A 288,358-nucleotide genomic window follows, 5' to 3' on the forward strand; every position below is an offset into this window, starting at 1 on the left:
GTGTACTTAAAATTCTACCAATCCTTTTTGTTGCAGTGGTAACATTTTGGGATGCATAATCATACCTTAAGATAAAGAAACAAATATCTACATGGGCTACAAATATATCCCAGTCCCCAAAAAATCAGACAATATGGCATTAGAAGAAATGTTTTACCATTTTGCTATACCGTTTATACCGTAGTTTTGCAGCTATCAGGGGTTAGTTTTTTTTTTTTTTTTTTTTTTTTTTGCAACAGTGCCAAAATGTATCTTTTCAGGCATATCATAAATTTTTTATGAATAAGTTCTGCATCCATTAAGCTCCAAATAAAAATGTAAATAATCATATGCACCGTAAAGTAGGCCTATTTAATTCAAAAATAGGCATTAACATATGGTTATTTAGCCCAATATATAAACAGTTTTTTGTTAAATTTTAAGCTAGAAATAACTATATTGCCATATATGCTGTTCCCCTTATATAAAGTTCATTATAATGAAATTTATGTCGTTATTCACTGAAAATTGTGCCGCTGTAGCCCTCAAATATAAGCATATTCGAATATGTGTCAAATATATGAATGCATATTCAGTTGTTTACTTTGAAGACGTGTCGTGTCAGGCTTGTTCACATTTCGAAACATTATTTGTTCTCACGTGTCTGGTAAGCGATCCCGATGCAGTTTTTGTAATTTAGTGCAAGCATGCGCTAAGTCTAGGCGCAAGTGGGTTTGGTGAAATTGCTTGTGCAACATGCTAATGGACTGGGTCAAGTACAATTTAATTCTGAGGTTCTTCTCCGGTTATTGCACTGTCTGTGTCCTATTATATACGTAGTCCATTCCTTCAAGCACCAGTGATATAAACAATCACAGCACATTGAAAACAAGTTGGTAGCGTAAATGGACTGTATATGAATAGAAATATAGACTTACGTTATTTTGTGCACAAACTGCATGAGTGCGTCCTTGTTGAATGTCAGGCATATCCTTACATGCACGGAAAATATGGTTCTCATCAGGATTTGGATGTACAGGATGGCCCAAAATAAAAACAAAAACGGGGCCACTATGTTTGATTGCTCATGTCTTAAAAATGTATTAAGGCGTTTGCCCTATTTTTGGCATACTTCTACGACTTTTTGTAAGCAACAAAATGATGTCACTGTGAAGTCATCGTGAGCAACACTTGCTACAAATAAATACATATGTAAATCGTTTGGCCCCCCAAAAGACGGGGCCACATGGTGAAAGAGAAGCACCTACGTTGGCTGCCATTGAAAATTTAGCTAAACAATTTACTAATTTGTAGCAAGTTGTTGCTCACGATGATGTCACAGTGACACCGGCCCGGTTCTACAGGGGTGGAAACCTTAGAGCACCCTCAGCTTCAGACCAAGGCAAACTACTGCCTGCGGGTCGATTTACCATTGTGACGAGGAGGAGGGCGTGGCCGGGCTGTGATGGAGAACGGCCGGTGCTGAATCAGCTGATCAGCGGGAAAGCGAGATAAGGGGCGGCCAGAGATGCCGGTTCGAGAGAGAGAGATGTACGTGGCCGCATTGCATGTGTGTCTGTGTTTGTTTATGTTTGTTTTAAGTTAGTTTATATCATTAAAGTTTATTTTGACTGTTCAGCCGGTTCCCGCCTCCTCCTTGCCCGTCCTTGAACGGTTACAGTCATGAAGGTTTTTTATTAGATATTTCATTTATCTGGCTTTGGAACCTATCGCTCATCCACACACTTTTAACATGCTCAGGGTTGCCAGATAACAGATCAACACCCCAATCAGAGACTTATACTTGCACAAATTGGAAATATTTCACCTTATGTCATGCTTAATCTATGCAATCTGCCAACCATGCATGTGAGTGTGCATGCTCTCTCTCTCCTCTTCGAAAAAAAAACAAAAAAAAAATGTAGCGCTCAATATTGCAGTATTATGGTCGAAGAAGTGATATGCAGCCACTCCGTGTCCATTCGTGAGGCTGTGTGTGTGCGTGTACAGTCTGTTTTTATTGAACGTTAGTGCCAAGTCTGCAAGCAAACATTTTCAGTGGTGAACTTTAGTAAAAAATTCTTCCGCAGCCAATCACAGGGCCCCCTTTGTGATTGGGCCCTTGGGCTTCAGCCCCACCTAGCCCTTATGTTAATCTGGCCCTGGTTACACCACTTGACATTTCAAAAGCCATTAAATCCATGAATGTTTTTAAAAAATGAATGAAGCTAACATGGACACAAAGATTACATTACTAAGAACTTCACACGTGTTTTAAACAAACTTTTTAAAAGATTTCTTATTTGTATCACCTCAGACAACCTTATTTGTCAATGACACTAACGACTTAATTTTCAAACTGTTCATCACACAAAGCTGTCTTGTAACACTGAAAGACTTGAAATGTAGCATATGTGTCAAATTGACTAATTTTATGGTGCTTTTTTGTTGTTGTTTTGCTTGACAGCCAGTCGTTGAATGGGAAAGAGCAGCTCAGAGATTCTGCAAAATATCTCCTTTTGCTTTCCATGAAGAAAGAACGTCATGTGCTCATGAAAGTCAACAACATGAGGGTGAGTAAATGATGACAGATATTAAATACTGAGTGAACTATTCCTTCACATCTGCTAAGTTAAGGGAAAGTGAAACTCACAGGACGGTTTTGCTCCATCAGTGCCTTGTGATTCAGTAAACCTGCCATACTATGAGATCAGTTTTAATGAAGACTTCAAATCAATGCTGCTGGACAACGGGGTGAGAACAAGACATGTTAAACTCTTGTAGTTTGAATTAGCAGTGGGTTTTATGGACCAGTTCCCCTGAGGGCTATTATACTGCGGTAGCACTGCTAGCAAATCCCCAGTTACTCACTCACAATTGGATTTTTGCTTCTGTAAACTTTAACAGAAGGTATGTAAATGACAAATCAGGGAGCAATTAATGGATAACATCTTTTATTGCTCTTAAACAAAGTCATTAGCAAAGATTGAGATGTATTTATACAGGCTTCATCAACCCCAGCAATAAACCTCTACCAACTCAAAATAACGCCATGTTTTTAAAGAAGAAAAATAAAAAAAATAAAAAATACCTGAGAGCAAATTTCATGCGGCTTTTGTGTTCAGCCATTTACAAAGGGACCTGTATTAAAGAAGTCTCCTGGGGTATTTTGAGGGTAATATGCTCATTTGAGATAGTTCCACACCACAACGGACAAAAGAAAATGCTCGCCTGTCACAATACTGTGGCTTTACAGTGTAAAAACCGAAATTTTATCTTTGTGTAATGACTGAACAAAGCCATAAAGGATATATTAATGATTATTACAACTAGAGGTAGACCAATTGTGGATTTTGCCGATACCATTAACTTATGTGGTGAAAAAAGCCCTATAGCCGACAGGGGCTGGTTTATGATTTCTGAAGCCCCAAGCAACCGACCATTTCCCCATTGGCCCCATTTCGAAAATTTTGCTTAAAAAATTACATAAAATTGATTTTAAATCATAATTTTAAATTCATCCTATCAGCCATTGTAGCCAAGTACATTCAAAATGTTTAATGAAATAAAATTCTAGTTCAAGATAATTAATGCATGTTTTTCAGTTTTTCGACAATACAGTGATTAAAAAAATGCAATATTTACCTACATTTACATTTACAACAAAGAATTTACTTCTTAAAGAAACTGTTATCTTTTAATGTCCACAACAAAGTGCTTCAGATGTTTTATTGTGCTTTTATCGAAAGTATTTTGGACTTTTGTATCATTTGCTGGTTGGGAAATGCTACTGAGGCACAGAAAAAGACATTCAGAAAAACGGTAACAATGGCCAGTAAACTTTTAGGGATTACATTTCCAAGTATGGAATGTATCTACAGAAAGAGAGTGATAAACAAGGCAAATGACATTGTGGGTGACAAATGGCATCCCCTTGCCTATTCATTTGAACTGTTGCCATCTGGTCGATGGTACTGCCCTCCCCGATTTACTAAAAACAGATCCAAATTATAATTTGTTCCCCGAGCCATTACGTTTTTAAATGGGTAATGCAAAAACAGATAGGATGTCCAGCTGGTCTGGCAATCCTATCTTAATTTGTTGCAAGGTGCATGGTAAGAGTATGTTTTATATTTTAGAATAATAGTAAAGTCATCACAACTATGGAATAACATAAATGGAACTATGGGAATTATGTTGTGACTAAACAAAATCCAAAATAAATAAAAACTGTGTTATATTTTAGCATCTTCAAAGTAGTCACCCTTTGCCTAGAATTTGCAGACATGTGCTCTTGACATTTTCTCAACCAACTTCTTGAGGTATCACCCTGGGATGCTTTTTAAACAGTATTGAAGGAGTTCCCATTTATGTTGGGCAATTATTGGCTGCTTTTCTTTATTATTTGGTCCAAGTCATGAATTTCAAAAACTTTTTTTAAACATTTTTTTATTACATTTTAGTTTATAATGAAATTAATTAATATGGTGGCACAATTATATTTTTGTCTACAAAACTAATTTCAAACATTTAAACATACACCTTCAGATCAAAAGATTTTTAAGATCATGAGAAACATTACAGTCAAGTGTTTCAAAACTTTTGACCGGTAGTGTATATTGTGGTATCCAGTTGGGTTTGGGATCTTTGTGTGGTGTTCTGAAAGGAAAGACAACAACTTAGCAATTTCTCAAAAAAGTGTTTTAATAGGTTAACACACACAAAAAAGAAAAGGTCTCAATTCACCAATAGTAGATAAAAAAAAAAAAAAGGTCTTTCAGTGCACAAATCAGGTCTCTTCCACTTTTGCACAAACAAATTCCAGCCTTATTAGGGCAAGCTGCCACCCTCATCAGCTGCACCTGTCCCTCATTAAGTGGCAGCTTGGGAATTGTAGTTCTCACCGGTCGGCCATATTGCCACCAGCCTCATCTTGCAGTGGCTCAGGAGTTGTAGTTCGGGGAAGGGCGTCATCTTGCTCTAGCAACCTTGCTGGAATGTACATCCCTTCTAGCACACACCTTCTGATGATGACACATACCCCCTCCTTTGCTCTGAAGTTCTAGGTTGACCTGCAGAACTGAGGACGCCCCGACGGGAGAGGCATCTGTGTTTCTATGGCAACGGCCGCGCTTGTGAACGACAGAAAAGTTAAATGCCTGAAGGCTTAGGAACCACCTAGTAATTCTCCCGTTGCTCTCCTTGTTCTTGGCCATCCATTGGAGTGGGGCGTTCCGTCATAATCAAACATTTCCTTCCCAGTAAGTAATATCTTAGAGTCTCTAAAGCCCATTTGATTGCCAGACACTCTTTCTCGATTGTGGCATAGTTTTTCCTCATGCTTAGCCAGCCTCCTGCTTATGTAGAGCACAGGGTGTTCCTCCCTATTGTGGGTTTGGGACAGCACTGCACCGAGACCCACCTCAAAGCAGTCAGTCTGTACCAGAAATTCCCTTCTGGGTCTGGGGCAGCATGGAGGGGTCATGCACACAGCACCTTCTTTAGGTTGTTGAAGGTTTCCTCTGCTTCCTTTGTCCATGTCACCATCCTGGAGTGTCTGTTAGTGGTTAGCTCTGTAAGAGGGGCAACCAGGCTAGAGAAGTTATGCGCAATCCTTGTATAGTAGTTGGACAGTCCCTGAAAAGATTTTACCTAGACTTTACCTTCTTTTTTTGATGGGCCTAGGTCACTCTTGAATGACTTGGACTTTGGCTTCCTGGGGTTTGACCCAGCCTCGCCCAGTGGTGTACCCCAGATAGCCTGTTTCGCTGTAGCCAATCTTACATTTTTTTTAAATTGCAGTCACTCCTGCTTCCCGGAGTGAATCTAATATCTTCTGCACCAGGCCTAGGTGACTTTCCCAGTCTGAACTATAAATTACCACATCATCTAAATATGCTGCTGCATACCTGTGGTGAGGGTGGAGCAAAAGGTCCATCAACCTCTGGAAGGTGGCTGGGGTCCCATGAAGGCCAAACGGCAGATGAGTATAGTGGTATAGCCCCTCAGGTGTTGTGAAGGCCATTTTCTATTTGTATCCTGGGGACAGAGGAACCAGCCAATAATAACCTTTAGTGAGGTCTAAGGCTGTAATAAATCTGGCTTTACCCAGTCAGTCAACTCATCTATGTGTTGCATGGGATATGCATCAAATTTTTGACACCTCGTTTAATTTTCTGAAGTCATTGTAAAACCTTACCGTGCCATCTGGATTTGGCACCATTACAATGGGACTGGACCAGGTGCTCTGTGACTCCTCTATGACCCCCAGCTCCAATATTTTTTCCACCTCCTCTTTGATGGCTTCTCGCCGAGCCTCCGGAATTCTGCAGGGGTGCTGGTTCACAACTCTACCTGGAATTGTGTGGATCTCATGCTGGATCATCTGGGTGTAACCCGGAATGGTGGAGAAGACATCCTTGTTGCGGTCCACTAGCTCCAACACCTCCTGTTTCTGTTGTGGGGTCAGGTCAATGCTCACTTTTACCTTGTCTTGCAGGGGTTCACTGGATTGCCTGGGAGATAGACAACTCAACAGCGCCTCTCCATGGTGCCAATTCTTCAAAAGGTTTATGTGGTAAATTTGATCCATCTTTCTCTTTCCAGGTTGTCTGACCCGGCAATTCACCTTACCTACTCTTTCTATGGCCTCAAACTGCCCTTGCCAGGTTGCTAGGAACTTGCACTCTACTGTGGGCATGAGTACTTGTACTTTGCCTCCTGGGTAGAATAATCTAGGCTGGCCGGGTTAGTTGTACATGGTTTGCTGCTCCCTATGGGCTTTTTCATGTGTTCCTTGACTATGGGATATATGGCTCCATTCTCTCTCTCATTTTCACCACATGCTCAATGAAGGTACGGTGGGGGCAAGGCTGTTCTTCCCAGGCTTCTCTTGCAATATCCAACAGACCACAGGACTTAAAGAGGAACAGTAATTCAAAAGGTGAGGACCCTGTAGAGGCCTGTGGCACCTCTCTTATTGAAAACAACAAATATGGCAAAAGTTTGTCCGAGTTTCACCCATCTTTGTCTATGACTTTGTGGAGCATGTGTTTAAGGGTTTTGTTAAAACGTTCTACTAGGCGATCTGTCTGGGGATGGTACACAGAAGTTCTTAAATGTTTAATCTTTAACAGGGCACAGAGTTCTTTCGTGACCTTGGACATAAAGGGTGTTCCTTGATCAGTGAGGACCTCTTTTGAGATCCCTACTCTGCTACTGAGAAGGAAAAGTTCTATGGCAACCTGCTTGGTTGTGTCTTTCCTTAAGGGCACTGCCTCAGGGTAGCGAGAAGCATGATCTAATATCAGTAGAATGTACTGGTGACCCCACACACTCTTTGGGAGGGGCCCCACAATGTCCATCCCTATTCTCTCAAATGGTGTTTCTATAATGGTAGGTGAATCAGTAGATTTTTGTAAGCAGGCTTTGGGGCTACCTGCTGACACTTGGGACAACTGTGGCAATAGTTCTACACATCTTTGTGGACACCTGGCCAAAAGAACTGTGGCTGTATGTGGTTAGGGCATGAGCAGCTGTTCCAGGATTTCCTCCCCCTCTTTCTTAACTTGATATAGCAACCCCTTCTTAATAGCAAAATGAGGATAGGTTAAAGAGAAATTACTCTTGTCTACCCCTTCTATTATTCTCATGTTCCTCAAAGCCTGACAGTTGCTGGGGCTCCTGAATTCCAGGTCTGTTGTCATCTATTTGAGGCTGCTCAGTCTCCTGTTCAAAGGCAGCCTCTGCCTCCCCTGGACTGCCCCCTGTGGTTGCCTGACTCGGCCTGGCTGGTTGGGATTGCTTGGCTCCTTGTTCCGAGGCCGAATCCATCTTCTCAGACTCATTGCTGGCAGCTGTGCTTGTTCTTACTGGGAAAAAATGATGGGTTAATCTTTGAGCATCTTTACTCACAGGTTTAGTTGTCTCCTGTCTAGCTTTAACTTTAGGCCACTGTGGGTCTCTTGATCTCATCACCTGTATCTCCTGCCATAGTTTATGTAATATCGGACAGTCTCTGCCAATTAATAGCTGTACGAGATCTCACATTTTCCACTTGTGGTGACTAGTATTACGGCATACATGGGGTAGAAACAGGTGTCTCCATGCATGCATGAAACTGGCAGGGAACTTTCCCAAGAGATTTCCTCAGGGTTAACCAAGGATTTGTGGACAAGGGTAATCATGCTACCAGAGTCCAACAACACTTCTACTCTGATGTATTTATCCATTACAAAGGACTCAACTACCTCTGTTGAGGTTCTCTTGTCCTGTTCTAGCCACTTCCTTGCGAAATGCATTAACTCGTGCATCTGTGCATGTGGAGGCTGTTCTCTCTGAAAGTGGCAAGCATGGAATCATTGGGCCAAATTCCAAACACATTTTTAAATCTAAATCCCTGACTTTGAGATCATTAGCCCTCTTTTGTTCCTCCACCAGGGCAGAGTTCATTAATGGATCAATTTATTCTCAACCAACACCTGGGAAAACAGGTGAGTGAGGTCCACCAGATCTTCACAGGACATCAGCAGTCATTCACATGCCCACATTCTCCACCATATGTGGTAGCCAGTGGGGTTGGGGATCTTTGTGTGGTGTCCTGACAGGAAAGACAACAATTTAGCAATTTCTCAAAAATGAAGTATTTTAATGGGTTAACACACAAAAAAGAAAAAGTCTCAATTCACCAATAGTAGATAACAAAAAAAAAAAAAAAGGTCTTTCAGTGCAAAAACTCAGCAAAAACTTCCCTTTTGCACAAAATAGTCCAGTCTTATTAGTGCAAGCCGCCACCCTTATCAGCTGCCTGGCCCACATTAAGTGGCAGCTTGGGAATTATAGTTCTCACCGGTCAGCCATCCTGCCATGGCCTCATCTTGCGGTGGCTTGGGAGTTGTAGTTCGGGGAAGGGCGCCATCTTGCTCTAGACACCTTGCTGGAATGTAACTCCCTTCTAGCACATGCCCTCTGATGATGCCACTATATATATATATATATATATATATATATATATATATATATATATATATATATATATATATATATATATATAAGACATTAATTATTCCCCCCAAAATTGTATCACATTTATAATTTACAACATATGATTTATACCTCATGTAATCTCATAAAAGCACTTTACAGATTCATAAATACAACATATCAACCTCAGCCGTCCTGCCATTTACACATGTTTTTTTCAGTAAAGAGTTCAGTGGGGCAGATGATGGGATTTCAGTCACCCATTAAGTCATGCTGTCAACTTTTGGGCCATGTGTAATGTTTTCACAAGCAAGATCAAAGATTCAAATTAAAAAAACTTTATTGTCTATCCCACGGAGATATACTATACTATTTCCATGGGGAAATAATAAAGAATGAGTAAAGTATGAATATAAAAGCACTGAGACTTAAAAATCTCATCTAGCCACTGAGTTAAAGATCTGATAATTGGCTGAATGTAATAAACATATGAATCCCTGAGAGATGAGACTTGCAGTTAAATCGGTTGTGATGTGTAATATACATTAGGCCTAATCTGTGAATTAAGAGTATGGATATAAACATGAAATTAGAGAACCCAAACAAGACCAAAACTGATTGATATTCAAAGCACATAATGAAAATACCTGTACAGTCCAGAAAAGAAATATTTAACAGGTGTGTTGTGAGGATGATATGAAGTAGACTGATTTAAATGTCATCTTCGAGCTGAAAAACTCTTCTAATAATAATAGCCATCATTATTTTGCATTGTTATTTCTAATTAATATTTACGCTTTGAAACATTAATAACATTTATTTTTACATTTTGGATACTGAGCAGCTCATGATTTCCAGCACGTGCATAAACAGAGTTTAAAAATAGTTTATTATGTTTCATTCAGCGCTTCAACTCTAAAGTTGAAATAATGAGAGAAAATTTGATTTTGTTTTTTACTGTGGGAACAACACTTGTGCTCTGTCCATTTACGAGAGTGCATGCACGTTATACAGCATCTAGGGAGAGGATGAGAGATGCACGGGGAGAGAAGGATTTACAGTCCAACAGAAAGAAACTTGATTTCTTGTGTTCCAGTGTAGAATACTAATTTTCATCAACATGTTAAAACCAAAAAATCTGGGAACTTCGCGCACTGTGAACATGGAATGTGCGGGGAATAGGGATAATTAAAATGTTGCGTAAGACGTGCAGTCCCGCTCCGAAATTCATGGTGTTTTTGTTCCTTCAATTTTCTACACATTGTTCATTGCTGCTGCTAAGACACGGAAAGAGTGAGGACAGTTCTAGGAGACAGGGCCGTAGATAGCAGGGTGAAAGGTGGTAACGATTCTAGGGGCCCAAAGGTCCAGGGGGCCCCACAACAAATTCTAAACTGTATTTTTTATAGGAAAGGGGCCCAGAGCAATATACAGTCAGGGGGCCCAGATTACCTTACTACGGCCCTGCTAGCAGAGCATGCTCGGTTTCTGCAAGCTCTTGTGCGCTCACGCAACCATGACTCAGCGTGTCCATTATGTGCTCGCCCGTGTTTGCAAGCTAAATACACTGTCTGGCCAAAAAAAAAAAAAAAAAAAAAAAATGTCAAGACAAATGAACACGAGGGAAACAGAATATCACATGACTAGACAAGGAAGTGAACTAATTTAAAAATAAAAGACCTGAAAACATGAACATGAATCTAAACATGAATCAAGAACACACAAATATGTTACACATTGTCATGATCTGGAGTTGCTTCAGTTGGTCAGGTCTAGGCTCAGCAATGTTATGCGGCAATACAATGAAGTCAGCTGACTACCTGAATGTACGAATGACCAGGTAATCCCATCAATGGACTTTTTCCTCCCTGACAGCACGGGCATATTCCAGGACAACAATGCCAAGATTCATCGGGCTCAAATTGTGAAAGAGTGGTTCAGGGAGCATGAGGAATCATTTTCACACTTGAATGGCCACCACAGAGTCCTGACCTTAACCCCATTGAAAGTCTTTGGGATGTGCTGGAGAAGACTTTACGGAGTGGTTTGATTCTCCCATCATCAGTATGCTGGTATTACCAAGGTACCATGTCCAAAAATAACATGGTATTTCCATAGTACATGTCCAAAAACAAGACATTACCATGGGGTATGTTTAGTGAAACATGGTATTTCCATAGTACCTTGGCCAACATGGAATTACCATGGTAAATGGTAAAAAAAAACAAAAAAAACAGTATTATTCAATTTATGACTAGAGAAACATGATATTACCATGGTTCAGCTCAGATAAACATGGTATTACCATGGTACATGTACAGAATACATAGTCACCGTGGTACAGGGCGGAAAACATGACATTACCATGGTTTATGTAAAAAAAAAAACAACAACAACATGGCAGTACCATGGTATAATATGCCAAAAATTATGGTATTATCATGGTGCATGTCCAAAGTAAATAAGTAAACATGGCATTTCCATGGTACCCTGTGTTAAAAAAAACAACAACATGGTATTACCATGGTGTCTGTCCAAAACACTTAGTATTACCTCTGTACATGTCCCAAAAAAATGGTATTACTATAGCATATAGGAAAAATTATATTACCATGTTACATCTCCAAAACCCATAGTTATATCATGATACTCTTTGTAAATGTATTTACAAGCACAAAAAGATGTACTACAGGATTATAGGTGATGCATACAGCCTCAGATTAATTCCCCTACAGAAAATCTAATGTTAAAGATATAATCATATGTGATTTGAACACAAGGTGGCAATCTAAGACTGTCATTGCCTGTGCTCTTTTATTAAAGGTTTAGACAGCCTGGTTGAGTCAACACAGGCTCTAAAGGTCTGCCCTGTGTCAGTGTGTTAAACACCCTTCTGCCACTGCGATGACAACACTGTCAGCATGATGTCACATCTGCACAGGGAGGTGAAGACGGCTTGAAGATTATCTGCACTGCAGGTATGTGTATGTGCACGCACACACGCAAGAGATCCATCCATTAACACCACAGAACTGAAGGTACTACATCATTTAATTCTGGGGTTAAATATAAACCGGACATGTTCTTGAAAGGTTTCATAAAATTCACCCACTCTTTGTGCAATAAATAAATAAATAAATAAAATAAAAATTGGTAAAAAAATATCTAAATGTCTTTAAAGCAAGATACTGTACATTAACTAGGATACAAAACTGAGTAAGATTTATTTTATCTTGTTTTGTTTTAAGGAACAAGTAAAAACAATTTGCCAATGGGGTAAGAAAAAACTTAATTCGAGATATGTTGTCTAAAAACAAATCTTAATATATTATGCAATTTTGCTTCTCAAGTAAATGTATCCTTTTAAGGATGTCTAGATATTTTAACCTGAAACGAGACAAACATTCGGATTAAGAAAATTAATTTTTGTAGTTGATTTGCGACCCACAACCCATGAAGAGAATTTTATGTTATGGGCATAAAACTGTAATTGCAAGAGCCAGTTGTGATAAAGGTGCTGCATCTTACAGGAAATTGTTGTCTAGTGTGATAAACACATGTTTACACAGTCAGTAGTTGAGAACATGAAACATGATAAGAAAGTCGTGATCAAGCCTTCAGTTTAGAGTTGCCTCGATAATAAGTTTTATTCATTACAATTTACAACAGCGTGACACTGAGCTTTTTTTGTACTTTAGTCTTGAAAGTGGCTCTGATTTAGGATTGTTTACGTTAAGCCTCTAGAGTGATATTTTAAGCGTTATTGTATCCAAGGCAGCCGATTTGTTTGCTTTGAAATGGGTTATATGTGCTGTTGGCGTGACGGATCATCTAATTTCTCCCGGCTGCTCTGATGAGTGTGAAATAGAGGAATATTTTAAACTGAATCTTTTGAATCTTTTCAATTTGGATGGGTCCATGGCTGACAGCTCCTGTTTTTTGTGAATTCAAAAACTTGGTTACTTACTACAAGAATATGTAAATATATTTCATGTCATTTATGTTACAGATGCTTCAAATATGAACAAAATCATGATAAATACAAAGTGGCTGCAAAAGGTATTTAGATACTTTTGGGCACTTAAAATATATGAATTTTATTGCATTAGAAAACAAAATATCAAACCAGGTGGCATCTGCAAATAAATGGGACTGGAGCTTCACTTTTATGAGCCATTTTTGCTCAGTGACTTTTGCTCAACTGGTGTCAAGTTGATTTTTAGTGGCTGTATGAAGTCAGTTTTCCTCAAGTTCACACAGGTGTCTTAGCCGAGTAACGCACAGGTGTGGTTCAGCACATTAACTATTAACATGTTCCACTAATGTTTCACAACCACAAAGTGTACAATACTTTTTGTCTTTATTTTGAAAAGTATATCTATTTGTTCTGTCTTTTCTAACCGAACAGACTTTCTTTTGGGGAAATAAATAGCTTTAAAAGTGTGCTTGTGCTATCTTGCTATAAAGTAGATGCCACTTGGTTTGATTTTTTTAATTATTCAATAATTATTAATCTAATTCAATGACAGTGATAGATTTTTTAGTGCGACTAAAGTGTCCAAATAGTCAAATACTTTTTAGGGCCACTGTATTTTTGGTTTGTCATATAATATAATGCTCATCCAGCAGAGAGCAGCAGCAGTATTGGAGCCAATCATCATGAGATCCCTGAAGTGAATTAAAATGGAAAAAGTTCCCAATGTGATTATTTGGCTCTCTTTCACATATTAGATTGAAGCAATAGAAAATCCGTGGAGGTCCTTGGCTATAATCCATCTGTCTTGCCTGTTGAATTTGTACAAAACCAAAGTGCCACTTCTGTATTCAATTCGGTATACAAAGGAAATCTAATTAAAAACTAGGGGCTCTATTTTCATGAGTGTGCAAATCGCAGGGCTACGTGCAACGACCGTGCGCTACGTACATTTTCATGAGAGCGCTAATTCTAAGTGCAATTTTCTTTCCGCAAGTGAGCATGGGTGGGAGTGATTGCACATCTGTGGGTGTGTGCGCGCAAACTGTGGGTGTATTGTGTGTTAATTAAGTGGCTATTTTGCTATTTTCCTGAGAAATACGTCATTGCGCTATGACGTTTTAATACCACATCTGTTTTCAGCGCAAAGTCCAAATTCAGTTCCTACGTTTGCAGTTTGAATATTCCACCAGCAGGTGGTAATAAAGTATAGTATTGAAACACTAAAGGGTTGTTTTGCTTATATGGACTGGCAAGTTTTTCATGAAATGGACACTGATGAAGCTACAGAGACAATAACAGATTAAATTACATTCTCTGTGGACATGGTTGTTGAGACATTTTTTTAACAGTGTTTCCTAACAACATACCCTATATTACAAAGGAAGTTAATGACTGTATAAACAGGAAAAAAATGGCTTTTTTTAATCATGATCGAGGGGAACTCAAAGGAGTTCAAAAAGAATTAAATGCAATGCTGAAGTGTGCAAGGAAGCAGCACAGAGACATTATAGAACAGAGTTTTAAATTAAGGGACTCTAAAAAACTGTGGGATGCCATGAAAATGGTAACAAATATGGAACCGTGTAGGAAGAAGCTTATAACCAATAATGTTCTACAAAAGGAGAACGAACTGAATGACTTTTATATCAGATTTGATGTCCAGGATTTCCCCTCTGAGAAAAGGGTGTGATGTGGAGCAGAGACTGGAGATTGCTCCACATGCAGTACGGTCACTCTTCAGAAGTGTGTGTACTAAGAAATCTACAGTTCTAGACAGCATCTTTGCTTTTTGGTTAAAATCTTGTGCCGATGAACTCCCTTTGGCATGGTACCCTGTATTTCAAAAACCTTTGGACTCACAAACATTCCAGCTTTGTGGAAAAAAACAATTATTTCCCCTATGCCTAAAAAACTTTGTCCAGTTAATTATAATGATTTTATACTTGTGGCTTGACATCAAATGTAATGATATGTTTTGAACGATTTGTGCTATCTATCCTCAAGGAAGATGTTAAATTATCCCTTGACCCATTACAATTTGCTTATAGGCCTGTCCGGAGCACTGATGATGCCATTAACAGCATGTGTGACAATAATCATTTGATTTTAAATAAGGACAAGACAGTTGAAATGATATTTGACCCTAGGTGTGTGGGGGATTTTAGTCCGATGATAATAGGTGATAACTCTGTAACGCAAGTTTCTTCAAACAAGTATCTGGGGTTCCATATAGACAACTCACTGAGCTGGTCTTTTCATATTAACAATTTATGTTTGAGATTGTAGCAGAGGTTGTACTTCTTGCACAGGTTAAAAGTTTATGGGGTAAATCAGAAAAATATGTTTTTATTTTATTTATCTGTTTTTGAATGTTTGATAATATATGGTTTAATGTTATGGTATGGTAATCTGTCCTTACAGTTAAAATCAAAGCTTGTCTGCCTTGCACATACTGCTTTAAAAAATCATAGGGTGGAAAGAAAACTGACACATCCAGGAGCTATATGAGCAGTCTACATAGAGGCAAGTTCAAAATATCATAGCTGATGGGACGCATATCCTCAATGAGGAATATAGACTTTTACCTTCGGGTAGATGGTTCCGAGTTCCGTTATGTAAGTCTAATTAAGTAAGTATGTATTTGTGCCAAAATGTCTACTAGCTGCTGTGTATCGAGTCCAAGACAAATTTCTCTACATGGGACAGTAAAGTATATTCAATTCAATATGTCCAAACTCTGAAAATATAGTGGAATATAAAATGATGTCCCTGACGATCAGAGTTGAAGCCATTTTATGAAACAAAAAAAAGAATGAGATTTGTGTTAAACTATCTATAGGTCATGGTTTATTTTTCAATGATTATTATCATGTTTATATTTACGATTGTATTTATGATCTAATTTGTATTGGTATTTTTCCACCTGTTATCATAGAGTGATTTTTAAGTCACTGTAAAATGTTTGGATTTGATACATACATATATACAGGTGCATCTCAATAAATTAGAATGTCGTGGAAAAGTTCATTTATTTCAGTAATTCAACTCAAATTGTGAAACTCGTGTATTAAATAAATTCAATGCACACAGACTGAAGAAGTTTAAGTCTTTGGTTCTTTTATTTGTGATGATTTTGGCTCACATTTAACAAAAACCCACCAATTCACTATCTCAAAAAATTAGAATACATCATAAGACCAATAAAAAAAAACATTTTTAGTGAATTGCTGGCCTTCTGGAAAGTGTTCATTTACTGTATATGTACTCAATACTTGGTAGGGGCTCCTTTTGCTTTAATTACTGCCTCAATTTGGCGTGGCATGGAGGTGATCAGTTTGTGGCACTGCTAATTAATAATTAATAATAATTAATAATTGTATTTATTTATCACATGTTATACATTTGCACATATACAGTGAAATTCTTTTTTTTTTTTCACATATCCCAGCTAAGCTGGGGTCAGAGTGCAGGGTCAGCCATGATACAGCGCCCCTGGAGCAGATAGGGTCAAGGGCCTTGCTCAAGGGCCCAACAGTGGCATCTTGGCAGTGCTGGGGCTTGAACCCCCAACCTTCTGATCAGTAACCCAGAGCCTTAACTGCTGAGCCACCACTGCCCCTAAGGTGAGGTGGTATGGAAGCCCAGGTTTCTTTGACAGTGGCCTTCAGCCACTTCTCATTTTCCTCTTGACAATACCCCATAGATTCTCTATGGGGTTCAGGTCTGGCGAGTTTGCTGGCCAGTCAAGCACACCAACACCATGGTAATTTAACCAACTTTTGGTGCTTTTGGCAGTGTGGGCAGGTGCCAAATCCTGCTGGAAAATGAAATCAGCATCTTTAAAAAGCTGGTCAGCAGAAGGAAGCATGAAGTGCTCCAAAATTTCTTGGTAAACGGGTGCAGTGACTTTGGTTTTCAAAAAACACAATGGACCAACACCAGCAGATGACATTGCACCCCAGATCATCACAGACTGTGGAAACTTAACACTGGACTTCAAGCAACTTGGGCTATGAGCTTCTCCACCCTTCCTCCAGACTCTAGGACCTTGGTTTCCAAATGAAATACAAAACTTGCTCTCATCTGAAAAGAGGACTTTGGACCACTGGGCAACAGTCCAGTTCTTCTTCTCCTTAGCCCAGGTAAGACGCCTCTGACGTTGTCTGTGGTTCAGGAGTGGCTTAACAAGAGGAATACGACAACTGTAGCCAAATTCCTTGACACGTCTGTGTGTGGTGGCTCTTGATGCCTTGACCCCAGCCTCAGTCCATTCCTTGTGAAGTTCACCCAAATTCTTGAATCGATTTTGCTTGACAATCCTCATAAGGCTGCGGTTCTCTCGGCTGGTTGTGCATCTTTTTCTTCCACACTTTTTCGTTCCACTCAACTTTCTGTTAACATGCTTGGATACAGCACTCTGTGAACAGCCAGCTTCTTTGACAATGAATGTTTGTGGCTTACCCTCCTTGTGAAGGGTGTCAATGATTGTTCTCTGGACAACTGTCAGATCAGCAGTCTTCCCCATGATTGTGTAGCCTAGTGAACCAAACTGAGAGACCATTTTGAAGGCTCAGGAAACCTTTGCAGGTGTTTTGAGTTGATTAGCTGATTGGCATGTCACCATATTCTAATTTTTTGAGATAGTGAATTGGTGGGTTTTTGTTAAATGTGAGCCAAAATCATCACAATTAAAAGAACCAAAGACTTAAACTACTTCAGTCTGTGTGCATTGAATTTATTTAATACACGAGTTTCACAATTTGAGTTGAATTACTGAAATAAATGAACTTTTCCATGACATTCTAATTTATTGAGATGCACCTGTATATATATATATATATATCTTTTTACAATTTTGCTATTTTGATTATATTTTTGTTTTGTTTGAAGTGTAATTTAAATTTAGAAATATTTTCTGTAAAAATGTTTTGTTTAAATAAATGAATTTAATTGTTGCATGGGATTGTTTTGCATGTCACATTGCTTAGAAAAGTACTAGCACACACCTTTTTCATATGAGTTGAGCATAAACAGTGCAGTTATGTACCAAAATTTAACATAAGGCCAATTTATACTTCTGTGTCTAACAGTCACTGCAGCCTCTACGTTTTGGCCTACAAGGTGATTCTTCACTTATAACATCATGAAACAAAAATGGAACATAGGCTTAACAAACAGCAGATGCTCCTGATTAAAACAAGCCCAAATAAAATGTGATGTTATGCATAGATCTTTATATAATCATGGAGCAACTGCAAAGCTACATCAGATATCGTTTTATATTTTTATTATCCGGGGGGGGACTGTCTCTGGTTACAAAGCGGACCAATCACAACTGTTGTTGTCTACATAGACCTGATGCATAGTTACATTTTTAGAGAGGTCCGCCATAGATACACAAAGCCTATAGTGTCGGTTTGACACAGAAAGTATAAATCGGCCTTTAGGGTTATGGGTAGAGGTCAGGCAATAGCGGATTTTGCTGATATGATAACTAAGGTGCTTGAAAAGGCTGATAAATAGGGTTGGGAATCGAATCTGGTTCCGAATCCTCTAAACGGTTCCATAAAGGTTCCAGTAACAATTCCAGTAGTTATTTTAAAACTTTGTTTTAAAGAATTATTTAGAAATGAGAAATGCAATTCTTATTGCATTTACTACCCTGTTACCAGCAAATGTCTGTTACCAAATAATGAGATCATTTCAGATTTGTACAGAGCAGATAAAACAAATCAGAAATAAATGTAATACAGTTCTTGTAAAAGGTGTTTTTGCAGACTTTTTAGAGACATAAATACAATCCAATAATAGATCCTTGCTCTATGTAAAATAAAGAAATCTAACCAACACGAAATGTGATGGCATATTTCATTAATTAATTTATTATTTTATAAAATTCCACTTATTACAACAAAACTTGTGTATCTTTAATTATACATTGTCATATGAACAACCAGTCAGTAACTGCACTGCTTGATTTAATAGAGACCACAGGTCATCATTAAATAAACAGTAACAGTTCCCAGAGACAGTTTAGACTGCGTTTTGTAGCCTAATGTTGTACTTCAGGTTTGTGAGACTTCAACAGTTCTTATTTAATTTCGAGTTGGACATTCATAACTTGCACATCAGTATAAGATTACTTGTATACTGGAAGCGCTGTATATTTCGCGCTGTAGATTCAAAAGAACTGGCTCATTAGAATGGTTCTTTCGGAATCGGACTATACTGGAAGCACCATATGTTCAGACTGCAGGCAAATCTGATTTTTTCTCAAATCAGATCTTTTCAGGCAGACTGTCCGCACTTTTAATTGCAAGTGATCAAATCAGATTTGCGTGTTCAGACATAACCAACCTATCTGTATGTGTTGTTTTGGTAATGACGTAGGTGTACCCACGTGACGATGCTTTCAAAACAGATGCGGGAAAAATGGAGGTGCATCATCTTGCTCTCCAAATAAGCGCCCTGTCCAGTCGCAGTGCAGAACTCCTCCGTCGCACAAGAAAAACTCAGCGACGGAGGAGACTGGTAAATATTGTGATGTTCCGTGCTGCAGTCACCGATTTTTGACGTCATCGTTGTGTGTCACGTTAAGAGTGATGCAAAAGACCATTTGAAATCCGATTTGAGCAGTCAGAGCGTCTAGACTGAGACGCATCTGAACAAATCTGATTTCAATCGCATTTGAAACCACCTCCCGATGTGGTTTGAATCAGATTCTGAAAAATCAGATTTCATGTGGTTTTTTGCTGTCCAGACTATCAAAACTCATCTGGATACAATCTGGATATGCAAAAAATCAGATTTTTAGTGGCAGTCTGAACATAGCCTTAGTGTCTGTGTATAAATAGTCAATGAGTTTGTTAGCTCTCACGTGGATGCACTGAGCAGGCTAGATACTGAGCCATGGGGAGCAGAGAAGAACTGTCAAAAGACCTGCGTAACAAGGTAATGGAACTTTATAAAGATGGAAAACTATATAAAAAGATATCCAAAGCCTTGAAAATACCAGTCATTACTGTTCAATCACTTATTAAGAAGTGGAAAATTCGGGGATCTCTGTTTCAAGGAGCACAATACGACGATACTTGAACAAAAATGAGCTGCATGGTTGAGTTGCCAGAAAGAAGCCTTTACTGCGCCAGTGCCACAAAAAAGCCTGGTTACAATATGCCCGACAACACCTTGACATGCCTCACAGCTTCTGGCACACAGTACTTTGGAGTGACGAAACCAAAATAGAGCTTTATGGTCACAACCATAAGCGCTGTGTTTGGAGAGGGGTCAACAAGGCCTATAGTGAAAAGAATACCATCCCCACTGTGAAGCATGGTGGTGGCTCACTGATGTTTTAGGGGTGCGTGAGCTCTAAAGGCACGGGGAATCTTGTGAAAATTGATGGCAAGATGAATGCAGCATGTTATCAGAAAATACTGGCAGACAATTTGCATTCTTCTGCGTGAAAGCTGCGCATGGGACGCTTTTGGACTTTCCAGCACAACAATGACCCTAAGCACAAGGCCAGGTTTACCCTCCAGTGGTTACAGCAGAAAAAGGTGAAGGTTCTGGAGTGGCCATCACAGTCTCCTGACCTTAATATCATCGAGACACTCTGTTAAAAAAATTAAGCTATTTATAGCATATAAATTCACTAGATGAAGGGTTTTGGCAACAGAGGAACATGGAGTATATACAGTATATATATATATATATATATATATATTTACTGTCCAATTTTGCTCAAAATAGAGGCATTTATTTTAGTCCAGTTCCAATAGTGTGAGAACAGTTTGCTGATGGGGCAAAACAGAATTACACCAGAGGATTGTAAGCTGATGTCTGCTGACATTTTACTGCAGTATTTATCGATGAAGCAAGAAGTTCATTCTCACCCATGAATTTGACATGCTTACACAAATTAAACCCAGTGTATGGCATTGCATTTTATAGGCAACCTGTTCTGGATGTGAGTTGATATCAGCTCTGTATCAAAACCTAGCGAGTAAGAATCCATTTTAAAGCATCATAGGTGCACTCTCGATGCAAAGACAGTTCCAAAAGGCACATTAAAGACTTTCCTTTGCATTGCAGGAGCGTGTGTTTTATTATATAGTCTGTGCAAATATTTCTGTTTGGCCCTGACCTCCATTACTGTATTGATTAGATGACTCATTGTATCCAACTTACATAGCATAGCATAGCTTATCTTAAATGTAAAGCACTTTAGTTTTACATTTGATATAAGCAATGCCAGACATTTGTGTTTGCAGTTTTGCTAAAAGAAAGAGATAGAGAGTGCTTAATAGAAATAAATAATTAAAAATCACTGCAACATACAGAACTGAAACAGTGTTTCGGTTTCTTTTAAGTGCCCTTAATAACAATTTAAGATAGATATCTTATAGGTTATAGGGCCAGCTGTAGGGATACGGTGTCTTTATGGGGCTCTATATTAGAAACACTGCCAGAACTGAACATTTTTATGTCTGATGAATGTAGTTTTATTGGGGTTAAATGAGCTCTAACCATCTCATACAATGAAGTTCCATTTACAATTTGCTTACCCCACTAAAACCAACGAACAGAACAAACAAACAAACAAACAAACAAACTAAAACAGCTTAAACCATCCTAAGATGGTTAGCTGGTCTTAGGATGGTCTAGTAGTTCTCCCAACCAGACAATGAATTTCCATTTCCAATTTGCTGACCCTGCTGATACATCAGATTAAACCAGACTTAAAATGGTTTGCTGGACTTAGCTGGTTTAAGCTGGTGTAGCTGGTTTCCCAACCTGGCCAAGCTGGTGTTAAACTGGTTTAGCTGGTTGGACAGTTGGCCTGACTAGCTGACAAACACCCGAAAGCCCTCTGAAATCAGACCAGCTAAGACGAGTAAACCATCTAAGGCTGGTTTAAGATGTTTTGTTGGTAAATTTTAGCAAGGAAGTTCATCTAAAAATCGATCCACTTAAAACAAAACAAAACAAAACAAAAAAAACTGATTGATATTCACTCTAATGTCTTCATCCTGCACCACATAGCGAACATCTTTCTACATCAATAGAGCATATCAGGTTTGTTTTCAGAGACAGACAGATAACACATTCGGGAGATAAAGTAGATGATAACTTTGGTGATGGTGCTCTTTACTGTAGCTAAATGGCTTGGAGAGCACTGTGGAACTTCAAACATACATTTATCTGGCTCATACAGAGACTCGTGGCTGTAAATAATTAATTCATATTTCTGAATGAGTTTCCGAGTTAGTCCTGTGGAGAAGACCGCCAATCGTTGGCCCTTTACATGCCTCGGGTGAAAATCTTGATGAACGTTCATCATGTAAAATTTACATTTGAGAGTCACCCACTCTATATTAATGTTTGTTTTTTAATCACTGTGTGGAATCAGGGACCATAAGAAATACTGGCTGAACATTACTATTAAATATGTCATGAACTGTGTGTTTTAGTGCAAAACAATATTTCCTTTTATCATAATAGGAACTAGCCTGGCTTTTCAAGACAAATTGCATGCAAATATTATAAGTGGGAAAAAATATCAAAATATCGATATATTGTGATATTTTTCCTTGTGCTATTGTATCGATATTTGCAGGCCAAGTATCGATGATATAATTTTAAAAAAAAAATCACATTATGGTTATGGGAAATATTATTTCTCTTTGCCAGATCGATCTATGAAATCAACATCAGTCCCTTAGAGGGTGCAGTTATCATGCTATACACAATCACCCACTGTTACGAAAATGTATTACAATTTTACAGTAGTAACATTAACAGAGGTATTTTGACAAAAACTTTCTAAACGTTGCTATACTTTTAGGTGAAAACTATTAAAGTGTAGAGCCGAGGAGGGCGGGGCCGGGCTGGAATGACGCACGCCCGGTCCCCAATCAGCCTGATGGGTTTGTTTGAGCGTACCGCCGAGATCTGGGGCTAGCCGCTCGGCCAGTGCGCGGCCCGACTTATCCCACTGTTGTCCGGGGAAGCCCAGCTCGCGGCTCAACAACTGCCGGCGACGAGCCTCCTGGCTTACGGTGACTTGAAGAAAGCCATCCTACAACGGGTTGGTCGGAGTCCGGAAGAGAATCGTCAACTCTTCCGGAGCCTGAAGCTGGAGAACTCCGACCGCCCGTTTGCCTTCGCTCAACAGCTCCGCGACGCCTGCCGAAGATGGCTGCTAGCGGGGGACCACGGTGTCAATGGGATCATCGACCAGGTGGTACTGGAACAATTAATACATCGACTGCCAAAAGGGACGGCGGAGTGGGTCCAGTGCCACCGTCCAGCGTCGCTAGAGGAAGCCGTCCGGCTTGCGGAGGACCACATGGCGGCGATCCCGAGGGCGGAAGAGCCCTCATACTCTCTCTCCCCTCCCCCTGTGTTTTCCCCTGTCTCATCCCCCTCCCCTCTCTCCTCTCGTTCTGCTCTCTCCCCAGGGCCTGTTCCTGCCCCACGCAGGTGATGAGGACTTCAGCCACCGATACCAGCTCCCCGGGCGTGGGAGGCGACACCTCCCCCTACCCCGATGCCCCGCCGCTCTCCCTCTCAGGTGAAAGTGCGGGCGTGGCGCCTGGGCCAGCCTGCTGGAGGTGTGGGGATAATTAATAATTATGTGAACAACTTAATAATTACTGTAATAATTTAATGAACAACTTAACCAAGAACACACAAACATAACCACACACACAGGGCAGCTGCCTGTAATTCTCTCTCTCTCAAACTGTCGTCCCCGGCCGCCTTTATCCCTCGCGAACCCCATCAGGCTGATTGGGGACCGGGCGTGCGTCATTCCAGCCCGGCCCCGCCCTCCTTTGGCTCTACATATACTATGTGTATTGAAACTTTGTTGTAATAAATAATGATTTTAAAGTGTTTAGGCTACTACTGTATTCATAAATACTATAATTTATTTTTAGAAAGACTAGCTATATTGACCTTACCACAGAAATAAGGACTCATTATGGTCTTATATACTTATAGCTTTGCATTGTATGTACATGGATATTAGGAAATAAACTCGCCTTGTCTGGTAAACTGGCAATTTTATATTAATTTAACAATGCATTTGGTGATTTGGTAACAGTTCTCTGAAGTCCAGTGAAGATGAATGAGAAACATTGAGTGACATATCACAATAAATCGTAGTTTTAATCGCAATACACCAAAAACAAAGAATCACAATAATATCGTATCATGACCTAAATATCGTATTGCCAGTTACCTTGTGATTCCCACAAATGTTATAATGTCTTTTGACTTTTTCATATTCATGGTCATATTCAAATATATTGCAGTCAGGGACACAAATCAAATTTGAATATTAGGATTTTTCTCCTTTAGTGTGTTAATTGAGGAGCTCTCAGTTAATTCAGTCCATAAATTAGCATCATTAGACTCTAGTAAAATTAGTGAAATTGTATAAATGAAAAAATGTGTTGCCTTGTTTGTTTATTATAAACTTGCAGAGGAATTTTCTTTTCGTCTAAGTGCTTTTGCCCTTGTAATTAATTTTGGATGTATTTACAGCAAGAAACTAATTTCTTATCTAGTAAATGAGCAAACATCAGGCTTTCAGTTTGAGATTTGTAAAACATTTTGCCATGTTTTTCTTCTAATTGGCTTCAGCAGTAACTTTTGTGTTTGCTTCACCCCAAGTTCAACTCCATTTCCTCTGCGAGACTGTAGCCTTTCCACATTCTGTGCCAAGTTTAGATGGCAGGGGTTTAAGATGAATCGAGAAATATTTTTGCACCCAGAGGAGTTTGGGCCGAGTCCCAAGAGATCTGGGCTTGCAGGGTCAGCTAATCCAGTCCTGACAAAACTCTCCCCAAATCTAGATTGCCAAAGGGCAGAAAGAGAGATTCCTCTGAGATTCGTCAGTTGTTTGAGTTATCGAGAGTAGTTAACAAGAAATCATATGAAGAAGCAGATTTCACTGAAGGGTTATTGATTTTGTTATATTGTTCTTTTTAGATTAATATATATATATATATATATATATATATATATATATATATATATATATATATATATATAGTGCATTATAGGTTCTTCAATTTAGTGAATTGGTTCATATGGCCTTTAACAAAGCTAAAAGATGGTTTTCTAAAGAACCATGTAACTTTAAAAAGTTCTACTGTAGGAGCTTTTTTATGGAACCATAGGAATTTTAAAAGGTTCCCCTATTGTATCATTTGGAACATAAAAAGGTTTTTCTGTTGCATCATATAAGGGTTCTCCTATGGCATCACACATAACTTTAAAAGGTCCTCCTATGGCATTATATCAAGGTTCTCCTATGGTTTCATATAATGGTTCTCCTATAGTAGCATACTGAACTTAATAAAAATGTTCTCCCATGGCATCATATGGAACGTAAAAAGGTTCTCCTTTTGGCATCATTTGGAATTTCAAAAGATTTTCTGATGGTATAAAGGTTCTCTTATGGCCTCATATGGAACTTAAAAAAGCTTATTCTATGGCATCAAATGGACTTAAAAAAATATCCAATGGCATCATATCAAGGTTCTCCTATGGTTTCATATAATGGTTCTCCTATAGTAGCATATTGAACTTAATAAAAATGTTCTCCCATGGCATCATATGGAATGTAAAAAGGTTCTCCTTTTGGCATCATTTGGAATTTCAAAAGATTTTCTGATGGTATAAAGGTTCTCTTATGGCCTCATATGGAACTTAAAAAAGCTTATTCTATGGCATCAAATGGACTTAAAAAAATATCCAATGGCATCATATCAAGGTTCTCCTATGACATCATATAAGGGTTCTCCTAAAGAGAGTCTATGGCATTATATAAAGGTTCACCTATGGTATCATAAGGAAATTAAAAAGGTTCTTCTATGGCATCATATGGAACTTAAAAGATTCTCCTATGGCATTATATAAAGGTTCAACTATGACATCATATGGAACTTAAAAAGAGTTACCTATAGCAATATATAGAAGTTCTCCTGAGGCATCACACATCGGTTCGCCTACATGGCATTATATGTCACTTAAAAATCCTCTTGTGGAATCAGGCTGTAAATTCTTTTTGGTTCTACAGTAACTGGAACCTTTATTTTTAAGAATGTATTTTCAGCAGGACTACATTAGATTTAGGAAGGCAGGAAGTGCACAGACAGTGCATCATCTCAGAGTGAGATCTTAACCTTGAGTTGATCTGGAGCTGATAGATTGATTGCATTGTTTGGAGATACTTATCTTTACTCTTCATGTCCCAAGGGGACAGGAGTGTTGGTCATTCCAACCTCACCCTTGAGTCATGCAGATGATTTGTGAGCAGGCAAGATGGAGTAAAAGTGAAAAGAAAAGCTGAGCTTTGCATGTGGCAGATTCAAGGCAATCAGCTTAGAGGAAAAGAAAGTTATTCTTGTCCCTAAAGCTTCCGATTCGACTCTGCAGATAGCAGTGGGTGACAGGAGGACTCATTGATTACCTGTCCCAGAGCCCGTCTAATAGACATTCTCTTCCTCTGGCCGATAGCAGAGACTACAGCTAATTGACCTCAGAGCATCTGTGCTCTTAAAGGAAGGACAGTTTGTGAGAACGCTTTGAGCTCTGCATTGTGAGAATACACCAAGAATTTTTTTTTTATTTGTACCTTAACTGCATTTCTGAATAACAACATTAAGTGCACATGCTCTGCTTATTTATATTTTAAGATATCAATCGAATTGTACTTTCAATCAATTCAAGGATACTTTCTGGCTGTTTAAATGTTCACTTTTTTGCAACATGTATAATAAGTAGTCATTAAGCAGACAGTGTTATCCAAAGCAATTAACAGCACATTTATTTCAAGGGCAGTTTTCAAAAGCCATATTGGAATGGCTCTCCTGTGGTATCATTTGGAACTTGAAAACATTTTTCTATGGCATCGAATGGAATTTTAAAAGGTTCTCCTTGATATCATATACAATTAAAAATGGTCCTCCAATGGCATTATGTGGAACTAAAAACATTCTTCTATAAGCATCATTTAGAATTTAAAAGTTTATCCTGTGATATCATATGGAACTTATAAAATATTCTTCTATGGAATTATGTAGAATTTAAAAAGGTACTCCTATGATAACATATATCATTTAAAATGGTTCTCCTATGTCATCATATGGAAAATAAAACATTCTTCTATAGTATCATATGGAATTTAACATATTCTCCAATGATATCATATGGAACTTATAAACATTCTTCTATGACATTGTATGGAATTTAAAAAGGTTCTCTTATGACAGCATATAGATTTTAAAAAGTTACTTCTCTAATGAACTTCAAAGCATTCTACAATGGCATCATATGGAATTTAAAATGGTTCTCATATTACATCATATAGAATTTAAAAAGGTACTTCTATGATATCACATATAACTTCAAAACATTCTTCTATGGAATCATATGGAATTTAAAAAGGTATGATAACATAAACAGTACTGTACAAAAGTCTTAGGTGCATATATTTTTCACAAGAACATTTGTCTTAAAATGGTTATTTTATATAGCCTATTCTGCTTCTAGTTAATAGTAAGAAATCAATTTTAGATTTCAACATTCCGTTTGCAAATAGAATTGAATAAGAAGAGCAAGGAGCCCAACAAAAGATGGTATGGCCCCCACAGAGTCCAGATCTCAACATCATTGAGTCAGTCTGGGATTACATGAAGAGACAGAAGCAATTGAGGCAGACAAAGTGGATGGAAGAACTGTGGCACGTTCTCCAAGAAGCTTGGAACATCCTATCTGCCAACAACCAAGAAAAACGGTGTGCAGATGTACCTAGAAGAATTGGTGCTTTGTATGATGTTAATTGACAAATGAAAACTATGGCATTATTCTTTATCCTTACTATGCAACATTTTGCACAAGTGCCTAAAACTTTTGCACAGTACTGTATAATTTAAAATGGTTCCCCTATAGCATTATATGGGACTTACAGTGCATCTGGAAAGTATTCACAGCGCTTCACTTTTTCCACATTTTGTTATGTTACAGCCTTATTCCAAAATGGATTAAATTCATTATTTTCCTCATAATTCTACAAACAATACCCCATAATGACAATGTGAAAGAAGTTTGTTTGAAATCTTAGCAAATTTATTAAAAAAATAAACAAATAAATCACATGTACATAAGTATTCACAGCCTTTGTTCAATACTTTGTTGAAGCACCTTTGGCACCAATTACAGCCTCAAGTCTTTTGAGTATGATGCTACAAGCTTGGCACACCTATTTTTGGGCAGTTTCTCCCATTCTTCTTTGCAGGACCTCTCAAGCTCCATCAGGTTGGATTTTCAGATCTCTTCAGAGATGTTCAATCAGGTTCAAGTCTGGGCTCTGGCTGGGCCACACAAGGACATTCACAGAGTTGTCCCGGAGCCACTCCTTTGTTATCTTGGCTGTGTGCTTAGGGTCGTTGTCCTGTTGGAAGATGAACCTTCGCCCCATTCTGAGGTCCAGAGTGCTCTGGAGCAGGTTTTCATCAAGGATGTCTCTGTACATTGCTGCATTCATCTTTCCCTCAATCCTGACTAGTCTCCCAGTTCCTGCCGCTGAAAAACATCCCCACAGCATGATGCTGCCACCACCATGCTTCACTGTAGGGATGGTATTGGCCAGGTGATGAGCAGTGCCTGGTTTCCTCCAGACATGACGCTTGCCATTCAGGCCAAAGAGTTCAATCTTTGTTTCTCATGGTCTGAGAGTCCTTCAGGTGCCTTTTGGCAAACTCCAGGCAGGCTGTCATGTGCCTTTTACTGAGGAGTGGCTTTCTTCTGGCCACTCTACCATACAGGCCTGATTGGTGGAGTGCTGCAGAGATGGTTGTTCTTCTGGAAGGTTCTCCTCTCTCCACAGAGAAATGCTGGAGCTCTGTCAGAGTGACCATCGGGTTCTTGGTCACCTCCCTGACTAAGGCCCTTCTCCCCCGATCGCTCAGTTTGGCCAGGCGGCCAGCTCTAGGAAGAGTCCTGGTGGTTCCAAACTTCTTCCATTTACGGATGATGGAGGCCACTGTGCTCATTGGGACCTTCAATGCTGCAGAAATGTTTCTGTACCCTTCCCCAGATCTGTGCCTCGATACAATCCTGTCTCGGAGGTCTACAGACAATTCTGTGGACTTGCTCTGACATGCACTGTTAACTGTGGGACCTTATATAGACAGGTGTGTGCCTTTCCAAATCATGTCAAATCAACTGAATTTACCACAGGTGGACTCCAATCAAGTTGTAGAAACATCTCAAGGATGATCAGTGGAAACAGAATGCACCTGAGCTCAATTTTGAGTGTCATGGCAAAGGCTGTGAATACTTATGTACATGTGATTTGTTTCGTTTTTTATTTTTAATAAATTTGCAAAGATTTCAAACAAACTTCTTTCACGTTGTCATTATGGGGTATTGTTTGTAGAATTACGAGGAAAATAATGAATTTAATCCATTTTGGAATAAGGCTGTAACATAACAAAATGTGGAAAAAGTGAAGCGCTGTGAATACTTTCCGGATGCACTGTAAAACATTTTTCTATGTCATGTGGAATTTAAAACGTTCTCCAGTGATATCATATGGAACTTAAAAACATTCTTCTATGGCATCATATGGAATTTATAAAGGTTCTTCTATGATATATTGAATTTAAAAAGGTTCTATGACAAAAGGAATTTAAAGAGGTTCTCCTGATATGATATGGAACTTAAAGCATTCTTCTATGGCATCATATGCAATTATAAAAGGTTCCCTTATGATATCATATGAAACTTAAAAACATTCTTAAATAGCATTATGAAATTTTAAAAAGATTCTCCAGCCTGACCAGCTGAAAAGTACATAAAACCAGCAAACAGACCAGGCTGGGAGACCAGCAAAGACCAGCTAACCAACTTAGGGTGGATTAAGATTCTGCATGGTAAAATAAATATACAAAGACAAATATACAAATATACAGCCATGCAATCTCCTTGGACGAAAAAAAAAAATCATATAAGGGTTTTTCTTTAAAATCTCTTTACAATATTGTTCAGACTCTCACTAGTTTATTTAATTTAAGAAACAATGTTCAACAGTGTTGCGCATGCATTTCATAGAGATTTCTTTCTTTCTAAAAGTCAATACAATTCCCACCACAGTGTTATTTCCAGCACATCTCAAATTCTGTATTGTGTTTAATAGAATTCTGTAGTGCAACTGACGGTGATGGAAATTACATATTTAACATTTTTTACATTTTATTTTATTTTATTTTTTATTTTTTTTACCATCTCAGCATTCAAGAACCATCTTAAACAATCCACACTAAATTCATTTACTATTTAACAAATTAAATATACTGTAGATGCGCTAGCATCTATACTTCTCCAGCCACTTTGAGAAATTGGCAGTATGATATTGCAGATGTTGTTGACTTTTGTATGACAAATTGCTTGTGATGTTCCACATTTGTAAGTCGCTTTGGATAAAAGCATCTGCTAAATGACTAAATATTAATGTAAATGTGAAATTGTTTGGTGTGATGGAAATGAAGCCACAACTGTGGAACAGTCATAATTAAAAAAATAAATACAATTGTATAGAATCGTTTTCACACAATAAATATTGAAATGGTTTATGTTTATTTTACTCTTTGTTTAGATAATCATTGTTTTAAACCTGTAATAATTTGTAGATTTTTAAAATGTAATAATGAAAGTCTGGGTCTGGGACAAAGCTAAAACAATAAAAAAAAAAAAAAAAAAGAGTGGAAACTGTTATAGCAGCTAAGGAAGGACTAAATCCCTATTAATACCAAAATAAATAAAAATTACACGTTGAGGTGTCCACATACCTTTCGCTATAGCATGTCTTCCTATATGGGCCAGACATAACTACCAGTGACATTTTGTCAATAGCTAATAAATTGATTTTTGTAATCAATAACAGGCCATTGTCGGAGTTCATCTCGCAAGATATCTTCTGAAATATTGACTATTCAACCTGGCGTTTCATTCAATGCAGTCGCTGCCTGACCGAATCAAATTAGGCTGCAGATTTAAGTGAAAGAGTCTGACAAATGCCTGCCCGACTCGACGCATGGCCTTTGGCATAATCACACTTTACATTTGGATGGGATCCTGTGCAGATAGCATTGCCATTAAACTCATCATCATTAATTATGGCTCTGCTATCAATACACAATTATCTCCACTGTCGTTTGTGCTATGGGGCAGGAGAGGGTAAGAAGCCAGATGATCTCTGAAACTTTGGCATTCGAAATGGTGGCATTTACCGTAAGAGTTTCGTTCAAACGTAGCTTACCAATAGCGTGTAGCACATTTGACGTCTATAGTTTGGCAAGGAGATCATGATTGCATTATCTTCTTTTCCCAGGTGGGAATAGGGCAGCTGTGCCCTTGAACAAAAACACTTAACCTGAATTGCTTCAGTAAACAGCCTGTGTAAATGGATCAAGAGGAAAATGCAGCCTCAGGGTTGCCCAAAGAAAAATGCTTTTGCTCAGAGGTTGCTCCTTCATAGTTCAGGAGACTTAATGGAGTTCTCATTTGCATTTCACTTAAGTAGGAGAAATAAAATTAGACACAAATTAGACAACTGTTGACACACTGTATGAGTATAGAGCTATAAAACTGATGTGGATTGTATACTGACCTGCTAAGGCAAAACGCAGTAACAATACATTTGGTCAAAACTGAGTTATGAATGAAATGGTCTCTAAAACTATGATCTCTCCTGTGACAGACTAGCCTGATCTCATTATTATACATAGCTATTTGTACATTAATAACTGTAACATTTAAATGTACATTTGTTTAAGCTTAGATGCAAAAATGTACAATATGGACGTTTTGAAAGCATATAAAACGTAAATTTTTTAACATATTTACAGCTTTCGAAAAGTGAAATATTAACGAATCCATTACAAATATATTTCAATACACTAACCCATTGTAAATATATATATATATAAATTGTTTATTATATAATGGAACAAAATAAAGATATATATTTATTTAATTTTTACTGTTTTATAGATATTTTAGATACCTTAACCTACCCAACTGCATCCGATATGCTCCTTGATGGCATACAATAGCTTTGTTTGAGGTAGAGAGTGGAATTTAAGTTATGAATTGCTGGAAATCTTCTTCTGATTCACTATGTGAAGGCTCTGTCTGTTTCATTCAAACCTGAACATGACTGAACACGACATGTCGCAATTAGTCACGAGACACGTGAGGGCCAATGAGCATTCATAATTGCTGCCATAAAACCTGTGTCATAATGCTTCTTGAGGCGACAGTTTTTTAATTATGAAAACGAAACCAATGTCGGTTGACTGTTACAACGGGCACTACAGCGAATGGTGGAGATCGCTGAATAAAAGGCTTGAATTCGGGTTTATTCCTTACACAAAGCTACCTGAAGATTTGGATCACAGCGAACGAATAAAATTGATTACTTTTATAATTTTTTTATGGTGCTTTTGTGGTTTATTTATTTATTTTTTGACATATTCTGAAAACTCCTTTTGTGTCTCTTGGCAAACAAATCAAATTTAAATGCTTAATGAATGATTAAAATATTGCAAACTTTTGGTTAAAATGATATAATCCTTTAAAATGTTAAATAGGGCAGCGGAAATCACACAGAACCAACTGAAACCGTTATAGCCTAATGTCAAATTAGGTAAATGCATCAACTGTGTTAAATAAATGTGATGGCATTTAACATTTAACTAATCTCATGATTTTTATATTCATGATTATAAATGCAAAAAAATTAACTGATTAATTCCAGTAATTCAATGTTCATCTATTTAATCAGTATATGTAAACATTTGTATGTTTCTAAAGGTGTTAATACATATCACGATGGCATTTTAGATGCTGTCAATACGTCAGTATTGTATGTTTTGGTATCTATGCAACTGTGAGAAAATGTACATTTACTAGAACCAAACTTTACGTAAGAATATACGAATTCTCATGAGATCACGTTGGACATACAGGTTGAACTCAGCCATGCTCAGATTCAGAGAAAACAGAGAGAGACTATTTTATAATCCACATTTGGCTGCAATCGAAAAACTTTAAAGCTGTTGGTGTAGTTACTGCATTTGATTTTGGAGAGCAGAATAGCTCAGATAATGCTCTTAAGAGAATTTGGTGAGAAATGTTTATATTGTCCATAGTATTCATTTTGAAATCTCAGACTTTTGATTGAAGAATACTGACAAATATGAACACATTTTGAAACATTGTTGAGATCTCTTCTGAATTGATATGCTAGTGTACTCTTAAATAAACTCAAAGTAAACTTTGTCAACTTATAAAATAAAAATAAAAGAAAAGAACAGAGTTTCTCTTCCAGTAAAATTTACCTTTTTTTTTTTTTTTTTTTAAACATTTATTCTTGTTAAACATACTGTTTTACTTAGAAATGCATCACATTGGGCCTGGGTAGCTCAGCGAGTACTGACGTTGACTACCACCCCTGGAGTCGTGAGTTTGAATCCAGGGCATGCTGAGTGACCGGTTGCTAGGGAGGGTAGAGTCACATGGGGTAACCTCCTTGTGGTCACGATTAGTGGTTCTCACTCTCAGTGGGGTGTGTGGTGAGTTGTGTGTGGGTCGCGGAGAGTAGCATGAGCCTCCACATGAGCGATCATGCACAGTGAGCCATGTGATAAAATGCACGGATTGACGGTCTCAGAACTGAGACTTGTCCTCCACCACCCGGATTGAGGTGAGTAACCGCGCCACCAAGAGGACCTACTAAGTAGTGGGAATTGGGCATTCCAAATTGGGAGAAAAGGGGATACAAAATAAATATAAAAAAATGCATCACATTATAGAATTAAAATGGGTTGCAAACAGGGCTTCACATTTTAATCTCATTGTAGTCTAGGAGAAACAACTGAAATATTAAAGAGAGCTCATTTGTGATTTTTCTTTCCTACATGTGGGAGCTATCCAGGGGAATGTCAGCCAACTCAAGAGACTGTTTATAATTTAAGAGATGATTTTATAGATGACAAAGTGGAAGTGGGACATTATTCATTTACAGAAAGCGTAAAAGGAAAATATTCCAGAGATGGAAGAATTGAGCACAGATGTTCATACCTTCCCAGAGATCAAGAAGAAGACATTTCTTTTATCTTGGCTGATTGTCTTCTCAGCATGTCCTTTTATATAGATCCAGCCATCCCTAATAAAGACAGTTAAAGAATGGAGACTGTACGGATTGTTTTCTATGGGTCTGGCAAATCAAGTCAAGCCAAATCTAAATAATTATGTCAATTTGGAAAGAATCAGATGGATAGAGCATCATATTTCTCATTAAGATTATTATTATTAACATGCTTTTTTCAGTTGTTTCTTCTATGAATGAATGTGTATATATGTGCGTATTTTTAAAGACCCATATTATAATATCACTATAATATGACTTAAATATTATAAGTGGGCTGGTTTGGCATAAAATCTCAGTGCTGGCAATCAAAAGGTTGCTGGTGCGACCCCTGCAAGAAACAAGTTGTGACCTTTCACCAGTGAGTACACTTGAGTAGGGCAGGTAATCTCCAGGTTCTACATATGATTTTTAATTTTTTGAAACATCTACTGGATATGATGCCGTAGGAGAACCTTTTAAAATTCCAGATGATGCTAAAGGAGAACCTTTTTAAATTTGATATGATGCCATAAGATAACCTATTTAAATTACATTTGATGTCATAGTAGAACATTTTTAAATTCTATATGATATCATAGGAGAACCTTTTTAAATTCCATACGATGCCATAGAAAGATGTTTTAAGTTCCATGCAACATAGAAGTACCTTTAAGTTCTATATTATGCCATAGGAGAACCTTTTTACATTTCATATGTTCCACTAAAATTTTTTTAAAGTTCCATAAAACATAGGTGTACCTTCAAGTTTCATATGAAATCATAGGAGAATCTTTTTAAATCCCTTATGATGCTACATCCCAGGATGTATTTGTTTGTTTGTTTCTTTGTCAACTTCTTTGTTTAATTACATCTATGGATGTATGGCATTGGCCTTATTGCAATTGGAGATTTTGCCCGCTTTGTGCTGTGGTTTTCCTGTTTTGTTGTCCCCTCTCTCTCTCTCTCTCTCTCTCTCTCTCTCTCTCTCTCTCTCTCTCTCTCTCTCTCTCTCTCTCGCTCTTCCTCCGTCCTCCTTGCAGGCCGATTAACATCAAGTGTCTGCAATGATGATTACCAATCACTCCCCTGTCTGGATTGGTTGGTGAGGAGAGGGAAACAGGATAAATCCCAAGCAGATCTTCATGCAATAGAGTTTCCCTTTTCCCGTCTCAGACAGTTGTGGGATTGCTGTTATCCTGCTACATAATGTTGTAGTTGTACATTGCTGTAAATATTGAGTTGAAGGTAACTATTGTTAAAGTTAACCTTAATCATTGTGTAAATAGTAAATGCTAGTTAAGTGTGGGAGTTGTAGGAAGGTGGGTGCTGTTTTTGTTCAACCTTTTGTCTTTTCTCCTGTGTTTTGGTCAGTGAGGGAGACCGTAAAGTTGATGTTTATTTGCACTTTTTCTTTGTTAGGTAATGTAGTTTTGACTCCCCAACAGATATTTAAGTTCGGCTTATTTTGGCCTTTGCCCCCTCTTGAAGCCTTTTTTAACATCCTTTTCCTGTTTTGATTTAATACTTTTGTTTTGGATTTTAAATTCAACTTGATTTGTGTGTGGGGATAGGAGAAGGGAACCCTAAACCTTTTTGTTACTCCCCAACCCTAGACTGGGGTGGGATGTAACAAATGGGGGCTTGTTGGTCCTTTTTGTGTGAGCTATCACTTTGTTGCCATGCTCATTTTTGCGGTGGAAAACTTGGCGAGTAGTTCTCTTATGTTTGGCTGTTTTTGTTTGTTGAAGGAACCTCCATGGTAGTGCAGTATGGAATTTAATTTACACTATTTCCTACCATGGATGTTTTCAATCAGTGTAGAAAGGATCTGCTTTTGATGGCTGGCAGACTTTAATATTGACATCTCAAGAGTCTACCAAACAGGTTATCGAAGACCTGTTTGACAAATAGGTTGAGGCTGGTATTTTGCCAGGGCATTATGCAGTTGGTGTTGAGGTACAACCTGGGGCTGCAGTGGAAACTGTAGCCAAGGAGGTTCTTTTCAACACCAATTCTGTTGAGCCTCATGATGACCCATGTTAGTAGTTAAGCTAAAGGTGTTAGAACTCTTAAAAAGCAAGAGTGTGAGGCTCAGCTTATTAGGCTTTGTGTTGTGGGATCGCAAGATTAAACTGTGAATTAGATCTGCGGGCTCTGGAAGTGCATAGTAGACCTGATTCTTTGCCTCGCTCCAGACCTTCCTCTGACTGCACCTGTTGCCCAAAATCAAGGTTACATGTCTTCTGAAGTGCAGTCTAATTTTGATGTCAGCAAGTACATCAGACTTGTACCCCTGCTTTGAGGAGGAGGAGGTTGACTCTTATTTTACCGCGTTTGAGCGGGTAGCTGCAAAGCTGAATTGGCTGAAGGATATGTGGGCATTACTTCAATGCAATCTGGTTGGTTATGCCCAAGAGGTTGTCTCAGCCTTGCCCATTGAACAGTTGTTCAATTATGACAGTGTCAAATCTGCTGTGCTTGGGGCTTATGAGTTGGTGGATAAGTTTCGCAATAACTCAAAAACAGCCAAACAAACTTGCGCTGAGTTATTTCTCTCTGGCAAACTTTTCTTCGAGAAGTGGTGTCTAGCTAGCAGAACCAACAGTTTTGAACAGCTCCAAGAATTTATCTTGCTAGAAGACTTTAAATGTTGTGGGCCAGAAAGTGTTCACTTGAAAGAGCAAAGGTGACTTCGCTTTCTGATGCTGTGGGAGTGTTTCCTTCTGTGTGTCAGGCCAAAAGTTTGTTTCCAGATTTTGAGGGTCCACTGAGAGAAATGTCTGAGTTTTCTCTCAGTCTACCAAAAATGAGGTTCAATCAGAAAGTGGTCATATGTCTGTTTCTAAACCTGCAGGGAACGGGCACGTTTGTTTTTACTGCCTGGATCCTGGTCCTCTAATTTGATTGCATAGCCTGGAAGAGGAAGAATTGTTATGAAACCTATAAGTGTGGCTGCCGCTTGGCGCATGTCTGTTCCTGATCCTCCTCATCTGCCGTCTGAGTACAAACCCTTTCTTTTGACTGGTTCTGTATCCCATCTGGATAGTGAGAGATACAGGAGCAGCACAGTCGCTCATTCTTGAGTGTTACCTTTCTCTTCAGAGTCCTATACTGGCACAAACGTGTTGAATTGGGCAGTGTTAACACACCTTTACACAATGTCACCGGTCCTGTTAAGCTGGGTGTGCACTCGCCTTACCTGTGGATGGTGCTGGTCTCATCTTGGGGAATGACCTTGCTGGTGGTAAAGTGTTTCCCTGTCCAGTTGTTGTAAATGAGCCTAACACCTGTGATCAGTCTGATGTTTCTAAACTATTTTCCTCTGCATTCCCTGCCTGTGAAGTGATGTGTGGGCAATTGCAAAAGTTCAGAGATGATATGGATCTCTCTGACTCATTCCTGATTTCTGAGTCAACTCCTAATGAGTGTAAACTGTCTGACCCCAAAACTGTACCCATTGTTCCCACTGCTGTCACGTCAACCGCTGCTAGTCCTGAGGTGGATGGACTGGTCAAAAGGGATGCTCAAACCTCCTGTATGTATAGTATTTGCAGAAGATGTTGTTGCAGATGCACTGGTGTTCACTGGAGATGAAGCTGAGTGCTGACCTTATTGACTTTATTTACCAACCCAGGTTTGTAATTTAAGGGTGGGGATGATGCGTCCCAGGATGGTGTGGTTTTTTTTTTTTTTTTTTTTTTTGTCAACTTATTTAATTACATATACAGATGTATGGCGTTGGCCTTATTGCAATTGGAGATTTTGCCCGATTTGTGTGGTCGTTTTCCTAATTTGTTCAAATTCAAATAAGTATTATTGGCATGACTTAATACAATGTTGCCAAAGCATTCTGTAATGGTATTAATAAAATTAAATAAAAATGTATTAACATACAGGTAAGTGCACAAATTGTAAAGAACTACAGAGAGCAATGAGTAACATTAAATTAAACTGACACTTTTAGTATTTAGTAAGGGGTCACCCTTTCTCCCTCAGATCATGACAAGAGAACATACTCTGCTGCTAAATCTATACATTCAGCCTTCTCTCCAAGAACATATGAGTCTCTCTATAGTACTCATTCTGAATTCGGGCAGTATCTGTTCTATGAATGTAAAGTGTGTTTCTAATGCTCTCATATTTGCTGCACTCAGTGAGGAAGTGTAGTTCATCCTCTATGACACTGAGTGCTGTGTGAATGCAGTCTGTCCTCTCTGGGTCTCCAATTCTGTCTGTGCCAACCCGTCTCTACAGCCAGACTGTGCTCACTCACACGATACTTCGTAAGGAGCTTCCTGTGACAGTCTTTCATTTTGGTCTGGTATGATGGCAATTTATATTGTTTTAATTTTTGGGAAATAATTTAATTTCTTTGAGTTTGCTGTGCCAGTGATGAATGTATTCAAGAGTTGTTTTAAATTTTAGTTTTGCCTGCCTGAATAGAATTGATATTCAGCTGATGTTTGTCCACTAAATACTGTAAAGGTTCACTCTCTGGGTGTGCTGCTTGGTGTATAAATGCACAGTGATGGTGATATTCTGGGGGAAGAGTCTGGCAGGTGCAACCAAAATGTACTGGCTCTCTTTTGAATGTCAGTCAAAAGAGGGAATCTGCCTAGTTCTGCCTGACAGCCCAGGTTAGAAGCACTTCTGTGAACTCCCAGCATATTTTTACAGAATTCAAGGTGGAAAATTTCAACTGAACTTTTGTCCATTCAAAGTTCACTTTATGTTTGGGGTCCCAGATTTCACTTCCATACTTAAGTATGGGCTCGATGACACTGTCAAACAATTTCAGCCACAGTTTAATAGGGAGGTTACATAGTGACTTTCTTATACTATAATAGTCAAATTCTCCAGAAGCTGAAATAGTCAGACCTAAATAATTGTAACTGGTAACTTGGTTAACCCTTATGATCTGTTGAGATTTTGCTTCACCTTGTTGTTTGTGGTCACTGTTACCCCAATGATTAAAGTGTGAAAATGATCATAATTATGAAAACTTTTTTCCTGCTTAAATGTTCCTTTCCATTTATCCTGAGCTTATTGAACTGATAAAATAATAGAAATGTGTATCATTAACTCTTGCTGAAGTAGGAATGTGCATTTCAGAAAAGCAGCTAAATACAGAAATAACCACATTTCTTAATTTACACAAAATAATGAAAAAATATAGCTGTATGTTATTGAACAAATATAAATATCCCTTTTTGTTTAAAAAAAAAAAAACACAAATTGTCTTTCAAAATAGTAACATTACTTATGTTTGCGGTCAATCTGACCCCAGTCAGATGTCATTTTCTTTTTTTTTTTTTAAAAAAACAAATTAAAGTAAATGCAATAGGGTTCTTTTTTTTTTTTTTTTTTTTTTAAAAAGGAAAATGACATCTGACTGGGGTCAGATTGACCACAAACATAAGTAATGTTACTATTTTGGAAAAAAAAAAAATAAATTGTCTAACTACACACTCACTAACCAGGCAAACTTACAGTGTATATATACATTATCTGTGCAACAGGACAGCCAAATGTAAATTTCATGCAAATTTCAAAGGCATGTTTCAGAAAAAAATGAAATCTAAAAATAACCATAACTTTTGATTACCCAAAATAATAATAAAAAAAAGATATAAGGGGGGGGGGGGAGAGAGAGAGAGATTTGACAAAAAACAAAATGCAAGTGCTTTTTTTTCCACACACTCACCAACTAGGCAGACTATGTGCAAATTTACAGTATCCTCCAGGCAACAGGGCAGCCAAACGCAGCCGCTGTTCCCTAGTGCTAGTGAAAAAAATAACAGGCACATATTACCGTTACCAAAGACAAACACAGAACTTTTTTCAAACAGAACATTTCCAAAGCTAGATAACTGATGTGCTATCTGTAATAGATTTTGCCAATACCAATATGTCTTAAACTCTTTGAATATCAGCAGTTCTTCTTTTACTCCCTCTATATACATATATAACATAATACACAAAGGATGGCCAAACACTTTTCTCTAACACCCTGTCACACCACAAAATTCCTGATACTGTATTTGGCTAATGGTGAAAACCAAAAAAGACTAACTTCAGATGCAATAGGAACAGATAATTTGTGCATGTGCTGTATACAAATACTTGTGGCATTTCGGACATCATTTGTTAGTCTTTGAATCATTTTTTTCTGGAGCAGACCTGGCATCGTCCACGTTTTCCAGCAGCTTCTGGAGAAGTGATTTGCTTCAGGCCAACTTTGAATCTCCCTCACAGTGGATGCAGCAAAAAGTTACCTAGGAAGGCACTCTCTCCTGTCATTGTGAGGCCTCACCAAGGCATATCCTAGCTGCTCCAAGAATATTCTCCTCTGGTTCATTTTGCCACCACACCACTCATTGTTGATGGCACACCATATCACAAATGCGCTGTATGCGCTGATAAGAATATTACCTGGGGCCAACGACAGATGTATGTGGCAACCACTTTGTCCAGGTTGTCTACCCCTCCCTTTGTGTTATTTTAATCTAATGGCATGTCTGTTTTTTTTTTCTTGGCTCCTGGTGCTCAAAGATGTATCTCTGTGCAATGTGTATCTCTCTCATCAGAGAGAGAGAGAGAGATGTGTGTGTGTGTGTGTGTGTGTGTGTGTGTGTGTGTGTGAGTGTGTGTGAGAGAGAGAGAGAGAGAGAGAGAGAGAGAGTGTTTTGTATTGAGAAATTGCACCTTAAGTACCAAACAGATTCAAAGCATGTGAAAATCCTTTGCTCTCAATAACATTTATTACTGGGGCCAATCTGACCCCAAACATCACATGTGTGTAGTCATGTCATAGAGGACATTAGAAACATTATCATTAAATAAAAAACACATTTCTGAAAAGATCTTATGTAATTAGGAAACTTCATGAAATATCAGAATAAAACAACAACGATGCATGTTTTTTTTTTTTTACTATTTGAAGAGGGTCTGGGGTTGTATAGACCCCAAACAGAACATAAGGGTTAAGTTAATTGTTCCCCCAAGTGTAAAAACAGATTTTTTTTTTTGTCTTTGAAGATTATTTTTATTTTGAAAAATTATCACTTTTGACTTGTCCATGTTGATTGGTAATGCCCAATTACTGCAGAAATTTTCTAGAATTGAGTGAATTTCACTTAATCCCTCTTCAGTAGGTGAAAGCAGCAGCAGGTCGTCTGGGTTTAGAAGATATTTAATTCCTCTGTCCTCTAGAGTCCAGGGCTACTGAGTTTTGAAACATTTTGGCCAATTCATTGATGATATAAATATTAAATAAAGTTGGGCTTAGCCTGCAGCCTTGACGAACTCCTTTATTCTGGCTGAAATAATCAGTTTGCTTGTTGTTTATTTTAATGCAGAATTTGCTGTCTTTGTACATGTCTGTGACAAAGGTTCAGGTTGGGTAGATAAAGGAGGAAGCGGGAACCGGTTTCCACAGATCACGATACAGCTTCACTCAAAACATAAGACGGCTTTTCAGCATCACTCAAATAAACAGTTCACTTTTCAGCTTCACACAACACAAGACTCTCTCTCAGGGGACAGGCACGAAGACTCTGGTCTGTCTGTCTCTCTCCTTTCTCTGTGAACTGGCCGTCTTTTTATCTCCCCCAACTCTCACTGTTAACATAGTGATGGTAATTAGTCACAATTCATCTCAGGTGGATGTTCTTACCGCTTTCTCTCTCCCCAGACGGGCGCTCGACCACGGCGTCACCTCCACAATGTCCTTTTATTAAATCATAAACCTTTCCTCCTAATCCACTCTGAATCAGTTTTAGGAACCCAAACCAATTTGGCATCATGCCAAACCAAATCAAAGGCTTTTTAAAATCAATAAAACAGCCAAATATTTTTCTTGTTTTGTTTGGTGGACATGTTTGTGTATATTGTGAGCAGTGTGTATATATGATCAGTTGTTCTCTGTTTTGGCATGAATCCAATTCGACAGTTGTGTAAAGTCTTGTTTTCTTGGAGATACTGGGTTAATCTGTCATTTATAATGCAACAGAATAGTTTGCCAAGGTTGCTGCTCACTGAAATGGCCCTGTAGCTGTTTGGGTTAAATTTGTCCCCTTTTTTGAAGAATGGAGTGATTTGATTTTCTTTCCAATTCTCAGGAACGTGTTCTGATTTTAAGAGCAAATTGAATAATTTGAGAATGGCCTCATTCAATTTGTGGCTGCCATGTTTTAACATCTCATTGCAAATTCCATCTGATCCACTAGATTTTTTATTTTTTAGGGATTTTATTTTTTTCACAAAGTTTCTTTAGTGATATGGGGGTGTCCAGATTATTGAATTGACCCTTTATTGTGTATTCTAGTTGATGTAGTTGGCAGGTCATATTTTTTGTGTATAAAGGTTTCCAAAATATTCTGTCCAGGTGTTTGGATCACAGATGGGTGTTGTTGTTCTTTTTTGGACTTATTTAAATTGTTCCATTATTCACAGAATAAATTGATCAACTGCATCCTCAATCTTGTTGAGCTTTGTTGTCATATCTTCAGCTCTTTTGCTTTTTAGTAGTGTGTAACATTCAATGAAGGGAGGGAAAGGAGGACACAGGACACAGGAAACTTGGGCTTCAACTCAGAGGTATAACTTTAATAAACAAACTCAAGGGGCTTTTCAGCATGACACTCTTTAGCTTAAACTCAACACAGTCTCTTTCAGACGGGTAGCTCTCTCTTCCTCGTCTCTGGCGTGGTCCATTTTTAATCGCTCTCCCCAGTGCTTACTGCAGTCAGAAACAAGTGTTAGACATTATAGTGCTCAGGTGTGTGCACCCTTACCGCTTTCTCTCTCTCTCTCTCTCTGGACGAACGCTCGACAACGCCCCTGCCGCCACATAGTGACTTGAACTTTAAGAGTTTGTTGATAGGTGGAACGTGTTTGTTGGTTTGAAGGGTCTCTTTGTTTTTTATTTGATAAAAATTGTAGTTCAAACCACTTTGTCAAACCACTCAGTTTTAACAATTTTCTTTTTACTCCTCATCATTTTGATTTTTGTTTCAATGATTTGCTGGCAATTGTGAAAAAGATTTTATTTAATTGTTTGTTTCATGTGGTGAAGAAAAACACATCTGTCATGTTCTCAGCATAAATGCTGTGCAGCTTCATACTGGGCTGGACTGTCTTTTCCAGTGTTGTAGTCAAGACCACCTAAACCGAGACCAAGTCAAGACCAAGACCAGAGTGTATCAAGACCGAGACAGGACCAAGACTTTGAGGGGTTGAGACCAAGTCAAGACCAAGACCAAGACCAAGGCAGGGCGAGACCAATTCAAGACCAAGACAAGACAAGAGCGAGTCCCACACTGCATATTCCACTTGAGATCTCCGACTAAAGGCATTCCAATGCCAGATGCTCGGAAGATGACAATAAAGGAAACAAAACTGCAATGCTCCCATTACTGTCACCAGAGATGTCTCCCATCAGCCCAATTCATAAACAATCTGCAACGCTAGCATTTGTGCTACAGGTGTACGATTATCAAAAGAGAGTTGTTTTCTTATGCTTCTGTGTCGACCATTCTGGCTACCGAGGGAATTCACAGCGGTCATTATCACAGCTGTGTACATTCCCCCACAAGCCGACACAGACCGGGCACTCGAGGAACTGTATGGGATTATAAGTGAGCAGGAAACCGCGCACCCTGAGGCCGCGTTCATTGTGACCGGGGACTTTAATAAAGCCAGTTTAAAATCAGTCGCACCATAATATCACCAGCACATTAGTTTCAACACACGAGGGGACCGGGTTTTGGACCATTGCTACTCTCCGTTCCGGGCTGGCTACAAATCCCTCCCCCGCCCACCATTTGGCAAATCGGACCACTCTTCCATTCTGCTTCTGCCCGCTTACAGGCAGAAATTGAAACGGGAAGCACCCACCCTCAGAACGATCCAGTGCTGGTCGGACCAATCAGATTCTACGCTACAAGACTGTTTTGATCACACGGACTGGGAGATGTTCCGGTCCGCCTCTGATGGCGACATCGTGCTTTACGCTGATAGCGTAATGTGTTTCATCAGAACGTGCGTAGAGGACGTCGCTCCGACCAGAACTGTACGAATCTATCCGAATCAGAAGCCATGGATAAATAGCGATGTTCGCGCGGCACTTAATGTGCGGACCTCCGCTTTTAATTCCGGGAACGTGGAGGAGCATAAACAAGCCAGTCAGAACCGCAAAACGCCAGTACAGGAGTAAGATTGAAGGACAGTTTAACACCACCAACTCTAGAAGCATGTGGCAGGGAATTATCATCACGGACTTTAAAGGGAATAAAAACTCCGCCATGAACACCGCTGCCTCTCTACCGGATGAGCTAAATACTTTTTATGCTCGTTTCGAGGGAAATAACACCGCCCTCGCGGAGAGAGCTCTCGCGGCTGAAGCTACAGAGGTTAGTTCACTCTCCGTCTCTGTAGCGGATGTAACCCGATCCTTCCGACGGGTGAATATCCGTAAAGCCGCTGGCCCAGACGGCATTCCGGGCCGCGTCATCAGAGCGTGCGCGAACCAGCTGGCTGGTGTTTTTACGGACATTTTTAACCTTTCCCTCTCTTTGTCTATAGTCCCCACATGCTTTAAAACATCCACCATTGTGCCTGTTCCAAAACAATCAAAAATAACTTGTTTAAATGACTGGCGTCATGTTGCTCTGACCCCCATCATCAGCAAATGTTTTGAGAGACTAATCAGAGATTACATCTGCTCTGTATTGCCACTCTCTCTTGACCCATTACAGTTTGCTTACCGCAACAACCGCTCCACTGATGATGCCATTGCATCTGCAATACACACTGCTCTCTCCCACCTGGAAAAAAGGAACACTTATGTGAGAATGCTGTTTGTAGACTACAGCTCAGCATTCAACACCATAGTGCCCTCCAAGCTAGATGAGAAACTCCGGGCTCTGGGCTTAAACAGCTCGCTGTGCAGCTGGATCCTGGACTTCCTGTCAAGCAGACGCCAGGTGGTTAGAATAGGCAGCAACATCTCCTCATCACTGACCCTCAACACTGGAGCCCTGCAGGGCTGTGTTCTCAGCCCACTACTGTATTCCTTGTACACACATGACTGTGTGGCAACACATAGCTCCAATGCCAACATTAAGTTTGCTGATGACACGACGGTGGTAGGTCTGATCACTGACAATGATGAAACAGCCTACAGAGAGGAGGTACACACTCTGACACACTGGTGTCAGGAGCACAACTTCTCCCTCAACGTCAGTAAGACAAAGGAGCTTGTGGTGGACTTCAGAAGAAAAGACAGAGAACACAGTCCCATCACCATCAATGGAGCACCAGTGGAGAGAGTCAGCAGCTTCAAGTTCCTGGGTGTCCACATCACTGAGGAACTCACATGGTCCGTCCACACTGAAGTCGTTGTGAAGAAGGCTCATCAGCGCCTCTTCTTCCTGAGACGGCTGAGGAAGTTTGGAATGAACCGCCACATCCTCACACGGTTCTACACCAGCACTGTGGAGAGCATCCTGACTGGCTTTATCTCCACCTGGTACGGCAATAGCACCGCCCACAACCGCGAAGCACTGCAAAGGGTGGTGCGAACTGCCAGACACATCATCGGAGGTGAGCTTCCCTACCTCCAGGAAATATATACAAGGCGGTGTGTGAAAAAAGCTCGGAGGATCATCAGAGACTCCAGCCACCCGAGCCATGGGCTGTTCTCACTGCTACCATCAGGCAGGCGGTATCGCAGCATCAGGACCCGCACCAGCCAACTTCTTAGCTTCTTCGCCCAAGCAATCAGACTTTTGAACTCTTGATCTCCCACGATCAAAATACATCAGCACTGCACTTTATTATCCTTACTCTTATATCTCACACCGGACTGTCATAAATTATATTATTATTATTATATTATGTTCTCTCTTAACAACTGACTATCAACCGACAGCCTGAATGTCAATACAGTACAATACTGTACATTCTATATATATATATTTTATTTGTATTGAATAATGTGTATCTATATATTGCGTATTGTATACTGTACAGTGTATGTTATTATTTGTATACTGTTGAGTGTAATTATGTGTATAACAGATGTTTAAATTGTGTTGTGTTAATTTGATGTTATTGTAAATTGGTATATGTCTCATCACTGTCACGACTGCTATGTTGAACGGAACTGCACCCAAGAATTTCACACACCATTGCACTTGTGTATATGGCTGTGTGACAATAAAGTGATTTGATTTGATTTGATTTGTACACCTGCTACTCTGCTAACATTTGTTAAACAAGCTTTAATGTCATTTAATGTAGGAACTTTGACTTATTTATCAATATTATTTAATAAAAGTTAATGTTTATCACTTTTTTTGTACATCTTCCTGGGTGCTGACTAGATTGTGTGATGTCACGCACCTGCATCTCGGCGAAATCTGACTTTAAAATTTCCACACGACTTTCCAAGTTGTAATTACGACTTCAAGTGGCATTCCATTGCACTTTTCCTAATAGGAAGTTGGAAAACCCGACTTTCCGAGTTGAATGGAATGCAGCAAGAGGCAGATTGCTAACTTTAGTTAGTCTGATGTGGTCCCAGCCGTCTCGGTAAGCATTGCATTGCAGAATTTACATACTGCTGTGTGTTTTCTTTTGGACGCTTATTGGCAGATGAACTCTTTGTGGTTTAGGTCAGTGTTTCCCAGTCACGGCACACCTTTTATGATAAAACATAATCCCATGGCACACCACTACCCCACATAACCATAGTCGATAGCTTTCTTTTTCAAGAACTTGTCCATGTTTTCTGTCTGTCTTAGTAGCATAAACTCGAAAGGTTTGAAATTCGGCAATGCAAAAAACGCAAGTAACAGCGGTATGCTGTATAATGAGGTCACAGATGCCAAGAGTGCTAATTGGATAATGAAAAACCAACAAATTTGTGACTTTTTCAATTTGTAGATTTGTTCTTGCAATTTAATTCTTGCACCGGCACAGCAAATAAATGTATTTGTCAAAATCACGTTGTTGATAGAGAGAAAAAATAAATAAACCCCACATAAGTCGCAATGATAGAGGTTGGAACGTGCAAGCACTATGACCCGAGAGCAGCCGCCCGGTCTCCATTCACCAGTTCAGATGTCAAACACGCTCCTTGAAGATTACAATACCTCAGAATCTACACATCGAATCACAGTGTTTTTGGACTTGTTTAAAACAGGAGAATTTGCTTTTAGTAATCGTACGTAACAGTTTCTCATATGAGAAGAAATGCGACAAGTAAGCCACATCTGTCCATAACATCTGTAACTCTATGCTGAGCACAAATAAACAGCTTTTAGTCTGTGATTAAAACAATACACCTGTTGTATTCTATTCATTCATTCGGTTCACTAACTGAATATTTTTACTACAAGTGTGATGATAAAGCATCATTTTGTGGGCATGTGAGGAGTTGCGTTTGACAGCGACTAGAGTTTGTTAGAACAATATCCATGTTGTGATGGACAAAATATTTAAACTGGTTACATAAAACACTGTAATGGAAAATATACTGAATGGGCAACTTTAAAACTCTTCTACCGTCTCAATGCCTTCATTAAAATAGCGGAAAAAAACGGTATTTATTTATTTTGAGGAATCTGATAATTTTCCATGGCACACCTGACAAACTTTCACGGCACACTAGTGGGCACAGTGGTTGGGAATCCAAATTGTATTACAGATGATTTGGCTGACATCTCTCAGGCAGCCACAGTTTCTTCTCCTGTCTCCCGCATTCCCTTTTTGGAGTACGTGTGAAGGTGGGTGGGGAGGGGTGGCAGCCGTTAACAGTAACACAGATTTCAAATTATAAATGAGTCAAGTTATTGCTTGCATTTGATGCAGGAAGTTTTACATCCAGTCACAGTAATGATGTTAACAAATAAATCAGACAATGCACAGGCAGTTTAGTGATATCCCTGCAGTTGTGGTCTTGACCGGTCTTGAACTAAAATCCAGAGTCCTCTTTGTCTGAGACCGAGACAAAACCCAGTAAAAATGCGGTCCATTTATGATACCCGAAAAGCACGATCGAAAAGTGGTCTCGAGACCGAGACCGATCTCGCGTACTACAACACTGGTCTTTTCTCCAGAAGAATCTGATTGGGAGTGGATATAGTTTAGACTTCTGATCTGAAGATGGTCGAAGACTGGGAGACTTGTTCAGACTAATGACAGTGGTCTGAGAAAGGTAGCTGTGGCATCACTGTGAAGTAATTTGTCTTGTTTTGGTCTAGATCTGTGATGGTATAGTCCACTGTGATACTACTAAAGAAGAGCAGTAGGTAAATTGGCCCAGAGAATCACCTTTTGTTCTGCCATTCACTATAGAGAGACCCAGGCTTAAACAGAGCTGCAAAATTTGCTTTCCATTTCTGTTTATTGTGTTGTCATAGCTCAGACATGGTTTAGTGGTATGTTTGTTTTGATGTACATTATATTTGGATTGTTAATAATAAACTTAACACCAACTGAACTGATATAATCCAGTTCTTTCCCAGTTCTTGCATTCAGATCCCCCATTATCAGAACTGAGCCAAGAGACTGAAACTGAATGATCTCAGATGGTAATGTGTTGAAGATCTTCTTATTATAATAGGGTGACACATGTGGGGTGATGTAGTAGGCACAGGTGGCACACATGTAAGTATCTGTACAAATGAGTTCCTTTTTTATTTTAATCCAAATATGTGTTCTCCCCTTTTTTTTTAACAGGATGAATGTAATGGAAAAGAACTAAACAATAATTTCTCCTGAATCTCTTCCATTCTTAACATGAGGGTGTTTCACTGATGGTATATGTAATTCGCTGTCGTGTAGGTTTTAGACTCTAATCGACTCCATGCCTCAAATAATATTATGATATCTGAACTATATACAATATTAACAAAATGATGTTTTCTTGCTTTTTTTCTCCAAAAGCAGCAACAAACATTCCCTGAATGTTGTAGCTTGTGATTTTAAGTGATGACATTGTGATTTTTACCAGAAATAAGAATGTATGGTTCCTGACCCAATCATGCAATGAGATATACTGAATTAAGTGAAGTACCTTAGAATATCAACTGTATAACAAAAAGACAAGATACAGTAAATGTATTATGAATATGCTTAAATTAAGCTGTTGCTAATCAACCTAATAAATTGTCACATAAAAGTTTCAGCATGTTTTTTATCTGGCTGAAGTCGCTTGTGTCTGCAATACCTCTTCCTGTCACAACAGCAGCATAGCTGTCTCACCCTCTCCTCACAGTCAAATCTTTTCAGTGTTACATCCTTGATCATTTTAGCAAATATTCTCATGCCCTCTCGATGAATGTGGAGGCAGTAATATAGATGCTCATGTGTGATGCACTGATTATTTGCTATGTGCATGTGGCATGGGGGGCGTGGTCATATGTCGGTCTGCCGGAGAGGGAGAGCAGTAAGGCTCGTCACCTGGCTCATAATTATTTCTAACACCTGTCTCTCATTATAGTGATAGCTGAGGAAGGCTTAAAAGGACGCCAAAGCATCAGAGAGGGGTTCGTCAAGACTTCCTCCACTATCACTATAATGAGAGACAGGTGTCAGAAATAATTATGAGCCAGGTGACGAGCCTTACTGCTCTCCCTCTCCCGCAGACCGACACATGACCACGCCCCCCATGCCACAGTGTACATTCAGCATGAGTGCACACACATCAGTTCTCTCTCTCTCTCTCTCTCTCTCTCTCTCTCTCTCCCTCTCCCTCTCTCTCTCTCTTCTTCTTCCTCTTCTTGTTTTGATTAAATAAATACTTTGTTTTGGATTTTAAACTCTACTGTTGATTTGAGTGCTGGGATGGGAGAAGGGAACCCCAAATCTCTTTGTTACTCCTCCCAAACACTAGACTGGGGTGGATGCAACAATGCCATAGAAAGATGTTTTAAGATCCATGCAACATAGGAGTACCTTTTAAGTTCTATATTATGCCATAGGATTGACTTTTTGAAATTGCATGTGATATCATAGAAAACTGTTTTAATTTCCATATAACATTTGTGACGTTTCAGTCTTGTGCTTGTGAGTGTTTGTGTATAAGTGGTTGTTGCAGGTGGCTCGGGCTCTGGGGGGTGTGGCTGACACACCTGGTGCTTGTGAGTGGGAGCTTTAAATATCCTCAGAAGTATTCACGAGGTGGCGGATAGTTCTTTGTTGGTGATGGTGTCCTTGTGGGAATGGAGCTGTGCCATGGAACTGATCTGAGAGCTTCGTCCTAGTGCCCAGTTTCTGCTTTGGTGATTTTACTTATGTTAAAATAAATGTTTTTTTCATAGTTTTTGCGCGTTTGGTCTCCCTTTTTGTTACAGCCTTAGAGCTAGGTTGTAACAAATAGGGACTCATCCGGGATCTGAACCCGGGACCTCTCGCACCCCAAGCGAGAATCATACTCCTAGACGTATTGGCTTATGCGTTGTCTCGTGCCCCTGATCTGACAGATTAAGTTTAATCTTGTGTTTTGTCTTTCACTTTCCTCTTCTGTTCTCTCTGCATTCTTTCTTTATTACCTTAAATTGCTTTCAGGATCCAGATTGCTGGTGATGAAGATAGTGAGGTAGTGAGGCAGAGGGTGTTTAGTGGGACAAACATGGTCCTAAAAAGTGGTGACTCTGAATTTACTGTGGATGTCATAAGTTGGAAGTATATATGTATACTGAAGTTTTTTTTGTGAAATATTTATTGAAATTGGGTGTTTGTGAGTCCCTTAGTCTTATTGGACTTGGGACTTTAAAGGGGGGGTGATGTCCCAGTTTTGTGCCTGTGGGTGTTTGTTTGTAGTGGTTGTTGCAGGTGGCTCGGGCTCTGGGGGCATGGCTGACACACCTGACGCTTGTGAGCGGGAGCTTCAAATATCCTCAGAAGTATTCTTGAGGCGACGGATAGTTCTTTGTTGGTGACAGTGTCCTCGTGGGGATGGAGCTGTGTCATGGAACCAATCTGAGAGCTTCGTCCTAGTGCCCAGTTTCTGCTTCAGTGTTTGTACTTATGTTAAAATAAATGTTTTTCATAGTTTTTGTTACAGCCTTAGAGCCGGGTTGTAACATATTGAAGTACCATTAAGTTCTATAGGATACCATAGCTTAAACCATAGTGTTTTTCAGGAGGGTATGCACCTGCTAGTAATGGCTGTAGATGAAATATCCAAGCCAGTTAATTACAAAGGGGTGTCCATGTACTTTTGGGCATGTTGCGTAGTAATTTTGTTTTCCTCTCTTGGTGTGCTTTTGTGAAGGAAATGTGTGTGTGTGTGTGTGTGTGTGTGTGTGTGTGTGTGTGTGTGTGTGTGTGTGTGTGGATGCCTTGATTTGATATGTCTCATCTGGTGTGTATCAAGTAATGTGTGTGTATTTGTGAGCCCGCAGGGGACAGAGCTTTGTGAGAGTGATGGTCCGTGTCTACAGGACTGCAGTGAGGACAGTGTCGGCGTGACTGATGGCTGGAGCTTTGAGATGGGGCTGTGTTGGAGGTAGTGGAGCGTGTAATGAACACTAACTAACTCACCGCGGTTCTCTCTTCCCCTTGCATCCCTGTACCGTTCTCCTGGGCCAGGTACATCCTGTGAATCCTGTATGAGTATCTGGGTATCTTTTTTTAATGAGCTGTGGTTTGGGCTGGGCGGTATAATAGTACAAAGCCTTTAGACCTCATTCGACCACCTTCAAATGTGAACAAAACGTTTTGAACCCTGTTTACACCTGTTAGTTTAGTCGTCTCGTTTCAAATGGATCACCCAAAACACATCTTAATACTAGGTGTAAATGGGGCCTCAGACAGAAGTGGGCATTTATCAGCCAGAATAAGCTGCAGTGTGGATTGTTAGATTACCTTCTCTATGTGTCTCTCTTTCTTTCTTTCTCATTTTGACACTTCCATGCTGGTGAGTGTCAGCAATGATGTTGGTTGGCCTTCGGTACAGATGGCTTCCATTTGCTTGAACACACCTTTAGCTTCTGTGATGGATCTCTCCCCCACTAAACACCCTCACAGCACACACCAGTACCCCTCTTTTCATATTCACTCGGCATGTTCAGGCTCTTAAAAATGCATACACGCATGCTTTGTTTATAAGTTGGTACATTTCACAAGAGTTCTTGTTGCATTGACAAACCTGCCTGATCAATAGTCACAAGTTTGTCATTATGCGTGTTCTGTGAGCGCATGTTTTAAATACAGCTTGTCAAGTCAAAAGTTTCCTCCATTTATCTGTAGTTTAACAGACCTGCAAAATGCTGCATGGGGAAAAATTGTGCAAAGGAGGCAGATATGTATTATGAGCAGCGAAATATATTACTTTATACGAGAAGAGAAAAAATGGTGTTTTGCACAGTGTTGGGGATACTTAAAGTACATTTTCACCCAAAAATGAATATTCTCTTATAATTAAATTTATTTTATTCCAAAACCGTATGACTTTCTAACATGAAACACAAAAGGTGAATTTTTGAAGCTTCAAAATAATCAAAAAAGCATCTTTTAAAGAGTCAGAAACGTAGTTCATATGACTTGTGCCTGTTCTGAAACCATATGATTGCTTTGTGTGAGGAACAGACAATTCAAAGTCATTATTTACTGATCATGTTCCTCTTTGCTGAAGCTTTGAAATGGACTACAAAAATTGCATGGGTAACTAATATGTCATGTTGATGCTAAATATTTGTGTTTTTTTGGAATATCATCGCCCACTGTTAGATTTAATTGGTCCAAAATCTTGCACCTAACAGCTGTATTTTAAAGGGATAGTTCTCTCAAAAATAAAAATTATTTCATCATTTACTCACCCTCATACCATCCCAGATGTGTATGACTTTCTTCTGCAGAACACACACACACACACACACACACACAACATTTTCTTTTATGAATATCTCAGCTCTGTAGGTCCATACAATGCAAGTGAATGGTGGCCAGAACATTGAAGCTCCATAAAGGCAGCATAGAACTAAACCATATGAAGCCAGTGGTTAAATCCATGTCTTCTGAAGTGATATGATAATTATGGGTGAGAAACAGATCAATATCTAAGTCCTTTTTTTTTTTTTTTTGGTATAAGTTTCCACTTTCATTTTCCAATTCTTCTTTTGTTTTTGTCGTTTCACATTCTTCGTGCATATCGCCACCTACTGGGCAGGGAGGAGAATTTATAGTAAAAAAGGACTTAAATATTGATCTGTTTCTCACACACACCTATCATATCACTTCTGAAGGTGTGGATTTAAACACTGGAGTTGTATGGATTACTTTTATGCTGCCTTTATGTGCTTTTTGGAACTTAAAGGTTCTGTCCACCATTCACTTGCATTTTATGGACCTACAGAGCTGAGATTTTCTAGAATTGTCCCTTTAAACATCAAATATGTTCTGACTGCCTGTGATTTTGTTGCTCTGTGCAGAATTTTTGAACGTATTGTGTCCTGGTTAGGACACTGGTGTTGTAATATATTTGGAAAGTTGCAAAGTAAAAAATAAAAAATAAAAAAAAATAATAATAATAATTCTTAATGTTGCAATGGAAGGTTTTCCCCTGAAACTCCTTAACAGCTGTTTTTAATGAGAGTAATAATGTGAATAATGTATGTTAGTATTTTCAAAAATTCTGTGTACACCCATGTTTATGTGTGTGTCAATGAATTCCAAACATTCGTAAATAGGGGGCGTGTGCACGTTCATTCACAATTATCATAATCCACGCCCATTAAATCCAATATAAGCAAGGCACTAGTAAATGCTTTGAACATTTATGCGGAAAGTAATTAAATCGTTTTGAATGAATTAAGTGCATTCACATTGTACAATTTTGATTTTGCAAACATAATAGCATCTCAAAGAAAGTGAGGAACTTACCGTCATCTCATGTTTTTGCTGTCATCAGAGGCTTTTCTATGAATCAAACAGTTAGCAAGGTCAATTAAAATGGTTTGACATGAAGCTTAAGCGTAAATGTTTATTTTTTTTATTTTTATGCAAGTACGTGTCCTGTGAACGGCGCCTTATGATGCTTTAACTTGAAATAAAAACTGACCTTACTTTGTTAATTCATGTTCCTGGTTTATTCTGCATAATTCATCAGTGTATGGTACTCACAAAAAAAAAAAAAAAAAAAATTTATTTGCATTCGTAATCTTTTGTCAAAAATAGAAATCCCTCCCTCTAAAATGCTTTTCCTTTTCAGCTGACATTACATTACAGAACAGGATAAGTCATAACGTAGTTTTTGGTGACTCTAAAAAGACCCGAGTTGAGGTATGTAAGAGAGGGGGGCTGATGTGAGTGAGATTTGCATTTTATGGTCCTTAATCAGTAGGATGTGTTGTCTCAGGTGGAGATGCTCTTCTGTGTGAGTTTTATGATGTTGGTTCTCGCAGAGTTCTTTGACTTTTAACGGCAATAGTGCCTTTTGGGCGTAGACATTCTGGTACCAGCCTTACATCACCAAGCCCTGTTACTATTTTTGTAACACCCACTTTTCACAATCCAACTAATTCCTAATGGGTAAAACCTACTCCTGGCCGACACTGTCGTGTTTTTCGAAGTAAAATGAGTTGCAAATGGAATTTCATGCTGACATTTACGGCGTTTGTTAAAACCTTTAAACGGAAAAGAAAAAATACATTTTATGCCTGTATGTTTCTCGATCACACTGAAGTGACAGGGTCCAAATTTCATCACTGTTTTTCACACTGTGTAGGATGTGATGGGATGTGACTAAAAACGTCACACATTGATGCAGAGAAACAATACAGTGAATGAGTCATCAGGAGTAGCTTGAGGTGGCATTATCTCAATGACAGAAAATCTCAGGGAGATCTTTAGACAAATGAGTCTTCTTTCTACCCCTGCTCTGAAGTCCTCTATGCGATTAATGTGATCCCTGCAGGAGGGTTGTGAGCTCTAGCATGATCAAATAATTTCTCTTCCATGTGCCTGCCGCCTGGAGTCAATTCATATAATTGTATAAATATTATATGTTCTGCATTGTCTGTCTGATTGTCATATTCAGCACACAGCATATGAAATTTGCTGCTTTTACCTATCAAGAAATGTAGTAAAGAGGTCATTCTTGTTATGCCATTACCTTCTGAACTCTGTTACTGAAAAAAGAAACATATCACTTACAAATTATTACAAATTTCACTATTAAGGAATAGTTCACCCAAAAATAAAAAATTGTCATCATTTACTCACCCTCATGCCATCCCAGATGTTTATGACTTTCTTCTGCAGAACACAAAGATTTTTAGAATAATTTTTCAGCTCTGTGGGTCCATATAATGCAAATGAATGGTGATCAGACCTTTGTAGCTCCAAAACTCATAAGGAAACAGAATCCATATGACTCCAGTGGTTAAATCCATATCTTCAGAAGCGATATAATAGGTGTGGGTGAGAAACAAATCAAAATGTATGTCCTTTTTGACTCTAAATATCCACTATCACTTTCACTTTTACATTGGAAAGTCACATGTGGTGCATGTTAAGCTCCACTTTCATATCTGAAAGTGAAAGTGGAGATTTATAGTAAAAAAGGACTTAAATATTGATCTATTTCTCACCCACACTGTCATATTGCTTCAGATGACACTGATTAAACCACTGGAGTTGTATGGATTCCTTTTAAGCTGCCTTTATGTGCTTTTTGGAGCTTCAAAGTTTTGGTCATCATTCACTTGCATTATATGGACCTACAGAGCTGACATATTCTTCTAAAAATGTTCATTTGTGTTCTGCAGAAGCAAGTAAGTCATACGCATCTGGGATGGCATGAGGGTGAGTAAATAATGAGAATTTAAATTTTTTGGATTGTGTGTTCCTGACCACCCTGTCGGAGGGCTTTTTTTGTGATAACCAGCTGACTGTACATCATCCCTTACTTAATACCCTTTTTGTTCTTTGCAGTCAGTTGTTGATCAAAAACGGCAAAAATAGAAACATTTAATTCTTATCCCGCATATCATGGAAGCATTAAAAATGCCATTCGACTCCACTCATTAATATGCACTCAACCAAAACACATCTTTTAGACCCTGAACTGCCACTATTCTTAAATTGACAGTACTGTTTTAGCACTTGGTTTACATACTGTATGAAAACAACAGTAAATAGTAAATAGTACAAATTATGTCATGTAAACAATAAACATGTAACAAAATCTATATATGTAATATAATAAATGCAAATTCAAGACATATTTATTTCTGGAATGCATGGATTTGTAAAAAAAACAAAAAAAAAACAAACAAAAAAAATCTTAAATGAAAACTCACAATGAAATAATTAAGACATAAATGATGGGGATTCATAATAATTCCTTATATTTATATAGCGCTTTTCTAGGCACTCAAAGCACTTTACATAGTATAGGGGGAATCTCCTCAACCACCACCAGTGACTTGAAAATGTGTTGCATAGTAGGAATGAAGTAAAGCCTTTTTGTCTTTGGGGCATTCCTACAATGCAAAACATTTTTAAGTCCCCATTATTTATTTCTTGATACAGTCAGAAGTTTACATACACTTAGGTTGAAGTCATTAAAACTCATTTTTTAACCACTCCACAGATTTCATATTAGCAAACTATCATTTTGGCAAGTCGTTTAGGACATCTACTTTGTGCATGACACGAGTAATTTTTTCCAACAATTGTTTACAGACAGATTGTTTCACTTTTAATTGACTATATCACAATTCCAGTGGGTCAGAGGTTTACATACACAAAGTTAACTGTGCCTTTAAGCAGCTTGGAAAATTTCAGAAAATAATATCAAGCCTTTAGGCAATTAGCCAATTAGCTTCTGATAGGAGGTGTACTGAATTGGAGGTGTACCTGTGGATGTATTTTAAGGCCTACCTTCAAACTCAGTGCCTCTTTGCTTGACATCATGGGGAAAATCAAAAGAAATCAGCCAGGTGTGGACCTCCACAAGTCTGGTTCATCCTTAGGAGCAAATGTTCATCTGTACAAACAACAGTACGCAAGAATAAACACCATGGGACCACGTAGCCATCATACCACTCAGGAAGGAGACACATTCTGTGTCCTAGTGATGAATGTAGTTTGGTGCAAAAAGTACAAATCAATCCCAGAACAACAACAAAGGACCTTATGAAGAAGCTGGAGGAAATAGGTAGACATGTATCTATATCCACAGTAAAACGAGTCCTATATTGACATAACCTGAAAGGCTGCTCAGCAAGGAAGAAACCACTGTTCTAAAACCACCATAAAAAGCCAGACTACAGTTTGGAAGTGCACATGGGTACAAAGATCTTACTTTTTGGAGAAATGTCCTCTGGTCCAATGAAACAAAAATTGAACTGTTTGGCCATAATGACCATCGTTATGTTTGGAGGAAAAAGGGTGAGGCTTGCAAGCTGAAGAACACCATCCCAACCGTGAAGCATGGGGGTGGCAGCATCATGTTGTGGGGGTGCTTTGCTATAGGAGGGACTGGTGCACTTCACAAAATAGATGGCATCATGAGAATTTGTGGGCAGAACTGAAAAAGCATATGCAAGCAAGGAGGCCTACAAACCTGACTCAGTTACACCAGTTCTGTCTGGAGGAATGGGCCAATATTCTAGCAACTTATTGTGAGAAGCTTGTGGAAGGTTTGACCCAAAATGTTTGACCCAAGTTAAACAATTTAAAGGCAATGCTACCAAATACTAACAAAGTGTATGTAAACTTCTTACCCACTGGGAATGTGATGAAAGCAATAAAAGCTGAAATAAATCATTCTCTCTACTATTATTCTGACATTTCACATTCTAAAAATAAAGTAGTGATCGTAACTGACCGAAGACAGGGAATGTTTTATACGATTAAATGTCAGGAATTGTGAAAAACTGAGTTTAAATGTATTTGGCTAAGGTGTATGTAAACTTATGACTTCAACTGTATATTGGATGAAATATTAAATTGACAATTTCTAAATACAGAAATGTAAAAAAAAAAAAAAAAAGAAAAGAAAAAAAAAAGAGAAGGCCTACATGTGCTCCTACATCTTATCTCACCGGTAATGTTAGCTAAAAACAAAAGGTGTTGACAATGTTCCTCCATAGACTAGTGACTTGGCACGAAATCAGATCCTTTATTTATTTGGACGGTTTTGAATTTTTCTGCTTCTAGGCATGAGGCTTATAAAACAAACCCAAGCAAGTATAAGAGAGGGCGAACGTGCATCAGGTGTGTTTATGGGCTGGGAAACCTTTAACTCACCATCCCTATTGTTCTGGGAAGGTCAGGTGCAACCGAGTGGAATGAGAATGGAATGAGATGACAAGGCCGAGAGATAACAGACAATAGAGGGGATGCAGGGTCACAGCACTTTGTTTTACTGGATCTTTAACACTCAGGACAACGGCTCAGCCATGATATAGTGCTCACAGCAACAGTACTTACTTTAAAGGTCACTCAGCAGGTCTTTCTGAAATATTATGCCCTTATACATCAAATGTACCTTATACATTTTGAAACAGTCATGCATTTTTCTTCCCTGTGCATGTTTGCATGTTTTTGCTTGCCTTTATGGTTTTACAGCATATGTTTGATCATGTTTTTGATGTGATTTTGTGTGTGTGTATGTTTTTAGAATCTCTCAGCAATTTCTGAGATAGAAAGTTACCTTTTCTTGATGCATGTCATCTGTAGTCATGGCGACTCTTTGCATAATGCATGCGTTGCGCTCTGAGTCGCAGAAGAGCATGGGGAAGCCAAGTGTTGGTTTTAGCAAAGGAAAATGTTCCTCAAATAGTCACACAAATTGTAAAAACTTTAACCCTAACAAGAAGTATTTGTGTAGAGATAAAGGTTGCATTTACAATGTTAAGCAATTCTGATTTTTTTTCACCAACGTCTGACACAGAACAGATCTTGTTGCATGCATATAAAGTGTCCATTTCAGCTGCTATCTAAATTATCTGACCTACAAAAAACAATCATATCCAGTTCTCCAGTAATTTCAGGATTTTTCACCATTAGTCAAGTTTCCATTCAAGTTGCGAATTTGTGCGAAAAATGTGAATATCGCAAAAACAATTTGTAAATAAAGCACTTCCATTACATGTGTTCAAGAGAACAAAATAGTCTCAAATCGTCTTTCAAAATCATGCAAAATAGAAATGAAAATGTAAGCTGAAGCCACTGTGGCTCTTTTAATAAATGTACTGCATAAAAAACTTGCAGTTTAGAGCATGCAGACAAAACACTCTGACAGTCTTCATGTTTACTAACAAAGTTTTTATGCATATCTTGAAAATAGCATTTTGGGAAATTTGGTCACAAAAATTCTACATTTTGAAAGTAAAAAAATTATAATAATTAGGTAGAGATAAAGGCCTTATTTACACTGTGAACCAATGTATTTTTTTTACTGTCATCTGACACAGATCAGATCTTTTTGCATGCATGTAAATAGCAAAAATCTGTTTGTTTGTTTGTTTTTTTGTTTGTTTTTTAATCCAAACTTTCTAAATCCTATATTTACATATCTAACATTTGGTCATCTCACTACATCTAAACACTTGTTAACATTTACAATGTTCTGACTGCCTGTGATTTTGTTGCTCCATGCAGAATTTTGGAATGTATTGTGTCCTGATTAGGACATTGGTGTTGTAATAAATTTGGAAAGTTGCAAAGTAAAAAAAAAAAAAAAAAGAATTCTTAATGTTGCAATGGAAGTTTTCCCTCTGTAACTCCTTAACAGCTGTTTTTAATGAGAGTAATAATGTAAAGGGTGAATAATGTGCTAGTGTTTTCACAAACACTGCGTACACTCCAGATTTGTTTATGTGTGTGTCAATGAATTCCAAAAAGTTGCAATTTAAATTTTTGTGAAAAATCTGAATATCACAAAAACAATGTGCGAATAAAGCAGTGCTTCCATTCCATGTGTTCAAGAGAAAAAAATGATCACTCCTTGGGAAATTGGTGAAAAATAAAAATGGAAATGTTAGTTATAGCCACTAGGGAAGCCACTGTTTCATTCATTATAATTAATTACTTGTGATTTAGAGCATGCAGACTAAACGCATTGACGAACTTTATGTTTGCAAGCGAAGTTTTTATGCAAATTCTGAAAATTGCATTTTGGATAATTTGGTCACAAAATTCTAAAAAAAGTTATTGGGTAGTGTTTGGTACAATCAAAGGCAGACTCAGGTGACTGAGAAGAAACAAAAGATTTTAATAAAGAGTCAAGTCAATGAGTTAAACTGTGGAATTGAGGTAGAATCCAATGCAGCAACGAAGAAGGAAGATGATGATTGCCGTGTGGATAGTGATGATTCCGACAGTGGGTCAGAGAGGCGTGCCGATGGCAGTAAGGCTGGGAGAGAGATCCCTGAAGAGTGTTACATTGGATTGCAGAATTTGAGAGGGAAGTACAACCCCAGAAACAGGGAAGCCGTGAGGTACAGACAAGACCAGCAGGAGAGGTGAGTAAGCAACCTGCTGACAGGTCTTAAGGAGAGTTTCTGATATGGCAGAAGAGAACAATGGTCCTACCCTATTTTACACCCTAGATGAGACCCTCCAGTACGCACCCCCCCCCCCCTCCCCCCGCAAAATACATCCTAATGTGTATAACCCCAAACTAACAAAACATTCATTATAAAATGTTGGGAAGAATATGCAAGTTCATGTTATGGCTTCTAAAGTAGGCATCATAAATAGGTATCAAGTTATATAGGAATAACTTTAATGTTAAGTGCACGTAAAACAAGTCAAGTGGTCTATGACACACAGGGCGCATTTTGTTCGACACAGATCGAACACACTTATTGGCTCAGTATATCGGCACCCCCTAAGCGATGTCACCCTAGGCACTCGCCTATGTCGCCTAATGGGTTGACCGGCCCTGGCTACACAGCACGGCAGAACAGCACAAGACAGCACACACAAGGGAGTTAAATAGGCAGGAGAGGCAATCAACTAACAAGGAACAGGTCACACTTATCAAGCCATTAGCCAGTACAGCTCCTGCCCCTGCAGGGAAACCCTGTGCTAATTGGCAGCACATGGCCAAACAATGAAACACATAGGGAATATAAGGAACACACAGACTCACCAATCTAACAGCTGCCAATCATGACAGGTGGAGATACATTTTGCATTTACACTGCTACCCAGATTTTTTCATCAACCTCAGACAGATAAAAATCTTTTTTCTTTCTTTCTTTTTTTTTGGCATCCAAATTGGGCCAGTTTTTAAATCCGATACACATCCAACATCTGTTCATCTGATTACAGGATGACATATAAACACTGGTATCCGATTCTCCTCTTAATTCAGTATTTTTCATCATTAGTCAGGTTTCCATCCAAGCTGTGAAAAATCGCAATATCGCAAAAACAATGTGAATAAAGCAGCATTTCCATGCCATGTGTTTGGGGATAATAGTGCAAAACAGAAATAGAAATCAAAGTTGTAGCTACAGTGGCTCTTTTATTAGTGATAATAAATTAACTGCACCATTGAGAATGCACAGGCAAAACACTCTGACAAACTTTGTTTTTGCTGGCAAAGTTGTTAATGCAAATTTTGGATATTTAATTTGCATATTGGTGTTTACATCCAGCATTTATCATACAGTAGCGTAAAATTTACATAAAAATGCGTGGATCGAAACCCATTTATTTTTACGGTGCATAATAGATAGGCTCAGGTAAAGGTTTTGAATCCATTGGAAATCTTTTATGCGAACCATGGAGGGAGAACACATGTGCCACTATTGGCAATTCACGAGTTCGCAGGTACATATAGTCCTGCAGCGCATTAAGGTAAACGTATTTGGCGTGCTGTCCGAGGCGGAGGGGCTCAAGAGTGGGACTGGGCTTGAGCTCTGAGATTCCCTCCCTGGACTATCAGACTAAATCGAGAAATGGAAAGATAATTGAAATAACTGGTATAGGCATTATGCAATACTGTAGGTGGAGGGATGCCGGAAGAATTGTCGATGGCGCGAGGGAGGCAGGCGCTTTTATATCCTAGAAATAGGATTGGCCGGCCTAGATGAACAAGCTCCTCCTGAACTTATGTTGGGAACTTTATATGAGCAATTAGAGCAAGAACAATTAATATTATAGAGTACATCTGCACAGTTATGAGCGGTATGTGATGCCAAATGCTCCAAAAAATTTACAAAACTGATAGCGTGGTGCTGCACTGTCTGACAGGGTATTAATATTAACACAGTCAGTTATTTCTAAATTGAATATAAACAGACAAAACAAAATATTGGAAATGTGTCAAGATATTAGATCTTGGTCCTTGCAGTGTGAATGCAGCCAAATTGATAAGATTTGACTCTTGCTTGCAAAGTTACTTATAATAAACAATGTAAGTCATCGTGGCAATATATTGGGGTCCAGTGGTGCTGCTTACCAATAATGCAGTTACTGGAGGTGGAGGTTGTACTTTTACAATTAGCAAAACTAAATAAAGTTGATCTCCCTCATTCCTCTCAGTTTACCCAAGAAGAAGCTGCTCTTGCCTGATCATTTTTTGGGCTCACAGAACCGGGGAAATTCAATGACTCAGATAGAGTCTACAACGAGAGCCAGGGCCTTAATTAGAAAAGGATGATGGGAGGGAATGAAGAGATGGAGTCTTGGAAAGCAAAGACTTGCACTTGGATCAAAGGGTAGACGAGGGATGACAAATATCCGAGAACCAAAGACTGCTGGAATTCCATCTAAACCTCTCGAGAAGGAGATGGCGGGGGCTGAATCTATCCATCTTAATGTTTGCCCTGCTTTTTTCTCTGATATGTTTGGCGAAAATAAATAATATATCTTGTAGAAATGCAAAACAGGTGGAGTTTACTTGTGAAGGGGTTTGCTGAAAGGAGTTGTTCACTTAAAAATAAAAGACTCCCATGTCATTCCAAAACTATATTTTGTTATTTTTACATAGCTCCTGCCATACAATGACAGTTTGTGGTCATCAGTGACTGTCAGTTTCCAAAAAGGACAAAAACCGCCATTAACCCTTTCGCACATACGATCAAACCGGTGTGATTTCACTAGGTTGGGCTCAGTTGGTGCGATCTACATTCCTGCTGCCCTTTACAAGCAAAGTACTAAAGCAGTTTTCATAATGAAGCAGCTGCTCATATAGTCTTTTCTACATCACAGTATCTTTATTTTGATCACAAAGGAAAATTTTAAAGCCGTTACCATCAGAGCTGACTATTCTGATGCAGCGCTGTTTTCTGACATCAAACAAAGAATGTATAAACTATATATGTATATAACTCACATGTCGACTCTCGTGCTCTTCAGGACTCATAGCCCGGTCCTTTACACTGCAAGTGTAACGCCCTATCTCAGTTGAGCTTCCGTGCAATTTAATCGTGCACAAACAAGGCTCTAAATGTAGTTGGTTATGTAATGCAAATGTTAAAATGTATCGCCTTAGAGGTCATGCGCTATAGTAAAAGTGTTTAGATGTCATAAGACAGCACTGTGTGAGGAACAAGGGGAAAAATAAGTGTTTCGAATGGATAATCTGCCATTTTACTCGTGATTTGAGTAAAAGTGAATAAAAGTCATTGTTGATGTAGCACCTCTAGACTCCTGAGACCCGAGTATGATTCTGTGTGCATTTTCCATTGCCCTTTTTGATTTGTAACTAGTAGCACCTTATAAACACATAATAATACATAAATAAATAAAATTCTAGAGCAAATAGTTTTCCTAAATGTCCACATATTTAGACAGCAGGACTAAGTTGTGAAAAGTAATACCAAGCTATAGAAAGGCTATTTTTCAAATATTTTATTATGTGTCCAGGAGTGTTGGTTATTCGTGTTTTTGAGACATTACAGACATGACAGCTGATTTACTATAAAGCTGAATAAATAAATCTGATTAAAAGTAATGGCCAGCATCATCAAATCACTGCCAACCATGATAAATTAAATTATAAAATTTTAATCTATGTACTGATTATCATTGTCCCGTGTCTGCCAAACATGTTGAGTGATCCAAACATCATCTGCAGCCTGAAACCTAACTTTTGGTCGGATTTTAGGAGTGAATGCACTAGGCTGCATGGGAAAGCTATAGGATGCACCCTTGCTCCCTGTTTAGTGAATGACTTAACCTCCAGTGCGCTGTCTGTCTGCACTGGTCTCAGAACAGTTTGAAATGCAGCTTATTCTCATCCTAACTCCATATAAAGCCTCTGAAAGCAACAAGTTTCAGCTTTTTACATGAATACATTTATTCTCAACGTGAAAATGCACAGTAAATATATAGGAATGCATTTACTAATGGTAATGTAATGAACTGTATTGTACATTGTTAACAAAATAAAATTTATATTAAAATGAAGCAAAATGACCCACAGATGTGTTACAGGTGAACAGTTTTTTCAACTTTTGAAGGAAATTGGTCCCATTTTCCTCATATGTGGACTTCATGTTTATCAGCATGCTGACGTGCAAAAAATGTATTGATTTTTTTTAAAAGCGGCATATCAAACGAAACAAGAGATGCAACTCTTTACAACCAATCAGGTTTCAATCAAAAATGTAAAGGGGTTTCTTACCTGAGGCACTTTTGTTGGCGCTGCGCCCAAAGGTGTGCTTCCTGGAAATCAACGTCATGCTGTTATGTGATGCAGTGCGCCAGAAGTTTAACCCTTAAATAACAGTGTAGAGTTTTGCGAACAGTATCCAATCTGTTTTAATTCATTTAAATTATGCATTGCGTATCACAAAGCCAAAATACAACGTCCACACATGTGGACGAGGGGTCGCACGAGGCTAGTATTCACTTCACCATCAGTTGTATCGGCATCCGAATCTTATTTTTTTGGCTTCCCTTTGTGTGCTGGAGGATTTAATATAGTAATTATAAGTTCATCTTCCCAGAAATGAAAGAACAACAACCAGCATATTTCTGTGAGGCAAATCTGCATATTTATTTGCTAATTCCCTCACTCTGTTGACAGTTGTTCACTTGGTGACGACTCAGATCAACAGAAGCTATGCTGAATTCTCAATGTGGTGCACAAAAAACAGGAAATCAGCCTTTTCCTGATTTCAAACATGCAAGCTCCCCACGGCTTTTGGGGAAGCATCTCAGCTTCTTCACGGCAGGACTTCTGATGGTTCACACACAGCCTCCATCCAGCCCTGGGTGGGTTTTATGAGCGAATTCTTTGTGCATTTCTCAAGTGCTGGAGGACCCAGGCATTGGATGAAAACAAACCTCTGTAGATATGCCAGATAAAGAACCTTTGTTTGAGACATGTTTAGTTAGACAAATGACATTTTGGATTGGATTAACAATATGGAATTAGGTTTTTGGGCTTGCTTGTTTATTTTGTTTTGGTTAACGGGTTTGTGATATGACTAATAACTGAATCCTGCTGCCCAATTTGCTTTCCCATCATGTTTATGGCTAAAAGTGTAAGCGGATATTGGAGGCCCTGAAGTGTGCTTTTGCTAAACCTGGGGCAATATTTAACAAAAGGTCCTGAGGAAATTGCGTTCACCTCTGAATTTTGGGGGTTGTAAAGAGAGTTATTGAAATACTTTTCATTGAAGACCTTGTCAAAGTGATGACATTGGGCCCCTATGTAATAGACTGCTGGGGAAGAGAGACTAAATTTAGCCAACATCTTAAATAAGTCCATATGAACACAAGACATCTGGTCCAAGACATTGATGAAAACCATCTGATTCTAGTTCCTATCCCTTCTATGCATTATTACCTATGTTTTTTATTTCCTTACTTATTTTGCTCACATGAAGAAATTGAACTTATACACAATGATCGGAGGAATCTTTTGCAAATCAATGATAAAAAATTATCATAGTTTTAAATTATCATAGCTGGAATTATAGAAAATAAGCTCTCTTTAGACACACTTTCCATTCTTATTCTCTCATTAGAGTTTATATAATTTGTCTACAATGTGTATCAGGAGAAATCTGTCATTTTTGTCATTTTGCTGAGCCAAAAAAGTTTTGGGATAAAATGATAGACTCCTTTGTCTTTCTAAAACTAATATCTTATTGTTGCATGTTTCTTCAACTTTAAGCATTTTCATGTCCCAGGGATTGATTTTTTTTTTTTTTTTTTTTTTTTTTTTTAATAAAAACTAACAGATATTACAAAATATGTAAAATTATTATTATAAATGAAGGCCACATCAAAACTGACTTGGGAACTTTTTTACCAGGCCTTCAAAAATAATTATTTTGGTACTTATCAAATGCCTTTTATATATAGATTTTACAGGGGTTTTTTAACTATGAAAATCAATTTTATATGTGGATTTATAAATATATAACATCCAGTGAGCAGCAGTTCTGTGAACGGAAATGCCTTGTTGATGAGAGAGGTCAACAGAGAATGGCTAGACTGGTTTGAACTGACAAAGTCTACGGTAACTCAGATAACCACTCTGTACAATAGTTTTGAGAATAATAGCATCTCCGAATGTTGTTCTGTGATGCGGGTTGGCACTGTTTTGGCGGCACAAGGGGGACCTACACAATAGTAGGCAGGTGGTTTTAATGTTGTGGCTGATCGGTGTGTATATACAGTTGAAGTCAGAAGTTTACATACACTTGTTAGTCATTAAAACTAATTTTTTAACCGCTCCACAGATTTAATATTAGCAAACTATAGTTTTGGCAAGTTGTTTAGGACATATACTTTGTGCATAACACAAGTAATTTTTCCAACAATTGTTTACAGACAGATTGTTTCACTTTTAATTGACTATATCACAATTCCAGTGGGTCAGCAGTTTACATACACTAAGTTAACTGTGCCTTTAAGAAGCTTGGAAAATTCCAGAAAATTATGTCAAGCTTTTAGACAATTAGCTTCTGATAGGTGGTGTACTGAATTGGAGGTGTACCTGTGGATGTATTTTAAAACCTACCTTCAAACTCAGTGCCTCTTTGCTTGACATCATGGGAAAATCAAAAGAAATCAGCCAAGACCTCAGAAAAAAAAATAAAAAAATATGGACCTCCACAAGTCTGGTTCATCCTTGGGAGCAATTTCCAAATGCATGAAGGTACCACGTTCATCTGTACAAACAATAGTATTCAAGTATAAACACCATCGGACCATGCAGCCATCATACCGCTCAGGAAGGAGACGCATTCTGTCTCCTAGAGATGAACATAGTTTGGTGCGAAAAGTGCAAATCGATCCCAGAACAACAGCAAAGGACCTTGTGAAGATGCTGGAGGAAACAGGTAGACAAGTATCTATATCCACAGTAAAACGAGTCCTATATTGACATAACCTGAAAGGCTGCTCAGCAAGGAAGAAACCACTGCTACAAAACCACCATAAAAAAGCCAGACTACAGTTTGCAAGTGCACATGGTGACAAAGATCTTACTTTTTGGAGAAATGTCCTCTGGTCTAATGAAACAAATATTTAACTGTTTGCCCATAATGACCATCATTATGTTTGGAGGTAAAAGGGTGAGGCTTGCAAGCCAAAGAACACCATCCCAACCGTAAAGCATGGGGGTGGCAGCATCGCGTTGTGGGGGTGCTTTGCTGCAGCTGGTGCACTTCACAAAATAAATGGCATCATGAGGAAAATTATGTGGATATATTGAAGCAACATCTCAAAGCATCAGCCAGGAAGTTAAAGCTCGGTCACAAATGGGTCTTCCAAATGGACAATGACCCCAAGCATATCTCCAAAGTTATGGCACAATGGCTTAAGAACAACAAATTCAAGGTATTGGAGTGGCCATCACAAAGCCCTGACCTCAATCCATTAGAACATTTTTGGGCAGAACTGAAAAAGCGTGTGCGAGCAAGGAGGCCTACAAACCTGACTCAGTTACGCCAGTTCTGTCTGGAGGAATGGGCCAATATTCCAGCAACTTATTGTGAGAAGCTTGTGAAAGGCTACCCAAAATGTTTGACCCAAATTAAATTATTTAAAGGCAATGCTACCAAATACTAACAAAGTGTATGTAAACTTCTTACCCACTGGGAATGTGATGAAAGATATAAAAGCTGAAATAAATCATTCTCTCTACTATTATTCTGACATTTCACATTATTAAAATAAAGTAGTGATCGTAACTGACCTAAGACAGGGAATGTTTTCTACGATTAAATGTCAGGAATTGTGAAAAACTGAGTTTAAATGTATTTGGCTAAGGTGTATGTAAACTTCTGACTTCAACTGTATATATATGGGTAGCACTGTCGCCTCACAGCAAGAAGGTCCCAGGTTTGAGTCCCGGCTCAACTGGGCCTTTCTGTGTGGAGTTTGCATGTTCTGCCCGTGTTCCCCCACAGTCCAAAAGACATACAGGTAAAGTTAATTGGAGACCCTAAATTGCCCGTAGGTGTGAGTGAGACTGTGAATGTGTATGTCTGTGTGTGTTGTCCTGTGATGGACTGGCCACCTGTCCAGGGTGTTTCCCTGCCTTCGGCCTAAGACAGCTGGGATAGGCTCCAGCACTTCCCACGACCCTTCATAGGACAATATATATATATATATATACAGGTGCTGGTCATATAATTAGAATATCATCAAAAAGTTGATTTATTTCACTAATTCCATTCAAAAAGTGAAACTTGTATATTATATTCATTCATTACACACAGACTGATATATTTCAAATGTTTATTTCTTTTAATTTTGATGATTATAACTGACAACTAAGGAAAATCCCAAATTCAGTATCTCAGAAAATTAGAATATTGTGAAAAGCTTCAATACTGAAGACACCTGGTGCCACACTCTAATCAGCTAATTAACTCAAAACACCTGCAAAGGCCTTTAAATGGTCTCTCAGTCTAGTTCTGTACGCTACACAATCATGGGGAAGACTGCTGACTTGACAGTTGTCCAAAAGACGATCATTGACACGTTGCACAAGGAGGGCAAGACACAAAAGATCATTGCAAAAGAGGCTGGCTGTTCACAGAGCTCTGTGTCCAAGCACATTAATAGAGAGGCGAAGGGAAGGAAAAGATGTGGTAGAAAAAAATGTACAAGCAATAGGGATAACCGCACCCTGGAGAGGATTGTGAAACAAAACCCATTCAAAAATGTGGGGGAGAACCACTACGCACAGACGTATGCAAGACATGGGTTTCAGCTGTCGCATTCCTTGTGTCAAGCCACTCTTGAACAACAGACAGCGTCTGAAGCGTCTCGCCTGGGCTAAAGACAAAAAGGACTGGACTGCTGCTGAGTGGTCCAAAGTTATGTTCTCTGATGAAAGTAAATTTTGCATTTCCTTTGGAAATCAGGGTCCCAGAGTCTGGAGGAAGAGAGGAGAGGCACACAATCCACGTTGCTTGAGGTCCAGTGTAAAGTTTCCACAGTCAGTGATGGTTTGGGGTGCCATGTCATCTGCTGGTGTTGGTCCATTGTGTTTTCTGAGGTCCAAGGTCAACGCAGCCGTATACCAGGAAGTTTTAGAGCACTTCATGCTTCCTGCTGCTGACCAACGTTATGGAGATGCAGATTTCATTTTCCAACAGGACTTGGCACCTGCACACAGTGCCAAAGCAACCAGTATCTGGTTTAAGGACCATGGTATCCCTGTTCTTAATTGGCCAGCAAACTCGCCTGACCTTAACCCCATAGAAAATCTATGGGGTATTGTGAAGAGGAAGATGCGATATGCCAGACCCAACAATGCAGAAGAGCTGAAGGCCACTATCAGGGCAACCTGGGCTCTCATAACACCTGAGCAGTGCCACAGACTGATCGACTCCATGCCACGCCGCATTGCTGCAGGAATTCAGGTAAAAGGAGCCCCAACTAAGTATTGAGTGCTGTACATGCTCATACTTTTCATGTTCATACTTTTCAGTTGGCCAAGATTTCTAAAAATCCTTTCTTTGTATTGGTCTTAAGTAATATTCTAATTTTTTGAGATACTGAATTTGGGATTTTCCTTAGTTGTCAGTTATAATCATCAAAATTAAAAGAAATAAACATTTGAAATATATCAGTCTGTGTGTAATGAATGAATATAATATACAAGTTTCACTTTTTGAATGGAATTAGTGAAATAAATCAACTTTTTGATGATATTCTAATTATATGACCAGCACCTGTATATATAAAATGCATATTAAAATGTTCATTTCACACATTGTTTAGATTATCATAGTTTAAAAAATGTAATAATTTTTTTTATGTTGAAGTTTCTTGGTTAAGGGTAAAACGATGAAATAGATAAAAGCATAAATTAAAACAAAAGGTTTACTTAAGAAACATAAAAGGAATCTGAAAAGGAGTAACAATAAATTAAGAATTTTAAAGTTTTATATAACAAAAAGAAGTTAAATTCTAAATTTTTATTTAAAAAAAAAAATCAACCTTTGGGACATAAAAATGCCTGTAGTTAAAGAAACACCCAATTATAATGTTAAGACTTGTTTTTATGCCAAAACCAACTTAAATAAACTGATATGGTTGGATAAATGCCATAATTGTTCGTAAACTCTGTCCGATCACCTTACATCGAGTAGGTCTAATTGCATGTTTAAAACACGACATGTTCGGCTCTCAGAGGCATCTTAACATGAACATAAGACTTTTTACTCTAAAAGCATAATTACCCAGAATGAACAAATGTCAAAAGGAAATTAGTGAACCACAGCCAACTGTTTCAAAGTTGGACTAAATACACAATGTTTCTGGGCCACATTGTGCTGTTCAACTCACTCTGTCCACAAAATTATATTTCTTTCTCAGATAGAGTTATGGACTGCACTGCGCTGTTTTTTCAATATCCGGCTTCAGCTGGCACTTTGGCGCTCCCGTTGTTGTTTCCAGTGAACGTTCCCTTGATTTCATCTTCCTCAACTAACTCTCCAAAGGAACAGGCCACACCAGAGTTTTGTAGCCGCTGCAATACAGTGCCAGCAAAGAACTAAACAGAACTGTAAAATGTTTATGAGGTTGTAAATTGTTTTTGACTGGCGATTTACTCAGCAGTGCGCTCAACGTTTGGTGTTTGTAATGATGCTGGGAATTTCAAATCATGGATATCGATTCTGTTGTTGTCATGTTATAATAACACAGCAAATATTATGTAATCAGCACATGGCATCTGTTAAAGAGCATTTTGAAGTTTTAGCGCTTTGGCTGAGAAAGTATAACTCCATGTGATGCAGCTTTGAAACTGATTGGTAGATTACGATCTCTTTCATTCGCTCTCCCTGTGTCTCATTATCTCATTCATCCATGATTTTTCTCTGTCCAATTTATTCCAAAAGCATCATGGTAAGCTAAGATGCAGGAAAATAAAATTGCAAAGAGAAAGAATAGTTGTGGATTTACCCTGCTGAAAAGAATGGTTTAAACCAGCCTAATGTGATTTGCTGGTCTTAGTTGGTTTAACTGGTATCCCATCCTGGCCAAGTAGGTGTTTCGCAGGTAGCTGGCCTTCTAGCCTGACCTGTTGACAAGTGTCCAAAACTGTCCTAAAACAAGCAAAACAGACCAGTCTAACCAGTGTGACCTGGCCAGGAGACCAGCTAACCATCTTAAGCTGGTTTAAGTGGTTTGTTTACAGCAGGGACTGGTGAATCGCTAAATTAAAGAATAGTTGTGGTTTGCTGGTCTTAGCTGGTTAAGCTTGTCTCTCAGCTTCTTAAAGCTGGTGTTTAGCAAGTTTAGCTGGCCGGACAGCCAGCTAACCAATTGACAAGAACTGAAAAACCCCTCTAAAACTAACCTGACCAGACTGGGAGACAAGCTAAGACCAGCAAACCATGTTTGTTGTTGTTGTTTTCCGCAGCAGGTACTGGTAGGAAAAATTGCAAAGTGTATCAATGGTTGTGTTTTGCTGGTCTTAGCTGGTTTAGATGGTCCCTTAACCAACCCAAGATGGTTTTCAGTTGATTTATCTGGTTCACCAGCTGGTCTCCCAGCCTGACCAGTTGACAAGAGCTCAAAACCTTTATAAAACCATCAAATTGACCAATAAAAACCACCGCCAGACCAGCAAACTACCTTCACAAGCCTAAACCAGCTAAGACCAGCAAACCATAACTATTCTTTCTCTTTTTCATATCAGTCCTCATTACTTGCAGCTCATTACTAGCAAAGAGAAAAACCAGTTTGCTGGTTTAATTGGCTCCTCAGCCTGCCCAACCTGGTTTGATAGTTAATTTAGCTGGTTCGTCAGCTGGTCTCCCAGCCTGACCAGTGATCACATGCCCTAAACCTACCTAAAACCATCAAACTGACCAGTGGAAACAAGCCTGGTGGCCAGGTAAGATCAGCAAACCACTTAAGGCTGGGTTTACTTCCAATTTCCTTCACTTCTTGCTGGTGTGAAGCACTCGTGCAGAAACTTTCCTTCTGTTTATTTCCTTTCAACTATGTTTTTGCATGTCTGTCTCCTCTTGTTTGTTTCGCATTCAGATATTCTCATAGGCCTCTCTTATGAATAATTCTTAACCATCTCTTCAGGACGTTATTGTGCTTCAGACTTTAAGCAGGTCCTCACACCTGCCTCAATTTCACTTTAACTTGTCTTGATTGTGCTAGAAGAAGAGTTTTAAATAATAAAGGGATACGGACGTCTAAGGGTTTCCATTTTTCACAGATTCATTGTCTTTCAAATAGACTTTGATGGGACTTATTGTGTTAAGAGGGCAGCATTCGAGTAATAATGCTCGACACTTTAGTCTCTGCAGTTTCCTGAATTTTTCTTCTCCATCAATAGCATGCTACTGCAGAAAGTGAATTGAAAATATTTTAATCCAAAGCAGGTTTATTTTCACACACTACTGACAATCCAATTTTCTCTGAAATTTCCTCTTTCCTGTATGTGTTAATCCTAAAATGCATACAGTATGTGGGTCAAAAATGACCCAGGTGAAAATTAGAGACGTTTATTCTTTATAAAAAAGTATTTTATTTTTTCAAGGAAAATTGATAACAATGATAATTGTATGATTTTAGGCGAGATCAGAACTTTACATACAACAAAAGTGAGTGGTGAAGGACCATAAGGCACCATAAAAGTATCTTTTAAAGTAGTCAGTATGATTTTTGTGATATTTTCCAAGTCTTCTGATGTCATAGCTTTATGTGAGAAAGAGACTGTAATTTAAGTTGTTAATAACTAATAATCTTCCACTGCAGATCTCAAGTGTCATTCTCTATTCTGCATATATGAACTGTCATGTTGCATGACAAATACCTATTTTGAATCTATAAAGGCAAGGAAAGTTTATTTATGTAGCACATTTCATACAAAATGGTAATTCTTAGTACTTTACAAGGACATGATAAAGAGAAAGATAAAAGACGTAAAACTCAATTTTAAATAATTTAATAAAATAAACCATTTCAAGTCTCAAATTTTATTGGTCACATACATAACCATACACAGTACGACATGTAGTGAACGATTCTTGGTACGACTTTTCTCCCCAAAGTTTACGATAAAATTATATACGTACATCCGCCAGAAGAGTGTTCTTCCGCAAATTGCTTGCAGTTTTAATTTTCAACCACAGATGTCGCTTTAGAGCACAAAGTTAAATTGTGCAGCTTTAATTATCATTGAATAATGACTTAAAGGTGCACTCAGTAATTTTTTTCCTCATTTAAATTGTTTTACTGCTAAAGAAATTAATAGTAATATTGAAACATATGTATGAAGTCATGACCACTTATGTGAGATGAAGAGTTCAGTCATATCAGAAACATGGGGCAGGGGTGCCCTAATGGGGGCTGCCATGTTAGGGTCACATGACCAGCTGAATACTACTTGCTTAATCTCAGTAACTGCCCTGTTATTGGACAGTTTAGTTCATTAAATAAATTAATCCTGGCTTACTGTGCACAGTGAAGTTCTAAATTGGCATTGGTAACTACTACTGTGTTTGAATGATGCCGCATCCAAGCCACTAGGTGCCAATGTAAGCCAATTTAAAGTAAGTCACTTCAACATACTTCAAAAAATGACAGAGTGCACCTTTAAATTTGGGTCTGTTCCTCACAAAAAGCTGTCCTTCAGAAGATTTATTGTACATGAGTCCTATGTATTACTTTTATGATAGCTTTATAGTGCTTTTTTGCTGTTGTCCTTTTTAAAGCTTGACAGTAAAAATCACCATCCATTTTCCTTGTTTACAAAACAGAAGGTCGAACATTTTGGCTTACATCTTTGTGCTTCACAGACGAAAGAAAATAATATGGATTTGGAACCACATGAGGGTGGGTAAAAGATGATTTTTGGGTGAACTACTGTATCCCTTTAAAATGAGTCTCCCGAGGAAGTTGGGGAATGCTACATGTAAATAAATTGTGTCGCCTGTCTAAACTGAAATATTGCTCTACTGATTTAAACTCTGTATTTGTTTTGTGCTTTAAATCATTCAAACACTTCATTGCTTCCATCTCCACCTCATTTCATTGTAACAATGGTAAAGGATTTATTTCTCTAGCAGTGTGTGACCGTTTGCTGAAAGCAAGGGGACGCGTTTTGTTTCTGGCAGTGGCATCACTCTGATTGAAACCGGTGTGTGTGTGTGTGTGTGTGTGTGTGTGTGTGCGTCATTCTCAAGGCTCTTCTATTCAGATATCTGACTGGTAATTACATGCACTCATCTGTGTCTGCCTAATAAACATCTTGCCGGAATTCCTCAAGGACATACTTCCCCTTGTATCCCACCCAATGCGGTGACCATTTCTCAGCTGTCATCAGAGCAGCGTCCCGTGCAACTTTCGTCCTTCCGTTCTTCCTTCCGTTCTCTGCCTTATGATGGTGGGATGATACCGCGAGGGATTGGGAAGAGAATTATACAGAATTTAGCTATTCTAGTCCGGATTACACTTAACAGTTCCAGTTCCTTAATGATTGCATTCATTATTCTTTTTGTACCTGCAGAATAATTGGTTCTAACTAGACTTAACAAATATATATATATATATACTGTATATATATATAAATATAAAATATATATTTGTATATATTTTATATATATACAGGATATACACTGATCAGCCACAACATTAAATCCACCTGCCTAATATCTTGTAGGTCCCCCTCGTGCTGCCAAAACAGCTCTGACCCTTCGAGGCATGGACTCCACAAGACCTCTGAAGGTGTCCGGTGGTATCTGGCACCAAGACGTTAGCAGCAGATCCTTTAAATCCTGTAACTTGTGAGGTGGGGCCTCCATGGATTGGACTTGTTTGTCTAGCACATTCCGTAGATGCTCAGTCAGATTGAGATCTGGGGAATATGGAGGCCAAGTCAACAACACAATGTTCCTCAATCCATTCCTGAAAAGTTTTTGCAGTGTGGCAGGGTGCATTATCTTTCTGAAAGAGGCCACTGCCATCAGGGAATACCATTGCCATGAAGGGGTGTAGGTGGTACGTGTCAAAGTAACATCCACATGAATGCCAGGACCTAAAGTGACTGCCTTCTTCCCATAGTGTATCCTGCTGCCATCTCTCTTCCCCTGGTAAATGATGCACACACACCCAGCCGTCCACATGATCTAAAAGAATATGTGATTCATCAGACCAGGCCACCTTCTTCCATTGCTCCATGGTTCAGTTCTGATGCTCACGCAGGCTTGGGGAGTAACGGATTACTTGTAACGGCATTAGGTAATCAAGATACAAAAATTAGGTACCTGTAATATGTTACAGTTACATAAAAACCATCATAATCAGATTACAGTTACATTTAAAAAAAAAATTGGGATTACTGTCAGGATTACCATTTTTAACTTCTGACAAAAAAAATAGTGAATTTTCCTGACATAAAGTGATACCGACAGCTGTTTGTTTAGAATGAGAGATGGTTTAGATGCACGTTCTCTTCAGGTTCTCTCTCATCTCGGGTTCTTCACTCCAACTGTCGCACTGCTCTCGAGGCAAACAGCTGCTTCGTCATGATGGTCACGGAAGAACATGCATTATTTTGCCTTGAAATTTCGACATTATTCGCTCTTTAAAAGAGAAAAGCGAAACAACATTAAAGTTCAGCGTAATTTATGCCTTCCAGCTGTGAAGATGCTCTCATTATCCAAGGACCTGAGAATTTGAAGGTAATAAGAGCCACACAGAAATCACATTAGCTAGGTTAGCTAAAATGAGTTAGCCTTAGTGCTCATCATCACTTGGCCCTCATCATTTGGCAGGAGCAGGAATAGCTGCCAATATTGACACAATTTGTGCATCAATGCTTTTACGGCATAGAAATCCCCATGTTTGCATGGTTGCAAAAGCGAACTGTACTATATAAGCCAGGACATCCTGTATGTTGTTCTGTTCTGTATTAAAGCTGAAAAAATGACCTCTTCCCCAGATGAACGATACTTAAACCTTCATCATTTAAGAAAAATAAGATTTGAATACATCAACATTACAAAAATCAACTGAAAAAATGGAAAACCTGCTATGACTTTCTCTCCTTTTTCACCTCTTATGATTTTGCATCTGTGATCATTATTAACAAATCCAAATTGTACACATAAATACCAAATTAATTGAAAATGTGGTTTAAGTTCTTAGGAAAGAAAGTTAAATAAAGAATTTATCTGATTTTTGATCAATTATTGCTGAGAACAGTTCAAATGTCTGGGTGAGGGAGAGATTCTGGCAAATGTAACATGTTCAACACACTTATAGTAATTTGGAATAAGTAACTGAAAAGACACTAAACGTTTAAATCCGTTTTGATCTATTCTTTAAAACTAGATTTTGTTTTCTTTTTGGAATCAAAACTTTTTTCCCCTTTAAAATCCTCTTTAAACAAAAACATAAACAGAGAAACTCTCCAGCATTTAATTATGACAATAATAACGATGATGATGATGATGATATCATGTGATCTACCTATTGAATACAGTCTGAAGTTAATGAATAGTGCAAATTACAATTGCCTATACACACTGCAACTGCAATACAGTACTCATGTATGTATGTATGTATGTATATACCTTGCATTCTCTTGCACTGGAAGCTTCTGTCACCATGACAAATTCCTTGTGTGTGTAGCATACTTGGCAATAAAGCTCATTCTGATTCTGATTCTGATAATATTACTCAAACATGTTCAGTTTGCATTCAAGGCATAATTTAAAGTTTTAGAGATCATATTGATTTTATTTGGACTTTATTTACATATGTGCCCTTGTGGTAATCCAAAATTAATGAAAAGTAATCTGATTACATTCATATTTATTTAATTGGATTACGTTACTGATTGCATTTATTGTTAAGTAATAGTAATATGTAACGGATTACATAAAAAAGGTTACCCTCCCAATCCTGCGCTCATGTGCCCATTGTAGGCGCTTTCGGCAGTGGACAGGGGTCAGCATGGGCACTCTGACTGGTCTGCAGCTACGCAGCCCCATACGCAGCAAGCTGTGATGCACTGTGTTCTGACACCTTTCTATCATGGCCAGCATTAAATTGTGCTACAGTAGCTCTTCTGTGGGATCGGACCAGACGGGATAGCCTTCGCTCCCCATGCACATCAGTTAGCCTTGGGCACCCATGACCCTGTCGCCAGTTCACTGGTTGTCCTTCCTTGGACCACTTTTGGTAGGTACTAACCACTGCATACCAGGAACACCGTTTTGGAGATGCTCTGACCCAGTCATCTAGCCATCACAATTTGGCCCTTGTCAAAGTCGCTCAGATCCTTACGCTTACCCATTTTTCCTGCTTCCAACACATGAAATTCAAGAACAGACTGTTCATTTGCTGCATAATAAATCCCACACCTTGACAGGTGCCATTCTAATGATATAATACATTTTATTCACTTCACCTGTCAGTGGTTTTAATGTTGTGGCTGATCAGCGTATATATGTATTCGTTAACATTAGTTAATGCATTAGATATCATGAACAAACCATTAAAAATATTTTTACAGCACTAATTAATCTTTGTTAATGTTAGTTAATAAAAATACAATTGTTCATTGGAGTTCATGTGAAAGCATAGTGCATTACCTAATGTTAACAAATACAACATTTGATTTTAAAAAATGTGATTTTTTAGAGGCTTAAATTTGATTAAAATTGTTGTTAACGGAATATAAAATAAAACATCATGGTTTCTTTCGTAACCTCCGTACCCTGATGGAGGGAACGAGATGTTGTGTCGATGCAGTGACACTAGGGGTTACTCTTGGGAGCCCCAAACACCACAAAAAGGCCAATGGGAATTGGCGAGTGGAATTTGCATGCCACTCCCCCGGACATACGGGTATAAAAGGAGCTGGTATGCAACCACTCATTCAGGTTTTGTGCTGAGGAGCCGAGACCAGGTCCCGGCCATTTCAGCGGGTAGTTCAGCGTTGTGGCAAGAGGGACACAATGTCTCGTTCCCTCCATCAGGGAACGGAGGTTATGAAAGTAACTATGGCGTTTCCTATCTGTCACTCACTCGACGTTTTGTCGATGTAGTGACACTAGGGGTCCCTATACAAAATGGCACAACTATCCGAACTTTGTTACGTGGACTGGTGGTGCATGACGGGCAGACTGCTGTGTGCCTCGTAGCCAGAGCACTAGGCTGTCACGTAACCTCCCCCGACGCTCTTATGAGCGTCGAACGGTCCTTCAGGAACAAGTCGACTGCCCAACAATAGGGACAGGCCTCTTTTCCTCTTTTCCTTTCCTCTCTTGGAATACGTCACATGATCTTACTGAGTCTTGTCGGAAGTTTGTCATGTGGAGAGGTCCCATGGTAGGCCCTACCTGAAGGAGGAGAAGTTTCTACAAAGCATGGCGACCGGGGGTAGAGGGGTCTCTGCCCAAGGAAGACGCAGTTTACCGACAGGGAAATGATTTTGCAGAAGATATCACATGGGGTCGCCTTCGGGGAACCAGCACATGTGGAGCACCTACCTCAGTACAGGGCCTCATTAGCATATTTCTTCGCAAACTCAATTGCCAGAGGGCTAAGGAGGAAAGTCATCCAGGGATCACAGTCTGTGAACACGACTGTGAGTCAAGAGCGCACGTCTTCACCTCAGGGGGGGGGGTGCTATGCGCAAGCGGTACACCTGGCCAGCTGCCCGGAACTTACCTGCTTGTGCCTGCCAATACACGGGACGAGACCGGCTCAACCCGGAGATTATAGAACCTCACAAAGGCGTTGGGTGCTGCCCAGCCTGCTGCTCTGCAGATGTCTGCCAAAGAGGTGCCACTGGCCAGGGCCCAGGAGGCAGTCACACTCCTGGTAGAGTGGGCTCGTAACCCCGCAGGGAGTGGCATGTCTTGAGCCTGATATGCCATCGCGATGGTGTCAGTGACCCAGTGGGCGATCTTCTGTTTGGAGACAGTGCTTCCTTTACGCTGTCCACCAAAGCAGAAAAAGAGCTGCTCGGAGATTCTAAAGCTCTGCGTGTGACCCAAATAGATGCTTAAACTCGCACCGGACACAGCAACGCCAAGGCTGGGTCTGCCTCCTCCTGGGGCAGCACTTGCAGGTTCACCACCTGATCCCTAAAAGGGGTCATGGGAACCTTGGGCACATAGCCCGGTCGGGGTCTCAGGATCACGTGAGAGTAACACGGACCGAACTCCAGGCACGATTCGCTGACAGAGAACGCCTGCAGGTCCCTTACAGGTCCCATGAGGGGACGAGGCGCGGTCTGGAGGGATTCAACCTCCTGGCGCCTCTCAGGAACCTGATGATCAAGTCATGCTTCCCCAAGTACTTAACATCTACTGCATTGTGATGAGCCGAAATAGCGGCTACATACACCTTCAAGGTGGAGGGGGGGGCTGTCGCGAGGAGCGTTAGATCTGAGAACCACGTCTGGGTGGGCCAGTAGGGTGCTACTAGGATGATCTGCTCCTCGTCCTCCCTGACCTTGCACAGGGTCTCTGCAAGTAGGCTCACTGGGGGAAACGTGTATTTGCGTAGTCCAGTGGGCCAGCTGTGTGCCAGCGCAGCTATACCGAGGGGTGCCTCGGTCAGGGCATACCAAAGCAGGCAGTGGGAGGATTCCCGGGAAGCAAACAGGTCTACCTGTGCTCGACCGAATCGACTCCAAATCAGCTGGACCACCTGGGGGTGGATTCTCCACTCTCCCCTGAGCATAACCTGTCAGGAAAGCGCGTCCGCTGCGGTGTTGAGTTCACCAGGATGTGAGTGGCTCGTAGCGACTTGAGGCGCTGCTGACTCCAGAGGAGGAGACGGCATGCGAGTTGTGACATGCAACGGGAGCGTAGACCACCTTGACGGTTGATGTACGCTACTGTCGCAGTGTTGTCCGTCCGGACCAACACATGCTTGACCTGGATCAATGGCCGGAACCTCCGCGGGGCGAGCAGTACTGCCAACAACTCTAGGCAGTTGATTGCTTCCTTACGAAAGCAAGCCGCGACTGCAACATTCCCATGGTCATGTTCTCGCAATGAGGACATGACCCATCCATGAATGATGTCTCCGCGATGACAGCAATCACGGCCATCAGAAGCAGAGAGATAACGACCGCAACCAGGAATAACACACAAATGGAAAGGCATCTTTAAAAAGACGTTCCGTGTGTGCCGCTCTTTTTGTGAATGAAAATACAGGTGCATTTCAATAAATTAGAATGTCGTGGAAAAGTTCATTTATTTCAGTAATTCAACTCAAATTGTGAAACTCGTGTATTAAATAAATTCAATGCACACAGACTGAAGTAGTTTAAGTCTTTGGTTCTTTTAATTGTGATGATTTTGGCTCACATTTAACAAAAACCCACCAATTCACTATCTCAAAAAATTAGAATATGGTGACATGCCAATCAGCTAATCAACTCAAAACACCTGCAAAGGTTTCCTGAGCCTTCAAAATGGTCTCTCAGTTTGGTTCACTAGGCTACACAATCATGGGGAAGACTGCTGATCTGACAGTTGTCCAGAGAACAATCATTGACACCCTTCACAAGGAGGGTAAGCCACAAACATTCATTGCCAAAGAAGCTGGCTGTTCACAGAGTGCTGTATCCAAGCATGTTAACAGAAAGTTGAGTGGAACGAAAAAGTGTTGAAGAAAAAGATGCACAACCAACCGAGAGAACCGCAGCCTTATGATTGTCAAGCAAAATCGATTCAAGAATTTGAGTGAACTTCACAAGGAATGGACTGAGGCTGGGGTCAAGGCATCAAGAGCCACCACACACAGACATGTCAAGGAATTTGGCTACAGTTGTCGTATTCCTCTTGTTAAGCCACTCCTGAACCACAGACAATGTCAGAGGCGTCTTACCTGGGCTATGGAGAAGAAGAACTGGACTGTTGCCCAGTGGTCCAAAGTCCTCTTTTCAGATGAGAGCAAGTTTTGTATTTCATTTGGAAACCAAGGTCCTAGAGTCTGGAGGAAAGGTGGAGAAGCTCATAGCCCAAGTTGCTTGAAGTCCAGTGTTAAGTTTCCACAGTCTGTGATGATTTGGGGTGCAATGTCATCTGCTGGTGTTGGTCCATTGTGTTTTTTGAAAACCAAAGTCACTGCACCTGTTTACCAAGAAATTTTGGAGCACTTCATGCTTCCTTCTGCTGACCAGCTTTTTAAAGATGCTGATTTCATTTTCCAGCAGGATTTGGCACCTGCCCACACTGCCAAAAGCACCAAAAGTTGGTTAAATGACCATGGTGTTGGTGTGCTTGACTGGCCAGCAAACTCACCAGACCTGAACCCCATAGAGAATCTATGGGGTATTGTCAAGAGGAAAATGAGAAACAAGAGACCAAAAAATGCAGATGAGCTGAAGGCCACTGTCAAAGAAACCTGGGCTTCCATACCACCTCAGCAGTGCCACAAATTGATCACCTCCATGCCACACCGAATTGAGGCAGTAATTAAAGCAAAAGGAGCCCCTACCAAGTATTGAGTACATATACAGTAAATGAACATACTTTCCAGAAGGCCAACAATTCACTAAAAATGTTTTTTTTTTTATTGGTCTTATGATGTATTCTAATTTTTTGAGATAGTGAATTGGTGGGTTTTTGTTAAATGTGAGCCAAAATCGTCACAATTAAAAGAACCAAAGACTTAAACTATTTCAGTCTGTGTGCATTTAATTTATTTAATACACGAGTTTCACAATTTGAGTTGAATTACTGAAATAAATGAACTTTTCCACGACATTCTAATTTATTGAGATGCACCTGTATACTCTTTTAGAATATACTCTTTTTTTTTTTACTCTGCTGAAGCACCCAGGGGTGTTCTCTGCACTCCACGGGTGCAGAGGGGGAGAAGCCACTGAAATGCACCATAAACCCAGTAGTTTTGAGGTGCGTCTTTAGAGGGAAATTGAATTCAGTGCACTGAATACAACCGCTCAGCTCCGAAGAGAAAATCTGAATGAGTGGTTGCATATCAGCTCCTTTCATACCCGTATGTCCGGGGGAGTGGCATGCAAATTCCACTCGCCAATTTCGATTGGCCTTTTTTAAAAAAAGCAGAGGTGTTTGGGGCTCCCAAGGGTGACCCCTAGTGTCACTACATCGACACAACATCGAGTGAGTGACAGATAGGGAACATACACTTTCACGTGTGTGTGTGTAAATATAGTTGCACCTCTCCCCTCCCCCATCCTGGTTTAATGCTCAAATCTACTCACCTTAACTATAACGCAATGGGTGAATGACATGAGAAGATGGTCAGAGATGTCATATGAGATATTTTTAATGACTCTGTGTTGTCTCTCCACGGTGGTAGACACGATCACTCAAGCTAGGGCCCCCTCTACGAGGTGCCTGTATGCCTTTAAGTGGCGTCTATTCGCTAAGTGGTATTCTTCCCGACGCGAAGACCCCAGAGATGCGCAGTCAGATCAGTGCTTTCCTTCCTGCAGGAGAGGTTGGAAGGGAGGCTGTCCCCTTCCACCTTGAAGGTGTATGTTGCCGCCATAGCAGCACACCACGATGCAGTCGACAGTAAGTCCTTAGGGAAGCACGACCTGATCATCAGGTTCCTAAGAGGCGCCAGGAGGCTGAATCCCTCCAGACCACACCTCGTTCCCTCATGGGATCTCTCTGTAGTTCTTCAGGGTCTACAGAGAGCCCCTTTTGAGCCTTTGCAGTCAGCCGAGCTTAAGGCACTCTCCTTGAAGACTGCCCTTCTGACTGCGCTCACTTCCATCAAGAGGGTAGGTGACCTGCAAGCGTTCTCTGTCAGCAAAATGTGCCTGGAGTTCGGTCCGGGTTACTCTCATGTGATCCTGAGACCCCGACCGGGCTATGTGCCCAAGTTTCCCACCACCCCTTTTAGGGACCAGGTGGTGAACCTGCAAGCGCTGCCCCAGGAGGAGACAGACCCAGCCCTGTCGTTGCTGTGTCCGGTGCGCACTTTACGCATCTATTTGGATCGCACACAGAGCTTTAGAATCTCTGAGCAGCTCTTTGTCTGCTTTGGTGCACAGCGGAAAGGAAGCGCTATCTCCAAGCAGAGGATCGCCCACTGGCTCGATGACGCCATAACTATGGCATATCTCGCCCAGAACATACTGCCCCCAGTAGGGCTACGAGCCCATTCTACCCGAGGTGTAGCGGCTTCCTGGGCCCTGGCCAGAGGTGCCTCTCTAACAGACAATGCAGAGCAGCAGGCTGGGCAACACCCAACACCTTTGCAAGGTTCTACAACCTCCGGGTGGAACCGGTTTTGTCCCAGGTAGTGGCACGCAACACAAGCGGATAAGCCCGGGATAGCGGCCGGGTGTATCGCTTGCACATAGCGCCTTCCACCTCCCTTGGAGCTGAAGACGTGCACCATTAATTCCCAGTAGTGTTCACAAACTTTGTTCCCTGGTTGACTTCCTCCGAGCCCTGTGACAGTCGAGTGTTTGGAGAGACTCGCTGCTGGCCCAGTACATGCGCTAACTAAGAGTCCTGTTCTGGGGTAAGTGCTCTGCATGTGGCGGTTCCCTGTAAGGCTAACCTCATGTGATATATATCTTCCGCTAGTTCGTTTCCCTGCTGGAAAACTGCGTCTTCCTTGGGCAGAGCCCCTCTGCCCCAGTCTCCATGTTTGTAGTAACTCCTTCCTCATTGGGCAGAATCTACCTTGAAGGCTCTCCACATGGTTGGAAAGACCATGTGACGTATTCTTCCACTTAAATATCCCCCCCCTCTCTTGGGGCGAGGTGTGGTCTCTGCAGTGTCTTCCCCTTGGGAGGGACACCCCCCGACTAGACCTGGCGGCCCAGTCGGATAATCCCCCTTCTTTTTTAGGGAGTGGAAAAAGAGAAGGGGAAAAGAGGTCACGACTGGGTTAAGCCTGTCTCTATCTTTGGGTAGTCGACTTGTTCCCAAAAAGGGCCGTTTGACACTCATAACTATGTTGGGGGAGGTTATGTGTCGACCTGGTGTGCTGGCTATGAGGCACACAGCAGTCTGCCCACCACACACCGCCAGTTCACGTAACACAGTTCAGCCAGTTGTGGCGTTTCGTATAGGGACCCCTAGTGTCACTACATTGACACAACGTCGAGTGAGTGACAGATAGGGAACGTCATGGTTACTGGTGTAACCTCCGTTCCCTGATGGAGGGAACGAGACGTTGTGTCCCTCCTGCCACAACACTGAACTACCCCCTGAAATGGCCGGACCTTATATTGGCTCCTCAGCATAAAACCTGAATGAGTGGTTGCATACCAGCTCCTTTTATACCCGTATGTCCGGGGGAGTGGCATGCAAATACCACTCGCCAATTTTCATTGGCCTTTTATCAAAGACCAGAGATGTCTCGGGCTCCCAAGAGTGAACCCTAGTGTCACTACATCGACACAACGTCTCGTTCCCTCCATCAGGGAACGGAGTTTACACCAGTAACCATGACGTTTCCCCTCAGGATCACAAATAGTGTAGTTATTAATCACGAATTCTGCAGTTAAAAGGATAGTTCACCCAAAATTGAAAATTCTCTCTTCATTTACTTACCCTCATGCCATCCCAGATGTGTATGACTTTCTTTCTTCTGCAGGACACAAATTAAGATTTTTAGAAGAATATTTCAGCTCTGTAGGTCCGTACAATGCAAGTGAATGGTGACCAAAACTTTGAAGCTCCAAAAACACATAAAGGCAGCATAAAAGTTATCCATAAGACGCCAGTGGTAAAATCCATGTCTTCTGAAGTGATATGATAGGTGTTGGTGAGAAACAGTCCTTTTTTACTATAAATGTCTATTTTCACTTTCACATTCTTCTTCTTTTGTTTTTTTGGCGATTCACATTCTTTGTGCATATCGCCACCTACTGGTTGGGGCTGGTCAAAGGTGAAGATTTACAGTAAAAAAGGACTTAAATATTGACCTGTTTCTCACACACACATAGGGATGGCATGAGGGTGAGTAAGTGATGAGAGAATTTTCATTTTTGGGTGAACTATCCCTTTAAGTCTCACGAGCCTTATATGCATAACACAGCAATTCTTGATTAATTTCTAGCTTGACTTGACTTGCGGTTCAGTTAATAAATAAAAAAATTATCTAACCAGTTCAATCACCAATGAGTGATTGAGTTAGATTAATGATTAAAACCAATTCAGCACCCAGTCTTTCTGCAAGCTCACATCTCAGCTAAAAAATAATTTGTTTCACTGTGAGTGGCGCTGTACATTCAGTTGCAGTGTAGTATTTTAGTACAGTTCGGATTGAAAATCGTTCAGTTCCAGTATTTAAAAATAAATTAAATGGTTCTAAGAATTGGTTGTCGGTGACCAACCCCAGGACCATTTTACAGGCAACGTCATAAAGAAAAGTTTCATCTTTATGAAAGTCATGGTTTTGTAGACATAACAGTAGCTGGGGAGGATTCAATCATCAGTTGTTGGTTCAGTGGCTTCTTGTGGATTTATTGGGCTTTCATTGTCAAAGGTTGACGATGTGCACATTCTTTCCCGGCATTAACGGCTGTATGACAGCTGTTAGAAAATGGTAAATAACCTTGAGCGTTTGAGCTTCGTAGAGTTCAGTGAAATTTATGGATACAAGGGTATCCTATGGAAGATCTTTAGACACTGGAACAGCATCAAGAATTTAGAAATGGTCCCTGAAAAACAGAATAAAGCCTAGTGGTGTAACCATAGTTCAGATTGTGCTGATATTATTAAAGGGATTGTTCAACCAAAAATAAAAATTTTGCATTATTTACTGACCTTCATGTTGTTGTTAAAAACTGTATGGCTTTCTTTCTTCCGTGGAACACTAAACGGGAATTTTTGAATTTTTGAAGAAAAATGGGTGCTCTTTTCCATGTTATGAAAAGGATTTTTGAACATTTTATCTTTATATTTAATTTCATTTCGTACAAACAATTTAAAGGGATAGTTCACCCAAACATGAAAATTCTGTTTATTCACCCTAATGTTGTTCCAAACCTGTAAAATTATCTTTCTTTCATATGTAGCTGATGGGTTGTAAATAATCATCACGAATACAAAAATATGTTTTAGGATTTTATTCTGATGGCTGCTTTTAAAAAAAAAAGAAGAAGGAAAAAAACAGCGGTCGATGGGACCGTATTAAAAAAAAAAAAAAAAAAAAAGGAAATTATGAATTACAAAAAAAACTGAAATACAAAAATTAGATACAAAAATTAAATATGGTAATGAAATACAAAAAAGAAATATTGTTCAACGAAATACAACAAATGAAATATGGTAGAGGCTAATGTCAAAAGAAAATACAAACAGGGCATTAGCCTACCATTATGCTTCAGCATTAGGGCTGTCCCCTTGTCGACCAAACATTAGTCGACGAGAAGAGTCTTGGTCGACCAAGTTTTGATTGGTCGCAGAAAAAAACTCCACAGGAAGTGACGGACAGAAATGATCGTTTACATGGTTGATCCATGCGGTACTTAATTATTCACATTCAAACCGACGAACACTGGTATTACTGCTGGTTGGACGCTAGGCAGGGTCAGTCAGGGAAGAGAAATCGGAGGGGGGGGGGTGGTGGTTGCTGTCCTTTTCTACATATTGCTGCCCACTTCGGCATATCGTGGCGTCGTTTTGTAGCCCGTTCTGCATAATGTAGCAGCCCATTTCAGCATATCGCGGCCCATTCGGCCCCGTTTCGCTGCCGGCCCACCTATAAAAGTCCCGGTTCTCCCAATGGCCAGTCCGTCCCTGACGCTAGGTGTTACTATGGGGTAATTTTCGTTAAGCAGGGTTAGGGTTAAGCCTACACAATAAAGCAAGACACCTTGATTTCAAACTTTGAACTTTATTTTTATATAAAAACTTATATCAAATACATTTCTAAATTCAAATTGCACTCCAAACTAAACGAAAAATCAATTAAAATAACGAAGTGATCCAAAAAAAAATATATATATATATATATATATATATATATATATATATATATATATATATATAATTTTTTTTATATATATATATATATATATATATATATATATATATATACACTGGCGGCCAAAAATTTGGAATAATGTACAGATTTTGCTGTTTTGGAAGGTAATTGGTACTTTAAATCATCAAAGTGGCATTCAACTGATCACAAAGTATAGTCAGGACATTACTGAGTACTGAAAACAGCACCATCACTATTTGAAAAAAGTCATTTTTGATCAAATCTAAACAGGCCCCATTTCCAGCAGCCATCACTCCAACACCTTATCCTTGAGGAATCATGCTAAATTGCTGATTGGTATTAGAAAATCACTTGCCATTATATCAAACACAGTTGAAAGATATTTGGTTCATTAAATGAAGCTTAACATTGTGTTTGTGTTTGTTTTTGACTCGCCACATTATGCAATAGACTGGCATGTCTTAAGGTCAATATTAGGTCAAAAATGGCAAAAAAGTAACAGCTTTCTCTAGAAACTCATCAGTCAATCATTGTTTTGAGGAATGAAGGCTATACAATGCTTGAAATTGCCAAAAAAAACAAAAAACAAAAAAAAAAACAAAACTGAAGATTTCATACAAAGGTGTACACTACAGTCTTCAAAGACAAAGGACAACTGGCTCTAACAAGAACAGAAAGAGATGTGGAAGGCCAGATGTACAACTAAACAAGAGGATAAGTACATCAGAGTCTCTAGTTTGAGAAATAGACGCCTCACATGTCCTCAGCTGACAGCTTCATTGAATTCTACCCGCTCAACACCAGTTTCATGTACAACAGTAAAGAGAAGACTCAGGGGTGCAGGCCTTATGGGAAGAACTGCAAAGAAAAAGCCACTTTTGAACCAGAAATCAAAAAGAAAAGGTTAGAGTGGGCAAAGAGACACAGACATTGGACAACAGATCATTGGAAAAGAGTGTTATCAATCTTAACCCCACTGAGCTTTTGTGGGAGCAGCTAGACTCAGCTAGGTTTAGTATTTCTCTGTAATGTAGAACAGTGTTAGCAGTGTTACTTATAATATTCTTTCTCAGCCCTGGAACTCAAACCATTTTCTGTTCACATTCAGTTTTAATATATGACTCTTGTAAACACATATTTAATGCAATTTAACAACATTTTGTGTAGAATTTTATATTTACCCAAAGAATTCTCAACCGATGGAAAAAAAAAAACTGGAAGCTCTCTTGCACAACGTATCTTCTCACATTCTAACCAGCATGCATGTGTGTAACATGAGAGAGTGTTGGAAGGCGGGTGTCGCAAAACTCTTAAAGGGGCCACGTCCAATTTATGACTAGAGTATAATTACATAAAATTTCTCCACTTGGCTATGTACAGTACATAATGAATAAAGAACACTTACTCGAACTGTACATCCCAAGAAATCTCCTGCTGCACAAAAAAAAGATTTGATTAAAGATTACGAGGGCAAACCATAAAAAAATAAATAAAAAAAATGACGTGCACGGATAAAACGTTTAGAAGAAAAACAGCAACATCCAATGAGAAAATAAGAATTGCCAATTTTGAATTAATGGTGGCTATAAGCAGAAAGTTAGCCTTAGAAACCATTCACTATCATTGCATCTTTTTTTTTTTTTTTCAGACAATGAAAATGAATATTGTCTGATGCTAACGTCTCTTTCTCATGATATATATTTTCTTTTTTTTAACTGTTCCTTTAAATGAACCAACTTTATATTAGGTGGCCTTAATTACTATATACTTAATGTACTTATTATGTACATACATGTTGTTGCATTGTAATTACATTTAAAGTACTTGCATTTAATTACGTTTGTAGGTACACTGTTAACTTTACCCCTAACCTTAACCCAACCCTTACCCCAAAACCTAAATCTAGCCCCTAATCCTAATCCTAACCCTAACCCTACCCTTAATCCTAAACCTATCCGTACCTCAACCTCAGTAGCAGCAAATTCGGGCATTTTGCAGAACAACATGTAGTTACACAGTAAATACATAGTCTTGGATGTATTTAATGTTAGTACATAGTAGTTAATGCCACCTAATATAAAGTGTGACCCTTTACATTTCTAAAATGGAAATTCATTTAATCCATTTGCATTGGGATTACATAAATAATTTTGACCGTGTCTGGATAAAATATAAAGTCCTTCTATTTTTATTTATTTATTTATTTTTACTTACGCCATTTACGACATAAGGCATTTTTTTTTACTGCAAAATCACAACAAATCTGTTGAAACAAATATTGTATTTTATGTCTTAATTTGTTAGAAAGACATTTTTTGTTGTTGTTGTTGTTGTTTTGTCAAATTTAATTATTTATATAATTGTTTTAGAGTGTTTAATCAAATTTTAGTGTTCCACTGAAGAAAAAAAAGAAGGCCATCTGGGTTTGGGATGACATGGGGGTAAATTATAGAATTTTCATTTTGGGTGAACTATTTCTTTAATGGAGTTAAATGACCAGCATGTCAAGAGAGTATATAAATCTATTTGAAAGCTCAATATCAGTGCTGAAGACACTCTGCTGTGCTCAATATCAGTGCTGTTTGCCATCTAAGTATGAGATATAATGGTCACCTCATATTTTACCTGGTCTTGAGAACAGTGCAGTCTGAAATTAACTTGCCCTTAAATTGCAGCATAAAGTAGTGTGTGGCAGCACACTAATCAGAAATACATAAAAATGACTTTGCAGAACAGCATGCGTTCATTTGGGTGATGGTGTTATGCAGTACCTTTTGAACTCTGTAACTTAAAAAAAATAAATAAAAAATGAATATGCTTGTGTTATAATTTAATAAAATATTTCTACGAAAAGCTATCCCAGACTTTTAGAAATATGCTCTGGTCAAGCTCAGGCACTTTATTAATTTATAATGTAATTATTTACACAATTGCATGAAAATTAACACGGTGGAAACATAGAGCTTAAGTCAGCCAGTGCTTCCTGAGAGATTGAGAATTACATTTTAAATATATATATATATATATATATATATATATATATATATATATATATATATTATTTTTTTTTTTTTTTTGTTTTTTTTTGTTTTTTTTGCTTTTTTAAATCCAGGGAGGATACAAACATGAAAAAACACTGAAAGGGGTACCCTGCAAATACTTAGAGTATTTGACTTTGTATATAATGTCTGGCATCATGTCACAATCTTTATCTAAAAGCAACATGGCAGCATTTTTTGAGAAGGCAACTGACGTCAATGCAAATGTTCCTATCTTTTACATGTGATTTTCATGATTTTTACAAGCTGTAAAACTGAAGCCATGTCCACACTAATATGTTTTCATTTGAAAACATATCTCTTTCTCTACGTTTTGGCCTTCCGTCCACACTGAGACAGCATTTTTGTCAGCGAAAACTGCGCTTTTTGAAAACGCTCACCCAAGTGGATACATTTGAAAACGCAGTCTTCACGTTGTAGTGTGGACTGGGAAAACGGATATTTCTGAAAACAATCACATATTTGTTGTTATGTGACGCAGATAACATTTAACCAAAACAATCAAGATGGCGGCCCGTGTTATAGCTGCGCTGTTGTGCCTGATTTTCACTTTGATAGCGTTGTTAAAGGTAAATGTTACTTTTTACAACATTCACATTGCATTCTTTCAAAGGCAACGGGAAGTTTACTCAGAATTGGTGTCCAGCGACAGGACACGAAGACAATTGGATTTCAGACTGACAATGCAACAGCGATTTTTCGCATGCGCAGAAAGGGGATTTAAGCGTTTTCAGATGTTTCAGTGTGGACGAGCAACTTTTGGAAAACTCTTGAAAACGGCAGTGTGGACGAGAACATTTCAAAAACAAAACCGGCCTTTTCAAATGTATCCGGATTAATGTAGATGTAGCCTGAAAATAAAAGCCAAATTTAAACAAACAAACAAACAATCATGGAAATGTATTGTATGAGCCCTAATATGTTGGAAAATAGCAGTGAATTAGTTTTCAGAGGGACCTTTATAGTCTTGCCCTTTTTAGGAGTAAAGGTAAATTTGATACTTTTAACCATCTTTTGAAATTTCCATTATTATAATTCCGATTTCTGTCATTTTGGACAAACCAACTAATGTCACAAAAAATCACAGAACTCATCAAATCCATTGCTAATCCTTACTGATGTTTGCACTATAATTTTTCCACCACAAATAATGCCTCTTTCTGGAGTATGATGTCATTAAAGAACTGGCTTTTGTTAGTTAAAGGGAAATTAACAGGATGGAAAGTGATATTGAGGATATTGGACAAACCTATTAATTTATTACTGTTTAAAGCAGTATTCCCATGAAAACATGTTTTGTTCAAAATATTTTGATTAGAGAAAGAAGGAAAAAAAAAGAGAAACAAATTAAATATTGTCAAGGAATTTTTGTTCTACATGATTTCAGTGTGATTAAATCGGTTGTAGGATTTGCATACATTGTGTCGTCATGGCAATGAATTTGTCATATCGGATATAATTTACACAGATAAGGTTAGTGATTTTATCAATCTGAAATCATGTTAACATGTATAATGTTTACGTCTTTTGACAATACTTTTGGAACAGTGTGTATTTTAACGTTTATGGATTGGCCCTATTCACTTCCATTGTAAGTGCTTCACTGTAACTGTGATATTTGCAATATTTTAAACAAAGGTGGGACGAATCTAACATTGTTTTTGGTAATCAACATTATTCCACAAATGCTGTCGATAATGAACTTGTAATAAACCCGGGACATTCCTTTGATTGTGATATTGTGATTAAAGAACCAACTAATACGGTTTCTATCTTTAAAAATTGTGAATTAAATTTTGTATCTGTTATGTGAAGATATATGATGAGGACATGAAATTGTATGACCCATATGGTTCCTCTTCAGTGTGGTGCTTAAAGCTCCCTGCGATTCAAGCTCGCCCTCAGCTGTGTGTATCCACAGGCTTCTATTAATCCGTCTCACACAAACGTCTTCCCACACTCTCTCTCTCACTTGTTCCTAGGAAATGTGATTACAGACAATGTTTTGGTCCCTGTAGGAGTTTCGCAAGGCCTTGTTATTTCCTGGGGCATGGACATTATCAGTGAGACAAACTCGGCAAACACTGTCTCGGTCGATATCTGCATTCCAAAGCCACCTTTGTTATTAAAATTTATTCTCTGCTGAATCAGCTGCACAGCTTCTTTGCGCTATACGGGTTGAATGTTTTCACCAAGCCTGACTCGTTTTAAACTCGCGTATATCAAATCCATATTGACCCGCCGTGCTGAAGGCTTAAGAAGCTCTGGCAGAAATCGATGGCCTCAACCAGAGAGATCGGCTTCAGCTGTACTTTCCGATCCGTCACCGCGCTGCTCTGCTGATTCATGTTTACAAAAATTCACTGTGCGCCAAACCCCCAATTAACTGCTGATTGGCTAAACTCAAGTAGCAAGACAGCTGTGGCTTATAATATGGAAAGTAAGAATGAAATAAGAGCCTGATGGTGTTCAGAACTGATTTAGATGATTGAATTTGTTGAATTCAATCCTGTCCAAGTCGTTCTATGTTACTGTCTACACTAATGATTAAAACGGTGAGATGATGAATATCGATGTACGTCAGCACTCTCTGTTTTTAGTTAACCTGATGGTAGTTAATACCGTTAAATTTTTGCTATGTCATTTAGTAGAGCATCACAGAAATTGACGTTTCTGTATTATACTGTGTGGTTCTGTTTCTGAAACCTAGTTTTAAGGCATAATTTTGTAAATGTGCGCCCAACTTGAAGACTGTTCCAAAAGGTAGGCCTCCTGTCTTCCATTGATCGATAAACAGACCTACCGTGAGCTGCAAGGTTTTTAATCTATGGCATATGCTTCTGTTTAAGCCACCAGTCCATGTAATTTCAACTTGTTAAAAAGTGTTTAATAGCAGACAACTACACTACCCATGAATCCTAAAGAGAAAGATCCACCAATCAGAGAATCACGGCAAACAATGTACGCTAAAAGAGCTCTGCAGAGACTGCTCTCTCCCATGATGCACTGTGAATGAAGCAATCGAGTCACTTTGCCTACACTCTCAAACTACTTGTGTGTGTGTGTGTGTGTGTGTGTCTCATATATATATATATATATATAGGGGGCCTGGGTAGCTCAGTGGTAAAATACACTGGCTACCACCCCTGGAGTTCGCTAGTTCACTAGTTCGAATCCCAGGGCATGCTGAGTGACTCCAGCCAGGTCTCCTAAGCAACCAAATTGGCCCAGTTGCTAGGGAGGGTAGAGTCACATGGGTTAACCTCCTCGTGGTCACTATAATGTGGTTCATTCTCGGTTGGGCGTATGGTGAGTTGCGCACGGATGCATGGGTTGATGGTCTCAGACGCAGAGGCAACTGGGATTCATCCTCCACCATCCAGATTGAGGCAAATCACTACACAACCACAAGGACTTAAAATCACACTGGGAATTGGGCATTCCAAATTGGGTGAAAAAAAAAATATTTATGAATATATAAGTTAAAATATATTCCATCTATACTAGTAATTTAATGAATTTAATGAAATCTCTATGGAAGAAATAAATAAGAGAAATACTTCCAGAACCAAAGCAACTGAAAATGTAAGTGGGCAATGTTGTGCTCCTTTATGGAATTTACGTATGGGTCAGGGGGTTTGAGTCATTTTTCAACATGCTAATTTGTTTTTTGTTTTTTTGTTTTTTTTACATAATCTCACAAAATTAAGATGTTAAAGGAATATTCTGGGTTCAATACAAGTTAATCTGGATCGACAGTATTTGTGTCATAATGTTGATTACCACAAAAAAGATCATTTTGAATTAAAAAAGTGAATATCGAGGTTAATATGAGGCACTTACAATGGAAGTGAATAGGGCCAGTTTTCTAAGAGTTTAAAGGCAGAAATAAGAAGCTTATAATTTTATAAACGCCCTTACATTAGTTCTTCTGTTAAAACTTGTGTATTATTTTAACTATAAAGCTGTTTAAATCAACGTTTTTATAGTCATTTTAGGGTTTACGGCATTGCGTCATCATGTCAACGAAGTTGTAAAGTTGGATATAACTTTATACAGAAAAGGTTAGTAAGTGATTTTGTCACACTAAAATCAAGTTAACACACGTACTGTTAATGTCTTGTGGCTGTACTTTTGAAAAAGTGATTATTTTAAAGTTTACTGATTGGCCCCCATTCACTTCCATTGTAAGTGATATAACTTCGATTTTTGCTTTTTTTTTTAAGAAAAGGAGGGGTGATGCTGTCGATTAAGCTTAACTTGTATTGAACCCGAAACGTTCCTTTAATCTGACAGCCTTAATACTTTAACAGATAAAAATATGCATGTCACCCAGTGATTCAACCTTTAACATACAGTGAATAAATGTCACTTTTATGACAGTGACACAGTAAGATGAATCTTGGGGAAGGATAAACATCTTAAGTGTATAGAGTGTGTCTATTACCAACAGTGTACAAAAGTTAAAGCATTTATAAACACACAGTTTCTTCTTCCATTCCGCTCCATCTTTTAACACAAGAACGCACGTTGTATGAATACCTCCTTTTCTACTTCTAGGTATATTCACTCAAAAATTAAAATTCTGTCATTATTTAATCACCCAAAATGTTGTTTCCAACTTGTATGACTTTCTTGCTCCTGTGGAACACAAAAGGAAATGTTAAGCAGCATGTTAGTCTCAGTCACCCTTCACTTACACTGTAAGGAGAAAAAAAAGATGCAATGAAAGTGAATGGTGACCGAGGCTTTCATTCTCCTTTTGTGCTCCACGGAAGAAAGTACAGTACATGAGGGTGACTACATGATGACAGAATTTTCATTTTTGGGCGATCCCTTTAACTACATTGCTTTAGCATGTAGAGAAGTAAAGATTGACCAGAACAAAGCTGTAGTTCACACTGTAAAAGTTCAAATCTGAAACACAGCTCTTTCACAGAGAATTCACAGCATTTTTAGTGAAATATCTTTACGTTAGGCTCTGCTGTTGCCGAAGGGGCTTATTTTTCCATTTGACATCTGGTGCAGCCCCTCAGTGAACATGCTAGAGTTGCGATGATGTCAGGCCAACATCAGAATTTAATTATCAGCTGTTCAGGCTGTTCATGTAGAGTTTGGCTACATTCATCATTTTCCCTGGGTCCTGAGACTTCACCATGAAAGGAAATTGTGTTTCTTGCATAATGGTGACAGTGCAGCTGAAATGTAAATAAATAGAAAATGAACTTAGTCATTTACCACAAATCCTCAGCATGTTTATTTGTGATTTTGTTGTCTGAAATGCATAATTTATCATTATTTAGAATAAATAATTGTAAATTAATTCAGAACTATAAACATCAGATGTAAAAGAAGAAATCTGAAGAAAGTGGTGAGTGAGTGGAGTTTGCTAAGGTTTTCTGTGGTTTTAGCTCATTATTATGCAGTTAAAAGGGTTCCTAGGTGGTTGGTGCATACTGTCAAAATTTAAAAGAGCCCACAAACGTGGTTTGATTTGATTAATCACAGTTTGTTAAATGTCAGTGATTTAACTATCTAGATTTTGGTACTTAGCACTGTAATAAAATCTTTCTTGTGGCTAATGTTGAAAACGAAACGCTTCTTTGAGTCCAGTAATATGAAATGCTTCTCTTACCCCAAATAAATAACTGCCTTGTTCCAGCACTACCACTATTTACACGCAGCAAAATCTTATTAAAAAAGGAGGCATGAGAGAGTGCCAGCACGAGACAGAAAAGAACACTAGAGATTGCTGGAGCATGCTTAATATATGTTCTGTTTGCGCGACGAGGATCTATGAGCAGAGGGGTTGCAAACAGAAACGTGATCCGTATCGCAGTACAGTTACCTCACTGAAAATCTGCTTTTAATAAAAGGGGTTCATGAGAATGCTGGACTCATGACTACCAGGGTCAGCATGAGAATTTATTTGCGTAGGCATCACAAAATTATCACTGTATATTACAGGGATATTTCACCCCAAAATAAAAATTCTATCATTATTTATTCCAAACCGTATTACTTTCTTTCTACTGCGGAACACAAGAGATGATGTTAGGCAGAATTTTAGGGATTGACAGCTTCAGTCACCATTGACTTTCACTGCACCTTTTTTTCCATTAAATAAAAGTAAATGGTGACTGAGGCTAACATTTTGACTGACATCTCCTTTTGTGCTCTGCGGATGATATAAAGTCATATGAGGTTGATTAAAGGATAACGTAATTTTTTTTTCTTTTTTTAATCGCTGCATTTTGCTAAACAACTACTAATTTAGTAGACTAGAAATAGTCATCTCTTGTTGCTGATAATCATAAAGTGTTTGAAGGGGGTTGGTTTTTTCATATAGTTTTCATTGCCTTCATGACTGACTAATTTAAAGGTGAACAGCATATTCACCTCTGCTTCTGTGGGCGTCCGCTGGGTCCTCATGCAAGCCATTATAGCCCAGAGTCACAGCCAATAACAGCCATTTAAATGCATTTGCTTGTTTGCACTTATGCTGGAATATGTTGCTTTATAGACTGACATGCTGCACAGAATGACAAACAGGTCGTTGTATTATTGCTGCAGAATTACTTCACCAAAGGCCATTTTCTGCTGATGGAATCATGATGTTATTTAATTTGTATATGAAAATTGATTTTTTTATGGTGTGTGTGAGTGTGTGTGTGTGTGTGTGTGTGTGTGTGTGTGTGTGTGTGTGTGTGTGTGTTACATCTTGAAGTGGAAGTAACTAAAAGATTGTGATGCTCAGAATTTTCAGCTATGCAAGTATCAACTTTATCTCAGAAAATAGACACAGATAAAACAATTGTTGACATACAGTAAGAATATCGAGCTATACATTTATTGCGGTTGGCATAGCTTAGATAATTTGGTCTTGGAAGAATTTGATGTGACATGTTTGTGTTCATATTGAAATCTCTGACTTAGATTGCAAACTTTGGAATCTTGATTAGGTTGAGAAATGTTTGAGATCTCTTCTGAAACCCTTTTTCGTAACACTTTATTTAACAGCATCCGAATTACATATATTTCATGTTGCTATTATTAAAAACTAATAACAATAACAATATGTAAGTACAAGCAGCTCTACAAAGTAATTACACCGCAAATAAAGTACATGTGGTTGATTAATATTAGTCAGTAATTACATATGTAAATACACAGTAACATGAACACTGTATAAAGTGCGACCTTTTTTCCTCCTTTTTCTTAGGAAAAACCTCAGAGAAGTACATTTGAAAATGCTGATAAGCTTCCAAAACCCCCTTAAAACCATCAAAACAGACCAACCTAATCAGCCAAAGATGATTAGTTGGTCTTTTCTGGTTTAAGATGGTCTAGTTCGTCTCCAAACGGGAGTTTAGCTGGTCAGCCAGTTGGTCTTCCAGCTTGAACAGCTGACAAGTGCCCAAAACCACCCTTAAAACCTTCAAAACAGACCAGCTTAATCAGCCTAAGGTGGTTTGTTGGTCTTTTCTGGTTTAATATTGTCTAGTTGGTCCCAAAACGGGTGTTTTGCTGGTTGGCCAGGTGGCCTTCCAGTCTGAACAGCTGACAAGTGCCCAAAACCCCCTTAAAACAATAAAAACAGACCAACCTAATCGTCTAAGGTATTTTGTTGGTCTTTGCTGGTTTAAGATGGTCTAGTTGGTCTCCAAGCTTGTGTTTAGGTGGTAATGCTGGTCGGCCAGTTGGTCTCCCTGCCTGAACATCTGGCAAGTGCCCAAAACCCCTTTAAAATCACCAAAATAGACCAGCCTAATCAGCCTAAGTGGTGTGTTGGTCTCTGCTGGTTTAAGATGGTCTAGTTAGTCTCCAAGCTTGTGTTTAGGTGGTAATGCTGGTCGGCCATTTGGTCTCCCTGACTGAAAACCTGGCAAGTGCCCAAAACCCCTTTAAAATCACCAAAATAGACCAGCCTAATCAGCCTAAGTGGTTTGTTGGTCTCTGCTGGTTTAAGATGGTCTAGTTAGTCTCCAAGCTTGTGTTTAGGTGGTAATGCTGGTCGGCCAGTTGGTCTCCCTGCCTGAACTGCTGACAAGTGCCCCAAACCCCTTTAAAATCATTAAAAACAGACCAGCTTAATCAGCTTAAGTGGCTTGTTGGTCTATGCTGGTTTAAGATGGTCTAGTTGGTCTCTAAACAGGTGTTTAGCTGGTTGGCCATTCGGTCTTCCTACCTGAACAGCTGACAAATGCCCCAACCCCCCTTTAAAACCATCAAAACAGACCAGCCTAATTGGCCTAAGAAAGTTTGTTGGTCTTTGCTGGTTTAAGATGGTCTAGTTTGTTTCCAAACAGGTGTTTAGCTGGTCAGCCAGTTGGTCTTCCTGCCTAAGCAGCTGACAAGTGCCCAAAACACCCTTAAAACCATAAAACATACCAACCTAAGGTGAATTTATTTATTTATTTATTTTTTTTTTTTTTGGTTTAAAATGGTCTAGTTGGTCTCTGTTTAAGCTGGTCGGCCAGTTGGTCTCCCAGCCTGAACAGCTGACAAATGGCTAAAAACCTATTTAAAACCTTCAAAACAGAACCTTCACACCAATCTAATAGGCCTAAAGTGGTTAGTTGGTCTTTGCTGGTTTAAAATGGTCTATTTGGTCTCCAAACAGGTGTTTAGCTGGTCGGCCAGTTGGTCTTCCAGTCTGAATAGCTGATAAGCGCCCCAAAGCCCCTCTAAAACTATCAAAACAGACCAGCCTGGCCAGTCTGGGAAGCTAGTTTGAGCTGTTTTTCCAGCCGGAAAATTGCATTTAAAGGGCTAGGCTCTTCAAATTCGTACGTTAACATCCTATTCCTGTTTTTTGAGTTTCCCAGATTGCCTCTCCTCTCCTTCAGATACTGGTTGGAGCTTTTGAAACACATGCAACCTCCTGCAATCTGCCTGTTGATCAGATAATGTTGTAACTAATGAAAAGCGTCATGAAAGTGACAGAAAGATTAATGAAGTTTCCCATGCTGCACTTGCATGTGGTTTGCTGCAGACTCCCTTGGGCACAGCTGTTGTTAAACCCGATTCATGGTGACAAATAATACAGTATCGCAGCAGTGACACCTACGAGTCAAGGTTAAAAAACACATTTGCCAGCTAGGACTAGTAGAGGCTCTGCGGCTGTAGATACGGAATAAATGTATTTACCCAGAGCAGACTGGAGGCGGGACGCAAGAGGCACATGAAGGATTGAGAATTCAGGATTAATTGAAAACATCTGTGCAACAATGCAAAATATCTGTCTTCTCCTAGCTGCAGGCACGCAAAACGTGCAGCCTGTAGAGACAATGCGTTTGTTGTTGCTGTTTTGTGCTTTGTTTATGTCTCTCTTGAACTCTGTGAGTGGAGGAGCTTTACAATCACTTTGTCTCTGCATACGTGTTTGTTTTGTTGTTCGAAAGCAAAGCCTCTGATTTGTAGGCGATACATGGAGGCTTTGGAACGGTCAATTCCTCCTGACCTTCAGAAGAATTACAGTGAAGTAATCAAGGAAATATCTGAGAGTGAGCCAAGAAGGAGGATGAGGGTCAAGTGTATGTGTGTTTTTGTGTCCGTGATGACATACTCTCTTATAAACTAACAGACAAATTCTTGGGCACACTTTATTTATAAATGAGGACATACCATAGACTTCTATGATTTTTAATTTAAGGCTACCTTTTATGATAACACACTAACCCTAAAAGAAAAATGCTTGCATTTTTTAAATAAAAAAATAAAACATATTCATTATTAGTAATGTTTGCTAAGGCAAGCATCACTATTATTGCTCATACTTTGGTTTAGAGATTTAAATAAACCCCTAAACATACATAAATATTACATTTGGTGGTGTAACTTGACCTGCACAGTTTGTGGTATGGACATGAGTGATTCGTGTGGCTTAGTGAGTCCTACCTTGAACTCCAAGGATGTTTATCAATGGCAATATGGTATTTGCTTCTGCTGAAGCCATCAGTGCATGTTTATGTTTTTTGTTTTCAAATTAATTTGGCCATATTCACATTTAATTACAATTCTTTTCTCAGTTCAGCATTGCGGCCAGGTAACTCCACTATTCCGCTATGAAGGGCAAGTCATGACCGTTGAGTGCATACACACTCCTTATTTTCGGTTGAAGAAGTACATCATCCAGGTACAAGTAATATATGTCTTTTGTTGCATTTCCAGTGGAAACATAATACTCGCACTGCTTGCAAAATGTGGTAGAACAGAGCTGAAGTGTGTGATTTGGGGTGCACTTCCACCCTGTCTATGTGTCGACATGAATGTTTTAAACTGTTTCATTTGTGTAGTAGTGCCAGCGCGTGCAGCGCAAATGGAAATGGAACTGGAACACCTGTTTATTGTCAGTGAACGCACCGCAGCGGATGTTTCCGGTGTAGACAGCATCATTGATTATAATGGGGTACATTACTTTTGATGCGATGCACCACACATTTCCAGTGTAAACAGGGTGTTATGTTTTTGTGCTTTAAATCCAACTTTGTAATGTTGTGATTTACTGTGGAGGTGGTTGGTTTGGTTCATGGCTCAGAACTCTTTTATGAAGGACTTTATAAAATCGCTCTGAAAAAAACAAATGGTAAAATATTTCCTGGCAACCACCCACACACACCCAAAACACCTTAGCAACCCCAGAGCAATGGCCTGTCAGCAATGTGCTAGAAACCACTAAGATCATCTTAGCAACCACAAATGAATGCCCTGGTGACAACCCAGAACACCTTATAAACCACCTAGCATCATCCAAACAACCACCCAGGACACCCTAGCAACTGCATAGCAATGCACTAATAACCACTCAGAACACATTGACAACAGAATAGCAATACACTTGCAGCCACCAAGAACACCTAAGAAACCACTTACCAATGGACTAGTAACCACATAGCATGACAACCAACCAGAACACTCTAGCCACCACCTGGCAATGTGCTGAAATCCCTCAGAACACGTTAGCAACCGCATAGCAATGCCATGGTTACAACCCAGAACACCTTTGAAACCACCTATCAAAGCCCAAAGAACCATCCAGACCACCTTAGCAACTGCATAGCAATGCACTAATAACCACTCAGAACACCTTAGCAACACCTTGGTAACCATCCACAACTCACAGAGAACACCTTAGCAAGCCCATAGCAATGCCCTTGCAGCCATTCAGAACACCTTTAGAAACCACTAATCAATACACTAGTAGCCATCAAGCCACGACCTAACAATCACCCAGATCACCTTAGAAACCTCCTAGCAACATCACAGCAACTAACCAGAACACCCTAGCAATTGCATAGCAGTACTCTTATAACCACTCAAAACCCCTTAGGAACAGCATAGCAACACCCTGGCAACCACCCACAACACACTCAGAACACCTTAGAAACCACTGATCAACACACTGGTAACCACCTTGCAATGCCCTAACAACCAGCCTGACGACCCTAGCAACCACACAACAATGTGCTAGAAACCACTCAGAACACCTTAACAACCACACAGCCATGTCTTGGCAACAACTCAGAACACTTTAGAAACCACCTAGCAAAACTGCAGCCACCATCCAGAACACACTAGTAACTGCACAGCAATGCTCTAATAACCACAAAAAATATCTTAGCAACCGCATGCTGCAACACCCTGGCAACCACCCACAATACACTCAGAACACCTTAGAAACCATTTGTCCACATAGAAAATGACCTAAAAACCACCCTGAACACCCTAGCAACCATGCATTAATGTGCTAGAAAACCCTCAGAACATTGTAGCAACAGCATAGTAACACCCTAGCAACCACCCACAACACAGTCACAACCTATCAACACACTAGTAACCACCCTGCAATGCCCTAACAACCACACAGAAGATCCTAGCAACCAAATAACAATGTGCTAGAAACGCCTCAATACACCTTATTTACCATATAGCAATGTCTTGGCAACCACCTGGAACACCCTTGTAACTGCATAGCAGTGCTATAAGCAATCAAAACACCTTAGCAACAGCATAGCAACACCCTCGCAACCACCAACAGCACACTCAACCACTTAGCAATGTACTAGCAACCACCTAGAAATGCCATAACAACCATCCAGAATGGTGACACTGGCAACCACAAAGCAATGTGCTTGAAACCCCTCAGAACATCTTAGCAACCGAATAGCAATATCTTGGAAACAACCCAGGACGCATTAGAAACCACCTAGAAAAAACCCTAGCAACTGCATAGCAATGCTCTAATAACTACTCGAAATACTTCAGCAACAGCATAGCAACATCCTGGCAACCACTCACCACACATTCAGAATACCGTAAAGAAACCACCTATCAACACAAATAATCACTTATTAATGCCCTAACAACCACCCAGAACACCCAAGAAGCCATATAGCAGTGGGCTAACATCATGGCAGTGACTTTTGCATGACCAAGCACCACTCACATTTTCTTTCTAGATAAATAAATAAAGAAAACTTGTTCCAAAATCTAGTTTACTTTATTCATGAATCATTTTTACCTTTTAAAGTAGTCCTCATAACACTGGAGCGAGAGCATGAAAAAGAGAGAGAGCATATGAGAGGTGAGGTGAAGGAGGAGGTGAAAGAAAAAGAGAGAGATAAGGAGAGAGAGAAAGAGAGAGAGCGCTGAGGAACACTCAGGCAGAACAAATGAGCAGCCGCCGCTCGACTCCCGCCACAGATGCTGATATCGGCACCACAGAGAGAGCTCATTCAACGAGGAGTCAGATTACAGGTGAGAGAATCACCTCGCGCGGAGCCACAGCTGACGATAAGAGGACAGAGCTGGGAGCTGCAAGAGAGAGACAGACTGAGAGAGAGTGCGAGACCGAGAGTTCTTCTAAAGTAGGATCTCACTGAGCGTTAGGAGCCAGTTAACACAGACAGCCACAAACACACAGAGCCACCAAGACAGCACAAGAAAATTACGGACCACAGTGTTGTGGAAGCTCGCATGGTCACGGTACCTCTCTCAAACATACAGATAAGACGCTTCTGAGATCATGGACTCAATCTTGAAGGCAGCGGTGTATGGGGATGCCACAGATCTGGATGCGTGAGGACCATGGAGAGCATGTATTTTGGTAAGTGCAAGCCTTTGTCTAAAAAGGGGATTGATGTTCTATTCACTCCCCAAATCAGTGCAGTGCTGTCGGGTTTAAGTCAGACTTTGCACCTTGTCAACTATGACCACAGCGTGAGAGCTGTTTGAAAGTCTGTGGATGTGTGTTATAGACTCACTTATAGACTATTGGCAGGGGCGGATTAAGACTAGCAAGGGCCCCAGGGGCAGTTTTCACCTATTGAAGGGCCCTTGTATAGGCTGTGGGACCCACATATTTAAGCTTATATAAACATTTGTTTTCAAAGTTGAAGTTTGCCCAGTCCTTAACCCTCACCTATGACTCTTGGTTTCATAGTGGGAATTTTGTATGGAGAGCGTTCCAGAGAGCTGACACTTGATTTGTTGCAGAGGAGGAGAGTAAACGGGGATGTGGTTTGCAGTGCAAGAGCTATGGCAAAATAGAAAGGATTAGAGGATTTTAGGAAACGTGTGTGACAGCTTGTTATCTGTAATGATGTTTCTTGCAGTTGATTTATTTCTGAATGCATGGAGAAAAAGGATCTCGCAATAGGAGTCTGATGTAGATATTATGTTTGATGCATTAATTATTTGTTTGTCATTAGCAGTTTGAAAACACATTTTTGTTGCTGTGGCATTTTTTCCCCTTGTCCATCTAAAATGTTATGATTTTATTTACAAATATAAACTATATTATAGCATTTTTACTATAAATTTGATTTGTTAAATATTTAAATAACTTATCAAATACCAAACTTATATTTAAATCAATTGAGAGTCAAATCTCTCGTGTGCTTCGCGTAACAAGCACTACTTGTGTGATACAAATCAGCTCACTAGGTTTTGGAACAGATCCATGGTGTTATGTCAACTATCTGATTACACTGCAAACACTGAACATGTTCATACACGTAATCCTCAAGGGCAAGAATTTTTTAGTGCCGGTTGAGTAGTCGCACATGGATGCTGGTTTGGATCGGATCTGTGTTGATTCTTTTCTCTAAGTGGACTATTACCTGACATGAATAGATTTATTATAAAGGTAGAAATGTCAGAAATGTGGCATTTTGACCTCTGTGTCTTTAGCACAGGGTAGATCTTGTTTTGATGTGGCTGATGACAGCACAAAATGCAGCGTGGTCAACCTCAGAGCTTTTGTTTATTTGTTTAATAACCTCAGATTGTAGAGCATATGGGTAGTGTTTCCTGACCACTGCAAGGAAGGTTTTACTAGAGGGAATTTTAAACTATAAATCTGGAAACAATGTAAAATAATATTTTCTAGGGGGGAAAAATTGTCTATTGTCTTCACTTGGGCCGGGTATCCCAATTTGACTCGATTCCGATTCGGAAGCTCTAATTTCGATTCTGATTCAGTGGTGTAGCCAGAAACAAAATGTTGGGTGTGGCAAGAGAAAACTGGGTGTGCAAGAACTAAAACACAAATAAGTGAAATATAATAAAATGACTATTAACAACCATTGCGTACATTTTATTTTATTTTTTTATTTTTTATTTTTTTGCCTATATTTTTTAAGATCTGTGTTACGTTTAAATTACTAAAAAAAATTAATAGAGTAGGTAGGCCTGTTAATATATAAAAATATGAGGCTTAATAATTCATCATTAAAAAAAAATATGTTTTGGAATGATTCATCATTATTTTAAAAATATGCTAAAGACACAAATATAAATGGTTGTACAATTTGCACAATGCAGAAGAAAAATGTACAATAACACACCAGGATATAGTTACATTCATAAGTTATAAAAATTTAATTGTGAATAAGAAATATATCAGTAATGCGTTGAACAGAAGAATGCACAACTGTAAGAAGATTCAAAACCTTTTTTGAAATTTTTTTCAAAAAATAATAATAATAATAAAAAAAGAAAAATAATACTGTTACGTTAACTATTAAGCCAGTATAAATAAAGGATAATACCATATCTGACACGATGCAAACAGACGGTAAGTAGACCGCTGATTATGCGCAATAGATTTGCATATCAGGGGTACATAAACAGAATCCATATCACCCTGTAGCTCAAGACCGGTTGCCCACTGAAACTAAGCAGGGTTGAGCCTGGTCAGTACCTGGATGGGAGACCTCCTGGGGAACACTAAGTTTGCTGCTGGAAGAGGTATTAGGGAGGCCAGCAGGCAGTACTCACACTGCAGTCTGTGTGGGTCCTAATGCCCCAGTGTAGTGATAGGGACACTATACTGTAAAAAGGCACTATCCTTCGGATGAGATGTTAAACTGAGGTCCTGACTCTCTGTGGTCATTAAAATCCCAGAACACTTCTTGTAAAGAGTAGGGGTGTAACCCTGGTGTCCTGGCTAAATTCCCCCCTTTGACCCTTCTCAATCATGGCCTCCTAATAATCCCCATCCACTAATTGGCTCTATCACTCTACTCTCTACTCACCACCAATAGCTGGTGTGTGGTGAGCGTACTGCTGCACTATGGCTGCTGTCGCATCATCCAGGTGGATGCTGCACGCTGGTGGTGGTTGAGGAGAGTCCCCTGTTCACTGTGTAAAGCGCTTTGAGTGCAGTGTCAGAAAAGTGTTATATAAATGTAACGTTCATTCATTCATTTACTGAACCAATAAAAACGCAGTTAAAACGCAGGACAGTATAGCCTACCTTTTCAAGCGTATTCTCTAAATATTCCACATTATGCATAATATATCTTAATTCGGGAAGAAAAGAGCAACAATTAACTTATTTTGTTTATATGGACACATGCAATAATGAATAATTTTGCATAAATCTGAACTCAGTAGCATAGACTTTCTTAATTTAAAGTGTGCGCTTGTTTCCTCAGTCACGTGCCCGGCGTCTGTTGCGAGACTGTGCGTGTAATCTGAGATGGCCTCTGTAACACATTGGGTATTATTATAGTCATTATAATTGATTTTTAAATTTCGTAATCGATAGGGGTGTAACGGTTCACTCATCTCACGATTCGGTTCGGTTCATGAAACTGAGCTCTCGGTTTGGTTCAGTTTACGATTCTTTAAGCCTGAATCAAGAAAAGTTTGAAAGTTTTATTATTATTATTATTATTATTATTATTATTATTGCTTTAAAGACATATGCAAAACATTACAAATTTAGCACTGTCTATATTTGCTAAAAGTACTATATGATCCATCAGAGATGCACTGGGATTAAAAATCATCCTAGAACAGGGCAAAGGTGACACCAAAATGGAAATATTAGCTAATAATTAGATATATGAAATAATGTTAGATACGTAAACTGCTTACACACTGTACCTGATTACATGAATGTAAGATATTTTAAATTAAAGCTGTATTTTTGTAAAATAATATGGTCTATGATTACATCTAAATATTCTTTTCAAAAATACATATTTCATGGAAGTGCATGCTTATCCAGTTAAATAATGTTCCAACTTAAAACCCTACTTAAATGTACTGATGAAATAAAATCAGACATGACATTTTACATAGCATAGCATCATTATACATATTCAGCATTATATATAGTAGATTAAAATGGCACTAACATTAAACCTTATGACAACCGCATTCTAATACCGAACTGACACCCACAAAATTTCAGGACTCACAACCGCATTCTAATACTGAACTGACACCCGCAAAATTTCAGGACTCACAACCGCATTTTCTGCAAACCTGCACTGTGTGAACGCAATCGTACTGGATAACTAGTTGGCAGTCACGTCATTTACTATCAGAGAGCCACGCTGCACTGTACACACGTGTGTCTCGTGTGTTTCATGTGTGGTTTCGTTAACTCACGGAGACGGAGATATTTGCTGCTTGTCATCCGAAGATTCAGCTGCCGTTTTCCACTTGCTGCTCACGGGCACGAGCCGCGCGACACAAAAGCTGTGCTCTGCACATGGTAAAAAAACATTCAAAGCTGCTGTCAGTTCATTATGATCTGTTGGATGAACTTGCGCCTCGATTGGACTTATTTATTTAACAGCGCGGTGTCAATTTTGATTAAGCGCGGTGTCAATTAACTGATGTTATGGACGTCGCAATAACCTAAGCCTAGCCTAACCTTAACTAACCCTAACTAGCCCTAACCCTAACCAAACAATGTATGTGTGAACGTAACCTAATTTTCTCTCACTCATCAGATGGACATCAGATCCCTCCCGGCTAAAAATGTGCTTCTCTCTCCCGCACCCTGTATTATATTCGCATACATGGTTTCACTTTCAGTTCCCACAGATTCAACTAGTAATCGCATTTTAGAGCTCCTTGTGTGCATTGAAGAGATTTCCAAGCGTATGCCCTCATAACGCAGGCGTAGGACGTTGTGCGTTTTAGATACAGACGCTTGTAAAATAATAATAATAATAAAAATAAAAACAATTCCAATCTCCACGATGCATATCGTCATATTTTTTAACCGCATTGTAACAGCATAAAAATAATGAATTTTTCACCCCTACATACTATAATTAAGCATCAAAAAACCTGTCATTTAATTTAGGTGTGCAAGCTTACATTTTGGGAGGCAGTTGTACACCCTGGCACACCCGTGGCTACGCCACTGTTCCGTAATGTCAATTTTGCCAACATATGATAGAAAGGTTTTCTCTGCGAAGGCTGTAAGTTATACAGGGAACTTCCAAACTTGGTATATATTAATTTTTTTTAATTTTTTTTTTTTTTATTAACAACAGGGTCCATACTATGCAGTTCAGTTGCAAAATATTTAACAGATATACTTATCAACACAACCAAAACTGACATGAACTTTAAAGTAAAAGGGATTTTAAGAATCATAATCGGGATTGTTCCAATAAAGATTGTGATTAATTGAAAAATCCGTATTTTTCCTCAGCTTAGACTTTACTTCTTTTTTAGATTATCTTCAGTATATCTGAGGGGAATAATTCTTTGCACAAATGATTAATTGTAATAAACTGGGGTGCAATATAAACTGGTCACTATAGGAATTTTCTGGGTTCTTCGTAAGTTAAACTTTATGTACAGCATCTGTGTTTCTCAGTTGCAAAAACAAACAAAAATCAGAGTTACCTTAATGCGCTTCGTATGGAAGGCACTAAAACAACAACTTTTATTCCCCTTCACACAAATCACGGGTAAAATGGCAGATTATCAGTCCATAAACCCTTACTTTTCCCCCTGTTCCTCATACAATGCTCTCTAAATATTATTACTATCACGCATTACTTGTAAGACGATACATTTTACGTTTCCATTACATAACCAAGTGCATTTACAAGCTTGTTCAAGTGCGGTCAAATTGTGCGGTAGCTCAGCTAATAGAGCATTGCACTTACGATGCAGAGGATCGGAGTACAAGTCCTGAAGAGCAAGCAAGTCAACACGTGAGCCGGAAGTCTCATAGAAGCATCACAAAATGACATGGTTGCTTCAGCAATTGCATTTTTATCTCACATTTGCTTTTTATGGCACTATCGGTTTGGTTTAGTTTTCAGGCTTAAGGTAGGGAGGTCGCTTTTGATGATTTAGGGTTAGGTTAGATAAAGATAAAACTCGTTAGAGCATTACCCTTAAAAACCTGTTTTGGAGAAAATTATACTTGCTTTTAGCGCCACTAAGTGGACATTTCACCTCGGAACTGCCGCAATACGTGTAATGGACCATGTAATATTATTTTGCTATGATGTGTTACTTAAGATACATCATTTTCATGAGATGAGGCTGATTTTTATCTATGTGCACATTGTCTTTGTGCGTATTTTATTAAAGCTGCCGGGTTTACTGGCTTTAACTGAGGGGCGAGTCAATAATATTATCTATGTCGGAACATTCCTTTAAGATCTAAATGCTTCTTTATATTGTCAAAATGTGTTTAAAGTGTTAAATGAAAGTTTGAAAGGAAAGGGCTCTCTGCTCTATGCAGTGTGAGTTTTTAGTCTGATATATAAAGTGACATACGGAGAAAGCAGACTGAATCAAGTCTAGGAGAAACCGAGCGGTGGGCAAACACAGCGGAGGATGTTCATTAATTATTTACGTGCCATCTTTGTCCTCCAGAAATATTTTTTTCTCTCAGTCAGCACTGCTGCGAGCATTGCGGGCTGTTTTAGGTTGATGGGCACATATGAGGAGATATGGAGACGGCACTACAGGCAGTTTCTTCAGCACACACATATACACACTTCGCTCCCCTATGTTGCCTTATTGCGATAGCTGCGGCAGAGATATGAGCAGTTAGCTGTGTGTTTAAGTGATGTTTAATGGACCTGGCTGGTCGTAGGTGTTGATGGAGTGAATAGGGTCAAAAGTTCATTCTTGGACTCAACAACAGTGGCCCCAAAAAGTATTCTGAGTGTCTATTTGCACTCTGGTGTAAATCGCATCTGCCACACAGGGCAGCTATTTGCACCCCAACAGTCTGGTTGAACCAAAGAAATATAGGACAAACTAACCAATAGTTGTCGCTGCAGTGGCGTGGGGTGTAAAGATGGTGTGTGAATGTATACTTTGTCCTAGCGACCACGATTTGAATACGTGTTTTGTCCCACTCTTTTTCCCATCTGATTTCCTGCTTCCACTCTTAATATTTCCTTTAATACTGCTTAAAATAATAGATAAAAATTAATATAAACATTGATTTCATTGCAATGATTTGGTCACGGTGAATTTCGGATAGTGCACAGAAGGGTTTGATCCGGAGGTGGAGTCTGCTGATCACACTCATTCCCGCGTGAAACCATGGTTACTGTAGTAAAACCAAGATTATTTTTTCTAAGGTATGGTTAAGGTTAGGTTTAGGAGTAGGGGTTAATGTAGTTTGTCTGTGGGACTCTAAATAAACACAATAAACACACTGCAGAGATGCCCATTCTGTATGTTAGTATTTAAATATGGGTGCAAATAGTATCTGACACTATTTGCACCAGGGTAAAATTGGTATCTACCATTATTTGCACTGGAGTTGCGGTGCAAATAATATTTGCCACTATTTGTACTGGGTGCCAGGGTGCAAATAGCATCTGCCAAAAGTCATTTCAAACCAAGAGGCATTTATTTCAATTATGTTTTTTGTTTTGTTTGTTTTTTTAATTCCTTCTCATATGCTTGCTTAAATGGCAGAGTCAGCTATGAATAAGCTATTTGTAGGTTGACTAATAGTGTGAGTTTGGGGTGGGACTATTTGTTTGGTCAACCAACTGAAGACAGGGGAAGTGGTGACACTAGTGGCGCAGAAAATACACACTTCACCTTTAGAAAGAGAACCATTTTGGCATTGTGTTTCTTTACACATCTTGGCAATGGTACATCTTTATTGTCCGAAGATGTCTAGTAGGAATATCCCACATTCGACTTTCAGTTGTGTTCCTATATAGCACAGTATAAGTCAAGTCATTTTTATTTGTGTAGCGCTTTTCACTACAAACATCGTTTCAAAGCAGCTTTACAGAAAATCATGCATTAACAGAAAATTAAACTTTAATATCTATAAAGAGTCATGATTGTGTAGTTTGATTAAATATGATTGTAAAATGTGTATAGAAATTAAATAATAATTGCATTTAGAACCCCAGTGAGCAAGCTGAAGGTGACTGTGGCAAGGAACACAAAACTCCATAAGATGTTGGTTAATGGGGAAAATAACCTTGGGAGAAACCAGGCTCACTGTGGGGGCCAGTTCCCCTCTGGCTAACAGCATGAATATAATACCAATAATAGTTATTTATGTGCAGTGCAGGTCATGGTTTAAAATGAGTAAACTAAATAAGTGTTAAGGGTCGGTGTTTAAACAAAGATTTTGTATGAACTATAAGATTAGTGACTAATGTCTTTGAAGTTCATCCTGGAGTGTCCAATTACACTTTGGGCCACTATACAATCTCATCTTCTCTTAGCAAGGCTTTCTCCTAGTTCCTTTCAGAAGGTCTTAGATACTTCCTTAGAAGTGTGAGAGGTTTCTTTCAACTCTTGAGTAAGAGAGCAAGAAGGTGCTGAAAATATAGCTCACCGAAAGCAGCGTAATGACTGACTGCAGGGCAGAGAAGATTGGATATTTTCCACATTACTGTTCGTTGAAACAGAAAACAGAGCCGTAAAAGAAAACCACATGCTTCCTCAGGCAATGGGCACAGTGTCAAAAAATCTCTCATAACTATCACAATGTTCTAGTCAACTTAATAAGTCCTGCTCCTTTAAAAAAAAAATAAATAAAAAAAAATAAAAAAAATCACTTGTTTTGTTTTCTTAGCTTGTGTTGTCATAAAGCGCTCACAGAGTCGGAGCCAGGATAATTTACTGGAGGGGGCATTTGAAATTTTGAAGGAGGCACAGATTGGTCACTTTACCCTAAGATGTAACGCTGCTGCTGTTTTTTCCCCCACTAATAGCCTACCTTTTGTTGCCATCTGAAAGGCAGCATGAGTCATGGCTTTGATAGATATGCAGATACATAAGCTAAACTGAAACATCACCAAATGTTAGAAATAAATAAAATCCATTAAAATGAAAAAGGCTTTGACAGTTACAATTTCTTGTATGCTCATTTTCTCACTTTCCTAATAATGAATTAGGTACAGTATTTAAAAAAAAGCTTGAGGCAGATGTTAATAAAAAAATTAACAGTAACTAAAATTACTAAAGAGAACTAAAACATTCTCTCGAAAAAACTGGATTGAGGCTTGCAAACCACACTAACCTATACACCTTCTAAAGCAGAGCGCATGATATATGTCCACTTCCTGGTAACTGTTGTGAAGCAGAGGCTGCAGCCAGAAGACGTTTCTTTATCCCTTGCCTGTATATATGTGTCTAAAATCGTTGCATGTCAGCACTTTAAAATATGCCCAAAATATACAAAATAAAAAGCAAAATCTAAAAATATTCTGTCTAATAAATGTCTAATCAAATGATCCTCTGGAGCGCACACTCCCAAAAATTGCCTATATTTAAGATCTATGATATTTAAGAGTTTCCATTTCATAACAAAATTTTATGAAATTTAATTGAGTAATCTTAAAATTTAATGAATACAAATTTTATTTTTATAAAAACTTAATTTGATGGAATTTTGCTGTGAATTTAGTTTGTTTGAGTGCATGAAATTCTATCTATTTATCAACCTAAATAATGTTTAAGACAACTTCACTTATATTCATAAACAAAACACAGCAAAAGGTAGTAAACCGCTGTACTCACGAACAATAATGATGGCCATGCAGTAGGATCGTTACAAACTGAATTTTCAAGGGCATAGTGGTCATCACTTCTGGATGAAACACACCCATATATAGGGTGACCAGAATCCTCCTTGTGGAAAATGGGACAGCCCCCACCCAGCAAGATGAAATTGACATATCCTTACCATAGGCACAGATCAATGTGAAGTAGAGGGTGCATCAGCATCTGTAACTGTTGTCACCTTGTACTTTTAGCTGACAGCAATTTTTCTCAGTGTGCACTTGTCTTTCAAGAGTTTATTGTAAAATGCAGAGCAGTCCAGTCCAAAATTAAGACATATGAAAAGCATTCCCTTCATGACTATTACACTTAGTCAAGATGTATCTGGTGTCCATGCTGCATTCATTAATAAGAACACATGCTCCACAGATGCAGATGTCCCAGGCATGCATAAAACAAACTCCACGACCTTGGCTAAGACCCTGAAGTTGATGGTCTTGCTCTCCAGCTCACGAAAAACAGCTGTCCATCTCTCAGACAAGGCCGTCTTGTTCATGTTCCACACAGTGATGCGACGAGTGACAATGTTTTTCGTGCAAGCCCACTCATCAAAGAGCGTGGTTTCGGCAATCAAGCTGAGAGCAGTGATTCTGGAGTAGAAGTGTTCGAGGCTGCTATGAATGTCTTTCCACTCTGGGATGTCTCTTAGTAGGGCCCACTCAAGTTTTTCTGTGTTCTCCAACGAGCATCTCCAATTTTGTAGGTAATTAACCGATGCTGAATAAAAGTTTCTCACTGCACAAAAGAAATCATCAGCTCGCATGTCACCAGCTTCGACCAGGGCATCCAACTGCTTTTTAAAATCAGAGGGTATGAATGATTCCTCCAGCCTGGCCTGCAAGACTTTTCTCAGATCATGAATGTGCAAAGCCACTTCTGTGGCTGATATGTGGTATTGCTCTACTATCTCTAATGCAGGGTTAAAAGTGGCTGTTTGCTTCACAAAAAAATCACTAACACTTTGTGTGGCACACTTACTTTTAGCAGCATCCACATGCTTTTTTGTTTGAACATGCTGCGCGATGTCGGTGCGGCCTCCATGGGCGATGAAAAAGTGAGCTCCACAAATCTCACACCTCACTTTACTAGGCTCTGTCTGTGACCCTTTAAACTCTTTTTGAAGATCCTCATTAAATGTACATTGATTCCTTGACATTTTTCCAGCTGCAATTGCATCTGTGTGCTCTTTCAAAATGACTCTTCAATCAGTTCACTAACTGGACGTCTATTGATAGGGGATTGTGATTGGATAGTTTAATCCAATCATGTACTTCAAATAACACGGTGTGATTTTATTGGTTTTACAAACCGCTACATTTGGTTAGAATACTCATGCGACTAAGAAAGCCGGATAGGCGATAGAGACATTTTAGGAGAGGGGAAATACGGGGCAAAACACAATTTTATTCAGAATAAGTCGGGACACTAGAAAAGTGCTTTAATATGGGACTGTCCTGGGAAAAATGGGATGTCTGGCCACCCTACCCATATGTCATTTATATGTTACAGGGCACTGCAAACCTCTTATAATAATACAGACATTGGCTTAAATTACCCAAAGAGATGCGCTAAGGTGCGGTAACCCATACTGGTTGTGAGAAACCACAAAGTGATAAAGTATTGAATGTCACGCGAATACGGGACACTTGAGCATTTGAGCGTTTCACAGGACGTGGGTCCTTTTTATGCTTTAATACGGGACACAAAGCCTTCAATATGGGATGTTTCGCTCTATGCTAAAATACAGGACCCCAAGATAAAAGACATCCCGTATGGGACGTCGTAATATCGGCCATAATACAGGACGTCCCCGCTAAAACGGGCAGCAACAACACTAGCAGCAACAAACATTGCATATGCCGCCTCTCCCATTTTTAAGACGTTGTCTGTGAAGAATGTCCATATTTGGATACTGCCCTCATGAAAAGCTTAATCAATGGTAAAACATCCATTGCTAAATCTCATGCATGGTGAATTTACTCAAGTTTGCTGCATTACCATGTCAGCTAATGTGGACGTGATAGCAAAAGCGACTGTAGTCTGAACAGAAAAAACAGATCTGGCCACATATAACTTGCAGTTTGAACAGTCACTCAAAAAAAATCGGATTTGAGGAAAAATCTGATTATTCCTGTAGTGTGAACAAAGCCTAAGTGACTATTTGCGCTCCAGTAGTCTGGTGGAAACACATAATTTTATGACAAGATTTTATGACAAATTGCGCCCCTATATGCAGCTGTAGTAGCTCTGGGTGTATCGATGGTATGTGTTGTCATGCTGGAGATCTGGGTTCAAATCCCACTTCTTGATATACTTTTTCCCATGTCTCTACTCTTAATATTTCCTTTAATACTACTCATAGTAATAAATAAAAGAGATTCCTCACAGTGATTTGGTCACAGTGAAGGTCGGGGAGTTGAGAGAAGTATTTGACCCCGATAAAATTAACCATGGTTTTATTTTGGTAATATTGAAGTAACAATGAGTTTTGGTGGAAACTATATAGTTCTGATGTACTAACCATTGTGTTACTACAGTAACATGTTGTTAATAGTAGTTAATAGTAACCATGTTTAATTTTGAGGTTACTATGATTTTACTAGAAAAATACCATGGTGATACTATGGTTACTGTAGTTAAACCATGGTTAATTTTTGTAAGGTAAGGTTAGGGGTAGGTGTTGGTGTTGGTGTAGACTCCAAATAAACAAAAAACAAACAAAAAAATGCTGCAGTGATGCCACTATACTGTATGTTAGTATTTAAACAGGGGAGTAAGAGTATCTGCCACTATTTGCACTAAGTGCAAGTAGCATCTGCCTTTAGTTAAATCCTTGTCCTAGGTAAATTCCTTTTCTTAAATGCATTTCCTTGTTTTAGCCATTGAACCTCTAACCTCTGACTGAATTATATGACAGACAACATTTTTCTAATTAAGAAGAGAGCAGTCAATTGGCCAGACAGCGTAACTCCTGTCCCCACCTTTCACCTGAAAGATTCAAGTACTCATCACAAATAGTTTAAATTTTAATTTGCTTAATTTAATTTAATTTATTTCACAACTGAGCTGAATATTTAGGCTGTCAAAAAAGTAAAACACATTTAAAAGTTAATAATAAAATGATAAAAATTGGTTCAAATACAACATTTTGACAGAGGGGGCACTGGCCCCTGTGCTTTTTAAATGTGTACTGTATATCTGCTAAAAGTTTATATCACTTTTTAGGAGTACACTAGCATTTATGTTTTGGCTGTTTGGTGAAATGGTCTTTTTCTAGAAAGATATAGTTTTTTAAAATGTTTCATTGTGTGCACACAATGAATAATCAATAATCAAAACTCAAAAAATTTTTCAAAGCCCCAAGGACATAAAACACAGATAATTTTATCTCTGAAGACGGCCTCCTGGTTAATGTCGGAGCAGCGAATTCTCCGCCGCAGTTCCTGCTGTCACTCAGTTTGTTTTTTTCTTGCATACTTAATTCTTTTTTCTTGTTCAGTGCCTGGCTCTGTGACAGCATTCTTCTAGCCTGATGTCGTGTCTCATGTCAGAGTCAAGTTGTAAATGTGAAGGCCTGGAGATGACATGCTTTGTTGAGGGAGAATAAAAACGTGCTTGCACTTGCACAAAGGCATGCGGTATACCAAACCATGCCTTTAACAAGGATATGTTTCTTTATTATTCTCTTTTTTTATTTGGCCTGTCCAAGGACCTGAAGGACTAGAATTAGTAATGGTGTGTTTTGTAATTAATTTTTAGATGGTGCACAGAAAACTATCTCTTTGGAAAGAAATATTGTAATTTTCTAGTCCGCAATGAGAATAAAGGGAGAACAATCAATCAAAACTAGGAGAGAAAACAAATTGATTTTATTTTGGCTATGGCACACCTAACCCCATTTGAAATAAAAATCACAAAGGAGACCTGTTCAATATCTTAATCCTAGACGGCAATGAGAGTAGCACAAATGGAGACTTTAGCTGAAGTTCCCTGCTTCTCAGATGTTTCTCCTGAGAAAAAGACTCAGATATGTTTCTTCTAGAGTTTCAGAAGAGCTCTCAACAATCCCTCACACTGCGCTCGGTTTTGCCAAGATACCTAAGTCTGTGAGAGATTTCAATTTGAACTAAAATAATTCTCAAAAAGTTCTCCCGAGACCAAATGATCTGAGCTTTGCTGCTGAGGTTATTTTATAGCTTTATGTTCTTATAGTGTGCCAACACTTGTCTCAATTGTGACATTTTGTCTCATTATTATTTATAGTAACTAAGGAATTTGAGGAGAAACATCTGATATAAAGTTGATATTTATATGAAATGCAAATAAGAACTCCCATCAAGTCTCCAGAGATTTGAAAGAGTAACCTCGGAGCAATCCCATTTTCTTTATTTTTATTTCTTCTCTGGCTTTGTCTCCATTTGGATACAGAAACTTTTTTTTTTTTTTCATTGGTGTTGTAATGTATTGTGCTATAAAAATCTGCCTTTCCAATCCCTCCCACACAAACTCATTCTGTAATAAAACAAGCCATTTACTTTTGTTTTCCGCCACTGGTTTATGTTTCTCCCGCTAGGCCTAGAGATTTTGTCTAATGCTATTACAGATAACAGCCAATGTGGTCTATCTGTTTGACACTAAGCATATTGAACAAGAATTAATAGTACAGGGAGAGTATGATAAATGGTAAATGGCATATCAGAGAACATGTTACGAGAATCATGATGTCATTTCATATCTGGTACTATCTGGATTGTTGGCAAGTAATCTGGCAAAGTGTGTGGCAATGGCAAAGCATTGTGGCGTGCCATGAATGGAAATAAAATGTTCTGAATCATCATGTCTTGCTTGAATTGATCTCATGATTTCCCCTCTTACTGGGATTTTGCCTAGTAGAATGTTTTTCTAGAGCAGTATCCTTGTTGGTCCAGGAACAACATTGCTATTGACTGGATTTTTGGGTTTGGTTTAAGGCTGTGGTAACTGGCTTGAACAACAATCTTATCACCAGTTATTTTACATGGATTTTAGGTGTAGTTATCCAACTGGTTAGTTCTGGTCCACTGATTTGATTGGGGAAGAGCGCTGATACTTTGTGTAGCAGTGATAATATTAATTGCAAAAATCAGTAATTGATTGGATGATAAAAAGTATACTGCGTCATTCATTTTTTGTTATGAAAATGAAAAAAAAAAAAATTATTATGGTTTAAATGTTGGTTTTTCAACTACATTTTTCACCTTTATTGGTCATGGATATAAAATAAGTATTTAATTTGTGTGGATGGACCTGAAATGCGATTAGCCAACCTGCGCTGTTATCTGTCCCACCTCAGTCACGTCCATCAGAATAAGAGTTCAACACGATACAACTCTGCAGATAAATTTGTCTCATTTCATCCAAATATTTGCCAGTTGCATATTTATTGTAAGTGTGCTATTGCACGTCGAGCAAACAGACAGTGAATTTATCTGATAGCCCACAAACTGAACACAGCAACATACTGTATGTAATGATAGTGTATTTTTGGTTTATAAAGGCAGGGTTTAAAAAAAAAAAAAAAGTGCTGCAAATTACAAAAAAAAAAAAAGAAAAGAAAAAGAAAAGAAAAGAAAAGAAAAAAAGAATCCAAATGTGTTATACAGCCAGGTAAGGTTGGACAACTGGAAAAGTGGGACACATAATGTAAGTTTTTGTACTTAATATTTATTACTTTTTTTTGTGTATAGTGTAGTGGAGATATATTTTTATTTAAAGGAATATTCTGGGTTAAATACAAGTTGATTTGTCAAATCTCAATCAACAGCATTTGTGGGATAATGTTGAATACCATAAAAAAGAAAAGAAATGTGCAGAAAGCTTGTAATTTTATAAAAGCACTTACATACATACATACATACATATATATACATACATGTATATATATATATATATATATATATATATATACAGGTGCTGGTCATATAATTAGAATATCATCAAAAAGTTTATTTATTTCACTAATTCCATTCAAAAAGTGAAACTTGTATATTATATTCATTCATTACACACAGACTGATATATTTCAAATGTTTATTTCTTTTAATTTTGATGATTATAACTGACAACTAAGGAAAATCCCAAATTCAGTATCTCAGAAAATTAGAATATTACTTAAGACCAATACAAAGAAAGGATTTTTAGAAATCTTGGCCAACTGAAAAGTATGAACATGAAAAGTATGAGCATGTACAGCACTCAATACTTAGTTGGGGCTCCTTTTGCCTGAATTACTGCAGCAATGCGGCGTGGCATGGAGTCGATCAGTCTGTGGCACTGCTCAGGTGTTATGAGAGCCCAGGTTGCTCTGATAGTGGCCTTCAGCTCTTCTGCATTGTTGGATCTGGCATATCGCATCTTCCTCTTCACAATACCCCATAGATTTTCTATGGGGTTAAGGTCAGGCGAGTTTGCTGGCCAATTAAGAACAGGGATACCATGGTCCTTAAACCAGATACTGGTTGCTTTGGCACTGTGTGCAGGTGCCAAGTCCTGTTGGAAAATGAAATCTGCATCTCCATAAAGTTGGTCAGCAGCAGGAAGCATGAAGTGCTCTAAAACTTCCTAGTATACGGCTGCGTTGACCTTGGACCTCAGAAAACACAGTGGACCAACACCAACAGATGACATGGCACCCCAAACCATCACTGACTGTGGAAACTTTACACTGGACCTCAAGCAACGTGGATTGTGTGCCTCTCCTCTCTTCCTCCAGACTCTGGGACCCTGATTTCCAAAGGAAATGCAAAATTTACTTTCATCAGAGAACATAACTTTGACCACTCAGCAGCAGTCCAGTCCTTTTTGCCTTTAGCCCAGGTGAGACGCTTCAGATGCTGTCTGTTGTTCAAGAGTGGCTTGACACAAGGAATGCGACAGCTGAAACCCATGTCTTGCATACATCTGTGCGTAGTGGTTCTCCCCCACATTTTTGAATGGGTTTTGTTTCACAATCCTCTCCAGGGTGCGGTTATCCCTATTGCTTGTACACTTTTTTCTACCACATCTTTTCCTTCCCTTCGCCTCTCTATTAATATGCTTGGACACAGAGCTCTGTGAACAGCCAGCCTCTTTTGCAATGAACTTTTGTGTCTTGCCCTCCTTGTGCAACGTGTCAATGGTCGTCTTTTGGACAACTGTCAAGTCAGCAGTCTTGCCCATGATTGTGTAGCATACAGAACTAGACTGAGAGACCATTTAAAGGCCTTTGCAGGTGTTTTGAGTTAATTAGCTGATTAGAGTGTGGCACCAGGTGTCTTCAATATTGAACCTTTTCACAATATTCTAATTTTCTGAGATACTGAATTTGGGATTTTCCTTAGTTGTCAGTTATAATCATCAAAATTAATAGAAATAAACATTTGAAATATATCAGTCTGTGTGTAATGAATGAATATAATATACAAGTTTCACTTTTTGAATGGAATTAGTGAAATAAATCAACTTTTTGATGATATTCTAATTATATGACCAGCACCTGTATATATATACACACACAAACACACACACACTGTTTTTGCGGTTGTTTCAGAGTTTGCAGCTTAATGTCATCATGGCACAGAAATTGTAAAACGTCATGGTAACTTGTGTAACCTCCGTTCCCTGATGGAGGGAACGAGACATTGGTGTCGATGTAGTGACACTAGGGGTCACTCTTGGGAGCCCGAGACACCTCTGGTCTTTGATAAAAGGCCAATGAAAATTAGCGAGTGGTAGCTCAGCGGTTAAGGCTCTGGGTTACTGATCAGAAGGTCAGGGGTTCAAGCTCCAGCACTGCCAAGATGCCACTGTTGGGCCCTTGAGCAAGGCCCTTGACCCTATCTGCTCCAGGGGTGCTGTATCATGGCTGACCCTGCACTCTTCACTGTATATGTGCAAATGTATAATGTGTGATAAACAAAGAAATTTTTAACTAATTAAAATTATAATTTATGCTGAGGAGCCGATATAAGGTCCGGCCATTTCAGTGGGTAGTTCAGTGTTGTGGCAGGAGGGACACAACGTCTCATTCCCTCCATCAGGGAACGGAGGTTACACCAGTAACCATGACGTTCCCTATCTGTCACTCACTCGACGTTGGTGTCGATGTAGTGACACTAGGGGTCCCTATTCAAAACGCCACAAGGCTGAACTGTGTTACGTGAACTGGTGGTGTGTGGTGGGCAGACTTGCTGTGTGCCTCATAGCCAGCACACCAGGTCAACACGTAACCTCCCCCGACACAGTTATGAGTGTCGAACGGCCCTTTTTGGGGACAAGTTGACTACCTAAAGATAGAGACAGGCTTAAACCAGTCGTGGCCTCTTTTCCCCTTCTCTTTTTCCACTCCCTAAAAAAGAAGGGGGATTATCCGACTGGGCCGCCAGGTCTAGTCGGGGGGTGTCCCTCCCAAGGGGAAGACACCGTGGAGACCACACCTCGCCCAAAGAAAGGGGGGGATATTTAAGTGGAAGAATACTTCACATGGTCTTTCCAACCATGTGGAGAGCCTTCAAGGTAGATCCTGCCCAATGGGGGAGGAGTTACTACAAACATGGAGACTGGGGCAGAGGGGTTCTGCCCAAGGAAGATGCAGTTTGCCAGCAGGGAAAAGAACTAGCGGAAGATATATATCACATGGGGTTAGCCTTACAGGGAACCGCCACATGCGGAGCACCTACCCCAGAACAGAGCTCTTAGTTAGCGCATGTACTGTGCCAGCAGCGAGTCTCTCTGAAAACTCGACTGCCACAGGGCTCGGAGGAAGTCAACCAGGGAACAAAGTTTGTGAACACTACTGGGAATTAATGGCACACATCTTCAGCTCCAAGGGAGGTGGAAGGTGCTATGTGCAAGTGATACACCTGGCCAGCTATCCCGGGCTTATCCGCTTGTGTTGCATGCCACTACCTGGGACGAAACCGGTTCCACCCGGAGGTTGTAGAACCTTGCACAGGTGTTGGGTGTTGCCCAGCCCGCTGCTCTGCAAATGTCTGTTAGAGAGGCACCCCTGGCCAGGGCCCAGGGAGCCGTTACACCCCTGCTACCGGGGGCGGCATGTCCTAGGCAACATATGCCATAGTTATGGTGTGAATGAGCCAGTGGGCAATCCTCTGCTTGGAGACAGCGCTTCCTTTCTGCTGTTCACCAAAGCAGACAAAGAGCTGCTCAGAGATTCTAAAGCTCTGCGTGTGATCCAAATAGATGCATAAAGCGCGCACCGGACACAGCGACGACAGGGCTGGGTCTGCCTCCTCCTGGGGCAGCGCTTGCAGGTTCACCGCCTAGTCCCTAAAGGGGTGGTGGGAACCTTGGGCACATAGCCCGGTCAGGGTCTCAGGATCATGTGAGAGTAACCTGGACCGAACTCCAGGCACATTTCACTGACAGAGAACACTTGCAGGTCACCTACCCTCTTGATGGAAGTGAGCGCAGTCAGGAAGTCTAGTCTTCAAGGAGAGTGCCTTAAGCTCGGCTGACTGCAAAGGCTCAAAGGGGGCTCTCTGTAGACCCTGAAGAACTACAGAGGTCCCATGAGGGAACGAGGCGTGGTCTGGAGGGATTCAGCCTCCTGGCGCCTCTTAGGAACCTGATGATCAGGTCGTGCTTCCCTAAGGACTTACCGTCAACTGCGTACACCGGCAGCAACGTACACCTTCAAGGTGAAAGGGGACAGCCTCCCTTCCAACCTCTCTTGCAGGAAGGAAAGCACTGATCCGACTGCGCATCTCTGGGGGTCTTCCCGACGGGAAGAACACCACTTAGCGAACAGACGCCACTTAAAGGCATACAGGCGCCTCGTAGAGGGGGCCCTAGCCTGAGTGATCGTGTCTACTACTGCAGGTGGGAGACAGCTTAGGTCTTCCGCGACCCGTCCAGGGGCCAGACATGGAGATTCCAGAGGTCTGGGCGTGGGTGCCAGATGGTGCCCCTTCCCTGAGAAAGAAGGTCCTTCCTCAGGGGAATTCGCCAGGGGGGAGCTGTCGCGAGGAGCGTGAGGTCCGAGCACCACATCTGGGCGGGCCAGTAGGGTGCTACCAGGACGACCTGCTCCTCGTCCTCCCTGACCTTGCACAGGGTCTGTGCAAGCAGGCTCACTGGGGGAAATGCATATTTGCGAATGCCAGGGGGCCAGCTGTGTGCCAGCACGTCTATGCCGAGGGGGGCCTCGGTCAGGGTGTACCAGAGCGGGCAGTGGGGAGGATTCTTAGGAGGCGAACAGGTGCACCTGTGCCTGTTGAATCGACTCCAAATTAGCTGGACCTCCTGAAGGTGGAGTCTCCACTCTCCCCTGAGGGTAACCAGTTGTGAAAGCGTGTCCGCTGTAGTGTTGAGGTTGCCCGGGATGTGAGTGGCTTGCAGTGACTTGAAGTGCTGCTGACTCCAGAGGAGGAGACGGTGGGCGAGTTGTGACATACAACGAGAGCGCAAACCACCTTGGCGGTTGACATAAGCTACCGTTGTCGTGCTGTCTGTCTGAACTAACACGTGCTTGCCCTGGATCAACGGCCGAAACCTCCGCAGGGCGAGCAGAATTGCCAACTACTTGAGGCAGTTGTTGTGCCAATGCAGTCGCGGACCCGTCCAGAGGCCAGCGGCTGCGTGCCTGTTGCAAACAGTGCCCCAGCCCATTTTGGAGGCATCTGTCATGACCACGACATGCCTGGAGACCAGTTCTAGAGGAACACCTGCCCGTAGGAACGAGAGGTCAGTCTAAGGGCTTAAAAGACTGTGACAGACCAACGTAATGGCCATGCGGTGTGTCCCGTGGCACCATGGCCATCTCGGGACTCGAGTCTGGAGCCAGTGCTGAAGCAGCCTCATATGCATCAACCCGAGCGGGGTGGCCACCGCCGAGGATGCCATATGCCCCAGGAGCCTCTGAAAAAGTTTCAGTGGAATGCCTTCAAACAGGCCAGCACCGACTGGGCGCTCTCGTTTGTAAGGCGCGCCATCAAGGAGACTGAGTCCAACTCCAAACCGAGAAAAGAGATGCTCTGAACTGGGAGGAGCTTGCTCTTTTCCCAGTTGACCTGAAGCCCTAGTCGGCTGTGGTGTGAGAGCACCAGGTCCCTGTGTGCGCACAACACGTCTCGTGAGTGAGCTAGGATTAGCCAGTCATCGAGATAGTTGAGAATGCGAATGCCCACCTCCCTTAACGGGGCAAGGGCAGCCTCTGCGACCTTCGTAAAGACACGAGGAGACAGGGACAGGCCGAAAGGGAGGACATTGTACTGATACGCCTGACCCTCGAACGCGAACCACAGGAAGGGTCTGTGTCGAGGAAGGATCGAGGCGTGGAAGTACGCATCCTTCAGGTCTACCGCCGCGAACCAATCTCGATGCCTGACACTCGCCAGAATGCGTTTTTGCGTCAGCATCTTGAACGGGAGTCTGTGTAAAGCCTAGTTCAGAACTCACAGGTCCAAGATTGGCCTCAACCAACCGCCTTTTTTCGGTACAATGAAGTAGGGGCTGAAAAACCCCTTCTTCATCTCGGCTGGAGGGACAGGTTCTATCGAGCCCTTCTGTAGGAGGGTAGCGATCTCCACGCAAGGTAGCAGCATTTTCGTCTTTCACCAAGGTGAAGTGGACACCGCTGAACCTGGGCGGATGCCCGGCGAAGTGAATTGCGCAGCTGAGTCGGACGGTCCGGACCAGCTCTCGCGACGGATTGGAAAGCGCAAGCCATGCGTCCAAGTTCCACGCAAGGGGGACCAAAGGGACAACGTCATCGGACGTACTGGCAGGTGGGGTCTCGCGGCAGGGCGGAGCTCGAGGTGCCACACCACGTCATGGCCGTGCTGAGTCTAAGGACATCGAAGCACTTACCTAGCTCCTTGTGACCACCCCCGGAACAGCCTGGGACAGGGGAGGAAGAGGCCTGTCCTCGTGACCCGTGGAGACTGTCACACCGGGGGTGGATTTGTGCCACAGCTGGGCTTTCAGGGGCGGGAGACCACTACTGGAGCACCAAACCTGCCAAATAGAGTGGTGGACGGTGGTCGTGATGACGGCCGTACACACCAGATACATGACCCAGGGAACAAGGAAACCGTTCTTGCTGAGCTCTTGAATACTGCAGCCACTTGGGCATGCAGCGTAATTAAATGCAAAAGGTAACAAAAAGATGGAGATCTGCTTACCAGCTCCAGAGCAGCGGGTTTCATTGTCCCTGGGTCGCCCGTCTCAAGGGCGCTTTGAAGCCATTCACGGGTTCTGGACGGCCGTGAGACGGGTGGCGTCTGCTTCCTGTGGTGGGCTCCACGCCGGGGCCGGGCCAAAGGGGCGGGCTGCGGCGGAGCCGGTGCCGTCACCGCAGGGGGACGCCCTTGGCGATGAGTAGATGGGGTGCGGGATCTTGAGCCGCGCCAGGGCAGGATATGCCGGCTAGCATCCATCTACTGCTCTACCATCGAAAACTGCTGGGCAAAGTCCTCGATGGTGTCGCCGAATAGGCCTGCCTGGGAAATGGGGCAGCAAGGAATCGTGTCCTTTCGGCCTCACCCATCTCGACCAGGTTGAGCCAAAGGTGGCGCTCCTGGACCACTAGTGTGTCCATCGTCCGCCCGAGAGACCACGCCGTGACCTCCGTCACTCGGAGAGCGTGGTCGGTCACTGAGCGCAGATCCTGCATCAATTCTGGGGCGGAACTACCCTCGTGCAGTTCCTTTAGAGCCTTGGCAGATTTGCAGGAGAGCCATGGCGTGCAGGGCGGAGGCGGCTTGTCCAGTGGCACCGTAGGCCTTGGCCGTCAGAGATGACGTAAACCTACAGGCCTTGGATGGGGGCTTTGGGCACCCGCGCCAGGTGGCGGTGCTCTGTGGGCATAGGTGCACCGCGAGCGCCTTTAACCACCGGGGGATTGCCGAATAGCCCTTGGCCGCCCTACCATCGAGGGTAGTGAGGGCGCGGAAGTTGAAAAGATCGGGACCGGGCAGTAAAAAGTGCCTCCCGCGAACTTGTCAGCTCTTCATGCACTTCCGGGAAGAAAGGAACGGGGGCGGGGCGTGGCTTTGAGTGGCGCCGTGAGCCCAGGAACCAATCACTGAGCCGCGAGGGTTCAGGGAAGAGCAGTGAGTTCCACTCTAGCCGACGCTCGCGGCTGCCCGGGAAAGCATGTCGTCATCTCCGCGTCTGCCTGTGACTGGGCAATCGACCCCGAAGGGAGGAGCCCAACTGAGGCTTCCGACTGGACGAGCCCGCTCTCCAATGCTGCGCTCGAGAGCTCATCACTTTCGCGGGCTCCGAATAAGAGGTCGAACTCGCCGTGAGACGAGCCGGCGGACTCACCCGGAAGCCCAATCGGGGCAGACGAGTGTGCAGGGGAATGGGAGGTCCACGGAGGATACCCGGCAGAGGCGGTCCCATTGGGGTCCCCAAATTGCCCCCAGTGCTAGCCGCGCTGGCCTCATACCCGTGGGTAAAAGGACTGAGGCGGGATCCTCTGGGGTGGCTCGCTTTCTTAAAGGCGAGCCGCGACCGCAACGTTGCCATGGACATATTCTCGCAATGAGAACATGGCCATCCACGAACGCTGTCTCCACGTGAGCAGTACCCAGACACGAAAGACAGTGATCGTGACCGTCAGAAGGGGAGAAATAACGAGCGCAACCAGGAATAACACACAATCGGAAAAGCATCTTTAAAAAGACGCGTCTTTAAAAAGACGTTCCGTGTGTGTGCTCTTTTAGAGAAATATATACACTTTTAGAGGGGAAAAATGCTCTTTCAGAAAATATACTCTCTAGTTTTTCTGCCGAAGCGCCCAGGGTCGTTCTCTGTAGTGCACCAGTGCAGAGGAGGGAGAAGCCGCTGAAATGCGCCATCAGATCCAGTAGAGGTGAATGAACCGTAGTATTCAGCTCAGTGAGCATGACCGTTCGGCTCCGAAGAGAAAATCTGAATGAGTGGTTGCATACCAGCTCCTTTATACCCGTATGTCTGGGGGAGTGGCATGCAAATACCACTCGCCAATTTTCATTGGCCTTTTATCAAAGACCAGAGGTGTCTCGGGCTCCCAAGAGTGACCCCTAGTGTCACTACATCGACACCAACGTCGAGTGAGTGACAGATAGGGAACTGGATATAACTTTACACTAAAAGGTTAGTAATGATCACATCACAATAAAATCATGTTAAAAGGATTGTTCACCCAAAAATGAAAATTCTCTCATCATTTACTTACCCTCATGCCATCCCAGATGTGTATGACTTTCTTTCTTCAGCAGAACACAAACGAAGATTTTTAGAAAAATATCTCAGCTCTGTAGGTCATCACAATCCAAGTGAATGGTGACCAGACCCTTGTAGCTCTAAAAATCATATAAAGTAAACATGAAAGGAATCCATTTGACCTCAGTGGTTAAATCCATATCTTCAGAAGCGATATAATAGGTGTGGGTGAGAAACAGAACAATATTTAAGTCCTTTTTTACTCTAAATATCCACTTTAACTTTCGCTTTCAGATGTGAAAGTGAAACTAAACAGGCACCACATGTGACTTTCACTTTCAGATCAGTGAAGGTGAAAGTGGAGATTTAGAGTAAAAAAACGGACTTACATTTTGATCTGTTTCTCACCCACACCTATTATATCACTTCTGAATATATGGATTTAACCACTGGAATGGATTACTTTTATGTTTACCATTCACTTGGATTGTGAGGACCTACAGAGCTGAGATATTCTTCTAAAAATCTTAATTTGTGTTCTGCAGAAGAAAGAAAGTCATACACATCAGGATGGCATGAGGGTGAGTAAATGATGAGAGAATTTTCATTTTTGGGTTAACTATTTTGTGGTAATCAACATTATGACACAAATACTGTCGATTGAGCTTAACTTTTAACTTCCGGGTATTAAACCCGGAAAATCCCTTTAAAATCATATTGTGTGAGTAACTTTTTGGTATCATATATTAAAAGCAGACAACAACTGAGCAAGTGCACAAAGTTGAATTGGCTTACTGCTCTAAACCTGTGCTGACCCGCATTTTGTGGGGTCTTATTTAGCTGCTATGTTAAATAACAACATTAACACACAAATGGAAGACTGCGCACGATAGCAGAGTTACAGTGAATATACAAATGCCAAGAGTTTGGAAGTAATTATAATTTTCTCAATTAAAAATGAGATTAATATACTGTATCTGCAGAACTGGATCGTGTTGAACTCTTATTATGATTCTGAGGCAGGAGAGATGATGATGCAGGTTGACCAATCGCGTTTCAGGTTCACCAAAACATGCAAATCAGATATTCAAGCTGTTTACTCATTTTAAATCCATGAGAAATAAACATGAGAAATCAAGCTGATTTTTATTTTTTAAACGAATAAACGATTTCTTTTAAAACAATTTATATTTCGTTTTTCACTTTCGAAACAACAACAGAAAAACAATGAACGCAACATACAAGGACCATGGTGGTTGGAGGGGAGGCGCTAAAAAGTAAGAGTGCTTGATGATGTCAGCTGAAAAGGAGAGCTTTTTCAGAGGCAGAGCAAGTTATTACATTTGTTGAAAGATTACGATGAAAGTAATCTTTTATTTTTTATTATTTGGAATAATGTGCACTGATGAACCACAATAAAACCAGGAATGGGTTCATCTTATAACTTATTTGCAAAACTTATAATCTCTCTCTCTCTCTCTCTCTCTCTCTCTCTCTCTCTCTCTCTCTCTCTCTTTTTCTTCTCATCTTCAGGTAATGCATGTCAGAGTGGACTGGTGCCAGCGCTGGTTCGAGCTCCTCTGCCTGCTGTACCGCCCTCACTGGCCATGAAACACTTCCTCCCATTCGCTCTGGACAGCAGCTCCACACTCAGCCTCATTCCCAGCTTCAGCACTGTGAGTCACACACACACACACACACACACACACACACACACACACACACACACACACACACACACACTCACAGCCTAGAGGTGCTAATGAGCAACTCTGTGTTGTTTAGCTGGTGGTTGCACACGCCGTCCGTGGTGGTTTGAAGAGGGTGTCATTTGTGACAATTGTCATTAGAGCGACTATTCTAGAATGGTTTGCGATGCATTCTGGTTATATAAAAGCAGCTGTTGCCGTGGCTGGTTTGGGTTGTGAACTCTGCGTGCATTTGCTGTTTATATGACCTCCACACGGTGTTTGAGTAAGCTGGAAGCAGGTGAACTTGAGTTACGGGAGATGACAAGAGAAGATCGGTTTTTGTTTATGACTTGGGCCAGTAAGCAACAACCTAGTCTGCAAGTAAAAGTCAGAGATTTCAAATTGAATTCAAACTTTTTGTTTCTAATTTTTTTGAAGATCAAATTATATGCGCCATTTTAGTAAGGAGAAGAATTTCTGGTGAAAGTTGATGGTTCAGCTAAAAATGAAATTTCTGTAATCATTTACTCACCCTCATATCGTTCCAAACCCACACAACTTTCTTTTTTATGCAAAAATCAAAAGTTAAAATATGAATGAATATCCAGAAAAATCTTGACGTCCATTGCACGTTCAAGAGCGCCTTGAGAGAAGCTCATTCAGTGGCTCGCATGTTCACAGAACACACATTGTTCAGCGCTAAATATTTACCAAAAGGAACATTTTTTACTGATACAGATTTGAAGAAAACAGCTATAGGCCGATACCAATATTTTGCCACATACACTGTTTTGCTTTGGAATTATGCTTTTAAAATATTACAAATAGGTGCAACAGCTGATTTATTTTTGTCACAATAAATAATTTCCATATGTTTGGATCTGTTGAACACAGAACAGGCCAACATTTTAAGAGAGCCATAATGAAAGATAAATACAAGATAAAAAAAAAAATGAAATAAATAAATAATTAAAAAATATATATATAACATGATTTATGTAGAGGAAAAAACTTTTTATTTTTTTACTTACAAATACTTTGCACTTGTTTTTGCATTTCTGAACAATGGAACTAAAATTTTTATATTATTTACATTTACATTTAGTCATTTAGCAGACGTTTTTTTCACGAAGTGACTTACAAAAAATTATTATAAACTTTATACAACATAATAAATTAGCATATTTAATTGTAAATAAACCAATGGTTTTTCATATCATCTATATGGCAACGTTTTTAATTTGGTCAGTAATTGGCTACATTGGTGCATCCCTATTTAGCACTAAAAAGTTCTCGCATAAACATGGATGTCAGAATTTTCAATGAAAAATTACTTACATTTTGGTTTGTTTCTTACCAAAACCTATTGTATTTCTTCAGAAGACCTGGAATATGACACACGAGCCACAAGAACTACTTTTTGAATTTTTTGGGGTCCTTTTTGATGCTTTAAAGTAATTCAACTGCCATTGTATTGAAAGTATATTGCAGACTGTAATATAATGAATACACCGATCAGCCACAACATTAAAACCACCTGCCTAGGTCACCCTCATGCTGCCAAAACTGCACCAAAGATGATATTCTTCTCACCACAATTGTACAGAGACTGCTCAATCGTGCACCCTTTGTGTTATCAAGTAACCTCTCAGATTATCTCTTCATGCTTTAAGGATCCTTAAAGTGCAACAGACCAGCTGCGTTGTCTTAAAACAGCATATTTGGCTGGAAAGACAACAGAACTGGCTGTACTTGCGTTTGGAAACTGCTGTGTGGGATCTTTCAAACATGCTGGTAACAGATGCATGCACGTGGAGCAGGGAGGCAAAATCGTGCATCACAGAAGAGTTTAGTCATACACAAAAACACACACAGTTGATAGTGGTTCAGAGTGAGGCAGTGGCAGTCGCCAAGCCTGACATTTGCTCTGGATCACTAATCTGTATTTAACAGACTTTTCCTTCAATGATGAGTTAGACATTGGGCCTCCAGAGCCAGAAATCTGATACTAGATTAACTCACACAAATCTCTCTCTGGCTGTGTCGTAAAATGTTGCCTTGACAGGCTGTATACGGAGGTAGGAAGGCATCAGGAGATGTCAGAATCTAATATTTGCATTAGATCGTAGCTGAGATGCCTTCATCTGTTCAGTTTTGAAAGCAGAATAGGTGTGTCCTTCACTGACATTGTATTGTATTTTATCCCAAAATTGTGCATGCAGTAAGGCAGTTGGTGTAAATGATTAAAAATGTAGTCGTAAAGAACAGTTGAAAACAGTAAGTTTTGAAATGTCTGCTTTATCATTTTTTCCTATGTAGGACTCCATTTCTACCAATAATAAGCACTGTATTGTCTAGTTATTTGCTTCACTGCAAAAAAATTCCCAGTAATGTCATAATATAAAAGAAACATGTCTAAATATCATTAAAACAATATCAAATAACTTTTGTTATATTTATTAAAAATAAATAATAATAATTCAAAATTAACTTTATTTCTCTTTGAATTAAATGTGTTTTTCTTACACCATTGTGAATGTTTTTTTCTTTTTGTTTTAAGCCTAAACATCATTAAATGTTAGTTTTCTCTAAAAATAAGTTTTAACATCTCATGCTTATTTTGCATTATTATTATTTATTTTATATTTATATTATATTATTTTATATTGTCTTTTTCTGAGAATGTTTAGATATTTTTACTAGAAAATAAAAGACAAAAATGAATGACTAAAAAATGAATAAAATGACAAAAATAAAGAAAAATAAATGACTAACAAGACAAAAAAAAAAGAAAATGTCTAGAAAAAAAAAAAGAAAAGAAAAAATGCTTTTTTGATGGTCTTGGTTATGCCTAAAGTTCACTTAAATTTGTTGTAGATTAGAAGACTGTCTAAAACCAGTGTCAGTGGCTTCATACACAATATGCTTCATGTGTCAACTTTAGCTCTTCCAGATGGGAAAAACAGAGGTTTTTGCTGAATGCCTAGTGTGTGTATGTGTGTTAATAGAGTGTGTATGTGTGTGTTTGCTCACAGGAAACAGTGAGGTCAGATCTTTAGCTCGGTCTCAGAGGCATGTTAAACATTCGCTGGCTCTAAATCAAAACACAAAGGTATCTTATAGAATATGACGGCACAGGGATTTTCCGACCCCAATATACATTAACAATGATTTTACAGCACTGGACTGATGGGGGCAGGGTTAATGTACTGTATCTGCAGAACTGTATCGTGTTGAACTCTTATTATGATTCTGAGGCAGAATCTGAGGGTTTTTTTTTTTTTTTTTTTTTTTTTGAATACACTGTATAGATGTTTGTACTGTTATTTACAGATGTAGCAGTAACAAAGTTGTATGCATTTACATTTGTAAATGCTTTAGATATTATGAATGAACAAACACTGAACAATAATTTTAACAATATTTATTAATCTTGGTTAATGCTAATTTATAATTGTCCATTATTAGTAATTTAAGTTCGTACTGCATTAATTAATGTGAACATATACAACTTTAACATGTACTAGTGTATTTTGGAATTAACATTAACCACTGTTAATAAGTGTTGTTCATTGTTATTTCGTGTTAACTAATGAAGTTAACTAATTGTGACAGATCACTAGCTCTTTACTGACGGAGGAAGCGAGGACCGGATAAAATGTCCAACGTAAGTCTTTTATTCAAGCACTTTTCAGTGTAACACAAAACAGTTTGCTTTTCAGCACTGCATAAATACACACAGTGAGGTTTGTGCGTCTCTCTCTCTCTCTCCGCTCCGGTGGTTTGGACTGCCATTTTATCCCTCTCCAGCTCTCACTGCAACACAAAACAGCTGTTAGAAGTGATTTCCCCAGGTGTCAATCCTTACCGCTCTTTCTCCACAGATGTCGCTCGGCCACGCCCACATCACCACACTAATGTTTACAAATACCTTAAACCTTATTGAATAAAATAAAATTTAATAAAATAAAGCTGTTACCGAAGCAGCAATACAAATCAGCTTACAAATTTATCTCAAAATAGCATTGTCAAATGGATACGATCCATTCTTAAAAATATCAAATACACAACAAAATCCCCAACCCAGACTAACTCTAAAGTGATAAAGAGAGAGTTTTTTTTTTTCCTAGAAAGTAGTGACTGACAACAGAATGACATTTCAATAGCTTTGTTTCTATTTTTGTGGTGTCACATTGGGGAGCCCCGCCCACCGTGAAATTTCATTGGTTTGAAATCCTACTCCTCACATTAAACATCAAATATGTTTAGATTTGCAGCGATTGCGTCACGTTGCGCAACATTCTCGCGTTCAGTGTGGACTGACAATTTACTTGTTGCTGGAAATTTGTCACATTGCGGCTAGTTAGCACACATTGTTATGCTATTCGAAACACAGCCTTAGGGTTATTATTGTTTAAAATGTAGCTATTATTTCCATTTTTATTTCACACTTTTGTTTTCATGTAGTTTTCGTTTTTGTTTTAGTTAATGATGCTTCAGTGTTCAGGCTTTGCTTGATAGCCCCACCCACAATAAAATCTCATTGTTCCATATTCCCATGCCACATTGCATTATAATAAACATGACATACACTCACTGAGCACTTTATTAGGCCACCTACAGTATACACCTACTCATTCATGTGATTATCTAAACAGCAAATCGTGTGGCAGTAGTGCAATTCATAAAATCACGCAGATACGGGTCAGGGGTTTCAGTTAATGTTCACATCAACCATCAGAAAGGGCAAAAAATTTGATCTCAGTGATTTCGAGCATGGCATGATTGTTGGTGCTAGATGGGCTGGAGTATTTCTGTAACTGCTGATCTCCTGGAATTTACATGCGCAACAGTCTCTAGAATTTACTCCGAATGGTGCCAAAAACATCCAGTGAGCGGCAGTTCTGTGGAAATGCCTGGTTGATGAGAGAGGTCAGCGGAGAGTGGCCAGACTGGTTCGAGTTGAAAGAAAGGCTACAGTAACTCAGATATCCCCTCTGTACCAGGCATGTGCCATGGGCTTTGAGACTGGGCAAGAATCAAAGATTTTTAATACACATTATTAATCGCTGTGCCCAAAATACATTATACAGGTGAGTGTAATGTCACGGAAATGTTATAGACGTAAATTGTTGCCTTATAACCCACCAGTCAATGGAAACAATTATGTCACAGTGGCGAACTTCATGACCAAATTGTTTTAAATTTAGGACAGTAATAATGCTCATATCACACAAATAAAAGATTGTCATATATTGAGCCGAGCATGTTTATGTCCATTAAATCATACAATGAACCATAGTGCCAGACGAGCTTGTTTTGACATACAACAAGAAGAAAAAGAAAAGATTGCAAGTTTCTAGTTTCAACATCATAGGCCTCACACATCACTCATCCCATAGTTCAGAACCACTGGAATGGACAGCAGCAATTAACTAATCTGAGGCGGGTGGGCTACAACAGCAGAAGACCACATCAGGTTCCACTTCTGTCAGCCAAGAACAGAAAACTGAGGCTGCAGTGTGCACAGGCTGGACAATTAAAGACTGGAAAAATGTAGCCTGATCTGATTAATCTCAATTTGTGCTGAGGCACACAGACTGTAGGGTGAGAATTTGGCCCCAACAGAATGAATCCATGAGCCCAACCTGCCTTGTGTCAACAGTCCAGGCTGGTGGCAATGGTGTAATGGTGTGGGGAATGTTTCCTTGGCACACTTTGGGCCCGTTAATACCAATCAATAATCAATTGAATGCCGCAGTCTATTTGAGTATTGTTGCTGACCATATGCATCTCTTCATGGCCACAATTTACTCCTCTTCTAATGGCTACTTCCAACATGATAATGCACCATGTCACAAAGCAAAAGTCGTCTCAAACTGGTTTCATGAACGTGACAGTGAGTTTACTGTTCTTCAGTGGCCTTCCCAGTCACCAGATCTGAATCCAATAAAACAACGTCGACAATAAAAAATTGTCGACAAAAATTTTCGTTGTCGAATAGTCATTTGATCTCATTTTACGTAACATTCCAGAGCACTGCAGCTCGAATCTGATTGAGGAGAGGAAGAAAACAGCTCACAGTCCAGATGCACTCCAAACTTTCCAAACAGCCAAAAAGGTGATGAGGGAATTATAATGCAAAAATACTAAATAAGTAAATACAGAAGCACTGTCACCGTGAAATCAAGCAGAGCCTGATCAGGATTTCTGCTTAAGTTAAACTTGCATGTCAGAGCATCTAAAAAGCAAACGACCTGGCATTATATCTTTAATGCATTCTTTATTAAAGTTCCAATAATATGGAAGTGGGTGTAACAAAGTTCACAAGATGGGCAAGGAGGAAGCTGGGACCGGCTTGACAAACACATAAAACACTTTAATGTGATACTTTTGAGTGGACATTAAACATTACAACACAGCTGCTTTTCAGCAGTTCCAACACATATTGTTTTTCAGCATAACACTGACACACAGACAGACAACTTCATTCGTCTCTCTCTCTCTCTGCCGCTGTCTCCTCTTATCTTGTCTTCTTGGCCTCGCTCTGCCCAGACACCGCTCTGCCCCGCCCTGCTGGCCACATATCCCTATCACCAAACTCAGGTCAGGGAATTCTCCGGCCTGTGACCGACCCCCCCACTCCCCTGCCCAAAACATTTCTAGGGAGGGAGCGTTGGTGCATCAGGATGGTCTCCGGGTCTGACCCACACATTCCTGGGAGTGGGAACAAGATGAGGGAGAGGAGGGGGAGGGAGAATAGAGAGAGAGAGAGAAGAAAGCAAAGAGAGGAGAGAGAGAGGAGAGAGAAGGGCTCGCCAGCCCCGGACACGCCGTTTAGCGATAACACTGGACCCCTCAGTCGTCCCTTTCATTTGCCGGTTGACACAGTGCTCCAGCGCCACCGGATCGAGTACTCCCTCAGTGTTGCGATCCTTCCTCCTTCCCGGATTTCGGCACCAATGTAACAAAGTTCACAAGATGGGCAAAGAGGAAGCTGGGACCGACTTGACAAACACGTCAGACACTTTAATGTGCCACTTTTCAGTGGACATTAAACACTACAACACAGCTGCTTTTCAGCAGCTCCAACACATATTGCTTTTCTACATAACACTGACACACAGAGAGACAACTTTGTGGTTTCTCTCTCTCTCTCTCTCTCTCTCTCTGTCTCTCTCTCTCTGTCTCTCTCTCTCTCTCTCTTTCTGCTGCTGTCTCCTCTCCTTAAATACTCCCGCTGCCCCTCACTGGAATGCGAGACCGATGTGGCACACAGGTGGACCTCATTCCTCATTCTTCCTGGCCTCGCTCTGCCCAGACGTCGCTCTGCCCCACCCTGCTCGCCACAGTGGGTCATAAACAAACTCAGAAAATGGCATTACCCTGTGTGGTCAGCGCCACTTCTACGAGTCACATGAAGGGGGAGAGATTAAAACTGCACCCGGCTGATGCACATTCTAGCACGGGGACACTCGTGTTTGTGCGTTTGCTGCAGCTAGATTATAACATGATGGCTTGCGACATATTGAATCATATTATACTGTATGTGTCACGGTGTGTATCTTATTGTGAAGAAAATTGGCAATACGCAGCTCTATTAAGAAGAAAGAGTTTGTATTTGTGAGTTAAAGATGGATTGAAGTGAACATAATGGTGAGAGTGTAGTCTTAGCCCATTATACACTGCAACAAAATATGCTTTTGATTAGTCTTTTTTGGCTTGTTTTCCACAAATAATGTCTAAAACCCCTTTAAAACAACGTACATTTAATTTAGTAGCTATACTGCAGAAGAAGAAAAAAAATATTGGAGAATGTTGAATACAATATTTAATATTGTAATATTTTAAAATATATAAAAATAGCCTACTTATAACAAGATACTTTTACCTGAGAGATATTTAGGCTTGCTTTTAGAGAATATATCTTGTATATGAGTATATTTGTTCTTTACTGCACTGGCAGAAGTATGAACAAGTGAAAAAATACACTTATATACAAAATACACATATATCTTATACTGTATGTTGCTTCTCAAGTAAATGTATCTTGTTTTAAGGATTTTTAGATAATTTAAATGGAAAACAAGACAAAAACTCTTGATTACAATATGATTTTTTTGCAGTGAATTTTTTAATGAATTAAACTTTAAAAGTTTTTTTCCTTGTAATTCATTGGATGTCATTTAGAGGTATTTTTAAAGGATGATTTTGTCCTCTTTATTGTTAGTAAGCATGTTTAATAAAACCTTTTAAGTTGAGGCACAAGTTGAAACGTCGGTTAAGAGCTAATGATTAATCGTTGCAATAATCGCCCGAATGTCAACATGGACCAGAATCTCAAAGGAATATTTCCAACATCTTGTGGAATCCATGCTACAAAGAATTGAGGCTGTATTGAGAGCAAAGGAGGCCCTACCCAGTATTAGTATAGTATTCCTAATAAAGTGCTCAGTGAGTGTGTGATCTGCTTGGCTGTTATTGTTCATGCACTGTAATATTTTGCTTTCAGTGTAGAAATGTCTTGGTGCTGGAAACATGCCCCTATTTAGTAATATATTTAGACATAGTTATGACTCTCTAGGTCATACTACAATAAAATGATGCTACTAGGCTTTATCTGCATGGATTGTCCTGGCCCACGCAGAGGTCTAGCCTGATATGAGAATCCTTAAACGTCAGTGAAGAGTTTTTGGAGGAGGTGAATCTGGAGGTGAGGTGGATGGAGAATCAGAGCAGATTAAGTGTATCTGATGCAGATCCAAAAGAACAGTTAAGCAACGCTTAATAGCACCTATCATACAAGGCAGAAGAGCAGCAGTCGATACCTGCGAGGTCATCCATAGGGCGCAGGCATCAGCAAGCCAGAAGACAATATCATGGCATACCGAAGAACACAGAGGAGAGGAATATGAAGAGCTGATTGGATTCTTCTCCACATTGCTTTGTTTAAAGGAATTGTTTGTCCTAAAAGGAACTTTCTGTCATTAATTACTCACCCTCATGTAATTCTAAATCCATATGCTTTTATTTTTTCAGTGTAATGCAAAAGTGGTATCTTCACCCAGTTCAAAGGCAGATCATAGAGGCTGTCAAGCTCCAAAAAGGACAAAAAACACAGTTGAAGTGTAAGTAGTTCAAATGACTAATGCACTATATTTCAGTTCTTCTGGATTCACACGATAGGGAAACAGTTTGTAGAAGCAGAAACATATATAAAAAATGGCACATCAAAGTCATTGACGTCAAAAAGGGATTGGTTCTCACGTGCGTAGTCACCAGTTTTAAATTCTGGACACAAATGCGGGCTTGACGCAAGCTTCAGGGGAAGGGCAAGCTTATTAGTCTTACATTTCGATCTGTTCCTCACATAAAGCTATCATATGGCTTCAGAAGACTCGAAATATGTGCCTCCATTCGTATGGATTCATTTTATGATACTTTTATGTTGTTGTTTGTTTGTTTTTTTGTCATTTTTCTGGAGTTTGACATTTTAGGTCATAATGAATTGTTGTTTAATGGCAAGAGCTGCATAAAGCTTCTTCAAAAATATCTCCATTTGTGCTCTATGGGCAAAATAACAGCCAAAGGTTAAACAACAATCCTTTAAAGGTTGTGAAGTATAGGTGAGCTCAGGGCGTGTCAAGAAAAGAGAATGCAGCGAATGAATAAGGCTGAACAGTTTTCAGTTAAGACTTTTTTTCCCTCCCTTCGAAAATACCATTTATCTTGCCTGAAGCCAACATTTGTCTCTGAGAAATAATACAAACTCTATTTCCACTGTAAGGCAGTCAGCATCGTACGCTATTGATTTCTCCATCAGCTTTTCGGTAGAAAAATTGCTCTGGATTGAAACTCTGGGAGTGACACATGGGCCTCAACAGCGTATGACTTCAGACCTGTTAAAGCTAGGGTGTGCAATCTTTTCCAGAAACATTTTTTGTTATACTGGTTGAAAGTCTCTTCACATCCTGATAGCAATCAATAATCTAAGTGGTCTAAATGTAAAAAAAAAAAAAAAAAAAAATATATATATATATATATATATATATATATATATATATATATATATCTTCTGTGGAAGGGACAGGACTAAAAAATGATCGACCAATCATTGCTGTCTGTCAATCTATATTTGCATACCGCCACGCAACTTGTTCGCGCAAACAATCACACGTCATCAGCGCGGGTTCCTTGGCTCTGTGCAGGGCGAGAGCGAGAATGGAAGGCGAACCGCAGCTACCTTATGTTCCTCCTGAACCACCAGTAAAAGGAAACAAGAAAAGAAAGACCGTGTTAGAAACTTCTACAACGAAAAAAACATCTGGATCAAGAGTGTGCTAAAAGCAGAATTAACTCTCTCTCTGTGTGTGTGTGTGTGTGTGTGTGTGTGTGTGTGTGTGTTCATGTGTGATAGAGGAGGCGTGGCTTTGGAGACACCTCTGAAGCGAGGGCGGGCTCTATGCTTTCAAAGCTAGTTTGCTAACTGCTAGCCTCTCTGGATTACACACCCTAGCTTTAACTGGAATAGCGCTGGGGAATTTGAATCAGCAGGGACCTGGCGATATGATATTATATTGTTATCTGTGTAGCGATGTTTCGTGCGATCCTTTACTCACTTTATTGTCGCTCATATTAATTGGACTTTGTTGTTTTTTCGCAACAAGTGGACTTAAACTTCATGCTTTACTTCATTGTAAAGCCATAGAAGTTGCATGAATTTTATGCATGCCAGTGTCTGTAAAAAACAACAACAAAGAAACGAGTAGCATTTATTTGTTTCACTATCATTTGAAACCAGACCCAAAAATGAAAATTCTCTCATCATTTACTCACCCTTATGCCATCCCAGATGTGTATGACTTTCTTTCATCTGCTGAACTCAAAAGAAGATTTTTAGAGGAATTTATCAGCTCTTTTGGTCCATACAATGCAAGTGAATGGGAGCCAAAATGTTGAAGCTCCAAAAATCACATAAATCAGCATAAATGTAATCCATGAGACTCCAGTGGTTAAATCAATGTCTTCAGAAGCAATATTATAGGTGTGGGTGAGAAACAGATCACTTTTACATTCTTCTTCTTGTGTTTTTGGTGATTCACATTCTTCATCCATACCGCCCCCTACTGGGCAGGGAGAAGAATTTCAAGCAAAAAAGGACTTAAATATTGATCTGTTTCTCACCCACGCCTATCATATCACTTCTGAAAATATGGATTAAAACACTGGAGTTGTATGGATTACTTTTATGATGCCTTTATGTGCTTTTTGAAGCATCAAACTTTTGACACCCATTCACTTGCATTGTATGGACCTACAGATCTGTAATATTCTTTTAAAAATCATAAATTGTGTTCTGCAGAAGAAAGAACATCATATATATCTTGGATGGCATGAGGGTGAGTAACTGATAAGATCATTTTCATTTTTCGGTAGAATATCCCTTTAAGGACCACTGCATCTTAAGCGCAGTTCTAAGCGATATGTGCAAAGTCAGTGGCGTGGCCATGAAGTTGAGTTATTTTCATACAAGGATGCGCTAATTTTAGCATAAGTGGGTTGAAAGATCGTGTGTGCAAAACATAAGTGATATACATGAAGGCAACCCATTCGGAAGACGTTGTGTCTTCATTGTGCATTTGCATTTTTGTTGAATAAAAATAATTGTCTTCATTTTCCTAACGTTATAGTACGTTTGTCTTCTCTCGTGCTAAATAAAAATATCAATTTGAAAAATGTAACAAAAATTAACTTTGAATATTGATACAGTATTGTGAGGTAGAATATCTGCATATTTTAAAATATAGATTTTTTCCTTCACCTCTTATAATCTCATCTTTATTGAACTTTGTTGTTTTGCGCAGCAGGTATTAAAGGGATAGTTCACCCAAAAATTTTAATTCTCTCATGATTTACTCACTCTCATGCCATCCCAGATGTGTATGACTTTCTTTCATCTGCAGAACACAAATTAAGTCGTCATTTTTATTTGTATAGCGCTTTTCACAACACACATCGTTTCAAAGCAGCTTTACAGGAAATCATGCATTAAAAAAAAAACAAAAAAAAAAAAAACAAAAATGAAACTGTAATATCTATAATGTCTCACAGTGATCATTGTGTAGTTTGATTAAATATGATTGTAAAATGTGTATAGAAATTAATAATTAAATAATAATTGTATTTAGAACCCCTGTGAGCAAGCTGAAGGTGACTGTGGCAAGGAACACAAAACTCCATAAGATGTTGGTTAATGGGGGAAAATAACCTTGGGAGAAACCAGGCCCACTGTGGGGCCAGTTCCCCTTTAGCTGAACAACATGAATATAATGCCAATATTGGTTATTTGTGTGCAGTGAAAGTCATGGTTTTAAATTTGTAAATTAAGCATTAAGGTCCAGAAAAAGAAAAGATTTTTTATGAACTTTAAGATTAATGACTAATGTCTTTGAAGTCCATCCTGGATTAACTGCAGAAGTTGGCTGATGAAGGCTTTTGTTGGCAATTAAATGATAATCTTTGTATTCCATTTCAAGAGTGTAGTACATCAATAGATAAAGGTGATGCAGGCAGAGATAAATGATGAGGTACGTCACAGTTTAACCGGCAGGTCATTTCTGTGAGGTTCAGTGGGGTCCATCCTAAATCCAAGGTTCAGGCAATGGCATATGAAGTATCTGATGTTTTACTGTTGGAGTTGGCATCAGTTCATCCTCTGAAGTCAAAAAACTGAAGTGATGTCTGGCTAGCACTGGCTGTAGTTTGTGGTCATCTCTCAGCAACACCAAGCAGGAATGGAGCTGGATCTGGCAGGCTTTGGTAACCTCGGGATATGAGACATGGAAACAAATAGAATAATATCAGCGTAGATGCCATTAAATTTTACGCAGAGTTATAGATCATGATGGATGTTTCTGGTTCCTGCATACCTAATGCCCTGGTTACTTTCGTAACCTCCATTCCCTGATGGAGGGAACGAGACGTTGTGTCGATGTAGTGACACTAGGGGTCACTCTTGGGAGCCCCAAACACCTCTGCTTTTTTTAAAAAAGGCCAATGAGAATTGGCGAGTGGAATTTGCATCCCCAACTATAGGGACAGGCTAGCCCAGCCGAGGCGTATTTTCCCTCTCTTTTCTCCCCAAAAAGAGTGGAATTTGTTAACTGACTGGGAGCCATAAGTGTCTGCGTCGGGGGGTGTCCCTCCCAAGGGGAAGACACCGCAGAGACCACACCCCGCCCAAAAAGAGGGGGGGTATTTTGAGTGGAATACGTCACATGGTCTTACCGAGTCTTGTCGGAAGTATGTCATGTGGAAAGGTCCCATGGTAGGTCCTACCCGAAGGGGGAGGAGTTTCTACAGAGCATGGCAACTGGGGGCAGAGGGGCCTCTGCCCAAGGAAGATGCAGTTTGCCATCAGGGAAACAATTTTGCGGAAGGTATCACATGGGGTCGCCTTCGGGGAACCAGCACATGTGGAGCACCTACCTCAGTACAGGGGCTCATTAGCTTATGTACTGGGCCGGTAAGTGAGTTTCTCCGCAAACTCAGCTGCCAGAGGGTTAAGGAGGAAAGCCATCCAGGGATCACAGTCTGTGAACATGACTGGGAGTCAAGAACGCATGTCTTCACCTCAAGGGAGGGGAAAGGCGCTATGTGCAAGTGGTACACCCGGCCAGTTGTCCCAGAACTTACCTGCTCGTGCCTGCCAACACACGGGACGAGATCGGCTCAACCCAGAGATTGTAGAACCTTGCAAAGGTGTTGGGTGTTGCCCAGCCCGCTGCTCTGCAGATGTCTGCCAAAGAGGCGCCACTGGCCAGGGCCCAGAAGGCCGCCACACTCCTGGTGGAGTGGGCTCGTAACCCCGCAGGGGGTGGCACGTCCTGAGCCTGATATGCCATCGCGATGGCATCAATGACCCAGTGGGTGATCCTCTGTTTGGAGACAGTGCTTCCTTTCTGCTGACCACCAAAGCAAACAAAGAGCTGCCTGGAACTTATAAGGCTCTGCGTGCGAACCAAATAGATGCGTAAAGCTCACACCAGACACAGCAATGCCAAGGCTGGGTCTGCCTCCTCCTGGGGCAGTGCTTGCAGGTTCACCACCTGATCCCTAAAAGGAGTTGTGGGAACCTTGGGCACATAGCCCGGTCGGGGTCTCAGGATCATGTGAGAGTAACCCGGACTGAACGCCAGGCATGATTTGCTGACAGAGAACGCCTGAAGGTCCCCTACCCTTTTGATGGAAGTGAGCGCAGTCAGGAGGGCAGTCTTCAAAGAGAGTGCGTTAAGCTCAGCTGACTCCAAGGGCTCAAAGGGAGCTCACTGTAGACCCCGAAGGACTACAGAGAGGTCCCATGAGGGGACGAGACGCGGTCTGGAGGGATTCAACCTCCTAGCACCTCTCAGGAACCTGATGATCAAGTCATGCTTCCCCAAATACTTACCATCTACTGCATCGTGATGAGCCGAAATAGTGGCTACACACATTTCAGGGTGGAGGGGGACAGCCGTCTTCGTGTCGGGAAGAACATCACTTAATGAACAGACGCCACTTCAAGGCATACAGGTGCCTCGTAGAGAGAGCCCTAGCCTGAGTGATCGCATCTACCACTGCGGGTGGTAGGCCACTTAGGTCTTTCGTGTCCCATCCAGGGGCCAGACGTGGAGATTCCAGAGGTCTGGTCACGGGTGCCAGATGGTGTCCCGTCCCTGAGAAGGAAGGTCCTTCCTCAGGGGAATTCACCGGGGGGGCTGTTGTGAGGAGCGTGAAATCCGAGAACCACATCTGGGAGGGCCAGTAGGGTGCTACTAGGATGATCTACCTCCTTTTGTGGATTTTGATATTCTAGGAACTATTAACAAGCCAGAATTTTGTGATCGTAATGAACGTGATGGAATAAAGCATGTAAGAAGGTAATTTAAGTAATGAGGAGCTAGACCATTCAGAGCTTTGTATGTAGTTAACAGAATTTTTAAAATGAATACAAAATTTAACAGATAACCAATGTAACGACGATAAAATTGGGCTAATATGATCATATTTCTTAGTTCTAGTCAGCACTCTGGCAGCTGCATTTTGAACCAATTGAAGTTTATTTATTGAACCTGATGGACATCCTCCCAGTAATGCATTACAATAATCTATTCTTGAGGTCATGAACACATGGAAGGAGGTGGAAGAATGCTGTTCTACAAACACTGGAAATTTGATTTTCAAAGGACAGATTGATATCAAATATAACCTAATTATTTGCTGAAGAAGACGACATAACAGTACATACATCAAGAGTCAAATTATATTTTAGAGGCTTATTTTTAGAGGTTTTTGGTCCAATCATTAGTACCTCTGTTTTGTCGGAATTGAGTAGAAGGAAATTTCTGGCCATCCAATCTTTGATTTCATTGATACACTCTGCTAATTTGGAGAATTGTGAATTTTCATTGTGTTTATAAGAAATATAAAGTTGTGTATCATTGGCATAGCAGTGGAAACTTATTCCATGATTCCTGATAATATCTCCCAGGGGAAGCATGCATAAGGAGAAAATCAGGTCCTAAAACTGATCCCTGTGGCACTCCATACTTAACTTTTGTTTGATTTGACAATTCCTCGTTTATACATACAAAGTGGTAGCAGTGTGATAAATAGAACCTAAACCAAGCTAATGCAAGTCCACAAATGCCAACATAATTCTCCAGCCTATTCAAGAGAATGTCATGATCTATCATGGTGAAGGCAGCACTCAGACCTAAAAGCACTAGAAGAGAAATGCAGCTGCGATCAGATGATAAGAGCAAGTCATTTGTAACTCTGATAAGTGCAGTCTCTGTACTGTGATGGGGTCTAAATCCTGACTGAAATTGTTCATATATTCCATTTCCCTGTAGAAATGAACATTGTTGGGAGGACAACTAAATGGTAGATTTGAAATCGGTCTGTAATTAGCCAATTCTCTAGGATCAAGCTGTTGCTTCTTAATAAGGGGTTTGATAACTGCCATTTTACAGTTTCTTGGGACATGTCATAAAGGATAGTGAGGAGTTAATAATATTAAGAAGAGATTACAGGGAATAACTCTTTTAAGAGCTTAGTTGGTATTGGTGTTGGGATCTAACATACATATTTTTTATAAGTTTTGTTAGCTCTTCATGACCTTTGACAGCGAAATATTGAAGTTTCACCTGGCAGCTTTTAGTGCCTGTCTGTAGCTACAGACACTATCCTTCCATGCACCGCGAAATATCTCTAATTTTGTATTTTTCCACTTGCGCTCCATTTTCCGAGCTGATCTCTTGAGAGCATGAGTGTGATCATTGTACCACGGTGCAAGGCTTTTTTCTTTAATTGTCTTTAATCGAACGGGGGCAACATTATCAAAAGTGCTAGAGAAGACTGTATTTATATTTTCTGTTATTTTATCAAGTTCTTCTAGACTTTTTAGCTTAATGAGTATGTGAGAAAATTCTGGAAGATTATTAGTGGAGCTATCTTTGTGGTTGAAAGAATAGTTCTACCTGAACGATAGCGTGGTGTAGATTGAGTGACATTAGCTGATCGCAGCAAACAAGAGACGAGGTAATGATCTGAGATGTCATCACTCTGCGGTAGAATTTCTATAGTATCAACATCTACTCCATATGACAGAATTAAATCTAGCATATGATTATGGTGATGAGTTGGTCCTGTCACATTTTGTCTGACTCCAAGAGAGTTGAGAATATCAATAAATGCTAATCCCAATGTGTCATTTTCATTATCTACGTGAATGTTGAAGTCACTTACAATTAAAGCTCTATCATTAACTACTAGATCAGATAGGAAATGTGCAAATTCACCAAGGAAACCAGAGTAATGCCCGGGTGATCTGTATACTTTAGCAAGGGCAAAAGACGGCAGAGATTTTTTATTTATAGCTGATGGTGTCATATTAAGCATTATTAGAGTAACACCAAAAACTTCACTGTAAACTGCTCCTCCTCGACCCTTCAGATGAGGCTCATTTTTATAACAGTAACCTGGGGGAGTAGATTCATTTAAACTAATATATTCATCCGGTTTAAAGCCAGGTTTCAGTCAAACAGAGCGCATCCAAACCATGATCTGCAATAATTTCATTTACAATTAGTGTACTGCAATGTCATACCTTTATATGATGTTTATCTTCAATTTTCTTTTTTTTTCAAGTTTGACTTTAATCAGATTTTTGTAAATGATTTAGTGAGAGTTTTGTGTTTGGTAGTTCGGGGAACAGACACAGTCTCTATATGATATCTAGGTGATACAGTCTCTATGTGTTGTAGTTTATGTGACCTATGTGACGTCTCAAGGCAGCTAACAGACGTTCGGATTAACTAGTTTGTCTGCTTCTTGACCTGGGCCCCAGTTATTCAAATACTATTAATTTTAAGACTATAAGCCAAATTACTAGAGAGGAGAGCAGCACTTTCCCTGGAGGGATGGAGTCCGTCTCTCTTTAGCAGGTCAGGTCTACCCCAAAAACTCTTCCAATTGTCTATAAATCCTATGCTATTCTCCAGACACCACTCAGACATCCAGCCATTCAGTGACACTAATCCACTATAAACCTAGTCACCACGACGAGTAGGGAGGGGGCCAGAGCATATTACAGTGTCTGACATCATTTTTGCAAGTTCACACACCTCTTTAACATTATCTCTAGTGATCTCCGACTGGCGAAGCCGGACATCATTAGTGCCGACATGAATAACATTTAAATGCATTTAACAATGTTAGCTGGAGTCTCTATTTCCACATTCCTTACAATAGAGTCACCAATTATTAGGGCTCTTTCAACATGATTATCAGTGTGTGCATCACTGAGTGGGGAGAATCAATTGGAAACCCTAACAGGAATGGGAGAGTGGTGTCGCTTTGCTGAGAGTGTATGCCACTGAAATGTCAACCAATTGCCCTGCTGCGAGGGTTCTAGAGCCGGAACCAAAGTAGGTGTGTTGCTCGCTGTTCTTCCCGCATCCGAAACAGTATCTACCGGCTTCTCTTTCTCACTGACCTCCACTAGTGTTTGGATGCATGCCTCTTGCTCATTAACCTTCTCTGTCAGCCTGACTAATTCCTTACATTTATCACATGTGAATTCCTCACTGCTGATGGAAGAATCTATAGTAAACATGTGGCATGTAATGCAGGAAGCAATAACATGAGTGAATGCCATGACTTACCGCAATTGTTTGCTGTTGTTGTTGTTATGGTTGTCCTTGAGCGGCGAGGGTTTGAGATCGATGTGGTTCCTAATCAGCAGATGTTTGAGATTGATGCAATAATCCATGTAAAACACAATGGAGAATGAATGCACGCTGTTGAGACACGAGATGTAGACAAGCGGAAAAAAAATGGAAAAAAAGCAAGACAAAATTAGAGAAATGGGTGCGCGTGGTATAATACACACAGATGAAACAGTAGAAAAGCGGAAAAATCCAAAGCACGCTGTAAAATGGCAAAGGATAAAACGATGAATGTATAAGAATAAGCAATGTTAAGCAGACTAGCAAGCTACAAACACTCATCCAGCATGCCGTCAGCAATAGGAACAGGAAGTGACCTTTAAAAAGTACGATTTAAAAATATATATATATTTTAGCTCTGTAGGTACATACAATGCAAATGAATGGGTGGCAAAATTTTGTCGTTTTAAAATCCCCATAAAGTCAGCATAAAAGTATTCCACAAGACTCCAGTGGTTAAATCCATGTGTTCGGACACGATATGATAGGTGCGGGTGAGAAACAGTAAGATATTTAAATCGATTTTATCTTAACTGCACCTCTCTGCCCAGCAGGTAATATGCATGAAAAATGTGAATCACCAAAAACAGAAGAAGAAGAATGTGAAAGGGAAACTGAAGTGGGGATTGACTGAGCATAGAGGAAAATGTATTGTTAAAAGATTTAACTATTGATCTGTTTCTCACCCACACCTATAATATCGCTTCTGAAGATGTGAATTAAACCACTGGAGTCATATGGATTACTTATGTGGATTTTGGAGCTTCAGAATTTTGGCACCCATTCACTTACATTGTATTGACCGACAGTGCTGAGAAATTCTTCTAAACATTTTCATTTGTGTTCAGCAGATGAAAGAAAGTCATACAAATCTGGGGTGGCATGAGGGTGAGTAAATGATGAGAGAAGTTTCATTTTTGGGTGAACTATTCTTTTAAACTTCCTGCTTTACTGTTGAACTTGTCATAGAGCCATAGAAGTAGGGAGAAGTAAAGGCACAAAAAACGAATAGCATGCTTTGGTTTCAGCGTGTTCATCATTAAACAAAAACCCTTTCAGTCTGGCTGTACGGAGGATCGGTACGGACATCCTTAGAAACTAAACAAACTTTTTAGCTCATTCTGTGTTTGCATTTTGTTTGATTAGAAATAATTGTAAGCTCGTTGATGAAATGCCGCAGTACGTTTCGTCTTCTTTTGCGCTAGCTTTGAGTGGCACTCAATCTTCTTTTCAAAATATTAATGTGAAAATGCAACAAAATATGTTTGTGTTAGAATATTGATACAACAGGGTGAGGTAAAATATCGCAATTCTTTGAAATAATGTTTTTTTTTCGCCACCTCTATTGAACGCACACTCAGACAACATTTGTTTTTCTTTGTTGTGTTCGGCTAACGAATGTGCTGGCGTGAACAAGGTGTGTGTGAGAGCTAGGTGGGGCGCATGTCTTTTAACTTTCTCTCTTTGTTTTGAGCTGTGGTGCAGTAAACAGACATGTCCAGCTGTGGCGGTTTGTTCCCTGGTGGTGTGCCAGTGGCCATTCCCTGCTGGAATGCACAGATAATACCCTGGAGCGAGTGCAAATTTTTACTACAATGTTTTGTGCCAGTTCGTCTGTGCTGCTGAGCATTTGTAATATAAAGCGTTTTGATTAAAATGATTTGTGCTTTGTAGATGCAGCATTTTGGGGGGATGTATTAGGCCTGTCGCGATTATTAAATAATCATCTGATCGTGGTTATTTGATCTAACTGCGATTATTGTTCACTTTAAATTCCAATCATACATAGGAGAAGCACACTTACTCTTTTTCTGTGGAGTGATAAAATGATGAAACGAAATCTCAAAGGTTTTGCTTTATGAGAAATAAGGGCTTGTGAGATTAATCAAAGAGCATTAAAATAACGTGTGAAAGTGAAGAAATTAGGACAGAAATAGTTTACTATTTCATAATGTAATATAATATTATTTTTATTATATTTTTTTAACCAATATATATATATATATTTAAACTACAAATGTCTAAACTAAATACATATTTAAAGTATTAAGAAATATTTTGATTTTTAAAACATAATTTTTCATGTCATAAGTTTTTAAAGCCTTAAAATGAAATAATATTTTTTATCATCTATTTTTTTATCAAATCATCTATTTTATTTTTTTATTTATATATTTGAAGTTAAATATGTAAAAAATGACTTCTTAAGGTGTATGAAGCAAACATACTGTACACATTAAGAAATATGACAATCTGTATGACAATTAATAGTGACAGCCCTAAAAGAGACAATTAATCATCATAATCGCAATTATTTCTTTGAAAATTAATTGTTGACCAAATTTCATAATCGTGACAGCCCTAATATATACAGCTCTGGAAAAAATTAAGAGACCACTTCAAAATTATCAGTTTCTCTGGATTTACTATTTATAGATATGTGTTTGAGTAACATTTTTGTTTTATTCTATAAAGTACTGACAACATTTCTCCCAAATTCCAAATAAAAATATTGTAATTTAGAGCATTTATTTGCAGAAAATGCAATATATATATACACACACACTACCGGTCAAAAGTTTTGATACACTTGACTGAAATGTTTCTCATGATCTTAAAAATCTTTTGATCTGAAGGCATATGTTTAAATGTTTGAAATTAGTTTTATAGACAAAAATATAATTGTTCCACCATATTAATTTATTTCATTATAAAACTAACATTGAATTTAAAATAAAAAAAGTTTTTGAAATTGATGACTTGGACCAAATAATAAAGAAAAGCAGCCAATAAGTGCCCAACATAGATGGGAACTCCTTCAATACTGTTTTAAAAGCATCCCAGGGTGATACCTCAAGAAGTTGGTTGAGAAAATGTCAAGAGTACATGTCTGCAAATTCTAGGCAAAGCATGACTACTTTGAAGATGCTAAAATATAATACAGTTTTGATTTATTTTGGATTTTGTTTAGTCACAACATAATTCCCATAGTTCCATTTATGTTATTCCATAGTTTTGATGACTTTACTATTATTCTAAAATGTAAAAAAAAATATAATAAAGAATGAGTGTTTCAAAACATTTGACCGGTAGTATATATATATATATATATATATACACTGCCATTCAAAAGTTTGAGGTCAAAGGCTGGCTACTTTGAAGATGCTAAAATATAACATAGTTTTGATTTATTTTTTATTTTTTTAGTCACAACACAATTCCCATAGTTCCATTTATGTTCTTCCATAGTTTTGATGACTTTACTATTATTCTAAAATGTAAAAAAAAATATAATAAAGAATGAGTGTTTCAAAACATTTGACCGGTAGTATATATATATATATATATATATACACTGCCATTCAAAAGTTTGAGGTCAAAGGCTGGCTACTTTGAAGATGCTAAAATATAACATAGTTTTGATTTATTTTTTATTTTTTTAGTCACAACACAATTCCCATAGTTCCATTTATGTTCTTCCATAGTTTTGATGACTTTACTATTATCCTTAAATGTGAAAAATAATAATAATAAAGAATAAGTGACACTAAACTTTTGACCGGTAGTGTGTGTGTGTGTGTGTGTGTGTGTGTGTGTGTGTGTGTGTGTGTGTGTGTGTGTATATATGTGTATATATATATATATATATATATATATATATATATATATATATATATATATACAGTTGTGCTCAAAATTTGCATACCCTGGCAGAAATGGTGAAATTTTGGCATTGATTTTGAAAATATGACTGATCATGCAAATAAACTGTCTTTTATTTAAGGATAGTGATGAAATGAAGCCATTTATCATCACATAGTTGTTTGGTTCCTTTTAAAATCATAATGATAACAAAAATCACCCAAATGGCCCTGATCAAAAGTTTACATACCTTTGAATGTTTGGCCTTGTTACAGACACACAAGGTGACACACAGGTTTAAATGGCAATTAAAGGTTAACTTCCCACACCTGTGGCTTTTTAAATTGCAATTAGTGTCTGTGTATAAATAGTCAATGAGTTTGTTAGCTCTCACGTGGATGGACTGAGCAGGCTAGATACCTGGCCATGGGGATCAGAAAAGAACTGTCAAAAGACCTGCGTAACAAGGTAATGGATCTTTATAAAGATGGAAAGGATATAAAAAGATACAAAGCCAAGGACAGGTAGACCAAGAAAGATTTCAGCCACAACTGACAGAAGAATTGTTCGGGATACAAAGAAAAACCCACAGGTAACCTCAGGAGAAATACAGGCTGCTCTGGAAAAAGACGGTGTGGTTGTTTCAAGGAGCACAATACGATGATACTTGAACCAAAATGAGCTGCATGGTCGAGTTGCCAGAAAGAAGCCTTTACTGTGGCAATGCCACCAAAAAACCCGGTTACAATATGCCCGACAACACCTTGACACGCCTCACAGCTTCTGGCACACTGTAATTTGGAGTGACGAGACCAAAATAGAGCTTTATGGTCACAACCACAAGTGCTATGTTTGGAGAGGGGTCAACAAGGCCTATATTGAAAAGAATATCATCCCCACTGTGAAGCATGGTGGTGGCTCACTGATGTTTTGGGGGTGTGTGAGCTCTAAAGGCACGGGAAATCTTGTGAAAATTGATGGCGAGATGAATGCAGCATGTTATCAGAAAATACTGGCAGACAATTTGCATTCTTCTGCACGAAAAATGCTCATGGGATGCTCTTGGACTTTCCAGCATGACAATGACCCTAAGCACAAGGCCAAGTTGACCCTCCAGTGGTTACAGCAGAAAAAGGTGAAGGTTCTGGAGTGGCCATCACCGTCTCCTGACCTTAATATCATCGAGCCACTCTGGGGAGATCTCAAACGTGTGGTTCATGCAAGATGACCAAAGACTTTGCATGACCTGGAGGCATTTTGCCAAGACGAATGTGCAGCTATACCACCTGCAAGAATTTGGGGCCTCATAGACAACTATTACAAAAGACTGCACACTGTCATTGATGCTAAAGGGGGCAATACACAGTAACTAAGGGTATGCAGACTTTTGAACAGGGGTCATTTTTTTCTTTGTTGCCATGTTTTGTTTTATGATTGTGCCATTCTGTTATAACCTACAGTCAAAACAAATAAAATAAATGTATTTTGCCTGCTCACTCATGTTTTCTTTAAAATGGTACATATATTACCAATTCTCCAAGGGTATGCAAACTTTTGAGCACACCTGTATAGTAGTGCTCAGAAGTTTGCATACCCTGGCAGAAATTGTGAAATTTTGGCATTGATTTCTAAAATAGGACTGATCTTGCAAAAAAAAAAAAAAAAAAAAAAAAAGTATTTTATTTAAGGATAGTGATCATATGAAGCCATTTATTATCACATAGTTGTTTGGCTCCTTTTTAAATCATAATGGTAACAGAAATCACCCAAATGGCCCTGATCAAAAGTTGACATACCCTTGAATGTTTGGCCTTGTTAAAGACACACAAGGTGACACACACAGGTTTAAATGGCAATTAAAGGTTAATTTCCCACACCTGTGGCTTTTTAAATTGCAATTAGTGTCTGTGTATAAATAGTCAATGAGTTTGTTAGCTCTCACGTGGATGCACTGAGCAGGCTAGATACTGAGCCATGGGGAGCAGAAAAGAACTGTCAAAAGACCTGCGTAACAAGGTAATGGAACTTTATAAAGATGGAAAAGGATATAAAAAGATATCCAAAGCCTTGAAAATGCCAGTCAGTACTGTTCAGTCACTTATTAAGAAGTGAAAAATTCGGGGATCTCTTGATACCAAGCCAAGGTCAGGTAGACCAAGAAAGATTTCAGCCACAACTGCCAGAGTCCTTCTGGCAGTTGTGGCTGAAATCTTTCTTGGTCTACCTGACCTTGGCTTGGTATCAAGAGATCCCCGAATGTTCCACTTCTTAATAAGTGATTGAACAGTACTGACTGGCATTTTCAAGGCTTTGGATATCTTTTCCAGCTTTATAAATTTCCATTACCTTGTTACGCAGGTCTTTTGACAGTTCTTTTCTGCTCCCCATGGCTCAGTATCTAGCCTGCTCAGTGCATCCACTTGAAAGCTAACAAACTCATTGACTATTTATACACAGACACTAATTGCAATTTTAAAAGCCACAGGTGTGAGAAATTAACCTTTAATTGCCATTTAAACCTGTGTGTGTCACCTTGTGTGTCTGTAACAAGGCCAAATATTCAAGGGTATGTAAACTTTTGATCAGGGCCATTTGGGTGATTTCTGTTATCATTATGATTTGAAAAGGAGCCAAACAACTATGTGATAATAAATGGTTTCATATGATCACTATCCTTAAATAAAATACAGTTTTTTTGCATGATCAGTCATATTTTCAAAATCAATGCCAAAATTTCACAATTTCTGCCAGGGTATGCAAACTTTTGATCACAACTGTATATATAAAGCAATATCACAGGAACAAGAGTGTGATATGGCCCTACATCAGCGCTGCTGTGATTTGGCCGCAGGTCGAGTGCCGTAGGTAATCACAGCAGTGCTGATTACGGGCCATATAGCACGATTGCGAGTGTGATACTGCTTACATACAACAGTTCAACGAACAAGTACATTTTAAAAAAATTATGAAAAACTGAGTACGGTCATAAAAAAAGGCATTTTTGCATGGAACTACTTTCTTACGAGGCGGATCAGAATCTACCATTGCTGGTTCAAACCAAATGATACGTCCAAACCTCTCAAAAACGTCACTTTAGAATTAGTATCATGGCTTAGGCTGTTTTTGGAGAAACAAGGATGTATGTGTGTGTATGTGTGTGTGTGTGTGTGTGTGAGAGAGAGAGAGAGAGAGAGAGAGAGAGAGAGAGAGAGAGAGAGAGATGGGGTGTGTGCGATCACCTGTTGCCACTCCCAAGCAGAGATGCTGTAGCGTGTTAGTCAGCTTTCTGAAGATAATGTCATTTTGGTCAAATGCATCTTATTTTCTCTGAAAAATAGCCATCCAAGTGGGGGTATTCCTCCCTGTTTCATAGTAGCCATTGCGCAAGAGTCATCTACTAAAGAAAACGCAATGTGCTCTGCCATTTTGAACAGTATGTCCTCTCTGATTTGGAAACTCCGGTAAGAGGTAAGCGCCTTTAGTTTGTGTAATTAATCAGTGTGTTGTGTCTCTCAGCTGTGGTGAGCCTTAATGCTGAAGTTGTTAGTTTAAAGCTGTTTAAAGCTATTTCCTAGCTTTAGTAGTGTAGTCGTAATCCGAGCGATCATGTAGTGCTAATGAATAAAAACACTGACTGACGCGGACTCACTTCACATCACCAAGGCTTATATTACACAAAAAAAATGGTCTGTTGCCGCCACCTGCTGGCTAAAATCTGTAATGTCACAAAAATAAATGTAAAGAGACACATATAGCTCTTAACACATATGCACTGCTCTTAAACTTTAGTTTAGATCACCATGAACACAAGCGGTGTGATACACACAGTGAATCTGGTGTTTGCTGCCTAAAAGCTTTTTTTGTTGTTGTTGTTTCATCTGACCATAGAACCCGGTCGCATTTGAAGTTCCAGTTGTGTCTGGCAAACTGAAGATGCTTGAGTTGGTTGTTGGATGAGAGCAGAGGCTTTTTTTCTTGAAAAACCTCCCAAACAACTGATGTAGATGATGTCTGATTTTTTTATTTATTTATTTATTTTTTTTTTAGACTTTCTGACCTCAAGGCCCAATTCATTTCTGCAATTCCCCAGCTAAGATCCTAGAAGATTCTTTCGCCATTTGAACCATCCTCCTCACTGTGTGTGGAGACAATATAGACACATGTTCTCTTCCAGGCCGATTTTTAACATGTCCAGTTGATTGGAACTTCTTAATTATTGCCCTGACGGTGGAAATGGGCATTTTCAATGTTTTGGCTGTTTTCTTATAGCCACTTCCCATTTCGTGAAGCTCAACAACCTTTTGTTACACATTAGAACTATATTCTTTAGTTTAACCCACTGTGATTGATGATTAAGGGAATTTGGCCAATGTGTTACCTCATATTTATACCCCTGTGAAACAGGAAGTCATGGCTGAACAATTTCATGTTCCTAGTCACCCAGGTGCACTAAAAAAATTTAAAATATGAATGGGAATATATTTCAGATATATTTTTCTCATAAGAATTTCTAGGGGTGCCAGTAATTGTGGCCAATGTGTTTTGGAGAAAAATATTAATTTAATAATGAGATATTTCCCCTCATTCTTAATTTTTTTTATTTTTATTTATCTTTTTTTTTATTATTACTTCATTTAAAGGTTAGATTTTTGTGACTTTTTATTTATTTATTTATTTATTTTTTATTAAAGATCAAAAGATTTTTTTTTCATAGCCTTCTTTGCTCATATTTACCAAGGGTGGAAATATTTTTGACCACAACGGTATGTAACTATATATATATATATATATATATATATATATATATATATATATATATATATATATATATATATATATATAGTGTATACTGTATGTGTGTGTATAAATCTTCATTGTTTTTTGTTTTGTTTTTTTACTTACATTTGGCACTCACTGTGTGTTCATTTCCTTGTGTGTACTACATCACAGCCTCTATACTGTTATTGTTACAATTCAATAATTCAGAAATAAGACCATCAGTTGCCTGGCAAATATAATAAATAAAACAAAAATAAATAAATAAATTTAATGATTAATAAATCAAACTGTTTTATTTACTTGCCAAAGCCTATTTTTACTTATATTTGCTGCTTGCCACGTTTTAATTTTGGACCCTGTGTGTATTATACTGCAGCCTCAAGATTAAATTATTACAATTCGATCTAACCCCTTAAAGTCTGAAGGCATTTTTAAGGATTTCATGCTTAAATGGCATACCCAAAAGTAAGAGCTTATAACTCTAAAAAAATAAAAATAAAAAATAGCAAAGAGGGTCAATTGCATGGTGTCAATTTGTAGAAAACCTTTAGAAATTTGAAGAAAATATATTAGGATAAAGCTTAGAGATTCTCAGGCTACAACACTGCTGACAAAACAAAATTCAGAGCACACATTCCAAATTTAAGAGGTTAACTGTATTATGTTTAAATTCCTAATAAGATCAACAGTTTAATAGCGAGCATATTACATATTAAATAAGTAAATAAAATGAATGAATGAATAATAAAACTGTTATTTACTCGCCAAAGTCTATTTTTAACTAACATTTGGCGCTTGTTGCATGTTCATTTTGGACCTTATGTGCACTTGAAGCCTCAAGATTCTTTTTATGTGGTATATTTGGCAGAATGTTGGCACCATGTTTGACTGTTAAAGTCAAGACTTCTGTACTGTCATGCAAGCTCTTTGCACCTGTAACACTTCACGAAGAGAGGCTTCATAGTGAAAGGCACGCCCACCACTTTCCCATCTCCAGAGAACCTTACTTAAGTCTTCAAACACAAGCTTTGCACTGAGATTTATGAGTTCAGCGTGAGTTTCAAGAGAACTGTTTGAAAGGGTAGCCTGAGGTCATGCTTGCCTTTGGAGAGGGGTTAACACACGGTGCTGTAATTTAGTCACCTCTGTTCACATCCCTGTGCTGTTTTAAATGCACTTAACCAGAGCTCTCTTTCCTTTGGGGTCAAATAAAGTTTTCTAACTCTTTACAGGGTTTTGCATCACTAAGAGTTGAATTGTGAATGCCTGCTAAAATGAATTGAAGGTCAAAGAAATTAATAAAACAGCTGTAAGTTTAGTTTTTAATAATAAGTTATTTTTTTAATAATAGTTTTTTTAAATAAATTTTATTTTCAGTATAAATTACCCATAAACATGTTGTTAATACATGCAACATATGCAGTATTCCAGAAACATTATGGTGATTCTCACGACATAAATAAATATATTCATTAATGAAAGGTGCCGTATGTAACAATTTTCATGTAATATTCACCTTTCTTTTTTGCCAATGTGTGAACTGCTTGTAATGCAACTTAAAACAATGAGCCCTTCCCGGACTTCCTAGGTTGCCTATTAAAGCCTGTAGACTGATTTTCATGTGAAGGGAGCGGGTCGGATTTGCCGGGAAAATCCAAAGGATGTGACATTTATGCGCGCTCCCAAGAGCCTTCTACTGAATCCCGTCTGGCTAAGCGGAAATGTGATTGTGGTCGAGTGAAAACTAGAGTGAACGTTGGCAGGGCATTTGATTCCTGGAGGGACCTTCGTTTGGTTTTGGGGATCAAAACCGACCCTGAATTGGCGTTCTTCTTATTGGACAGGTAAGCCTACATAACTGCAAAGAATGAGAAATATAGTGCCATAAGGATTGATCTGTGTAATTTTAGCATGAGCAACAGGTAGCTGGCTGCAGTTCACTTAACAGCCACATGTGTCATTAATAACAAGGGTTTCTGAATCTTACATACTGCACCTTTAATAAATAATTTATATCTATACTGTATGTATATAAAAAATGAATAAGCACTTCTAAAGCAAAGTGTAAATGTCTGATTCAATGTATTCAGAGGTTCGGTGGCGCTTCGCTGCTCACACGCACAGTTCAAAACATGTGTGTGTGAAGATTTGTCCCTCTTTCTATGTCAGTCGTTTGCAAAAATAGTGTCATATATGTGAACACTGCAAATGATCTCAGATCATTGTCCATGCGACTCTGAATGTTCACTGTATTATGATTCCAGATATTTGTGCTTAGATATATCAGATATATCTTTGAATTTAATTCAGTAAATTCCTCTTCCTGTCATTCCAATTCAAAATCCTGTGGGGTTTGACCATTTTATTTCAAATTCCTGCCCATGAATTTAAATGGAATTTTGATTTTTGCCAAACTCTGCGCTTTACACTGAAAGTGGAATTGATGAATTATGCTTTCATTAAATGATCTTTTACAGTAGCTTGGGAAATGTAATTCATTCTCCAGCATATTTTAATGACTTAGAAACTTCATGTAATGGTTGTACAAATCATGTGGACAGCATAACAGGAGAAACAATACATTTGTTTCACGCTTAGAGCATTTGTGATGTGTGGTGCTCCGCATTGCAAACGCTTTTGTAAATGTAAATTAAAAAACAAAAAAAACAAACAAAAGCTGTTTATCATACAAGAGGCAACAGGAGTTCTGCAATACTTAATTTTAAGAGTAAACCAGAGTACTGTAATACAAATACTAAAACAGAAAAGTAACTTCGGAAAATTCGAGATTTAGATGGAGAAAATGCCTATATTTATGGTTATGCATTATTTAGAAGAATAGCTCAGCCCATAAAAATAAATAAATAAATAAATTATGGGGGGGAAATCATTATTTACTCACCTTCATGTTGTTTCAAACCAGTATGCTCTTTTTTTTCCCCGTGGAACACAAAAGGAGAATTTTTGAAGAATTATCACATAGCTCTTTTTCATACGAAGACAGTTCATCGTAACTACATCTGTGAAAAAATGTCTCTAAAAGAGGTGTGTCTTCATGTGTTTCTTGAAAGTTCTGATGGTTTCAGCAGATGGGATGGACTTTGTAAACTCATTAAACCACAGCTGGATAGAGAGAGTGAAAATTCTGTTTCTAGTAAGTGACATTTACCTTGTTGTGACGGTTGCACTAGGCCTCACTCACTGACCACAGTGGTCGAGGGCCTGCATAGACCTGTGTGTGATCATATTCACAGATCTTTCTTTTCATGCCATGAGCCATCTTGTTTATAAGCATGGAAGAATAGCCCTCAGAAGATAAATGGAACTCATTCAGGAATCTCATTATGGAATTTTCAACCTGTCTCCGTGAGGAACACTTGAGCGAGCGTGAACGATCCTTCACTTTGAACAGAATTCCAAGAGAATTCTGCAGTAGTGGCAAGATTGGCTGAGCGATATATTGAACATTATTAATGATACATTTGTGATTATTTTGCTGCTGATGTTACAGGAAACCAAGCAACATTGTGAGTATTGCAATGATTTTAATGCGCTTTTATTTGGCTGTTAAGTTTTCAAAAGGCAGTGTAACTTCAGAAGTTTTGCAATCCCTCCTTGTCTTGTGTCTCACAAGTACAGTATGAGAGTGTTAAGACAGGTAAGATGGTTTAATAGTGTCTCTGATTTACAATTTTGTACCAAAAACAGCTTTAGAGTTGTAGTTTTAATGATTGGATTCAAAACTCTCATTCAACATTATGTGTCATCACTCAAACATGCTCACAGAAGTCTCTGTGTGGCATCTTTTACATCTTAAAATACTGTAGTAAAAATATATTTAGATAAATATTACAGTTTGGTAGTATTTTGAGTTACTGGTGCATGTAAATCAATCATCCTTGTGATCTTTTAGTGGAAAACAAAAGTGTAAAGCTGTTTGACAAAGTCATTTAAACCATTTCAGAGCAAATACATAATACAGACAGACAGACGGATAGACGGATGGATGGATGGATGGATGGATAGATAGATAGATAGAAAGAATATCATCAAAGAGCTGAAAAATATCAAGATATATTTTTTTATCCCAGCCCTAGTTGGTATTGTCAGTTTTAATAAACTTTTATGTTATTTTGAGGGTCTCAAGGCATCAGTGAACTTTTGAAGATATGGGGCCTTTTGCCACCTAAATTTTATCCAAATCTAAACATAGCATTATTATTGTTGGTGTGCTGAGACCTGTGTAGGAGGCAGAATCTATGTTTAAGGTTCTTGAGTTCAGTGAAAACCCCACTCACAGAAGAGAATCAAGATAGATATGGAGAGATGAGTGGGCAAGAGCTTTTCAAAACACATAAACAGCTGCAGGAAGCTTGACCCCAGGCTAGAAATTATGAAAATAGACCCGTGTCCACCTCTGGAGTATTGAACTGCTTCTACATGTAACAGTTATATAATTTCTTAAGCTGAGGAGAGACTTTTGTAGCTGTTCTGTCATCATGAGCATACAGCAGACCAGCAACATGAGGTCAGCATCAGGGTTGGGGAAGAAAGCCTAATTTATACAATGAAAGAAGCTAAACATTTTCCTTGTGTCATATTAAAATTAGTCAGTTGAGGAAAATAAAGAATGTCACAAGGAAAAACTCATTTAAAAAAAAAAAAAATCACTTCAAATTACATGTGAAAAATGTCAACTCCAAAGTATTCTGATCCGTAAATATAAGTGAAAGTGATTTTGCCAAGTATTTGTACATACGTATTTCAGAATCCGATCAGATTATAGAGGTAGGTTTAGGGTTAATGTTAGGCTTAGGGCTCGATCATTCTACTTTAATCAAATTCCATCATTTTAATTTAATTTTATAGGTACGTGTAGGTTATATTTGGGGTTAGGGATATAGGGTTAGGACTAGCATGACGGTTCTAGCATCCATCTGTGCTGTTTTTCCATTGTTTTTCCCATATAAACATTTGCTAGAGGGCTCTTTGGCCATTACGCCAAGTCTCACTGTTTTTGCAGCATTTTTTGCATACACGCCATGTTTTTGAGTCGCAGTGTCTAGTTAAAAGAACTTAAAGTTTTATAACCCATCTTGAGACACCTGCATTCATTTCTATTCTAGCTTTTTTTACACAAGAACACATTCAATCTGAACGGCCCCTTAGCAGTCCTGGAACTTCCGCCAAATTTAGCTACTGACTTAGACATATCCCCTCTTTCTCTTTTGTAGTGTGGACATGGGTGTTTTGGCATTCTTCTGCACTGTAATTCATGCACTAGACAGACGTATTTGACTGGCACAATGGTCAAATTACATCCGTCCAGCATATGTTTACATGTAATTTTTATTTATTTTTTAAACGGCACAGACGCAAAAATGCGATTGACCCCTAAGTCCATGGTTTTTAAATGCCGTGTCGAGTTCAAAAGAACGTCAACTTTTAAAAGCGCATCTCGTGACACCTGTGTTCTTTTTTATTTGTTGCGCTGCAACTAGATATTTTTTAGCGAATAGATGCATTTGGTGTGAACGGACCCTTATGTGCTTAGTTATTTGCCAGATACTTAGGGTTAGGGGTTTTGAAATAGTGATAGTAATAGTAATAGTAATGCTTGCAAGCTCTTATTCCTTACAATTCCCATCCCTAAGCTTGACTTTTGCTATTTTAAATTATGAGTGTCTTGTAGCTTTGCAAGCTCCAGTTTTAGAGTAGCTTCCCCAACACAAGTCAGCAGAGTATCAGCACTTCCTGTATCACAGCAATGCAGGCAGAGCCACATAAAGAGAGGTGAGACGCCCGTTTACTATGTAATGAAAGGGTTCGATGTGTGTGGTGTCAGCTCTATTCAGAACAGTGCTTTGTGTCTCAAGAAGAGATTGAGCTAAAGTATATCAATAGAACCTTCCTGCGATGGCCACTTTACCCATCAGCCTAGTCTTTCTGTATGCTATGAGTGAGTGTTCTTCTCAGTTCAAAATATCATGCAGTTAATTATACAGGACTGATGTTTTACTGCAATCAGATCCTGTCTACTTTTACATTAGGGATGGGTATTTTTGACATTTTGACTTTTTGTGAATAACAGATATATTTATATTCACACTGTCAACCAAGGCCTCATCCACACTAATCGGATTAAGTTTTAAAACTCTGTTTTCATTTTCTCAACTTCATCTTTTTTTCTTTTTTTTTTTTATTCCTTTTTTTCAGCAATATTTTGTTTTAACATTATTTGTCACATGGTTGACTTTTATACTTATTTATCTATTTTGTGATTTCTCATGTGTTTGTATCTGATGTATTTTCTGCATGAATTCAACCCTTGTAGTGCTATGTAGAAAAAAAATGTAACCTTCGATATTTTGCTCAGATCGGCTCTTGCGTGTAAACTAAATCCGATATATATCCAATATTTTGATGTCTGACTTAAGCCTAAAAACTTGGATCCAAATTATCCTCTTATTTCCCAATTTTATGTCTAATGCAATATTTTGGGGGTGGGCTCAATGATGTGATGCTTATGCACTCCAAAAAAATATTTTAAAATGCACAATTTCAACAAATTGCATCAAACTGAATTGAGTAATCTTTAATAAAATAACATTTACAAAACTTTTAACAAAAGTTTTATCAAGTTCATTTTGTTAAACATTACACAATTCAATATGATGGAATTTTGTTATGAAATTGAAATGTGTAAATCTGACAAATAGGCTAAAATACAGTAAAAATGCAATTCACACAAAGTAGTTTCTTGAATACACCTCTACAATAATGGACATGTTTTCATTTAGTAAGTTTAAAGTCATATATAGTACTGTGCAAAAGTCTTAGGCACATAAGATGTTTCACAAAAGCATTTGTCTTAAGATAGTTATTACATCTTCAGCTTTAGTGTGTCAACAGGGAATATAAATGTTAGACTCCCAAACTTTACTTTTGCAAATAGAAAAGATCAGAATTGAAGAACAGGGAGTCCTGCAACAGATATCATGGCCCCCACAAAGCCCCCCACTGAACATCGAGTCAGTCTGAGATTACATATAGAGACAGAAGCAATTGAGACAGACTAAACAGATAGAAGAGCTGTGGCGAATTCTCCAAGAAGCTTGGAACATCCAACAACCAAGAAAAACTGTGTCCAGGTGTAACTAGGAGAATTGCTGTTTTGAAGGCAAAGGCAGTCACATCAAATATTGATTTAGCTTTTTTATGTTTACTAGACTTTGTTTAAGTGATAAATGAAAACTATTTATGTCATTATTTTGAAGACATCCTCACTATGCAACATTTTTCACAAGTGCCTAAAACTTTTGCACAGTACTGTATATATATATATATTTAAAGTAAAAAATGTCTAACTGGTGTAACCATCCGGTACCCACCAAATCAGTCTAGTGGTGTAACCAACATGCATGTAGCTATTCTGTTGTGACAAAAAATGATATAATAATAATAATAATAATAATAATAATAATAATAATAATAATAGTAACAGAGAGGCCCACTTTAGACCCCTATTACTGTGAGGAGTAAAAAAAAAAATGATTTTAAATTTTTATGACAAGGCACATTTTCAGGTCAAAATAAATAAATTAAAAAATTAAAAATAAATAAAGAGAAATGTATTGATATTCATGACTAAAAAATTCATGAAATTAAAAATAAATAAATAAATAATGAAAGATATTTGATTTTTGTTTTTAAATGAATGATTACGTTGATTACAAAAGTGTACACTCACTTGTATTTTATTTCCTTTTACTTGATGGTTACACTACCTGACATTTTAAATGTCATTAAATCTCCTTTTTTTTTTCTTTTTTTTTTTTCTTTTTTTTTTTTTTAAATGCTATATGTTTGTAAAAATGCTAAACATTTAAATGTGATATATGTTTTTTTATTTATTCAATTAAAAAAATCTTGTTGCTGTCTAATCTCTGTCTTGACTAGTACTTTTCTAATGCAATTGAAACTTTGTAATGCAGCAATTTTTGTGTCACTGTCTAATTAAGATGAATCACTTCTGTTGTATCCTTTGCTACTCTTTGGATAAAAACATCTGCTAAATGAGTAAATGTAAACATAAAATGTTTCAGCTTTTTCAGAATTTATGAAACCAACATAGACACAAAAATGATATTTCTACTAACCTGATGCATGTCTTTTAAACTAGATTTTTATAAGAGCTCTCATTTTTATCACCGACATCATTATTACCAATGACCCTTATACAGTATAGTACAGTACCTAGTACAGACAAGTGTCTAAACAGGTTCTGCAAGGTGCCGTCTAAAATTTCTGTTCATTTAATGAAAAGTGTTTTTAATTAATGGGAAGTCCTCTTGAAAAGACCAGCATTGCGGATCACCAGCATTTATTGTGTTTTAAATGATGTTACCAATGGGATGCTGGTTTGTTGATGCCCCCACCAGACTTCTTAACTAGCTTAACCAGCAAGACTTAGTCAACCAGCTTCACAGAGATGACCGTGCATGGTTGACCAGCACCAAACCAGCATAAACCAGCCTGAACCGACATTAATTCGTTATGGTCTAAGCTAGTCTTTTCAGCAGGGAATATTAAGAATAATACTGTCCCAGGAAAAAAATTTGATGTTTGGTCACCCTAGATATTGTTCTGTTTTATTCTCTGTAGCTTCTCCTAATGTTCCACCTTTGAGAGATATCATGTATATTTATATATCTAATTTAATTTCAATTCTCTTTCGCTACAACCCCCTGGCACATGCCATAACTCATCATTATGTGTGCAATATGTCAGATAAACAGTTCAATATTTAATACTGTATGTATCCTCAAGATTTGTTTTGGTGTTATCTGGGTCTCATGGGTAGATGATTCACCCTCCTACTCTTACACTAGTTCACTTCCACGGACGACTAACAGAAGGCTAATGTTACATGTGTTTATCAACACGGGTTAGATCATACAGTTCATCATCCTGGCTCAACCTGGCCTCCTCGTTCCAATCTGAATTGCAAATTCCGTCAGTCAAAATCAATAGATGCACGGATTGTGATTCACACATGGGGGAGTGTAATTGGGAAAAACATAAGGGCTGGTATTGCTTCTGACAGCTCATTTATCCCACTTTAGTTATTGGTAAGTGTGGCTGCCTTTGGCCATGATTGGATTTGCTTTTCAAAATGTAGTCTACATTTTCCGTCTTGCTGTGTTTCGATAGAATAAACACTTTCTTGGTTCCGCTGAACTGTTCACAACCAAGGCAGCTCCCTCGAAAGGCCCGTCCAATAGCTACATTAATAAAACAACAATCAAAGCTGTTTAATTTTTCATGTTCTTAACCCGTTAGAACGCTCATTGATATTCTGAGAATAGCTTAGCTCAGCATTTAACCAAACATGCTAAAGTTTTAAAGGAATAGTTCACCCAAAAAGAAAATTGTCACATAAACAAAGAAAACATCATGGTTACTTTCGTAACCTCCTTTCCCTGATGGTGAGAATGAGACATTGTGTCGATGTAGTGACACTAGGGGTCACCCTTTGGAGCCCCAAACACTTCTGCTTTTTTGTAAAAAGGCCAATGAGAATTGGCGAGTGGAAATTGCCTGCCACTTCCGCGGACATACGGGTATAAAAGGAGCTGGTATGCAACCACTCATTCAGGTTTTATGCTGAGGAGCCGAGACCAGGTCCCGGCCATTTCAGCGGGTAGTTCAGTGTTGTGGCAAGAGGGACACAACGTCTCGTTCCCTCCATCAGGGAATGGAGGTTACGAAAGTAACCATGACGTTCCCTATCTGTCACTCATTCGACGTTGTGTCAGTGTAGTGACACTAGGGTTCCCTATACAAAACGCCACAACTATCTGAACTGTGTTACGTAAGCTGGCAGTGCGTGACGGGCAGACTGCTGTGTGCCTCGTAACCTCCCCAACGCTTTTATGAGTGTCGAACGGTCCTTCAGGAACAAGTCGACAGCCCAACAATAGGGAAAGGCTAGCCCAGCCGAGGCCTGTTTTCCTCTCTTTTCTCCCCAAAAAGAGTGGAATTTGTTAACCGACTGGGAGCCATAAGTGTCTACATCAGGGGGTGTCCCTCCCAAGGGGAAGACACTGTGGTTTCTACAAAGCATGGCGACCAGGGGCAGAGGGGCCTCTGCCCAAGGAAGATGCAATTTACCGACAGGGAAACGATCTTGCAGAAGATATCACATGGGGTCGCCTTCAGGGAACCAGCACATGTGGGGCACTTACCTCAGTACAGGGTCTCATTTGCGCACATACTGGGCCGGCCGCGAGTTTCTCCGCAAACTCAACCACCAGAGGGCTAAGGAGGAAAGTCATCCAGGGATCACAGTCTGTGAACACGACTGGGAGTCAAGAGGTGCACGTCTTCACCTCAAGGGAGGGGAAAGGCGCTATGCACAAGCGGTACACCCGGCCAGCTGTCCCGGAACTTACCTGTTCATGCCTGCCAATACACGGGACAAGACCGGCTCAACCTGGGGTTTGTTGAACCTCGCTAAGGTGTTGGGTGCTGCCCAGCCCGCTGCTCTGCAGATTTCTGCCAAAGAGGCGCCACTGGCCAGGGCCCAGGAGGCCACCACACTCCTGGTAGAGTGGGCTCGTGACCCCGCAGGAGGTGGCACGTCCTAACCCTGATATGCCATCGCGATGGCGTCAGTGACCCAGTGGGCGATCCTCTGTTTGGAGACAGCGCTTCCTTTCTGCTGTCCACCAAAGCAGACAAAGAGCTGCTCGGAGCTTCTAAAGCTCTGCGTGTGATCCAAATAGATGCATAAAGCTCGCACCGGACACAGCAATGCCAAGACTGGGTCTGCCTTCTCCTGGGGCAGTGCTTGCAGGTTCACCACCTGATCCCTAAAAGGGGTCGTGGGAACCTTGGGCACATATCATGGTCGGGGTCTCAGGATCACGTGAGAGTAACCCGGACCAAACTCCAGGCACGATTCGCTGACAGAGAATGCCTGCAGGTCCTCTACCCTCTTGATGGAAGTGAGCGCAGTCAGGAGGGCAGTCTTCAAAGAGAGGGCCTTAAGCTCAGTTGACTCCAAGGGCTCAAAGGGAGCTCCCTGTAGACCCCGAAGGACTACAGAGAGGTCCCATGAGGGGACGAGATGTGGTCTGGAGGGATTCAACCTCCTAGCGCCTCTCAGGAACCTGATGATCAAGTTGTGCTTCCCCAAGTACTTACCATCTACTGCATCATGATGAGCCGAAATAGCGGCTACATACACCTTCAAGGTGGAGGGGGACAGCCACCCCTGCAGTCTCTCCTGCAGGAAGGAAAGCACCGATCCGACTGCGCATCTCTGGGGGTCTTTGCATCGGGAAGAACACCACTTAGCGAACAGAGGCCACTTCAAGGCATACAGGCGCCTCGTAGAGGGAGCCCTAGCCTGAGTGATCGTGTCTACCAGCACGGGTGGTAGGCCACTTAGGTCTTCCGCGTCCAATGGCCAGACATGGAGATTCCAGAGGTCTGGTCGCGGGTGCCAGATGGTGCCCTGTCCCTGAGAAAGAAGGTCCTTCCTCAGGGGACTTCGCTGGGGGGGCTGTCGCGAGGAGCGTGAGATCCGAGATCCACATCTGATTGGGCCAGTAGGGTGCTACTAGGATGATCTGCTCCTCATCCTCCCTGACCTTGCACAGGGTCTGTGCAAGTAGGCTTACTGGGCAAAACACATATTTGCATAGTCCAGGGGGCCAACTGTGTGCCAGTGCATGTATACCGAGGGGTTCCTCGGTCAGGACGTACCAAAGCGGGCAGTGGGATGATTCTCGGGAAGCAAACAGGTCTACCTGTGCTCGACTAAATCAACTCCAAATCAGATGGACCACCTGAGGGTGGAGTCTCCACTCTCCCCTGAGGGTAACTTGACGTGACAGCACGTGGTGTTGAGGTCACCCGGGATGTGAGTGGCTCGTAGCGACTTGAGGCGCTGCTGACTCCAGAGGAGGAGACGGCAGGCGATTTGTGACATGCAATGGGAGCGTAGACTGCCTTAATGGTTGATGTATGCTACCGTCACTGTGTTGTCTGTCCGGACCAACATGTGCTTGCCCTGGATCAATGGCTGGAACCTCCGCAGGGCGAGCAGTACTGTCAACAACTCTAGGCAGTTGATGTGCCAACGCAGGTGCGGGCCAGTCCAGGAACCGGCGGCTGTTCGCCCATTGCATACGGCACCCCAGCCCATCTCAGAGGTGCCTGTTGTAACCACGATGTGCCTGGAGACATGCTCTAGGGGAACCCCTGCCCGTAGAAATGCAAGGTCAGTCCAAGGACTGAAGAGGCAGCGACAGATCGGCGTGATGGCCATGCAAAGTTTCCCGCGGCGCCATGCTCATTTAGGGACTCGAGTCTGAAGCCAGTGCTGAAGCGGTCTCATATGCATCAACCCGAGCGGTGTGGCTGCCACTGAGGATGCCATGTGCTCCAGGAGCCTCTGAAAAAGTTTCAGTGGAACCGCTGTCCTCCATTTGAACGCCTTCAGACAGTTCAGAACTGACTGTGCGCGCTTGTTCATGAGGTGCGCCGTCATCGAGACTGAGTCCAACTCCAAACTGAGCAAAGAGATGCTCTGAACCGGGGAGAGCTTGCTCTTTTCCTTGTTGACCCAAAGCCCCAGTCGGCTGAGGTGCCGAAGCACGAGGTCCCTATGTGTGCACAGCAACTCTCGAGAGTGAGCTAGGATTAGCCAGTCGTCGAGATAATTGGGGATGCAGATGCCCACTTCCCTTAGCGGGGCAAGAGCTGCCTCTGCGACCTTCGTGATGATGCAAGGGGACAAGGACAGGCCAAAGGGGAGGACCTTGTACTGGTACACCTGGCCTTTGAAGGCAGACCGCAGGAAAGCTGTGTGTCGAGGTAAGATGGGGACGTGGAAGTACGCGTCCTTCAGGTCTACCGGCGCAAACCAATCTCAAATGCTGGATGCTCGCTAGAATGCGTTTTTGCATCAGCATCTTGAACGGGAGTCTGTGCAAAGACCGGTTCGGTACTTGCAGGTGCAGGATTGGTCTCAACCCACCGCCTTTCTTTGGTACGATGAAGTAAGGGCTGTAGAACCCTTTCTTCACTTCGGCTGGAGGGACAGGCTCTATCGTGCCCTTGCACAGAAGGGTCGTGATCTCCGCACGCAAGGTAGCTTCATGCCGCTGAACCTGGGCGGGCGCATTGCGAACTGAATCGCGCAGCCGAGTTGGACGGTCTGGGTCAGCCATCACGACGGGTTGGAAAGCGCGAGCCACGCGCCCAAACTCCGAGCGAGGGGGACCAAGGGAATGATCATGTCGGACGTACTGGCGGGTGGGGCCTCGTGGCGGGGCGGAGCTCGAGGTGCTGCGTCGAGGGGACTCGAGCCCCGTGGCCGTGCTGAGTCCAGGGACATCGAAGCACTTACCTGGCTCCTGCCGCCCAACATAAGATTGGCCGAGGAGGGGGGAGGAGGAATCTTGTCCCCGTAGTCAGATAGGGAAACTGAATTTTCTTTTTTGGTGCACTATTCCTTTAAGAAAGGTTAAATATAATTAATTAATAAATTAGGTATCATGAACTACCAATGAAGAATTATGATTTTTTGTATGTATTTAAATTTTTCTTTATTTATTTTATTAATCTTGGTTATATGTTACATTAACAAATATAATAATGTTAATGTTAGATCATTGTACATGAATATATTTTAACTTAAAAATACAACTTTTAATCTAAAAACTTAGTATATGTAGAAATGAACATTTTTCAGGATTATTAAATGCTGGTGTTCAGAGTAGTTCATTGTTAGTTCATGTTTTTCATTATGCATCAACAAATTTTTACTTTAAAATACAACTTTTAATGTATTTTATTGTTTATTTGTATTATTTTATCGTGCAAACATGTTGCCACAGTCACGTAATTTTCATAAGATCAGGCTTGAAAATGTTTGTATATTTCTTCATTGCATTTTCTTTTCAACAATATTGATATATAAAGGCAGTTTAATTTAGCAATTGAAACTGCAATATTAATCATTTGTACAGTTTAAATGAACAGAAATGCAAATGTCATTTTTTGCATTTCCACTGACTTCCACTAAGCTGAACGATGATGTAACTGATTACGTTATATAACCTGCCTACACTGTAAAAGAAATTCTGTTGTTTATACAAAAAAAACAAAAACAAAAAAAAAACAGGCAGCTGTGGTTTCCAGAATAATTATGTAAAAAATACAGTAAAAATGTAAACAACTTTACAGAACAACCCGTACATTTTACAGTTTAAATCTGTTGTTTTTTATTGTATATTTTATGGTGCAGTACCGTCGTTTTTATTATTAAATGATAAACTTAATATATTAATCTTCTGAAACTGTAAAAACCTGATAATGTATTGTTAATCACCGTAGTAATTACAGAAAAGCACATGATGACATGAAGTTCATCAATAGTGGCCCTTCAAGGAGCAATGACCAATAAACATGTAGAGACAGTGCTCATTTTCACTCACACAAACACTAAACACCATCAGGGTAACACATGTGAAATTAAAATAATGCAATAAACTTTAACTAAACTACATTAAATATAACACAGAACACCCCAATGTACGTAACTGATATTAAAAATAAGAAACATAACTGTTCCCATAAAATATAATGAAATGAACTGGGTCACGCAGGGAATTCTGGGAACACCCAATTATTGTTTTTTACCGTAATTTTAACAATAATTTATAACCATTAATTATATGGGAAAATCATACTTTTTACATCTAAATGTTTTTATTTTTACAACATTGTACCGTAGCACTACGTGTATTGTCTTTTTAAATATATTACCGTTTTTTACGTATATTTTACGGTAACTACTCATTAACCAATTTAAGTTTTTTTAACTGTAGCATTTTTGCAGTCTTTTCCCATTAAAATTACGAAAATGTTTTACAGTGTACAAACAAACAAAGACAAACATCTCTGTCTTTGTTTACAAGTCTTGCATCCTAGTTTGGAGAACATTTGTTAACAAAGTAATTTAATTAGTTACGGGTTACAGCAGGTTTTGGCGCAGAACTCATTTTAATTAAATGTAAATAATAGTAAAATAATATTTAATAAGACATTCTGCAGAAAAGAAACACTGTGACTCAATGGCGCTATGAGAACATTGCTCTGTTTGTTTGAACATCCTGATCAGGTGGCTAATGGCATGAGTTTGGGGCAGGACTGTCTGTATCTATGGGAAACTTGTTTGAAAACAATCATTATTTTTGCCATTTGGGCTCAGAAATGACACACTTCACTTTTAAAGGGAAAGTTTACCAACAAATGAAAATTCAGTATATTTGGGTTTTTGAACACTTTAAGATGCTTGAGTTTAACTTCATAGTAGATTGAAACCAGCGTGACACTCTGAGGTTAATCAGTCCCAGCACAGTGTTTGTATTTCCATCCCTAATGTCATGTGTTAGTGTCAATGAGAAACAGGGTTTCCTAACCAAGCCCAGCCCAGCGTGTTTGAAATGTGAGGTCATTACTATACACAGATGGTTTCTCTTTCTTTTTCTCTCTGTCTATTTCTTGCTCATTTTCTGCATTGTCTGCACATCCTCGACCACTGATTGCACTGCAATTATTTTCTTAATCAGTAATTTTCTCATGTTTTCCAGTAAAAATATTGAAACATCCTTAAAACAAAATGGTTTTTTTCAAATGTCAGATCAACCAAATTTCAGAAACTTCCCCAGCTAAAATGTTTGATTTTTCCAATATTTTGTTCTAAAGAAAAATAAACATAAATAAAGTTGAAAGATAAGATGTGACATGTCAAGGGTCAATATTTACTGTGTAATCGATAATTTTGTAGAGAGGGTCAAAATGAGAATTTTCCTACCTATTTTCATAGAATGAAATGTTCTACGTTTCACAGCGGTTTTCTGGTGACATTAACAGCAACTGTGCGTTTTATTCACTTTCACACAAATCACTACTACAAATGCTGATTATGACTTTATAAACACTTATTTTAACTCTATTACTTACACACTTGCTTTGTTATAATATCGAAACACTTTTACTCTAATGCATCTTTTGACAAACATTTTACATTTCAACGCTTGTATTACAGACACATCTACTTTTATATACTTATTCCAGCATGATTAGCATCCACAGTAGCTCACCTGATAGAGTGTTGGACTTTGGATTCAGAAGACCGTGGTTTAAGACCAGTCAAGCACACAAGCTCACACCTGAGATGGAATTGTTATAGAAGCCACACGAAATGACGTGGTTGCTTCAGAAAATGTGCTTTTCATATTGCATTTCCTTTTAGGACACTATCGGTTATGTTTAGGTGTTGGTTGGGTAACGATGTCTGTTTTGTTCACCTTTTATTTGATTTTAGATCACTGTTGGTTAGGGTTTAGGTTAAAGTTTTAGGTTAGGGAGGTACATTTTACTCATTAAAACCTCCATCTAATATTCACCTTACAAGACTTGTCTGATTACGACACCATTTCACTCACTTTTTGCGCCCCCTTCTGGACATTTTACATTTTGCCATGGTAATGCAATTTTCATGAGATCAGGCTGACATTTTCACCTATGATTTTGGAGCAAAACTACAAGTAAGAAAAAAAACGTATCATCGTTTTATTTTTACACAGAGATAGGTAGATCTATTACTGAAATCAGATGACTTCAGCACCACTTGTTGCATTAAATGCCAATGGTGAGAGTCCAAAAACGGGGGAGAATTTTTTTTGTGTGTATGTGTTGTTTTTCCAAAGTTGGAGTGCCTATAACTCTAGAGATATTAAATATATCTTAATATCCTTTTAAATTCTGGTTCAGAATAAACTTTCCTTTTTCTATCTTTAATTTTAAGGCCCCGTATTGTTAAATCCCAGAGATATGGGGCTCTCAAGGTTGTGGCTCACCTTGTTAACCTTAACCTGTTGACACGAAATGACCCGGATACATTTACTTGAGAAGCAAATTTGTTTTATCTTGTTCTGTTTTAAGCATAAACCTCATAACATCTTTGAAGATTTATGATTAAAATAATAAAAAAAAAAAAAAAAAAAGAAATGGAATTCCAGATATATTCTCTGAACACAAGTCTCATCCTAGACAATTTTGCTTCTAATGTAAATGTATTTTGTTTTAAGCATGTTTAGATATTTTTCCTGAACAACAAGACTATGATTTTCTGCAGTTTTGCTGACTGGATATTCTCCAAACGCTGTACCAATCCTGCTGTTTTTACATGTCAACTGCTATAATTTGCAGTCTGTTAGATTTATACCACAATTATATTCTGTAACATTTTCAGATATGTTGTCAAGCAATTTTCCATGCTCATTTCAAAGATGTATTTACATGTGGTACCAATATGACATGGATGGGTACGAAATTGACATCAGACCATAACTTACTACTACTGATTGGCCTGATTTTGTCTAATAGAGAAAAGCGTATCAGGTTTCTTAACTGCATATCACTTGTCGGGCTTAAAATGATCTTGAAATTGATTTAGGAGGTCATATGCTGCTGTGTGTAAAAAGGGCTTGTGATTTTGTGCTTATGTAATATCGCTAGCTTGGCTGACATCAGGTGAAAGGGATAGTCCACCCAAAAATGAAAATTCTGTCTTCACTCTGACATACTTTCTTCCATGGAACACAAAAGATGTAAGTCACCATTCACTTACATTGCATCTTTTTTCCATATAATTAAATGTATGAATACTGAGGCTTAAATTCTGCCCAACATCTCCTTTTGTGTTCCATGGAAGAAAGTCGTACAGGTTTGGAACAACATAAGGGTGAGTAAATGATGACATAATTTTATATTTTTAGGTGAACTATGTTGTGTTTCTGGCGGTAGTGTTTTAATGAGGTTAAAAAAACCTGTTCTGTCCCTCTTTCAGATGGACTCTGTTCAGAAAGCCGTTTTACAACATACATTTGCCGTTCCCGCTGCCTCTAAAAGGAGAGCCGTCGCATGCAGCGTGTGCCAGCTGAGGTTTAACTCACAGGTGAGTGGATGAGTTCTTTCTGTTCAGAGCAGCCAACATGGTCTATTAAAAGTCGTATCGTAATAATTGGTATTAGAGGGAAAAATCGTAAGAAATCGAATGATTCGGACAAAAACGTGCAACTTTTATTCCCACAGAGAAAAGTAAATGAACCAATGAACAACGTTCTAATGATTTGTTTCTAAATTTAACCCCAAACCTAAACCTAACCATGATTTTAAGAAAGAAATAACTTTTGTGTACCATTAAAATTTAAATTTATGGAAATTAAATTCTGTTAGTTGATTGGCTGAACTCTATGGGAATAAAAGTTGTACCTTTGTGTACGAGCCAAGTCATACAATATATTAAGATTTCTGCATCTGCACACAGATGTTTGGTAACCTTGATATTACAACCTAAAGCTGTAGAAAAGTACAAAATTAATTATCCAGTGTAGTCATGGCAATACATCAAAACAAGTCTTTGCAAGTCACTGCATCATTTTATAACACTTTAAAGAATAGTTCACCCAAAAATGAAAATTGCCATCATTTACTAACCCTCATGTCAAGATTTTTATTTCTATTTTTTCCCCTTTTCTCTCCAATTTGGAATGCCCAATTCCCAATGTGCTCTAAGTTCTCGTGGTGGCGTAGTGACTTGCCTCAATCCGGGTGGTGGAGGACGAATCTCAGTTGCCCCCGCGTCTGAGACCATCAATCCACGCATCTTATCACGTGTTGCGGGACAAGGGGGAGGGAACTATTACTTTAAGATCGTAAGACTGTGGGGTTTGTAGTCCTAACGGAGGGAATTATGGGTAGTGGAGTCCGGAAAAAGCATGGTCATCTGTGTGGCTTGGTGAAAAGAAGGGAGAGCCATAAAGTAGTTTTTGTTATGTTCTCTTAAGCCACCCGGGAATTTATGTTCACTTCAACATGGAAGATTTTATTGTATGGATATGTGCTGAGGAAATAAAGCGGCATGTTTTGGATAATTCTGTCCAACTCATCATTTACACAAACATGAACTAAACGAACTGTTACACACACACAGCTGCTGAGATCGCCGCTGTGGTAAAAAGGTAACACATGGCTTGTTGAGCACATTACTGCGGAGACATAGCGCATGTGGAGGCTTCACGCTATTTCCTGTGGCATCCATGCACAACTCACCACGCGCCCCACCGAGAGCGAGAACTACATTATAGTGACCATGAGGAGGTTACCCCATGTGACTCTACCCTCCCTAGCAACCGGGCCAATTTGGTTGCTTAGGAGACCTGGCTGGAGTCACTCAGCACACCCTGGATTCGAACTTGCGACTCCAGGGGTGGTAGTCAGCGTCATTACTGGCTGAGCTACCCAGGCCCATGTCAAGTGTTTTTGAAATATATTCACGCAGCTCTTTTTTTGTATAAAAACAGTTAATAGTTAATAGTTCATCATAAAGAAGTCCATATGACTCGTGCATTATATTTCAAGTTCTCTGAAGTCATACAATAGCTTTGTGTGAAGAACAGACTGAAATTTAAGTCATTATTCACTGGAAAACCTGTCCTCCACCCAAACTCTCAAATCTAATTTGCATTTGTGTACAGTTTCAAAAATTGGCGTTTCAAAGTGCCACTCCAGATTTGATGTCATTGATCCCAAATGACATTGGTTGTTGTGTATATTGTAAAAGAACACAAATGCACCAGTTCGAATATGCCAAATGAAGAATGACATTTGAGAGATGCAACGGAAGGGGATATCTTCAGTGAATTCTTACATTTGGGTCTGTATTGTCTTGTGATGCATGTATATCCATTTTTTCACATAGTAGACAAATTAGATAAAATAATTAGATTGAAAAGTGTGTTTAGAAGTCCACAAGGACAAAAGTGTCCATAGTTGAAGAAAACCATCCTGCATTTAGACTATACTGGAGATCATCCACTAAGGATGTTTTGAATGATCAAGAGGATCCTTCATTCATTGCTTGTCATTTTCAGTTCAGGAGAACTTCCGCCAGTGTGGCACACTTTCATCAGAAATATTTAATCCAAACTGGATTATTTTAAAACAGCATTTCCCATATCATCTCTATTAGGGCGGCCGTTTATGCTGTCACTGTCTTATATTGAGCTGTAATATTCACAGGATTGAGGGCTATCAAACAATATTCACTGCTCATAATGGGCATCAGTCAGGACTGTGGGTGGGACTGCCTGTGACCAGTCTGATCTCCTGCAGCTCACCAGTAGCTAATCACAGAGAGCATCTGGGAGATTATGCATTCAAATCACGGCACCTGCACAGCAGAATTCATTATCACTGGTCGTTTGTGCTCCGGCTCCAATCTGAGCTCGCGAACCATGGGAGATTCTTTCTGCGGCACATTTTCACAAATTAAATGGCTTCTGGAGAGTTACAGCCAGGAACAGACAGTCCAGCCAGACAATCTGGCGACTTTGGAAAATGACATTTGGTTTTCATATCACCACAAGTCTGTTTAAAAGTGAGACACTTGGTTATGTATTCTTATGGGCATTTACAGTTATAAATTGGTCAATGACAAATAAGGAGATCTGAGATCATAAAAAAAGGTTAAATCATTTAGAAATCTAGTTAAAAATGCATGTGCCTTAGAAATTCTTTTTTTTTTTTTTCTTCTTTTTCTTTGACAGTTTTCAACAAAAATTTATTTAATAACTCTTAAAATGGCAAGTGGTATACATTGAATACAATTTTAAAACAAAACTTCTTCACTGCTTATTTTAATTATGGCAAAACTTTATGCAATCTACTTATGCCAGAATTCCTGTTTAGTTTAATTTAGTTTGATATGGTTTGGTAAATCTCTGTAGAGTTAAACCACCTATACATTTTTAAGTTTCTTTTTTCAAGAGTTTTGTACAATCTCTGGACATTTATACCACATAGACATTTTTATATATATATATATATATATATATATATATATATATATATATATATATATATATATATAAACAGCACAATCATTATTTGAAAAAAGTCATTTTTGATCAAATCTAAACAGGCCCCATTTCCAGCAGCCATCACTCCAACACCTTATCCTTGAGTAATCATGCTAAATTGCTGGAGTCGCAAGTTCGAATTCAGGGCGTGCTGAGTGACCAAATTGGCCTGGTTGCTAGGGAGGGTAGAGTTACGTTGGGTTAACCTCCTCGTGGTCGCTATAATGTAGTTCTCGCTCTTGGTGTGGCACGTGGTGAGTTGTGCGTGGATGCTGCAGAGAATAACGTGAGCCTCCACACATGCTAGGTCTCCGCGGTAACACGCTCAACAATCCACATGATAAGATGCGCGGATTGACAGTCTCAGACGCAGAGGCACCTGAGATTCGTCCTCCACCACCCGGATTGAGGCAGGTCACTACGCCACCAAGAGGACTTAGGGCGCATTGGGAATTGGGCATTCCAAATTGGGGAGAAAAGGGGAGAAAATCCAAAAATATTCATGCTAAATTGCTAATTTGGTTCTTATTTGCCATTATATCAAACACAGTTGAAAGCTATTTGGTTCGTTAAATGAAGCTTAACATTGTCTTTGTGGTTTTTTGTTTTGTTTTTTTGCCACAGTATGCAATAGACTGGCATGCTTTAAGGTCAATATTAGGTCAAAAATGGCAAAAAAAGAAACTCTTTCTCTAGAAACTCATCAGTCAATCATTGTTTTGAGGAATGAAGGCTATACAATGCTTGAAATTGCCAAAAAACTGAAGATTTCATACAAAGGTGTACACTACAGTCTTCAAAGACAAAAGACAACTGGCTCTAACAAGGACAGAAAGAGATGTGGAAGGCCAGACGTACAACTAAACAAGAGGATAAGTACATCAGAGTCTCTAGTTTGAGAAATAGACGCCTCACATGTCCTCAGCTGACAGCTTCATTGAATTCTACCCGCTCAACACCAGTTTCATGTACAACAGTAAAGAGAAGACACAGGGGTGCAGGCCTTATGGGAAGAATTGCAAAGAAACACAGACATTGGACAACAGATAATTGGAAAAGAGTGTTCTGGATCTTAACCCCATTGAGCTTTTGTGGGATCAGCTAGACTGTAAGGTGCGTGAGAAGTGCCCGACAAGACAGCCACATCTATGGCAAGTGCTACAGGAAGCGTGGGGTGAAATATCACCTGAGTATCTGGACAAACTGACAGCTAGAATGCCAAGGATCTGCAACGCTGTCATTTCTGCACGTGGAGGATTTTTTGATGAGAACTCTTTGAAGTAGTTAAACTATTTAACTGCAATAGTAATTTTTCACATTATTAATGTCCTGACTATACATTGTGATCAGTTGAATGCCACTTTGTTGAATAAAAGTACCAATTTATTTCCCTAAGAGCAAAATCTGTACATTATTCCAAACCTTTGGCCACCAGTATATATATATATATATATATATATATATATATATATATATATATATATACATACATACATACATAATTTCTCTTTTGTTTATACAGTCTCTGGACAATTTCACTAGCAAGACATTTTGAACTGTAAGCTCCACAAAAAATTATAAACGTACATTACTTTGTAAATGAATTAATTAATTTTTAAATGTAATTAAAAGTTGTCCTAAGGTAAATATATTCATGTTCATCTAAGTAGAGGTGTATTCAAGTCATTTGTATGAATTTCATTTTTATGTATTTTTGAATAACTAAAGTGATAGTTTACCCATACAAACTTTCTTTCTTACATGACCGAGGCTAACATTCTGCCTAACATCTCCTTTTGTGTTCCGTGGAAGAAAAGTAAATCATACCCCCCCACAAAAAAAAATCTGTCTAATGTCATTTGGCCAGATACAGTCTAAAATGGCAGGGGGAAAGAAACTTTGTTAAAGTGCTTTGCTCTTTGTCTGCGAAACACAGCGACTGTGGCTCTAATTTGCTTGTCTGTTATTTGATTGATAGCGTCATTTAACTGAGTCCCATTGCAGGTGCCAATCTTAGTTAAATGCTCACTGGGCAACAACTGACTTTCTCCCAGCATGGGCATCAACACTAGCACGTCACAGTGGCAGCTCTTCCATGTCATGACTTTAATGAATGGTTGATTGCGGAGTAGATTACACATGACATTTATCTGTGTCACCATTTTCTCCCCCGTGATTGGTTGTGCTGGAAGGTGTCGACAAACATCCCATTTATCTTGCCGTTCAAGCCATTTTCATAACAATATCCTGCTCAAATGATGTGTTACAAACCCCAGTGATATAAATCTATATGATTATGATCCATATGATCTGCTATTTGTACAAACACAATATATCAAAGGCGCTTGTGCTGTCGTGGACTCTTATTGCTTTTCGTAAAGGTATATCACACCTTAACATTTTTACAAACAAGAAAGAAATGTGATGTAAGTGGAAGGTTAGCATGAAGTACGTTGTTAGCAGGGTCCAAAATTAACAAGCGACAACTGAGAGTAAAAATTGGCTTTGGCAAGCAAATCAAACTGTTACTTGCCAGCGGCCGGAAACTTTATAAGGAATTGCAACATAATACATATTTTAAGTGTAATAGTCTATAAGAATAATAATAGTCTGACCTAAGTGATGCTAGTGATTAAAATCAAAAACTTTTAAAGAAAACATCAGTCGCAACTTGCATGCTTGCTAATGACTTTACCATCATACCTTTGTCTAGAAAGCCCAAAGTTGTGTGTCCCCCCCTTATTAAAAATAGTGCAGAATGCAGTTTTTAATGGCTGGTAAGAAATATTTGTGGCATTTTCTCAATTTACCCTGAGATGTCAAGCGTTGGCCCATGTGTGTAACCCATGCTTGCCTTGTTTTTAAGGCAGTAGAGTAAGCCGATGGCTGCCATATTTATTCACGGATTGTTTGGGCATCTCTTGATAGTGTCCTAACCGCTGTGGGCAATGTCAGACAGCCTTCCAGGAGTTAGTGCAGAGGTAAACAAGGGCAGCTGAAAGACGTTGCTTGTGGCCCACTGATTCATAATAAATCTAGTTTGAAGGTGAATGCAAATGGCAGAGTGTGTTAGAAGCTTCCTACATTGTGCCCGTGGTTATTAAAAGATTTGTTTCCTACCAAGTCAGCCATGATGACCTGGAAGTTTTATGCTGCTGTGTCATAAGAGATAATAACCTCATGCACTGAAGACTTTGAGAGTAGATTTTTCTTTCTCTGTCAAACTCTTTTTCTTCACCATTACTCTGAAAAAGGCTCTGATCCAAAACTTTGTGAGATGCCTTGATGTCTACTGCCTCCATAGGCAGCATCCTACCTGAAATTAAGCCTCTAGAAGGGATAGTTCACCCAAAAATTAAAATTCTGCCAACATTTACTTACACTCATGTTGTTCCAAACACTGTATGACGTTCTTTCTTCCATGGAACACAAAAAGAGATTTTAGGCAGAATGACAGCCTCAGTCGCCTTCACTTTCATTGCATCTTTTTTCCATAGCTTTGGGATTCATTTGTTGTTTAAATTGTCAATTTTACTGTCATTTTAGGGTTTTAGGGTTTGTTGACATTACATCGTCATGGCAACGAAGTTGTAAAATTGGCTGTAACTTTACAAAGAAAAGCTTAGTAATTGATTTTTTCACCCTAAATTCATGTTTGCACTCATAATGTCTTGTGGCTATACTTTTGAAACAGTGAGTATTTTAATGTTCAAAAATTGGCCCTATTCACTTCCATTGTAAATGCCTCACTGTAGCCCAGATTTTTACTTTTTTTAAAAAAGAAAAGGGGTAAGTCAAAATTCATTTTTGTGGTAATCAATATTATGCCACAAATGCTGTCGATTGAGCTTAACTTGTATTGAACTCGGAATATTCTTTTAAGAGTAGCTTGGGAAACTACAGTTTCAAAGTACAAAGAAATCTTACAATAAACAAAATTTGCTAAATCGTGGCACAAATTATATATGATTGTGCACCCAGCTTTAGTTCATTGAAGATGGACTTGAGTGGATCTGAAAGTCCTCTTGTCATCTTTACAGGGATAGTTCGGTCATGACAACTCTCTGAAAGATTTAGCATGTGAATGTGGGTATGACATATTGATAGGATATTGGTCTTGGCGGACTAGATCTGCAACGCTGCTGCTGCAGAGCAAGTACGGAGACTCACTACTGCTAGAACATGCACAGACACACTGAGTTAAGCATGTGAACATACTGCTGCTGCACAATTAGAAAAACACAAGACATGCTGCGTCAAGCTTGTATAACATCCTGCTGTACAATTAAACATAAATACAACCCCTAAACAAAGCAGGGACCTGCACAATTGTATAACACAAAACACAACCCCCATATACAGTAAGCAGATCTGCCGCCAAGGCTTGTGTACTGCTGCTGCTCCAAAAAAGCCTTGTGCAACAACTGTATGCTAGCTAGGTGTGCCTTGGCCTGCTTGGCCGAATGGCATAATGCTAATGATATAAGGGTGTACTCACACTAGGCGATCAGTACTGTGCCTGAGCACGTTTGACCCCCAAAGTCCAGTTTGTTTGACTAGTGTGATTGCTGAACCCTGCCCAAGCCTACTTGAAGAGGTGGGCTCAGGCATGGTTCAGTTGGACTCAGGCACAGTACACATCTAGTGTGATCACTAACCGTGGCCAAGCAAGGAACTCGAAACATGACGTCAATGATGCGACTGTTCCATTTAACAAACATGGCGGCAAAGGGATCACTTTAGTCTAAGGCAGAGGTGTAGTGTTTACTGGAAATTTGGGCAGATGAGAGTATACAGGAACAACTGGATACAACACACAAGAACTCTGAGATATTTGGTCAAATTCGCGACTATCTTTGTGCTCGTGGATACCAAAGAATCATTGAGTAATGTCGTGACAAAACTGGGGGTTTAGTATCTGAAGGTACGGGATGTACTCCGTAAATTTGGCAGCTCATCGGACAAAAAGGATAAATTCCAGTGGTATGATGCTGTTGACAATAAGGTATGTGAGAGGGCCATGTGTCACCATGCCCCAAACGACTCCAAATAAGCCACAAAGTATTGTTACAATGATGGACTCCATTGTGCTGTGCGAGAGCGCTTTTCTTCCTGTTTTCTTCAAAACAAAAATTTGCATTGTAATGGCGTAAGCATGCTCAGGCCTGGAACGTTAAGTTTAATGTGAGTGCAGGCCAGCGAGAGAGTGGGAAGTGGGGACAATCGTGCTTGGGCACGGTACAAGGCAACTGGGCGTAGTGTGAGTATGCCCTAAATCTCTATGTGTGCCTGGGCCTGTTTGGCTGAGAGGCTTAAATGGCAAGTGACCTGACTCATAATGAGTATCTGGACCGGAAAAACTCAGAGCTTATTTAGCTAGTGCCTTAGCCTAACAATGTGTGGATTTATTTAAGCTTATGACCTAAGATAGCAATGTGTGACAGTGCCTGATTTGGCTATAGCTTACCTTGATAAAGACACACTTCTATGTCATGGACAAAAGCAGACCTTAACATGCAAGCTGTTAGAAGAAAATCCCCAGCAACCACCTGAGCAAATAGTATTTTTGGAGAAAACTCTCGCAGTGAAACTGGCTTACAAGCTACGCAAGTTAATTGGCTGCCCAATTATACTTCAAAGGACCTATCAGCTAACACTATGTGAGCTGATTTGCTTGACATATCACATGTGAGCAAGCTGATTGGCTATTAAAAAACAAGTTCAGTCAAACTCTTTGATCAAATCAATGAAATCAGCTTGCATCATTCAAAGTGAAAATTCTCTTATCATTTACCTACCCTTATGCTGTTTCAAACCCATTTGACTTATCTCTTTCTATGTCAAAATATGCAATGAAAGTGAATGGTGACTTAGACTAACATACTGCCCAATGTCCCATTTTTGTATTCCACAGAAGAAAGAAAAAGTCTAATGTGTTTGAAACAACCCATTTTGGGGAACTCTCCCTTTAACCTCACAGATGGGTGCCACTCGGTGGTTTGATGTTGGCAAAATGTGACCAAACCACATTGCAGTCCAGCTTATTTGTGTATGGCTCAGAGCAACTTTACCCCTGTCTGTCTTCTAATACCTGGTCTGGGCTGGCCCTCTCCATGGGTTGGCCTATTTTGTGTTTCCCAGAGCCAGGCAGTGGCCCACTACAAAGGCACCAAACACGCCAAGAAGCTCAAGTCCTTGGATGCCCCGAAATGCCTCAAACAGAAGAGCTCTCTGGTCAGCAAGGAAAATACCAACAAGGAGCTGCATGAAGGCTACTCTCTCTCGACGGTGCCCAACAACACTGAAGGAAAAAGTAAGAGAAACTGCCTTATTTGTAGTTCTAAGGCAAGTGTCACTATTACTGTGGGTCATACTTAGCGTAAGGGATTTGAATAAACACCTAAACTGAAATATTAAACTTTGGCACGTAACTTATCCTGCACTGTTTGTGCAACAATGATACCTTAAACTGTGTGCTTGTCTACTAAAATAATGGCACACCTCTTCTCAAAAAAGAACAAGTAGACATTTGTTTTTTTTTCCTGGAAGGAAATAAAACGGGAGAAAATCCATAGACATGCATTGAAGACTAGAATATCATAGAGACTCTTTCCACTTCTGTCACAAAGATCTCTCTCTAGACTGGAAACAGGAAAGATGCTCCAAGAATCAGCTTAAAGGTCATAATTTGTACCATAGACGCTGATGCTGTTTATTGCATTTATTCTGTTGATACTACACCATTATCTCTGCAGTACAGAACTGCCAAGTTAATTTGCTCCGGTGGAAAAACAGCATGATGTCCATTGTAGGATCTAACTTTCAGTATAGGGTTCCCTTGGTCATGGAAAGCCTGGAAATATTAGAGAATTTAAAAAAAAAATTTTCAGGCCTGAAAAAGTCAAGGAAATTGGGTCAATGACAAATAAGATTGTCCAAGATGATAAAAATGAATTAAAAATAATAATAATTTTAAAACATGTGTCAAGTTCATTGAAATGCAATCCTTGTATCCATGTTTTTCTTCCATACATTTTTGATTAAAAAAAAAAAATATATATATATAGCATATTCAACAAATAAAAATAAATAATAATAAATAAAAAATAATATTTAATTACTTTAAAAAGTGGTGTATCCTTCAAGTAAAATCTATAATACTTCCTTGTACCTTGAATACACGTAAGTGTACACAACTTAATCATTAATCAAAATGTTTTCAAACACATTTTTCAACGTAAAAAAATATTTTTAACAAATACCATGTATTTTTGAGTCACGAACATCAAGAAATGTTCTCATGGTTACTCCATTTGACCTGAACAAAATGTGCCTTTTCATAAAAATCTAAAAATATCTGAAATGTAATAAAGTCCTCTCTGTTTTATGTTTGTAATGTTTTGTTTTATTTTGGGGGGGGGTTTAGTCACATGAAAACAAGATAGCTACCTGCATGTTGGTTACACCCCCTGACTTTTATTTTGTGGACAAACTTTTTGAAATATTAAAATAATAATAATAACAATAATAAATAAAACTATTTAAACAAAATTGTTTTACTGCTTATTTTTAAGAAATAATAATAAAATATTAATCAGAATTACTTATGCCATCATTTATTTTATTTATTATTTCAGCTTTTAATGAGACTTTAATTTTTTTTACTGTCAAAAAGTGGCTAGCCCCAGATCAAAACATCAAAATGAATGTAAACTCAGAAACAGAAAACATGTTCTTCACAGTAGAGGTGAACTGAAGTCATTGTTGTGTGTGAATTGCATTTTTAATGTAATTTTAAATCATTTCATTTAAAAAAAAAAAAATATTGTCACTTCATTGAACATTAACCAAAATCTTAAAAGAAAATTTCTATAGTGAATATAAATGTTTCTACTCAGCTGTTGCTAGCCATAGTGGTGTCCGAATTGTGTGCGAATTGTTCTTATGGGTCAGTCTTTTTTTAGTTAATTTATCGAAACGGTTCACAAATTATTATTATTATTTTTTATTTATTTTTTTTTTTTTTTGCAAAACAAACTGAATCAAAAGGAATTTTAAATATCACTTTCCAGAAATCACGAACGACAGGGAAAAAATTATGAAATTTATTGGTCAGAAAGGGTGGGATTTATGGCATTGACCCCTTTTTTCACCTCACTGCAAAAAAATAAATAAACCATTTAAACCAGCCAAAGATATGATTTCATTGTCTTAGCTGGTTTACCATCCTGGTCAAGCTGGTCTGGTTTGCTGGTTTATAGGGTTTTTGGATGCTCATCAGCTGTTCAGACAGGGAGACCAGATGAGTACCAGCCTTAAACCAGCTAAGACCAGCAAATCAGATTAGGTTTGTTAATGATGTTTTTTTTAAGCAAGATATTTTGTTATGATATTCCCTCTCAGGGTTCACTAGATCTCTTTACCGCCATTCCAAACCAAACCGTGTCCTCCCATCTGTGTTTATTAGCAATCCAGGGGGTTGGTTATATATACTCTGAAGAATAAGAGCTGGATCGGCCTGCTGAAGTATAATGGCCTAAAGTGGCATATGTAAGCACATTTTGGCATTAGGTACAAGCCTGGAATGTGTTCTGAAACCAATAATTTACTCCACTTTTTATATGCTGGCTTAGACCCAGACCTCAAGTTTGCCCAATGAAAATGTTTATTTCTACTTAAACACCTGGACTAATACAGTACGCTGCTTTTAGACACAAGTTTAGCCCAAAGTCAGAAAGACAATCCACCACAAACCTTCACTGTCTTAAAGGGATAGTTCACCTGTCATCATTTACTTACCCTCATGTCATTTCAAACCCATATGTTCTGTGCAACACAAAAGACATTTTTTAGGTATTTTCACACAGCTCTTTTCTATTTCCGTCAAGCTCCATAAAAGAAAAAAGCACCATAAAAGAATCATAAAAGTTGTCCATACTTGCGTTATATTCCAAGTCTTCTGAAGCCATAGATAGCTTTGTGTGAGGAACAGAGTGAAATTTAGGTCATTATTCAAAATGATGTTGGTTCTCACGAGTTTATAAACTGAATGTGATGCACCATATATGAATTCTGGGAGAATAGGGGGGTTTGGCATACTCATTCCCTCTAAGCTGTGCGTGTCTTCAGCCGCAAATTTTTTTGTTTTCCTCCACAGAAAAACACAAATAGGTGCGCTAAGGTCAGCAGTTTGCGCTCTCTGTGCACGTGCAATCCAGCACAACACGACTCTGTTACTAGTACTCATTCTTCACAACACTTTGTATCTCTGGAATAAAAATGCACGGACTGGTGACCTGCTGTAATCGGAAAACTAATCGAGCCGGTATTGTTTGCATTAATAACTCCTGTGAATAACAAAGGGCATCATGACCTGGCAGAGAGTTCACAAGGCCAGAAACCCCTATTAAATCTTCACAATAATACTGAACGCAACATAACACCCGAGCACTTCTCTCCTGTTCCCAGCTTTTGCGGCGAGCTGGTCGTTTGTTTGTCAAAATGCCACTCAGTAATGAATATTAATGTGCGTATGTCAGAGAGATAAATAGTGGGGGCGTCTGAAAGCTGCATTATCCGGAGTTTATTTGCCGCGTGTAATGAAAAGCAGAGGCTCACATGCTAATAGGTCGGCTTCAGAGAGCACATAGCAGCGCGGGCGATAGTCTGCTCTTTTGGAGGGCCTATTTAATGTGTTTAATTCAAGGTTTTTTCTGTTGTTAAATAACAGTCATTTGTCAGGGCTTGGAAGAGAATAATGTGTGGGAAGAGAATATGTGTGCATTCGAGTATGTATTTCAGAGAAGTTTTTTGTTGTATCTCCCACCTTGATGTTACTGCATGTTTTACAGTAGTACAGGGTTATTCGGTCCAATCCTCCTGCACTGCACATTTTTGGTTTCTGACCAATCTGACACAAAATGAATCGAGTGAATGTTGTTCAACATACAAACGGGTTGGATAAAACATCTTGATTGTGCATATCTGGGGGGTAGTGACAGTTGTAGAAATGGACTGAGAAAACCAGCATAAGTCAGTTTGTTGGCTTGTGTCTGTCTATAAAGTTATTTACACTACCGTTCAAAAGTTTAGGGTCACTTACTAATTCTTTATTTATTTTTTTATTTTCTTCACATTTTAGAATAATAATAAAGTCATCACAACTATGGAATAATAGAAATGGAAATATGGGAATTATGTCATGACTAAACAAAATCCAAAATAAATCAAAACTGTGTTATATTTTAGCATCTTCAAAGTAGTCATGCTTTGCCTAGAATTTGCAGACATGTACTCTTGACATTTTCTCAACCAACTTCTTGAGGTATCACCCTGGGATGCTTTTTAAACAGTATTGAAGGAGTTCCCATCTATGTCGGGCACTTATTGGCTGCTTTTCTTTATTATTTGGTCCAAGTCATCAATTTAAAAAACTTATTATTTTTTTTATTTTATTTATTTTTTTATTCTAGTTTCATAATGAAATAAATGAATATGGTGGCACAATTATATTTTTGTCTACAAAACTAATTTCAAACATTTAAACATACGCCTTCAGATCAAAAGATTTTTAAGATTTTTAAGATCATGAGAAACATTTCGGTCAAGTGTTTCAAAACTTTTGAACGGTAGTGTATACATATATATATATATATATATATATATATATATATATATATATATATATATATATATATATATATATATACTATGCACAGTATATATACACAGTATATTATATATATATACTGGTGGCCAAAAGTTTGGAATAATGTACAGATTTTGCTCTTATGGAAAGAAATTGGTACTTTTATTCAACAAAGTGGCATTCAACTGATCACAATGTATAGTCAGGACATCAATAACATGATCTTCTTAAACTACTTTAAAGAGTTCTCATCAAAAAATCCTCCACGTACAGAAATTACAGCTTTGCAGATCCTTGGCATTCTAACTGTCAGTTTGTCCAGATACTCAGGTGACATTTCACCCCACACTTCCTGTAGCACTTGCCATAGATGTGACTGTCTTGTCGGGCACTTCTCACACACCTTACAGTCTAGCTGATCCCACAAAAGCTCAATGGAGTTAAGATCCATAACACTCTTTTCCAATGATCTGTTGTCCAATGTCTGTGTTTCTTTGCCCACTCTAACCTTTTCTTTTTGTTTTTCTGTTTCAAAAGTGGCTTTTTCTTTGCAATTCTTCCCATAAGGCCTGCACCCCTGAGTCTTCTCTTTACTGTTGTACATGAAACTGGTGTTGAGCGGGTAGAATTCAATGAAGTTGTCAGCTGAGGACATGTGAGGTGTCTATTTCTCAAACTAGAGACTCTGATGTACTTATCCTCTTGTTTAGTTGTACATCTGGCCTTCCACATCTCTTTCTGTCCTTGTTAGAGCCAGTTGTCCTTTGTCTTTGAAGACTGTAGTGTACATCTTCGTATTAAATCTTCAGTTTTTTGGCAATTTCAAGCCTTCATTCTTCAAAACAATGATTGACTGACGAGTTTCTAGAGAAAGCTGTTTCATTTTTGCCATTTTTGACCTAATATTGACCTTAAGACATGCCAGTCTATTGCATACTGTGGCAACTCAAAAACAAACACAAAGACAATGTTAAGCTTCATTATGAACAAAATAGTTTTCAACTGTGTTTGATATAATGGCAAGTGATTTTCTAGTACCAAATTAATATTTAGCATGATTACTCAAGGATAAGGTGTTGGAGTGATGGCTGCTGGAAATGGGGTCTGTCTAGATTTGATCAAAAATGACTTTTTTCAAATAGTGATGGTGCTGTTTTTTACATCAGTAATGTCCTGACTATATTTTGTGATCAGTTGAATGCCACTTTGGTGAATTAAAATACAAATTTCCTTCTGAAACAGCAAAATCTGAACATTATTCCAAACTTTTGGCCACCAGTGTAGATATAAGCAATATCACACGAGCAAGAGTGCGATATGGCCCTACATCAGCACAGCTGTGATTCAGCCGCTGATAATCATAGCCGTGCTGATTTAGGGACATAGAGCATGACTACGAGTGTGATATTGCTTAAATACATCAGTTCAACGAACAACTAAATAATTCTTTTTTTTTTTTTTAAACTAAGGACTGTCACAAAAAACATACAGGTGCATGGAACTACTTTCTTATGCCACGGATCAGGATCTGCCGTTGCTAGTTCAAAAGATGCGCACAATCCCCTTTACTAATTCGAAAACGCCACATGAAGACTAGAAATGACAGCTTGGGCTGTTTCTAACAAGTCATTGGAGAAACAAGGGTGTGTGTGTGTGTGTGTGTGTGTGTGTGTGTGTGTGTGTGTGTGTGTGTGTGAGAGAGAGAGAGAGAGAGAGAGAGAGTGCAATTACCAGAGTCAGAGTCAGTGCGTCTGACACAAATCCCAAGCAGTGATGAACAGTAAAACTATAGCTGGTTAACTTTTTTCCACAGCTGTAGTGTAGTGTCAGCTTGCTTGAAGATAATGGAATTTTGGTCAAGTACATCCTCTTTTCTCTGTGTAAAAATAGCTGTCCGAGCAAGGTCCCCCTTTGTGGTAGCCGGCCGCCATGTGGAATGTTTATATTTCACAGCGCGGACACTCCGGTATCCAATAGTATGAGGTAAGTGTATGTGCAGTTACTCAGTCAGTTGTGTCTCTCTGCTGTGATATGCCTTAATGCTGAAGCTGTTAGTTCAACTGAATTTCCCAGCTGTTAGTTAGTAGTAGTCCGATCAATCATGGAGTGAGAGACAGTGCTGATGACTTCAAAGAAACCGCTCGCTGACTGAAATGCACTGACTCAATGCACGTCTAACTGGCTCATAACACATAAAAATGGTCTTTTGTTCTCACCTGCTGGCTAAATTCTTTAATGTCACAGGGCAAAATGAAAAGACACACATCTATCTCTTTTACACATCTGCGCTGCTCTTACACTTTAGTTTGGAATGCCATAAATACAAGCGAAGTGATACAAACGGTGAAGCATCCAAGTGCTGATGTTCTGGGACATCAGTAGTCATTGAATGTCTCTCGTCCAATCAGATTCGAGGACTGGAACTAACTGTTGCATACTGCATACACTGATCAGCTACAACATTAAAACCACTGACAGGTGAAGTGAATAATATTTATTATATCGTTAAACTTGCTGGGTTTTCATCCAAAATGTTTCAAATTTTTTAAGCGCATTTCTAAAAATTAGACTTAAGAAAATACGAATTGTTGCGCATTTCCATCCACTACGTAATGCGCATTATCGTGAGGGAGCCGCCTCATCATGTTGGAGTAACTGAATGACCTCTCCCTGCTTTGGGGACAGTTTTATTTGCAAGATTGGAGGAAGTATCTCATTTTATTAAATTCATCCACGAGACACCGCAGAATAAGTGTAATATCTGATATAATGTGGGCTGAAATAGATGCAATGCCCACACACCGCCAGTCTCCGCATACCTGGGAGCGCCCGCTCTCAAAACTGTTCTGGCGGATTGTAAGGACCCAATTTATTGTCCAGCTGTGGGTTAAACACTTCCGAATGACAAGCGCTATGTTCAAAAAATTGTGTGCCAAGGTCGGACCTTTCAGTGGGCTAGTCACATCAAGCTATCGCACACTCATAACACATGCACGAATGGTCAAAACACATCATCGTTTTGCGAATAAACCGTTTCATCACCTTAATGCGCATTTTAACTAATGCGAAACTCTAAAATCCACCTCCTCCTAGCGCATTAAATTTTAAGCAAATTTAGAAAGTTTATTCGCATATCAAGCATTTCCGTTCAGGATTTCTTATGCGCAATTTCAAAATGCGCATAAAAATAGTTGGATGGAAACCCACCTAATGGCACCTGTCAAGGTGTGGGATTTATTAGGCAGCAAGTGAACAGTCTGTTCTTGAATTTCATGTGTGGAAGCAGGAAAAATGGGCAAGCATAAGGATCTGAGCGACTTTGACAAGGGCCAAATTATGATGGCTAGACGACTAGATCAGGGCATCTCCAAAACAGCAGGTGGGGTGTTCCTGGTATGCAGTGGTTAGTACCTATCAAAAGTGGTCCAAGGAAGGACAACAGGTGAACCGGCAACAGGGTCATGGGTGACCAAGGCTCGATGATGCGCATGGGGAGTGAAGGCTAGCCTGTCTGGTCCGATCCCACAGAAGAAACTTAATGCTGGCCATGATAGAAAGGTGCCAGAACACACAGTGCAGCATAGCCCATGCTGACCCCTGACCACCACCAAAAGCACCTACATTGGGCACGTGAGCATCAGAACTGGACCATGGAGCAATGGAAGAAGGTGGCCTGGTCTGATGAATCACATTTTCTTTTAGATCATGTGGACTGCCGGGTGCGTGTGTGCCGTTTACCTGGGGAATAGATGGCAGCAGGATGCACTATGGGAAGAAGGCAGGCCGGCGGAGGCAGTGTAATGCTCTGGGCAATGTTCTGCTGGGAAACCTTGGGTCCTGGCATTCATGTGGATGTTACTTTGACACATACCACCTACCTAAAGATTGTTGCAGACCACGAACACCCCTTCATGGCAACGATATTCTCTGATGACAGTGGTCTCTTTCAGCAGGATAATGCACCCTGCCACAGTGCAAAAATAGTTCAGGAATGGTTTGAGGAACATGACAAAGAATTCAAGGTGTTGACTTGGCCTCCAAATTCCCCAGATCTCAATCCGATTGAGCATCTATGGAATGTGCTGGACCAAAAAGTCTGATCCATGGAGGCCCCACCTTGCAACTTACAGTGCTTAAAGGATGTGCTGCTAATGTCTTGGTTCCAGATACCACAGGACACCTTCAGAGGTCTTGTGGAGTCCATGTCTTGATGGATCAGAACTGTTTTGGCAGCACGAGGGGGACCTACACGATATTAGGCAGGTGGTTTTAATTTTATGGCTGACCAGTGTAAATATACAGTATATTATTTAAACTGTGAAGTATACACAAGAACACATCATACTAGTACACTCTTGGTACTGCCTTTCATTTTTGCTTATTTTTTAATTTTTTAAATAAAATAAATAATTAAAAAATGACTGTTACTGTATGAGAATCATAATGGAAAAAAATGGGAATAGCAAAAGACGTCCAGACGCATTACAGTGATACAGTGGGGGTAAAATGTTCTGAAGTGCCCTGAAAATAATGTCAATAATGCAAAATGTTTTTGTATTATTATTACTGATATGAGGTTAAATATTATATTATTTTATTATATTGTATTAGATTACATGAAATAACAGGTCTCATGAGAAACACCCAAATAAGCATGTATTTTATTTTATTTAAACATGTATCAAATGTATTAAAGATGTAAAAACCTTTTAAGAAGATATAATCAAACAAATAAAAGATCCCACTGTTTTCAATATGTGGTACTCTTGAAATAATTGTATATGAGTAAACTGAAGTAGTAGATACTTTCTAGAAGTTATTGTATTGTGAATTATTCATGCTTTAGTTTAGAGGCTTCTTCATACTTTAGAATAGAATAATGCATTACAAGTAGCATGTTTTTATGAAAACAGCATGTTCACAACGCAAGTTATAATTGTTTATTTATTGCCATGTTGTGTCTTTTTTTGTACTGTGTTCGTTAGCACTGACATACACACAAAGAAAAACCTACATCAGCAAACATTGTCAAAATTAACACTGCTCATGTTGTTCCAAACCCATATGACTTTCTTTCTTCCATGGAACTCAAAACGAGATGTTAGGCAGTGTGTTAGTCTCAGTCACCATTTACTTCTACTGCATTTCCAAACTGTTTTTCATATAGTAAAAATGGCTGAGATTGAGCATTTTGCCTAACATCTCTTTCTGTGTTCCACAGAAGACAGAAAGTCAAACGGTTTAAAACAGCCTGTGGGTGAGGTGAACTATCCCTTTAACCAGCTTCACCAGAAATACTGTGCTGGTCCACCAGCTAGACCAGCATAAACCAGCCTGGAAATTCAATCTGGTACTAATAAAGATAAAGGAACCAAAATAAGAAATGATGAGAGCTGAAAATGACATGTAATCAATGAGATAACAGTGCTTTATCCAGTGAGCTGTGAGAGTCGCCCAAATGGAGCTCATCTGAGAGAGAACGTGGTCATGGTGCTTTGGCAGAGAGACTTTCTGTGGATTAGAAGATGAGTCAGCAGTCATCCGTTGTGTGTGTTTGACAGAGATGCCTCTATCTCTGTTCAAGTCCGGTGCGGCAGGAAATGTACCTTGATATTAGCTATTAAAGAGCAGATTGTCAGGGGAGGGATGCCAGCTCACACAGCTGTACAATGGAGGCACAGAGCAGCAGTCAGGGAAAGCGAGACAGTGGCCCTGGGGCCTCAGACTGTCTGGTGCTTCCAAAGTGTCAGGCCGTGTGGCCCGAAACTACCAAAGGAAGTTGGACACCAGGGCGCATACATTGTAGGCTAGGGAATTGTAGGTGATATGTTGGTTGAAATATAACTGATAACTGCATTAAGTCTGCTGAGTTTGAAAGAGCAACAAAAGCAACAAACGTTTTCCTCTGGGAAGTGAGAGAGAGATATAAAGAAAGAGAGAAGTACAAGCTGTGGTCTGTTCAGTCATCAGCAAACCTGACTTTCTTTACCAGCATCTTCACTGCCTGATACTGCACTCAGCCATTCACCATGCACTGGGCTGGAAAGATCCCTTACACATACACATTACGGTCTGGCAAACCTGATGACACTGCATCGAAAGAACTGTTCTTCAGTATATTGGAATGTCAGTACTAGAACTTCAAAGTAGACCGTACCCTCATGAAGTATCAATTAATGGCTTGTTTACAAAAAGACACTGTCTTCAAGTTGCATGCAAAGAGAATCATTTTTCTATATTATGGAGAAACACATTGGAATGTCATTTTCCCAGCACACTATCATCTATTAAAAACACAAGAGATTGTGGTTTTATTTTCACAGAAAGGAAGGAAAGAAGAAAAGGAAGGAAAAAAGAAAGGTAAAAGAAAGGAATGAACAGAAAGAAAGAAAGAGGAGAGGAGAGGAGAAGGAAAGGAAGGAAAGAAGGAATGGAGAAAAGAAAGGAAGGAACAAACAGAAGGAAGGAAGGAATTAAAGGAAGAGGAAAGGAAAAAAGAAAGGAAGGAAAGAAGAAAGGAAGAGGAAAATGAAGGAAGAAATGAAAGAAGGAAGGAAAAAAGAACAAAGAAAAAAGAACATTGAAAGGACAGAACAAATGAACAAATAAAAGAAAGAAAGGAAGGAAGGAAGGAAGAGAAAGATAGAAAGAAAGCGAGGAAGGAAAGAAGAAAGAAAAAGCAAGGATTGAAGGAAGAAAAAAGGAAGGAAGGAACGATCAAAGAACAGAAAGCGAAATAAAACAAGAAAATTAAGGAAGGAAGGAAAGAAAGGAAGGAACAAATAAAAGGAAGGAATAAATGAAGACAAGAAAGTAAGAAAGAAAGAAGAAAGAGAAAGGAAGCAAAAAAGGAAGAAACAGAAGGAAGGAATACACAAAAAAAGAAAGAGAATGGAAGTAAGGAAGAAAATGAAAGAAGGATGGAACAAAGGAAGAAAGGAAGGAACGAATAAACAGAAAAGGAAGAAAGGAAGGAACAAATGAAGAAAGTAAGAAAGAGGGATGGACGGATGTCGCTCCATTTGCTATCTCTAACTATCAGTAGTACAAAGAATGGAGAATTTCTAGATGAGATATTTGATGCGATTAATAATAAAAACCGAGGATTGACGGGAGCGTGCGGCCCTCAGGGACTGATTTCACAAGTCAGTGTGATTCGTATTGTGGCGTAATCACGATAATTAGAGCGCTTAATCCAGCATCATGGTGAAAATGTAATCAGAACTCAAGGGAACTTACTGATTAGTTGGTCTAATGATGAGGGTGGAAGGATCCTTACTGCCCTGTAATTAAAGAGCAGAGATTGGCAGCGTGCTCGGGCATGTCAGCGAGGCCTGAGGCAGATGAGAGGGGGAGAAATTGATAGTGGTATGGCTTTATCACTCAGATTATAATCCCACAGGGCCCTGGGGCCACAGCCTCTTTGGAGACCCCCTCTTGTCATTTTGACCAGCGAGTTATAAAGAAAAAATTTGATCTTTTGGTAACTTGTAATTGCAATTGTAACTTAAGACTTCTGTGGGGTGAATTCACTAAGAATGAATTGTGCTCAGTTAAAAGCACTGTTTATTTGAATGCACTGGTTTAGCACCGATACGCAAACTCGCCCACAAAATCTGAGCTGAATGTAATTTGCACTGCACAATTCCGATCTTGTGGGACAGTTCTGAGCACTATATAGCGGAGGATGCAGCAGACCACCGTGATCACTCAACTACTGTGATCCAGACACCTGAATCATCTCTTAAACATGGCAAAAGTGCACATGACTACACCGCACATCTGTGTGAATGGCAGGTTAGAACGCTCTTCTCCACCATGTGGTCATTATTTGATTAATTACTGCTGCCGTGAATGATAAAAAATCAAATATACGTACAAATATCTTTATTTTCCTTTGTTTGTAATAGTGCAATGTTTACTGCTTTGGGCAAATAGCACAGTTTTGTTATTAAAGCACCAATACTTTGTCAATATAGCATCTATAGTGAGCCAAATTTACAGGTGGTGGCGTAGTAGACTAAAGCACTGAACTGGTAAGCGGAAGGTTGTTGGTGCAATCCCCACAGCCACCACCATTGTGTCCTTGAGCAAGACGCTTAACTCCAGGTTGCTCCAGGGGGATTGTCCCTGTAATCAGGGCACTGTAAGTTGCTTTGGATAAAAGCATTTGCCAAATGCATAAATGTAAATATCTGCTTAAAGGTGCAGTATGTAAGATTCAGAAACCCTTGTTATTAATGACACCTGTGGCCATTAAGTGAACTGCAGCCAGCTACCTGTTGCTCGTGCTTGCGCTCGTAGGGACGTGAGCACACGCGTATCAGCCAAAACAATGACGTAATGTACAAAGAGACTGAATGTGATTCACCGGCATCATGCTGACAGATGAGGTAGCATAATTCAAATTGTTTTACTACAAACTTTGAGACTAAACTAAAACTACTTACCAGCTAACATAGCATACTGATACACACATTCAGCTACATACTACCGAACTATACCAGAGAGTTTACTGTTGCACTGCACTGTTATGTTGCACTATTGCATGTTTTGTATGTCAAATGCTGTACTACGATCAAGAAACCAGCGTATTTGCTTAAATTTATCCTGTAGACCTGACTTTTAGTATAAAGAGAAGATCGTTTAAATTATTTGATAGTTACGAAGCAAGGTAGCTTGCAATTCATCAGTGTTAGCAGGCAAGATCAAGTTAGCTAAAATTACACAGATCAATCCTTATGGCACTATATTTCACATGCTTTGCAGTTATGTTAACTTATCTGTCCAATAAGGAGAACGCCAATTCAGGGTCGGTTTTGATCCCCAAAACCGAACGAAGGTCCCTCCAGGAATCAAATGCCCTGCCGATGTTCACTCTAGTTTTCGCTCGACCACGATCACGTTCCCGCTTAGCCAGATGGGATTCAGTAGATAAATGTTTTTTTTTTTTTTTGGCATACTCAGAGTTTGTGTAGGAGTCGGTGTTGTGCTGGGAGCCGGACGCTTGCTGGATTCAATCTCTAAGATAACGTTACCTAGTGCTGCAGTTTGTTGTCACTGTTGAATAGCGGAAGAGAAGTGATTACTGAGGCAAGGCTCTCGGGAGCATGCATAAATGTCACATCCTTTGGAAAATTTACTAAGCAGTTTTTGCGTGCAGTAATTCAATGCGGGTTCCCTGAATAAAAAAATAAAAAATAAAAAAAACAGTCTTTTAAGCCAGTTTAGAGCAGTACATATGAAGTGCTCCATCAAAATTAGTCATAAGTCGCAATGGGCCGTTTTTAAAAAACTTGCAATTTGGCCAAAAACAAAATTTTCTATTGGTTTTGATAAAACAATTCTCAGCTTTCAATTTATGCCACTGTTATTATGAAATTCTAATTATAAATATTGTTGTTTTGTTTTTAAATGGGGTGTTTAAAATTGTTTCAGCTGCTGTCAAAGCCATTCGCTTCAGCTGCTGGGAGCGCTGCATATAGCGTCTCTTTTCCGATCAGCGCTCTTCATTTACCTCAGGAAAGTTATCCAATGGTCATAGTAAGTTAACTTGAAAAAAAAAAGAAAGACTCTAGAGAAAAGCAAATACTATCACTGTCAGAGGTGCAACAACAGATTCAAATGGGATACAACTCATTTTGGGGTATTTTAGCGGGTGGATATGCGATCTCCATGATATATAGATATTAGGGTTGTCAATTTAATGCGTTAATTTGGTGCGATTAATTAAAAAAATAAATAAATACAAAAAAAAAATTATATATATATATATATATATATATATATATATATATATATATATATATATATATATAAACCATGTCCCCAGACCACAATATGAGAGCAAATCAAACTTGAAGAACCACCTGTTTTCAGCAGGGGGCAGTAAGCAAAACTCCAGCTGTTTAGGCAACACACAGCCGTACAAACAAAAAACTACACTCGGGCTTGCTTGACACCAGCGACATCACAAAATGAGAATGCATTCTTGCATTCAAACACAGCTGGACGGAGCACAATTCCAAATGCAGGGATCTCAAGAAGTGTTGTTCTAAGTTTCTAAACTACATTTAAAGCTACACTATGTAACTTTTTTTTTTTTAAATAACAAAATTTCAGAAATCCATCTTCCAAACCATGTCTTTACCCAAATACACTTTGATAAACCTATAATTATGATTTATATTTTAGAGCTGCTGCGACGGATTTCGCGGGAAATTGCAAACATACGTCATCCACCCGTGCGTGTCACGTCATATCTGTACACAGAGAAAATAAGCTCTGGCTACTGTAGTGCGTGTATGGTGTGGGAGCAGCGTGAAGCTGAAAGTTTGTTGTCACAACGAACAGGATCATTCAAAACGGTAAACCTCCGGGGAATCAACGGTTGTAAAAACAAAACAAAAAACCTGAACAGAGCAGAGTCTACAAGCAAAAAGGGAAAGCGACGGAGTCCGTAATAAAACCCGAATCAACATCGGCTTGGCTTTTCAGAGGTGGCGACAACTCCGATATCTGAAAAGATTTAAAAGTGACCCAGAGATGGCTTTTTTCTTACTCAACAGGTAAGATATTTTATTGATATGGTTTATGTATAATTGTGTAATCACACACACACTCGCTAGAGGGCCAAAAGTTACATAGTGTTGCTTTAACTTGACACAGAGATCTAAAAATGCTGTGTTAATGATGCAACCGAAGTAAGATACTCATAAAGCATCCATCTGTCACAGGTGTACATTGATGCTTCTTTAGAAAAGCCCTTATATTAAAATAATAGACCTCGGACAGATTGACTAATTCAACTGCAAAATGGATTGCATGTGGACTGTAGGCCAATCATAGGCTTATGTTCAATAAAATGGAAATAAACAATATATTGACTTCTAAAGCCACGTTTTGTATTATCTTATCAATGCTTTACCCATCTCATGCCACAATTATGTAATGAATTTTAATAACAAGTATTATATTTATAATTATTTAAATATTACTTTTTATAATTACTCATTATTTATTGAATTATTGTTATTTGAGGGTCTTTTTCAGCAAATATTTATACATGTGATTAAATGTGATTAATTTGATTAGTTAAATCAGTATATTATGCAATGAATTTGATTAAAAATTTTAATCGATTCATAGCCCCAATATATGTTATTAATATGCACATGTGAACACTGAACATGCAATATATATATATTTATACAGTTGTGCTCAAAAGTTTGCATACCCTTGGAGAATTGGTAATATATGTACCATTTTTAAAGAAAACATGAGTGAGCAGGCAAAACACATTTCTTTTATTTCTTATGGGATTCATATTCAACTGTAGGTTATAACAGAATGGCACAATCATAAAACAAAACATGGCAACAAAGAAAAAAATGAAATGACCCCTGTTCAAAAGTCTGAATACCCTTAGTTTTTAATACTGTGTATTGCCCCCTTTAGCATCAATGACAGCGTGCAGTCTTTTGTAATTATTGCAGATGGTATAGCTGCCCATTTGTCTTGGCAAAATGCCTCCAGGTCATGCAAAGTCTTTGGTCGTCTTGCATGAACCGCACATTTGAGATCTCCCCAGAGTGGCTCGATGATATTAAGGTCAGGAGACTGTGATGGCCACTACAGAACCTTCACCTTTTTCTGTTGTAACCACTGGAGGGTCAACTTGGCCTTGTGCTTAGGGTCATTGTAGGGCTGGAAAGTCCAAGAGCGTCCCATGCGCAGCTTTCATGCAGAAGAATGCAAATTGTCTGCCAGTATTTTCTGATAACATGCTGCATTCATCTTGCCATCAATTTTCACAAGATTCCCCGTGCCTTTAGAGCTCACACACCCCCAAAACATCAGTGAGCCACCAACATGCTTCACAGTGGGGATGGTATTCTTTTCACTATAGGCCTTGTTGACCCCTATCCAAACATAGCGCTATTTTGGTCTCATCACTCCAAATTCCAGTGTGCCAGAAGCTGTGAGGCATGTCAAGGTGTTGTCGGGCATATTGTAACTGGGCTTTTTTGTGGCACTGGCGCAGTAAAGGCTTCTTTCTGGCAACTCGACCATGCAGCTCATTTTTGTTCAAGTATCGTCGTATTGTGCTCCTTGAAACAACCACACCATCTTTTTCCAGAGCAGTCTGTATTTCTCCTGAGGTTACCTGTGGGTTTTTCTTTGTATCCCGAACAATTCTTCTGGCAGTTGTGGCTGAAATCTTTCTTGGTCTACCTGACCCTGGCTTGGTATCAAGAGATCCCCGAATTTTCCACTTCTTAATAAGTGATTGAACAGTACTGACTGGCATTTTCAAAGCTTTGGATATCTTTTTATATCCTTTTCCATCTTTATAAAGTTCCATTACCTTGTTACGCAGGTCTTTTGACAGTTCTTTTCTGCTCCCCCATGGCTCAGTATCTAGCCTGCTCAGTGCATCCATGTGAGAGCTAACAAACTCATTGACTATTTATACACAGACACTAATTGCAATTTAAAAAGCCACAGATGTGGTAAATTAACCTTTAATTGCCATTTAAACCTGTGTGTGTCACCTTGTGTGTCTGTAACAAGGCCAAACATTCAAGGGTATGTAAACTTTTGATCAGGGCCATTTGGGTGATTTCTGTTATCATTATGATTTAAAAAGGAGCCAAACAACTATGTGATAATAAATGGCTTCATATGATCACTATCCTTAAATAAAAGACAATAAAATGCATGATCAGTCATATTTTCAAAATCAGTGCCAAAATTTCACAATTTCTGCCAGGGTATGCAAACTTTTGAGCACAGCTGTATATATAGTGTCAGATTTCTGCAGACTTCTCATCGTGAAGCACCTGGCAGTCAAGGTCCCCTTTTCCTTGGCCATAATAAATTCTTGCTCATGGGTTAATATGATGCCATCATGTACTGTAGACTGTAGTCACCTTAAAACATCTAAAACACCTTGAAAGTTGATTGAAAACAGCCATTATGGCCATTAATGAGGGACGATTAGCTCTTTCTCTCTCTCTCTCTCTCTCTCTATCTATCTATCTATCTATCTCTATCTCTCTTTCTCACTTCTTTGGCACACATGTCAGTGCACTTGGGCAAATAGATTAATACTACACTGACAGACAATCGAAGTAGCCTGCACCCTCACAAATGAACCTTTAATTACTTATTTTCAGACCACAATACTGTTCAAATTGATGCACAGTGTTGAGGAGTAACTAATTAAAAGTAGTGAAGTTACTTATTTAAAGATAAAGTTTACACAAAAATTAAGACTAATGATCCTTCATGGCTGCACAATTCATCAAAATAACATCAACATGGCGATTTGGTCAAATGTTATTACTAAACCGCAAAAGGCAGCAATTAATGATAAACAAGATAAACATGGTCTGTGTGACAGTCGTGTGACACGCTGTTTTGTGCACTCGCAGGGCACGTGGTGTTTTCGTGAAATCAAAGTACTGCAGGTTCAAGCATTCATGCAATTCAAAACATTAGTAACTGCTACAAGTTAATATACAAATCTACAAAGGAGATGAGAGCATTTCACCCGATTGTAAACATTATAAACTGTCAAATGCACACTGCACTTTCAGTGTCAAAATAAAAGCTCCAGGTGAAGTAAATAGGACAGAAATATAATACTTCTGTATAAAACAAATCTAATCCTAAAAATAATAATGATAATTCAGTATTATAATAATAAACATGTCTGGGTTAATTACGAGTTAATTATTTATTTATTGCATAGCTTGCTCAATAACAAGGAAAACCATATGAAGGTAAATAATGCTTTTTATTAAGTTACTATGTATCATTGTATACACTCGGGAAAAAATATTTTAAGATTTATGCATTTCTATTTAATAACAAAATTCCATCAAACTGAATTGAGTAATCTTTTATAAAATAAAAAATAAAATTATTAAGTATTAATTTAATTTTGTTATACATTAATTAAATGTATCTTGAATATCGCCAATAGGCTGAAAAATATTGAGATATAATTTTTGCAGCCATATCGGCCAGCCCTGGAATGATTTGTTCATGAATAGCTTGACTATCAACTGTGAAACAGTAGCTTCACAAACACGTACACAAAGTGGACTGTACATAGCTGTGCCAAACGTCCTGTGGAGAGAGTTTGGTTTGGTGGTTTGTGATGTGGGTTTCCTGTTGGTAGATGAAATTGAGGCTAACGATCAGGTCAGCGCTACCGCTCACTCACTCATTTACTCTTTATCTCTCGTTCAAGGTGAATCTATCCATATACAGCTAATGACTTTGTGGGCTTTTTTACACTGGCAGTAAGGTGATTAATGGCCAGTAGAGCTTTGTTATATAGCTTCTTCAGTGAGTGAATAAAGCTGAGAAATCTATTTTGAATTGATAAATTTAACATGAAATGCCATTCTCAACCCTTTTTACTTCCGTATTCTGATGTATTTGAGTGAAATGGAAAGTTCAATGAGAAAAAAATGCTAACAATTTACAATTTAAAGTTGATTGATTGTGAAGTTAATGTCGTTAATTAACATGAACTAACAATGAACATACCTTTACAGCATTTACTAATCTTTGTTTATTTCTATATGTTCATTTTTAGAAATTCAAAGTTTTGTACGTTAACATTAGTTCATGCATTTTGAACTAACAATTGTATTTTTATAACAATAATCAAGAATAATAAATGCTGTGAAAATATATTATTTATTGTTTGTTCATGATTCCTAATGCATTAATGAATGTTAACAAACACAATCTTATTGTGAAGTGTTAAGGAAAAAATGTAGGGTGGGACTTAATTTAATCTATTAAGAAATTATTGTTTATTTTGTTTATAAGATAATAAGATAAATATCATTTTTCTTATGCACATGCGTATAACTTTTCAAGTGTGCAAGATGCTTTGAATTATCATTTTAAATCTAGTTAAAAATTCACATTCAGAACAGTTTTGTTGTAATGAGTGTTGCTTTAATAAATAAAAAAACATTAAATATGTTCCTAAAAATAGTATTGTATTTGTAGTATGTTTAAGTATAAAGTTAATTTATTGGATGGGCTTCTTTCAAAAATGCTTAAAGAAATTGGTAATTGAATTGGTAATGGAATCATTAAAGGATTTTGGTGTTAAAATACTTTCTCCCATCCCAGCTTTGTGCTATGTAGGGTTGCATCCCATACTTTGGCCAAAATTAAGATGCCTATTGTCCCGCATCTAAGCATCGATATATTGCGAAATGTCCCGTATTGAAGTGTGCAAAATGGACAACCCTAACTACTCCACACGGCTTAGCGACTTTTATGACATTTGCTTACTGTGAATAGCTTTAATTTATCCATGCAAATAGCACGTTATAGTGCACAAACTTGTCTTTGTGGTTGACAAAGAGCTCCATCAGTCGTTGTGACTGAAGGTTTGTTTTTCATTATACCCAAACCCTCATCCGTAGAGGTTTGAGAAGAGTACGTTGGGGTCTCTGGTTGAGTTCCTACCTCTCAGTTACAGTGATCAAACTTGACTGAAGTGTACAGGCCACTGCATATTTAATAAAAACTGGAGCTTATTTGTATTCCCTGTGTGCTGAGGCTTTATGATCGATGCTTCTCTGGTGGGAAAGAAATGTCTCCATTTGCCGGTGGCATTGCTGCCTCAGTCCAGAGCTCAACAAGCTAATCTTCTCCAGCCAGCTGGTGAGCGTTTCAACACTGATACTGCAGGACTCCTGGACCCTTCGCCTTTAAACCTGCTCCATAAAAATCTTGTTTTGGTTTTCAACAAATGGACAGTGAAGGGAGGTGCTTAAATTTCAGAAAATGTTGACTGCCAACTGCATTTCAACCTTGTAACTACAATTTTGGACATGTTTTTGTACTGGTTAAAATCCTGATTTGGGTGCTTTTTATTTTTCACTCCTGGTGCAAATATTCAAGCAGCTCGGCTTTCTCCATCTTTCTCTTGATCACATTCCAGAGGTTTTCAATGGGTTTCAGGTCTGGAGATTGGGCTGGCCATGACAGGATTGACCTGGCTGTGTGGCATGGAGCACTGTCCTGCTGGAAAAAACAATCGTCATAGTTGGGGAACATTGTCAGAGCAGAAGCAAATTTTCTTCCAGGATAAACTTGTACATGGCTTGATTCATGCGTCCTTCACAAAGATAAATCCACCCGATTCCAGCCTTGCTGAAGCACCCCCAGATCATCATTGATCCTGGCCACAAGCCATCAAACAAAGCCGAGCTGCTTGAATAGTGACATTGATAGTAAATCCAGAGAAACTGATCATTTTGCAGTGGTCTCTTAATTTTTTCCAGAGCTGTGTGTGTGTGTGTGTGTATATATATATATATATATATATATATATATATATATATATATATATATATATATATACACATACTGTATTTAGTAAATAAGTATATATTTATGAATTTTTATACAACTTTGTAATATATGAATAGATCATATATAAATTATAAATAAATTGCAGTCTATATATATATATATATATATATATATATATATATATATATATATATATATATATATATATATATATATTGGTGGCCAAAATTTTGAATAATATACAGATTTTGTTCTTATGGAAAGAAATCGGTACTTTTATTCACCAAAGTGGCATTCAACTGATCACAATGTATAGTCAGGACATTAATAATGTGAAAAATTACTATTACAATTTGAAAAAAAATGTCAGAACTTTGGCATTCTAGCTGTCAATTTGTCCAGATACTCAGGTGATATTTCACCCCACGCTTCCTGTAGCACTTGCCATAGATGTGGCTGTCTTGTCGGGCATTTCTCACGCACCTTACAGTCTAGCTGATCCCACAAAAGCTCAATGGGGTTAAGATCCATAACACTCTTTTCCAATTATCTGTTGTCCAATGTCTGTGTTTCTTTGCCCACTCTAACCTTTTCTTTTTGTTTTTCTGTTGCAAAAGTGGCTTTTTCTTTGCAATTCTTCCCATAAGGCCTGCACCCCTGAGTCTTCTCTTTACTGTTGTACATGAAACTGGTGTTGAGCGGGTAGAATTCAATGAAGCTGTCAGCTGAGGACATGTGAGGTGTCTATTTCTCAAACTAGAGACTCTGATGTACTTATCCTCTTGTTTAGTTGTACATCTGGCCTTCCACATCTCTTTCTGTCCACATCCACCTTGTTGAACCAGTTGTCCTTTGTCTTTGAAGACTGTAGTGTACACCTTTGTATGAAATCTTCAGTTTTTCTTTTTTTTTTTTTTTTGGCAATTTCAAGCATTGTATAGCCTTCATTCCTCAAAACAATGATTGACTGATGAGTTTCTAGAGAAAGCTGTTTCCTTTTTGCCATTTTTGACCTAATATTGACCTTAAGACATGCCAGTCTATTGCATACTGTGGCAACTCAAAAACAAACACAAAGACAATGTTAAGCTTCATTTAACGAACCAAATAGCTTTCAAATGTGTTTGATATAATGGCAAGTGATTTTGTAGTACCAAATTAATATTTAGCATGATTACTCAAGGATAAGTTGTTAGAGTGATGGCTGCTGGAAATGGGGTCATGTCTAGATTTGATAAAAAATGACTTCTTTCAAATAGTGATGGTGCTGTTTTTTACATCAGTAATGTCCTGACTATACTTTGTGATCAGTTGATGCCACTTTAGTGAATTAAAGTACCAATTTCCTTCTGAAACAGTATATATATATATATATATATATATATATATATATATATATATATATATATATATATATATATATATATATATACTGTATATAAAGTTGAAGTCAGAAGTTTACATACACTTAGGTTGAAGTCATTAAAACTAATTTTTTAACCACTCCACAGATTTCATATTAGCGTTAACAAAGTCATTTAGGACATCTGCTTTGTGCATGACACAAGTAATTTTTCCAACAATTGTTTACAGACAGATTGTTTCACTTTTAATTGACAATTACAATTCCAGTGAGTCAGAAGTTTACATTCACTAAGTTAACTGTGCCTTTAAGCAGCTTGGAAAAGTCCAGAAAATGTTGTCAAGCCTTTAGGCAATTAGCCAATTAGCTTCTGATAGGCTAACTGGCTAATTGAAGTCAACTTGAGGTGTACTTGAGGATTTATTTTAAGGTCTACCATCAAACTCAGTGCCTCTTTGCTTGACATCATGGGAAAATCAAAAGAAATCAGCCAGGTGTGGACCTCCACAAGTCTGGTTCATCCTTGGGAGAAATTTCCAAATGCCTGAAAGTACCACGTCCATCTGTACAAACAATGCAAGTATAAACACCATGGGACCACACAGCCATCATTCCGCTCAGGAAGGAGACAGATTCTGTCTCCTAGAGATGAACATAGTTTGGTGCAAAAAGTGCAAATCAATCCCAGAACAACAGCAAAGGATCTTGTGAAGATGCTGGAAGAAACAGGTAGACAAGTATCTATATCCACACTAAAACGAGTCCTATATTGACATAACCTGAAAGGCTGCTCAGCGAGGAAGTAGCCAATGCTCCAAAACCGCCATAAAAAGCCAGACCACATTTTGCAAGTGCACATGGGTACAAAGATTTTACTTTTTGGTTTCTGATGAAATAAAAATTGAACTATCTGACCATAATGACCGCCATTATGTTTGGAGGAAAAAGGGTGAGGCTTGCAAGCCGAAGAACACCATCCCAACTGTGAAGCATGAGGGTGGCAGCATCATGTTGTGAGGGTGCTTTGCTGCAGGAGGGACTGGTGCACTTCACAAAATAGATGGCATCATGAGGAAGGAAAATTATGTGGATATATTGAAACAACATCTCAAGACATCAGCCATGAAGTTAAAGCTCGGTCACAAATGGGTCTTCCAAATGGACAATGACCCCAAGCATATCTACAAAGTTGTAGCAAAATGGCTTCAGAACAACAAAGTCAAGGTATTGGAGTGGCCAACACAAAGCCCTGACCTCAATCGGAACTGAAAAAGCGTGTGTGAGCAATGAGTTCTACAAACCTGACGCAGTTACACCAGTTCTGTCTGGAGGAATGGGCCAAAATTCCAGCAACTTATTGTGAGAAGCTTGTGGAAGGCTACCCAAAACATTTGACCCAAGTTAAACAATTTAAAGGCAATGCTACCAAATACAAACAAAGTGCATGTAAACTTCTTACCCACTGGGAATGTGATGAAAGAAATAAAAGCTGAAATAAATAGTTCTCTCTAGTATTATCCTGACATTTCAATGTGCTGTTGAAGTTAATGCGTTAATAACGCCACTAATTTTGTTAATGCCGTTAACGTGTAATGTGACCCTTATAATAAACCATAGTTCATGAGAAGTGAGTCAATTCACGCAAACGCTGCTATGTCACATGCATTGTCCGTCGGGAAAACAAATGGTGGGAGACATTATGCTGATACCTGCACAAAGCATTTGATCAATGTAGCACAGCAGTAGAACATGACCACAATGCACAGATAGAGCTGGGAAATTTGTAACTTGACTGCAGCAGCAAGACAGCTGCCATTTGAACACCTGCCTTGCATAGCAAGGGGCGGTACGAAAGTTGCGAGGCACGGTGCGAGCATGGGACGATGTTGACTGCTACCGGGTCCTTGAATAACATATAACGTGCCAGTAAAGGCAGCCGGAGGAGTTTCTGGTGCCCCCCTATGGAGTAAGTGCCCTACGCAGTCTGCGTAATACGCGTATAGGGAGCGTCTGTACTGATTACCGGTGTTGTATCAAATTGTGTTCCCCGTCGGAATCTGTTTCCCTCTAGCCCCGATAGGGTTTGGGGTTATGGTTAAGGTTAGGGTTAGGGTAGGTAGGGTACGGTAGGGTAGGGAAGGTTTAGGCTTAGGTTTGTGCATGGGGGAACGCATTCTGACAGCGGAGAATGTTACCGTCAGATACTGTTCCTCCCATACAGATCTGCTGGGGGGAAACAGATAGTCATATGACTAGAACTATTTAATTCCACTGTGCTCCTGGAAAGATTATGTCTGTCAAAACTCTAAATCCTGTCATTATACACTTACAACTATCATATTTTGTACATAATTTGAATTGATTTGTGTTGTGTTCATTTTCTGTTGTTCAACTCTGTTGGTGGGGTAGGTTTTGTGTGTGACTGAAAAAAACAAAAACATTTGGATGAACCATATTTTGTCCACTCATTTTTATAAAGATATTGTGATTAATCGCGATTAACTACAAAAAAATATATGCGATTAATCGTGATTAAAAATGTTAATCATTTGACAAATGTATTGTATTTACAATAACTTGAGTAACAGGGTTGAATGGTTGAACTTGATTAATTTTTGAATGATTTACACTAAAATATTTGTAAAAATTAAGAAATTGAATAAAATTATTTACTTTTCTTTCCACCATGCTGTAGAAAGAGTCCAAACGTGGTTGTCCCAAACGTGTTGTTTTTTTGTAATAGGCGGAAATCTTGAGCTACCAGGCTTAAACATTACATTTTTGATCATTAAAATGTGTTAATAATTAAATATAATTGTTTTTTACAGTAAATTGAATATCAATTCAAATAATGTGTTGAAATTATGGCATTGTTGTATTATTTTAATTGTTAGATACAGCTGAGAATGTCATGAGCCCTGAGGTAGGACAGGTCAAAATCACAATTTTAAGAATAAGTAGCAGACATTTGGTGCATTCAAAACATGAACATGCTAGGTTAGTTTTTATGTTTGATTATAGTTTATTTGACATATCTAATAGTTCTCACAAAATAAAAATACAAAATACAAAAAAAAAAAAACATGGGAGTTGTGCCTCTAATGCTTAAGAAAAAGTAATTGGACAGTCAGCTGTTTTCACGGCCGCATACACGTCCCATATGCTGCTGCAAGGCAGGTGATAAGATTCGCTGTAGCATCAATTCCCCTTTTCTGTTGATCAAGTAGCATTGGTCAGAAGAGGAGCACTGGGTTAAATAAGAGTCTCTTTTAATGGGTCACCAAAATAGAAAGACATAATTCAGTATCGACTGAGTCCCTGCTGGCTGAAATGAAGAGAGCGTGTGCCATCTCTCTGTTATTACTGTACAAAGAGTCCAAACTCCTCAGACATTGATCAGTGCACCCTGCCAAAACCAGACCTCATCTGGGAACAATCGCAGGCCGTTTATCTTATTCGGTGTAATTAATCTTGATGTCAACTGCATTAGGTAATATTGACCTAGATATTTGATACAGTTATTTTCTAGGAGTTATCTCCACACACAAATAAAAGAAAGTCTTAAAAGCAAATCAAACAGTGAAAACACAGCCAGAATGGGAGAGTGCAGTTTGATGGAATAATGTTCTTGTGCATTATTGACAATGGCACTAAAGGACCATTTAGAGGTCAACAGGTAATTTATGACATCAGCAGCTTTTGTATTTATGTGTGTCTGCACATTTATCTGCAAGACTATCCAATACTCAACCATCTATAGAAGATGCATGGTGCATGTAATTAGAAAAATATGACTTGTGTTCATTCTTCACTAAGAGGTGCTTATATCACGGTATGAAAATGAATGATATTTCATTGGACAAATTATAGATATTTCATTTGATTATTTAGTAATTTTATTTGGAACTTGATGGACACAAACCAAAACATAACAAATAAATGAGAAGTCTGGCATTAGTGCAAAAACAGCCGTGTCCAAAGTATGCAGTACTGACAAGAAAGTGTTTTCAAAAGTCTGGTATCGATGATTGCCGTAAATGTAGCACAATCAATGCATTTTTAAATGAAAATGTATTAGTGTGGATATAATATTATAAACAAATAGAATAGAATAGAACTAGAATAGAATGAATTTTTCAAAGTCATTTTGATGTTTTTTTCTGGGGCTTAAATTCCAGAATGTCTAAATGGTGAATAAAAGTTTCATTAAAAGCAGAAATTCTTAAAAAAAAACATTTTTTTGGAATAATCTCGAAAAAGCTATTTTGTTTAAAGATTAAACATAAAACCCCTTAAGACCCTCATGACTGTATGTGAAGTTTGAAAAATATCTGATATTTTGGATTTATATATATATATATATATATATATATATATATATATATATATATATATATATGCCCCGATCAGCCACAACATTAAATCCACCTGCCTAATATCGTGTAGGTTCCCCTTGTGCCACCAAAACAGCTCTGACCCGTTAAGGCATGGACTCCACAAGACCTCTGAAGGTGTCCTGTGGTATCTGACACCAAGACGTTAGTAGCAGATCCTGTAAGTTGCGAGGTGGGGCCTTCATGGATCGGACTTGTTGGTCCAGCACATCCCATAGATGCTCAATCAGATTGAGATCTGGGCAATTTGGAGGTCAAGTCAACACCTTGAACTCTTTGTCATGATCCTCAAACCATTCCTGAACAATTTTTGCATTGTGGCAGGGCGCATTATCCTGCTGAAAGAGGCCACTGCCATCAGGGAATACCTTTGCCATGAAGGGGTGTACGTGGTCTGCAACAATCTTTAGGTAGGTGGTATGTGTCAAAGTAACATCCACATGAATGGCAGGACCCAAGGTTTCCCAGCAGAACATTGTAGAGCATCACACTGCCTCTGCCGGCTTGCCTTCTTCCCATGGTGCATCCTGCTGCCATCTCTTCCCCAGGTAAACGATACACACGCACCCGGTCATCCACATGATCTAAAAGAAAACTTGATTCATCAGACCAGGCCACCTTCTTCCATTGCTCCATAGTCCAGTTCTGATGCTCACATGCCCATTGTAGGCGCTTTCAACGGTGGACAAGAGTCAGCATGGGCACTCTGACCGGTTTGTGCCTACGCAGCCCCTATACGCAGCAAGCTGTGTTCTGACACCTTTCTATCATGGCCACAGTAGCTCTTCTTTGGTATCATACCAGACAGGCTAGCCTTCGCTCCTCACGCGCATCAGTGAGCCTTGGGTGCCCATGAACCTGTTACCGGTTCACCGGTTGTCCTTCCTCGGACCACTTTTGGTAGGTACTAACTAGGGCTGTCAAATTAAAATTCTAATTTCGAATATTCGTCGAATTTAAGAAACAAATGCACATTCTGATGCTAAAACTGTGTATTACAATTTTGGATTTGTGCTAGGCACTGACAATGACTTCAGATCGATCACATTCTTGTGCTGAAAAAGGCTAGACACAGCGAAACAAAAACAGTTTAACAGAAAGCAGTTGTCTCAAGATGCACATAATCTCAAAAACAGCACTCCTGCACAAGATGCTGAATAAACAAAAACAAAGGGAAACAAAGACATTTGTCTAGTGCATGTTTACATAGAAAAACAAATGGATGGTTGCAAAAGCGTTCGGTGTGAACAGCCCCTTACAGTTGGTGGAGGTCTTTGGCCATTGCGTCTTGATCTCTTAAAAGCGTTTCTCAGATTAAGCAATTTGTTTTTTAAATGCTTTGTCAGGAAAGATGTTCAACTTGGAAATGTGTGTCTCGAGATCCTCGTGTTCTGTTCCATTCTGTTGGGTTCCATCTGTTTGAAAAGGCCCTGGCCTGTGCTCATAGTCTGAGCCGCTTCACCACCAAGTTCAGCCGAATACCCCTGCTATCTGTGAATATTGCTACTCTACACATATAACTGTACTGAATAAAAAACAATGTGGTATTTCACTGTTATTATGAAGCTTGAGTCTGAGGTAGTGTATACTGTGGCATCAGTAATTGTAACACCATGTGAACTGTCTATTGAAGCGTAAATGTTATTCACGTCACCTGTCAGTGGTTTTAATGTTTTCGCTGATCAGTGTATATATATATATATATATATATATATATATATATATATACACACACAGTATATATAAGGCATATATATAAGAAACTTTTGATATCCATAACTCAAAAATTCTGGATATTTTTTCAAATATTTTTTACCTTGAAAAATAGGTTTGAAAATCTACTTGAAATTATTAAGATGTGAACACAGACTTGCATCTATTCAAGGTGCAAGAAAAGTCATTAAAGCTTTTTTGTGTGTGTGTGTGTGTGTGTGTGTGTGTGTGTGTGGGTTTAGGTGGTTTACTAGGACTTTTTTTAATTTACAAACTGGTAATTACAAGGGTATTATGCTATAAATGTGGTTTATGAGGACATTTCTAGTGTCCCCATAATTCAAATCGCTTAAAAACATACTAAACAATGTTTTATTGAAAATGTAAAAATGCAGAAAGTTTTTTGTGGGGGTTAGGTTTAGGGGTAGGTTTAGGGTTAGGGGATAGAATCTATAGTTCATACAGTATAAAAATCATTATGTCTATGGAGAGTCCTCATAATGATAGCCGCACCAACGTGTGTGTGTGTGTGTGTGTGTGTGTGTGCGTGTGTGTGTGTGTGTGTGTGTGTGTGTGTGTGTGTGTGTGTGTGTATGTAGAAAATGCCAATTAGTTTTTTTTTTTTAACTCCAACATCGACACAACGATTATATTTCTACAAACTTGACACGTTTTAAACTAGATTTGAAATATTTCTCACTTTATCACCTCGGACAACCTTATTTGTCAATGATATTTATATTCGAAAATACATTTGCTGATAAGTGGCCATTCTTCTTCTACAGGTGTAAGTCCTATAGAGCTTGTGGCCCCTTCATCGCCCTCTTTTTCCCTGATGTCTGGCCCCGACACGGGCCCCACTGAAACAGAGTCTACCTCAGTATCAGGAGGGGAGGACGGTCACTCCCTCACACCCAACACGCCTCCAACCGTGGAGCCCGAATCCGAGCTGAATGCAGAGACAGAAGAGGAAAAAGCTCTGCGTCTGCTATACTGTTCCCTCTGTAAGGTGGCCGTGAACTCGGCATCACAGTTGGAGGCACATAATAGCGGTGAGGAACTCAGCTTGTTTTTTCTGCATGGCCACACCTGCATAGTTTCTTGTATTCAGAATGTCCTTATTTACCTTGATCAATATCACAGATAAATATTACAACAATGCAGTATTATGAGAGACTGTGTATTCACTGTGTTACAGAGAATTTACCCTAATAAAAGGAGATTTAGCCACCACATAAACACCCATTAACCATGGCAAAATCACTGTAATATACAGCTTCAATAAACGGTGGTTCATTGCTTTAAAGTAAATGTTTTGGGTTCACTACACGTTAAGCTCAATCGACAGCATTTGAGGTATAATGTTAATTACCACAAAAAAATATTTTCAGCTCTTCCCTCCTTTTCTTCAAAAAAAGCGAAAATTGAGGATACAGTGAGGCACTTACAATGGAAGTGAATGGGGCCAATTTTTGGAGGGTTTAAAGGCAGAAATGTGAAGCTTATAATTTTATTAAAGCACTTACATTAATTATTCTGTTAAAACTTGAGTATTATTTAATTTTTTATTTGAGGTGTAAAGTTTAAATCATAATTTTTACAGTCGTTTTAGTCGTCATCATGGCAACAATGTTGTAAAACTGGATACAACTTTAAACAGAAAAGGTTAGCAAGTGATTTTATTACATTCAAGTCATGTAAACATGCATATTGTTTACACCTTGTGGCTTTACTTTTGAAGCAGTGATTATTTTAACATTTACGGATTGGGCCTATTCACTTCCATTGTAAGTGCCCCACTGTAACAGATTTTTGCTTTTTTTTTTTTTTTTTTTTTTTTTTTAGGAAAAGCAGGGACATCAGTATTATGCCACATATGCTGCCTGAGCTTAACCAGAGACTATTTATTTATAAGAGACAGGCCACTTCTGTTACAATGAATGGGATAAACACCCAACCAAGGATCTCTAGAGCCCAGTGTTCAACAAATGTTGAAAGGAAGTCTCGCCTTACAGGTAAAAGAGCCATCTCCTGTCAATCAACTTGAGAACTTGCATGCACATTAGCTCTAGCTGGGAAAATCGCATTTTTAGTGTAATCTGAAGTAAAGAAGTACAATTTATGATACCAGTGCTGTCAGATTTTATTGCTGATTTGAAATTTGTTGTTTAAACGTAACCTTGGCAAGCATTTTTGGGGATTTCGGTGTTCCCCCATTCAAGTAGATTGGAGCTGCACTGGCATGACTTGAAATAGCCTCCCAAAGCGTTCCAAAGATGGCCGACAGTGGACTGACTTGCTAGAAAGACTTTGGTTTAACTAGTATTGAACCCAGAATATTGCATTTTACAGTGATACAATAGTTAGTACATTTAAAGGTGCTGTAACAAAGTCCCTTTCAAGGCAAGTCAGTCCACTTGGCAGCCATCTTTGGAACGTTCCCGGTCAGCTATTTTTCTATGTAAACAAACGGCATACAAGTTACCCCTCCTTCTACTGGAATAAGGAAGGAAATCTCCAAAACGGTTGGTCAAGATTACGATCAAAGAACATGTTTAAAATCAGCAGTAAAGTCTGACAATAGCTCAGACAATGCCAAAAAAAAACACTATTTTCCCGGCTTGTCTAGCTAATGCGCACACGCATTCTCAAGTTGATTGTCAGGCGATTTCTGTACATAAAAGGTGATTGACTTTTTTTACCTGTAAGGCAGGAATTTCTTTTCTACATCCTTTGGCTGTTCCAATTTATTCCATTCATTTTAATAGAAGTGGCCCGTCTCTGCGAAATAGTCTCTGGGTGTAAGCAAGGTTAGGCCACATCCACACTAATCCGTATTAGTTTGAAAAATCCATTGTCAGTTACCTAATGTCATTGTTTTCCCAAATATGTTGTAATGGAGAGTGTTTCGCAATGTGTTTTGCAATACTAGAGAATGTTTTCGAAAGCTTCATTTTCATTGGAGGAAAGCATTATTCCTATGTGAATGAGAGGCTTAAACTTATGAGTCTTAGGGGTCGTTCACGCAGAATACATTTTTACATCCATCTGTGCTGTTTTTTAATCGTTTTATATGTAAATATGCTAGATAGCTTTTCTTATGCCTCATCTCAATGTTTTTTTAATGAATGAATGAATGTTTCATTTATATAGCACTTTTTCGGACACTACACTCAAAGCGCTTTACACATTGAACAGGGGACTCTCCTCAACCTCCACCAGTGTGCAGCATCCATAGCTATTGGTGGTGAGGAGAGAGTAGAGTTATAGAGCCAATTTATGGATGGGGATTATTAGGAGGCCATGATTGAGAAGGGTCAAAGGGGGGAATTTGGCCAGGACACTGGGGTTACAACCCTACTCTTTTACGAGAAGTGCCCTGGGGTTTTAATGACCACAGAGAGTCAGGACCTCAATTTAAGTACGCATTCTGTACAATTTTTAGTACAGTTAAAGGTGCTGTAACCAATGTGAAACCACGTTTTCAGTTTAAAACTCCTAACTTTTCCTAACATCATCATTTCAAAGTGTGCAGAACTTGCAAGCGTTTTTGAAAGTCTCAGATTTTGGTGGAGGAAAACATCATTCCAGTGTTAATGAGAAGCAAGCAAAATGTTTTAATTGTTAACTGCATCTTAGTGTTGTCAAAAGTCATCAAAAGCAAAGGTAGTAAAGGTCATGTGACACCATGCAAGAAGCAGAAGTGTGAACGACGGGCTCTGCGCACTTTGCAAACTTTTTAATTATTCTCATGTTATAATCTGGTGAAATTCGATACACCCAGTTACACATTTGCTCTTTGAGGTAAAACATGGTAAAGAAGTCAAAATCATTGGGCTCTGGAGACATTAAAAGACACTTACGTGTTCAGGATGACAGCCCCGACAGGCCTACAGACCGGGGACTCGATTTGGATGGTGAGGCGGGAGAGGAGATCCAGCGTCAGTTGTCCAACATATCGGTGATGATGACGAAGGTTCTTGCTGACTTGGAGGATCTCGCTGTAATACGTCGATCGATTATAGCGATGGAAATAAAATTATCTGAGTTAGTTACAAGAGTGTCAGATGCTGAGAAACTAATCGATTATTTGGAGTTTTCGGAGAGGGAATTATCCACTAATCTGCCTGCGACCAAAGTTGATATGGAACGTTTTCTTGAAAAGCTTGAAGATCTTGAGAATAGAAGCCGCAGGAATAATGTCAGAATTGTTGGAATTCCTGAGCATGAGGAGGGCAGAGATATGGTGAAATTCCTAGACGAGCTCTTCCCGAGTCTGCTTGACATAACAGGCCACAAGCTGGAAATCGAGCATGCTCACAGAGTCCCTGCTCAGAGATCTGCTGAGGGAGAAAGGCCCCGATCGATTCTGGCCAAATTTCTGAGGTCATCCGATAAAGATCTTGTGTTGCGCCAGGCGAGGAGCAAAGGGAAGCTTTCTTGGAGGAATCATAATATTTTCTTGTTCCCGGACTTTGTGAGTTCGACAAGAGAGAAACGCGATCGGTTCAGGGAATGCAAGAAACTCTTGCATCAGCGAAAGATCACTGATGTTCCCGGCCAAACTGAGAATAGAAACGAAGGACGGTCGCAAAGTATTTACATGTCCCAATCAGGCAATGTCTTTTATTGAATCAATGGGTGAGTAAACCATTGGATGTTTCTCATGTGAGTGGGTCGACTTGCTGTACTTACTCTGGCTTTTGAGGAAGCTGGGCGTCATTTTGGTTTCTTTTTGCGTTGGCTCCGCCTAGCGGCTGGAGTTTGTTTTGTGAATAACACTTTCCTTAAAGAAGCTTTTGCATTGACGGAAGATTACTTTTGCATGGAAGTTCCTGGCCAGTTTGAGAGTGGACACTACGGATGACCGCAAAATATCTACATGCTCACACAAAGGATGTCTTTTATAAAGTTGATGGATTGAGTAAGTCATGGTAAATACTTTTATGTGGCCTCCGAGTGAATTGACTTGACCATCCGGGGAACCGGGATGCTGGTTTTGTTTCTTTTTGTGTTGGCTCCGCCTAGTGGCTGGAGCTTGTTCCGTTTACAGGACGCTGGAATGATTACGTCATCCGCTGAACTCATAACAGCTGGCTCAATGAACATTCGTTTGTCTATCCGTGAAACTCAACGGTTTTATATCAGCTAAAATTTGTTTTGTGGAGGATCACACCTTTAAAACAGTTCTGTGATTCAATCTACATGTTCTTTGTGTTCATTCTTCCTTTTGGCTGGGGGTTATTTTACAAAGTATTTTCTGTTATGTAATTTTGCTTCACAAATTTGTGAGGCAAAATTGTGCAATCCGATGGCAAAGTTGTCGTGGGGCTCGTGGGCGTTCATGTACCTTTTGAGTTTAGAGGGATTGTCGCCGGTTGGCGCTTTCATGCGCGGGGTTAATGCACACGTTTTTCTTTTTTCTGTTTGTTTTGTTCGGGGGGAAGTTCGGGGTTTGATTGTTTCACTAATGGGAAATGTGGTCTGTATAATTTTGTTTTTGACACACAGTTTATTTTTTTTATTATATCAATATGTCAGTTGTTAATATGAGTGTATTATCTCTCTCTACATGGAATGTGAATGGGTTGGTGCACCCCATAAAAAGAAGGAAGGTTATTTCTTTTCTTAAACGTAAGAAGTGTGATAGGTGTGTTTCTTGAATAAACACTATTTCTCCACAGGAAGTGGAAAAATTTGGGAAGATATGGGGTGGGCATGTTTTCTTTAGTGTTGGCTCAAGTAAGAGCAAGGGAGTCACTATATTGGTACATAAACATCTACAATTCAAATGTCTCAAACAGATTAAAGATAAATTAGGAAGAGTCATTATTGTTTTAGCAGAAATTCAGGGGCAAAGGTTGATTTTGGCTAATATTTATGCGCCTAATGCTGATGATCAGGGCTTTTTTGTAGATCTTGAAGGGACGCTGCAAACCACTGGCACCCCTCATGATATAATATTGGGAGGAGACTTTAATCTTTTGATGGATTCAGTCCTTGATCATAGTGAAGCAAAAGTGTGTAAGCCTCCTAGAGCAACATTGACGCTTCACAGGATGTGTAAAAATCTTGGTCTTACAGATATTTGGAGACTTTTGAACCCATCTGGTACAGACTATAAATTTTTTTCATCAGTCCATAAGATTTATTCTAGAATAGATTTTTTTTTTATATATCTAAGTCCCTCATTTCATCTGTTGTTGATTGCTCAATTGGAAATATCTTAGTCTCAGATCATGCTCTGGTGAGTTTAGAGGTGGTGCCACATACGGAGAAAAAGAAATCATATGGTTGGCACCTTATTGTGTCCCTTTTGCAAAATCCTGAATTCCAACAAATGTTAAAGACTGAAATCAGTGTTTATATGGAGACCAAATGGTCCTCAGTATCCACTGTGGGTGTGGCTTGGGAGGCACTTAAGGCGGTTCTTAGGGGTCGGATCATACAGCATGCCTCACTCTCCAAAAAATCCAAAGCACGAGAACTCGTGGAGTTGGAAGGAAATATTAAAAATGCCGAAGCAGAGCTGAAGCGCCGTTTGTCATCAAATGGCCTCAGAGAACTGACTCGATTGAAATACAGATATAATACTATTTTGTCACGGAAAGTGGAGTTTTGGTTATTCAGGGCAAGACAGTCATACTTTGAGTCGGAGGACAAAGCAGGAAAACATTTGGCTAGATATATAAAGCAGAGAGAGTCTTTTTCTACCATTCCCTCATATTTACCTCGGCCATTGATATTAATAATGCTTTTAAAGAATTCTACTTTGATCTCTTTAGTCTACTGATGAAGATATTAGAAACTTTGTGGAACCATGATCTCCCTAAATTGACGACTGAGCAAAAAAATTCTCTTGATTCTGAGATAACCTTGGAGGAGCTTGGCGAGGTTATTAAGGCCTTACCTACAGGCAAGGCTCCGGGGCCTGACGGCTTTGCTGCTGAGTTTTTCAAATCTTATGCTACAGAACTGGCTCCACTTTTGCTAGAAGTTTATACTGAATCATTAAAGAATGGAAAGCTTCCACCAACCATGACACAAGCCCGGATCAGTCTGATTCTTAAAAAGGACAAAGATCCAAGCGAGTGTAAAAGTTACCATCCAATTTCCCTGATCCAGTTAGATGTAAAAATTTTGTCAAAAATTCTGGCTAATCGATTAAGTTATGACACCTCTTATACATATAGATCAGGGGCCGCAGCTCTTCTGATAACATTAGGCGTCTCATCAATATCATATGGTCAGTAGCGAATGAACAATCTCCAGTCGCTGCCATCTCACTTGACGCCGAAAAGGCATTTGATATGGTAGAATGGGATTATCTTTTTAAGGTTTTGGAAATATACGGGTTCGGGAGTACGTTTCTTGAATGGATTTAGTTACTTTATAAACACCCGGTAGCGGCGGTACAAACAAATGGACTAATTTCTGATTATTTTACTCTGGATAGGGGCACCCGGCAGGGTTGCCCTCTTTCCCCATTATTGTTCTGTCTTGCCCTGGAACCATTATCAACCGCGATAAGAAAGAAGGATGATTTTCCAGGGGTGGTGGCGGGAGGTATGGCGCATAAACTCTTGCTTTACATAGATGATATTTTATTATTTGTCTCTTACCCCAGTAGATCTAAACCTTGCCTCCACAGAATTATTAATTCCTTTTCTATGTTTTCAGGATATAGAGTCAATTGGTCTAAATCCGAAGCTTTGGCTCTGACAGCGTACTGCCCAGAAATGGCTTTCCAGCCGGGTGCTTTCCAATGGCCCAAACAGGGCATTAAGTATTTGGGTATTTTATTTCCAGCAAATTTGTGTGATTTAGTTAGAGTTAATTTTGACCCCTTAATAAAACGGTTTTCGAGCGATGTGGGCAGGTGGGATTCATTACATTTATCTATGATTGGGAAGGTTAATGTTGTTAAAATGAATTGTATTCCAAAATTACTTACTGCAGTCTCTCCCTGTAGATGTCCCCTTCTCTTATTTTAAGCAATTTGATAGCATAGCAAAGTCCTTCATTTGGAATGGTAAGTGTCCCAAATTACATTTCAATAAGTTACATAGGCCGATTGACAAAGGTGGGCTAGGCCTACCCAAGATTTTATTTTATTATTATGCATTCGGTCTCAGACATTTGGCTCATTGGTCGCTTCCACCTGAGAGAGCCCCTCCCTGGTTCTGTATAGAACAGAAGTTCTTGCCCCTATTTCGCCACTGCAGAGCTTTTCTATCAAATTAATCGGAGAAGCTAAGTTACATCCCGTTATCTCGCACTTGAACTCGGTATGCACAAAAGTGTCCAGAATGTTTAATTCTGACATTTTTTTAAAAGTTGCCTCGAGCATATGGCTGAACCCCAAACTATGCATCAACAAGTCCCCTTTTTGCTGGTCAGAGTGGATTGGGAGGGGGGTTACTACACTCGGTGACCTATATGAGAATGGAGTGTTGAGATCCTTTCAAAATTTGGTTCAACTTTTTGGGATTCCTAGATCTCAGTTCTATAAGTATTTACAGCTTTGCCACCTGCTCTGTACTGTTTTTGGGAGTGGTTTACACCCTCCTAAAGACGCGGATACTCTGGGAGTGGTGATTACTGCTTTTGGAAAAGGTCATGAGGCATTGGTGTATTACTCCCTACTAATTCAGAGTCTGGGAGACGGAACTTCAACTTCTCTTAAGAGATTATGGGAGAAAGATCTAAATTTGGTATTGGAGGAGGGAGAGTGGGCTGGGATTCTAAAAAAACATCAAATCTGCATCAAGAGATGCAAGGGTTCGCCCCATGCAATTTAAGATTTTACATAGAGTCTATTGGACCCCCTCTAGATTGCATAGGCTTGGCCTTAAAGGCACACCCACCTGCTGGCGATGTCAATCAGAAGATGGAGACACAACCCATGTCTTTTGGGGATGTGTTAAGATGCAAGAATTTTGGATGAGGATTCAGAGTTTTATGTGCGAGGTTTTGGCCTATTGAGGTTAGTGGGTGTTGGATATTGATTCTGTATATGTGTGTTCTGCTATTTATATTTAATGGTTGAATCAATAAAAAATGTTAATCGGAAAAAAAAGCAAAGGTAGTAAAATAGCTTTCTCACACAAATAAACTAACAGCTGACACCCACACACTTAGCTTCCTGCTGCCCATATATGTGCTTCCCTGTGAACATGCAAAATGTAAAGACTTCTGACTGCTGTCACATTTTTGTTTGCTGTTCATAGAGCCTAGTGCTTATGCAGAGATAGGTGTAATATTTCAGGACACCTAATTCGGTCATGTCAGACAATAGAGACATTTTCTGTATGCCATTACAAAGAAAAAAAAATAGCTTACAGCACCTTTAATAGTTGCCACAAAAATTAATTAGCACCCCTAAATATCAGATATACAGTCTAGTCCTCGTGGTTTTGTTTTCTCTTGCAACAGTGAGTCATTAAGATGATTGATGTTTTGATCCTGCCATGTTTGGTTCCTCAGGCACCAAGCACAAGACCATGATGGAGGCACGGAGTGGGAGCGGCTCCATCAAATCCTTTCCCAGGCCAGGACTCAAAAGCAAGCTTACTACACCCACTAAAGCAGACACGGGCCTGCAGAACAAGACATTCCACTGTGAAATCTGCAACGTGCACGTCAATTCAGAGACACAGCTCAAACAGGTATCAGCTTAACATAGTATAGTCTAGTGTAGTCTGATTCCCAAACAAATGACTCTTATGATTCGGTTCTTTTGAATCTACAGCTCGAAACATACTGCAACCAGTTCAATCCAATTCCTGAACAAATTACTCTTATTAGTCAGATATTTTGAATCTACAGCATGAAACATACAGCGTGACCAAATCAACTTACACAACGGAAAAAAAGTCACTTTCAAGGCTTCCATTCAATTGAATTAAATCAACTTCAAATGACTTCAATGTATTGTTTGTGAAATAAATATTGTAATTGGATGTTTAATTTGAACTGAACGTTATTATACAGCTGTAAATTGTGTCGGAGGAATCCGTCAATTCATCAAATCTCTCTCACATCCTGTGTTTGTATCATCAGCATATCAGCAGCAGACGCCACAAAGACAGAGCTGCAGGAAAACCAGCCAAACCCAAGTACAGTCCATACCCCAAAACACAACGAGGACCCACCAAACAGACAGTAAGTTGTTGCTTTGTGTGTAATTTCTGCGGCACTAGTGGCACCAAATGGAATTGCAATCATGTTGTTGTTAGAGTGTCTGACTGGGCCAGACGTAACAACATTGGCTCCACCAGTGGCATGAGTTTGGGGCGGAGTTACCTGTTTATCTGCCCAATGGCAGACGAGGGAGTGGATGAAACTTGTTTGAAAACAGTCATAATTTTCACAGTTCTGTTTGTCCCACTAGTAGTGCAGAAATTACACCACCTTTAATGGTGTCCGTTCAAAACTTGTCCAATTTAGATTTTAAATGGTGGATTAATGCCATTCCACGTTTCTAAAAAAGTATTTCTCAGTATTCACACTGCATTTAACTTATCTAATGTACATATTTACTGTACAAGTAATACAGAATATTCAGAGGAAAATAATGGAGGGCCGGACTTGATTGTATCCAGTGGTATTAGGGTTGGGATCTGTGAGTCGGTTCAATTTAAGTAAAAAAAAAAAAAACGTAACTGATTTTCATGACTTTTGGTTCCATTAACAGTTCTCAAACGTGCATTCCTCCGCTTATGATTCCCAAATGAATGACTCTTATGATCTGATTCTTTTGAATCTATGATGCGAAACATACAGCACGACCAGTGTAGTCCAGTTCCTGAACAAATGACTCCCATGAGCCGGTTCTTTTGAATCTACAGCATGAAACATACAGCACAACCAGTGTAGTCTGATTCCCAAACAGATGAATTTTATTAGCTGGTTCTTTTGAATCTACATCGTGAAACATACAGCGTGACCTGTGTAGTCCGATTCCCAAACAAATGACTCTTATGAGTCGGTTCTTTTGAATTTAAATCGCGAAATGTACAGCGTGACCAGTGTAGTCCGATTCCCAAACAAATGACTCTATTGAGTCTGTTCTTTTGAATAAACATCACAAAACATACAGAGCAACCAGTGTAGTCTGATTCCCAAACAAATGAGTCTTATGAGCCGGTTCTTTTAAATATGAACCACAAAAAAATACAGCAGGGCAAGTATTGTCCAATTCCAGAACAAATGACTCCAATGAGCCGATTCTTTTGAGTCCACAGGGTGAAAAACCGCATTACAGGTGTAGTCAGATTCCAGAAGGAATTACTCTAATGAGCTGATTCTTTTGAATCTACACCGTGAAACATAGCACAACCAGTGTTGTTTGATTTCTGACCGAAAGACTCGTAGGAGTTTTTTTTTTTTTAAACTGCACCGCAAAATGTACTTTCTAGTGAATGAAAAACATACTGAACCACAAGTCATTAATTTCGTAATTTCCGACTCGAAATTAATAAAAAATGTGTCACTGTGTTATGTGTTCTCAAGGCTTGTGAGACTTAAATCAGAGTAATTACTGGATGGTTGTTGATATGACAATGTATAGTTAAAGATACACAATGATGTGTTTTGTTGGTATTAGTGGTATTTTATAAAAACAAATTAATTAATAAAAAAGTCTGTAGACACAACTTTTGCAGGAATCAGTTCTGATAAAACATGAAATTATCTCATCATTTGCATTAAACACAATTTGAATTGCATCTCTATTTGCCACAGATTTCTTCCGTAAAAGTCCAAAAGAGCGTTAATGGATCTGTTAGTGAATCGATAAGCCAGAATTGTTGAACTCTTTACGATTCCCATCCCTAACTGGGATTCGATTGGTCTTTATAGAACATGTCAGGCTATGATATAGTAGTTAATATCATTTTGCCCACCCACATGGTGCGGGTTAAACCAGTTGTTGAACTGAATGTTGTTATGAATTCACTACTTAAACTTCTCTTTAATTACCAACCTACATAAACTACCCCACCAAAGTTTTGAACTCAGTTTAGTCTTAAAATCAACAGATTTTAGTCATCATTAACTAATCTAATTTCAGTTCTGGCCTGGAACTACTGGCTGTGAACTAAAGGATGCACTCTCTCTTAATGTACCACCTGTCCTTTACCCAGCAGGTGAAGATGCCAACAGTTAAAGACTTGTGCCCACCACTCACAACCAGGATAATGCCCTCTCACCTGGCAGCTGTCGCCGCAGCGGCCGCTGCTATTGGCTCCGCCTTTCCGTTGCGTGCCTGCCATAACCCCGCCCTCTTTCAGACTCAGTCCCTCCCTGCCGCACTGCTCCGTCCCACCCCTGGGCCAATCAGGACTGCTCGCACGCCTGTACTGTTTGCCCCTTATTGACTTTTGAACGATGACCACTGGTGGACTTCATGTGCTTGGATCATTGCCGCCGCCCCCAGCACCTCGCACTGGGCACACTGCCCGAATCTAATGCGTGATATCGCAATAATTTAAAAATGAAACACAAACCAGGTAACTATGCATTGCTGTTTTCATGTGACATTGATGTTAAGCTATAAATAATCTGCTGAATATTTGATTTTTACAATTCAATATCATCATCATTGCTTATAAGTACAAGATTAATTGGTGAATTCAAGAATAATTTGTGGACCGATTGACAAAGTTGAGCAAAATTCAGAAATTAACAATATTCTCCCTTTTAATTTGGTGACGCCCCACAGGATGTTAAATTGGAATGATAGAAAGAGGAATTTACTGAATATTATTAACATAAATAGTTACACCCCGATAGGTAGAACGCATTTTTTTCCTCAGCTGATTAAACAATTTTAAAACAACTTAAATATTTATTATATTTATTATGTAATACTTAATATTTAAATTAAATATAAAATATTAAAACTGAAGTGTGTAACTTTTTCTGTTAAAATACTTCTTCCTATCCCTCCTTAAAATGCGAAGACAACTTTAAGACATTAGTAGGTCAATTTTCTCGAAAACTGTAAACAATGTGTCTCTGTGGCGCTATGAAAATTCCTGTTTGTTTTGAGCGACCCATCCAGCCCGACACAACAACATTGACTTAACCAGTGGCATGAGTTTGGGGTGAGACTATCCATTTGTTCGATTAACAGCAGATGGAGCGCATGTGGAAAGTTGGAAACAATGTTTATTTTTGCAGTTCGGTTCAGTGGCGTTAGTGGCGTAGAAATTGCACACTTCAGCTTTAATAATATTTTTTAAAATAATAATATTTAAATAAATAGATTATAAAAGGTTTAATAAATTATAGCATTCTGGGAAGTGAAGTGTTCTTCCATCATGCTCCAAAAAATGTCATTTAAATTTAAATTTATATACAAATTTTATTTAAATTATATACAATGTAATATAGGTATTATTTCAAACATTTGTTGTTAATGCAATCTAATGCTTCTGGAAATGCCCCATTTGTTGTGCATGAAAGAGTATTCTTGGGTAATTCATACTGGAAAATGCAATGCATTATTAACTACATTTACAGCAGTTAAAATAATTTCATTCTTTACTACATTAAATTCAAATGACAACTCTGTATCATGCTTGTTACCTCAATTCAAATCCAATTTAGAAATTTAAAAATGTAAAAATAATTCTCAATTCAACCATGAATGGCGCTCAACCCTGTTGACTGATTTTGGGGGTAAAGTGGAACTTTGTATTTCTTTGCTGTTTGCACTTTAAGTCCTTTCAGTTGTCAATCTTCAGTGCTTTCTAGCTGTATGTGTACTGTACCAGTTTGTGTATGTATGCAGGAGGTCGGGGAAAATAAGTGGGTTATTTCCAAAGTAGAATCCTACTGATTCATGTCAAAGCAAGGTAAAAAAAACATAAAAATAGTGGGATGTTTGTGAAGCAGATGAGTATGTAAATTTGTAGGAGTGTTTATGCCTGTGTGTTGTGGGGGTGTGAGTTAACAGGCTTTTCACCTAAAACTGTCCCTGGAAAAATCTAATGAATATTACATTAGCTACAGGGGCCATAAAGCTTGTCTGTCACTTCTCGCAATGTGAAAAAGATAAACAATTTCAAATAAAGAATCCTGCTTTGTAAACTTGCTTGTTTGAAATTAATTCACTCATGCACAAGTACTGAGACGCACATATTTACACACCATTTTTTAGGATTAAAGTTTTAAAAGAGATGTTCACCCAAATATGAAAAAATGTCTTTTTTTTTTACGTAAAACACAAATTGAGATTTCATGCTGAATGTCAGAGCTTTTGTTTTCCATACTATGAAAATAAATGGATGGTGATTTTTACTGTCAAGCTCCAAAAGTGAAAAAATAAAATAAAAAAATTATAATAATAAAAATTCTTATTTCTGGGCATAGCTTTAATAGTACAAATGAGATTATCAGCATAGAAAAACCTGAATTTATATGTGTTTCCGAATTTCTTAGTATTTGGTATATGACTTTTCTGAAAAAACATGTACATTTTTCAACCTTTTACTAAACTTGTTGTGCTGATAATATAATTTGTAATGAAAATATTTGTATTAAATTATAAAAGAATGCAAATGCACCCCACTGTATATATTCAAGGAAAAATAAATAAATAAATTAATTAATAAATAATTATGCTCAATGACACAAAGATAAATGTGAAACTTTATATGATATGATCTTTGCTTTTGAGTGGTCTTGTATTTTTAATTGAACACAAGTGTGAATGCACACAAGTTGAATGGACTACTTTAATGATACATTTATGAAGCATTTTTGAGCTTGAACACCCCCTGTTCATTATACAAAATGTTTTCGTTGTATGGGAAAGATCAGCATGTATAGTCTTCAAAGCATTTCCTGTTTTGTTCCACGAAATAAAAGACAGTCATATGAGTGACATGAAGGTGAGCAAATAATAACAGAAATTTCCATGTCTGGTTGAACTATTCCTTTAAAACGGGGGCATTGATCTATTTAAATTTCATGTAAAAACCTATTGTATAGTGTGCTTTGGTTTGGTTTATTCAATATAAAAGGGCAGATAATTGGATTGTAATTTGGCTCTTGGTTTGGTTATCAAGGATGGAACCTTCCTCTCAAACTTAACACATTGACTTCTACATACAGATGTTCACCATTAGCTTTTGGAAGACGGTAAGACAACACCAAGCATTTTGTTCTGCTAGCATTACTCTTTGTTCATCAGACATCTGGCTTCAGTGTTTTTGGACTGGTGTGCTGGAGCTCCATTGCAGCCATCAGTTTTCAGCATACATCAAGTTAGAGCACGGATTTACGCAAGAGAATTCCAGAAAGTTCATGAGAAGGTCCGTGGAGAGAGGACAGCGTTTTCAGGCCCTGCATCGGCTGAATTATGAGCTTTTGACAAATGTGACTCATACAGGGATGTCAGATATTTAAACTGATGGTAGCGGTGTTTTGAAAAACATACACAACCTGGAAACAAAGTCTTGTTTAAAAACAAAGTTTATATTGGCATTTTATACACACTTTTGTTTTGGTTGAAAAGAGGTACAATTATAGATCTTGTTTTAGTGACTGCACGTATGACTCACTTTTACCTTGTCACAGACCAAAACAAGCAAAGTTGAGATGTAATTTGTGTGCAGTTTTTCATTTATTCTGTGCAATCCATTAAAGAGGTAGTTCATCCAGAAATGGAAATGTTGTCATCATTTACTAACCCCCATGCTGTTCCAATCCTGTGTTATTTTCTACCCTCGATGAAACACAAAAAGAGATATTAAGCAGAATGTCCAAGCTCCTCTTTTACTTTATCCTACCAGCTCCTAAAAGACAAAAAACGTCACACGGGGGGGGTAGCTCAGTGAGTATTGACGCTGACTACCACCTCTGGAGTCACGAGTTCGAATCCAGGGCATGCTGAGTGAATCTAGCCAGGTCTCCTAAGCAACCAAATTGGCCTGGTTGCTAGGGAGGATAGAGTCACATAGGGTAGCCTCCTCGTGGTCACGATTAGGGGTTCTCGCTCTCAGTCGGGCACGTGGTAAGTTGTGCGTGGATCGTGGAGAGTAACATGAGCCTCCACATGCTGTGAGTCTCCGCGGTGTCATGCACAGCGAGCCACATGATAAGATGCGCGGATTGACGGTCTCAGAAGCGGAGGCAACTGAGATTTGTCCTCCGCCACCTGGATTGAGGCGAGTATCCACGCCACCACGAGGACCTACTAAGTAGTGGGAATTGGGCATTCCAAACTGGGAGAAAAGGGGATTAAAAATATATATATATATTATACAAGTATCATAAACATAGTCTGTATGACTTATGCGCTATATTTTCCTTATCTTCAAGTCATACTGTACATTGTAAAAACATGCAAAAACTGTGAATTGGTTAACAGGTAGTTGTCTCACCATATACTGTGAAAAATATATTTAACAATACAGACAATACAGGTAATTTGACTGTAAAATATTGTGAAATTTAAGTTTTTAGATGTAAAAAGTATGACTTTATAGTTAACGGTTAAAATTTATTTTGTGTTTAACAAGAATGTATATTTAACAAGAAAATACACATAATTTTACTGTAAAATATTGTAAAATGTGTTTTTTAGATGTGTTTACCTTATAGTTAATGGTATATTAATAAATATTGGGAGTTTGTCTAATAGATAATGGATACAATTTATATTATGTTAAAGGAGGTACTATATTTAACAAGACAATACAAATAATTTAAAAATATGTTTTGTAGATAACAATGGATAATTAATGGTTACAATTTATATTGTGTTTTACAAGACAATACATGTATTTTTACAACATGAGGATGAGTAAATGACGACATAATTTTTATTTTTGGGTGAACTATCCTTTTAATAACAGTTTCAGATTCCTAGAAAAGATTAAAAAATAAATAAATAAATAATAAAAACTGGTAGTGGGAACAGTGTGCTCATTTCAGTGTCAATCCACTTGAATTTCAAATGAAAATGTAGTTTCTTTGCTAACAGTTTCTGAAAGCATTCAGAATGCATTTGAATCACAGGATATTTTCAGAGCTCTGCATCTTTGGGACTTCATTCAGTGTTTGGATTTATTTTCACAAATCAATTTTTTATACCCTGCCGGTTTTTGCGTAGAAACACTTTTCTCAGCACTCGAAACCTCGCAATTCTCTTCAAGTGCCTGGGAAGAGATCTAAAGATGACTAATGGAACATGACGATTGTTGGAATTCTCGCGGGATGAGCGAACAAATGTGCGCCGCTTTCATTCCTGATCATGACAAATGCAGTAATTAGCATTCTGGTCCAAGAGCAGGGTGATCTCTTTATTTCTGCTGGTTTACACTGTGGTGTGCTAAGTACACTGGGCCCTATTCCATCCCTACAACAGTGCTGAGAAAGACTGATACCGACATGATGCAGCATGAATAACCTGCAGTTAGTACTGGCAATTTTATGAATCATGTCAGTAGAGCTTACAGGGTTATCTGAGATTTAGGGTACAACGGGCATTATCTTAAAATGTTACTCAAAAAAGCATCTTGGTGCAAGATTATTTGCATTAGTTGACAAATTTTGCACTATAACTATTGCCACTATCTACACTATATCACTTTAAGCACCCTAAGTGTGGAGTAAAAGCCCCCCTCACTACTTTTTCAAAAAACTGAATTTTTATCAAATCTGTTATTATTTATTTTCACACAAATTATGTTGCTCTATCAATATTCAATCAAAATCTTTCTTGATACATATTGTGACCAGAAAAGGCACATTTTCCTTAAATTGTACTTTTAGCCCCATTGCACCCTAAGTCTTGATTTGAAGTGTTGAAGCAGCTCATAATGACTGTTATCCATCGACTTGATGTACCTGATAATAAAACGAATCTTAAAGGGATAGTTCACCCAAAATTGAAAATTCTCTCATCATTTACTCACCCTCCTGGCATCCCAGATGTGTATGACTTTCTTCTGCAGAACACAAATTAAGATTTTTAGAAGAATATCTCAGCTCTGTAGGTCCATACAATGCAAGTGAATGGGTGGCTAAATTTTGAAGCTGCAGAAAGCACATAAAGACAGCATAAAATATTCCATATGACTCCAGTGGTTAGATCCATGTCTTCAGACACGATATGATACATGTTGGTGAGAAACTAATAATTAAAAAATAAAAAAATCATAATTTCTCCTCACTACCCAATAGGGAGCGATATGCATAAAGAATATGAATCACCAAAAACAGAAGAAGAAGAATGAGAAAGTGAAGTGGCGATTGACTGAGCAGGGATGAGAATTTATAGTAAAAAAAAAAAGACATGGATTAAACCACTGGAGTCATATGGATTACTTTTATGTTACCCTTATATGGATTTTGGAGCTTCAAAATGTTGGCACCCATTCACTTGCATTGTATGGACCAACAGAGCTGAGATATTCTTCTAAAAATCTTCATTTGTGTTCGGCAGATGAAAGAAAGTCATACACATCTTGGATGGCATGAGGGTGAGTAAATGATGAGTGATTTTTCATTTTTGGGTGAACTAACCTTTTAATAACAAAGCTGAAGTTTACTTTAAAGCAAGAAAAATAGAGAAAGTCTAAGCCAGTGAAAGAAAGGAGGTCATTGCTGTCATGCAATTAATTACTTCAGGTTTGGCTTGCAGGTAATGTAGCATGCATAAGTATTAATTTTCATTCAGATTCGGATTCTGAAATGTGGTCACTATTATATGTGAATCAGTAATAATAAGAAACAAGTGTACTATTCATTTTATTATTATTATTATTATTATTACTATTATTTCCCCAAAATATGCAATACAACATAAGTGGAGGGCCAATTTACACAGATGTAGACTGTGCATGTGGATTTGTACAACTGTTGTTGGAAATGGGTCAAGAATTGTATTTTGGATTTTAAGAAATGAAAGCGTAAAACTTGGCAGGCACAGACGGAGTCTGAAAACTGAATGGATTTAAACATGTATTTTAATGAATAAATAAAAACACAAGAGGCAAGGGATGAAAAATACATATATGCTTGGAAAAATGACTATTTACTACAATATTTACCACTAGCCATTTCCTGTGTGAAATCACTTTTCTGAACCCCTTACAATGAAATAGCAATATTGGTGTCATTCACCTAAATGCAACTAATCTTATAATGTTCCTTTTTCCACAAAGCCTACCTACTTTCTTACTTTTCCAGTATGGATGCATTATAGATTGTCACTGTGTATACACTGCACTCATAGGAGGTATACTATATATCGCCAATCCCAATAAAGCTGTCCAAAAGTAAGAGTAACTGCACATTACTGTAAGGTTTTACAGCCACCTGTGGCTCCAGCACTAAATCTATGACAAATGATACCTTCTTCTGTTTAGCTAACCTCTTGAGTAAAACTAGAGTGTTTCTTTCAAATGGGCAAAGGTCATCTTAAATGCATTTGCGTAGGGGGTATTTACACTTGTGTCACTTCATGCATTTTTACTGATCAGATAGCGCTCCAGTCATAAAATGGGTTGCCAACTGTCCCGTATTATCCGGGATATCCCGTATTTTAACGGTGCTCTAAATGGACGGCGACTCACCCATTCTCGAAAATGCCCCTCAATGCTGTATTGGACAAACAACTGAGATATTAAAGAAATCTCATTTGTGGGGCCTGGGTAGCTCAGTGGTAAAAGACACTGGCTACCACCCCTGGAGTTTGCTAGTTCGAATCCCAGGGCGTGCTGAGTGTCTCCAGCCAGGTCTCCTAAGCAACCAAATTGGCCCGGTTGCTAAGGAGGGTAGAGTCACATGGGGTAACCTCCTCGTGGTCACTATAATGTGGTTCATTCTCGGTGGGGCACGTGGTGAGTTGAGCGTGGATGCCGCAGTGGATGGCGTGAAGTCTCCACACGCTATGTCTCCATGGCAACGCACTCAACAAGCCACGTGATAAGATGCGTGGGTTGACGATCTCAGATGCAGAGGCAGCTGGGATTCGTCCTCCGCCACCCAGATTGAGGTGAATCTATACGCGACCTCAAGGACTTAAAAGCGCACTGGGAATTGGGCATTCCAAATTGGGTAAAAAAAAAAAAAAGAAATCTCATTTGTGATTTTTCTTTCCAATAGATTATTAAATTTAAAGGAATAGTTCACCCAAAAATGAAAATTCTCTCATCATTTACTCACCCATATGCCATCCCAGATGTGTGACTTTCTTTCTTCAGCAGAACTCAAATGAAGATTTTTAGAAGAATAGTTCAGCTCTTTTGGTCCACACAACGCAAGTGAATGGGTGCCAACATTTTGAAGCTCCAAAATGCACATAAATCAGCATAAATGTAATCCATAAGACTGCAGTGGTTAAATCTATATCTTCGGAAGCGATATGATAGGTGTGAGTGAGAAACAGATCACTTATTCTTCTTTTTGTGTTTTTGGTGATTCACATTATTCATGCATATTGCCCCCTACTGGGCAGGGAGAAGAATTTCAAGCGAACAATTTCTTAAATATTGATTGTTTTTTCATCACACCTATCATATTACTTCTGAAAATATGGATTTAAGCACTGGAGTCGTATGGATTACTTTTATGATGCCTTTATGTGCTTTTTGGAGCGTCAAACTTTTGGCACCCATTCACTTGCATTTTATGGACCTACAGAGCTGAAATATTCTTCAAAGCATCATAACTAGTGTTCTGCAGAAGAAAAGTCATACACATCTGGGATGGCATGAGGGTGAGTAAATGATAAGAGAATTTTCATTTTTTTGTGAACTATTCCTTTAAGGCCTTCAGAGGGGAAAAAACTGCTCCTTTTGAAACACTTTTTCCATAAAACTTTAATGTTTGCCTTAAGAGTGGATTAAGGACTATAGAGGGTGGGGGGAAAAAACTAAAATCGATCATTAAGAGAACATCTAAAGAGTCCAGCATAGAAGAGGCCAAATCCCTTCAACGGTTCCAGTTCATTTCCACATGAGTTAAAGTGCATTTTTACAAGTGTGATGTAAGTTATTCACTGTCTGAGGGCAACTGTTGCTAGGGGTTTCTGCATGAAAGCACAGCATTTTTGATTCAAAGATTACGACTGTTTCCAAGCAGATCAGGACAGATTTGGGTACATGTGCAAATGGCAAATACATGCGAAAGCTTTACGTGCAATTTATAAAGGCCTACATGACATTTGATATATTGAAAAAGGCTATTTTTGTCTGAACCAATGAACAACGTTGAACGTTCGCAACCCATTTTGCTTTTTTAATCTGATGTATTTCCAACGCATGGTTTTCAACGAGAAAAAACAACATGTAAGTAAATGATGACGAGTGTTGATGAGTGTTTTTATTGTTGGGTTAAACAATCCCTTTAAAAACATCTGGTCACCCTGTAGATACCAGATACTCCCTTGACGAGAGCTGGGAGACACAATCCCTTGGTTCTTTTCATTCAGTGTGGGATGAAACAGTGTGTTGAGTGACAGTAATATATGCAGCGGGCTGAGTTATCATCTTAATAGGGCTGTCAGGACAGTGTCATCACAGGGGTGACAAGCGTAACAGGAGATGCATATCATGCCAGAAAACAGCTTGGATGTGCACAGTGTCACCTTGTTGTTTCAATGTCCAAACGTTTACAAGAGCCCTGAATTAGCTTCGGTAGAATTACCCTCAAATAATATATTGTGGTTTTTGAAAATAGGACAAAGAATGTTCCAGCCATTAGTTTTGAAAATAGCTACATTTCCATGTTGAGGTTAATCTAAGATGATCACTAGAATGTTTTTAAAGGAATATTGCGGGTTCAATACAATTTAAGCTTAATCGACAGCATTTGTGGCATAATATTGATTACCACAAAAATTTATTTTAATTTATCCCTCCTTTTCTTTAAAAGTAGTAAAATCTGGGTTAGAGTGAGACACTTACAATGGAAGTCAATGGGGCCAATCAGTAAACGTTAAAATACTCACTATTTCAAAAGTATAGCCACAGGACAAAAACAATATACTATGTGTTAACATGATTTTAGTGTGATAAAATCACTTACTAACCTTTTCTGTGTAAAGTTATATCAAATTTACAACTTTGTTGCCATGACAACATAACATCGTAAACCATAAAACATTTAAACAACTTAACAGCTCAAATGATATGCAAGTTTTAACAAGATTTCATGTACGTGCTTTTATAAAAATTATAAACTTCACATTTCTGCCTTTAACCCCTCCAAAAATTGGCCCCATTCACTTCCATGGTAAGTGCCTCACTGGAACATCGATTTTTGCGTCGTCTTCTTTCTTTTTTTAAGAAAAGGGATGAGACTCTTCTTTTTATTTTTTAAAATTAAAAATATATATTTCTTTATTTTTAAAATTAAAAATCATTTTATTATAAATTATTATTATTAATAATAATAATATTTGTGGTAATCAACATTATGCCACAAATGCTGTAGATTGAGCTCAAAGGAACAGTCCACCAAAAAATGTAATTTCTCTCATCATTTACTCACCCTCATGCCATCCCAGATGTGTATGACTTTCTTTCTTCTGTTGAACACAAAGACATTTAGAAGAATATTTCAGCTCTGTAGGTCCATACAATGCAAGTGAATGGGTGCTAAAATTTTGAAGCTCCAAAAAGCACATAAAAGCAGCATAAAAGTAACCCATATGACTCCAGTTGTTAAATCCATGTCTTCAAATGTGATACAGTATGATAAGTGTGGGAAGCACATCAATATTAGGTCCTTTTTTACTAAACTATCAATCTCCACTTTCACCTTAAATATTGGTGCGTTTCTCGCCCACACTTATCATATTGCTTCTGAAGACATGGATTAGACCACTGGATTTGCATGCATTACTTTTATGATGCCTTTATGTGCTTTTGGAGCTTTTAAAATTTTGGTACTCTTTCACTTGCATTGTGAGGATCTGAGATATTCTTCTAAAAAGCTTTGTTTGTGTTCTGCAGAAGAAAGAAAGTCATACGCATCTGAAATGGCATGAGGGTGTGATTAAAGAGGTTTAATTTACAGATGTCTTATTTCATGTTATCTTATCTTTGTTTTATCCAAATTAGGACATTACATTATTGTCCACTACACCTAAAACCTGTCCTCAGATCATAACTCAATACTTCATTTTGATAAAATAATAATAATAATACTAATATTATAAAAATATGTATCTTTTAAAGAAACATTAAAATTATGTCCTGACAGAATAAAGTAAATTATTCAAATACATCATATTGAATCAAATTTCAAAGCTGTGTCCCTGTTTTTTTGTCAACACTGTCAGATAAAATCAAGAAGTAGCGAAGTCAGTATTCATACTGTCCATGTTTTACCTGTTATGATGGCTATCTGTCAACACATCCGCTGCCATTATCAGATTTTCTGTCTTGACCGTTGTAACAATTCAATTTACAGAGTTGGAAATCAGTTTCAAAACAATTCTCCTTTATTCTAAATACATGGTTATCCAAGCATCTGGTTGCATGCAAGTTTTGTGTACTATATATTGACATAATGAGTTATAGGAAAGGAAAATACACATAAACTTTTTCTTTTCTCTTTTTCTTTCTCAGATATGTAGACTGTTTTTATCCCTGTTCTTAAGAATCAGAGACTGGCTAGTTGTAAGCACGTGGACCAGATGGATTGGGTCATGTTCAATTTGCATGCATATTGATTTTGATTCACACAAATCAACAAGGCCTGAGGTAATTTGCATCACCTGCACACTAATTTACTCTTACTCAGTCTAACTGTCAGTGTAACACTATAGAAATGTCCAGAGCAACAGATCTCACACTCTGAAAATGTTGGCAACTTGTTCAAACAGTTCTTATGTCAAACACTTATGTTGACTTATTGAAGCATCGATTCCTACTACATCGAGTGCACCTGGGAAAGCACACTGTCGCCATCTGCTGGATAGGAGGCGGACATGCAGGTAAGAGGAGAAGCTTGTTTGGCCACTTAAAGGGATAGTACACTCAAAAAATTATATCACATCACAAATGTGTGTGACTTTCTTTCTTCTGCAGAATACTAACAAAGATTTTTTTGAAGAATATCTCAGCTCTGTAGGTCCATATAATGCAAGTGAATAGTGACCAGAACTTTGAAGCTCAAAAAAGCACATATAGGCAGCATCAAAGTAGTCCATACGACTCTGATATGATAGGTGTGGGTGAGAAACAGATCAATATTTAAGTTTTATTTTTTAATTTTTTTTTACAATAAATTCTGTTGCCTTGGTTGTGATAGGCATGAAGAATGAAGAAAGAGGGAGTGACAAAAAAGTGGCCTTTTTCTCACTTATGACTGCTGTAATCCACTGCAATATACAGGTGCATCTCAATAAATTAGAATGTCGTGGAAAAGTTCATTTATTTCAGTAATTCAACTCAAATTGTGAAACTCGTGTATTAAATAAATTCAATGCACACAGACTGAAGTAGTTTAAGTCTTTGGTTCTTTTAACTGTGATGATTTTGGCTCACATTTAACAAAAACCCACCAATTCACTATCTCAAAAAATTAGAATATGGTGACATGCCAATCAGCTAATCAACTCAAAACACCTGCAAAGGTTTCCTGAGCCTTCAAAATGGTCTCTCAGTTTGGTTCACTAGGCTACACAATCATGGGGAAGACTGCTGATCTGACAGTTGTCCAGAAGACAATCATTGACACCCTTCACAAGGAGGGTAAGCCACAAACATTCATTGCCAAAGAAGCTGGCTGTTCACAGAGTGCTGTATCCAAGCATGTTAACAGAAAGTTGAGTGGAAGGAAAAAGTGTGGAAGAAAAAGATGCACAACCAACCGAGAGAACCGCAGCCTTATGATTGTCAAGCAAAATCGATCAAGAATTTGGGTGAACTTCACAAGGAATGGACTGAGGCTGGGGTCAAGGCATCAAGAGCCACCACACACAGATGTGTCAAGGAATTTGGCTACAGTTGTCGTATTCCTCTTGTTAAGCCACTCCTGAGCCAGAGACAACATCAGAGGCGTCTTACCTGGGCTAAGGAGAAGAAGAACTGGACTGTTGCCCAGTGGTCCAAAGTCCTCTTTTCAGATGAGAGCAAGTTTTGTATTTCATTTGGAAACCAAGGTCCTAGAGTCTGGAGGAAGGGTGGAGAAGCTCATAGCCCAAGTTGCTTGAAGTCCAGTATTAAGTTTCCACAGTCTGTGATGATTTGGGGTGCAATGTCATCTGCTGGTGTTGGTCCATTATGTTTTTTGAAAACCAAAGTCACTGCACCCGTTTACCAAGAAATTTTGGAGCACTTCATGCTTCCTTCTGCTGACCAGCTTTTTAAAGATGCTGATTTCATTTTCCAGCAGGATTTGGCACCTGCCCACACTGCCAAAAGCACCAAAAGTTGGTTAAATGACCATGGTGTTGGTGTGCTTGACTGGCCAGCAAACTCACCAGACCTGAACCCCATAGAGAATCTATGGGGTATTGTCAAGAGGAAAATAAGAAACAAGAGACCAAAAAATGCAGATGAGCTGAAGGCCACTGTCAAAGAAACCTGGGCTTCCATACCACCTCAGCAGTGCCACAAACTGATCACCTCCATGCCACGCCGAATTGAGGCAGTAATTAAAGCAAAAGGAGCCCCTACCAAGTATCGAGTACATATACAGTAAATGAACATACTTTCCAGAAGACCAACAATTCACTAAAAATGTTTTTTTTTATTGGTCTTATGATGTATTCTAATTTTTTGAGATAGTGAATTGGTGGGTTTTTGTTAAATGTGAGCCAAAATCACCACAATTAAAAGAATCAAAGACTTAAACTACTTCAGTCTGTGTGCATTGAATTTATTTAATACACGAGTTTCACAATTTGAGTTGAATTACTGAAATAAATGAACTTTTCCACGACATTCTAATTTATTGAGATGCACCTGTATATCGCAGGAGAGGTCTACTCCACCACACGGGATGGAGGAACACCCATATCCTTCCATCTTGAAGATGATGCACTGGAGAGGACAAGCAAGGAGCAACTTAAGCCTCACAGTGGAAGAGGAAGAATATTCCACAGAAAGGAGCCCAAGGCTTCCAAACACAACCAGACTCTTGATCAAGAGCTTTCAGAAGCTCTAGAGTCAGCAGACTTGGAGAACATATCTCAATTATAGATGTGATACTGCAAGGATTGTATCTCACTTATGCAAAAATAACACCTGACAGGATTTTTGCCGTACATACCAAAATAATTTATCAAACAGATAAGTAAAAAAAAAAAAAACTGATGTTTAAGTGACCTGAATCAAATCTTGACAGCATGTATACAATTCACCCCCTTTATTGGAAATATACTAGTACCTGGACATTAAAAATCAACCAGTCTCTCAGTGTTAATGCATTACACTGGTGAATTCATTTGGTTTGCCGAATGCCTGCCAGTTAGTTTACCTCAGTATCCTGTGGTACTTCAGGAGGGTTGTTAGAGTCCACTGTAGTCCATGATGAAATCATTTTGTATACAACGGGCAGCCACAATTTCATAACCATAAAGAAATATAAAGTCAATAGGTTCTTAGAAATAAAAACAGTGCACTTTGAAAGAGGGTAGAAGAGAGACAACTGACTAATTGCCAAGTTCATTTGTTAATAACACTACATACATTAAAAAGACCATATGATTCTCCGTAAAAAGACGTTTCAGATTGGTAGTATGATTTATGGAAGGCCGTACCATACCAAGAGCTTTGATACACAGGCCATTCAAAATGGCTGGCTAAAGACATGCAGTGTTTTTTGTAATAATAATGTTTTAGCCCACAAAACATTTTAAATGCTTTTTAAAGGAATAGTCCATTCACAAATGAAAATTCTCTCATCATTTACTCACCCTCATGCCATCCCAGATGTTTATGTCTTTCTTTCTTTTGCAGAACACAAATGAAGATTTTTAGAAGAAAATCTCAGCTCTGTAGGGCCATACAAAGCAAGTGGATGGTGACCAAAACGTTGAAGCTCCAAAAAGCACATAAATGCAGCTTAAAAGTGGAATCCATGTCTTCTAATCCAATCGATTATGGGTGAGAACAGACCAAAATGTTACTCCTTTTTCACTGTACATCTTGCCATTGCAGTCTTTAGGCACCATTATGAGTTCAAGCTCGATTACACTTCCTAGTGCTTAGCACATGCCCAGAGCACTAGATGGCGCTAGGAAGTATAATGGAGCTTAAAATCATGATTGCCAAGGAGACTTCAGATATCATGATTTATAGTGAAAAAGTAGTTTTATTTTGGTCTGTTCTCAAGCAAAACCGATTGGATCACTTCAGACGATATGGATTAAACCACTAAAGTCTTATGGATTACTTTTATGCTGCCTTTACTCATCTGGAATGGCATGAGAGCAAGCAAATGATGAATTTTCATTTTTGGGTGAACTAACCCTTTAACTAATTAGGAAAAAAAAATATTTTTTTCAAGTGGTTTTCACCAGGACTGCTTCACCAAAGACTTCACATGGTCTTTTATTTTGAAAGGTTTTGTCTTGTTGTACAATGGCACATCTAAACACAACATTTAAATTTGCCTGCAAACACGTGCTTCAGTCCTCAGAGTACATTTGAGAAGACAAAACAGCACTGCATCACGGACGTAAGGAACGTTCCTGGCAGATAGTGACACAACTGCAAAAAAATAAACTAAAAAATAAAATAAATAGCTTGTGGAAAATACATGGACATGTCTGAGATGAATATCTTTTGTCTTTTCTGTCCTTTCCGTGACCAATGCAGGACCCACACGGAATTTGCAAGACTTGACGTTATCCATCTGTAATCGACTGGATTGTGAAAAGTGGAATTATATACCAGAATCAATGAAGTCAGATGTTTGGAAGGGATTTGTTGAAAAGTAAGAGGGCTTTGTGACATCAGATGTACAGCAAAGCCATTTCAGGGGTGGAGCAAGTTGTGACATTTTGATACAGGATTACTAAGACTAACAATTTATTTTATTTGGAATAACATGCACTGATAAAATGTGCACAAAAAAGAACAGGAATAAAATAAGCATTAAAGTAAATGGGTTCAATTTTGATTTCACGCTGACTGAATATTTTGCCTAATACAACTACCAATATGAGTGAAATGCTCTCAGCTGCATTTGACACATTTTACCAGGTTTAAACCAATTCCACTGATTTTGTAATGCCACCAAATCAGTGCAGAAAATGCTAGCAGATTCAGTCTGGGCCTGATCATTGCTTGTATAATTCAACAATAGCTGTATAAGCAAAACACAGAGATGGAATACAGTCTAAATTAATAATAACAATAATTCATACAGGCTGAACATGTTTCACTGTCCTATATTGAGCTTAATCCCCAAAGACACCATCAGTTCCCCAATCCATTCATCAGATCCCGTCCCTTCCGAACAGCTGGACGACTTTACAAGCCAAGTCATGGATGCGCCTGAAGTCGCCAGGCCCAATGTTTATGAGAATCTCATCAGAAGACCTTCATGGCCTGTTTCAACCTGTGAACAAGACCAACTGCAATATGGAAGTTGGTACCAACACCAAACAGTGGTAAGACAAGGTTACAAGAAAGACAGCAGGTGCATTATGGAATGCTTTAGTAAAACAAGAAGAAACAAAAATCCATAACTTCTGAAGAAGCAGAAGGGGGTAATGGTTTACCATGAAGTTTTCTTCTGAAAACAGCATTCATTTATAAACTCTCTTAACTCAACTCTCTCTGTCGGATTCGATTTGACCCATGTCATGTGCAGGCCCCACATGGAATCAGCACGAGTAGAAATATCTGCAGGTTTTCGCATAATTGGAACGCTCATCATTCACAAAATTCTACGTATTGTGCACCCCTTGTTTGTTTTTTGTTTCAATTTTGGCTAGTTTGATAATGCTTTCAGCTACCAATGAGAGTTCAATGCTCCATTTTACCATGTTTTTCCCAAATCAGCACAGAAAATGCGATTCCGTCTGGGTCTGGTCATAAGGTGATCAATTCCACATACTCAACACATTCAAACACACACAATATTTCATTCTCTCTCTCTCTCTCTCTCTCTCTCTCAAAGGGGTTTGTTCTCCTGCTAAATTAAGTTGAAAATGTGTATTTAGCTTTTGTAGTGATACATGCATCCAGTAGACGGCTGATTGACATTTTCTCTTAAAAATACAAATAAAATGAAAGTATTAGAAGCACAGCTATACAGAGTCTTTAGTTAATCCAAGGAGCGAGGTTTGGAAGGAAGAGCCCCATGTCCAGATGTGATGCGTTTGGGAGGTGAGGAGTGTCGCTGATCAGTTGCTACAGCAGGGGCCTTTCGTGGGCTGTGCCGTTTCTGTTAGATCCACGCCTCGGTTGCGTCCTGTGTTAGCACCAGTGGGCTGGGGCTCGTTCTTGGGTAGTTTCTTTGCTAAGATGCACAAGTAGACAACAGAACATATTTAGTGAAGGAGAAATGATTGGTAATGTTTGCACATTTTGAAGAGCGCACGTAAATGTCGATCTTTCAAAACTCAACATGAAATGGCATTCGACTTCTGTAATGCGTTTCTGATTAAAAAGCGTAAGACAGCTGATTTTGATTTTGGAGGCCTACTCATCTTCTGAAACACTGGCAGCACCTGAGGCAGCTTTTTTTTTTTGGGTGCTGAATGTCAACTTCACCCTTGAGAGCATCTCCACGTATCCCAATGGTAACACTATTTGTTTTCAGGTCAATCACTATTTGTTGTTGTTTTTGCTAATTTGACAATCTATATTGTATTAATATCAGCCCCCACAGGCTAGGCGTCAGCCGAAAAGACGTTTCAGAGCTTTTACATTTTGATGTAAAATTACAAAAACATTTTGTTTCTTTAGAATAACATGCACCGATGAATCCTGCACAAAAAGGCCAGGAACATGTATTAGAAAGTAAATGTGGTCAATATTTGATTTCATGTTGACTTTTAAAGGAATAGTTCACCTCTCATCTTTTCACAAACTCGTATGACTTTTGCACAACACAAGCAAAGATTTTTTGATGGAGATGTGAGGTGTTTTTGTCAATGTGGTCGAACACTTTCAAGCTCCAAAAAGGAAATAAAGGCAGCATAAATGTAATCCAGTGGTTTAATCCATCTCTTCTGAAGACACACTATCAGTTTTGGGTGAGAAACAGACCAAAATGTAACTCCTTTTAAATATAAATCTTGCCATCTTCCATCTCCTTTACACTTCCTCGCATTTGATGCATGCACGGAGTGCTGTACATGCACTCTGAGCCTGCGTCAAGTGCGGGGATGTGTAATCAAGCTTCAAATCATGATCATAAGCTCATGATCGAGCTTAAAATGGGTTAGACTCCATTGGCTTGTATTGTACGGACAAAAACACCTCATATCGCCATCAAAAAATCTTTGTGTTTTGCAAAAGACAAGAAGTCATATGATCTTGAGATGGCATAAGTTTGAGTAAATGATGACAGAATTATCAATTTTGGGTGAATTATTCCTTAGATAGTGGAGCTATCAAGGGCTGCACAATAAATCGAATTACATTTACAACTGCCAAAATTAACTAATAGTGAACAGTGTCAAATACATAATTCCATTGAGGTCTATTCCAGTTAAGTTTTTTTTTTTTTTTGCAGCAGTGGATCATTGACCAATCACAGACATGTCCACTTGATTTCTGGTAATAATATTGTCAAAATTTTAATTATGAAATTGTATTCATGTTGCTAAGAAAGCCATTAAGAAGTTCACATCTTTATTTACTGATGTATAAAATAGCAACAAAGTAAATCCGAAACAGTCCTCAGTTTGTTTTGAATTTGTAACCTACATTAAGATTATGGCATGCATTTTCCCCCTAGACAAATGTATTTAAAGTAAATTCAATTAATCAAAATGAATCACAATTACAATATAAATATTATAATTGGCTCTGCTATCTCTTATCGTATTTAACTATTTGACACGAAAGCATTTGGCCAAACTGGCCGATAACTTACCAATGGCCATAAAAATCTCATTCACGTTCATTGAAGTCTTTGCAGATGTTTCCATGAAAAGCAAACTGTTGTCATCTGCATATGACTGCGCATCCTACATACAAAAAAAAAAAAAAAAAAAAAAAAAAAAAAAGATTCAGAACCCAAGCAGGGTCTTCCACAGTTCTAATGCTTAGAGGTCTACAACATGCCATATTTGTTTGTTTATAAAAAGTTCCACACCTCCTTTTTAAAACCAAAAGAAAGTGTCTGCTCCTCTGTGGCTGTTTAAACATTACAAACCTGAAAGTCCAACGCTCTCTTGTTGGCAAGATCTGCCTTGTTCCCAGCCAAAGCTATTACAATATTTGGACTGGCTTGTCTTTGAAGCTCCTTCACCCAGTTTTTCGCACGTTCAAATGATTCCTGGAAGTAAAAAAGAACATGTATTCCTCTAATGTACTTCTTCCAGACATCTACATGTGAAAAGTAACCTTAGGATTCCAAGCTCACTTCATTTGTGATATCATACACCACTATGGCCGCCTGTGCTCCTCTGTAGTACATGGGGGCCAAACTGTGGTAGCGCTCTTGGCCAGCCGTATCCCAGATTTCAAACTTCACTGTTGTGTCATCCAAACATACTGTCTGAGTCAAGAAGGCAGCTAGAGAACAGAGACAGGGTCAGATCTTGCATTTAGAATCAAATGGCTTGCACAATTAATCACAATCTATATTTGAATGATACCGATATTGATTCTTAAATTCACAAGACCGATCTTTAACTCTATGCTAGGGGTGCTCATTAAGATAACCACTGGTTGATCTCGCTAACAGGCCAAAGGGGAGAGTAGAGAGAAAAACGTTAACAAATAGACAATCTTTAAGCTCACTTTTTATTCCTCATTACAGCTCCCATGCGCAGTTTGACTGATAGACATGTGTGTGCTCTGAGCGCGCTCGTGGAGCTGTGGTAATGTGGATACGCTCCTAAACTATCAAACACTTCTTAGTTCTTCGTTTGTTTTGGATTTGGATACTTTTATGCTGCTTTAAAAAGTAATCCTGTATTATAATCATACAATGAAGACCATTCATTTATGTAGTTTTATGTTAAATTTTAGGAATGTCATAAAATATCGACACACTGATTAATGATCGGAACATTATTTTCTCTATACTTTTCTGAGGCATCGATATATTAACATTAGCCAACATTTAAATTAGAAGCCTAATTTGAGTGCTATCGAATTCACTCAGTCGGCCTTTCGTTTAATGTAGTCTGGCGTAATAGCTTTGGGAGACCACAAGGGGGTGATATAACATTTACTGTACTGAATACTGAAGGGCACGTCGATAAGGTGCAGGTGGCAGACCAGAGTTGTGAATCTAATCACCACACACACACAAATGACAGAGGTTTCTGTACTTCTTCAAGAATGAACAAAGTGACGTTGATGAGTTTACAGGTTAGCGTATGAGACCGGTGTAACTGCGCAAACTGAACGATTAGATATGGCGACGTTTCTTATGCAATTTCTCTGTATGCAGCCTTGAATAGGTTTCAAAACAACAAAAAGACATACTTGTAACTGAAAATACATTGTGTATGAAAGATACATATAAACTGGAGTAAATAATCCTTTGATAATGACTTGGGTCGAATTTAATGTGAGTTGCACACCGTAGCGCTGCAGAAGTTTGAGCAGCCTCCGGAGTCGTACCTGGATGCTGCTGAGAGACGGCGTGCAGCGATGAGCGTATGCTCATAGAAAATAATTGTTTCTAAATTTTACAACGCAGCGTCATCCACCAGATGCATTCGGTGTGCGACCCCCTTTAACTTAAGACTACTGCTCACACTTTACCAAAGTTGCGTTGAGAAATATGTATAAAGAGACAAAGACTACTGTGCAACAACTAGCCCTATTTATATCTGAAAAAATGCTGATATACATCAATAGTCATCAGAAAAATTTTCAGATTACTGATGGGTGACATTTTTTTCAGATCTTTTCAATTGCTGAATGTTTACTTGATAATACTCTTAAAAACTTATGCCAGCTTCATTAGCAGAGACAACTTTAATAAGCCATTTATAGGTACATTTTCTCAGAAACACTGTCTCTGTGGCACTATCAAAATTTCTGTTTGTTTTTCCCTTAGACCTGCCCCAACAACGTTACTCAACCAATGGCGTGAGTTGGGGGCAGGACTATCTATTTGTTTGACCAACGGCAGACAGGGTGCATATTCAGAAAGCTGGCGCTAGTGTCGCAGAAATTACATACTTCGGATTTAAAACACTGTTTTCTTAATTTGTATCTTTGTTCCATTTTTATTTGTTGCTTGTAATTTGTTTAATCTTATTACTGACTTTTTATTTGAATAAATACTTGAAAATGAAACTTAGCCTAGTATTTTGTGCAGGGATGTGCACAGATAGTCGACATTCGGTTAACCATTCGACCCACCACTATTCGAATCCCAAAATGACTATTCAGTTATTCTACACGTGCAATAGAAGTCTTCAACCCAATCCGAACTTGACAACATGCTATTGTGTGAGTCTGCGCTGTTTTCTATACACTTTTGACATGCGCTGGGCGGACGTCTTTGACAGTTGCGTTTAATCTCACAGTTTTTTCTTTCAGCATCTCACACAGGATCTGTCTGACATCAGACAGTTGCGGAATTACAGAACGAATCGTATTTGCAGCTCAGTTAAAATAATGCTCCTTTTTTAGACAGATGAGGAAGTCTTGAGTTCTAAAAGTTAAAGTATGAGTTCATTGTACAACAAGCTTTTATCTCAAAGATCAAGGAAAATTTTATTTCATTATCTGAGCCGCTTAACATCAGATATGACAAGATTTGGCTCAATCCTGATTTAAGAAGTCAAACACGACTAGTCTGGTTACTGTCTACAGTAAATGAAATGTCTTACCTCCTATTGTGCTTTCCTGAAACTCGTGAAACTGTCCTTTTACAAAACGCAGCACTAAACTAGACTTTCCCACGGCAGACTCTCCCAGCAGCACCAGTTTAAACTGACAGATCTTGTTGCCGGCGTTTGGCCCATTTGGTCGCGTTGCTCCGCCTCTTCCTGCCATGACCCTAAAGCCCCGATCTCCTGTACTGAAGTCAAGAGGTGCTTCTCAAACGGTCACTCCCAGATCTGTTGAAATAAACAAAACTTAAATCAGTTCAGACTTTTTCACTGCTTACCAAATACATATCAACCACACTGTAAGTATTGTACGATATCAGAGATACCAAACTTTAAAAGTGCATTTAAGCGAGTTGGTTGCTCTAATAATAAAGTTTAAGCTTGCTTCAAAGAAATGGAAACCCCATGTTTATGCATGTTATCCTGATTAATACATTTTGGATAACCAACAACACCCAGATCTTCATGAGCAGGATTGAGCCCCCTGTAGTATATGAAACTTGGTAGAACCCTTGATTCAAAAAGAACTTCTATTGTGTAGTTTGTCATCCCATCAATTACATCCATACCAATGCGGTCACATGACTGAATCTAGACAACAGACATTGTTCAGGACCTGCAAGGCTCCATTTAGCCTTAAATATCCTTTGTGCTTTGACCCAAAACCACATGACATCAGTGCTGCGTCCTTAAACAGCCACCAAACAAAACCAAGGCTATGACTGGAATGCAATACTATCTTCTCACTAAAATATCATGCAGTATAGGCTGTTTAAGTAATAAAAGAAACGGTAAGCATTATGCAATGATCAGTGTTGAGAGTAATGCATTACTGAGTAATTGATTAGTGTCATTTTTAATATTGAAAAAAGTAAAGGATTGCTCTTAATTTTTCAGTAATTTAATTACAGTTACTTCTGATGTAATTTGGTTAAATACTGTATAAAATTTATGTTTTCTCATTTAACGCAGCACCCTTAAATTCTTTGGCCGGTTCCTGAATAATTTATTTGATTTTATATGATTTATTTGAAAGAATTAAAAGAACAATTTCATGTCTATCCTTGTATTTTTCATCTGGTCGAGGTTGATCAGGGTTTTAGAAAGTAATTAGTAATAAGTAATGCAATTACTTTTCAGACAGAGTAATTAGTAGTTAGTAATTAATTACTTTTTTAGAGTAACTTACCCAACACTTGCAATGATAAACATTGCAAACAAATGAAATGCTACACCTCTTAACGTACATGATTAATTTAGAAAGAGGCATCTGGTTATCAACTTATTTGCACTTTAAATCCAATTTTGTGCAAAAATTTCTTCACACTTGGCCGTCATATCAAAGAAAGAAAGATGCTACATTCTGGTTGATATTCTCAACGAACACTGTGAGTTTACTGTACAAATCAAGAGCCAACTTTAATTTCTTATTAAAAATTATTTTATAACCAAATACACTTTTGTCATGATATAACAGTTATTTATGAAGCTCGAGCTGCTTGTTGGCTTCTGATGCCATCTATGCTAACGGAACTCTTTCTCCTCCTCTTTCTCTCTCTAACTCACAAACAAACACAGAGAGCTTAACAGCCGTGTTTAACCCGTCACATCGGTGCTTTCAATGGGACTGTCAGTTTCTCCGCTGGGGCGATTCAAACGGTTCCCGAAACACAGAGCTAATGCTGCTAATGCTAACAGAAAAACAGGCCGCGCGCACAGGCAACACACAGCGCGTGACATCCCAGAAATAAACTGTTAAAAGCGAAAACAGTACTAAGGACTGAGCAACCGTGTGGTTTATTTTAAATCAAGGCCAAAACCAATCAAAACGGATATTGAGTAAAATTGTTAAAGCCCAGAGGCTCGTACCTTCCTCTCGGATCCTCCCAACTTCCCTCTTTGCATCAAAACTGAGATGACGGATCGGATGACTGGCACTGCCGTCACATTGCGTCAGCGACAAACCGGCCAATCAGAAGATTATGTGACGCTTACGCTATGTTAATGAGTTGCTTTTTTTTTTTTTTATATATCATTTAATTAAAATTAACCCAACACATTTTTGAACGATTCTATTATGTAATTCAGAATAAAAGCTACATTAGCACAAATTAAGTAATGGCTAGATTTCTGAATCTCTTTTAACAGTTTATTTTACTTAGACATGCACACACACGTTCACATACAGACAGTGTTGGGTGTAATGCATTACTAAGTAATTAAATACTGTAATTAAATTACAGTGAAGTAAGGGATTACTCACTGGATGTTTTTGGTTTTTGGCACCATTCGGAGTAAATTCTAGAGATTGTTGTTCGTGAAATCCCAGGAGATCAGCAGTTAAAGAAATACTCAAACCAGCCCGTCTGGCACCAACAATTATACATGCGATTATCTAATCAGCCAATCGTGTGGCAGCAGTGCATAAAATCATGCAGATACAGGTCAGGAGCTTCAGTTAATGTTCACATCAACCATCAAAATGGGGAAAAAATGTGATCTCAGTGATTTGGACTGTGGCATGATTGTTGGCACATACAACGGAGAATGGTCAGACTGACAAAAGTCTACGGTTACTTAGATAACCGCTCTGTGCAATTGTGGTGAGAAGAATATCATCTCTGAATGCTATTCTGATGCGGGTTGGTGCTGTTTTGGCAGCAAGAGGGGGACCTACACAATATTAGGCAGGTGGTTTTAATGTTGTGGCTGATCGGTGTGTGTGTATATATATATATATATATTGTTTTAGTTTTTTTGATTTTGGGGTTTAAGTGTGCTCATGGATTGTTTAATGACCTCACTGATTACTGTGATGTTGATAAACACTTATCAGCTTCATGGAGTTTTCCAATTTTCTCAACTGGAAAGACAAAATGCCAATCAACAGGGTGTATAACAGCATTCTAACAGGAGGTGAATTTAAGTGTGCTTGTTTAATATAGAACACATACAAATGAGAACCATGATGCTATACAGTTTTTGGGGTGGGTCTCATATTTAATGATGCAGCAAGAGAGCACAACAAAAGGGTTACGGATGTAAAATCCCATTAATTTTCTCCATAGATAAATAGATTTTTAGAGATAATGTCTATAACTTTCTAGACAGACCTATGACGAGCTCTGAGGTTGTAAGTTGCAAGTAATAGCATATTCTTCTGTAAAGGTAAAAAGCATGTGATTTCAACTTCAATTAAAAAAAAACAAAAAAAAAACAATTTGAGTTTAAATTTTAAATTCCTGATGAAGAATGAAATTCCCTGCAATCTGGACGAGATCAACAAATCAGAGAAGTTGCTGTTACCATGGAAATGGAAAACATTTTTACATTTTATGCATTTGGCAGACGCTTTTATCCAAAGCGACTTACAGTGCCCTTATTACAGGGACAATACCCCCGGAGCAACCTGGAGTTAAGTGTCTTGCTCAAGGACACAATGGTGGTGGCTGTGGGGATCAAACTTAGACTTCTGCAACTGCAGTATTTTATTAGTTGAGCTGCGTTATTAGGTCAGCGGTAATTTCAGCCATGTTATTTGTTTAATTTAGTCTCTTGTCAAATGAGGCGGAGTGTTGCAAGGGGCCTGGCAGCAATAATATGTGCCCTTGATGTAGCATAATATTAGTTCAGCTTGGTAATGAATTTTTGCCTCCTAGGATAACATTAGGTTTACTTAGAGGACATATTATACATTTAGAGCTAGAGAGAGCCAAAGACTGCTGTCAATTATCATATATACCCAAAGGATTTCATCATTCACCGTTGATTACCAGGAGTCAGTGTCTGTGCGTCTTTCCAAATATTGTTTGGGCAAGCGTCGTCATCTATTACTATGGGACAATTTTGACACTTAAGCATTTTTCAGGGTCCTCACTCTTTTCAAGGCAAAATTTTCCAGGACATTTTGGTCCCTATTTTAAGAGCAACTCCATGCGATACGTCATACGTGCAAAGTCAGTGAGCATGGCCATAAAGTTTAGGTATTTTCGTGCAACCCCAAAAGCTGTATAGTCTGTATGTGCTGCATGCTTCAGAGTGCTCTGCTCTGTCATAATACACAGACAGTGTATGAGCGACCAGCTTCACACATTCATTTTAAAGCATGCTGCATTACATTAAATTGCAGCCTTTTGCGTTTAAATAATCACACTAGGACATATTGTGATTTTTTTTTTTGATTAATTGTGCATTCAAACAATCATTTTTCTTCTCAAATGCGTGACTACGATTTTTGAGTTGTTAAAAATTAATTCACATCCCGAGGTGTAAAAGTCGCATCACCATTCATTGTCAAAATAATCCGTGGTCCGACCATCGTCATTGTCTAAAGTTTACAACTTAAATATTTTTGTAGTTAACACAACAGCAATGTAGGAATAAAAAAAATAAATATATATATATATATATATATATATATATATATATATATATATATATATATATATATATATATACACATATATATATAAAACAAAATGTTACACATTTTTTTGTATTTCACACATATCCCAAGTCCTGATCGTTACCATGTTTTTGTACATGTAACAAAAACTTTGTTAGCGACACAGTCATTACAGTGTTATTATACTAAATATTTTCCAGAACAAATAATTATTTTTCCAGGATATTTAGGTATTTTTATCATTTTCCATGACTAGAAAACTGCACTGCAAAATTCCAGGTTTTCCAGGACACGTGGGAACCCTGATTTTTGCTCCTAGCCCAGGTCTAGACTTTAATACAGGCCTCTAGGGCTGGGTAAAAATATTGATTTTCAGAATAATCGTGTTCTTTATTTAAACAATCCCGATATCGATTTTTAATATTCCAAGATCAATCTTTTACATTAACAACTGAATGGAATAGTTTGAGCCCTGTTGTTAATTAAAAAAAAATTATATTTTCAAAGTTAGAAGGTTCCCTGTGTAATTTACAGCAATAGCTGAGAGAGAATTTTGTTCATACAAAATATTTTTGCCTATTTGTAAAATTTACGCATTTCAATTTCATAAATTTTCAACAAATTGAAACATTTTTAACAAAATTAAAATGTATTTAAATTAATAACATTTATTTTATTTAGTTAAAGATTACTCAATTCAATTTGAAGGAATTTTGTTATGAAATTGAAATGTGTAAATCTTAAAGAGCACCTATTATGGTTTTTCAAATATTACCTTTCATGTAGTGTGTTATATAGCTGTTTGTGAATGTAAAAAAGTCTGCAAAGTTTCAAAAATCAAAGTGCACAACAAATGGTGTTATTGACTCCCAAAAGAAAGAACTGATTCTGAACACCTGAAACGAGTCGTTAGTAATTCCAGACTTACTTCCTGTACTAACCTACGTAATTTGGTAACAAAAAACCCACCTCTGGTCTTCATTGTCTGCTCACGAACAGCTTTGACCCGCCCTCAAACACTACACTAAGCGGTAGACCAATCACAACAGACTGGGACATCTGACCAATCAGAGCAGTGTAGGCTCTCTGAAAGGAGGAGTTTAGAATGAATCCTTTAGAATGGATCATTGAACGAGTCGTTTTTGACACTGGGAAAAAAAAGGTAATGCTGCAATTTAAATTATGAGCAAATTAAAGTGTTTTTTGACCTTGGATGCATGTAAATCTATTGTATGAGACCTTTAAAATTAAATTAGGCACGTTTAAAAACCATAATAGCTGCTCTTTAAAATATTTTTTTTGAGTGCAGAATGTAAGCAAATGGACATTACAACTCAAATGTACCACAATGAATCAGAATTCTAAATCTCATTGAATCAAGAGCTTGTGAATCATAATCGAGTCAAATTAAGAAATCTGTCGATACACAGCCCTACTGACCTAGTGTATTCCACAATTATTACAGCTCTTGGTCTAGTTTTCAATTCAATCTGTTTGTAATAGTCTATTTTAGTTTCTTTTCGCAGTTTGATTAAGTTAAATGTATAAGCAAATATACACACAGAACATTGGAAGAATTGCTCTCCTTGTCTTATTCGACAACATCAGTACAACACATCAGAAATACGAGTTATTGCTCAGTACAATAAACAGATTAATAAAAGCAAATATTCCCTAATCCATGATAAAAGCCCAGGAGGAGAGGAACAGCTTTGCGAAGCACATTAATGTTTTTATTTTCTTTTGTTCAGTTCAGTTGTAGTTGAAGCCGCCGTGATTAATTGCCTAATATGGTATTAACATATTTATTTCAATTGAAACAGGAGGTATGATCTCCACTGTTAATCATATTACGACTTGTTTGCACGCACATGACAAAACACCCACGCAAATTGAACAATCCATTACTGCCTACAAAAATTATAATAATCCCACAGCCATATTTCGAAATGATTTAATGAATTTCAGTCAATGATAATTCGATGACTCCTTGTAAAGCCATGAATGCATAAACAATGACGTTTTCCACACAAATAGGATGACATTAACGCACGAGTGAGGACAGCTTCCTGTCACTTTAACAAAGGATTTGTTTTAATATCCAAATTAGGTGATAATTGGTCTCAAGGCCCATCTGTTGTTGTGTGTGATCTGAAAGTATCAAATATGACTGTGAAATGTTGCTGTTTGTCATGTTGGAAATCTTAAGAGTCTCATCCTCGGCCTGTTTCAATTCAAGTGCGACTTTTCCATACTATCATGTTGGAACGTTTCGTTGGCTCTGTCGGTGGTTTGACTTTAGTCGGACTAAAACAGTAATTTGTCTTTTAGTCTGAATGAAATCGTACAAACAGACCTAGTCGGACTATCCATTGAGCGCAATGTTGTGTCGTGCCTGTTTACGTTTTAACATCAAAAACAGGATAGTCAGATGATTTCAAATCTCATTTTAATGACTTTTCCATGACTGGAAAACTGCACTGCAAAATTCCAGGTTTTCCAGAACGTGTTGGAACCCTGATTTTTGCTCATAGCCCAGCCTTTTTTTTTAATAAGCTGATTTTTGATAGTTATCGGTTTATCGGGCTTGACTATCTGTTTGTCCAACCAATGCTATATGGGGTGCTATCTGCATGAAAATAACACTTCACTTTTATTTCAAAACCATTGAACAGTGAATATTTGACAATTTATAAAAAAATAAAATAAAAAAATACTGCTAAAAAAATAATACTACTTGCAAAATAATTAGACAGACTTACTGTTATTGTGGGTTGTTTTATTGAATAACCTGTACACTTTGTATAAGCGAGGTAGCTGGAGTCCACACTAAACCGTTTTTAATTGAAAACTCAAACTGCGGGACAAGAGTGTTTTCAAAGTCTCAGTTTTTGGTGGAAGAAAACGCCATTCCAGTGTGGATGAGAGGCATAAAAGCTAAAGGTCGACCGATATATCGGTTTTGGCATTTAATCAGTGTCGATAATCGCTTTTTGGAACGTTATCGGCAAATATTGACAGCGATGTTTGCCGATATATTTTTTTTCTATTCTTCTGTGTTCCTCTGTGGCCAAAGCCTTTATTCTGGTGAATATGTAGGCTACAAAAAGCTTAACTTGGTGAATATTTACATGGAGCATTGTAATCAAGGCCGTTTCAGACCATTCTGGCACCCTAGGCGAGATCCCTATTGGCACCCCCATGGGGGGGGGGGGGGGGGTTTGGTTTGGCAGAGGCCTCCTCTTTGACGCCCTCCCAGCAGATGGCGCCCTAGGCGACCACCTAGTTCGCCTATGCCTAAAAAGGCCCTGATTGTAATGGAGGCATGACTCTTTAACCATCACTGTTTATGGACTTTTTCACGATCAATACTGCAAAATGTTATTAAAAAAAAAAACGTGACAACTGACAAGCTATCCCTGATGATCAACCATTGATGAATGATGATCTACTCTTGCTTAATTACAGCTCATCCAGTATTTATCAGCCCATATGTCAATGTTTACTTCATAGCGATTCTATTGTAATACATTGCAGATGATTTTAAAAGTGAACGTTTTATTTCCCTTGTGTGTTTGTGTGAGCTGGAAGCACAGACATTGCAAAATAAGAGTTCCTGGTGTATTTTCGGCTTGTTTATTATTAAAAGTCCAGCATTATGCATCAAATCGTCATTTGTTCTGGTTATTATTGGGATTTTGGCTGCACAACAAACACGCATATGGGATTTTAATTATTTTTGACTCTTGCAGCCTCTATGTCTGCGCCTGTCACAGTAAGGAAAGACTAAGAATTAATTTTTTAACATTTAATAAATCGATTTTAAAAAAAAACTATCGGCCGATTAATCGATTGTTGTATTTTCCACCAACTTAGTTATTGGTATCGGCAAAATCCACTATCGGTCGACCTCTAGTTGTGACAGTTCAACTGACTTTGCTAAAAAAACATGTGAGTAATTCTAGTTTTAGTGTGGTAAAGTTAAAAGTGTAATCCGGAGTGATGGGTTTCACTCGAGTTGTTTCCAGTGCCATATGCTGGTCACCGTCCAGTCTGGGTCGGCTCCAACCGTCAACTCGCGATGAAACCTTCAAGAAACAAATAATTAATTACAAAAAAAGACTACCAAACAAGGTTTTGGTTGTTAAAGGGATAGTTCACCCAAAAATAAAAATTCTGTCATTATTCACTTACCCTCATGTTGTTCCAAACCTACTTGTCTTATTTTCGTTCATGGAACGCAAAAGGAGATATCGGGCAGCAGTGTTAATCGCAACAGCGAAACTGTTTGTAAAGAACCTTTGTTGTTGACAATAATGAAGTAGAATCAAAAAAGACGTATCGTGATGACAACCGCACTGTTTTAATTAAAAGATATTGTGGATGAAAATATGACGAGAAAAAAAAATAATACTGCAAGATATTATCAATGTTAATTTATATATATATATACACACACACACACACACACACACACAGTATATATATATTCTTTAAAAAAAATAAAAATCGCGAAAGAATTGATTGAAATAATCCAGCCATAGTAACTGAATTACACTCTAGTCAGACTGCATAACTCGCGTTGTGAAAACGCTGTTTCCTTAAAAACGTGCATCACGTAACGCAATTTCCTAAACTGACTTATCATTAGGAATTCACAAAAGAGTAACTTTTAAAAGTAGCTCATACTTCAGTATATTCATTAAATGCTTTTATTTTAGCAGCTCAGGTTTTCAGGACAGTTGTTAAATATTACATATTAAATGTATTATTCTTTAATACGTTTGATACATGTTTAAATAATTAAAAAGTAGTTTATACATTTTTAGAAATATTTGTATATTTGGTTAAAGTTCGGTCTGTTACAGTTTGATACATTTTTGTCATTTTTCACATTATCGTCAACTAAAATGCTACTTTTGCTGACAACAACTATATGCCATTTTAGTCTGGTTAAAATTGACTAAAATAAATAAATAAAATATGACATAATGAAATATTAATTTTAAGGACATATGGTTCAAAAGACAAATATTATCACTAAAATAAAAATCTGTGTAAAAATGAACACTGATAGACACCATTCACTTTCATTGCATCTTTTTTTTTTCTTACAATGAAAGTGAATGGTGACTGTGGCAGCCTAACTTTTCCATTTGTGTTCTCTGGAAGAAAGTCATATGAGTTTGGAACAACTTGAGGTTTAGTAAATTATGAAAGAATTAAAAATTTTGGGTGAACTATTCCTTTATTTTTTATTTTCCTCATACAACAGTTAGCTCTGTTCCTCTCATCTGATTGGACAACTGTCATTTGCTGATATTTCTTTACAGGTCTAGAACCTTTTACTGTTTGCATCACACTGCTTGTCTGTGTTTGCACTACTACATATGGTCAGTCTGTGCATTGCTCTGCAACACATAATGGAAGATTCTGCTTTGGCTTTTTCTGGAACTATTTTTGATGCAAAAGAAATAAATGGCCACTTTGCATCTAAAAATGTAATGATTCTGTATTAAAGTGGTAGTTCATCCAAAAATGAAAATTCTATCATAATTTAAATGCCATCCCAGATGTGTGACTTTCTTTCTTCTTCAGAACACAAATGAAGATTTTTAGAAGAATATCTCAGCTCTGTAGGTCCATACAATGCAAGTGAATGGTGACCAGAACCTTGAATCTCCAAAAAACACATAAAGGCAGCATAAAAGTAATCTAGAAGTTTCCAGTGGTTCAATCCGTGTCTTCTGAAGTGAAATGATAGGTGTGGGTGAGGAAAAGATAAATATTTAAGTCCTTTTTTAATATAAATTCTCCTCCTGGCCCAGTAGGTTGCAATATGCACGAAGAATGCGAACTGCCAAATTACAAAAGAATAAAAATGTAAAAGTGAAGGAGGCCTGGGTAGCTCAGTGAGTATTGATGCTGACTACCACCCCTGGAATCGCAAATTCGAATCCAGGGTGTGTTATGTGACTCCAGTCAGGTCTCCTAAGCAACCAAATTGGCCCGGTTGCTAGGGAGGGTAGAGTCACATGGGGTAACCTCCTTGTGGTCACGATTAGTGGTTGTCGCTCTCACTGGGGCACGTGGTAAGTTGTGCATGCTTCGCGGAGAGTAGCATGAGCCTCCACATGCTGCGAGTCTCCGTGGTGTCATGAACAGTGAGTCACGTGATAAGATGCGTGGATTGACTGTCTCAGAAGCGAAGGCAACTGAGACTTGTCCTCCGCCACCCGGATTGAGGTGAGTAACCGCGCCACCACGAGGACCTATTAAGTAGTGGGAATTGGGCATTCCAAATTGGGAGAAAAATGGGATAAAAAAAAAAATGTAAAATTAAAAAATAAAAGAATGTAAAAGTGAATGTGGTGATTTATTGTAAAAAAGGATTGAATATTGATCTGTTTCTCATCCATCAAATCACTGCTGAAGATATGGATTTAAGCACTGGAGTCATATGGATTAATTTTATGCTGCCTTAATGTGCTTTTTGGAGCTTCAAAGTTCTGTTCACCATTCACTTGCATTGTATGGACCTACAGAGCTGAAATATTCTTCTAAAATCTTTGTTTGTGTTCTGCAGATGAATGAAAGTCATACACATCTGGGATGGCATGAGAGTGAGTAAATGATGAGAGAATTTTCATTTTTCATACATCATACATCAAATCACGTCAAAACTGGTGTCAGAACAAGCAAATCACACAGCGTAAAACAGGCTTAGGTCCAAAAGGAACGTGTCACATCAATAGAGCGATCTGAAGTATGACATTTTCACAAAGTTAACTTAGTAACGGCACTCTCGCTGAGCGACAGCTGACTCAAATGTGCTAGTGTGACAGATGGAAAGATGTTTTGAAACACGAGAGAGGCACGAGTACACAAACCGCTCAGAGCGAACCTATTAGCATCTATATATCCATCAAAGCAGTGCGCAAAACAAATGTCTGTCACGAGGGAGAAATCCATTAACTACATTTAAGATGATCTGAAGCTGCGCTGGCATTCATCAGTCAGACTTATGACTGTGTAGTTCACGTCAATGCTCTTCAAAGTCTGTCTACTAGGAGGAAAGTTTGTGACATCAGCTGCTGTCGCGAAAGGTTGTTTATACGTGTAATGAAATGGATTCGACTCCTAATTATGTTTTGTTTGTGACTCTTTGAAATGTGTGTTGCTTTGCAGTATATGAAATTTACCCTTGAGTGGCAAACATACAGCCTCCTATGCAAATTTGGACTGAAAACTAACTCTGCTATAAAAAATTGTCAGATTGTGGGATATTTTCCATGACATAAAGCAGTAGGGTGCTTCAAAGTAGCAATTATGTCAGATAAGCTGTGCATATACATAAAAGAAACATCAGATCATAACATTAAAATGTATATGGGTGAATCGCATGAAAACATGTCCAGATCACATTTCACCACAAAATCAAAAGAAAACAAAAAACGAAAGAAATTGTATTTTGCATGAAGAAAACGAAGCCTGTTTTAGGACTACTGAGACTTATTTGCGTCATGACATTTAAGCAAAATACTTCAATAAAATTTTTTATCTCATTTAAATCAGTGCAAATACTACTACAAAATAAATAATTCCATTATAGTAATGACAATGAAAGCTTATTCTTTTTACAGTATTAAGAATTGTGTGTGTGTGGGGGGGGGGCGATGATGCTTAATTATCATGCAAATAATGTCACAAAAACTCTTAATGGCTCAAAATACAGGCTACATTTTTATAATACATTAAATAAAATGTATGTATTTATTTTGATTCTGGGGTGAAATATGAGCTGGGCATGTCCATGACAGTTTTTGTGAGGTTCACCCATAAGCTCTTAGATGAAATAAAACAGATGCTTTCTGGTATGGAACACCTACTCATACACAGCTGTGATGATCTTCTTTTGAGGACCGTCGTGGCCTTCAGAGAAGTCCATCTTGAAGACTCGGGTGCTCTCAGGGTCGTCAGGTACATCTGCACTGGACAGGTGCCAAAACCTCATCATGATGTAACAGAACTTCCTGCCTATAGGAGAACATGAAGTGGATTTAAGCACTGGAGTCGTATGGCTTACTTTTATGTTTCCTTTATGTGCTTTTTGGAGATTCAAAGTTCTGGTCACCATTCACTTGCATTGTATGGACCTACAGAGCTGAAATATTCTTCTAAAAATCTTCATTTCAATTCAGTAGATGAGAGAAAGTCATACACATCTGGGATGGCATGAGGGTGAGTAAATGATGAGGGAATTTTCATTTTCAGGTAAACTACCTCTTTAATGAAACCATCTTCCAAGAAGTGACATTATTAGTAAGTATTAGCAATGAATTTGTTTAATTCTGTGATGTTTTGTGGTATTAGCTGGTTCGTCTCACTCTAAAACATTCCATCCACACATTTCCAGAAAACAGTATAATATAAAAATTTCAAAAGATTAAACAAACACCAATATTAACTTACTATTGATAACCTCGTGTAAGCTAACAGTCAGTTCTCCAATGAGCAATGGCTAATGTCCATCCTGTTATGTTGTATTCAGTTAATACTCTTGCCATTGTGTAAATAATGAAGTTATAATTCAAGTTAAAGTGTTTGAGTTTGACCAGAGCATAATTCTAGAAATAATCCCTTTAAATTACAACAAAAGCATATTCATATTTTTTTTTAAAGTACTACTGTACATCCCCTTTCTGTTGGTCAGATTGGATTGTGAGGGGGGTTAATGCACATAGTGACCTATATGAGGGTGGAGTATTGAGACCTTTTGAAAATTTGGTTCAACATTTTGGCATTCCCAGATCTCAGTTTTATAAGTACTTACAGCTTCGCCACCTACACTGCACTGTTTTTGGGAGTGGCACGCACCCCCCTAAAGCGGCAGATACCACTGGGAGTGGTGATTGCTGCTTTTGGAAAAGGTCATGAGGCATCAGTGTATTACTCCCTGCTAATTCAGAGTCTGGGGGACGGAGCTTCAACTTCTCTCAAAAGATTATGTGAGAAAGATCTAAACTTGACATTGGGGGAGGGCGTGTGGGCTAGGATCCTAAAAAACGTCAAGTCTGCATCTAGAGATGCAAGTGTGTGTCTGATGCAATTTAAGATTTTGCATCGATTTTTTTGGACCCCCTCTAGATTGTATAGGCTTGGTCTTAAAGACACTCCCACCTACTGGCGATGCCAATCAGAAGACGGGGACACAACCCATGTTTTTTGGGGATGTGTTGGGATCCAGGAGTTTTGGTTGAGGGTTCAGAGCTTTGTGTGTGATGTAGTGGACACTCAATTTTCGTTTTGGCCCAGACTCTGTATTTTGGGTGATGGGGCGGTCCTGAATATAGGTGATAAATATATAAAAAGCTGGGTCCTAACCAGCGTGATGATTGGCAGACAGGTAATTCTCAGGGGATGGAAGTCAACTGATGCGCCCTCATTTCATGAGTGGTCTACCGAGATGGGCAGGGTAGCTGCATTTGAGGAGATGGCATGTAGAAGGCTAGGCAACCTGGATTTGTACATCAGGAAATGGGGCAGCTATTTAGCCTTTTTGGAAGGCTCTCGGGGAGGGGCAGTGGAGAGAGACTAGTGTTATTTTTTTATTTTTTTATGTTTCTAAATATGTTCTGCTGTTTTATTGTCTATATGTGTGTCTTTGTCAGTTGGCTTTTGACCACTGGGGTGCTCGTTTGTGTCGGGTGGGGATGAGGGGTTAATGTTCGGGGGGGAAATTTGTGATATCATGTGGTTTGATTCTGCATTTTCTGTCTATTTGATTTGCTGCATGGAATCAATAAAAATTGTTAATAAAAAAAAATAAAAAAATGTACTACTGTACATAACAGGAATGACCCCTCACCTCTCTGGTCAAAGAATATAGAAACATCCTCAGGAAGTAGAAATAAGATGTCTTCAAGAGGGATCGCAAGATGTCTCTTTTGGGTCTCTGACAGAATTTTACATTTCTTTCGGACACTTTCAACAGCCTGTAAACCACAGAATTTATTATTGATTTTTTTTTTATAGGAATTAACTTGATTGCTTCAGTTTTAACATGTTATTACAAAAACGTACATGTATCCTAATTAACATACCTCTTTTGACATCACACTTCTCAACTCCTCAAACTTGCCTTTGGATAGCATGGCGGAGACATGGACCACTGCCTACAGAGAAAGAAGTCAGTCCCATCGTTTTACTCAAGCAAAGTGATTTAATCACAATTTAGTGACTTGTTATTATTAGTGATAGAACCTTTTATATCAACCAGGCCAATGAATCAAGATATTAGGCTATTTCGTGATTATCAGCACCACTGGACTGCCATACCCACTTTAACAGGCCGATTAACAGTAGTAGTTCCCCTTATGCCAGTTCTAAAAACAAAACAGTTTAGTAAATACATTTTCTGTTTTTAAACATTATTATATTGAATGCTGAGTAAACATGATGTATTCTGGGTATCTCATTTGTTGTCATAAAACTGCATTAAAAAACATGAAATATATGTTGAGACAAAATACTTATTTATTAGTTAATTATTGTTTCGGAGGTTAGTGAAATCACTATTGTGAAATCTACCTGTGTTAACATTATAGCTCCAAGTTGCACACCTTACTGTATTAAAAGAATATTCTGGGTTCAGTACAATTTAAGCTCAATCGACAGCATTTGTGGCATAATGTTGATACCATAAAAATGTATTTTGACTTGTCCCTCCTTTTCTTTAAAAAAAAAAAAAAAAAAAAAAAAAAAAAAGCAAAAATGGAGGTTACAGTGAGGCACTTACAATGGAAGTGAATGGGGCCAAATTGTGGAGGGTTTAAAAGCAGAAATGTGAAGCTAATAATTTTATAGAAGCACTTACATTGATTCTTCTGTTAAAACTCATGTATTATTTGAGCTGTAAAGTTGTTTAAAGAGTCATTTTTACACTAATTTTAGGGTTTTAGGGTTTGCTGACATTACATCATCATGGCAATGAAGTTGTAAAACTGACAATAACTTTACACGGAAAAGGCTATTAAGGAATTGTATCACTCTAAAATCATGTTAACACTCATAATGTTTACATCTTGTGTCTATACTTTTGAAACAGTGAGTATTTTAAAGTTTACAGATTGGCCCCATTCACTTCCATTGAAAGTGCCTCTCTGGAACTCCTTTTTTTTTTTTTAAGAAAAGGAGGGGCAAGTCAGAATGAATTTTTTTGATAATTAATATTATGCCTCAAATGCTGTCGATTGAGCTTAACTAATATTGAACCCGGAATATTCCTTTAACCTTGTGTGACCCCACATGTGTGGATGTTGTATTTTGACTTCGCTATACACAAACATATAATTTAAATGAATTAAAACCGACTGAATACTGTTCGTAAGACTCTACACTGTCATTTAAGGGTTAAACTTCTGGTGCACCACGTCACATGACATAACAGCATGATGTTGAAGCGCTTCTACGGGCACAGCGCCAACAAAAGTGCCTCTGGTAAGAAACCCTTTTACGTTTTTTTTTTTTGATTGAAACCTGTTTGGTTGTAAAGAGTAACATCTCTAGTTTTGTTTGATATGCCACTTTAAAAAATTAATTCATTTTTAGCGCGTCAGCTTGCTGATAAACTTGATGTCCACATATGTGGAAATTGGGACCATTTTTCCTCAAAAGTTAAAAAAACATGTTAGTTATTTTGAATAACTTTCACAATTAACAAACCTTTGTTTACGTTACTTTGAAAATGAAAAACAAAATTAATAAAAATTATAATAATAACTTTTTTTATATTATATTTCCTTACACTCACTTCTATAAAAAGAAATACATTTTTCATCATCATAAACTTTGGGACAGGGGCGAATGGGGGTACTGTAGCCCTGTCGTACCCACTCATACAAACCTGTTTCACGCCACTGTCAAACTCCACATTGAACTTCAAGCCAAAATAGAGTTCAATTAAAAACAAAATAATCTTGTTCCTGATCCATGTCACGGGATCCGGGGTGCCCACTACTGTGATGCCAGGATGATGAGTGACCTTAGAGTCTCTGTCTCTATCTTTACTATAAAGTCTGTATTCCTGCCCAGCGCAGAATGGCGCAGACAGTCGGCGCAGACTGTGCCAAGCGCGCTTCGGAGAGACTGCACAGCTGGAATGAAGACGCACGCGCTGATGCGACCATGATTGCCAACGGGTCTCCTCCTGCTTTGCAGACAGAGTATTCCACATCCAAGGACAGGCCAGAGGTGCGAGTTCCCGACGTGCAACCAAACATGTGAAGCGTTGCATCACGGACGCGCACTTCTTTGGGAACTGCGCAATGGTGAGATGTTCATTATTATAAAGCGCGTAAAAGGAGACACGTCCTGTGCCCACGATCTCTTCCGGCAACCTTACGAAACTAACCCCATACCTAGTACCCATAATGCCTAGTTCGGTTCATCACTGCTGTCGTTTCTCCGGTAGATGTCGGCAAAGCCCCGTGTTTCCAACGCGCGCTCCCGCGGCACGCATGCGCACACTGTGGTTCATCATGAACGTCAAGCTCGCAACGTAAATGTTATTTTATAGTGAAAAAGCACGTTATTCCCTGTTTTATAGTTAGGAATATATGCAGGGGAAGTTGTCACAAGAGTTTTATCTCAGTAAGTCATTTTTTAGTCAAAACAAAATGTTTGTTTTCTGTTGCAGTGATTTTTGTAGGTTGGTTTCAAACACCTACTACAAAACTGTGTTAAATTAGAATGATTGTGTGTGTGTGTGTGTGTGTGTGTGTGTGTGTGTGTGTGTGTGTGTGTGTGTGTGTGTGTGTGGAATTATGTGCTCCAAACTAAAATTCAAACATTATCATATTTTTGTAATAGCATTTGGATGAACAAGTGGACACAGTAAAATTATATTGAATAAAACTAGCATTCATGCCAGACAAGGCTCAGCTATAAAAAGACAGTAGTTGTTAACTGGAAAGTTGAACTGTGTTCTCAAGACAAGCATATTTTTTCATAAATGTCAACTTGGGGCAAGTTGCAACATGTTTTTAACTTATATGTTGGAAATTGTATACTTTTTATTTTATTTTTTGCAATCGCATAATTTTTTACTGTTGAAATATTGCTGAAAAGCCTATTATAGGCTGTTTAATAGCAGGTTACGTTGTGACAACTTACCCCAGATACTGAGATAGTATGCCACGCTGTTGGGGCATGTTGTCACAAAAGGTAACGTGTTGTCTGAGCAGTTTTTTTCTAGGTCAGTAATGGTGGAAATGTTCAGTGTTTTTTTTTATTTTTATATATATATATATATATATATATATATATATATATATATATATATACATATATAACAGGCACTTAAAAGTATATATAGACATTTAAGCCACACTATGGCATTAGATTCAAAACATCAAAGCAAGTGGCATCTGTGCTCAAATGCTGCAAGAGCCTTTCTCAGAACTAATTTCACTTTTCTAAACCATTTTTGTAATAACTTCTAAGCACCTGGTCTGTAGGTGATCTATAGTAGATTAAGTTAGTTCCCATCAAGTTCACACAGTTTGACAATCACAAAGTGTCCAAATACTTCTTCATTTGAACACTGGATCTTTTGTTTTATCATTTATAACCTAGCAAACTTATTTTGTGTTTTTCTTGAAACTACATAATAAATGCTTATATAATGCATAATGTACCGTATGTAAAGACCTACTATATAATGTATTGAACGAAGATGAGTTTGCCTGTGGTTAGGCTCATTTTCCTGTTGAATCATTTGGAAATGAGTGACACAGGTGGGTTCAAAATGTGCCCCCCTCCTTGAAATGAGAGGTATCACCCAAACACACCTCACAGGTGCAGAACATTATTGTTTGAGAAGCTTAAATGTGATCAGCGGACCAAAACACCATTAAAATCCTGCTGTTTCTGCTGATTACAGGTCATAAGCTTTTGTATTTGCCTGCACTCAATGTTTTCTTTTGAAAACGCTGATTATTCATTCAGGGTTGCACATAAAAAACCAAGACGACAGACACCTGCACGATTCACCCGCCCCTCCAAATTCTCAGACTATTTTTATTGATAAATAATTGCTATCGCAGCTCATCATTATTGAATTTGCGCTCAGATATGGAAACCTTTCTAAGATGTATTATAGTAATTATCTCTGTCAGTCGGAAATGCTTTTACATCTGCGGCTTGAATGAACAGAATAATAAAAATCTTGCAGCAGTTCTTATTTCAATTAATTACTTCGCTAGAGTGATTCCAAACTTTAAGTCATGTTGCAAACTTTTTTGTAGCAGACAGGAACTCCAAAAATATAGCTACATCAAAAAGCTCTATCTTTTGTAATCATGTCAGTTCTATTTATGACACTTGTTATCATTTAAAAAAAAAAAAAAAAAAAAAAAAAATATATATATATATATATATATATATATATATATATATATATATATATATATATATAGAAAGTGTGTGCATTTGGCTTTTGATGAACTCTGCAGGCATAAAATGCCATCAATCAAATAGTTTAAGTTAGCTAAATATCCATTATCATAGCATGCAGCTGTGTTAATTAGAAATGTTATTGTGTGCTGTTAGTTTAGTATGTACTGCTATTCTCACAAAACTTGCCATTTTGTTCATAGAAAATCTTATTCTAGCATGCAAACACAGAAAGTCAAATACATTCATTATTCACTTTTACAATGACTAAAAATAGATGGATTACTGGAAACATGAATGAAGAGGTTATTATTAATGGTGAGATGGCTCAACTCAACTTTGACGTTGGATATTAAGCGAAATCAGTGCAAATGCTCAAGTAATAGTTCTTGATTTGTTTCCCCAATGGATTATAATTTTAACTTGTTTTTGTATCTATGCATAAATTAAAAAATCTGCTGAAATTTATTATTCATCTGAGATGTGATTAATATGCAAAATTATGCAAATTAAGATGCAATTAGTCTCCAATTCTCTAGTGGAATTTTCCATTATAATTTAATACAAAGTAACAGAGTAATTGGTGTCACGTGTAATTACAGTTACTCAAGTGTACTTTCAGGCATGCAAATGATGTGCTATATGTTTGTTATCCGATGCAAAAGTGATGCTTTAACAAGTTGCAAATGCCAAATGTGCAAGTGTAGGACTGCAACGTGACAGTCCAACAAATATGTGCAGAGCGGGACATAGAATATTGCATTCCAGAATTTAGCTACTTTAACGCCGAATATCTGTGGTGAACTTGTAATGCTTATGTAGATGGGTGATACTTTTGGAAAGTTGACATGCCCAGATATACACCATCTAAAACTATTGTAAACAACATTTCGGTAATTGTTTCTTTATAATTGATATGCATGGAGATTTTCTATGCTTATATTAATTGAGAGACTACATGGAATATTTTTTCATTTTAAAATTCAATTGCAAAGGGCGAAAAGGTGATTAAAATAGTGAAAAAGAAGGGTAAGTTCGCCCTTTTTTTTTTTGAAAAATGTTGACGCTGCTCTTTTTTTTCTTCATATGGTGACAGTGAATGGTGACTGAGGCTGTCCTTCAGTCTTTGACACTCTGCTTATCATCCATAAAATAAATGGGGTTCATTCCGGTTTGGAACAACATGAGGGTGAGTAAATGATTACAGATTTTTTTATTTAAATTTTTTAATTCTTAAGTAATTTTTTCTCCAAAATGTTGACCAGTCATAGCACCTAAATGATACACTTTCCCATATACATTCATGCATGTTAACCTCAAATCTTGGGCAAGTTTATCTCATAGACATGTTGGGCATCCACTACCCGTTTCTTAAGTGTCAAACGTTGTAGTCCTCCTTTCCCAGCCCATATGTCAAAGCCAAGAAAGACTAATGTCAAACTTTCCCGGGTGATTAACAGAGGCAGGGCTTCTCAAGTGCCTTCAGAGATCAGCGCCTTCTTGGGAGGTAAATTGATTTTGAATTGTTACATGGCTGGTTACATGACTTGCTTGACATCTAGCCCAATGACATTAGAACACAGATGCTCCGTTCATTGAGCTATGCCTTCCTTTTTTCCCCTATATATCCCCCTCTCCCTTTCCTCTTCCCGATCAGTGTTCTGAACAAAGACATCGCCCCCCCCTCCCTGCTCTCCCTCCACTATCACCGCCTCCGCTCGGTCCCCCTGCCCGCAGAACTCTCTCAAAGAACATAATCCCTCAACAAAAATCGATGCACAAAGGAAACTTGAGCTCAATCCTATAACACAGAGCCGTGCCAGACAATACCTCCCTCCTACCAGCCCGTCCCTGCCTCTTCAAGAGTGCTAAATACCCCATGGCAAATATCAGCCTTTATCCCTCCCAGCTGGGATGATTAGAGGCGTCCCGCTCCGGGTTTTGCCCATTAGTGCATGGCACAGCGCACTTGCTGCCTACTTGCCCATTACTCAAGGGTCTGTTCTCACCCATAGCACTGAGATAAAGTAGATATATGCTGATACAGATGTCCTATCTTTTTTTTTTTACACTCTTAAAAATAAAGGTTCTGTCATAGCTATGGCAGTGGCTGGCGCATGTGCTCAAGGGGACACAAGTTTCGAATTCGGCCTGCGTCAGGTCCTGATGCCAATTTCCATCCAATTCCTGATATGCTCTCCATTAAAAAAAGGCTTAAACACTATTAAATACATAAATGTTCTGTACATAAATGTTCTGAACAACTGATGTTAAATACATCAGTTGTTCGAAGGTGCAGCAAGGAACCCTCTAAAATAAATGAATCAATAAATAATGTTAAATTACCCTGGAAATATTACATAAGTCAAATCAATCAATGAATCAAAGTCTTAGCTAGAACCGTTTTTCACTGTATAGGCTTATATATGTAGATAAGTAATAATGAATTGAATTATATTAATATAAATGAATGAATGCATAATGTTAAAGAACCCGGAGTATCAAATGTATTTATATGAAAGCGTTTGAGTATATAAATGTAAAATAACCCTGAAAGGTTTTAATAAATTAATCAGTTAATGAATGAAAGTCTTGGCTTGAGCCATTTTTACCGTATAGGGTTATACAGTGTATGTAAATAATAATGAATTGAATTTTATCGAATAACATAACATATAAATAAGTAAATACATATACATAATGTTAAAGAACACTCATAATATTTTAATCAATCAGTCAAATTCTTGCCGAGTTTTTTTTTTTAACTATATATGATTATTTATGTAGATGAATAATGATTAATTGTATTTAATTGAATAATAATAATGCATAAATAAACAAATACATACATGAAGAACCCAGAGTGTCAAACATATTTAAATCAAATTATATAAATAAAAAATAGATACAATTAAAATGATAAAATAAATAAATAAATTATAAGTAAAGTCATATATAGAACCGTTTATCACTGTATAAGTGCGTGAGTTGGCTGTATGGTTCTTTGCAGATAAAAGTTCTAAATGTTTTGTTGTCTTTTCTTTAGATCAATTTATTGGTTTCTTGGTTCTTGAAAGCATCAGTTCATAGATGATTTTCTAAAGAAATGGAGAATTAAAAGTTCTTAAGTGTTAAACTTAAAAAGCTTCTCCATTAGTATCAGGCCATGTTCACACCCAATACATTTTCAGTTGAAAATGCATTCATTTCGCCATGTTTATGCCTCTCGTCCACATTGAAACGCCGTTTTCATCCACCAAAAACGGAGCATTCCAAATACGCTCTCATTTACCGAATACTTTGGAAAACGTTAACGTTAGGAAACTGAAAACGGAAGTTTCAAACTTAAATAGCATTAGGCGGCAAAACTTTTTTTGGTTCTGTTTGGAACCTTTATTTTCAAGAATGTGTTGATTTCCTGCTTGAACTAAAAGTCATGGGCTTGTGATTGAGGTTTAGAAATTGCATACCTGGAGAACTTGGTTTTTATGATTCATTTGTGAGTCAGAGAGTGGTTGGACCGTTCTCGTGGAGGTTTAAACTAAAGGCCTTATCTTGCCCAGAAATCTTTAGCAGCAAGTCCAAGATACTGTCTTTCATTTTATGTTTGTTTTCTTCACTTAGTATGCTCAGTTGTATCTAAATGAAACGAAGCACTGCACTGAATGTCAAAGTTTCACATCAGGTGTTCAGACATGACAGGAAAAAAACGGCTTAGAAATAAAGGGATTGCGGTAAGGTGCAACAAAAGATGCGCAGCAGAGCATGGCAGGAACTCAAACTGGGTTTGTGGCATCAGCATTGCGTACAATAATATAGGCCAAATGCAGGCAAATGTTTGCCTGTGTTGTATTTCCTGCATGTGGCAGTTTAATAATAGCACTTCAGCTTCCAAGATGCACAATAAGGCTGCTACCTGAATCTCATCCAAGGAGTCTTTAATGCATCCCCTTAGATGCAGGAGCTGGGGCTTTGGGCATGCAAGTTGGCAGTGGGGGAACGTGGGTGCGGCCGATGTAATCTCGTGTTCGAGGTGTACATATGCAGCCCGGTTCATCTGTGTGGTCTTTCTGTCTCTCTGCATTCGCAGAATGGCATTTGAACGCAGCCCCCGTGTGAAGATTACATCGACGGCTTGCAGAAACTAGGCCGCTGTGTGATGTTTTCAAGGGTGCACACTCTCTGTCCTCACCTGGCTGTGATATCACCGATGGGAAAACAGTGTGCCGAGCCGTCACACGGGAGATTTGCTTTGGTGTACATCTCTAGTCGGCTAGTGCCTTGGTTTGGAGATCAAGTGTGCACTGAAATGATGTTGCATAATGGAAAATGTGGTATATTTACGTGCCTAAAGACATGTCTGTCTAAATCTGCTGTTACAATAGACCTTTAAGGTGATTTGTGGATGTTAAAGGGATAGTTCACTCAAAAATTGTGTACTTACGAAATGAGGGGAGAGTAAATGATTTCAGTATTTTAGATGGAACTAACCTTTTAAAATACTTTCAGAATCAGAATCAGAATGAGCTTTATTGCCAAGTATGCTTACACATACAAGGAATTTGTCTTGGTGACAGGAGCTTCCAGTGTACAACAATACAAAAACAGCAACAAGACTTTTAAAAAAATAATTAAAATTGAATAAAAAAATAGATAAATATTGAAAAGAAAAAAGTATATATAGAATACACAATAGACAATATATATATATATATATATATATATATATATATATATATATATATATTGTGTGTATGTATGTGTGTGTGTATATATATATATATATATATATATATATATATATATATATATATATATATATATATATATATATATATACATACATACATACATACACAAAACATACATACACAAAATGTGCTTTTTCCATTTTAAAACACTATCGGTTACGTAGGTTTAGGTGTTGGTTAAAGGTAAGGACTAAGGATGTCTGTTTTGTTCACGTCTCGTTTATCTTTTAGATCACTATTGGTTAGGGTTTAGGTTAAAGTTTCAGGTTAGGGAGGTACATTTTACACATTAAAACCTCCATCTAAAATTCACCTTAAATACCTCGTCTGATTACAACACCATTTCAATTGCTTTTGGCACCCCCACTGGACATTTCACTGGGAACTGCAGCTAAATGTGTAATGAAGCACATCATTTTGGGTTGCATGTTGTTAATTTCATGAGATCAGGCTTTTCAAGGCCAGTATCACTGATGTCAATGATGATACAGATTCTTCATTTAGGTTGAACGTTGTTTTCTTTTTTCGGAGAATAAAATAGGTTAGTTATTTAGGTATGATTTATTAAAATGGTTTGCCATTTAATAGTACTTTATTTTAACATTTAAACCTTGGAATAATGGAAATTATTAGACTGCTGTTTTTGTTTATCATTTATTAACGAAACTTACAGAACATAATCAATGTTTAAACATTTAATTTACAGTAAATTAACTATTAAGTTACAGTACTATAAATAAACTACAAACACATCACACAAACCCATTAATAAAAGTTATCTTAGCTGTTTATAGTTTGAATTAACTATATATAGATTTTTGCCATTCATTTTGTTTTAAGATGAGTGTAAGAAGAAATACTTCCTATCCTATGCAGCTATTTGCTAATTTAGTAATTTTTTCCCAATTTGAAGCATATGATATATGTAATAAAATCACTAATAAATAAATAATAATAAATAAATGTATAATAATAATAAATAATAAAATGACTAATCACTAGTGAAAAAACAAACTTTATGATCTATATTTTTATGTGGGGATCGATCACCTCCATACAATATCAGTAGCCTATCAGAAGTATCGATTACTGCTCTGCCCATCCCTATTGCAGACCCAGCAACTAATATACAGAGCAGGATATGATGACATGCTCTAGGGCTACTGTTTAAAAAAAGACAAATTATTATAAATTAGTTTAATGTTAAAATCGACTATCTAAACCACGCAGCTTTGAAGTTTGCATTCTTTATATTGCGTGCTAAGAGGTCAATTTGAGATGTTTCCAAATGTTTTTTCTTTGCATGAATTCGCTGGTCGTACAGTATGTCTGCAGAGAAACACGAAACTTCTATGCATTTGCTTGCATTCATTTTTTCCAGCGTTTGTTTTTGTATTAACAGTTTTCCTGAGCAACCACTGGGCAGCGCCATGATGATTCTGATTGCCGCTGGACTGTTCTCTGGTTTCGGCCTCCATAACAAGCAATGTAAAATCTACCGAAATGAGCGATCCAAAGAGAGCAAGAAGCATTTCTTTTTTGTGTAAGGTTGAGTAAAAATTAGTTCAGGCTCAACTTGTGCAATTGTTGGCTGTCATTACAACTCAAAGAACTAACCTCGGGCCGTTGCATCAAAAGATGGTCATTGTGACTCTAAAGTATCGGCACTATGGAGCACAAGTTTTATTATTTGGTCATTTTTACAAATTTAATACGCAAAACGTAACATTATTTGCTAAAAACATACGCCGATGAGTGAAAACACTGCAGACTGGGAAACGAAAACAGGCTGCTGTTATAAATCGTAGAACACTTCCACGTTCGGGAAAAAGGTGGACTAATGAAAATGCATGGAATACAAAGTCTAATGTGACCATCACAAGATGCACTGGAGGGTAACGTGCTTGTTATGAGTCATCGCATTACAGTAAGCATGACTCTTTTAAAGTTTCTGCCTATCGAATGTGTGAACAATAGCAAAGTGCCCACATAGATTTCACTTGTGGGAAGTGTTACACTTTGGACAAAAAGTACCAGCAAAATGGCAATTAACAACAAAGAAGTGCTCTAGAGACTAAAACAATATTTTTTTCCCACCTTTTTTGATTGTTCGTCAAATTAACGCTTGAACAAGTGAATCACAAGGAGTGACAGTTGTGTTTTTGGCACAGACTCTTGGCTTTTGGTCCTATGGAAGTACACAAACATAAAACGGGCATTATTTGAAATATTTGCTCAGCAGATGTGTTTTCTCTCTTTTTTTAAATCCGTAAAGAAATTTAAAAAAATCACACGTATTGGGAATAAACGTAGTAATTTGGTCCTTCTCTTCATGGATTACTGTCACTCTCCATCAGGCACTGTGTGTGCTTGCCAGTCCTGTTTGCAGTTTCTGGGCTTGTGCTGTACCTTGAAATACCTGCCAAGTGGATTTTATAGAGGCTGTAATTAAATTTAGTCCACCTTCACATGCTTAAGGAGGGCAGAGGCAGCTTCTGCTCTGAGTGGGTTTTCCTGGTGGTGTTCTCAAATGTGGTAAAGCCTTAATGTCCAGATTAACTCATCTGTTTTGCGATAATATGTTTAATTTTTTTATAATATATGTTTGAAGAGAGAACTCTACGAAACAATTGGTTCTCATGTAAGATGGAGCAAAAGGTGCTGTCATCAGGGGTTGTTTAAAAAACATCACGTTGAAAATGCCACTGACATTAAAATCGAGGCAAATATACTGTATAAAATAAACATATTATTTGATTTCTGAAAAATGAGCTATGCAAACTTCTTCTTTTGGCTGCTTCCATTAAGGGTCACCACAGCAGACCACCCGTGAGCTGCATATTTGACTTGGCACAGGTTTTACGCCGGATGCCCTTCCTGACGCAACCCCCAGTGGCTGGGGGACTCACACCTACAGGGCAATTTTAGAGCCTGCAATTCACTTAATCTGCATGTTTATGAACTTGTGGGGGAAACCGGAGCACCTGGAGGAAACCCTCGTGAACACAGAGAGAACATGCAAACTTCACACAGAAAGGCCCAGTTGAGCTGGGACTCAAACCCAGGACCTTCTTGCTGTGAGGTCACCGTGTAACCAAGGGAACTTGTATTCAACAACAACAACAACAAAAAAAAAAATCTTTTCAGCTCTGCTTAATCCATTTGCGTTGGGACAACATTAATATTCTTGTTTGTTTAAAGGTGCACTCAGTAATTTTTTCCCCATTAAAAAAAGTTTTACTCCTAAAGAAATGAATTGTAATTTTGTAATATATGTATAAAATCATGACCACTCATGAGAGATAAGGACTCTAGTCATATCAGTAAGCAAAAAGAGCAAAAAGTTACTGAGTGCACCTTTAACTGAAACTGGGCAGAAGATTTCTAGTTCCCAGCATGCTTCGCATGGTACTCGACAAGGAGCGTAATTGTTAAAATTAAGTCTGATTTTATGTGTCTTTGTGCAAGATGAATATGAAGGGGGTTATTTGTTAGTTGTTTCATTATGGTGAGATTTAGAATAATTTTTTCTGTTAAGTTATAACAGTTTTGGGGGTTATAATCATGGTGAAGAGTGGAGCTTGAGCCTAGGTTGAGGACCAATGCATTTTGAGTACTCTTCATACTGCTTTATCCATTAAGCAATTGCTGTGCTAACCATAGCATAGATGCACTTAGTAGTGTTTTCACCAGTATTTAGCATGCTGACATTTTCTGTCAAGCTATTATATTACAAAAAGATCTTAATTTGAGTTAATTTGACTTGTTACATTTTTGTTGGGTTTACTAGATTTAGTTAGGTTCCCTCTACTTGAAGAATTTAAGTTGAAATCACATAATTTGAATTTAAGAGGACTCATTAATCACGTTCAGCCAAAGAGGGTTTTATGTGTGTGTGTGTGTGTGTGTGTGTGTGCACTACAAAATGAATAAATAACAAAAAACTCTTTGGCTGAACTTGATTCAGTCATGGTCAGTGGTTCCATGTGTTTGAAATGAGTTCTCTTAAATTCAAATTACCATGTGATTTCAACTTAAATACTTCAAGTAGAGGGGACCTAACTGAATCAAGAAAACCCAACAAAATTGAACGTCAAAATAACTCAAATAAAATTTTATTGATATGCTAGCTAGTGACAGGAAATGTTAGCATGCTAAATACATGCTGGTGGGGAAACACTACGGAGTGCAACATGGTCAATATGCTATGGTTAACACAGCAATTGCTTAATGGAAAAAGCAATATGTAGAGTACTCAAAATGTATTGGTCCTCAACCTAGGCTCAAGCTCTACTCTTCACAATGATGATGATCCCTGAAACTTCAAAATAACAAAAATTCTTCCAAATCCCCAAAAAACAAAACATTAAAAACTAACACGTTACCCCCATAAAGACACATAAAATAACACTTAATTTTAACATTACTCTCCCCGTCGAGTCCCACCACGTTAATTTAAGTTCCCTTGGTTGCATACATTTTTAATGTATATGAACAGTAATTTGTTTTCAGTAATATGAACGTGGGAGAATTGAGTAAAACTGGCGATAGTGAAAGTTAATATTTATATATATTTATGTAGGCCATGCTGATTAATTGTCCAATATTTGGTCATTTTTTAAGTCGATAACCATGTTCACTTGGCCGATAACAGAAGTTGTTCTGCTTTATTTCATTTGCAAATATACTGGCATCCTTGTCAATGGACAACAAATATTTTTTTTGTTAATTTTGAGTAAATATTATCTAAACATGGCATTTCAGTTATTAAATTGTATTTTTACTCTTAGAATTATATCCATCCGTGCACCCTGCTTTCTAAAAATCTGCATCGGCCATTGAAAACCTCATATTTAAAAAAAAAAAAAAGTATATTATAGTTTACCAATGGCACTTTCCATGAAGTCATCTTTCTTATAAATCACAGTATGAGTGTTAAATGTGAGGCGTTACACATGCACACAAATTACTTCCTGTTGGCTCATAATTACCACTGGTTCGCTGGCCCTTTCGGATAGCAGTTGTGGTGACATAATTCATTAGCATTTGCCCAAAGAAATGATTTGATGCTCCTTCAAGCATAATAGCCATTAAGGGGGCCCACATGCAAGACTGAAGTGTTAAACGGTTTGTTGAAGTCATCTGGGGTGCGAGCGATGATAAATATAAATTATAGTTAATATACTGCACCAGTGGTTTTTAAGGAATAAAATGTAGCTGCTGACACTGAACACTGCAATGGTAGCAGCCCTTCACGGATGCACGCCACAAAATGCACAACGCCCACAAACAACACTTCACTTTCACAACTCTGAGAGGTTAGTGCATTGCTCATGCTTGGGTACACATTTTTAATTGCAAACAACGTTTTGTACACCTGCAAGTCATACAAACAATAAGACGCGTACAAACAATAGTTGGTGCGCACTGTTCACGGGGTGCGAATACCCTTATTTGATTAAGAGCAGTTTAAAACTTTTTAAAATAGAATTTGCTTTTGAGTCGCAATGCAGCCTACACTTTGTCTTGTTTGTGTTTGGAACCTGATTTGATCAAACTGCACATTGTAACTGGTGAAAAAGCCTTCTGGTAACACATTTTTTTTCCCAATGCTGCGGCGGTGTATTTTTGATCATTCATGAAAGGTGTAAATGAACAACAAGCAGGAAACTGTGAAATATGAACACATGACATGCAGAGCAGGTAGAAATTTAGATTGTATAAAAACTTGACGTTTATTTTTTGATGGATACTGTCTCTGTGGTGCTCCCAAAATGTGAGGTTTTGGCTTTATAATCAAGGTTGTAATCCAATTCTGAGAATCAGTTACTGAAAAATCCATATTGGTCGACCACTAATCTGAACATTGGCTGCAGAGGTGTAATGCCCATGTAACCAGTCCTGCTTGACCCACTCCGAATGGGACTCGAACCGGCATGGGAGGCGGGCGCACTAACGAGGAGGCTAAAGGCTACAATCCCCTCATTCCCCTGGCCTCAAGAGGCTAGTGCGCCTCTTGAGGCCAGGGGAATGAGGTTTACACACTGCACAGCTATCACGTACCAGTTGGCTACTGTAACACTCACCCCCACTAAACCTCACTCCCATCTGTGTCAAGGCACCACTGTAACCGGTCCTGCTTGACCCACTCCGAACGGGACTCGAACCGGCGTCTCCGGCATGGAAGGTGGGTGCGCTAACAAGGAGGCTAAAGGCTACAGCCTCTAGCGTCAAACGTTAGTGTGCCTCTTGAGGCCAGGGGAGTGTGGTTTACACACACACAGCTATCACTTACCAGCTGGCTCCCATTACACCCATTCAAGTAGAAGGAGCACGATTTGTATCTTAGATAATTTGATTAAGATAAATCGCGTGGTTATTGTCTGTAAAAAAGAAAAATAATTGTTCATTGTTTTTTTGTTTTGTTTTTTTTTTCCCCCTTTTTCTCCTCAATTTGGAATGCCCAATTCCCACTACTTAGTAGTTCCTCGTGGTGGCACGGTTACTCACCTCAATCCGGGTGGCAGAGGACAAGTCTCAGTTGCCTCCGCTTCTGAGACATTCCGTGCATCTTCTCACGTGGCTCGTTGTGCATGACACCGTGGAGACTCCCAGCATGTGGAGGCACATGCTACTCTTCACGATCCATGTACAACTTACCACGCACCCCACTGAGAGTGAGAACCACTAATCGCGACCACGAGGAGGTTACCCCATGTGACTCTACCCTCCCTAGCAACCGGGCCAATTTGGTTGCTTAGGAGACCTGGCTGGAGTCACTCAGCATACCCTGGATTCGAACTCGTGACTCCAGGGGCGGTAGTCAGCATCAATACTCGCTGAGATACCCAGGCCCCCAATAATTGTTAGTTGTAAACACTGTACAATAGACTAACTACTCATAATTACGTACAATTATGAACCCGTATGCCCCTGTGTCCCCCTCAAGTTCTGTGGTGGTACTTCATTTTTGCACCTAATCTGGATGTAAGCAGTGAATTTGTTAAAAGAATTGCGTAGTCAAATAGCCGCTCCCACTGGCAAGGCCTTTTTGTTCGTGCGACTTGTTCATTGTTTACACGGGGCAACTAGTGCCGTACACTCAGCATTCATCATTTTGTCTGGTCTTTGTTTGTCTCCTTTTGAATTGAACCGCAGGAGATATTTGGGACTTAGCATGTAGAGGGTCCCAATGTGAGTGTGAAACTGTAAGCCTCTTCCAAAACCACCCTTCCTTATCCAGGGCTAGAAAACATTCATCCCTGCCTGTCACTTTTGTGTGGGCATTTTCCACCAACCATAAACATTTTTCAACGGTATTGCAGCAGTGAGCTTTTCTGACAGTATATACAATCAATATTGGAGGTAAATTTGGGTTTGATTGTTAAAGGAATAGTTCTGTCAAGCTCCAAACATCACAGTGAAAATAGTCTATATGACTCATGCGCTATATTCCAAGTCTTCTGATGCCATACGATAGTTTTGTAGGCAGAAAAGACCGAAATTTACACCTTGAAATTTACACCTAAAATCTCCCCCTTAAAGAGTGGGCTCACCCAAAAGTGAAAATTTTCTCATCATTTATTCACCCTTGTGATATCCCAGGTGTGTATGACTTTCTTTCTTCAGGAGAACACATTTGAAGAAAAATAGAAAAATATCTCAGTTCAGAAGGTCCTTAAAATGCAAGTGGATGGTGATCCGACTTTTGAAGCTCCAAAAAGAACAGATAGTCAGCATAAACGTCATCCATACGACTCCAGCGGTTTGGTTCATGTCTTCTAAAGCGACACGATTGCTTTTGATGTGAAAAAAGATCAGTATTTAAGTAGCTTTTAACTCTAAATCATTGCTTTACTGACGCACGTGCGACACACCCAGAAGAGCAGCGCTGTTTACAGCTGAATAGGAGGAACACTGTACAGAAGCTTTGTTGGTTTTGGCTTTGATCTGTATTTGTTTCTGTTTGTTTACTCACAATGGTGCTTTGGTGGTTTGTGTGCTTATCCTGGATGTCTCAGCTGAGAGAAAAATGTGAGATTATGTCCTTAACATGCCAATGCGAATACGTCACATGAGAGAATGCATGAACTCGGCCCTCTCGTGAAGCTTACCGGAAGCGTTGGATTATAGTTAAAAAGTACTTAAATATTGATCTTTTTCGTGCCACTTTAGAAGACATTAATTTTACCGCTGGAGTCGTATGGATGACTTTTATGCTGATTGTCTGTGATTTTTGGAGCTTTAAAAGTCAGATCACCATTCACTTGCATTTTAAGGACCTACTGAGCTAAGATATTTTTCTGTTTTTCTTCAAATGTGTTCTACTGAAGAATGAAAGTCATGCACACCTGGGATATCATGAGGGTGGGTAAATAATGAGAGAATTTTCATTTTTGAGTGAACTATCCCTTTAACCTGCATTCTCTTCATACACATTTTTGTTTGAAAACTCTGTTATCGGTTTGTAATGTCATCGTTTTCCAAAGTATTTGGTAACGGAGAGGGTTTTTGAAACTCTTTGTTTTCAGTGGAGGAAAACTCCCATTTTAGTGAAATTAATGCATTTTCAAAGTGGTCTAAAATTGGCACATCACGTTCGGTAACTACACATGCGAGAACCAGGACAAGTTTGCTGTCAATGACGTCGATATGCCACTTTTTGAAAATGTATGCAAACACTGGCTAGATGCAAGCTTTGGCAGAGATTGTCCGTTAATAACGATGTAAAATATCGGTCTGTTCCTCGCACAAAGCTATTATACGGCTTGGAATGATTCGGAATATAGTGCACAGATCATATGGACTACTTTTATCGTGCTTTAATGGTGTCCTTTTTGGAGCTTGGCAGATATGGTTGTGTGGCAAAAGAGCTGTGTGAAAAATTCAACTTTTAAAATTAACAGCATACAGATGATACTAGGGTGAGTAATAAGTGCATTTACATGCACAGCAATACGCTGATAACTACTGAAAATCAGTTTATTCCAAAAATCTACCATGTTAGAAAACATGAGACATTTACATGAGACTTGAAATCATTAGGTTATTCTCTGCTTTTGATATCGAAAAAGTCATGCGCACATTGGATAAGCCGGTAAGAACACTGGTAGACAATGTGAAATCGGGGTAATGTCAAAAATCCATGGGTGTCAATCGGTTTATGCTTAAACTGTTTATGAACATTCACGCCTTCGCCTTATTAAGCATAATTGGTGTAAGAAACACCATTTCATTTTTGGGTGAACTGTTCTGTTAACAATCTACTTACGTGCTTGTGTACATACCACATCAATAGTCCGCGTCAAAAATTTGATCTTCTTGATTTAAAATTCATCTTCTAAACACTGCGAGAACATTTAGCTTTCCAACCCCCTGTTCCCAGGAAGACATGAATCAGCCAATGTTTGGGGAATTCCAGTGACTATTATTATTGAGACCATGAATGTCGCTTCTGTGATGTTCTTGCAAGCGTGGTATTCCTACTGGGGGAGGGAGAGAGGCAATACCAGAGTACCACACCTCGGCGTCTCCCGTCCCGCCGATTTGGGGAGCTTGTGAAATCCGTGGCACCTCTCCTGCATTCCTGCCTGAATCGGTGCCATATCTGTGATGGACTGAGGCAGGAGAGAAGGCAGCCGGGGATGAATACAGCTTAATCTTTACAGAGGACACATGTGTGTGCATGATAACATGGATGCTTTCTTCCTGTACCGGGTTATGCTCATCCCGCTGCCAGGTTGCTGCTTCGAACAGCCGTGTTTTGCTGCGATATTTAGCTTGTACCAAAAAAGAACGGTGCCACCTCCTAAGGAGGGGGTTAATGCATGTTTTTGGAATTGGAGGCAAAAATGTGCTGTAATTCCTGAAACATTTCGCGAGACAGATACGCCGTCTTTTAGCTGCAGAAAATATGTAAAAGCAACTTAAAATGGGTGGCTCGTTTCTCAGAAGCTGAGATTTCATTTAAGACCTCGTTGTGATGGAGATGCAATGAGGTTATTTTGGGGGCACTTGTGACAACATTTGTAACGCAGTCGGTTTGATGTGCACACGTCGGCTAAGCAAATGACCAAACTGAGACCTTCAGGTCTTAAAAATTTATGGCGTAAACTGAGCACTTTTGCATCCAAGATATTGATCCCCCCCCATTTCTGGTTTCTGAAGATCACTAAAACATTTAGCGTCTTCGTCTGTAATTACGGTCCGTGTTTCAGTGGCCCTGAGTTTGGATGAACCCCAGGTGTAGAGCTCGGCTCCTCTAATGAGCAGACACCGACTCCTCTCCTCTCTGAACTGTAGCGGTCCTGCAGCTGGCTCTATTAAAAAAGGCAGGATGTGCCTTGATATTAGCACAAAACTAATAGACTCTCACTAATTTAATTTATCAGATTTAGAGGGCTTGCATGTTTGGACCACTGACATAGGTTTTGTTTCTAAGATGTCACTGCTGGCCCAGTTAGTAGTAAATTACTCTTCAGCTGTCAGAATCTATGAAATGTTGTTGTAAGAAATCAAATATTTCTTAATTAAAATATATATATTTGCTGTATGTGTATTTTATTATGCTTTATTTATTATAAATGTATTTATTTTTATATAATTAGTTTGTTTGTATGGTCTATTTATTTGTATCTTATTTATTTATTTATTTATTTATGTGTATTATTCCATTAGTTATTTAATTGCATGTTGTATTTAATTATTAATTTTTTTATTCTTTGTTTATATAGCCTATTTATTTATTTATTTATTCATTTATGTGTATTATTTATGTTGTATTTACTTGTTTTTCTTTGTGCAGTCGAGTTATTTATTTATTTATTTGTGTGTATTTTTACATTAGACATTTTTTTATTTGATTTATTTATTTGTGTATTTTCCATTTAGGGATTTACTTTGTTTAGTTTATGTTTTTACTTATTTATGTTTGCGTCATTTATGTATTTGTTTGTTTGTTTGTTTGTTTTTCAATTCTGTAATTTAAAAAGAAAGAAAAATATATATGAAATGATGCAGCTTCATCTGTTTTTTAAGATTTTACTCTGTAAAAATACTCTAAACATTTTGCCATAATTTTTATTTTATCACGTATTCCACATTTGCTCTTTGATATAGCTGTCACACAAAGACATCAGAAATCATGACATCTGTTTCGAAAGCACATTGTTTGTTTGCAGTAATAATGCATCTGCATCTCCTTCAGTCACATCTTAGTTGTTCAAGTAGATACAATTGCAATGTCGAATGCACCTCTAATTGAAAAGTTAATTATCTTTCAGAAACCATCAGCTGTCACTTATGAGGATCTGACACCGGCACTGTCCTCGGGGACTGACTTTATTTTGGTCATAATGGTTTGGGACCCTACAATTTGTTGCATGTGAATGTTTGATCAAAGAACAGACCATTTATAGCTTGCCGTTTAATTGAAGTCAAATTAGCATGACGATACGCATTGTTAAATTTCACATGGGGGTTGTTTTTTTAAAACACGTCTCGACTAACACAATCAAACTTTCCATTAGTCCATTTGTGTATCCTGTACTTTTGTTATTTTTTCATTAGACTTTATTTGGAACTACGCCACTCCCAAAAAACTTAAAGAGAAAGGAATTATTCACTGTGTTAACTATTATTCCATCAGGACTTCTTCACCTGGAGTCACGTCGCCTCAAGAGTCTCCAAACAGGCAAACAAGACAAACAGAAAAAGCTTTTACATGCATGTTAGTTGTCATTGTTCCATCAGGGATTTCATTCTCTACAACACAAACATTTTTCAAAATAAGTGTACCATAAATTATGTACAGATGAGATGATGTTATGTCACATTTGATTTATTCATTTGTCAGACCTCTTCAACAGCGACTTAAGTGCATTCAAACACGTTTAATCAGTATGTGTTTTACGTGGGATTCGAACCCATGACCTAGTGCAACTCTCTACCAGTTGAGCTAATTTTTTTTTTTTGGGGGGGGGGGGGGTTTCCCCTTTTCTCCCAATTTGGAATGCCCAATTCCCAATGCACTCTAAGTCCTCGTGGTGGCATAGTGATTCGCCTCAGTCCGGGTGGCGGAGGACGAATCCCAGTTGCCTCCGCGTCTGAGACAGTCAACCCGCGCATCTTATCACGTGGCTTGTTGAGCGCGTTGCCACGGAGACATAGCGTGTGTGGAGGCTTCACGCCATCCACCGCGGCAACCACGCTCAAATCACCATGCGCCCCACCGAGAACAAACCACATTATAGCGACCATGAGGAGGTTACCCCATCTACCCTCCCTAGCAACCGGGCCAATTTGGTTGCTTTGGAGACCTGGCTGGAGTCACTCAGCACGCCCTGGGATTCGAACTAGCGAACTCCAGGGGTGGTAGCCAGCGTATTTTACCACTGAGCTACCCAGGCCCCAGTTAAGCTAATTTAAAGCCTTTAACTAGTGGGACAATGGCCAGAGACATTGTTTGAAATAAGAAAGTAACACATTAGTGTTATTGTCCTTAATATTGTTACATTTACATAAATGTAGTAAATCAGTGGCTTTTGGTCAGTAAACTGACACGTTCATTATACACATTAAGGCACAATCATAAAAATGGCACAGTCTCTCGCATTTGAACTAACACTAATAAGAAGAGAATTTGGATGAAATCTGTCAATCATCTGGGAAGCATTATAAGTGGGTGGTTTTCTCTAGTTTATAATTCAGGTCTTTGCAGTGGGTCGACAAACAATTTTGCATTTTCTACAGGTTTTTTTTTATTAGAGTGCAAGTGTGTGTGTGTGTGTGTGTGTGTGTGTGTGTGTGTCTGTGTGTGTCTGCAATACAAAAAATATATTAGAAATATATTAGAAATATGTGGTGGTGGGGGCCTGGGTAGCTCAGTGAGTATTGATGCTGACTACCACTCCTGGAGTCGTGAGTTCGAATCCAGGGTGTGCTGAGTGACTCCAGCCAGGTCTCCTAAGCAACCAAATTGGCCCAGTTGCAAAGGAGGGTAGAGTCACATGGGGTAACCTCCTCGTGGTCGTGATTACTGGCTCTCGCTCTCAGTGGGGCGCGTGGTAAGTTGTGCGTGGATCGCGGAGAGTAGCATGAGCCTCCACATGCTGTGAGTCTCCGCGGTGTCATGCACAGCAAGCCACGTGATAAGATGCGCGGACTGACGGTCTCAGAAGCGGAGGCAACTGAGACTTGTCCTCTGCTACCCGGATTGATGTGAATAACCGCGCCACCTCGAGGACCTACTAAGTAGTGGGAATTGGGCATTCCAAATTGGGGAGAAAAGGGGATAAAAATAAACTAAAATAAATAAATAAAAATATGTGGTGGCTCTAAATAACTCTTTGTATCTCTGTAAATAAGACCCCAGAATGAGGAAAATGTATACATTTCAAATGAATTGCACTGGTGGAACATGGTGCAGATTGTTAAATCCATTCAGAATAAGATGTTTAAGATGAGACATTGTCTCTGTACAGTATTCTCACGGTATGAAACTCAGGACAGATTCAGAATTCAGTTTTACTGTAATTAGGGAAATACTCTAAATGTCATTTTGAATCTTTGCACCACTACAATGAATTCCACACTTCTGAAATTGCTCATTGTTACTCATCGTATTTAACAGTACGTTGTGTTTTCGCCCTTTGTTGTGGAACTTTTTGTTTCTATACTCCCACGGCTTACTTGAAGCAAATCATCGCTGATCTTTCCACAATTAGCCTGACAACACTTTTGTTGTGTTCTGCGCTTGCACAGAACCCTCTGTTCTCGACTCATCTTAGACATTGGACTCTTTATGTTGCGTTGTGCTGTTATATTAGATGGAAGTATTTGCTGTAAGACTGAAAAAAGCAAAGAACAATGATTAGCGTGCTCAGAAATTAGCATGCTGAAAGTGAAAGCTGGCGAACCACAAAAACTGTGATCCTATTTGTTCACAGTGAATACATATTTACTGCAACATCTCACTTAAAAGTTGTTGATGGGCATCTCATTAAATTGAATGATTACATTACATTAGGTATTCAGATTAGCAAGAGTGACAAAAAAATCCACAAAGTTATCAAAATAGGCATTCACTCTGTTAACCCAGGGTAATTGTTTCTTGAAAAGAGTGGTAATGGATGTTAAATTGCGTGATGTGATCAATATGTAATTAATGCTCAAAGGTGATCCCCATCAGTTATTATAAAACCTTCCATTTAAAAGAATCAAGGTGTTGCAGAAAATGTTTCATCTTACTTTAAGCTTTGCTGCTTTCGTCTTTGTGGTTTTAAAACCCTTTCACGTTTTTCTGGGTATTTCCTACCAATTATCAGAAACGTCATGCCTGTTCTAACAGGGTGGGGCATGTTGTCCCCTCTAGTTTTTCGGAAAATTTCATTTGAATGCAACTTATTTGATAATTAAAGGAACAGTACACCCAAAAATTAAAATTAATCACCCTCAAGTTGTTCCAAACCTGTATGACTTACTTTCTTCATTGGAGCGCAAAAGGAGATGTTAGACAGAATGTTAACTTCAGCCTTTGCATATTTTTTCCCATACATTTAGTGGTGGGTAAGTCACTCAAAAAAAGTAATCGGTAACACTATTACAATAAGGTTCCATTTGTTAACATTAGTTACAACATTAGTTAACAAAAACTAACAATTAACAATAATTATGAAGCATTTATTAATCTTAGTTAATGTTATTTTCAACATATACTAATACTTTTTTAAATCAAAAGTTGTATTTGTTAACATTAGTTAACGCACTATGAACTAACATGAACTAACAGTGAACAATTGTATTTTTATAACTAGCATTAACAAAGATTATTACATTCTGTAAAAAAATATATTGTTCATTGTTTGTTCATGATACCTAATGCATTAATTAATGTTAACGAATGGAATCTTATTGTAAAATGTTGCCAGTTAATCCGCAACAAATTCCTAATGAACTTTCTAACTGTAATCAGATTTCTTTAATGAAAACTTTACTAATTATTAAATTACTTTTAAGTTACTTTCGAAAAAAAACAAAAAACACTTTCACCGGATTTTCACAGATTACACCCAACACTGCATACAATTAAAGTGAAAATGTCTTTTTGCGTCCCACGAAAGAAAGAAAATCATAGGGGTTTGGAACAACATGAGGGTGAGTAAACAGTGACAGAATTTTAATTTTGGGTTTACTTTGCCTTTAAAACTGTGTTTGTCTAAAATGCTGTGGCTGAAATGACCCATTCACATGTCTAAATTTAGTTGGTCCAATCGGGTTGCACCTTCCGGGTTGCACCATCTGCCGATCATTTGTTTTAAACTGAATATTCTGTCATCATTTACCCACCCTCATGTAGCACTTTTTCCCTATGGAACACAAAAGTAGTTATTATCAAAATGTCAAAGCGGCTTTTTTTCCATACAACAAGAATGCATGGTGATTACTGGCTATCAAGTTCATTTGTAATTTTCCTTTTTTTTTTTTTTTTTTTTTTTTTTTAAGAAATACATTATAGTTCAGGATTTGAACACCGTGCATGCTAAACAAAAATAATACTGCTAGGCTTTGATTTTTTTTGTCTTACTTGGACTGGTCTTGCAGATGGGTACACTCTGAAATAAAATAGTTGCATTACACCACTGCCAGTTATAAAAGTATCTATGGTATTTTCCACAATGAGCTTTTATGAAACTATGTGCCTTCAATTTTATACATTTATTTGGGTTTGATTGTTAACACTTTATCTCACCCCAACCTGCTAAAATGCATCATGACGTTTGCATACAAGGTGACAAATATTGCACGTGTATCCCAAATCCTGACTTCACAGCTTCCAACCTAATCTTTAAAGCACAGACTGTATGTTTTAGCCGATATAGTTCAGTGCGCCATTGGCACCTCCAACCCTGTTGACGCACAAACAACGTTTCTTAGTTGGAACTAATATTGGGTTTCAAGCCATGCTGTTGAAGAATGCTGTGTTGGTATGGAAGTGTCCAGTGTTGGCATGTGACCGTTTCGCTTCCAGTGCTCGAATGCGTGCCACCACCAGCGTTTTAGCGTTTGCACGGTGTCAGGCGGCGATATGCTGCAGAGAAGAACGCCACCTCTTATCGACGCCAATCCAGATGAACTCAAAGACACGCTCCCCCAACGTTTCTGGGCCCACTTGCTCCATATTTGGGCATCTTTCGACTTCTCTTTGAGCCGAGGCAAACCTAAGGCAAAGGGAGAGTCTCAGCCAAGGTGCTCACAATTAGCCACATTTCCCTGGGCTTCAGGCAGGCCTATGGGTTTACTGGACTGCAGAGGCTTAAACCCCCTGTGTCCCTCCTGGAATCTCCGCCAGCTCGGAGCCATTGGCATTCCTCGAGTGATCCCTGAGAGGTGGATGGGTATGATATGCCTTCCACAAGAGACCATTTGCATCGTGTGGAATTCTAAAAGGGATAAAAGACATGTGTTGGCTGGAGGTGTTGTGGAGCAGACCAACTCGATGGCGTGTGCTGCATTCACTTAAATAGTTTCACCCTCTTTGTATTTATATACACACTGGAAAGTTTCGAGAGTGACAAGCGCATTTAAATGCAAAAGTGAATCCCATAAATTATCTTTACATGTGTGTGAGCAGAATACAGAAGTCACTTCTGAATTTATGATGGTTAACAGTGATAACTATTTAAATGTGTTGGTGCCTTATAGCTGTAAAGCAAGTGTTTAAAGGAATGTTCCGGATTCAATGCGTAGAAGTTAAGCTCATTTGACAACATTTGTGACATAACAAAACAAAATCTTTCTTAAAAAAAAAATCTTTGTTGTTACAGTGAGGCACTTACAATAGAAGTGAATGGGGCCAGTCCATAAATGTTATAATAAACATTATTTAACTTTTTCTTTTTTCTTTTTTTTTTAACTTTCTTTTTTTACTTTATTTGTATTTGCTACAATGACAATATATAACCAACACAAAGGCAAAGAGTTTGTGCAATACAACATATTAGATGGTACAAAATATTAGAAATCATAAAAAGAAAGTAAAGATAAAATTAAAATAAAGGGCAACTACATCAATTTGAAAAGCTTCAAAAGTTTTACAGATTTTACAAGTCTAGAGTTCTGTATTCTCAAACTTAAAAGGGTATCAATATAAACCTTGAGATCAGTGTTGCAGAATGTAGTATATAGGGGCTTTTTTTGAGTGATTTTAGTTTTATGTATATAGAATTTTGCTAAATTAATTAACAGAGTAAGGACATAATTCTCGTTCTCTGATGTAAATGAGTTTTCTAAATAAAGTAAAACATCACATGGTTTTTAATATATAGTTTTGTTCATTTTTTTTTTTTTTCGCTTTACTTAGTAGAACTCTTCCTTGTATAGAGAGGTCTCTACTTGACCATGAGTTATATTTCTTTTTTACACTCTCAATAACAGGTTTAACATTTATGTCATTCATCGTATCAGTATTTTTAAAGATTTTAATGCCTAGATACTGTAAGTTATTGTGTTTTTGACAGGGATGTTACAAACAGTTAATTGTAGTATTTCACATTTAGTTCAGATTTAAAATGTGCCTCTGTACCGTCCCGAAGGAAAATTGTTGTATCGTCAGCAAGTTGAGATGTTTTAATTTGTCTCATTAGTTTGGATACCCATAAAGGATTTTGATTTATCATACAACTTAAGACTTGGGCTACCACTAAAAAAAGGAAAGCAGAAATTGGGCAACCTTGACGAATACCTCGATTTACATCAAATCTAGGAGACATTGCATTTGCAAGTTTAATAGAGCTATTACTACCATAGTGCGTTGTTTTAACACCCTTGATGAAATAATCTCCAAAACCAAGAAATTTAAGGAGTCAAATATAAAATTATGACTTATTGTGTCAAAGGCTTTCCGAAAGTCTAGGAACAATATTAAAAGGTCCTCATTTAGTAAATCATCTATATTGTACTAAATCAAGAACTAAACGGATATTAAAAAGGTATGGTGACCTTTCATAAACCCACACTGTGTTTCGTCAGTTATTTCATTTACGGCATTTTTCATGCGGGACGCAAAGAGCAACTGCCATTATTTTGTAATCATTATTTAGTAAAGAAATAGGTTGCCAGTTCTCTAATTAATAAGGTATCTTTATGAGATTTAGGTATTAGAGTGATGACACTTTGTCTTAGAGATGTAGGTAAGGATCCTTTGCTAATAGCCTTTTCATATACAGCAAGTCAAAATTTTTATACATCGTCTATAAATATCTTCTACAAATATATTCTGAGGTAAGGCCATCATTTCTGGGAGATTTTTATTTTTTTTCCAATGCTTTTATTTGTAGGGCAATTTCAGTTAGAGAGAGGTTTTGGGAACATTCTGTTTTACTTTCTAATGACAGTGTTTTTGCATTCATTATTGTATTAAAAAGAGTAGAATTATCTTGGTTTTCTCCACATGAATAAATGTTTGCCTAATATTTTGTAATGACATTAGAAATTGTATTTAAGTCTTCGGTAATGCCCTCATCAAGTTTCAGTTTTGTAATCAATCTCATCTCTGCATTCCTTTTTTCAAGGCTGAAAAAGTATTTGCTATTCTTTTCACCTGCTTACATCCACTTCTTTCTAGATCTCACAAAGGCACCCTTGGCTTTTTCTTGATAAATATTATCTAGTCCTAACTGTAGATTTTCTAAAATGATATTTTGGGAAGAATGGGCAGATGTTTGAGTTAAATTTGAAATCTCTTGAATTATGTATTCAATGCGTGCTCTTTTTTCTTTTCTGTTTTATTTCCAATCTGAATGCTGAAGTGCCTTATCTCAAATTTCAGTAATTCCCAAACTTTACCATATTCTTTAAGAGTATTCGCCTAAGCCCAATGTTTACTTATTAATGATTGGATATTCTTCACATAAATCTGATCATTTTGAAGTGAGTTATATAGTTTCCAGTAGCTCAGATTTCTATACTTCAAATGGCTGTTTTCAGATTTAATTTTCAGGATTAAAGCTTTATGATTGGTGAGAATAGCTGGAGAAATTTCAGTTTGTGTGTGTATGGTGGGTATATCTACAATTATGAACTCTGATACAGGGAACTTAACTAAGAGAGCAAGTATATTTTCTTCAATGATGTCAAAGAGATTATGGTTCAAGGAAAATGAGTTGTAACCATAAATGTTACACAAACTATATATATTGCAACTGGTTTCAATAACTAAAATTACCTAATGACCTTTAGTATCAACATATTTATAGAAGAGTTTCCCATCTGAAATTGCCTTTCAGAATTGTTACAACAGCTGAGTGATTACTTCCATGAGCTGACTAAATCTCATCACCCCACTGGTTCTTCCAAAACAAAAAATCTTCTGCACCTGAGTGAGATTCATGCAAAAAAAAAAAAAAAAATATGCCCTTGTCTCTTTAAAAAACAAAACAAAAATGCTTTTATTTTTACAATATAATGTATGCCCTTTACATAAAGTGAAATATGAGGTAAATTGTTATGAGATAAAGATAAGGGAAAAATAGTTGTGCATAAAGGGTTCGATCTAGCATCATTTTCAAGAAAAGGAACAAAACAACATTCCAGAGACATTTTGAGACATGTTTGAGAGTAGTACAATTAGGGTACAATGTTAATTGTAGGAGAAAAACTGCATACATTTGTTTGATTATAGTCTATTGTGACTAACAAGTCTGTAGAAAAGGGAGTCCATCTAAATGTTAAAACTGCCCATCAATTTATCATTCGGACCTCCTTCTCAAGTTTTATTTCCACACCATCAACGAATGCTTTAGTAGTAGGCCTTCTTGTTCTCCTCCCGTGCTTTCTTCACATGCGACCACAGAAGCGA

The 288,358-nt window shown here is 38.6% G+C and overlaps 3 protein-coding genes across 7 annotated transcripts; 1 reads left to right on the forward strand and 2 right to left on the reverse strand.

Annotated features, from left to right (window-relative positions):
* Nucleotides 1-38,389: 38,389 nt before the first annotated feature.
* On the forward strand, nt 38,390-225,018 carry LOC127453162 (zinc finger protein 385D-like). 3 transcript variants are annotated; one of them, XM_051719363.1, is made up of 8 exons: nt 38,390-38,469; nt 128,609-128,751; nt 173,389-173,496; nt 182,603-182,774; nt 211,721-211,987; nt 220,422-220,603; nt 220,998-221,099; nt 223,082-225,018. In XM_051719363.1, exons 2-8 carry the CDS (start codon nt 128,683-128,685, stop codon nt 223,313-223,315), a joined length of 1,134 nt encoding a protein of 377 aa, XP_051575323.1. In that variant the 5' UTR covers nt 38,390-38,469; nt 128,609-128,682; the 3' UTR covers nt 223,316-225,018. The 3 variants fall into 3 exon arrangements, with proteins under 3 accessions (XP_051575323.1, XP_051575320.1, XP_051575321.1); XM_051719360.1 differs by lacking the exon at nt 38,390-38,469 and adding an exon at nt 103,214-103,667; XM_051719361.1 differs by lacking the exon at nt 38,390-38,469 and adding an exon at nt 103,214-103,667 and having other exon boundaries at nt 223,085-225,018.
* An 11,752-nt stretch (nt 225,019-236,770) lies between these two features.
* LOC127453220 (ras-related protein Rab-5A-like) lies at nt 236,771-246,841 on the reverse strand. Of its 3 annotated transcripts, none has more exons than XM_051719466.1 (6): nt 246,763-246,841; nt 244,891-245,121; nt 242,457-242,608; nt 242,247-242,369; nt 241,965-242,058; nt 236,771-240,380 (listed from the first exon to the last, which is right to left on the reverse strand). In XM_051719466.1, exons 2-6 carry the CDS (start codon nt 245,054-245,056, stop codon nt 240,265-240,267), a joined length of 651 nt encoding a protein of 216 aa, XP_051575426.1. In that variant the 5' UTR covers nt 245,057-245,121; nt 246,763-246,841; the 3' UTR covers nt 236,771-240,264. The 3 variants fall into 3 exon arrangements, with proteins under 3 accessions (XP_051575426.1, XP_051575428.1, XP_051575427.1); XM_051719468.1 differs by lacking the exon at nt 246,763-246,841 and adding an exon at nt 246,460-246,673; XM_051719467.1 differs by lacking the exon at nt 246,763-246,841 and adding an exon at nt 246,083-246,435.
* Nucleotides 246,842-249,359: 2,518 nt separating this feature from the next.
* Nucleotides 249,360-261,730, reverse strand: si:dkey-82o10.4 (uncharacterized protein LOC797793 homolog). The gene is made up of 5 exons (XM_051719437.1): nt 261,204-261,730; nt 259,402-259,473; nt 259,167-259,293; nt 257,188-257,335; nt 249,360-253,386 (listed from the first exon to the last, which is right to left on the reverse strand). Exons 1-5 carry the CDS (start codon nt 261,726-261,728, stop codon nt 253,308-253,310), a joined length of 951 nt encoding a protein of 316 aa, XP_051575397.1. The 5' UTR covers nt 261,729-261,730; the 3' UTR covers nt 249,360-253,307.
* Between the last annotated feature and the right edge of the window lie 26,628 nt (nt 261,731-288,358).

Source organism: Myxocyprinus asiaticus, chromosome 15 (genome assembly GCF_019703515.2).
Source record: "Myxocyprinus asiaticus isolate MX2 ecotype Aquarium Trade chromosome 15, UBuf_Myxa_2, whole genome shotgun sequence".
NCBI lineage: Eukaryota > Metazoa > Chordata > Actinopteri > Cypriniformes > Catostomidae > Myxocyprinus > Myxocyprinus asiaticus.

What these genes read in the sequence shown, in the direction of transcription:
- LOC127453220 (XM_051719466.1), bottom strand. Translation starts at nt 245,056, where the DNA reads ATGGCAGGAAGAGGCGGAGCAACGCGACCAAATGGGCCAAACGCCGGC. An exon ending in TGTATGATATCACAAATGAA is followed by an intron (nt 242,370 to 242,456) that starts GTGAGCTTGGAA and finishes TTTTACTTCCAG; the next exon opens with GAATCATTTGAACGTGCGAA. An exon ending in AGAGAGCGTTGGACTTTCAG is followed by an intron (nt 242,059 to 242,246) that starts GTTTGTAATGTT and finishes TTTTGTATGTAG; the next exon opens with GATGCGCAGTCATATGCAGA.
- LOC127453162 (XM_051719360.1), top strand. An exon ending in GTTGGAGGCACATAATAGCG is followed by an intron (nt 211,988 to 220,421) that starts GTGAGGAACTCA and finishes TTGGTTCCTCAG; the next exon opens with GCACCAAGCACAAGACCATG. An exon ending in GAGGACCCACCAAACAGACA is followed by an intron (nt 221,100 to 223,081) that starts GTAAGTTGTTGC and finishes TCCTTTACCCAG; the next exon opens with CAGGTGAAGATGCCAACAGT.
- si:dkey-82o10.4 (XM_051719437.1), bottom strand. Translation starts at nt 261,728, where the DNA reads ATGGGTACTAGGTATGGGGTTAGTTTCGTAAGGTTGCCGGAAGAGATC. An exon ending in TATATTCTTTGACCAGAGAG is followed by an intron (nt 257,336 to 259,166) that starts GTGAGGGGTCAT and finishes GTTCTCCTATAG; the next exon opens with GCAGGAAGTTCTGTTACATC. An exon ending in ATCATCACAGCTGTGTATGA is followed by an intron (nt 253,387 to 257,187) that starts GTAGGTGTTCCA and finishes TGTTTCTTGAAG; the next exon opens with GTTTCATCGCGAGTTGACGG.